General features: G+C 45.0%; 2 protein-coding genes across 7 annotated transcripts; one reads left to right on the top strand and one right to left on the bottom strand.

The window, feature by feature from the left end:
* Positions 1–31,109: 31,109 nt before the first annotated feature.
* Positions 31,110–138,496, bottom strand: SVOP (SV2 related protein). Of its 5 annotated transcripts, XM_085879434.1 has the most exons (17): positions 138,413–138,450; positions 116,555–116,677; positions 79,958–80,100; positions 76,293–76,378; positions 73,568–73,666; positions 70,270–70,341; positions 70,031–70,155; positions 67,797–67,860; positions 67,564–67,689; positions 62,592–62,726; positions 56,630–56,703; positions 38,820–38,893; positions 36,824–36,931; positions 33,017–33,128; positions 32,788–32,869; positions 32,611–32,700; positions 31,110–32,463 (listed from the first exon to the last, which is right to left on the bottom strand). In XM_085879434.1, the coding sequence occupies exons 2-17, from the start codon at positions 116,584–116,586 to the stop codon at positions 32,245–32,247; spliced, it is 1,641 nt and encodes a 546-aa protein (XP_085735560.1). In that variant the 5' UTR covers positions 116,587–116,677; positions 138,413–138,450; the 3' UTR covers positions 31,110–32,244. The 5 variants fall into 5 exon arrangements, with proteins under 5 accessions (XP_085735560.1, XP_085735559.1, XP_085735557.1 ...); XM_085879433.1 differs by lacking the exon at positions 116,555–116,677 and having other exon boundaries at positions 138,413–138,496; XM_085879431.1 differs by lacking the exons at positions 116,555–116,677; positions 138,413–138,450 and adding an exon at positions 138,008–138,241.
* Positions 138,497–147,778: 9,282 nt separating this feature from the next.
* Positions 147,779–200,541, top strand: LOC147028746 (uncharacterized). 2 transcript variants are annotated; one of them, XM_085879418.1, is made up of 17 exons: positions 147,779–147,943; positions 152,864–152,916; positions 155,920–156,020; positions 156,784–156,848; positions 170,158–170,279; positions 171,335–171,403; positions 172,230–172,295; positions 172,755–172,940; positions 176,447–176,540; positions 176,783–176,911; positions 177,348–177,394; positions 183,262–183,408; positions 184,882–185,082; positions 185,335–185,656; positions 186,210–186,530; positions 186,665–186,793; positions 194,924–200,541. In XM_085879418.1, the coding sequence occupies exons 1-17, from the start codon at positions 147,890–147,892 to the stop codon at positions 195,836–195,838; spliced, it is 3,021 nt and encodes a 1,006-aa protein (XP_085735544.1). In that variant the 5' UTR covers positions 147,779–147,889; the 3' UTR covers positions 195,839–200,541. The 2 variants fall into 2 exon arrangements, with proteins under 2 accessions (XP_085735544.1, XP_085735545.1); XM_085879419.1 differs by lacking the exons at positions 147,779–147,943; positions 152,864–152,916; positions 155,920–156,020 and adding an exon at positions 156,114–156,504.
* The last annotated feature ends 1,959 nt before the right edge of the window (positions 200,542–202,500 follow it).

The raw sequence follows: 202,500 nt of genomic DNA, 5'->3' as shown, positions 1-202,500 counted from the left end.
ATAAGGGAAAGACGCCAGAAAGAAGCAGAGACCAATAAACACGATGAAGACGGGGTAAGTGACGCGCACACACACACGGAGGTAGTGGAGGATAGTGAGGTTGAGCTCGCGGAGCGTGTGGGGACCCAGTGTGAGCAGCTGGATGACCTCCTCCAGGAACGAGGGGAGGGAGTATGCCCCCTTGAGGCGAGTCACGACCAGGTGAGTTCGGTCGTGCTTTGCGAGGTTGAGGGGACGAGTGCTGTGGACGGGTGCACGGAGATCTTGGGGGGTATAGAGGCCCCGGAGACCCTTGTGGGGACTCGAATCCCCAGTGTGGTTGTCCCTGTGTGTGTGGTGCAAGGCGTGAGTGCGTCCCCGTGTGTGGAAGCGACCCCGTGTGTGAGTGGTGTGGTGGCGATGGTGCCAGAGTGCGTGCTTCCCAGCACGCCGGGTGTGGATGGGGCACCGTGTGTGGAAGAGGCCGTGTGTGTGAGTGAAACGGCCTGTATGAGTGAGGCACCGCGGGTGAGTGCCCCCGCGTGTGTGGGTGAGGCACGGAGTGTGAGTGAGGCACCGCGGGTTAGTGCCCCCGCGTGTGTGGGTGAGGCACCGTGTGTGGAAGAGACCGCGTGTGTGAGTGTCGCCGTGTGTATGGATGAGGCACCGCGGGTGAGTGCCCCCGCGTGTGTGAGTGAGGCGCGGAGTATGGATGAGGCACCGTGGGTGAGTTCCCCCGCGTGTGTGAGTGAGGGACGAGTGAATGGAGCACCACGTGTGAGTGATATGGGTTATGTAAGGGAGACCGTGTGTGTGAGAGAGCGGTATGTGAGGGAGATGTCGGTTGGCATGCGGGAGCACGCAGCCGCGTCTCCCCGTGTGAATGTGATGGTGTGGACTGTGTGCGTCGTGACACGCAGGTATGCGTGTGTGGAATGGAGACGGAGACGGCGACAGAGGAGAGAAAGCCGAGTAGCGGCTGTAGTTGTTTCGAGGACCGTGCCGGGTTCACCCAGCAGTGAGCACGAGGTTCGTGCTGTGCAACGCACGAGACCACCACGTGCTCGCTTGCGAGAGTGAAGTCCCGGTCCGGAAACGCCAGCGGTGGATTTGCCGATCCCGCGGACGGACAAAGTTTAGGCAGGTAAATGGATTTGGACCGGACGGGTTCTCCACGCGATCGTGTGTGTTAAGCTCCAACGGGCAGAGCACATGTGTTCGCGTGGGAAACCCCTCGAGACGTGTGGCTTGTGTTTTTTTTATGCGCACGGTGACGCCATGGCTGCACGTGGGGTTGGAATCCGGCAGGAGGGGTATCTCTGCCGGATGGTCCCGTCCAAGGAGGGACGAGGAACACGTGCAGCTGCATGACGTCACGGGCAGTTGCAAAGTGCGCGAGCTCTGAGTTGCCGCGCAGGTGCTGCGCATGGGAAAAAAGAAAAGAAAAAGCAAGCCTCACTTTCGGGTGTACAGGATTCCTGGGCAAGGGGTGGAAGACCCCCTTACCTGGGCACAGGATGGAAAACTAGTTAGGGGGAAGGGTTAGCTTAGTTAGACCGACTTCATGGGGCAGGGGTAAGTCCTCATGGAGTCCGTGGAATGGATTAGGTAGAGGGATTTAGTGAGCTTTAGGTTGGGAAATAAAATGAATTTTTTGAGTTAGGAGACAGCGACAGACTGGTGAGTGTGTAGAGGGGACGTAGTTTAGCTACGTAGTGTTAAAAGGAACGTGCTGTAGTTTAAGGGACGACGTGGGAGCACGAGTTAGTTAGGGGATGTAGTTAGGAGGATGGCAGAGTTCAGTGGTGTGTGTGTTGAAGAGTTGTTGGTGAGTGAATTGGAAGCGTGTACATGTTGAGTGAGGTGGAAGCATGTGCTTGGTGAGTGAGTGAGGCCAGCGGGTCTGTGTGTATGGAGCGAATGGGGAATGCATGGTGCGATGAGTGATTGGGGGGAGGAGTGACTCCCGCCCAAGGGACCCCGGGGTCAGAGTAAAGTGAGTTAGCTGGGTTAGTCAAATTGAAAAATGGAGGTCGTTTTGTTGTTGGTGGGAAAGTAGGCTCGAGACCCATTTGGAGGGGTGCAGGAGCCCTGTTGACGGGCTTGGGAGCGTGGCTGCGAAAGGTGAGTATCGCTGAGTGGGTACCCCGGGCACCAGGCTAGTCGGCCGCGGTAGGCCAAGGGCCCATGGGGGGCCGGGATAGAGTAGTGGGCACGGGTGCGCCTGCTTGGTGCGGGGGCCCGGGGCGCCATTAGCCGCGTGGGCAGTGCAGTGGGCACGGGTGACCCTCGGAAAGGGGCCCGGGAGGCCGGCCTGCCACGTGTGCGTTTCAGGGGAGGTGCCATGGGGGGCACTCCCCGGTGTTAGGGAGCTGGTAGGCTCGGAGGCAGTGTAGTGCCCGGGGGTGCCATAGCGGGAGATTCGGCAGAGGGTAGTGCCTGCCAAAGGGAGCCACGTGTCCCAGCCAGGAGACCGTGTGAGGGCACGGAGAGAAAATTGGGGGGCGAGGCCCGAAATTGTAAGGACACCAACACAGGCGACGGGAATCTGGGTTTATAGAACCAATAGTTTAAGCGAGAGGCGCTTGTTGAAAGCCCCGGGGTAGTTTAAGAGTTAATGGTTAGGGTAGATTAGGAGATGTACCCCTCCGCACCATCCATCCCCTCGCTGTCGTTGTGGGCCGCTGGACCCACTTGGTGTTAAGATCGCCGAACTCTGGGGAGGCCATTCTGAGGCTTGAGTTGGGCCTCGACACAGGACGTTAGCTCTCCCTTGTTCCCCTCCGGGAAGGGAACGTAGGGGTTGGGAGTAGGCTAGGTGACAGAATAGGTTAGCCGAACAAGGACGATAAAGGGGGTTAGGGGACGATTTATAGTAGGGAAGTAAAAATAAAAACAACAAAAAAATGAGTTGGGGCTAAATTGGGGTTTGACAAATTAAGGGAGTGGGTATGTACAGTGACAGGCAAAGGCGATAGGTTGGGAGGGAGACAGGTAGGTAGGTCCGAGCCCGCCTTCCAAGTGGCCAGCACCACCGCACCCCTCCACCAACCTCCACTGAACGGCAAAGGCTGGCCAGCTTCATCGGCTGGCTGTTTTTTCTGCAAGGCCTGTGCCGGCCAACTTCATCGGCAGCTGTTATTTTGCTGCAAGGTCTGTGCCGGCTGGATCGTCTGCAGCTGCTGTGCTGCAAGGCCTGTGCCGGCCCACTTCATCTGCCGGCTGGCTGTTTTTTCTTCAAGGCCTGTGCCGGCCAGTTCATCTGCCGGCTGTGTTTGCCTGCAGCGGCCTTCTTCTGCGGGCTGTGTTTGCCTGCTGCCTTTGCCATGCCATGCCCACTGCCCACGTTCACCAGCCCCCGTTCAATTTTTGCTTTGCCCCCCCCCCCTGTTCGTTTCCATGTGCGCCAGGATCTGAAAGCAACAGTTTGCAAGCTGCAAGAACTGCCCTGTTGGCAGCTACAACACGGGCCTGCAGTGGCGGCCCGTGCACCGTGTTTGTGTTCATGCATCCATTCGTTGTGCTCATTGCGTGTGCCACTTGAGCTGGCACGGAGACTGCGTTGTGCGGCCCATGCACCGTTGTGGTTCACTGCGTTCAGTTCAAAAGGGAAGGCCTTGGACTGCGTGTGAGCAGCCAGCCACGTTCCCTGTCACCTGCATTGTTTTGAGCCAGAGACTGCATGTGGGCAGCCTGGCTCCCTGCTAACTGCTTTTCTTTGCAGAGTCAATGATCCTGGGCCATGGTTTAGTGTAAAATTTGTAAGTTAAGGTTAAGATGTACTGTACATATGAGTGCGCCCCCGGCATGTATGTCTTAGCGCCGGCAATTTTATTTAAGTCGTCCGTGTGAGTGAGTTTGTTTAGATAGTTACGCAGCCCTTAGGTTATTTATTTTGGGGACACGAATACCATGAATGTCGCACTCAGGGATCCGTAGGTAAAATGTACTAGGGGAAAACTACACATGATGGCACACGAAAATTTGACGACTCGGGACGAGTCTGTAAAAAGGAAGGGGTAGTGTTGTGGTTACCAGATTCGCAAACCACCATTCAGGTCCCTTAGGTGAGGTATCTCGGTAAGTGCATGTGTAGTTAGGCCCAAACCCGTTGTCTAGTGGGAATACATGTCATTTATACGTGCTGCGACTCTTCAGGATAGCCGTTTTTCTTTTACTATCTTTATTTTGGACCAATCGCCACCATCACAACCACAACATCAACCACCGACCACAACCACCGCTTCACCACAACCGCCACGACCTTTACCGTCACAACTCGCCACCATCGCATCACCGTCATCTCGCGCCACTCATGGGCACCGATGCTGGACTCGTGTAGGGCGCACGTTGAACAGCGTGTACAAAATCACGGATTTTCTGCTTCAAAAAACGGATCCAAAACGACACACGCCCACTTTTTGCCGTCCAATCGGTGAGCGAGGGCGGGTGGCCCCGCCCCAGGGCGATCGATATATGCAAATTTGTGGATCAAAAAGCCTTCACGCCCACTTTTTGTCGGGCCAATGGGGAGCGAGGTGAAAGGTCAAAGGGAGGGGGTCAAAGGCGAAGTTACGGGGGGGATAAAAGGACGGTGTTCGTCAGTCAAAGGAGTCGTAAAAGTCGGAGCGAAAGAGTCAGCAGAACGAGAACGAGGGGTCGGAGAGTCGCAGTCAGAAGAGGGAACGAGAGAGTCGCAAACAAGAACGGGTCGGAGAGTCAAGAAGAGGAGAGTCGGAAGCAGAGGGTCAAGACTTCGCGGGCGGTGGAGCTGCTCGTCGTGTGCGTTGGAGTCGGAACGGAGGGGACGGAGCTGTGGAAAGGCGGCGACATCGGACGAGGGGGTGCTCGCGTCGTGCAGGAAGCTGCACCCGAAGGAGGCCGACAGCGCGACCTGGCCGAGGTGGAGACGCTCGTCGCACATAATAAAGATCCTCTATACCCCGAGCATCAGCAACCCCCTCCTGTTTCCCCCGCGCTGAGATAGTGCGACCAAGGGGGCCCCGTTCCCACCCCCTGCCAGGCACTGTCCACGAGGCCCGCGGGTTGCGGGGCCATCGCCGCTCCGCGTCTCATCACCAGACGGGTAGGCCCGACCCGGTCTCGGCCCCAGGCCTACCTCATTCTTGAGGGTATTTCTTTTCCTTGGTTTTGGGTATGTGTTGTCGGCGCCGTCTGTGAAGTAGAATTGTGTAAGTGTTGCCGTGTGCTCGGTAGTCGGTATTAGCTCTGCACTGTGTTTTCACTTTTATGTTTTCTTTTTTGTGTGCATTTGGTGGAATTGTATTTGTGTGCTTCCCGTGTGCCGAGAATAAATGTGCTTTATTGTTGAACTGTTCTCCCGCTTCGCTTCGTCTTTTCCTCCATTGAATCCCCATCTTGCTTCACGTAAAGGGTTGGTAGTGGGCTGAATACGCCCGATAATTAATCGAACCGTCGAGGTCGACGATAACACCGCTCGGTTATTCTGATAGTCGGAACGGGTCGCTTAAGTGGCCCGTGTCCGAAGTCGACCTGCGGCGAGGTGCGATCGCCCGGTCTACCCTCCGCGTGGGTACTTAGGTAGTTCGAATTTGGCGAGCAACCCTATCCCACGCGGGGGCTGATTGGCTCGATCGCGGTGAGACCGAAAGGTCCACCCGTGACTGGTTCCCGGCGTTAGTCCGAGAGGGTCACGACTGGATTGTCCGTCCGGTGGGCGACGTGCCGCGATTCGAGTTACGTGGCCGTCGCACGCCGGCGGGCGCGAAAACCGCAACAATATATATATATATACATATATACATATACATATATATGTATATATATATTTACATATACATATATACATATATATATATATATATATATATATATATATATATATATATATATATATATATATATATATATATATGATACACCACAAGGAGCAGATTCGATGACGTAATGGTTAGACCGATATCGATGGCAAGCTTTTCCCAAGCAGCATTAGGGAGCGGAACTGGTTGCAAATGTGGAACCCGAGTTACACTGTTTTATCATGCATTTGGCAAGTAATGCACGACTTGATGGCAACTTCCACTTGGGAGTCCATCCCTGGCCACCAGTAGAGGTCACGCAGCCTTTGTTTAGTCCTTACAATACCTTGATGCATATCATGGGCAAGCTGGATTAACTTGAAGTTCTGTCGGCACTATCGCACGGTGAGTGCCCAAAATCAAGTAATCCTCCTGTACAGTCAGTTCATTCCGAATGCGAAAGTGGGGAAGTACATTTTGGTCAATGCCGTTCGCAGTGCAAGGCCATCCTCTGGAGGCATTTCCTCACACCTTCTGTAGAATAGGGCATCCATTGCAAGTTTCCTTGAATTGTTCCACAGGTACAGCAGCATAATCACCGGCCACCAAAGCCACCATTTCTACATCTGGTTCATTGTAAGGTTCTGTCATGGGAAGTGGTAACCGTAATAAACAGTCTGCAGTCACATTTTGATGGCCAGGTTTGTGCACAATTTCATCGTTAAACGATATAAAGCGTGCAGACCAACGTGCAATTCTCATTCCAACTCGACCAAGACATTTCGAAGACAGTAGTGTGGTCAGTGGACTGTGGTCTGTACGCAGGATAAATTTCCAACCACACAGGTAAGTATGCCATTTCTCAGTTGCCCAGACACAGGCGAGTGCTTCCTTCTCGACTGTAGAGTACTTACGTTCGCATTCTGTGAGCATTTGTGAGGCAAATGCTACCGTTTCCTCTGCAGAGTCCTCATGAAGTTGAGTGAGCACTGCTTCAAGTCCATAATCAGACAGGTCTGTGGTCACAATGGTGGTCAGAGTAGGGTCAAACAAAGCAAGTGCAGGGCTGTTCGCAATCAAGTTTTTTACCCATTCAAATTGAGTGTGCAAAGCCTTGGTCCAGGAGTAGTCAGCATCCTTACGCAGTAAAGCACAAAGTGGCTCCACGACTGTTGCATAATTTGGAATGAATTTGGAGTACCAAGAAGTCAAGCCCCAAAAATAACAGAGCAGACGCTTCCTTTGGGGATGGTGCTTGTGTTACTGCCACCACATGTTCGGTGTTTGGGCTCATGCCCTTTTCTGAGATCACGTAACCCAAAAAAAGAAGTTCAGCCTTCCTGATATGGCATTTGTCATAATGCAGCAAAAAGCCTCCTTGATCAATACGATTCAAAACAGCTTGAAGACGTTCCTCATGTTTCTCAGGAGAAGAAGAAGCATACACAATTGTCATCTAGATAACAATGGATGCCCTCCCAGCCAGCTAAGTTCTGTGACATCATTCGCTGGAATGCACTGGGAGCAGAAGCAAGACCCGAAGGAACACGGCAAAAACGGAAAAGTCCCTCATGTGTTATGAAAGCCGTAAGGTCTCTGCTCTCCTCATGCAAGGGCACTTGATGGTATGCACTCTGAAGTTCAAGAGTAGAGAACATTCTCGCTCCCCGAAGTTCTGTGAATACCTCCCCAACATGTAAGAGTGGATGACTGTCTATTACGATCGCCTTACTGGGTTCACAAAGATCCACGCACAGTCATATACCTCCTGTTTTCTTATGCGTAACGACAAAAGGTGAAATCCATTCGGAAGAGTCAACTCTGTCAATGATACCCGCTTCTTCAAGCGTTTTCACCTCTTCCGAGACAGCATCATGGACAGCAAAAGGAAAACGGTGAAGCTTCTGCTGGATTGGCACCACATTGGGCCTTATCTTCACTCTGTGTACAAATCCTCTTGCATAGCTGAGAGTTGCAGTGACGTTAGGATTAGATGTCTTCCAAGTCGATGTTTGATGCACAAAGGTACTTAGCACTGACTCAGGAGCAAAACGTCCATTAACAATATTCAGTCCGAGAGCGGTGAAGTTTACTCTGCACATGTTGCTCATCATGTGCAGCAAATTTCACCTCCCTGCACCTTGTATTTATTATGACACAAAACGCTTCTGTACACTGCCCATGAGACCCGGTTGCAAGTCACCGTCTACAATTACTCTTTGATGAAAAATGTTTTTCAAGTTTTTTTTTTGTCCTGAAAATCGACCATAGTGAACACCCAGTCGTTATTTATTTGGGTGTTTGGGGTCATTTGGGTCTTTTAATCATCATGAACACCCAGTCATGTTCAAAGATTGGCATTTAAAACCCAACTCAAATTGTGCTTTGAATGGGGACAGACAAATACACATATCGTACACAACACACATTGTTTTTATTTGGGTAGATTTACGTGTTTGTTACTTCCACCACCAAAGGTGAAGGAGGTTATGTTTTCATCCTTCTCTGTCTGTCCCTCTCTCTGTGTGCAGGATATCTCAAAAAGTTGTGGACGGATTTGGATAAAAATTTGGTGGTGGGCAGGTTGGGTGTGTGACAAAGACGAACTGATTCGATTTTGGTGAAGATCCGGGTCCGGATCCAACTACAATAATTTTTTAAGTGATTCTTCACCAATGAAAGCTGGGGCCAAAAATTATATGTAGCACGATATCTGAAAAAGTTGGAGATGGATTTGGATGAAACTTGGTGGACACGGGTGTGTGACAAGGAAGAATTGATTGGATTTTGGTGAAAATCCGGATACGACAGTTATTTAATTTTTAAAGTAATTCTTCACCATTGATAGGGCCAAAAACTATATATAGCACGATATTTCAAAAATGTATTGGCGCAATATATTCTCGTGGATCAGGCATTATGTGGTGAAGGTATTCTCTCTACCAAATGCCTTTCTAGTTTCAATTGTGATGTGTTTATTTCTGGCTGCCGTCGATTTTCGTCCACATTTTCTCAAAGTCCAGGAACCGAACACACCTCTTCCCATTGGCCTTTGGTTTCCACGATCACCGTTTTAACTAATGTGGCATTTTCCAGGAAACTAACCCCCACAATATTGGACGGTTTCCTGTACTTGCAAATCTTCGATTTCACAAGTAACATATGGAGAGACAGACAGACAGAATAACAGACCAGCCCAACCAATATACTTGTGAATCTTCAATTTCGCAAATAATAAAACTGCACTGCGTAGTCTGTCGCTTGATAAGTTCCTTGGAGTGGATGGCCTATCTTCTGAATTTTACAACAATGCATGGGATTTCATTGTGTTTGCTTACCGAAGTGCAGCTAAGAAAGCATGTGAATCAGGTCAAATTCCACTGTCTTAGTATCAAGCAACTTTGGCTTTGATTCCCATGGAGGGAGACTTGAGGGACATGAGAAACTGTCTCTTGTGTGTGGACAATAAGATTATGGCAAAATAATGTCAAATCATCGAGGACCTGTAATGTCAAAATCAGTATTCTCTGACCAGTCACATGCCATTCCCATAAGGACAAATACATGATGTATTATATTCCTGGGTCAGGACTTAATACATCATGCAGACATGACTCAATCTTCAATTGGCTTCCTTTCTCTTAATCAAGAGAAATCTTTTGACCATCTGAACCATGACTACCTTTTCAAAACTCTACTATCCTTTGAGTTAGGAAGGCAATATGTAGGCATACTTCAGATGCTGTACATGTCAGCAGACTGTCTTTTCAAAGTCAATGATTCTTTGCTTGCACCTTTTCCCTTTGACAGAGGAATAAGGCAAGGATCTCCTTATGTTTTAAATCTGTTCTGTTTGATGAGGTGAAAGTTAAGGGGTAATGTGTTGCCACATAACAATATTCCTTCCATCACCCTATGCAAGCAAATCGAAAAGCGGGGTTAAGCAATTGGTTCACTTTGTCGATCTGTCTATCTCTCTGTCCACAAATGTCAGTTTATGATCGAGGAACAACTTCATTTCAATTAAATGCTATATTTGGAACACAAATCGGAAAACAAGCCTGTGGTTTAGCAGTACATTGGCTCTGAATTTGTCCTGATTGCACATGCACAGAGGAGGAGTGAGATGATTTGTTTACGTCCTCTACCTGTCTGGCAGTCAAACAAAATTGAAAATCATTCCAAGAAGGAAACTTACTATTTTAACGACATCATGTCATAAAGGACAAAAAACAGGCACAAAGAAGGATTGCAACGTGTTAAATAAGGTGGTGTAAATGACGATGCATCAACGGCAGTAAACTTCCGAAAAAGTTTTTTTCTTCTTCTTTAGCCTTGAAAAACTTTATTTTATTTCAATCAAATGATATACTTGAACACTGTGGAACACAAATTGCCTTATTGGCACTTTCACAAACCATTTCATTTAGCAGTACTCGGACAAAATATTGCGGCATTTTCATCATCTCAACCAATCAAATTTGCTGCTCACAGACCCTGCCTATGTCCTCTTTTTCTCTCAAGACTGCATGAAGTAGCGTTTTCTATGAACTCTCTAGTTCTCTCTGCTTTTGTGCATGATCTTCTAGTGTTTGCGGCAAGTGCAAAAGATAGGCAAGCAGTTTATGACAGTCAGCAGATCTACTTGGCAGCATCATCTGCTGCAAATAATTTGCCAAAAAGAGCTCTGGACTCTTAGTTGGCCCCATACAGATTGAGGAATTCCCATGCTGTTTCCACAATTGACATGGAGTTGTCATACACTTAACTATGTGGAGGTACAGTATATATGACCATCTCTCATAACTGCTCATCACATCACTCTAGAGGACAAAGTACTGGCTAAGCTGAGACATTGGAATGAGCTACTGAAGGTCCTCTCTTTCCAAGGGAAAACACTTCATTAAGCAGTTTATCATTCCCAAGCTGTTGTTCAAAGTTTCTTGCAAAAATATTCCAGATAACTCGATCCAACATGCAAAGATGCAAAGGAAATTGTTGGATAGCTTTTGGAATCTGCATCATCCCGTTTTACTTTTTATATAATTCGAATCTTGCATATTATTCCAATAATTTGGATTCCAATTTTGTGTAATACATCTAGGATGGTTTAACCAGTCAGCTGTTGGTAAGAGAAACCCTAAATACAAGTGCTACACGATGGAAGAACAAAAACAAAAGGCACAACAATCCATCCACAGTATCGTGTCGGGTTCTTTATTGTCGAAAGAAAACACACGACAATTCCAAAATATTTTAAAGATAGCAGCTGTGGGATTGGACAAGCATTCATAACTCCAAAAAAAACAATACTCAAGCACACATTTAGGCCTTGGTCACAAGATACTCTAAAGCTCCAAGAGAATTTCTGTTACAAGGGAGACAAAGAACAAAAGTGACTTGAAGAAAGCAACATAATCAGAATCAGAATAGCTGCACACATATGTTGCCAATCAATGCATGTTGAGATTGTGCATCTTGACTGCGGTTAATACCATGAGAAAATAATGGCTTGAAATGGACTTTTAAAATGCAGAAAACAAAATGAAAGCTTGTTTTTTTTTTTTAATGATATGTCCCAAAGTTAATCTGTATTTTCAACCCAGTGAAAAACATTATTAAGCCCCTGAAAGTTTTCATATATACAGGGAGATGTTCTTGTTAAATGACAAAACTATTACAAAAGTTAATGACGGCATTATTATAATGCATAATTAAACTATTGATAGATTCGCAACTTCCTCCACAAAAAATAAGTTTTGTCTATTTATATAATTTTCACAATTAGAAGGACCACTGTACTTTTGTTGCCACAACATAACACAACTAAAAGCTCATGGGCTACAGTGATGGTTTGAAACCAGAAAGGGGTTTAATGAGTCAAGACGGTTGAGTCCACAATCAATGCATGCAGGAAATCCAGAACGTGGCTAAGGTACCAACTCAAAGACATTCTCTTCGTGGAGTTATTATTGGACCAAAGGCTTAACAGGCAATTTCAGCCAACCAAGTGTGTTTTTCCCAAATAATGCATTTGTTTGCATATTCTTTCTGGCAAAATAATGAATATCCATCCAATGCTTAATATCAAACCTGATCCACATTCCGAAAAAAAAAGGATGGAATAGTGACAAAAGATTTTGTAAAAACCCAAAATTACGTATCAATTGCATGCTTAGTTATCGGTACACAATTCATGAGCAGATATTCAGGACTTTTTTTTTCGTTTATGCTTGCCCAAGTTTAATTTGTACACTACTGTGCAATGTCAATGTGTAGGATCAATGCTACAGTGCACAATTCTGCTTGAGGGCAGGTGACAGTGCACGAGGAAATAATTTGGGTTGAACACAAGAATTTCTCACCTCTTAAATGTAAAATGATCTCCTATTATTCTCATTTTATTCATCGAAGAATGTCCGAAAACAGGATCTCATCAGACTTGATTGCCCCATAGCGGAAGTGAACACCGAGGCTGCTGAAACCACGAGGCAAACTAGGCGGTTGCCAAGAGTGGCAAAAATGAATGAAAGAACGTTTCATGAAATTACATAAGTAAACAAGTAGAGTGTCTATGTGTTATTCCTTGAAAATTAACTGTTATTTTTAATGGCCATCTCCACAAGCGAGGTGAAACTGCCCCCGGGGTCGCCAGAAGTACGCCCCATGATCGTGGGACGAACCCCAGTACATTATAACGACAAATGCCACTTGAAAACTGCTGAAAACGGATGTGTGGCACAATGGTTCCCCCCCGGGTTCAAACAGGGGGAAGAACCAATGGCACACGATCGTAAGGTAAAAATAGTGCAAGGGCCAGCTTATCTGGCAGAAGGAAAGCTCAGCAGTCAGCATGTTTGGCGTAAGAGTTTGTTGGGGACAACACCGAGCAAGAAGCTCAGCGTAATTGAGAACAAAAAGTTGGTATAGTGATTGGAGACGGGTAGCTGAGAGTGCAGGACCTTGGCGAGAGACAACGCCACAGGACAAAGTGAGTGTGAACAGAGAGACCACGGGGACCCAAATGCACCGCCACCAGACCTGTCTTCTCCCACCGAGAGCTCCACAATATTTAGCTCCCCCAAGCAATCAAGGCACTGACCTAACACAGGCATCGTGTGGGGATCAGGTACATCGTTCTTTCTTTGCTTTGTCTCATCATCCATGGGTCTTTACTATCTGTGGTATGAACTGCGTTACTTATGTATGTTAACCATGTTAACTGTGGTAACTGCATCATGTTAACTTGTGTTATCATGGGCACAAGGGTCGAGGGGTGGTATTAGTGTAGTAGAAAGTAGAAAAATCGTGCAAATTATGATACAAGCATCAAATTTGGCATTTCTGTTCGGCAGGGCTTTCTGATCAAATCTGCCCGATTGGCCATTTGAAAATCCAAATTTTGAAAAATTTGGATTTTCAAATGGCCAATCAGGCAGATTTGATTAGAGTCCCCTGGAGAATAAATGTGCCAAATTTGATGCTTGTATCATCATTTGCACGATTCCTCTCAAAAATTGCTGTTATCTGCCCCACTATATAATTGTATTGCTGAATTACTGTAATATGTGGATTTTGTTCTCTTCCCTGTCTTACATTCTCTCATTTCATTAATATCATAACATCTGTTTTTCACTATTCATGTGTTGGCCGAGTGTGTGGTTCGTTATGAGAATTGTAACCCCGATATGTCTCATGAGTAACCCCACCCCCACCGTTTGGAATATGGGACTTTTGAAATGATGTCTGAATGCTAACAAGGCCTTCCGCATATGCAGTGTGCGTTTTCAGTGACTCATTGATGGCAGAAGTCCATTAAACGAATCAACAAGCTTGCCATGTTCACATGAGGTAATCCCGCAAGGTTCAAAGTCCACTCACTGACAGCAATGATCGGGGAGGTTGCGTCGAATGCACCCGTCCACATTGTCAGGAGATTTGCTCTACGGGCTGCAAGATTTAAACTTTTTGGGTAAGTTGATCAGAAAGTTTTCCAAATCTTTCATTGTGTAGAAGCACACCACTTTCTCTCAGGTACTTTTCCAAGTATTTTCAGCATCTTTTTTTTAGAAGCTTTGCAAGCCATTTTAGGTAACAATCCTTATCTGGCATGCACAATTTACATTCCTTGCTCCGATGACGGCTGCTGCCAGGGGCTTCTGTACTTGGCACACTGGTAATAGGAACATCCTGAAATTTGAAGAATACCTTGCTTTGATTGACCTACTTATGGGTGAGCATCTTCGTAAAATAAAACACAATGAGACACAGTACACTACCGTGTGACAGATATACAGAATGAAGTGATTCAGCTCTTAGCCATCACCAAAGAAATCCGAAATCCTGCTTAAGCTGCCAAATACTTTTCACTCATTGTAGATTTTGTACACGAGATGCATGCCATATTGAACAAATGACCATGATTCTTCGCTTTGTGGACATCGCTTCAGACACTGATAATTGTGAGCCTGGAGGCATAAAGGAACATTTCTTGGGACGTGTACCACTAAAACAGACAAATGGTGCTGGTACGATGGACACTAACCTTCACCAGTTAGAAGAGATGTCATTGCCTTTTAAAAACTTGTGTGGTCAAGGCTACGATGACAGAAGCAATATGAAGGAGGAAACTTCTCAACTTAAACATGTCGTTGGGAAGTTCTAATGCGTCATGTGCCAAATCTTACAGCAAAACCATTAAGTGAAGCAAGAATGTCACATACGTTGAAACCTCTTCACGATCATTTAGGTGATATCTATGAGGCACTAATTGAAAGCTCCGATGACACTACACCTAAAAGGATTGTACGGCACTACCTCATGAGTTGATGCACAAACTCTTGCAGATGGAATTTATACTTTCTCGTTTGTGTTTTTTTCTTGTTGTGTGGTATAACATCCTCTTTGAGATCGATATGACGAGCAACAACTTCAGGAGAAGAAATTTTACATACATAATTACCATTCAGCAACGGAGAGAAACCAAGCAGTTTCTTGTGGACTGTAGTAGTGACAAAAGGGTTTTAGAAAGCATCGATAGATGCGTGTGAACTTGCTGGGGAGTTGGAGATCTCGGCACACTTTGAACCAGATCCGGTCTGTATTAGGAGAACAGAGGAAACGATGAGCTTATTCAGAACCCCAATGAAAAATTCAAAGTGAACTTTTCTTTTTTGAAATCCTTAACACAACAATACAATTGGCTGAAGAAAGATGCACACAGATGCGTCAAATTAGTTCTGTGTTTGACTTCCTCTCTGATGTTCATAGTTTGCAGACTAGAGCAACAAAGTAAATTATGGAACATTGTTTGAAGGTCAAGCAAGCTTTACAACACGGGGACTCCAAAGATATTGATGCTTCAGATTTGTTCAGTGAATTGCGATCCATTGCAAGACGAGTTCCAAAGTGGGCACGACCACAAGATGTTTTGAACTTTATTGGCAAGAAAATAAGCTGACAGATAACGTCCAAACCATTTATTGCTCTCCGCATCCTCTTGACCTTCATTGTGTCTGTGGCCGTGATGAGCAAAGCCTTTCCAAACTAAAGTTGATAAAAAAACATACATCCCTTCCTCAATGATGCGAAAAAGACTTGTTGGGCTATCCACCTCATCAAGAGAACATGAAATTGCACAGAACATTGATCTGAAGGAACATGTTTCTACATTTGGTAAGCAGAAAGCACGGAAAATACAATTCTAAATTGTAATGATAAACTTTGGCGCAGGAACTAAATAAATCCTAAAGTCAAGGCACCTCTACACACAGACTTAAATACAGACAAGGGGAAAATGAAACAAAAGAAAATCCTCCCTTTAATCCGGCACTTAGCTTTGTCCAGAGATGGACACTTCGTCCTGCACAGGAAGATTCGCCCAAAATGGTGCTGTGCTGCTCTCTGGGTGGGAAACGTACGTGAGGTAATTCGTGAGGCAGGATTCAACACCAGGGCTCAGAAACTGCCGTGCAGTCTCTTCGTTGATCGCACTTGCCGACGCCGCTGCTCTCCGCAGAATGGCGCCGCTCCCTTCGGTTATATACATGAGGCTTCGAGGCTGGTCTCACACGACCCAACCAAGAGTCAATGGCCAGCATCTTGCTCCACCACATGAGCCAACTTGCCTCAGCACGAATACGAGAATCGTGCTCTCTTCTTCATGTGTTGAAGGAAAGCCAGCCATAATGCCGTGATCTTACATGCCATCTCCGAGCTCCGTCGTCTCTCGACCGCATCCTTCACACCAAACTCAACCCACCAAAACCATCTGCTCTTCCTTCTCACTTCTGACGTCACGCCCATCAATCATCCACCTCCGGGCGTGGCTTGTTGGCACGAAGCTGGGAAGATGGGGCTTCCATCTGCTTGGCACGCTTGACTCGCTTGTTGTTTTAAGGACGTGAATCCTGTTATTGCTGGCTTGTAAATGCAAAAACGTAGGAAAAGGTTACAGCGGGAAATTACATACTTGGGGAAATTGTCCTTAATTCCCATCTAATTAACACAGCACCACTCCCCCCCCACCCATGTGGTGGCAAGTCACACTTAAGCTCACAGTTTCCTCATTTAATTTACATCGAGATGTCTCCTACACGTCCAAAGACCAAGCAACTCCAGACAATTCTAACTTTCCTATGAAATTCCTCCATCAACCCCCACAACCGTAACAATATTTTCCTTTTTTATATGAAATAAATCTGTCGTTATAAATGCAGAATTTCGATTCAAACTAATGAACAGTATTCATTTTCAAAAATTAATAGGGGGCTCAAAGCTGAAGTTTCGCTTCGGGCGACTCATACCCTTGCACCAGCCCTGGAGAACATGCTGACATGGAATTTGACCAAAAGCCTTACAGGTGATATTTAAGATTTATTGCTTTTTTGTTCAATTGACACACAGTACAAGGTACAAGGCATCATAAAATTGAGCTGTATAACTTCAAAGGAGCTGGTTGCTGCAGCATCACCACTGAAAGAAAGTTATAGTTGTTTGGAACGACAAACCAAAATTTGGCAATACAGTACAGTACATCTGCAGCTGCCTTCAGTCTGTAATCAAGATTTATAAGGTGTAAGAGTTCTCATGAAAAATAAAACAATTAAAGGAGAGGGTATAAAAGCATGATTTCAGAGGTAAACATGATAGATAGTCCAACAAAAGGAGCAGAGTCACGGAAAGTAGTATGATTCTGGGGGTTGTGGGACAAAGCACTTCTGAGACACTTTCACCAATAATTGGTGGTTTCTAAGGAACTTTCAGCAATAATTACCAATTTTCTGAGACATAGTCCGAGAAATCACCAAAAATACAGTTTTCTCGACCAAAAGGCAGTTTAAACTGGTGGCTCAGTGTCAGTTTTTACAATATCCAAAGGATTAATTAAAACGTATCATAATTCTCTCCATTATGGAAGTGTCAATTTTCATAATTTCTTTATCATCTCCAGAATTAATAAATTACCATAATTATTAAACTACACAATAACAAATAATAATAATTACTCTTTAGGGGAAAAATTGGTCAAGAAATTACTCTCATTCTCACTTCGTTCATTCATCTCAATTCGCAGCATAATTCAAAACCCCATGATCCTATTGCTCTTAAACCAAGATAACATCACTTACTCTGATTTATTGTGTTGGCTGGTTTCCCAGAACGTTGTGGTTTCTATTTTGCTAAGCAACTTCCTTGTCTCAATCAGACATATTAACATAGCAGTTGCAAAATTCTGATGACATGGCAGGGAAACAGATGGACATTATTTATTATATTTTAAAACAAAATATAATAACCATAACAAAATCTTATCATTAACTAATATATAGATATATTACATACACCTACTATATCAATATTGTGAATATAACTCATTGTGATGTCTGTCATGAGGACTTCAAGTACTACAACATACACTTAGTCATAAGCCTGGTGTTGGCTTAGCGATTAGGGTGGCTGGCTTGGGATCTTCGGGTCCTGAGTTCGAGCCTGTCGGCCATTGAATTAACACCAGGTGGGGTTGACTCAGCCTGTGATCCTTCCGAGGTTGGCAAAATGAGTACCAGTTTACTGGTAATAGGGGCATTGCATCAGCAGCATAGCCACATCCTCAACCAATGATGCAAGCAGCAGCCACAGAATGCACATGAAGAAGAAGAAGGCTTACAATCATGCAAACACCAAATAAAAGCTGGAGTACTTCCTCCTCTTACTGATAAGGTTCATCGTGACGTCTGTTCAAACTACTTGTTCACCCTTTGAACCCCGAGCTCCATGGACTTTCAGCTCCCCCACCCTGGGCTCCCTAGAGAAAAATCCGGCCACTCGGGTCGATGGAGGTTTGAATAGCGACTGGTAAACCGGCCACAAAGGTTCAAAGGGTTAAAATGCAATTATAAAAAAAAAATAACAAAACAAACCTTCAATCACTCAAATACAAATAAAACTTAGGAGAACTACCATCCTTAGAATTTATCTTCTGCACATCTTTCTCAAAGCACATTTAAAAATATGAGATGAAACATTAAAATACAAACATAATAAGATACATTTACAAAACAAAACCAGAGCTTGTGGTTGAAGATGCTGCTGGAGCATTTCAAGGTCATATAAAAGTAAATATATTTCGGTGTAAAGAACCTGAACCAAAATCAATGGCTCAGGCAATTATTAATGCGAATCCAGCCTTGAAAGTCTAATTAGCAACAGCTTAGATGAATGAAAGAAGTTGTTATATTTATGAAGAATTACAGAGATTTGAAAGAGATGTACTGTTCCTGTATGTGATAAAATAGAAGGAAGTGGATTTAATGTTGATAAAATAACTTTTCTGTATTTAAACATCATCAAATCAGGCCCTCTTACAGCTTCTTCCTGTCGTGATTAACCAAGAAAGATAAAATATTAAAATACCAGTTGTTAATGTTCAAAATAAAGATAATAAATGTTTCTTCTGGTCTATTCTTGTTCAACTTCATCCTCCTCATTCACACGTTGCTCGAGTATTGAATTGTAGAAAATAAGAGAATACTTTTATTGAAATGTTAAAGGATTCACATTTCCAATTAAATTAGAGAATGACCCCAAACTTGAGAAAATAAACAATCAATCTGTAAAACTTGATGGATGAATGGATACAAACAAAGTTTGAGTATTAAAAATTACAAATAACGACAAAAACATTGAAAGACACAATGACCTATATTTTAACATAAAGAAAAAACCCATTATCTTTATGTCAAAAAAACTTTCAAGACTAAACATCAAAAAAAGTAGGAAATGTAAAACATTCATATCTAAAAAAATGCCTTCAACTTAAACACAAAATAAAAATTAGCACAACATTTAAGGTATTGATCAAACCATAAATCAACAACAATTTAAATGCCAAAAGTGGGCTCAATAGTGAAATTTAAAGATCGAAATAGGAGCAATAAAATATCCATTCATGAAATACGCTGACATTGAAAGTATTCTCGAAAAGATGGACACTTTCTCGAAATCCAAATGTGGATTTTGTGATTATGATAAAGTTTGATATAGGATGAAAATTCGGCTTCAACTGCAAATACATTATCATGAAAATAGAATGGTTTTTGGAGTTTTTCATGCTTTCAGTGCTAAAAATAAGTTTGTTATGAATGAAACCATTCATTTCACTCCTCCCAAGATGTTAGTCTCCATCTTTCTATAATTCCAGCAATCTCTATTTGTGTGTGTCTGTCTGTCTGTCTGTCTGCATGCGACCGCCGTTTCTCGACGACCACCGGTCCGATCTCATTGAAACTTGTCAGGAATATTGCCGGGGACCCACGGATGTGCCTTTTCAAGGTTTGATATTAATCGGACGAGCGGTTCCCAAGTTATGGCCATTTTATTCCTTTTTTCATTGTTGGAAAGGTGTATATATATATCGCAGCTGAAATGTCGTTCCACCATATCACCTTATCATGCCATTTTTTCCCAAAGATATCTCAGAATAATGAAAACAGCATATTAATAATAATAATAATAATAGCACAATAATTGGCAGTAATAAAAAGAATAATGTGATACAATGACCAATGTCTGTCAACCAATAACGACCTATATATTGTCTGTCAACCAATAATGACCAATAACATCTGTCAACCAATGACAGGAGACGGTGCTATGATGTCACGAATGACGTCACAATTAATGGGTTTTTTTTGTTGCACGATTGATGTCACAATTCTTCTTCTTCTTCGTTTGGTATGACGTCACAATCGACACTGGGGACCTGAGTATGTGCCTTTTCAAGGTTTGATATTAATCAGACAAGCGGTTCCCAAGTTACGGCCATTTATCTGTCAACCAATGACAAGACACGGTGCTATGACATCACGAATGACGTCACAATTAATGTTTATTTATTTATTTATTTTTGCACGATTGACGTCACAATTCTTCTTCTTCGTTTTGTATGACGTCACAATCGAGGCTGGGGACCTGAGTATGTGCCTTTTCAAGGTTTGATATTGTTGTGGTTGAGGAAATTCGCAAACCACCATTCAGGTCCCGTAGGTGAGATATCTCTAAGTACATATGTAGTTAGCCCCAAACCCGTTGTTTAGAGGGAATAAATGTGATTCATTCGGGCTGCGACCCTTTAAGATAGCCGTTTTTCTGTTCTATCTTCATTTTGAACCAACCACGTCTCAACCGCCATCACACAACAACCACCAACCACAACTTCACAACAACAACAGCCACGACCTTTACCTTCACAACTCGCTCTCGCAAACATTGCATCACCACCATTCCAAGCGTCACCGTGGCCAGGGACCGCCACTTTAGACCCTCCACCACCTTCACCTCTCCTCCTTCTACCGCCATTCCCGCACCGTTTGTGGGCACCAAGCGTCAGGCTGTCCTGGACTCGTACAGGGCGCGCGCTGAGCCGCGGGTACAAAGTGCGGCCTTTCCGAGGAGAAGTCGGATCAGGAATGATACACGCCCACTTCCGATCCGTCCAATCATTAAGCGCGGGGCGATTTGGCCCCGCCTCCAGGCGCATCGGAGTAGAATCGGTATATGCAAATTCGAGGATCAGGGGAGGTTCACGCCCACTTTTCCTCCGTCCAATGGGCGAGTGTGGCTCCGCCCCCGAGCTCATCCTGATCCGGAAATTTGCATATGGGTTCTCCTGCCATACTATAAAGCGCCGAGTGCGGGGTGAATTCAGTGAGTTTTGGGCTCGGGCGAGTTGGAGAGGTGTGGCGGCGGCAGAGTGTGGCAGCGGGAGTTTTGGGTCGGAAGCAGTTGGAGTCAGAGTTTTAGGCTCGGGCGAGTTGGAGAGGTGTGGCGGCAGCGGAGTGTGGCAGCAGCAGTCAAGACGGGTCTGGAGGAGAGTCAGTCTGTCGGGGTTCGGAGTCTGTCGGGGAGCTGCAAATAGGGGAAGCCCGGAACGCGGTCAAGGTCGCAGTGGAGTCGCTCGTCGAGGGACCCAAGCAAGCCAGCTATCCTCTTTCCCCAGAGCATCAACAATTCCCCCCTTTCCCCCCCCCCCCCCCGCGCTGAGATAGTGTGGAAAGGGGGCCCCGTTCCCACCCCATTCCAAGCAGTGCCAACGAAACCCATGGAGGAGCGCGGAGTCGGGGCACCGCCACGACATTTGCGGCTCATCACAAGACGGGTAGGCTCCACCCGGTCTCGCGCCCACAGCCCCGTATGTCCCCTTGTCGTTGAGGGTGGCCCTTTTCTTTTGCTTTTGAGTATATGCGTTGTCGGCGCCGTCTGTAAAGTAAAACTGTGTAAGTGTTGCCGTGTGCTCGTGTAGTCGGTAGTAGATCTGCATTGTTGTGTTTCTTTTGCAATTGCTTTTGGTGCATAATTGTTGTAATTGTATATGTGTGCTCTCCGTGTGCCGCGGAATAAATGTGCCTCATGTTGAACTGTTTTTCCCGTTTCGCTTCGTCTTTTCTTTAATTGAATCTCCATCTTACTTCACGTAAAGGGTTGGTAGTGGGCTAAATTCGCCCGATAATTAATCGGAACCGTCGAGGTTGACGATAACACTGCTCGGTTATCCCGATAGTACGGAACGGGTCGCTTAAAGTGGCCCGAGTCCGGAGTCGACCTGCGGCGAGGTGCGATCGCCCAGTCTACCCTCCGTGTGGGTACTTAGGGAGGTCGAATTTGGCTCACAACCCTATCCCACGCGGGGGGGCCGATTGGCACGATCGTGGTGAGGCCGAAAGGCCCACCCGTGACTAGTTCCCGGCGTTAGTCCGAGAGGGTCACGACGGAATTGTCCGTCCGGTGGGCGACGTGCCGCGATTCGAGTTACGTGGCCGCTGGCACGCCGGCGGGCGCGAATTCGCAACAATATCGTTCTTCATCCGTTTCAGCTGTTTCCCAAGTGTTTCCCAAGGTTTGAAAACTGTCTTTTCCCAACGTTCGAATTAATTGTTCAAATTATTAATCCCAAGGATTGAATTTTCCCAAGGGAAAGAGCTGTTTCCCATGGGTCTGAAAGCTGTTTTTTCCCCAAGGTTTGAATTAATTGTTGTGCTTGGTAGACATTTGTGAATACATTTACAGGGAGAGGGGGTGAGAGAGGAGGGGGGAGAGAGGGGCGAGATAGGGGGACGGGAGAGGGGAGGGAGAGAGGGGAGAAAGAGAGGGGGGCGAGAGAGAGGGGGCGTCACAATCCTTCTTCTTCTTCGTTTGATATGACGTCACAATTGACGCTGGGGACCTGAGTGTTTCCCAGGTGTTTCCCAAGTTATGGCCATTTCTGATATGGTTGGTCCGATCTAATTGAAACAATGCCCCAATCCAGTTGTCGTTTACGAGAGCGAAGGAACGAAGCTGCACATACTGGCACGCACCTACGGGCACGCACCTACGGGCCCGCACTAGTATATCAAAATTGGGAATCATGAGAAGTCCAGTTTGCAGAGGTTGCCCACACGACAACAAACTCCCCTTCACGTCCATTAACGGTGTCAGACCTCTCCATGTCAGCACCCTCCCCTCATCTCTTCTGACATGCCCAAGTCCCCCAATCCACCACCTTCCCCATTTGCCTCAATTCGGCATTCCTCCAGTTCATATCTCTCTTTTCTGATCCTTCTCACCCAACCCCACCCCCTCCCATATTCTCACTCACTTTTCCTCCTCCAATCTTGTTCCTTGCCTGACCCTCTCGCATCTTCCCCCTCGCCCCACTCTTTCCCATCTTCCCTCTCGCCCTTCCAAGCTTCTCCCTCACCTTGCACCATCTCAGCTGAACTTTATGGGCCAGATTTCTGCCAATGGAAAATCCTCTCTTCTGGACATGGTAAGGAGCCCACTTCCCAGCGAATATCTCCTGTTCTTCCTTTACTCCAATTGGTTAATCTGATCATGCGCTTGAGAGAGTCAACATCTCTGACTATTCCCAGAGAGCTACCTCAACACCGGAGAGCCTGGCAGTTCATTGAGGATGAATGGCAGTGACTGCAAGCAGCCATCCCATTTCAGGACTGGTTTCCGATATCTGTCACCTCTGGTATTAATGGAGCCCGGGAATTATTCCATACAAACCTGCTTCGTCTTATGCACACATTAATCCCATCTCATTTTCATGTCGCACACTTCCTCCCACTGATGGAACACCGAATCCTATGGTGAGGGAGTTACATTGAAACAACTTACCTTCTCTTCTTGGAAGGCTTCCCGTTCTGGATTGCCCCATGTGTGGATTGAATCCGCAACTGCTCCTTCCACCTCAATCGAAGCTGTTTTCCAAACCAGATCCATCGTGTTTTGCTGTTATATTTTTGCCCCTGTATTACTCTGTATTTTCGTCCAATGTTCCGTGTTAAATTGTACCTTATTGTGCTGCATCGTTGAATTTGTTTTCATGTTGCTCAGGCCGACTCTCGCATCGACTCTTTTCATCATATCTGGCAATTTCAATTGTCACCATGCAAATTGGCTGGGTGTTGGTACCTCTCTCACCAGCCATCGCACTTCAGAAAAGGACTTCTGTGACTCCATGGGACCGATTCAATCTGTGAACTTTTCCACCAGGATTTCTCCAAATGGCAAATCTTCCTTTCTGGACTTGGTGATGACAAACTTTCCCACAAATGTCTCCTGTTCTTCCTCCACTCCAACTGGTTCATCTGATCAAGCACTTGTGAGAGTCAACATCTCTTTGGAAATTCTCAGAGAGCTGCCTCAGTACCAGCGAGTTTGACAGTTCACTCAGACAGATTGCCACCGACTGCAAGCAGCCATCTCACTTCAGGACTGGACTCCCATATTTACTGCCCCTAATGTTAACTCAGCCTGGAAATTCTTCCACACAAACTTACAAACCTTCTCTCCATCTCTCACATTCATCTCTTCTCATCTTCAGTTATCCTACCCTTCTTCCCATCCAAAGTACACTGAATCCTGTGGCAAGGAAGTTCCTCTGAAACAATGTGCCTTCTTTTCCTGGATAGCAAACCCAAATTAAGGCAATGTCAGATCATTCCACAAAGCCCACAAGTGTGTCCACTCTATGGAAAGCCAGAAAACACCTGTTTAACGTCAATATTGAACTTTAAAACTTGTCTTCCTCCTCTATAAGCTAGTGGCACCTTGTTAAGTCTGTCTCTTGTGTCTCGTATCCTTCCATTCTTTCCTTCACTTCAAATGGCACCAGAGCACACTCTGCTCATGAGAAGGCTGAATGCCTCAATTCTGTGTTTGCTTCCAACTCTTGTGTTCCCAATTGCCCCTGGATTCCGTGTCTTTCACCTGAGCAGGTGGAGAAGCTTCACGCAACCCTAGAGTCTGAATCCGATTCTGTAACCGACTTGGGCAGCATCAGCGCACGTGCCCTAAAGACCAGCTCCGCTGCTCTTACACATCCTCTTTCTGCTCTGTTCACATCATTTGTCCAAGATCATCTTCCATCTCCTTGGAAATCATCCAACATCACTGCATTACAGAAGCTACAATGGCACTCGGTATATCGCACACCTCCACCAGGCTGAACAATTTCCATTTTGTATCCCACTGATGGACCTGATCTGGATCTGGACCTTAAGTAAAGACTAATTGGCTGTTCTTGTCACCTAACCAACTTCTTCTTCTTCTTCTTCTTCTTCTTCTTCTTCTTGCGTATGGCAGCTTGGCTGCCAGGTTGCTATCATTTTGTTGGGGCATGGCTGTGCCACTGATGCTGTGCCCCTATACCAGTACACTGGTACTCATTTCGCTGACCTCGGAAGGATGACAGGCCGAGTCAACCTCACCTGGTGTTAATTCAGGACCCTAAGATCCAAAGCCAGCCGCCCTAGCCACTAAGCCAACCCCAGACTTACACATAACCAATTCATTCACCAAGTTTCATCCGAATACATCCACAGCTTTTTGAGATTTTGCGTTGTATATCGTCTTTAGCCCCATCACTCAATGGTGAAGAATCACTTTAAAAATTATTGTATCTGGATCATGATCCAGATTTTCACCAAAATGTAATAATTTTGTCCTCGTCACTCACCCAACCTTTCCACCAAATTTCACCCAGATCAATTCACAACTTTTTTGGATATCCTGCTTAAGGGAAAACAGACAGACAGACAGGGTGAAGAACAACCTATATCCACCTTCGTTGGTGAAGGTAAAAAGATGCAAAAGCTGATCCCCTTAACTACAGACCTATTCACTCACTTCCAATCATCAACAAGGTCATGCAATCAAGCATCACAGTTGACATCAAATCCTTCCTCTTCTCCAAAGGCCTCATCTCAGAACACAAGTTCAGATTCAGAGCTGGTCACGCTGCTTCTGTTCTGACAAAAATGGATGGCGTCTCTCATTGTCAGACAACAGGGCCATCTCTCTGGGCATATCTCTAGCGTTTGATACACTCCAAACTCTCTGCCTCGATAACATCCAAGACCATTTCCACACGTGGCTTACCCATTCATTTACTACCCCCATTAACCTTCCCCCAGACTTGTGTTGAGACGTGAAAGTGGCCACAACTTTCCAAATTTTCAGTTTTTGCTTCCTGAGAGTTTGCTTCGACATACATCTTGTCCACCCCGTGTGTCCACCCCAAGCCCTCATCGTTCACCACATCCCTTATTTCTCCAAACCTCCCTCCATCTTGTTCCTCAACCCTAATGTTGGTGTTACCTCCACGAGCCTTAACTGTGTGTGTGTGTGTGTGTGTGTGTGTGTGTGTGTGTGTGTGTGTGTGTGTGTGTGTGTGTGTGTGTGTGTGTGTGTATATATATATATATATATATATATATATATATATATATATATATATATATATATATATATATATATATATATATATATATATATATCATCATCCCCCACGTACGGCAGGATGGCTGAGAGGTATGTGCACACTCTCTAAGCTGTCTAGCCTCGGTTTGAATCTCAACCCAACTATAAACTGTCATCCCAGTGTCTCACAGGCAGGGTAATCAATCTATGTGCATGCCATCCCTCAGATGGATGTTAAACTGGGCATGTCATATCAACCGGAGTTAGTTGGTGGACATAAAAAGATCCCTTCATGAAGAGTAGTGGGAGCTATGCCCGGCATCCTGACCAAATTCCTGCTCTCACCTACCCCTTACCCCCTCATCTCTCTCTTTTTCTGCCCCTCCCCTCCCCTCTCCATCCTCTCTACACCCCTTCCTCCCTCCTCAGGGAGGCAATGAGTGATATTTACTCGTATTAAATGATAGGGTTCTAAAGTTGATGAAATATAAAGCTCTTTTACAAATACAAAACCAAATCTTATTGGTATAACATTATGAAAAAGATACAAGAATTGAGAGAAATCCAGATGAATGCATGTTTGATATCCTGTGAGGTGAATATTCAAAGGTTGAGCAGGATGTTGATGAAGAAGAATAAGAAAAAGAGGAAGAAGATGAAGAGGATGAAGCCACAGGTCATGATGATGATGATGATGATGATGATGATGATGATGATGATGATGATAAGGAAGTATGTCTGCCTCAGGCAAGGAAGTTGCTGAGCAACTTGACAACCACAATGTTCTGGAAAACCGGCCAACACAATCAAAAATAAGTAATGTTATCCTGGTTTTAGACTTGTATGATTATGGGGTTCTGAATCACCAAACAAATTGAATGAGTGACAGCAATTAATTGACCAATTTTACCTGAAAGGGTAATTGTTAATTACTGGTATGGACCCGTAGTGGCGGGCCCGTAGGTGCGTAAACGACGACTGGATTGGGGCATTATGTCAATTAGATTGGACCAACTGTATCATAAATGACCATAACTTGGGAAACATACTCAGGTCCCCAGCGTCAATTGTGACGTCATATCAAACGAAGAAGAATTGTGTTGCCCCATCTCTCTCGCCCCCCCTCGCTCCCCCCTAGTCTCGCCCCCACTCTCATCCTCCCCTCTCCCGTCCCCCTCTCTCGCAGATATTGGTCAACAGATAAATGGACGTAACTTGGGAACCGCTCGTCTGATTAATATTGTTGTGGTTGAAGAAATTCGCAAACCACCATTCAGGTCCCGTAGGTGAGATATCTCTGTAAGTACATGTGTAGTTAGCCCCAAACCCGTTGTTTAGAGGGAATAAATGTGATTCATTCGGGCTGCGACCCTTTGAGACAGCCGCTTTTCTGTTCTATCTTTATTTTGAACCAACCACGTCTCAACCTCCATCACACAACAACCACCAACCGCAACTCCGCTGCACAACAACAACAACACCAACAGCCACGACCTTTACCTTCACAACTCGCTCTCGCAAACATCGCATCACCACCATTCCAAGCGTCACCGTGGCCAGGGACCGCCACATTAGACCCTCCACGACCTTCGCCTCTCCTTCTGTGGCCATTCCCGCACCACTTGTGAACGCCGAGCGTCAGGCTGTCCTGGCCTCGTACAGGGTGCGCGCTGAGCCGCGGGTACAAAGAGCGGCCTTTCCGAGGGGAAGTCGGATCAGGAATGATACACGCCCACTTCTGTTCTGTCCTATCAGCAAGCGCGGGGTGATTTGGCCCCGCCTCCAGGCGTGTCGGAGTAGAATCGATATATGCAAATTCGAGGATCAGGGGAGGTTCAAGCCCACTTTTCCTCCGTCCAATGGGTGAGCGTGGCTCCGCCCCCGAGCTCATCCTGATCCGGAAATTTGCATATGGGTTTTCCTGCCGTACTATAAAGCACCGAGCGCGGGACGAATTCAGTCAGTTTTTGGGCTCGGGCGAGTTGGAGAGGTGTGGCGGCGGCGGAGTGTGGCAGCAGCAGTCAAGACGGGTCTGGAGGAGAGTCGGAATCTATCGGGGTTCGGAGTCTGTCGGGGAGCTGCAGAGAGGGGAAGTCGAGGTCGCAGTGGAGTCGTTCGTCGCGGGACCCAAGCAAGCCAGCTGTCCTCTTTCCCCAGAGCATCAACAAATCCCCCCCTTTTCCCCCCCGCGCTGAGATAATGCGGAAAGGGGGCCTCGTTCCCACCCCATTCCAAGCAGTGCCAACGAAACTCGTGGAGGAGCGCAGAGTCGGGGCACCGCCGCGGCATTTGCGGCTCATCACAAGACGGGTAGGCTCCGCCCCATGTCTCGCGCCCACAGACCACGTCTGCCCCCTTGTTGTTGAGGGTGGCCCTTTTCTTTTGCTTTTGAGTATATGTGTTGTCGGCGCCGTCTGTAAAGTAAAACTGTGTAAGTGTTGCCGTGTGCTCGCGTAGTCAGTGGTAGATCTGCATTGTTGTGTTTCTTTTGCAATTGCTTTTGGTGCATAATTGTTGTAATTGTATATGTGTGCTATCCGTGTGCCGCGGAATAAATGTGCCTTATGTTGAACTGTTTTTCCCGTTTCGCTTCGTCTTTTCTTTCATTGAATCTCCATCTTACTTCACGTAAAGGGTTGGTAGTGGGCTAAATACGCCCGATAATTAATCGGAACCGTCGAGGTTGACGATAACACCGCTCGGTTATCCCGATAGTACGGAACGGGTCGCTTAAAGTGGCCCGAGTCCGGAGTCGACCTGCGGCGAGGTGCGATCGCCCGGTCTACCCTCTGTGTGGGTACTTAGGTAGGTCGAATTTGGCGAACAACCCTATCCCACGCGGGGGGCCGATTGGCACGATCGTGGTGAGGCCAAAAGGCCCACCCGTGACTAGTTCCCGGCATTAGTCCGAGAGGGTCACGACAGAATTGTCCGTCCGGTGGGCGGCGTGCCGTGATTTGAGTTACGTGGCCGCTCGCACGCTGGCAGGCGCGAATTCGCAACAATATCAAACCTCGAAAAGGCACATCCGCGGGTCCCCAGCAATATTCCTGGCAAGATTCAATTAGATCGGACCGTCAATCATGCAAAAAATAAATAAATAAATACATAAACATTAATTGTGACGTCATTCGTGACGTCATAGCACCATGTCTTGTCATTGGTCGACAGATAAATGGCCGTAACTTGGGAACTGCTTATCCGATTAATATTAAACCTCGAAAAGGCACATCAGCGGGTCCCTAGCAATATTCCTGGCAAGTTTCAATCAGATCGGACCGGCGGTCATCGAGAAACGGCGGTCGCAGACAAACAGACACACACACACACACACACACACACACACACACACACACACACACACACACACACACACACACACACACACACACACACACACACATTGCTGGAATTATAGATAGATACAATGTGCAATTTGCAAATTACGGGAATTTATTAATTTATGTGGATAATTTACAAATCTTGGAAACGGTAATGTTACCTTCAAGGAGAGAAGTGTGATAGTTTTGGTTACTATTCAATTAATCCTCTGGATATCGTAAAAAAAATAACAAAAGTGTCTTAGAAACCAGTTTATGCTGTTTTTTTTGTCTAGAAAACTGTATTTTTGTTGATTTCTGGGAATTTTCTCAGAAAACTTGCAATTATTGGTGGAAGCGTCTCGGAAATGCTTTGCCCCAGAGCCCCGATAATCATAATAACGTGGGAGGTATGAAAAACACAGGTTTGCATTCCAATTTATAACCGCATGGAACAGGACACACTCAAAAGATGTTTGGGAACCATCACTTCCAAATCCAGCATCACCATCTAGTCTCAATTTTAAGCTCCCCAAAAACCATAAAATGGCACATAAAATTGCACGCTATGTACACCCTGTTTTAAAGACACGTACTGCACAGTGCAGTGGCTAATACAAAATGGTGTAGTTATAGTTATCCACAGTTTCACGATGACATCCATGAACAGCTCAGGATAGAAATGCATGGAGACTTGAAAGCGGCTAAACAACGACGTTATTGCACAATGAGGCAAATGCATTTATGGGACAATGCACAGCTAAGCAGATGCATCACATCCAAAGAGTCTGCATTTCTGCAGGATAACTTTTCAGCAGCCATTTCAATCAAGCCTATGTGGTCATTTCAGGAAGAAACACAAAAAAGAAAGTAAAAAAGGTTTAGATATTACTGAAATAAAGAAAATTAGAAGGGTACTCTTTGACGTCTCGACAATGCCAGATATGCCTCCGCCCACATTATTACATCGTTATACATACTTGTACCAAGCTTGATGTAAATCCCTGAAACCAGAATCAAAAAAATTAAATAATTATTGCTGCCAGACCATGCGTCTGATCAGGTTGAAGTTTAAAACATATATTCCCCATGGCTATGAGATCATAATTGTGATGTTTCACATCGATTGATGAAGTGGTTCAAGAGAACTAGTTTTCAAGATTTTTGTTCAATCCAATATGGCTGCCTGACCACATGACCTATTCAGTATTCATGAACACTCTGGTATTCCCAAGGCTTGGGGAATGTGTGTGAAGTTTCCTTTTGATCTGTCCAGCTGTTCTAGAGAAGATGACTTTTGAAGGTTTTTTGGGTAAATCTAATATGGCTGCCAAACAATGTTGTGACCTATGACATCATAGTCAGAGAACTTTATGTTCCCCATGGATAAGCGATCGTACCTGTAAAGTTTCCACTTGATCTGTCCAGTCATTTCAGAGAAGGAGATTTTTAAAGGCTTTTATGTTGCAACGAGAAGGGCACTCGGTAGAGCGCCTCTGCCCTCTACTCTGCCCCGCAATGCGTGATCCACGAGAACAAATCGAGCCCAATATATTTTTGAAATATCTTGCTATATATATAGTTTTTGGCCCGATCTCTCGATGGTGAAAAATCATATTAAAAATTAAATAATTCTCGTATCCAGATGCACATTCAGATCTTCACCCAAATCGAATCATTTCACCCTTGTCACATACCTAATCTGTCCACAACTTTTAGAGATATCGTGATATATATCGTTTTTGGCCCCACCTCTCAATGATGAAGAATCACTTTAAAAATTCTAGTCGCCGGATCCGGATTCGGATGTTCACCAAAATCTAATCAGTTCGTCCCTGTCACACACCCAACCTGTCCAAATTTCATCCGGATCTGTCCACAACTTTTTGAGATATATTGCACACAGATAGACAAATGGACAGAGAGGGATGAAAACATAACCTCCTTCACCTCCTGCGGTGGAGGTAAAAATATGGCTGCCAAACCACGTGACCGATGACCTCATCAATATTTTCCCCCCATACAGTTTAGCCCGAGATGACCCTCAAAAGTTTTCATACCGATCGGAGAAAGCATTTGACGCATGCAATCATGACGTCATCACGAAGCCACATATGACATCGTACAAAAAAAAAGTCACGATTATTTCCAATGGGAAGTACTTGCCATGCGCCAAGTTTCAATTTTTCCCATGGAGCAGTTTTGGAGGTACAGAGGTCCAAAGTTTTTCCTTTTTTCCAACATGGCTGCCACACCACATGGCCAGCGACATCATAATTATCATTAAAACATTATACATTGAGTAGTCGCATTTTGCGTCAATCAGATAAGTAGTTGCAGAGAAAACAGAAAAAAATTGGCATGAACAGACGGACGTACGGACGGACAACCCAAAGACATAATGCCACCGGCAACTTCATCAGATGAGGCATAAAAAGCTACTCAGCACCCATAGGATTTCAAATCCTTCTTCCCTGCAATAAACTCTGATATATATATATATATATATATATATATATATATATATATATATATATATATATATATATATATATATATATATATATATATATATATATATATATTTGGCCTTTTCTAAAAACTAAATAAGAAGGGGTTTTTAGCATTTTATATTTCACCAAATTGTCTGAGTGGATGAAGGACAAGATCATTGCTCTGCACTTCAAGACTGAAAATGACACCGACTGACACATTGCACGGACTTGCAAGACCCAAAGGCCAATTCAAAACCCAATGTTGTGTAAACAAAGTAAAACAGAAAAGAAGGAAGGAAAAAAAAAAAGAGAAAAACTGACAATTAAATAACTTAAAGAAACACTTGGAATATGTCTCATGAATTGTAACAGTAGCACCTTAACCCCTTCACACATTTTCAACAATACCCCCAACAATCATTATTCGGTTAGGCTTGGAGGGGAAGATGGCTCTTCCCCTTGCTCTCTACCATCCTGCCCGCCCGTCTCTTCCATTTCCTGTCCTGACCCAGGACTGGCGATGTCTTGCATTGCGCGTCCCTTTGTCTCAATAGGCAAGAACAAGGCACAAAAGCCAGCCACCACGGCGAGGAATGCATACACAGAGATGGCCAGGTGAAACGAAGAAGCAAGCATCACCTTGGGTCAACAATCAAAATCAGGAAGGTATTTGCACAAACAACAACACATCTGTATGTGCTCCAACTCTTTTAGATTGATTACAAAACTGAGCGAGTCATAGATGTTCCACGTGGGAAAACAATTTCCACCTGATAATAATTTTACCTGAGCAATAAAAGGTGTCGTCAGTGCTCCCAGACGTGCCACCCCACTGCAAGTGCCAAGACCAAGTGCACGGATCGAGGTTGGATACACCTGCACAGTGTCATGCAGGGGGTTACAAAATGGGATTCAAATCGGCCAGAGATATTGCCATGGAGGACAGAACGAGACACTTCTTACCTCTGGGGTGTACACGTAAGCCACCTGGAACCCTCCGGACACAATTGCCCTTGCTATGAAGATGAAAATGGTCATTGAAGTCCTGATGGAATGTAAATCTTCTATCACACAACCTCATAATTCAGAGGAAGATGATCAATATAGAAATATACATGTATATATATATACTTTTTCTGCTCGAGGCAGGTTACAGTACATGAGAACATAGTGTAAGATGTGTGATGTGTACCTGCCAAAGCATGTCAACAGGCAGAGCACAAAGAATGCGAAGAGGAAGAAGTATGCTCCGAGAACTTTCCTCCTCCCTATTATATCGATCACCCAGATGGTTATCAGAATACCTGAATAACAGCATGAACATTCCATTCAGATACAATACAGGTATCGAATGATACAAATTAGGATTCTCCAGGATGGAGTAATGGCAAATGAACTAATGCCTGAAATGTGCACAGACGAGAGATTAATCAATGTTTTGTTGGGAGCATGAGATACATTTCGTTCTTCATTTAACTGTAACATGAATCAGGGTCCTTGGGCAAAGTGATGTCCACTGAACTTGACCGAGAGGAAACCTTAAATGGATTTTTTTTTTTTAATGCAGCTGTTGAGGTTCATGGAAGAGCAGCAACACGAAACGAAGACACTTTTCAAAAGAGTCCGAGATTATGGGTTTTGTTCAACACCCGCGACACAGTTGATTTGTCACTTCAGGCTACTTGGGTGGATGTATCTGGAACATTTCTAACCCTGATGTGCAGTTTAATTGTGGTTACAGTAAAATTATACAGCCAATTTGCTATTAGGAGGGTTGGCAGCAGAGGTGCAAATCTTAACCCTTTCAACCTCTCCTTGGAGAAAAAAAAATCCGGCTGCTCAGATTCTGTATATGGAGGTTTGAAAAGCGGCTGGTAAACTGGCCACTCGGGTTTGAAAAGGGGCCGGTAAGCCGGCCACGAGGGTGTATGGAGGTTTGAATAGTGGCTGGTAAACCGGCCACTCGGGTTTGAAAAGGGGCCGGTAAACCGGCCACTCAGGTGTATGGAGGTTTGAATAGTGGCTGGTAAACCGGCCACTCGGGTGTATGGAGGTTTGAATAGTGGCTGGTAAACCGGCCACTAGGGTATATGGAGGTTTGAATAGTGGCTGGTAAACCGGCCACTCAGGTGTATGGAGGTTTGAATAGTGGCTGGTAAACCGGCCACTCGGGTGTACGGAGGTTTGAAAAGCGGCTGGTAAACGGGCCACTCGGGTTTGAAAAGGGGCCGGTAAACCGGCCACTCAGGTGTATGGAGGTTTGAATAGTGGCTGGTAAACTGGCCACTCGGGTGTATGGAGGTTTGAATCGTGGCTGGTAAACCAGCCACTCGGGTGTATGGAGATGTGAATAGTGGCTGGTAAACCGGCCACTAGGGTGGATGGAGGTTTGAAAAGCGGCTGGTAAACCGGCCACTCGGGTGTATGGAGGTTTGAATAGCGGCTGGTAAACCGGCCACTCGGGTGTATGGAGGTTTGAATCGTGGCTGGTAAACCGGCCACTCGGGTGTATGGAGATGTGAATAGTGGCTGGTAAACCGGCCACTCGGGTGTATGGAGGTTTGAATAGCGGCTGGTAAACCGGCCACTCGGGTGTATGGAGGTTTGAATCGTGGCTGGTAAACCGGCCACTCGGGTGTATGGAGATGTGAATAGTGGCTGGTAAACCGGCCACTCGGGTGTATGGAGGTTTGAATAGCGGCTGGTAAACCGGCCACTCGGGTGTATGGAGGTTTGAAAAGCGGCTGGTAAACCGGCCACTCGGGTGTATGGAGGTTTGAATAGTGGATGGTAAACCGGCCACTCGGGTGTATGGAGGTTTGAAAATAGGCTGCTAAACCGGCCATTTGGGAATATGGAGGTTTGAATAACGGCTGGTAATACGACCACTGGGGTTCAAAGGGTTAAAAAAAAAAATCACAATTTTTTTTTGTTCTTGTCAACTCACATAGGCCAGATTCATTACTAGCCATTACTAATTGTGTAAGCATGTTGTTATGATCGTAGTTATTGCATTGTTGCTCAACCAGGTGAGATTTGAATTAGCTATGGTATGTAAAGTTAATATTAAACACAAAATTACTTTGAAAACACGTCTGTTTTGTTCACTTTTTAAATATAATTTGACAGTAATACATATGGATGAGCCACAAATTTAACGATGCTTTCAGAGCTGCTAACTACACATTTCTAATTTTCAAGAAAGCAAATAATGTTGGATTTTATGGCATTTAGAGAAATATAGAGCTATTTCCTTTCCCTGACCCAAAAATATCAAAAATGAGTGAACTTAAGATAAATCATTATTGCTCATATAGAGCCACATCTTTTCACTTGATGCTGAGATAATGGGTGAGAAATCAAGTCAGCTATTGCATCTGGGTTCATGCAGGAAATGCTATCAAAATTATCGTCATTACAAGTCTGAAGACGACGATGGTTCACGAGCGGTATTTGACAATGTAGATTGTTTCAGAAGTCAAGGATGAGACAATGTGATAATGTTTGACCAAGTTATAAAAATGATCAACATGATGTGGTACGAGTGACAGGTTATTAGCTGTAAAATGGCGAAAACCCGGTTTCGTTCAACAACTTTCAAAATTTGCCCTTTGCACAACCTTTAAAGGTCACAAAACAATGTTGTGGATATTAAAATAAGGAAACAGGATGCGTGCTTTAGCTTATTGGAGTTAATTCGTCGAAGAAGGTCGAAAACCTGGTTCGATTCCCACACATTTGAAAATTTGACCTTTGTGAACATTAAAGGTCAAAGGTCAAGGATTATGACCTTTGGTGCAAATATTCCTCTGGAACATTCTAGGAACAATATAACGTCATATAGGCTATATGGCATTTCGCACTCATCAGATTATCCAAACTTTGATGAAATCAGCGTAAAAACAAACTTGAAGGGGACGCCACGGGCAAGGTGTTCGAAATAGAGTAAAATGGTTTCAAGACTTTAGGTGGGGAATGACCTCAAGATTATGCATAAAAAAATATTGTCATCTCAGCTCTCAAAGTTTGGGTGGTCGTATGATTTTTATGACAAAATTCGCAATTTTCTAAGTTCGTAACCTTGTGACCTTGACCTTGGGACGAAAATGAAAAATCGAGCTCCGTGGGACTATGCAGGTGCCATTGGGCTAACCAAATACCGAAACCACTGCCAGATTCGACAACCCCCTTGGAGGAGATGGATGTTTATGTCAAAATTCGCAATTTTCTCAGTTCGTAACCTTGTGACCTCGACCTTGGGACGAAAATGAAAAATCGAGCTCTGTGGGGCTCATGATCTTTATTACCCCTCATTAACCCTTCCAACACAACCCTCTTATTTTCCAATTTTAGTGTTATCTTTTGCTTTTATTTTCTCTCTTACACATCTATCTCTCTCAATATATATATATATGTATATATATTTATATATATATATATATATATATATATATATATATATATATATATATATATATATATATATATATATCTCCTTCCTTTCCTTTCATGTTTATCCCATTGTTTCCCCACTGTTTATCCCATAGTTTTATCTGTTAAATTTAAAGATATCCCCACTGTTTATCCTTTTCCTGTTTATCCCATTGTTGCCCCACTGTCAATTTACCTTGTTCTTCTGTGAGCCACACCTTGCAAAACAACATCATCATCATCTTGGTATTGGTGAGAGTGGAGAGTGGGTTTGCATCAGGGGATGGGAATATAATCGTAAAAGGGAGGGAGATGCATTGATGAAGGCTTCCGGGATGATTTGGTGCTTTGAATGATTTTCTGGCAGCTTCACTCATCAGCATGCAGCCCCGTCCCACCAAAGTGGGGCACACAGCTTGAACATGCACAGTGACTCATGGCATTTATACACCACCTTTTACCATACATGTAACAATACAGCATGATCATTGATCAGTAAAATTTGCACAATGTACATCAGTCATAATTTGACTGGAAGAGCAGGAAATTAAGCATCGGTCACACTTACCTGGAAACTCAGCCAGAGTTGTCCATAGGAGGGATATGTAGTCTGCTCTGGTCAGAACCTGGCATTGAAGGCTACATTCAATTTCAGGCCGACTATGAACTCCCCGTTCTGCAAAACAGAAACCTTTGTCTCACCGATTACACTCATATAGCTATCTCTACCGTCATCTCTCACTGCCACAGCGTATCAAAGTCTACGTAATTCTTCTTTGTCCATAAGAAGCACAAGGCTGTGGGGTAGCATCATTGGCTGAGGGGCTTACAATCAACAACAAGTGGGCTGTTCCCTACTGTCCCTTTCTTTCCAATATAGTTAAGTTGCACATCAATGTCGAGTATTGTCACTCGGTTAAAGCTATTAAGTACATCTGCAAATGCATAAACATGGTAAAGTGACCAAGCAGTCATCACATCAGTGTGCAAGCTGGGAGAAATAAAATAGAACTGCATCAAACTGACCACAACATTTCCAGCAATGAGGCAGCTTGGAGGATGTATAAGCCACCATTCCATGAAAGGTTCCCAACGATAGTAAGGCTCAGCATTCATTCGGAAAACGGTCAGCACATTTGCTATCTGCCCTCCTTCTTTGAACTGTGCAGAAATTATGACTTTGCAAAAACACAGATTAGAAGGATGTTTTCTGGCTCTCCTGAGGGTAGATACACACTTGTTCCGAGCTTTGTGGAAGGAACTGAGATTGCCCTCAGTTGGGTTTGCTTTCCATGAGGCAAAGGCAAGTTGTTTCAGGACAACTGCCTCACCACAAGCCTCAGTGCACGATGGGTGGGAGGATGGGCATGACAACTGAAGACGGGATGGGATGGGATAAATCTGTGCATGAGAGAAAAAATTTATTTGAAAGAATTCCCAGGATGAGTTGATGTCGGAGAAAGAGAGGGGGGAGTGGAGGGGAATCCGCAGCCAGGGGTATTCCTGGGGGTGTGGAGTGAAGGCAGTGCATTGAGAGTGAGGAATAGAGTTTTTGATAAAGAAAGCAACTTCGCCACCAGGACGAGGTTCAGGTCTGTCTGTCATCCCAGAGGAGGGAGTAACCAGGGAGAGAAACTAAGGAGTCAGGAGACGTCTTTTTAGGAGAGAAGTTTCTGTTCGGTAGATTATGTCAGGTTTGTCGGTAGCAACCTGCATGGAAAGATGTCATGTTTGAGCGAAGGCCCCGGATGTTTGAGGTCCACATTGTTAAGGAAGAGGGAGGGAGGAGGCTTTGGGTGCAGAGGAGGGGAGGGAGAGGGTAGTGTGAGGGAGGAGAGGTGGATGTAATGAAAGTTGTTGACAGTTGACAGATTGTAGAAGAGCCAGGGGAGAGGGTCAGTTGAGGAGGAGGACAAAGGGCTTGGTGGTGAAGGGATGAGTCGCAGTGGGGAGTAATTCGAGAGGGGGAAAAGGGAAGTGGGAGATTGGAAGAAGTGACGGAATGAGCTCAAAGAGAGAGGTTGGGGGAAGGAGGCAGCTTTGTAGATGTGAAGAGGGGGGCAGCTTTGAGGGGAGTGAGGGGCGAGATTTGCAAGGGAGGGGTGAGGGGGAGAATTGAGGAAGAAATGTGTGTGGGGGAGCTTTTGAGAAAGGTGAGGGGGAAGCTTTGAGGGGGAAAAGGGAGAAGTTTGCTTTGAAGAGGGAGGGGTGAGGATAGCTTTGAGGGAGAGGGGAGACGATGAGAGAAGGCACGGCCATGGGGGAGGGAGGAGAGAGAGGGAGGGTGGGGAGAGGGGAAGGATGAGACTGGGTAGAGGTATTATGGAGATGTGAGCGGTTGGAGGGGCGAACAAAAATTGAGGCGGTGGGAAGAGGGGAGGCAGCTTTTGGAAGGGGAGTGGGGACATTTGGGGAAGAAGGGTGAGAGGTAAACATTGAGGGAGAAGGGTGAGGGGGGAGAATTGAGGGAGGAAGGTGTGGGAGGAGCTTGGGGGAGGGGGGGTGAAAATAAAGTGAAATTTGCTTTGAAGAGGGAGGAGGCAGCTGAATCAGCTTGTCCTTACCGCAGATGTCTCCACTTTGAAATAGCTCGGTAGTAAGGAGTACCAGGCCATAGTATGACATCGCACTGATGAGCCTGTAAGATAAATTCATGAAAGCATATAGATTTAACCACAACTTGAGGACCAACACAATTTTGCTACTCATAAACTTTACATAAATTATTGGGCCAACGGAAAATTATATACAGAAATGGAGCAACAACGTGCATCATTTTCTACTGCTGAAGCCCAGATAGTAAAGATTTATTTATTTCTCTATGACTGCTTTACAAAGACGAAATAGTAGATTCATTAGCATCGCTAAAATACGCCGCTTTCATACCCATCTCCATATGCTACTTAATGGACAATTTCAGTGTGGCGTTAGAGGAAATAAATAAATAAAAGGTAGATTCATGAGGGGCAAGGATATAATTTGGATGCACATTTTCAAAATTATTCATCACATACAAAATGCAGTCACTTGATCATTCGGTATAAATGCAATTCTATTTTAATAAAACTTGTTGACACTTTCTAATAGTTAAAAATTATGTCCGTTGCAGAAGCCAAATCTCTCCACGCACCTTTGCTTTTAGACTTCTCCGATTCCACAATGGCTGCCTTTTTATTGCATATTCAAAACACCTCAAATTTTGACCCTCACCCCACCAACCCTTTTTAGCCTCCAATTGGTGTCAGCCGGCTGGAGGCTATATATTTTCAGGGCTGTGAATCCATACATCCGTCTGTCTGCAGCCTCGACTAAAAAAAACAAATGGCTCGATGCATTTCTTTCACATTCAATAAAATAATGCATGCAATAGGTATACGATAAAATCTGGGGATTAGGATCAGAGTCCATTTGGAATATCAGCTACTTGAAAAATATTTTATGGGAAATAAGGTTAAATTGAAAAGAAACAAAAAAAAAACACCAGTTCATCATCCAAATTAAAAAAAAAAGGAGGCCCTTTTTATTTGATAGTTTTTTTTTCCTTCAAAATGGCCGCCGGATTTTAGTACCTGACAAATGATGTACCTACCTCCAGTATATTTAACCTCCCCACCTCCCCCCACCAAAATGAGTCATATACCAGACATGTCAGTTTTCTACCCCCAAACAAATATGATGTGGGTCATATACCCGACATGTCACATACACACCCACTGAGCCTATTAAAAATACAATCCACAGTTCTAAACATATTGTTGCGGTTGTGCAAATTCACAGAACATCATTCAGGTTCCCCGAAGATCAGTTATTTCGATAAGTATGTGTTTCAGGTTAGAATCCCCACCAATGTGTAAAGGGATTTGTTTGTGTGCCGGGCTGCGAATTTTTGACGTAGCCTTTATTCTTTCTCTATTTTTTATTTTAACAAACATCGCAATGCCATCATCTCCTACAAACATCACAACGCCATCATCTCCTACAAAAACACTATCATCTCCAACAAACATCGCAACGCCATCATCTCCTACAAAAACACCATCGTCATCACCAAACAATGCTCCCTTCGCACCAGCTGCCATTGTGCGCCGCGGCGCGAGCCGATTTACATAATCGGATCAAAACGAGGGTTTCCCCGACACCAACCCGTGACGTTGAACATGGGGTTCCCAGCGAGGCTTACCAGGGGTGAGAGGTCGGAGGTGAAAAGTGGGCAGAGCCCGGCCTCGGGTGAGAGATCAAAGAGCGGCTCGCCCCGGGCCAATATAAGGGGGGGATTCGAACGAGTTTGGGGCATATTCGTCGCTCTCTGGAGACGAGGAGACTCCCGGAGAGAGGAGAAGAAGGGAGCGCCAGACGAGAGTCGGAGGTCGTCGGAGAACAGCCGGAGAGGAGGGCGCGCCAGAGGTCCTGCCAGCTGCGGTGGAGTCGAGTAAGCTGCGTCATGGTCCGGGCGAACGACTATGAGACGGTCGAGCGACGTTGAGGTAGTGAACAGGACACGAATAACATCAACTCTAAAAGAGCAAAAGACCCGTTCACTCATCCGAGCGCATTGCCGGCCAAGCCCGACCGACCAGGCCGCAGTGGAGGCCGGACGACTGAGGATAACCGAGCAAGCCACTCGGCAATCTGCTCAAGCCGCCCGGCCACTAAGCGACTGGAGCGTAGCGACACAAGGGCCAAACAGGAACATCCGGGGTCACCGACCCGAAGACCTTCGAGCCGTCACAAGGGGTGGTCAGGTAACCTGCCCGGCCTCTTGTGAGCCCTCGGTCATGCAGGCTCTGAGTTGGAATAAAGGCTCACGAGTCCGTTTCTTTTCTGGGGTTTTGTATGAAAGTGTTCTGTGGTGCCTTGCCTTTAGAAGTAGAATTGTTGGTTAAGTGCGTGCCTGTACATAATAAATTGACATCGGCTGTAGGCTTTTCTTGTGCCATGTCCCCTTCGCCCCATTGATTGCTTGCCTGCATAAATAAAAGCCCCCATTGTTTGAATGTCAATCTTCTCGTTGCGTCATTTCCTCCCATTGACTTCCACAGCACGTTCGGGAATTAGCCGGATATTTAAGCCAATTGAAGTGGTCAATTGGTCCGACGGAACTTGGCGATTAAAACCGCTCGGCATCGCACATGGAACGAGCACGATTAGTGGCTCGATTCCATACGAGTTCCGTCGAGGTATAAATTCTCGGTACTTCTGTCTGCGCGGATAAATAGGTATATCGAGATTCGGCGATTAACCCTGTACCGCGTGGATAGAACATTGACAGTTTATGGTGCGTTAAGGCATCCGTAGCAGGTTTCCGGAGTTGTCCGGAAGCTATGACTGAATTCCGGGTTTCGGTGGATGCGTGACTGCGGTTGGGCCTTAAGCGGTCGTGCGTGGCTGTCCGAACCGTCTAATTCGTCACAATATATCTATCTATAATTCTAGCAATCTCTGTGTGTGTGTCTGTCTGTCTGTCTGTCCGTCTGTTTGTCTGCGACCGCCGTTTCTCGCCGACCGCCAGTCTGATCTGATTGAAACTTACCACGAATATTGCTGGGGACCTGAGTATGTGCCTTTTCAAGGTTTCACATTAATCGGACAAACGGTTCCCAAGTTACGGCCATTTATCTGTCGACCAATGACAAGACACGGTGCTATGACATCACGAATGACGTCACAATTAATGTTTATTTATTATCATTATTATTATTTTTTTTTGCACGATTGACGTCACAATTCTTCTTCTTCTTCGTTTGGTATGACGTCACAATCGACGCTGGGGACCTGAGTATGTGCCTTTTCAAGGTTTGATATCGTTCTTCATCCGTTTCAGCTGTTTCCCAAGTGTTTCCCAAGGTTTGAAAGCCGTTTTTTCCCAAGGTTTGAATGAATTGTTCAAATTATTAATTAATCCCAAGGTTTGAATTTTCCCAAGGGTTTGAAAGCTGTTTTTTCCCAAGGTTTGAATTAATTGTTGTGCTTGGTAGACATTTGTGAATACATTTACAGAGAAAGGGGCGAGAGATAGGGGGGGTGAGAGAGGGGGCATCACAATTCAAGAGAGGGGAAGAGAGGAGGGAGGTGAGAGAGGGGGGAGAGAGAGGGGGGCGAGAGAGGGGGCGAGAGAGGGGGCGAGAGAGGGGGCGAGAGAGAAGAGGCGTCACAATTCAAGAGAGGGGGAGAGAGGAGGGGGCGAGAGAGGGGGGTTAGAGTGGGGGCGAGAGAGAGGGTGAGAGAGGAGGAGGGGAGAGACTAGGGGGGAGAGAGGGGCGTCACAATTCTTCTTCTTCTTCGTTTGATATAACGTCACAATTGACGCTGGGGACCTGAGTATGTTTCCCAGGTGTTTCCCAAGTTATGGCCATTTATGATACGGTTGGTCCGATCTAATTGAAAAAATGCCCCAATCCAGTCGTCATTTACGAGAGTGAAGGAACGAAGCTGCACATACTGGCACGCACCTACGGGCCCCCACTAGTATAATAAATGCGTAGAGAAATACCCCCCCCCCTCAAAAAAAAAAAGAACAACACACCCTTTGTGAATATTAAAATGATTGGCTTTGCCATCTTTCTATATAGATCTACAGTAAACATTTAACACACAGATTTACATATGTGGGATGTGGACTCACCAGCGCTCCCTGGTCTAACTCCCTCCTAATGAAATCGGAGAACACATCACATAGCGGGCATCGCTCATCAAGAACTGTTCTCGCATACCACGGCTTCAGTACTCTGAGTTCAAGGCCGAATTTGCAAACACATGAAAACCACCTTTAAAAATGAAGCTTAAATCATGAAAATGATTTGGTGCATTCATGCAATTTGTCTACATTCTACATTTGTCGTGGAATTTGCTAGTTTTAAAACAAGTTGTATTTTGCATAATTTTAATCTGAAGTGTGCATTGAATTTTACTGCAGTGGCTGTGATGGAACGTACATAAGCAGACATGAACACATCAGTATTGCTCACATATGCACCGAAACAGATTGCGGCAGTGAACGGAAAGCAGCAGCACAGCTCTCAGGGTTGCGGCTCGATAGAGGCTATACAAACTCAGTATCGACGTGGGGAAAATGATCAATTGAATCAGAAGTTATAAAAACTCAGCAAGGACATGGGAAAAAATGATCGATTCAATGGAAAGTTATAAAAACTCAGTATTGACATGGGGAAAATTATATTCCAAACTGATTCTAGAAGCAACGTCAGCACAAGCACTGTTCATCGAGAGCTTCATGAAATGGGTTTTTTATGGCCGAGTAGCCGCATACAAGCCTAAGATCACCATGTGCAATGCCAAGCAACGGTTGGAGTGGTGTAAAGCTCACCGCCATTGGACTCTGGAGCAGTGGCAACACGTTCTCTGGAGTGATGAATCACGCTTCACCATCTGGCAGTCCGACGGACTAATCTGGGTTTGGCGGATCTCAGGAGAACGCTACCTGCCCAAATGCATAGTGCCAACTGTAAAGTTTGATAGAGGAGGAATATCATGGTCTGGGGCTGTTTTTCATGGTTCGGGCTAAGCCCTTTCGTTCTACTGAAGAGAAATCTTAATGCTGCAACATACAATGACATTCTACACAATTCTGTGCTTCCAACTTTCTGGCAACAGCTTGGGGAAGGCCCTTTCCTGTTTCAGCATGATAATACCCCTGTGCACAAAGCAAGGTCCACACAGAAATGGTTTGTCGAGATCGGTGTTGACGAACTTGACTGGCCAGCACAGAGTCCTGAGCCCAACCCCATCAAACAGCCTTTGGGATGAATGGGAATGCTGATTGCGAGCCTGACCTAATCACCCAACATCAGTGCCCGACCTCATGAATGTTCTTGTGGCTGAATGGAAGCAAATCCACACAGCAATGTTCCAACATCTCGTGGAGAGCCTCACCAAAAGAGTGGAGGTTGTTATAGCAGCAAAGGGGGGACCAACTCCATATTAATGCCCATGATTTTGGAATGAGATGTTGGACAAGCAGGAGCTTATGTATGTATATATAAACACATATATATTTCATTCTAACCACACACACACTGACAGTTAGTACATTCCGGGTGATGTAGAAAGTTTAAATTTTGCATGCCGATGGACATTGAAGCAGATACACTGGGGAAAAAATAAATAAATCACAGAATCGTTGGAAAACATACGTAAATAAAAATATAAATGAATAAAAACAAATGCAGGAGAGCGACCTGTGACAATGGGGAAGCACGGTTCGTTATTGCTTACAATGTGTATGCATGCCCCACTCGTGTGTGTGTGTGTATATATATATTGTTGCGGTCTTCGCGCCCGCCGGCGTGCGACGGCCACGTAACTCGAATCGCGGCACGTCGCCCACCGGACGGACAATCCAGTCGTGACCCTCTCGGACTAACGCCGGGAACCAGTCACGGGTGGACCTTTCGGTCTCACCGCGATCGAGCCAATCAGCCCCCGCGTGGGATAGGGTTGCTCGCCAAATTCGAACTACCTAAGTACCCACGCGGAGGGTAGACCGGGCGATCGCACCTCGCCGCAGGTCGACTTCGGACACGGGCCACTTAAGCGACCCGTTCCGTACTATCAGAATAACCGAGCGGTGTTATCGTCGACCTCGACGGTTCGATTAATTATCGGGCGTATTCAGCCCACTACCAACCCTTTACGTGAAGCAAGATGGGGATTCAATGGAGGAAAAGACGAAGCGAAGCGGGAGAACAGTTCAACAATAAAGCACATTTATTCGCGACGAACGGAAAGCACACAAATACAATTCCACCAAATGCACACAAAAAAAGAAAACACAATTCCATTTACACAAAAAGCAAACATAAAAGTGAAAACACAGTGCAGAGCTAATACCGACTACCGAGCACACGGCAACACTTATACAATTCTACTTCACAGACGGCGCCGACAACACATACCCAAAACCAAGGAAAAGAAATCCCCAAGAATGGGGCAGGCCTGAGGCCGAGACCGGGTCGGGCCTACCCGTCTGGTGATGAGACGCGGAGCGGCGATGGCCCCGCAACCCGCGGGCCTCGTGGACAGTGCCTGGCAGGGGGTGGGAACGGGGCCCCCTTGGTCGCACTATCTCAGCGCGGGGGGAAACAGGAGGGGGTTGCTGATGCTCGGGGTATAGAGGATCTTTATTATCCCTGGTGTGCGTCTCCACCTCGGCCAGGTCGCGCTGCCGGCCTCCCTCGGGCGTGCAGCTCCTGGCACCGACGCGAGCACCCCCTCGTCCGACTCTCTTCAGCTTCTCCAGCCACTGCAGGCTTCGGGCTCCAGACTTCTTTCGTTCTCGTTTGCGACTCTCTTCTGACTGACGAACACCGTCCTTTTATCCCCCCGTAACTTCGCCTTTGACCCCCTCCCTTTGACCTTTCACCTCGCTCCCCATTGGCCCGAGAAAAAGTGGGCGTGAAGGCTTTTTGATCCACAAATTTGCATATATCGATCGTTCTGGAGGCGGGGCCAAATCGCCCCTCGCTCACCGATTGGACGGCAAAAAGTGGGCGTGTGTCGTTTTTGATCCGTTTTTGAAGCAGAAAATCCGTGGTTTTGTACACGCTGTTCGACGCGCGTTCTGCATGAGTCCAACACCGGTACCCACAGCGGGGCAAGAACGGTGGCGATGCTACGGTTGCGAGGTGTGACGGGAAGGTCGTGGCGGTTGTGGTGAAGCGGTGGTTGTGGTTGTAATCATGGCGGTTGGTCCAAAATAAAGATAGTAAAAGAAAAACGGCTATCCTGAAGAGTCGCAGCACGTATAAATGACATGTATTCCCACTAGACAACGGGTTTGGGCCTAACTACACATGCACTTACCGAGATACCTCACCTAAGGGACCTGAATGGTGGTTTGCGAATCTGGTAACCACAACAATATATATATATATACCCAACATCAGTGCCAACATATATATTGTTGCGAATTCTGGCCCGCCCGGCGTGCAATCGGCCACGTAACTCTAATCGCGACGCGTCGCCCACCGGAACGGACAATTCAGTCGTCACCGTCTTGGAACTACCGCCAAGGAGCTAGCCACGGGTGGGGGTTTAACCTCACCACAACCCAGTCTGCATTCTACCCGCGCGAAATAGGGTGAATCGCCGAATGTCGATATACCTAAGTACCCGCGCGGGTAGCGTACCGAGGAGTTGTACCACGCCGCAGGTCGACTCCGGACACGAACCGCTTAAGCGGCTCGTTCCGTGCTGCAGGGATAACCGAGCGGAGTTATTGTCAACCTCGACGTTTCGTGATTATTTACCGGGTGCTTACACCCTTCTACCAATTTATTCCGCGATTCAAGATGGCACTTTCAAAAGGAGAAAGACAACGAACGGGATACATTTCACACAAGGACATTTATTATAACACACAAGCAAGGGGCAGTCATGCAATTTACAGGCAATGCAATGAAAATTAATCGTGCACGGGACGGGGACAAAGACAAGAGCAAGGCAAAAGCACTACAACCGACTATAATTATTATTTACAAGCACTTACACAGTTTCTACTTTACAAGACACGGCGCCACAAGATCCATAAAAAACCCCGAAAAGAAAATGGTGACTTCCCTTTGGGCTGTCGAGTCCTCCTCTCACGACCGTCGGCGTGGTCGCGTCTGGCCCCGACTCCTCTCGCGGTCTGCGAGCTCTCTCCGGCACTCCTCGCCCAAATGCGCAGGTCCGCCACACCACCGGCGCTGCCGCGTCTCTCGTCCGTGCTTCCGTGGACAGGCCGCCCGCAAAACTGCGAGCACAGGACCAGAATGAGCCAAGACCCAGCCTCCACAGCTGCCAGAGCAGACGAGCGCAGAGGAAGAGGAAGAGCCAGCGAGGAAGAAGAAACGCGGAGCCAGGACCAGGACGAGAAGAAGATCTACATGAAAGGAGAAGAAGAAGAAGAAAAAGAAGCAAGCACCCTACGCGCATCCGCCCTTTATGGAGCGGGGCACCGCCCTTTGCTCCGCCCCATTCTCGGCTCCACCTCTCTTCGAGGCGTTTCCAGAAAGCTCTTGAAGGGGGTCGTGCCCCCACTCTGACCGCCTCACGCCGTGCATCCACCAATCGGGAGCGAGCTGCCCACCCCGTCCCCTTCACACCAAGCGTGGTGGGGGGGGATTCAGGCGGAAGCATCAGGCGGAAGCATCAGGCGGGGAAATCAGGCGGGAAAACCCCACAGGCGTTGTTGGTTTTCTTCTCCACGCGCCGTACGCCCGCGTTCTCGGACCCTTTCCAATGCAGAAAGGGTCGTAGCGTGGTCCGTGGAGAACAGCGTTCAGAGTGCGGGAAGTGGCGAAGGTGGTGCTGTTGGCGGTTTGATCCAAAATAACGATAGAACAGAAAAATGGCTAACTCAAAGCATCGCAGCCCGGATGAATCACACATATTCCCTCTAAACAACGGGTGTGGACTAACTACACATGAACTTATCGATATATCTAACCTGAGGACCTTTCTGGTGTATTGCAAATTTCCACAGCCGTAACAATATATATATATATATATATATATATATATATATATATATATATATATATATATATATATATATATATATATATATATATATATATATATATAGTTACGGCTGTGGAAATTCGCATTACACCATAAAGGGCCCTCAGGTGAGATATCTTCATAGGTTCATGTGTAGTTAGCCCAAACCCGTTGTATAGAGGAAATTTATGTGATCCATTCAGGCTGCGATGCTTTGAGTTAGCCATTTTTCTGTTTTATCTTTTATTTCAAACAAACAGCATCTCAACAACCACGCCATCCCCATCATAGTGCCAACCACACTGCAACCACGCCACCTCCACCATCTACGCTACCACATCTTTGCCACTACGTCTGCTTCCGAACGGCAAACAAGGGCGCCAAGGAAAGGGCTGCGAGGACGCGCGGGTTTTCCCGCCTGTTTTTCCCACCATTTTCCCCGCGATTGATGTGAAGGAAGGGGGGAGGGCAGCACGCCGCCGATTCGTGGATGACCAGCGTGAGGCTTTCGGGGAGAGGGAACGCCCCTCTTCGAGAACCCTCTCGAAGGAGGGTGGAGCCGAAAACGGGGGCGGAGTGAAGGGCGGAGCCCCGGGCTATAAAAGTCGGACACGGGCGGGGCGCTCTTTCTCTTGCTCTCTTCGTCTTCTTCTCTCTCTTCCGGCTCACTCTTCCTCCTCGTCTCCTCTTCGTGGTGGCCGCTGGCCTGGTCTTCTGTGGTGCGGTCCCGAGACCCCGCTGGTGGGACGGAGCGTCTGCCATTCCCCACACCACGACCTCGAGCAACAACGTTTCCCCCCCCCCACCCCTTTCTCTCCGCGCTGAGATAGTGCCAGAAACCCCGTCCGTGGCGTCGAGCGGCCAATACGTGCTGGTGCGAGGCACGCCGGAGAGGACTCGCCTACCACGCCAGGGATCGGAGTCGCGGCCAGGCGCGACCACGCCGACGGATGTGGGAGAGGGACTCGACAGCCCATAGAGAAGTCACCATTTTCTTTTCGGCGTTTTTGTATGGATCTTGTGGAGCCGTGTCTCGTAAAGTAGAACTGTTTAAGTGTTGCCGTGTGTGCACGTATCCGGTTGTAGCTCTGCATTGTTACTTTTGTTTTGGCTGTTATATGTGCATTTTGATTATTGTGTGGCTGTATATACGTGCTTTGTGTCTGTGGCTATGAATAAAATGCTTGCTTGTTGAACTGTTCCCGCTCTGCTTCGTCTCTTTTCCTTTTTTTATTGATCCTCCATCTTGCATCACGTAAGGGGTTCGTAGTGGGTGCAACATCCCGGTAATTAATCTGAACCGTCCAGCTCGACGATAACACCGCTCGGTTATCCCGATAGTACGGAACGGGCCGCCCAAGCGGCTCGTGTCCGGAGTTGACCTGCGGCAAGGTACGATCGCCCGGTTTACCATCGGCGTGGGTACTTAGGTAGGTCGAGTTTGGTGAACAACCCTATCCTACGCGGGTGGCCGATTGGCACGATTGTGGTGAGGTTCGAAAGGCCCACCCGTGACTAGCTCCCGGCGTTGGTCCGAGAGGGTCATGACAGAATTGTCCGTCCAGTGGGCGATGTGCCGCGATTCGAGTTACGTGGCCGTTCGCACGCCGGCTGGCGCGAATTCGCAATAATATTGTTGTGGTTACCAGATTCGCAAACCACCATTCAGGTCCCTTAGGTGAGGTATCTCGGTAAGTGCATGTGTAGTTAGGCCCAAACCCGTTGTCTAGTGGGAATACATGTCATTTATACGTGCTGCGACTCTTCAGGATAGCCGTTTTTCTTTTACTATCTTTATTTTGGACCAATCGCCACCACCACAACCACAACATCAACCACCAACCACAACACCGCTTCACCACAACCGCCACGACCTTTACCGTCACAACTCGCCACCATCGCATCACCGTCATCTCGCGCCACTCATGGGCACCGATGCTGGACTCGTGTAGGGCGCACGTTGAACAGCGTGTACAAAACCACGGATTTTCTGCTTCAAAAACGGATCCAAAACGACACACGCCCACTTTTTGCCGTCCAATCGGTGAGCGAGGGGCGAATTGGCCCCGCCCCCAGGGCGATCGATATATGCAAATTTGTGGATCAAAAAGCCTTCACGCCCACTTTTTGTCGGGCCAATGGGGAGCGAGTTGAAAGGTCAAAGGGAGGGGGTCAAAGGCGAAGTTACGGGGGGATAAAAGGACGGTGTTCGTCAGTAAAAGGAGTAGTAAAAGTCGGAACGAGGAAGGAAGGAGTCGGAACGAGTAGTAAGAAGTCGGAACGAGGAAGAAGGGAGAGTAAGAAGTCGGAACGAGGAAGAAGGGAGTAGTAAGAAGCCGGAACGAGGAAGAAGGGAGTCGTAAAGGTCGGAACGAGGCGAAGGAGAGTCGGAACGGAGGGGACGAGCTGTGGAGAGGCGGCGAGTCAGACGAAGGGTGCTCGCGTCGTGCAAGGAGCTGCGCGCCCGAGGGAGGCCGGCAGCGCGACCTGGCCGAGGTGGAGACGCTCGTCGCACATAATAAAGATCCTCTATACCCCGAGCATCAGCAACCCCCTCCTGTTCCCCCCGCGCTGAGATAGTGCGACCAAGGGGGCCCCGTTCCCACCCCCTGCCAGGCACTGTCCACGAGGCCCGCGGGTTGCGGGGCCATCGCCGCTCCGCGTCTCATCACCAGACGGGTAGGCCCGACCAGGTCTCGGCCCCAGGCCTACCTCATTCTTGAGGGTATTTCTTTTCCTTGGTTTTGGGTATGTGTTGTCGGCGCCGTCTGTGAAGTAGAATTGTATAAGTGTTGCCGTGTGCTCGGTAGTCGGTATTAGCTCTGCACTGTGTTTTCACTTTTATGTTTGCTTTTTGTGTAAATGGAATTGTGTTTTCTTTTTTTTGTGTGCATTTGGTGGAATTGTATTTGTGTGCTTCCCGTGTGCCGAGAATAAATGTGCTTTATTGTTGAACTGTTTCCCGCTCCGCTTCGTCTTTTTCCCCATTGAACCCCCATCTTGCTTCACGTAAAGGGTTGGTAGTGGGCTGAATACGCCCGATAATTAATCGAACCGTCGAGGTCGACGATAACACCGCTCGGTTATTCTGATAGTACGGAACGGGTCGCTTAAGTGGCCCGTGTCCGAAGTCGACCTGCGGCGAGGTGCGATCGCCCGGTCTACCCTCCGCGTGGGTACTTAGGTAGTTCGAATTTGGCGAGCAACCCTATCCCACGCGGGGGCTGATTGGCTCGATCGCGGTGAGACCGAAAGGTCCACCCGTGACTGGTTCCCGGCGTTAGTCCGAGAGGGTCACGACTGGATTGTCCGTCCGGTGGGCGACGTGCCGCGATTCGAGTTACGTGGCCGTCGCACGCCGGCGGGCGCGAAGACCGCAACAATATATATATATATATATATATATATATATATATATATATATATATATATATATATATATATATATATATATATATATATATATACATACATATATATATATATATATATATATATATATATATATATATATATATATATATATATATATATATATATATATATATATATACATATATATATATATATATATATACACACACATATATATATACAGTATATATAACACACAACATATATATATATATATATATATATATATATATATATATATATATATATATATATATATATATATATATATATATATATATATATTATACCCAACATTTAGCATGTAGATGTAACATTAAGAAATTAAATCAGTAACAGATGGAGCTACAGGATGTCGAGAGTTTCATGGAAGGGTCGAGGAGCTCCTTGTGAGCCATGGCCATCCATATCTAGTGCCCGACTGTGTCTGCGGATGTCCTCCTGCAGTTGGGTTAATTTTTATTCGGTTTTCTGACAGGATTCGCACTCCAGCCGCCACAAAAAAACTTTCATTCCGCAAAACGTATGAAAAGCACAAATAATACTGAAAATCCACTCTGTGGGAGTACCTTCTGTGCAGCTGCCGTCCACAGGGCAGCTCATTGGATGACGGGATTGGGGAAAAGCCTTCGGGACCCCCACTCTTTGACCTGAGAAGGTTATCCTGTGGTTTTCCTCCTATCATCAGATTGCGGTAGTGTGTGTCGGGGTGGTGCTGAGTTGTTGTTCACCAGACAGTGGTCTCCTTAGGTTAACCTGAAGCCGTCCCTTCTGGTGGGTGCCTGGAATGTCCTATCCTGAAGAGAGGATGATCACTTGTCTCTGTTTTATCACCTGAGTTCAAGCGTTTGGATGTCAGTATTGCAGCACTCCCTGGGGTTCGGAGACCAGATTGCGGCGAGATCATGATGGGTGGATTCACCTACTATTGGTCTGGTCGCTCTGCTGGTTATCATGCCCAAGGAGTTGCTGTAGCTGTGTCCAACAAGCTGACTCCAATGATAATTGAAGTAAGACCGGTCAATAAGTGTATGAAACTAAGGATTCGTCACTCCTTGGGTGTCATTTCCATGGTCTCGATATATGCTCCTACTGACGTGAGTGATCTCACTGAGAAGGACACCTTCCATGCCACGCTCGAGTCTGTGGTTATCAGTGCCCAAGCCGAGACACTCTTCTAGTCGTTGGGGATTTCAATGCATCAACTGGCACTGATAGGTATGGTTATAAGACATATGTGAGACATGTGAGACATGTGTTGGTCCCCATGGTCTGGAACTGTGAACCAGAATAGCACTAAGTTCCTTGACTTTGCAAGAAGTCATGGACTTGGGGTGGCTGGTTCGTGATTTCATTGCCCACATGCTCATCACCAGGTATTCCAACCTGCCGGTGTGTCAAAGGAGATTGACCATGTCCTCGTTGTTGGTTGCTGGAGGATGATCCAGAACTGCAGGGTCTACCGGAGTGCTCAGTTTCTCAACACCGACCACAGGCTTGTGATAGCAACTCTGAAGTTGCAGCTTAAATCCAGGAGAATGATACCATCCCAGCCGAGGCTGGATGTTGGCAAGCTGAAGGATGAGAGTGTAGCTGAGGAGTTTGCGAACAGGCTGAGTGGGGATTTGGGGGGTCTGGGTGCTTTAGGGAATCCTGAAGAGTTGTGGAGTGCCTTCAAGACAACCATCCTTAATGTTGCCGGTGGATGTCTTGGAACTCACTGGAGGGCAAAGAAGAATTTTGTCTCTCAAGGGACACTGGATGCCAATGACCAGAGTTGCAGGGCCAAGCTGAATGGCAGAGCTGAGCTGTTCAGGGAGCTTAGGCGTAAAACGGAACATGCCCGAAGGGTGGACAAGGAGGCCGATGTGCGAGCAATCTGTGAGGGGGTAGAGCATCACCTGTGGTCAAGTGATTCTCATCCTGCTTACAGGGGAATTCGCGCATTGCATTCCTCCAAGCCCATCCCTCAGTGCACTGCAGTTGGAGCAGAGGGTGGAGGGCCCTTGACAGAGGAGTCTGAAGTGAAGGCCCGCTGGGCGGTTACATTGAACGGCTGTACCAGGCTGACCCACCACATGTCAAGTTGGATGTCAGGGGTGTTACTATCCCGAATGCTGACCCTCCAATCAACTGTGATCCACCTTCGTTTGTGGAAACACAGGCTGCGGTGAACCGGTTGAAATGGGGTAAAGCTCCTTGGATCTGTGGCATCCATGCTGAACTTCTCAAGGCTGGTGGAAATGGTGTACTGGTGTCATTGAATGCAGTTCTGTGCTCTGCCAGGAACACAGGCACCATCCCAGCTGATTGGAAGAGGGGCCAAGTTGTCCCTCTCTGGAAAGGGAAGGGTGATTTCCAGGACTGCAACTACCACCGAAGGGTGACACTGCTTTCAGTGCTGGGCAAGTTATTTGCTCAGATAATTATTGAGAGGGTTCGCCACCATCTGCTTGAGTACAAGCATCCAGAGTAGTCGGGCTTTACACCAAAGAGGTCAATGATTGACCGTATCCTTGCTCTTCGGGTCCTCACCGAATGCAGACGAGAGTTTTGGCAGGGGCTGCTTTCAGCCTATGTTGATCTCTGTAAAGCGTTTGATTCAGTGAATCGGGATGCCTCCTGGAGGATTCTTGGTCCTCGTGGGGTGCCACCAAAACTGATCGATCTGATGTCTGAACTCTACTCTGGTACTGATAGTGCTGTGAGATGTGATGATACCATCTCTGACTTATTTCCAGTTGTTACTGGAGTTTGTCAGGGGTGTGTGCTGTCCCCCACACGTTTCAGTGCTTGTATGGACTGGATTATGGGGTGGATGTCATCGAGATCAAGCTGCGGTGCATCATTTGGGAATGTCAAAAAATCTGACGTTGATGTCACAGATGATGCAGTCATCTTTGCAGACTCTAGATATCCTTTTGGGGGCTCTTGAGGTGCTGAATGAGGAGTCGAAGCTGCTGGGAATATGGGTTTCCTATATCACGACTAAGATCTTGGCCTTCAATGACATCTTGGATGCTGCTATCTTGTCTGCACCTGTTTTTTGGCAAGGATGTTGAGGTCAAGTAGAGATTAACTTACCTTGGCAGTGATATTCATGTCTCTGCTGGCTGAGCCAGAGGTCAATAGATGTCTGGATTGGGCCTGGGGAGTCATGGATTCATTGGATCATGGGGTGTGACGCTGCCGGTACCTATGCAGGAGGACGTAAGGCCGAGTCTTCAGGGTCCTTGGTGCTTCCAGTCTTGCTCTACAGATGTGAGACTTGGAGTCTGAACAAGGATATAAGACCGCAACTGTAACATGCATTGAGCTCCATCATTGTTGTTGATGTCGTTTTTGCATTGTTATTATTGTTGTTCTTTTTTGAGTAGTTGATTGCGTGCGTGAAGTCGACATCACGGACATAAACGCACTCTTGCTTGCGGCACAATGGAGTTTGTATTAACTCATTTCAGCGACATATTTCCTTTGGTAATAGGTCTAGTCAGAGAATCCTTGGCTATCACTGGTTTGACTTTGTGTCCACCGAGCGGTTGCTGAGAGAGACTCAAATGATATTTGTTACCTGCATAGTCCATGAACGTCAGCTGTGGCTGTATGAACATGTGGGTCGTTTTCCTGGCGCTGATCCTGCTCATCAGATTCTCTCAGCGAGGGAGCCTCGTGAGTGGAGGAGGCCAATGGTCCAACCACGTGCCTCGTGGTTGCAGCAGGTTGATCGGCATCTCAAGGCGATGGGGATGGGCCAGGCATCTGCTTGGGGGATGGCCAGATGGATGCCCCTGGAATACCGGCGGAAAGTGGATGCAGCAACATGCTGCACCGGCGCATGCTCTCATACCTGACCTGACCTTCTGGATGATCTTTTTGGTGACAAGCTTTCAGTCAAATAAGCGTTCCTGGTCTTCCTCAATAACAGCAAATTTACAGGAGTGAAAAAAAAAACTATATATATATATATATATATATATATATATATATATATATATATATATATATATATATATATATATATATATATATATATATATATATATGTAGCATCAGCTGTGGGTCATAAATGAGGGACACAAAGCAAGGGCTTCCACACAGGTGTGGTCCATGTGTAAATTAAGCAAATAACATCCCAACATGCTTATGGTCATGTATAAAAATGCTGTGCAGGCCTGGTTGCCGATAATTACGGCCAGCATGGCTGCAAAAAGAGACACCCAATGCCCCCATCCACAGAGCAAGTGTAGTCGCCCAATGGTTTGATGAACATGACACTGATTATTATCCATATGTCATGGTCTTCTCAGTCACCATATCTGAACCCAATCGAGCATTTATGTAATATTCTGGAACGACTCCCGAGACAGCGTTTTTCACCTCCATCAAACAGGTGTGAGTCGATTGACTTTCTCGTGGAAGAATGGTGCCACATCCCTCCTGCAGAATTCAGGACACTGGTGGACTCTGCGATGATGCATACATGCCCTACTGGCCGCATTTGGTGGCCAAACACACTATTGAGTGACTTTACATTGAAGTTTGCATCTTTTTTTGTCCACTACCTGTACAGGTACAGTGTACATGTCACTTTCAAGTATAATTTCATTTTTATACACTTTACCATCTGCACTACCAGTATATACCATTTTGAATTATTTATTTATATTTACTTTACAGTCTCCACTACCAACATACCTCCTTGAATGATTTATATGCACTTTACTATCACTGCTTCCTACATACCACCATTAATTATTTATGTATTTATGATCCATTACTACATTTCCACTACCTACATATTAATTTTTTTTGTAAAATATACACATTCCATGTTTAAGGTGCGGTTGGGGACTGTATTCTTGACGAGGACTTGCATCCTTGTTTTTTTATTATCGATACATGCCCCTTTTCCTTCGCTTACCCCTCCCAATGTTCTTTCCATTCTCTCCCCATTCCTTACACACATTACTCTCCCATCACCCTCCCTTCTCTTCCGATTGTAAATTTAGCTTAACCGCACCCCAACAACCAACCTTCTCCACCCACGCACCCTCCTTCCCCCACTAAAACACAATAACAAAAAGGTTTCATCCAAACTATCATCAAATTTAACTTAAAGTTGGATGTAAAATGGCATTGATCTTGGAATATTCATCTTTGTGAAAGTACACAATTTGTTTAACTTCACCACAAATAACCCCTTATTGTACAACTTTAACACAGCTTTTTAAATATTCTTGTAACATCACAGCAAATCCCTCATTAGCACTTTGTCAGTTATCAAACAAATAATATAAAACATCTGCCAATGAGTGAATGGACCCTTGATCATCAAAGAAATACAAAACAGGTTAAAAACGATGTTCTATATGTTACATAAACTGGAGGAAAATCGACAAATATTGCTCAACAAATATAGAACAGGTACGTTTTTGGTAAGGTGCAGTATTGCCCATATTACCATATAATCCACAGCAGAAAAGTTGTGGTGCGAAGCTCAGGAACGAATAAATCCTGCAGTCTACCAAGCTTGTCCTGGAGAGGAGACACGAACAAAAGCAAAACAGTGAAAGTCAGCTCATATGGCTTCAGGAATAATGTGAATGTTTATGTCAAGACAATGATCTGGTCTTTGCCAGTTGATCCAGTGCTTGCTTCAACTACGGTTTAATTATTATTTTGTAAGCAGCTTGTGGCTGCTGGTTGGATCATTGCTGAGAGCACGGCTGTGCCGCTGATGCAGTGCCCCCTTATTACCAGTATACTGGTACTCATTTTGCCGACCTCAGAAGGATGACAGCCTGAGTCAACCCACCTGGTGTTATTTAACGGCATGACAAACTCAAGACCCTCTGATCTTAAGCCAGACGCCTTAACCAATTAATAAAACCAACACCAGGCTTTTCAAATACGGTACACTATTGAAGTAAAAAAAAAAAAAATTAAAAAAAAAAAAAATATATATATATATATATATATATATATATATATATATATATATATATATATATATATATATATATATATATATATATGTTGAATCCTAATACAGTGAACCCTTCAATATCACAGGAGTTTGGTTCCTGGAAAATGCCATGATAGTTAAAACTGCAATCGTGGAAATCAATGGCTAATGGGAAGAGGGGGGTTCGGTTCCTAATTCGAGAAAACATCGAGGAAGTTCGACGGCAGCCAGAAATAAACACATTACAATTGAAATAAACACGTAAAAATATTTACAAGGCACATTAAACATTGAAATAAAAATGTAAATGCAATAATTAGTGTAAATTAAACAAAAAACACAAGACTTTTGCTTATTTAATATATTCCAAAACAGCGAGTTGGGTAAGGGTGAAAATATATTGTGTACATGTTCGTACTGTACTCTGCCGAAATCGAAAACACAAGACTTAGCTCGGAGATGATGATGATGATGCTTGTTGGAGGAGGGAGGGTGGAGGTTAGAAAGATGTGAATGTAGAACTTGCGATGGCTGTTGGATCACTGGGAGCATGAAGAAGTTGCCTGTTGCATTGCCACATAGAAGGGTAAAAACGATCCTTAGCCACCTTGATCCAGAGCAGATCTTCCTTGCTTAGCGAGGAAAGTATGAGATGCAATCCTCTTCCAAAATAATCCCGTCTCTTCGGCGTTAAAAATGTGCTCCGGCATAAATCCCTTCACCTCGATTAGTTGTTCCATGAGCCATGGTTGAACTGGAGCCTTTCGATCCCGGGTTCCTCATGGAGACATTTGCAAATCTGCAATGGTTTCTGCCATATATCAGTCCACTCAAAGGCAGTTTTTTTTTCTGTTTGGACCTTCATCCAAACATTAAGTGCTTTTTCCATCCCTTGAATACGAGCATCATGGGATTGGAATGAGCCTTTTACGCTTTGCTGACAGGAACCCTTGAATGGATATTTGACACATTTACACACAGTCGATTCATTGATCCAGTGATGGTGGCCCACAGATGCCGCACTTTGATTTCTTGCCAACATATCCAACAACTCGATTTCTTCCAACAATGTCATGACCTTTCTCTGCCTTTTGGCATAATTAATTTTGTCCATCATTTTACGTTTGGGCACCATTATTAATCAACTGTTGTGCGTCTACTAGATACAGTGGATTGAAGATTACAGGATCTCCGAATGTCATTTCCTGTTCAATGATGATTCATCGATAAATTGAGCTTCGTTCCCGTATGCTGGTCTGATTACGACAATGAACGGTGCGCGAGAAACAAGAAAAGGCTCATAATGGGAGGTAATCAGACATGCAAACAATGTTGGTAACAAAGAGAGACTAATCTCAGCACAAAAAACACAATTGGCCAAAATTAAATTCCGCGATAACGAAATCGGAACACAATAAGTTGCCCACGATTGGAAGAAACCCGCGATATTTGAGGATTTACTGTACAAAAGTTTATGGTAGAATGCAGACAAGGAATGCATTTCCCAAACAACTTATCACAACAGACAAACATCTGTCCAAGAAGGATAATTATCCTGAGATGTCAAAAAAAAATAAAAAAACTATAACCACAGACATTCCCAAGCAAATGCAAATGTCTCATCAAAATGTTGGTCAAACATTCGTGCTGAGTGGTCACATAATCAAGATAATATGGAACACCCCCAAAATATTGTCTGTGCAAACCTGAATTTTGAGAATTGCGGAAACGCAGGACATGTGACTACAAAATCAGGGCTTACTAATTATCTAAATCACTCAGACATCATAACAAGCCATAAATAGGTCAGTATGACTTAATTTGTATTCAAAAAAAGAAGCTTCTTCAACACTCAAAGGTGCATCATTACCTATAAAGTGCTTTTGGAAAGTGTTTACACCCCTTGACCTTTGTCACATTTTGTTGTGTTACGCCATAATTTAAAATGGATTAAAAAATTTTTGCCACCGATCTCCATAAAATATCCAATAATGGCAAAATGAAAACATGTTTTTAGAAATTTTTACAAAGCAAATAAAAATGAAAAGCTGAAATGTCTTGCATTCATAACTATTCAACCCCCTGAGTCAATACTTTGTAAGGAAGCGCCTTTGGCAGCGATTACAGCTTCAAGTCCTCTCGCATATGTCTGTATCAGCTTTGCACTTCTGGATTTGGGGATTTTCTCCCATTCTTCCTTGCAGATTTGCTCAAGCCCTGTCAAGCTGGATGGGGAGTGTGACTGAATAGCAATCTTCAAGTCTTTCAACAGATTCTCAATGGGATTCAAGTCTCGGCTTTGGCTATTGTCAGATCATGCCAGATTAGATCTGTGACTTGCCACAGGTACCACGTAAACCTGTACTAACCTGTTTCATGGTCGGGTTGTCAGTGACTAAACCATCTCCCCCCACCAGGCTTTCAGGTGAGGAGGGTGTATGGATATGGACACCCAGCAGGATTAAAAACAAAACCTGTCAAAGGGTGGAGGAGCTCCTTGTGAGCCAACCATCATCCATATCTGGTGCCCAACTGCATCTGCAGACCTCCTCTTGCAGTTGGGTACCTCATTCTTGGAAGTTAGTGGCACAATTTGCACTCCAGCCACTGTAAAACACTTCATTCTGTAAAACATAAAAAAGCAAAGAGAACTGAAAACCCACTCCGTGGGGGTACCTCCTGTTCTGCTGCCCTTCGCAGGAAAGCTCAATGGATGACAGGATTGGGGAAAAGCCTTCAGGACCCCCAGTCTTTGATGATGGGGGGGCGAGCATGGGGGAACCCTTCTTGGGTCGGATTGCAGTGGTGTGTGTCGGGGTAGTGCTGAGGTGTCATCTATCAGACAATGGTCTCCTCAGTAAACCTGAGGTGGTCCCTTAGGGTTGGTGCCTGGAATGTCCTATCCCTGAGAGGGGATGATCACCTGTCTCTGTTATCATCTGAGCTCCAGAGTTTGGACATCGGTATTGCAGCACTGTCTGAGGTTCAGAGACTGGATAGTGGTGAGATTATGGCAGGTGGATACACATACTACTCGTCTGGTCGCTCTGATGGTTACCATACCCAAGAGATTGCTGTAGCTGTGTCCAATAGGCTGACTCCCATGATAATTGAGGTAACACCGGTCAACGTGCATATTGAGACTGAGGATTCGTCACTCCTCGGGTGTCATTTCCCTCGTCTCTGCATATGCTCTGACCGAGGCAAGTGATCTCACCATAAAGGAGGCATTCTAAGCCACACTCGAGTCTGTGGTAGATCGATGCCCGAGGCGGGATACTCTCCTAATCTTGGAGGATTTCAGTGCATCAACTGGCACTGATAGGGATGGTTATGAGACAGGTGTTGGTCCCCATGGGTCTGGAACTGTGAACCAAAATAGCACTAAGTTCCTTGACTTTGCAAGAAATCATGGACTTAGAGTGGCTGGTTCATGGTTTCAGTGTCCACAGGCTCATCACTGGACTTGGTATTCCAACGCTGGTGGTGTGACAAAGAAGAGTGACCAAGTGCTCATTGATGGTTGCTGGAGGATGATGCAGAACTGCAGGGTCTACCGGAATGCTCAATTCCTCATTATTGACCATGGGCCTGTTTTAGAAACCCTGAAGTTGCAGTTTAAATCTTGGAGAATGGTACCATCCCAGCCGAAGCTGGATGTTGGCAAGCTCAAGGATGAGAGGGTAGCTAGCTGAGGAGTTTGTGAACAGGCTGAGGAGGGATTTGAGGGGTCTGGGTGCTTTGGGGAATCCTGAAGAGTCGTGGAGTGCTTGCAAGACTACCAACCTTGATGCTGCTGGTGGATGTCTTGGAATCCACCGTCAAACAAAGAAAAAGTCTCCCAAAGGACACTGGATACCATTGACCAGTCACAGGGCCAGGCTTAATGGCAGAGCTGAGCTGTTGAAGGAGTTGAGGCATAAAACTGTATGTGTGCTGAGAGCAAACAAAGCAGCCTATGTGTGAGTAATCTGTGAGGTCACCTGTGGTCAAGTGATTCTCATCCTGCTTACAGAGGAATTCATGCATTGCGTTCCTCCAAGCCCATCCCTTAGTGTACTGCAGTTAGAGCAGAGGGTGGTGGGCTCTTGACAAAGGAGTCTGAAGTGAAGGACCGCTTACTTTAAGTGGCTGTAACAGGCTGATCCACCAGCTGTTGAGCGGTGTTACTATCCCTATTGCTGACCCTCCAATCAACTGTGATCCACCTTCGTTTGTGGAAACACAGACTGTGGTGAACCGGTTAAAATGGGGGTAAAGCTCCAGGGATCTGTGGCATCCATGCTGAACTTCTCAAGGCTGGAAGAAATACTGCACTCACACCATTGCATGCAGTTCTGTGCTCTGTCTGGAACACAGGCATCATCCCTACTGAATGAAAGAGGGGCCTTGTTGTCCCTCTCTGGAAAGGGAAGGGTGATCACCAGGACTGCAACAACTATCGAGGGGTGATGCTGCTCTCAGTGCCGGGCAAGGTCTTTGCTCGGATAATTCTTGATAGGGTTCGCCACCATCTGCTTGAGCTCCAGTGTAGAGAGCAGTCAGGCTTTACACCAAAGAGCTGAACGATTGACCGTATCCTTGCTCTTCAGGTCCTCACCGAACGCAGACGAGAGTTTCGGCAGGGGCTGCTTGCAGCTTATGTTGATCTCTGTAAAGAGTTTGATTCAGTGAATCGGGATGCCCTCTGGAGGATTCTCTGTCTTCTGGCGGTGCCAACAACACTGATCGATCTGATATCTGAACTGTACTGTGATACTGAGTGCTGTGAGGTGTGGTGGTTCCATCTCTGCCGACTTATTGCCAGTTGTTACTGGAGATCACCAGGGGTGTGAATAAACCAATTCGATTTTGGAGGTGCAGATGCAGATCCGGCCTATCGGTGGGATACAAAACGTAAACCGTTCAGCCTGGTGGAGGTTTACGCTTGACCGAGTGCCGTTCTAGTTTAATTAGTCATCACATCTCAATTAATCAATTTCCTCCTGGACACTTACTTTTGCACTGCACGGTATGTACATTGTTATAATTTATTGGGTGTGTCTTGGCCGATTATATCTCACTTCCAGCACATTTTGAATGCCCCACAACATACCTCGTACTGGTTATACGAGGTATGTTTCGTACCTCATGTGGTCAATAATTGCTGGAGTCATGGTTCACTTGCCATGAACACCATTTCAAATGCCAATGCAGGTCGTCAGAATATTCGTTTCAGTTCAAATCAAACAATTTACCTGACTTTCTTTATAAAGTAGACGTCCTCAGATACTGTCCTCTTGAGAAACCAAAATTAACCTTCCCATTCTTAACGGAAACATCGTCTTTGCCAAATCATCATCAAAATCACACAAACTTAAATATACTTCAGGATATTCTAACGACAATGGACACCAACTTGAAATCCAAATGAAAGCAAAACTCTTGACGAATGAGCAGTTTGGAGTGCACATGTCACCTGCTGGCATCCACCGCTGGATAAAGTTCCAAGTGGCATTGGGACATTATTATCGGCTGCTATCCATCGAAGGGTTGCTTGTGCTTTGTCCACTTTTCCATTGAGGACCTCAAACCGTGAGCTTTCAGGAAGCCACTGCAGTCAGACAACATGGACAATCAATAGGATGGAAAAAGTGTCAGTGCCTGGAGATAATATAGTGTGTGCTACATTAAAAGGTAATTCAATAGAAACAGCAACACTGGGGTTCAATCTATAAATGATGCATCAAATTATAATACAAACCAAATTCAATGGTGATGATGACAAGAATGTTGAAAGAAAAACATGGTTGTGGGTGATCAATTAATTGTGTCTACAAATGTGGCAAAAATTTTGACCTCACACTCACCCCCCCCCCACCCGCCTCTCCACTCCACCAACTTATCACACACTCCTATCCCTTCCCAAACTTTCCCATCTCTCCCTAACTTTCACCATACTCTGTATCCCCACTTTCTTCCCCTCTCAATATCTTTTTCTCAATTTTAATTCTCTCAATTTAACTGCTATAGAAACAGTCCTATACCTTTTTTACTAGGCTTTTGAACTCAAATGGACTCTAAACTTATAATTTTGCTTATTTTGTCCATACATTACCATAACACTTTATGATCCGTGTATTGCTGAATATTCTCAATCTCTCTGTCTCTGTCTCGAGCACCGCCTGCTGGCCATTGGTGCATTGGGTGCGGTGTCATGGCGGCTGGGTGCATGCGTACGTGCGTGCGTGTGTGTGTAGTTCGGTGTTGCAGTTGCCATTTTTTTTCATCTTCATCGTCTTTCTCTCTCTTTCTGTATTTATTTTCCTTTCTCCTTCCCCCTCCCTCTTCCTCCCATCCCGCTTCATTCCCCCCACCCTCAACCTTGGTTTTCCCCTCCCTTTCCCTTTGTTATTCGTGTTGCTTTCTTGCATTTGTATTCCCTCATTTCCTTACCTTTCCCATTCCCTTTCTATGAGAGGGAGAGAGGGAGAGAGGGAGAGAGGGAGAGAGGGAGAGAGAGAGGGAGAGAGAGGAGAGAGAGAGAGGGGAGAGAAAGAGGAGAGGGAGAGGAGAGAGGGAGAGAGAGGGAGAGAGATGGAGAGAGATGGAGAGAGATGGAGAGAGGGAGAGAGGGAGAGAGGGAGAGAGAGAGAGAGGGAGAGAGAGAGAGGGAGAGAGAGAGAGGGAGAGAGGGAGAGAGGGAGAGAGGGAGAGAGATGGAGAGATGGAGAGAGATGGAGAGAGGGAGAGAGGGAGAGAGGGAGAGAGATGGAGAGAGGGAGAGAGGGAGAGAGGGAGAGAGGGAGAGAGGGAGAGAGGGAGAGAGGGAGAGAGGGAGAGAGGGAGAGAGGGAGAGAGAGAGAGAGAGAGAGAGAGAGAGAGAGAGAGAGAGAGAGAGAGAGAGAGAGAGAGAGAGAGAGAGAGAGAGAGAGAGAGAGAGAGAGAGAGAGAGAGAGAGAGAGAGAGAGAGAGAGAGAGAGACAGTGAGCCCACATCTTGTGATATAGGTAAGCTCCTCGTCGGCAGCTTAACCAGTCGCCAGGTGCATTTTCTCTTGCCTGTATTACGAGGTGTGTCTTCAGTTAATGTTTCTCATAGCTATGTATATGCTGAGTGGTGCGTTTCTTTGCTGGTCAGAGACCCGCATTTCCCTAAAGAAGAGGGACAAATCCCAAAGAGCAAAATCCCCCCCCCACCCCAGGCCCTCTCCTCATTTTCATTCACTTGGTTTATTTTGAAATGAGAAATGTTGGCGCGTTACTGTTATGTGGCCTTCGAGGGCCTTACGTGGAAGCATAGCGTAGTGTGCGTTCCTTCTGATGAAGTCAGTGTGGAAGATAATGGAAATATTGGAAATATTGTTGGATTTGAAAAAGCACAAGCAGCTCCGCGAATGAACAAACAAGTAGTACATTTTGTGTCAGATGAACAATTGGTACGTGAGATCATCTCTGCTGGTTTATCTCCCGATAATGGACGTTTCATCTTGGCCTTTCCACTCACAACCTCTGCTGTAAAAATTTTACTCAGTAATGTTCCACCATTTATGAAGAATGAAGCACCTCGAACCAAGTTATCTCGATTTAGAACTGTGGTCTCAGATTGCAATGTTACCTCTGAGGAGCCGGAATGAACAGGCTAAACGTGTTACGTCTTTCCAGCGACAGGCGTACATTGTGCTTCCCATATCTCACGTAGAGAACGTACTTAATGTAGCGATTCAATTCCACGTGGATTGACATGATTATCAAGTGTACGCATCGACAAACATCAAAATGCTTCGTCTGTGGTCAGTTTGGTGACTTAAAACGATCCTGTTCTCAAACCGCATCCCCTTCGGCTGAGGAAACTACCACTCTGGCTAATATGGTTCCACCCTTTATCGTCGATGACCCTGCTACAGTTACTGTCTCAGATAATGTAACAACAATCCCAAAGGTCAAAGGTGACAATACCTCAAGTGTTTGGGATGGGTTTATGCTGGTTTCACAGTTCAGGAAGAGGAAAATGGCTCAGGAGGAACATGCCCTCCATAAAGGAAAGGTGGTGGTTTTGGCAGCGAGAGAAATATTCACATCGAACACAACTCCAGATTTCTCAGATACCATATCCATGAGTAATTGGTGTGAGTCGCTCAAGTGAAGATGTATACTCCGACTGGTAGATCAAGGTGAATGTGATTTGCTTTCAGAGATAGTTAAAGAATGCACAGTCTTCATTCCTTCTTGTTGTAATAAGAATGAGCCACGTAAGGACCCAACTGTAAAAGGGCCAAAAACTGCCTCATAGCTCCACCCAACAATGCCTCGATTTAACCACCAATGACTTCAATTGCGGAAATGGCCACACCGACTGCCCCTGAAGACGCCCGAATGTAGCGACAGGGTAGAAGAAGAACCTCATGTTGATAAACCTGTGATAGACTCTGATCCTCCTGCCCCTCTTCCCTCAACATTACCCGATAATATATCAGAGCCTTCCCCCCCCCCCCACCTCCCTACTTCATCTAAGATGGAGCAGACTGACACCTACACACCACGGAACATGAGTATAGCTCGTGAACCGGAAATTTAGGATTTTCCGGATATTGCTTCCGGTATCTCAAAGGATGAATCACAATGACATTGAGGAATTCCCAACAAACAATGTTTCTCATGTCTTGCCATCACAAATCCTCAAATTCTTGAACCAGACTTTCAGGAAGAGACGTATTGATATTAAGGATCATTTTTTTGCTTTGTAAATTAGATGTAACTTTCTTGCAGGAAACCCATTCTACTCCAGCGTCTCACACCGAGTAGAACCGTATGATGAAGAAGACTGGCTGCTTTAGCGATTCAAACTCTCGCACAGCCTTTATGGTTAATCCCCATTTTTACCCGCTCCAATTTTCATTTCAGGAAATAATCCCAGGTCACTTTGCTTCTCTGAATTTTGTTGATAGGAACATCAAACTTACTTTACTAAATGTCTAAGCTCCTTCAAAGGGCACAGACCGACAATCTTCCATGACAGGTTATGACTCCACATGAGGCAATTAGACCTGCAAAAGTGCATCAAAACGGGGGGGGGGGGTGATTTTAATTGCACCCTGCAACCTGGATGAGATCGGAATGATGTAGAACCTGACCCTGGACCGGCCAGACTGTTATCTGATGTACAATTAAAATGTGATTACATCCATGAAGTATGTACAATTAAAATGTGAGCATGTTTATAAAGAAACCCAAGGAAAAAAAAGCATTCCTTTACTGTATTAATTCTCTGCAGACTTCTGTAGTAGCACTTGTTACCAACTATGGTATACAAGAGTACAGCTCTCATATACTACAGTTCTAACTGAAGCATTTTTGCCTGGGAGTACTATTAAGAATACGAGTGTCGAGAAAGTACGGCATGACAATAAAAATTCCAATGGTGCTATGAAGAAAGTTTTTTTCTTTCATTTTTTTTGTTTCGACAAAGTACGTACTATTGGAGCAGGATTACATCCACAGAGTATGTATGTTTGGTACGTGAGCACGTCCCTAAAACATACATGTGTTTGTAGCACGATTCTATGCAATCTATATATTACTAAAACTCTCATCTTGTATGTATGTATGTATGTATGTATGTGTCCGAAATACAGCCAAAATGGTACATGATAGCACAAAAGATTTAGGGCCAACTTACTCACCATTCTCCTGCGGTGTGCAGTATCAAGTTTCGTTCAAATCAGGCAACAACAAAAAAAAATATTAAAAATTAATTCCCAATTCAGTCAAGTACTCTTTGGGATAATTTGATCAATGCAAACAACTTCTGCGGTATAGTTTGCTGGAGCTATCTTTTTTTATCAACCGCTGTCACAACGGCAACCCAATGGGTTCATGGGTCGTCTAGTAAAACCTAAAAGGTCTATTTGTCAGGTTGATGAACATAGCTTATATCGTCGATGCATCATCTGCACATGACACAAGCACATAAAACAAGTCCTGGCAAGGGTCTGGAATCTCTGATTACTCTTTATAGTTTCATTTTGTAATAATGCTTTTATCTCAGTTATCTTAAAGTGATGCCTCATCATTTGTTTGCATCTTAAACATATTTAATGACTAATGATAACATGTATAGACTTTACTGCTTGTATTTTCTGAATGCATAATCAAGTCATTATGTCTTTGATTATAGTTTATCTTTAGTGATGTGAAACCATATTTCTCATTTTTTCATTTCGTCTTTAAGTTCCATAATTTGGAATTTCACATAATTTAGCTGAATGGCTACGAAGTGCAAGTTCAAATAAACTATTCAATTCTCCCAAAATAAAGATATGGTGATAGCCCCCTCCATGATAAACTAAAAGTGAGGTTTTAGAAATATGTTTAAATGACAATAAAACTCAGAATATCAATATGGGGAAGAAAACGGGTCAAACAATAGTGAAATAATTGTTTGTGGCTCACAAAGCTGAGGAAAATGAAAAGGAAGAGGGGAAAGGAGGAGACTGCAAGGAACCATCGCCATCCTAACGTCGGCATCATCAAGGCAGCGAGGACCACCTCCAATAATGTTCCAATCGCCCAGAAAATCTGAACACAAAGAGAACACTCACAACCTCACAACACAACATCTACCATCTTCAATGTGCACAAACCTCGATCAACTTTCAATCCTGAGATTGTGTGTATGTCCATACCGAGATCAGAACGACGCACTTTGCTCGCGATTTGGTGGGAAGGAATTCAGTATACAAGGTCACACTGTTTGCACAAGGAGGGGTTAAATAGACAGTGAGCTCATGGGGTCCATTTACATCACAACACCAGTAAACTGCCGGGAATGTCCACCAACAGCAGTGAACAGAATTTTCAAACAGTTTATTTGTTTCTCCAAATCCTTCAACTCCCCCAAAGTCAACAGCATCAAAAAGGCTTTGTGAGGTAACAGGTAACACTCAAAATGTCAGTGGTGCCTCATTTCCCATAGTGGTGAATGTGAACTTGTGTTTTAGTTGATATTGTTGCGGTTCTGCAAAACCGCATGCCTCTAAGGCAATGGCACCCAACATACAGTGATTCCCAGGCAGTTATTTCATTAGTCTTCATGCAGTCAGATCTGCCCCTCATGTCTAGTGGGTTAACGGGATAAAGTGCATTGCGTGGGTCTAATAGCTCGGTCAAATAACTACATCTCTATCTTCTATCCTGATTTCCATTCCAACCCTTTCCTTTTATCCATGGTACAAATCAAATCAAACAAGCAAGCAAACATACCACGCAACCTCCCGTGATAGAATCACCAAAAGAACAAACTCGTTATAAGGCGCACACATGGCCTGTCCTTTCGTTCAAATCTGCGCACCAATTTACAACGGCATCCAAACTTGCTCACCCCTCGCTCACCAAATACTCACCACCTCGCCCACCAATCGTCCCCTTTAAATACACAAAAGACCATCCATTACAGATTCACAATCAGTTTCCTCTGGCATGAAACCACACTCCCCATATTCCACACCACACCTCCCACATTAGTATTTCTCCCTCCTACCTCCCCCAAAGCATACTGGGCTGCGTTGGTCAGCTGACCATGCCAGGTATTGCGAGGCTGTTCGTCCTCATCTGCTCCCTTTCCTTCTGGCTATCTAATCTTCCGTGTGTGTGTGTGTGTGTGTGTGTGTGTGTGTGTATGTGATGGTGCCTATAGTAGTACAAGTTAAGATTGTAGAAGTTCTAAGTAGTACAAGTTATAAGTTCTAAGTCTGCTCTGTGTCTACTTTTGTAAATTTGCTTGCTTTTTGTCGCATCCCATAAATTCCTTGCTATCCCTGCTGTACATAATAATAAACCCCATTTACCGAGCCACATGCCTTTCCTCACTTGAATGTAAATAAATGCTTGTGTAGAAATGTTCCCAGCTTGTTTTTGTCTTTTCCTTCATTGGTCCAGCACGGTTCGTATCCTAGTCTGGCCAGGACGCTATCCCCCAGCGATCTGTTTTACTAGCCTGTACGTCCTTGGGCAGTTACGCTCGGCTACATCTGATCTGGTAAGGTGTTCCGGTTTGAACAGGGTGTACCGAGGGCGTGTCACCCGATAATTAGATCACGTGACCATTAGGTAACCCGTATTCAATAGACGGAGTCCTTAAGTCACGTGGTCGAGTTATTGGCGTTCATGGTCGATTCGTGATCTGCCGTGTCACGGAGTTATTCATGTGCGACGGCCTGCGATTCCGGAGAGTCTGGTGAGAACCCGAGGTAGCTTTCTCCCCCTCGTGGTCTTCTCACCCCCGACCCCGGGTCCGCAACAATATAATCCATTATCTTGTCCGTCAACACGGGCACAAGCTTTTCTTTGCATGATTAAACCAGACCAATGACATATCTAGGATCAGACTCCCAAAAAATAAACCACCTGAGGAATCACACTAACATGATCACCTGAAACAGTGATTGCAATAAGCACTGTAAACAGCATGATCACCACCAAACTGTGACCCTCGGCGAGTTTGATTATTACCATTGCAAAGTCACACCAGACTTTAAAAATGGAACCTGTTGTTTCCTCATTTGATGGTCAGCATTTAGAGGATAGAACGCAAAAAATATCTGTGGATTGGCATCCCTTGGAGAGGGTGATTTATCCTAAAAAGTTCCCCACGTGATGCATTTAGAAAAGCACCACCATTACATGGCAGCACTGGTACCAAAAAATTCTCCAAGATGTAACTTGCCCCTAGGTCAAGTGTTTGTCTGATGTTAAGTCCTGTGTTGTCTTCTGTCTGTCTGCATACTAGTGTTTGCATGATAAGTGTGTCACAGATCTTCAATGAGCCTTAGAAACTACAGAGCGAGAGAAAAAAAGTAAATTAAAAGAGCAATTCAAAACATGTATGAGACAAAATTGTCTCAAACAAAATCATACTCACGACTGTGGCACTCCGCCCATCCCAACACCGACCAATCCTCGGAGAAAGAGGAACCAGTTTAAAACCGGAGCAAATGCACTCAGAAAGCCAAAGTAGGATGTCCATGCTATGCTCATAATGAGGGTCTGTTGAATTGGCAGAGATGATTACATGAAAAGTGCGTTAAAAATTTGTCCAGAAATCGTCAGATTTTTCAATAAGCAACAATGCACTTTGTGTTTTGTTGAGAACAGTCATACCGACTTCCGTCCCCACTTGTCAGCAAAGTTTCCCCACAATGACGAGCTCACCATCATCCCAAAGAACACTACCTGAAGGGTCATGACAGAATGGTGAATGGAGAGTGGGTAAGTCAGCAGGGGTTGGAAATGAGATGGGGGAGAGGGGGTGATTCATTAATTTTTGTGAATCATCCAACATTTGCTATAACAGATACTACTTAAAGAACATTCATATAAAAGATACCTGAGCCAAAGAAGCATGAGTAAAATACATTTGTAGCAATTTAAAAACAAAAAACAAGCAGCAGTACCAAAGTACACCGCCCTCCCTCCCCCCCCACCATGCTAAATAAACCGCCCCCTCTATAGCCAAATCACTTCTTGGTCACTCGTGTCCAAACATCAGCTTCTGAGCTCAAAAGGTGCCCGAGATTTTGCCCTGATGAGAAAGAAAATAAAATAATAAATATTAAAACAATAATAATAATAATAATAATAATAATAATAAAGTAATTAATCAATTAAATGATTAATCAAAAAAGAAAAAAAAATACTTTTTTGACAAAGCACATCTTCATTTTTGTCCCCAAATTTCAGCTTCCTCGATCAAAGGATGGCTGAGATATCGCCTGGACAAACAAACAAACAAACAAACAAACAAACAAGAAAACGGAGTAAAAGCTGAGTACTCCTTCCTTCGGCACCCGGCAATGATGTCATGCATCGGTTAGATATGGAATTGGAAAGGAGCAATGTACAAAAATTCCAAACGAAAAAAAAACCAGGCATGTGGATGATTCCAAAACAAAGTAGAGGGGGAGCACTCGGTAGAGTGAAAAACCTCCGCCGCCAATACTGCTAGGTCACTCAAGTGAACCTGATATCCTATTCATTCAATTTGACGTCAACAGTGCGCACAGAGTTATAGTTTGCAACTTTCCCTTTTACTTTTAACTTTTACATACTCAATTAATTCGTCATAACTAGATTGCTTGAGACAGAAATTGATTTTACGTGGGTATATCCACCTGAAGTTCTAAAATCAGCCGCAATTATAATTTTGGCATGTTTTTTTTTGTTGGAAATCACTTATAACATGTAGAAATGTAAAAAGAAAAATCGAAATTTTGTTGCAAAAAGTTGCAAAAAAAATTTTCTCCAACAATTTTTTTTTGGGGGGGGGGGGGTTGGAAATCACTTAAAACATGTAGAAATGCAAAAAATTTTTTTTTAAAATATTCTTTCAAATTGGCCGCCATAGTGGCCATATTGGATTTTGGACAAGTCCAAAATCTAATGGCATGATCCTTGGACCAGACCTAACCCCCCACAAAGTTTCGTTGAAATCCGTCGAGGAGTTTTTCCGTAATACTGTTCACAAACAAACAATCAAACAGACAAACAAACAGAAAGGGGTGAAAACAGTAACCTCCATCCATCTTCGATGGCGGAGGTTAAAAATATATATTGACATCATAATGTTGGAAAATATTATTTTGTGATAATTTTTCTTTTTTTAAACATTGTTTGGAATATTGTGTTACGTTGAAGGGGGTACGTATTAGGTAGGTAAGTTAGGTGGTCCATGCGCTCAAGTAGCTTAGAACATTGTTCTGTAACATGGATTTGTTACAGTGAAGTCGTCTTGTTATTATGTATGCTGTGAGAAGGGCAGTGTTGGCATTGACATTACGTAGGTAAGCGTTCATTTTGATCCTCTATTTAAACCAGCTGAGTCTCCAGGTAAGGTAAGGAGATATTTTTGAACTTTTATATCCTGTGTGGGCTGATAAAACATGCCCCTGAACCGCAATGTTTCGGGTCATGCTGGTGACGACACGGCGTTCGAGTTCCATTATTGGTCGGTTCAGGATGGTGAGCAGAGCATGTGTGGGTGTGGCCGTGGGAAAGGTGATAAAAGGTACCGTCCACGGGGTTGGAAAATTCGAAATCAGTGGGAGTTGCAGTTGAGTCAGCTGGAGGGAGGACACAGTGTTCCATTGGGGTCTCGGCCGTGAGCCAGGCCCTGCACAAATTGTGCTGTTTTACTCTCTCTTTGGGATTTGTCCCTCTTCTTTAGGGTTTCGCTCTTGGGGATGGTCTCCTCATCTGGACTTTGCAAGATCCGCAGAACACACACTGCCCATTGTTTTCCCTGGCTGCCCTCCATACAAACGTTTTCCATCATGCCTGCCACTTCATTTTCCCCATTCACTTCGCACACAGGATGCTTCCCCTGTTCCCCCTTCAAAATATCAAAGCTACCAAACCATGTGACCTATGATGTCATAGGTGGAGACTCCCCCCCACCCCCCCTCATGGATACCTGTAAAGTTTCACCTCGATCTGTTCAGCCGTTTCAGAGGAGGAGGTTTATGAAGGTTATGTTAAAAAGGTGGGGGGGGAAGGTTGCCGAAGCACGTGACTGACGTCAATTTTTTTCAACCCCCCCTCCCCCCCCATACAATTTCGCCCTCGATCAAAAATTTTCATTCTGATCAGATAAAACATTCAATGTATGCAATTATGATGTTATAACGAAGACAGCTATGACATTATCAAAAAAACCAAAAAAAAACCATTTTATTTGTTTCCCATGAAGAATACTTGACATGTGTGAAGTTTCAATTTTTTTCTATGGAGCAGTTTCAAAGATACACAGGTTCAAAGTTTTTACTTTTTTTCCAACATGTCTGCCACACATGACTTATGACATCATAATTATCATTAAAACGTTCTGCACGAGTAGTCGCACCAATGGGGAAAATTTTGTGTCGATCCCGTAAGCGTTGCAGAAAAAACAGAAAATTACCACGGACGGGCAACCCCAAAAAAAACACACCTCCGGTAACTTCATCAGCGGAGGGATTAAAATGGGCCCCTCATTGCATTTTTTGGAATTTGACCTTTTGACGCCACCCAAGAGTCCCAGAGGGCACGGCCAAAGATGATACTGCTCTTGCACCTTCTTGCCATGGTGGTGATGTTTGGTGAATTTCTGCCCAACCGTTTAGGAGATAGTGTGACGGAAGGACAGACAGACAGACAGAGCCGATTATATTATCCCCCCATTTTTTCAAAAGCGTGGGGATAATAATTATAATCTGTTACTGAAAGAAGCGTAATGAAATGGGTTTCATTACTGAAATGGGTAGGCACACCAAGTCCAATACTAAAAGCAGGGGAAGGACTGGTAGTAAGTGATCTGGAATGACTTGATGAATACTGTACTTCATACGTCCTAAAGTTTAAAAAAAAAAATTCAAAAACGCTGGACATGCAATCTGAAATAAGAGGATAAGAACATCTAACTCACAGAGGTAATGAGGGCAACCTGCCAGTTTGCTAGAAGCCAGTCACAGCGAAGTTCAGCTCCCAGGATGCTCAAGATCATCATTTCCATGGCATCGGCCATCTGAACAACATTCAAAGGAAAAATCGACAAACCGGTAATCAGGTTCTCAAAGTTTATCAGCCGACTGATCATGGACAATCATTGCACAACACGCTAACGCCGACTATTAGATATTACGAACACTCAACATCGCCCTTCTCTCTGCCATTTGTTTAATTTTTCTGAAATATTAAAAAAAAACTCCATAAATTTTATTGAGACACCTTACAAGTTTTAAATATTAAAGAGACACCCCAAACTTTATCTTCGTTTATCCATTGCAAGGTGTGTGAGGGCTGTTCAAAAAGTTGGATGAACGAGATACTCACGATAGTCCAAGACACGATAGAGAAAAAAAAATATATACACTACCGGTCAAAAATTTGAGAACACCCCCCATTTTCCAGTTTTTACTGAAATTTAAGCAGTTTAATGTTTCGATATACTCTGACATTAAAGCAGAGAACAAATAAACAATTGCAGATAAAAAAATAAATCATGGAATCGTTTTGTTGAACAAAATTTACTCTAAATTGCCAACTCATTAAAGTAGCCACCTTTTGCAGATATAACAGCCGAAGATACTCGTGGCATTCTTTCTACAGTGGAAATTAAATATTGTTTGGAAAGTTCTTCCCAACACTGTTGCAGAAGTTCCCACAAATGTGTTTCACTTGTAGGTTGTTTTGCTTTCACCCTTCTGTCCAGTTCATCCCAAACCAGCTCGATGGGGTTTAAGTCTGGAAACTGTGCTAGCCATTCCATGATTTGAAGCCTCCCACCTTGTTCTTTTCTTCCAATGTAGTTCTGACATAGCCAGGAGGTATGTTTTGGGTTGTTATCTTGCTGTAGGAATCACCCCTGACCAACTAGGTGTAGACCAGAGGGTATTGCATGGCGCTGCAAAATGCTGTGGTCGCCCTTTTGGTTCAGGGTGCTAGTCACTCTGTACAAATCACCGACTCTGGATCCAGCAAAAGAGCCCCAGATCATCACGCTTCCTCCTCCATGTTGACAGTTGGTGTCACATACTGATGAACCATCCTTTCACCTACTCGACGACGTACAAAAACCCTGCGTGATGCATGGAAGATTTCAAATGTTGATTCATCGGTCCATAAGACCTTCTTCCAGTTTTCAGTAGTCCACTGGCGGTGCTTCATGGCCCAGACAAGCCTCTTTTCTTATTTTGCCATCTTAGCAATGGCCTTCTTACTGCCACTCGACCTGTCAAACCTGCAGCTCGAAGTCTTCTCTTCACAGTTGAAATTGAGACTTCCTTACTTTGACCAGTGTTAAGCTGTGCTTGAAGCTGCTGTCCTGTGAGCCGCCGATTACGCAAGCTGTTGACTCTCAGAAACTTGTCTTCTGGTTGTGTTGTGGCTTTGGGTCTGCCAGACCTCTTCCTGTCAGAGTTTCCTTCAGTTTCCAAGTGCCTTTTGATGGTGTAGGAAACTGTACTCACTGACATCTTGGCTTTATTTGCAATTTCTCTAAAGGAAAGACTTACACTTTTAAGGGTTATCATGATCTGTCTGTCTTCCTTTGTTAATTGTTTTTTTCCCACCAATTATGATAGCAATATCTTACTTCCTGCAGTGCAATATTGTCCAAATAATGCTTCAGAGGGTGGAGCAACACAGTCTGTTCCAACACTGCTTTTATACAGACAGAGGGTTTGTAACTAATCAATAAAAGTTAGTGTCACCTGTAGGAATTGTTTGCATCAACTTTCAAGGCTTAATTTACTTCCATTGCTGCATAACAGCTGCAGTTGCTAATCCATTACTTGTTCCCTGAAAATTGCCTTTTTTAACAACTCTGAAATTTAAATTATTTTTCAGTTTTTGGAAACCTAAACTTGTTCTTTTTAACCTCCGGCAGTTTACCGCTTAGCTTTGTACCATGTCAGGTTATTCACTGGACTTGAACTGCTTAAAGTTTGGTAAAAACTGAAAAAATGGGGGTGTTCTCAAACTTTTGACCGGTAGTGTATACATGAAGAACACAATTATAAATTTCATTTAAGGTTATAAATAAAGAGCTGGCAGGACAGCCGAGACTTGAGATATGTGCACTATAACCTTTGAGCCGTCTCGTCCGAGATTTGAATGTGGACCCAGTTTATATTATAAACTGTCACCCTGATGTTTCGCATGCACGAGTAGAAATCAATGTGTGCACTGTCCATTAGGAGGACGTTAAGGACGAGGACCCAAATGCCATTACTGATTGTTGGTGGACGTTAAAGATCACATGCATTTTTCCACTAATGGAAGGAGAGTTATCGCAGACAACTTGGCCAAATCGAATACCTGCACTTTTAGTCGAGTATCCTGCGACGGCGATCTGTCGAGAATTTGTTTTAGCCTTGAAATGTGTCTTGACTTGTCGTTAAGGCCCCGTTGCTCTGTCAACAATATGGGCCTCCTTTAATTCGATGAACAGCCTTCAATTATACATGCTTGGATGGAGAAAAAAATTTAAAGATTGGTGTATCTTAGACTATTGTTAGTATCTTATTTGTACAACTTTTGAATTCCCCTGACATATTGGAGGAAAGGAGAGTGATGGCAATTTTTAAAAAGTGAAGAGTGGTGTGGTGCGAGTGGTCAGATGGAGAGAAAAAAAAACAAAAAACACCCACCCATGCCAAACCGGTAATCATGGAAAGCTTCCATTGAAATTTTCCAAACCCGATAGCCTCAACAGCCTCTTCCACTGTAAACACATCTATGGGGTGGGGAGGGGAGGATGAAGAAAATAAAAATAGATATGTACAGGAGATCTTTTACACAGGAAAAGGCTATTTGGCCCACAATGCCTGGACTGTAGTAACACTGCATTTAATTCAATCTTAGTTTATTGGCAATTTCACAGAGGGTGTAGGGAGGGAAGAGGGGGTACAGTGGTTAAGGCACAGGGACATCACCTGGGTGATATCTCTTTCTCTCTCACACTCTCTCCCACACACCTTGACGTTAAAAGCTAGCTCCAGTAAGCCGATGATACCATTCTGCCACAATGTGACGGACACAGCTAGCTAAATTTGAAACAATGAAACAGTCACTTGTGGGCATTGCACATGCATTTGTGCCTGCTCACATCTTCATATCTTCACTGAATAGCCTCTGACATTTTTTTCACAATCGTGCTGGAATTCTGCTCTCTCTGACAAAGTTGGCCAAGCATTTCACACACTGATTATTATTGTACCCAGCCCTGGAGAGGAATCTGAAACCACATGCCTGACATTAGAAGTGGCTGGTACAGTGTGTGTAATGTGCACAGCGTCTGTCTAGTGTGTCAGGGATTGTCTCTCCTGGTATCTCTCCTCCCATAAGGATTTTTTGATACCATTCCTGCACACCATTCGCCAGAACCCTTCTCTTGAGCCATCTGGAACCACGTCCTCCCATCAATCTGGAAGCGCTTCAGGTCTTGCCTCGGCTTCTCTCTCCAGCAACTCAACTGTGGCCGATGGGTGTGTGGTGTGTCTACAGTAAACAACCAAAAAGGATCTGTCCTTAGCAATCTGTCCCAGGCAGGTTTTTGAATGGTTAGAGTAGCACTCTTCATTGCCACATGAGCTAAACATCTCAGCCTACATTTCACAGGATTTACTCCAAAGAAGAGTGAAGTCTAAGCTTTGCCACACTTGCTGTGTTGCTATACGATTCTTTATCTGTTGTGCTCTGATGATGCCAAGGATGCATCACATGCACCTAGTATGGAAGGCCTCAAGCTTCTTGCTGGTCCTACTCGTGTTATTCCATGTTTCTGATTTATAGAGAAAAACACATATGACTACAGAGATGTAGACCAACTGCTTGGTGGTCATTCAAAGGGCACTGACAGGTCACTGTACTTAAAGACAGGCTGAAATCATACCCTGAAAGCTCATGAAGCATGGCCCAAATTCTCACCAACCTCTCTCCCTATACTTCCACTCCTGGTGATCATTATTGCTCTGAGATACTTAAACTCAGTCGCCACCACAACCACATCAGCCTCTTTCTGCCCTTCCCCAGCAACCATCAGCTTAGTCTTTTGAGATGTGGACTCATTGTCAATCCCTGCTGAGATGTCACTATGAGAAGCAGCTCCACTGCCTGTTCTATGCCAGCTCTTGAGGCAGTATTTCTCCATGCATCATAAGCAAAAAGCAGCTCTTTCACAGTTGTCTGGCCTGATTATTTTGTTCTCGCCCTATACAGCTTCCCACAGCACATGTAGAATACTTTCACCCCAAGCAACTGATATGCTCATGTCACTGTTCAATCACCAGATTGAAGAAAATAAGATGAAGGCAATTGTATATCCCTGCTCAAGTCTGTTGTCGATTGGATCTGTGGGGTTACTCTGCAAGTTCACTGTCACCTCTGCAACCACATCTTCATGAAGGGATCCCATTAAGTTAACCCTTACAGGTGGAACGCCATACTTCCTTCGGACTATCCACATAGCCTGTCAGGGAGTAGAGACAACCTCATGTAGATCAATGGATGTGCATGTGTGCAATCTAAAGGAGGAGAAAAAAAAAACTTGTTTTGTACTCGTTGGTCTTCTCCATTAGTTACTGAGCACAAAATGACAGGTTAATGCATCCTCTGCTTTTCCTGAATGCACACTGCAAGTCTGCGAGCACCTCCTTAATGATCTTCTGCAAAGGCTCTTGAAGAACACATGGAAAGACTTTGTCAGTCGCATTCAGTAAACCTATTCCCTCCAAGTGTCACATACTGTCAAATCACCTTTATTAAGTATTTGAACTCTCACCGCATTCTCTACATCATCCAGGTACCTGCTGCTTTTTCAATGCTGCTCGAAATAAATCCATCATGTAGTCTGAGCACTCATTTGCACCACATTTCACAGCCATCTCTGGCAGGATCCAAGTTCTTCCTGCAGTCTTTATTCTGTGTAACTTGCCTAAAGCCTGACAAAGTTATTCTTCATTGGTTAGATGCAGCATCCTTATCATCATGGACCTATGCTGCACTACTTCAATCACCTGTTCAAAAACACTTGGGATGTTGAGCACGTTTGATTAGTGACTATGCCAAGTGTAAACATCTTAGCCCCCACGTAAGCTTCCCTCTCTGATGTCTTGAAAGGTTTCAACCCAGCTATTCCACAACACAGACCTTTCCATACTCCAAAGTCACTCACCCCCTTCTCCACCTCTGCTGTGCCTTCATTCTGAAACCATTCAATCTTGGCTAAACTGATCCTTCGAGCAACACGCTTCCTCTGTGCCAGGTAACTCTTCGCTCCATACCTCTTCCTGAGTAATCACTCTGCTGGAACTGTGATCTCACCAAACAAAAAGGTTATTACACTTCTGAATTAACATCTCGAACTTCTACAATCTCTTGCAACTGTGCGTCTTCTTCCCTCTCATCTTAGAACCTGCTCTGTAGCTGTCAATACACCTCCCTGAAGCAATTCCCACTTCACTGAAATCATTCTCCTTGCTTTTGTTAAATTGGCATTCACTTCTTTCTGACGCCCTTCTATTCTTTCCACATTCTGAAGTGTGTCGACAGCACATCTTCTTACGATCTTCACCTGTGATCTTCTGAGGAGTTTAAAAGTTTCAGTCTCACCTGCAGAAGCACATGGTCTGTCCAGCATTTAGCCAAGCATCACAATGTGAATACGCATGCATTCATACATGCACATCCATTAATCTAAGGCACACGTCAAGACAATCGGGTTTTATCTATTCTGTTCAGTTTGGGGGATTGAGGCATCACATTTCATGAGAAGCATTCAGTGTTCATCCATAATTTCCCTGAGCAGAGGATGTCAATCCGAATTAGTGGGGCAGATAACAGCAATTTTTGAGAGGAATCGTGCAAATGATGATACAAGCATCAAATTTGGCACATTTGTTCTGCAGGGGGATTATAATCAAATCTGCCTGATTGGCCATTTGAAAATCCAAATTTTGAAAAATTTGGATTTTCAAATGGCCAATCGGGCAGATTTGATCAGAAAGCCCTACAGAACAGAAATGCCAAATTTGATGCTTGTATCATAATTTGCACGATTTTTCTACTATATACTACACCAAATGCAAGGACTGGGATTATAATAGTCCAGAGCAGGTGAGGCAGGCAGATTTCCCCTTCCCTGAAGGTCATTTGTGAGGCAGCTGCATTTTAACAAGTCCGATAGTGACACAAGTAATTCTCCTGAAACTATTTCATATTCTGCAAAATCGTTAATACTGCTGCCTAAAGCGATGTTTGAACCCACAAACTCTGGAATGCCAATCCAGTAAGCTCAATGCGAGGCCAACCGTACCGTCTGTCGGGTTGGCAAAGTCTTGAGGAACGGTTGTTTTGCTGCCCGCCATCCGTCGGCCATGCCCAACTCCTTCTATAACTGCAGCATCATCATCTTCTCCTGAAAACTCGCTCTCCCCGGTGCGGCGGAAGCGGACCACACTGCATACAAAAAAACCCCCAGGACACGAGCGTCCAAGGCCAAGAAGGGTGGCATGCTGTCTATATATATGTGTGAACACTGTGTTCTCAAGACATTTGTGGTGGATACAAGGTTACAAAAATGAAAGCTAGTGAATTCAAAAATAAAATTTGTTTTTGAATATAAAAGAGTGTGAATTTCACATATTCATAGAGAATGGTTTTATTAATGTGAAGAAGAAAAAAAAACCCCCAAAATTGGCAAATACTGCAGATTGGTGTGTGTGTGTGTGTGTGTGTGTGTGTGTGTGTGTGTGTGTGTGTGTGTGTGTGTGTGTGTGTGTGTGTGTGTGTGTGTGTGTGTGTGTGTCTCTGTGTGTGTGTGTGTGTGTGTGTGTGTGTGTGTGTGACAGACAAATCAGTAGACTCTTTGTAGGGGATGGCCTGGAAAATAATTCCTCCCTCCCCACCCCTAACAAAGATTTGTAAAACCTCAACAAAGACAGGCCAAAGATTTCTTCCGTAACAATCGTTCTTCAGCAGTTTTCAGGTCGAACACCACTCCCAAGTAGTACCAGAATGATCATGAGAGGCCAGCTTAACTTTTTTTTTTCCTGCAAGTTATTTTAACTCTTCCTGTACTTCTGCTCTACCATATATCAATCCTTGGAGCAAGCACATTGACGAAAGCCTCTCCGCCTATAAAACTACTCATAAGTATGTAAAATAGTTCTGTAACCAGAAACTGATAGAATTTGCTCGTTAACATAAGGTAATTCAATATCCAGAAGTAACCATAATTATCCCCGAACTATGACAATCTTTCCACACAACATAAATTTAAAATAAAAAAAACATGTGAACTTGTCAAACTTTTATTCTCTTCCCCTTTTGGAATAAACATCTCGCCTCATCAAACATTACACAGTTCGTTACAGGTAATGGCATTTGCTCCATAATCGAAGCACAAGGAAAAGTACCCATCCCCAGTGATGGGAAAAGTTAAAGTTAATCCATCAATTTAAATTATTTCATGGACTCTGAAAAAGTTAATTGTGTTGAACTCTTGTTTTCATTCACATCCAAAGCTCTGAGCTACTTGTACCACCCACCATAAAATGGTGGGGCAACATTAGGCAACGGAGGTTGAATTTGTCTTAAAAATAATAATAATAATAATAATAATAATAATAATAATAATAATAAAAAACAAGTCTGAAGACGATGGTTCACGAGCGGTATTTGACGATGGAGATTGTTTCAGAAGTCAAGGATGAGACAATGTGATAATGTTTGACCAAGTTATAAAAATGATCAACATGATGTGGTACGAGTGACAGGTTATTAGCTGCAAAATGTCGAAAACCCGGTTTCGTTCAACAACTTAAAAATTTTTACCTTTGCATAACCTTTAAAGGTCACAAAACAATGTTGTGGATATTAAAATAAGGAAACAGGATACGTGCTATAGCTTAATGGAGTTAGTTCGTCGAAGAAGGTCGAAAACCCGGTTCGATTCCCACAACTTTGAAAATTTGACCTTTGTGAACTTTAAAGGTCAAAGGTCAAGGATTATGACCTTTGGTGCAAAACTTCCTCTGGAACATTGCAGGAACAATATAACGTCATATAGGCTATATGGCATTTCGCACTCCTCGGATTATCGATACTTTGATGAAATCAGCGTAAAAACAAACTTTAAGGGGGCGCCACGGGCAAGGTGTTCGAGATAGAGCAAAATGGTTTCAAGACTTTAGGTGGGGAATGATCTCAAGATTATGCATAAAAAAATATTGTCATCCTCGCTCTCAAAGTTTGGGTGTCATATGATTTTTATGTCAAAATTTTCTAAGTTCGTAACCTTGTGACCTTGACCTTGGGACGAAAATGAAAAAAAAAAAATCGAGCTCCGTGGGGCTATGCAGGTGCCATTGGGCTAACCAAATACCGAAACCCTGCCAGATTCGACAAACCCCTCGGAGAAGATGGATTTTTATGTCAAAATTCGCAATTTTATAAGTTTGTGACCTTGTGACCTTGACCTTGGGACGAAAATGAAAACTTGAGCTCAGTGCGACTATGCAGGTGCCATTGGGCTAACCAAACACTGAAACCCCTGCGAGATTCGACAAACCCCTCGGAGAAGATGGATTTTTATGTCAAAATCACAATTTTCTAAGTTCGTGACCTTGTGACCTTGACCTTGGGATGAAAATGAAAAATCGAGCTCCGTGGGGCTATGCAGGTGCCATTGGGCTAACCAAATACTGAAATCCTGCCAGATTCGACAAACCCCTCGGAGAAGATGGATTTTTATGTCAAAATTCGCAATTTTCTAAGTTCGTGACCTTGTGACCTTGACCTTGGGACGAAAATGAAAACAAGTTCCGTGCGGCTATGCAGGTGCCATTGGGCTAACCAACTACCGAAACCCCTGCCAGATTCGACAAACCCCCTAGGAGAAGATGCAAATTGAAATTGGCAACCCCTCAAAAACACAATTCGCAATTTTCTAAGTTCGTGACCTTGTGGCCTTGACCTTGGGATGAAAATGAAAAATCGAGCTCCGTGGGGCTGTGCAGGTGCCATTGGGCTAACCAAATACTGAAACCCCTGCCAGATTCGACAAACCCCTCGGTGAAGAAATTTTTTTATGTCAAAATTCGCAATTTTCTCAGTTCGTGACCTTGTGACCTTGACCTTAGAATGAAAATGAAAAATCGAGCTCCGTGGGGCTATGCAGGTGCCATTGGGCTAACCAAATACCAAAACCCCTGTCAGATTCGACAAACCCCCAGGAGACGATGCAAATTGAAATCGGTTACCCCCTAAAAACGCGTGTTTTTTGGGCGTAGCTCCACCCATAATGGGAGCACCATGTCCATTTTCAGGGAAACATAACTAGATCATGATATAAACCTCCCACCAAAAGTTTTTCAGGATCGGATCGAAACCCACGGAGCTATGCTCGGGACAGACAGACAGACAGACATACAGACATACAGACATACAGACATACAGACATACAGACAGACAGACACACAACAATAACGAATGTAGTGGTCACTTATTTTTTTTGTGAAAATATATTTTCGTGAACCAATAACGCAAAACATCACTTGCGAAATAAAATGGGCAACATTATAATTCATATGTCTGGTATTGTATTAATGGTTAGGGTGGCAGGCTTGGGATCCCAGAGTCCTGCATTCAAATCCTACTCGGTCATTGAATTAATACCAGGTGGGATAGGCTCAGCCTATCATCCTTCTGAGGTCGGCAAAATGAGTAGCAGCTTGCTGGGATGATCGAGCCATTCGAGTATCCTGCGTCGGAGTGGCAACCTGCCCAGGATTGTGCCCAATAGCGCAGGAGACTGCTTTGGCAGCACCGACGCTCTGCACAATGTATGGTCCCGATGAATACATTATAATTCATGCCTGTTCCCCTGTCATTTCAAAAATGAATGTTGAGCTTCTCAAAAGCAGCATGGGATGCAGCCGCCATAAGCAGGAGACAGATGAATGTACTGACAGACACCACGGTTCATAATCGATATGATAAGCGCCGTTTGTGTGTGTGTGTGCCCCATTTTTCTCAGAGATGGATAAACAGATCTTCAACAAACTTTCAAAGATTCATTAGTGAGTGCCAGGGAGTGTTTTATGGAGAAAAAAATGTTTTGAAAAAAGTTATTACGTGTGTATATATATATATATATATATATATATATATATATATATATATATATATATATATATATATATATATATATACACGCAACAATATGTATATATGTGTGTAAATTCGTGCCCGCCGGCGTGCGGATGGCCGCGTCACTCGAATCGCGGCACGTCGCCCACCGGACGGACAATTCTGTCGTGACCCTCTTGGACCAACGCCGGGAGCTAGTCACGGGTGGGGGTTTAACCCCACCACGACCGTGCCAATTGGCCACCCGCGCAGGATAGGGTTGCTCGCCAAATTCGATCCACCTAAGTACCTGCGCGGAGGGTCGACCGGGCGATCGTACCACGCCACAGGCCGACTCCGGACACGAACCGCTTAAGCGGTCCGTTCCGTGCTACAGTGATAACCGAGCGGTGTTATCGTCGGCCTTGGTGGTTCCGATTAATTACTGGGATGTTGCACCCACTACGAACCCCTTTCCGTGATGCAAGATGGAGGGTCAATAGAGAAAAGACAAAGCGAAACGGGCACAGTTCAACAAGCAAGCATTTTATTTACACACACACACACAGACAAGCACGTAAGGCACGTATTTACAGCAATACACAATCAAAATGCACATAAAGCAATTAAAACAAAAGAAACGATGCAGAGCGACAACCGAATACGCGTACACACGGCAACACTTTAACAGTTCTACTTTACGAGACACGGCACCACAAGATCCATACAAAAACCCCAAAGAAGAGAAAGAAAGAAGTCGCGACTTCCCTTTGGCTGGTGAGTCCCTCTCCCGCGACCGTCAGCGTGGTCGCGCCCGGCCCCTTACCTCTCTCGCGGCCAGCGAACCCTCTCCGGCACTCCCCATCCGGACGCACAGGTCCACCTCGCAACGGGCGTCACCGCGTCTCCCATCCGTGCCTTCGTGACGGGGCCGCTCGCCAAGGCGCAGGCACAGGACCTCTTCCTGAAGACCAACTCTCCACAAAAACCAACCGAACCACCAGCCAAGACGAAGCGGAAGAAAAAGCGCTCCTTGCGCCCGCCCGTGTCCGTCTTTTATCGCCCGGGGCTCCGCCCTTTGCCCTGCCCCTTTCTCGGCTCCACCTTCCTTCGAGAGGGTTCCCGACAAGGGCGTTCCCTCACGCTTTCCCTCCACCCCGCTCCGTCCGGGGGCCGAGGGAGTCAGTTTTTGGCTCGGAGCCAGGGAATTATTCCCCCAAAAAGAGGCCCCACCTTTACATGACCTCTGACCTTTGACTTGCATCGCTCTTCCTCCACTCCAAAGCGCGGGGAAGTCAGATGGGAAAAACAGGCGGGAAAAGCCCACCGAGCATCCTTGTTGGCTTTTGTTTGTTCCTCCGCGGAGATCATAACCGCACGGAGCCTGTTGAATGGTGAGTGGCGAAGATGTGGTAGCGTAGATGGTGGAGGTGGCGTGGTTGCAGTGTGGTTGGCGCTGTGATGGGGATGGCGTGGTTGTTGAAATGTTGTGTGTTTGAAATAAAAGATAGAAAAAGAAAAACGCCTAACTCAAAGGATCGCAGCCCGAATGGATCACATAAATTCCCTCTGTACAACGGGTTTGGGCTAACTACACATGTACTTAGAGATATCTCACCTACGGGCCCTTTATGGAGTAATGCGAATTTCCACGGCCGTAACACTACCCCCTCCCCTTTTTACAGACTCGTCCCGAGTCGTCAAATTATTGTGTGCCATCATGTGTCGTTCTCCCCGAGTACGTTTTACCTTCGGATCCCTGAGTGCGACATTCATGGTATTCGTGTCCCCAAAATGAATAACCTGAGGGCTGAGTAACTAACTAAACAAACCCACTCATACGGACAACTTAAATAAAATTTCCGGCGCTAACACATACATGCCGGGGGCACACTCATATTTACAGTAGATCTTAACCTTATAAATTTACACTAACCATGGCCCAGGATCAATGGACTCTGCAAAGAGAAAGTAGTTAGCAGGGATCCAGGCTGCTCGCATGCAGTCTTTGGCTCAGCAATGCAGGTGACAGGGAATGTGGCTGGCTGCTCACACGCAGTCCAAGGCCTCCCCCTTTTAAAATGAACACAGTGAACACTGAACGGGCACTGACGCAAGCAACAAAACGGTGCACGGGCTGCTCAATGTAGGCGCGTGGTGCAGATGGATGGATGGATGGATGAACGCAAACAAACAACGGTGCACGGGCAGCTGGTGCAGGCCCGTGTTGTGCAGGCCCCTAACTGCTGGTTAGGCCCCCCCCTGCTGGTGCAGGCCCCTAACCCTAACCCTAACAGGACAGTTCTTGCAGCTTGCAAATTGTTGCGACGATCCTGGCGCACATGGCAATGAACAAGGGGAGGGGAAATCGGAACAGAACAGGGGCAAAAAGAACCGCGGGTAGCAGGCATGGCATGGCAAAGGTAGCAGGCAAACACAGCCTGCAGAACAAGACCGCTGCAGGCAAACACAGCCGGCAGTGGAGTTGACCGGCACAGGCCTTGAAGCATAACAGCCAGCAGACGAAGTTGCCCGGCCTCTCGCCGTGCAGTGCAGGTTGGTGGAGGGAGTGCAGAGGTGCTGGCCACACAGAAGGCGGGCTCGGACCTACCTACCTGTCTCCCTCCCACCTATCGCCTTTGCCTGTCACTGTACATACCCACTCCCTTAATTTGTAAAAAGCAATTTAGCCCCAATTAACTTTTTTTTGTTTTATTTTTTTTCTTTACTCTTCCTCACTATAAATCGTCCCCTAACCCCCTTTACTGTCTTTGTTCGGCTAACCTATTGTCTCCTAGCCTACTCCCAACCCCTACATTCCCTTCCCGGAGGGGAATAAGGGAGAGCTAGCGTCTTGTGTCGAGGCCCAACGAAGCCTCAGGATGGCCTCCCCAGACTTCAGCGATCTTAACCCAAAGTGGGTCCAGCGGCCCACAACGTGAGCAAAGGGATGGATGGTGCGGAGGGTACACTTCCTAATCTACCCTAACCATTTAACTGTTAAACTACCCCGGGGCTTTCAACAAGCGCCTCTCGCTTAAACTATTGGTTCTATCAACCCAGATTCCCATCGCCTGTGTTGGTGTCCTCACAATTTCGGGCCTCGCCCCCCAATTTTCTCTCCGTGCCCTCACACGGTCTCATGGCTGGGATGCGTGGCTCCCTTGGCAGGCACGACCCTCTGCCGATTCTCCAACGATGGCACCCCGGGCACTACACTGCCTCCGAGCCTACCAGCTCCCTAAACACCGAGGAGTGCCCTCCATGGCGACTCCTCTGAAACGCTCACATGGCAGGCTGGCTTCCCAGGCCCCTTTCCGAGGGTCACCCGTGCCCACAACACTGCCCACGCGGCCAATGGTGCCCCAGGCCCCCACATCATGCGGGTGCACCTGTGCCCACTACACTATCCCGGCCCCCCATGGGCCCTTGGCCTACCACGGCCGACTAGCCCGGTGCCCGGGGTACCCACTCAGCGATACTCACCGTTTGCAACCACGCTCCCATCCCATCAACAGGGCTCCTGCATCCCTCCAAATGGGTATCAAGCCTACTTTCCCACAAACAACAAAACGACTTCCATTTTGTCAATTTGACTAACCCAGCTAACTCACTTTACACTGACCCTGGGGTCCCTTGGGCGGGAATCACTCCTCCCCCCAATCACTCATCGCACCATGCATTCCACAATCGCTCCGTACACACAGGCTCGCTGGCCTCACTCACCCAACAAGTACATTTCCACTCTTCAACTCTCACACTCCATCGTTGAATCTCTGCCATTCTGCTCACTAAATCACCTAACTATGTCGTGCTCCCACGTCATCCCTTACACTCCAGCACGTTCCATTTAACCTACGTAGCTAAGCTACACCCCTCTACACACTCACAGTCTGTCACTGTCCTCAAATAATATTCCTTTCCCATCTCCCTTCCAAATTCTCAACCACAATCCCTCTATCTAATCCATTCCACGGGCACCATGAGGACTTACCCCTGCCCCATGAAGCCGGTCTAGCTAAGCTCACCCTTCCCCCTAACTCGTGGTCATCTTGTGCCCAGGTCAGAGGGGTCTTCCACCCTCTGCCCAGGAAATCCTGCTCACCCGAAAGCGAGGCTTGCTTTTGTCCTCCATTTTTCTTTTCATTGCGCAGCACCAGTGCGGCAACTCACAACCTGCGCTCTTTTACGTGACGTCATGGCAGCTGTTCACACACCTCGTCCCTGTTGGATGGTACCATCCGGCAGGGATTCACCCTCCTGCCGGATTCCAACCCGACGTGCAGCCATGATGTTACTCTGCACATTAAAAAAAAAAAAACAAGCCTCGCATCTCGAGGGCTTCCCCACGCGAACACATGTGCTCTGCCCGTTGGAGCTTAACACACGCTGCGTGGAGAACCCGTCCGGTCCAAATCCGTCATCCAGCCTAACCTTTGTCCGTCCGCGGGATCAGCAACATTCACCGCTGGCGTTTCCGGACCGGGTTTCACTCCCGCAAGCACGCACGTGGCGGCCTCGTGCGCTGCACGGCCCAAACCTCGCGCTCGCTGCTGGGTGAACCCGGCATGGTCCCCAATGCAACTACGGCCGCTACTCGGCCCTTGTCCACTTGTCGCCGTCTTCGTCACCATTCAACCCACGCACACCTGCGTGTTACGACACACGCACCTCGACATGGCATTCACACCGGGAGACGCGGCTGCATGTTCGCGCATGCCCACCGTCATCTCCCTCACATACCGCTCTCTCACACACACGGTCTCTCTTGCACTCGGCTGTTCACTCACGCATGCCCTTTCACTCGCACACATGCTTCCACTCACACACGGCCTTCCACTCACTTGCGCCGTTTCACTCGCACCCATGGTTTGTTCCACACACGGTGCGCTGGGAAGCACGCACCTCGGCTCACTCGCAACCTCGCACACCATTTTCCTCACACACGCGGTCCCTTTCACACAACGCCTTTCACCCACGCTTTGCGCGCGTTTCAGCACACATTTCGCCACACTTGCAAACACACACCTCGACACTACACACACTGGGACCACCGCACTGGGGATTAGTGCCACCACAAGGGGTTCCGGGGCCTCTATACCCCCAAGCTCTCCGTGCACTCGTCCACAGCACTCGCCCCTCAACCTCGCAATGCTCGACCGAACCCACCTGGTCGTGACTCGCTTCAAGGGAGAATAGCGTCTCCCTCCGTTCCCGAAGGAGGCTATCCAGCTGCTCGCACCGGATGCCAACTCGTTCTGCCAGCTCGCCCCCATTATCCTCCACTACCTCCGTGTGTGTGTGCTCGTCCTTAACCCCGTCCAATTCACCCTCTATCTCCCGTGTCTCTGCAAACTCAGTCACCTCTTCACCCATTTAATTACCTCCATTGTCTCCACTAATATTTCTGCCGTCTCCACGTGTCTTACACGTCGCAGTCACCACATTTACATTTTCCCTCTGTGTCACCGTCACTGTTGCTTTCTCTGTCACTACCATCGCCCAACACGTCCCCCGAATTAATTTGTCCTCACCCGCCTCCATTGCGGGCCGGACAGCCGTTGCACTCCCCCCCCCAGATCGTTTGCTCCCACACGTAGCGCCGCCATTATGCCCGCCTGCAGGCATCGCCCCACGCGCTGCATTTCACCAACACAGTTCTCTCATTTCTTCCTTCATTCCGTTTTCCATCTGTTGTGCATTTGCATTCATTCCGTTTTTCATCTGTTGTGCATTTGTATTCATTTCATTTTTCATCTCGCTCATTTGTTGCGTATTTACATCCTTTTTTGCCAGCAAAACCATTAATAGCTGGCCCATGCTCGGTGGGTCTGCGGCAGTCGCTTCGCCATCATTAGGCGTGGATTCGCCGGGAACCAGGGAGGACCTTGACGGAGGAGGGGAGGGGGGTGTCGAAAGCCGTGGCCGCCGCGCCCATTTCGAGCTCTGGGTCCGGTTGGGGGGAAATTGTTCCTGCACACCAATGTCCTGCTCGGGGTTTCCATCCTGAGCCATGGAGTCTACACATTCTACATCCATCTCTAATACCCCCGGCTCCCGCTCGCCTTGAGACTCCATCTTATTTCTCGTAAGAGATTAATTTGGCTTTGCTCGTAATTTGGGGGAAACGGGGGGGGGGGTCGTGGGGGGTTGCTTCGCACACCCCTGATCCGATCCCCGTGAATTTAGTTGGAGACCGAGGTGGATTTGAATCCCTCAGTCCTGCACACCAATGTTACGAATTTCGTGTCTGGCGTACGATCGGCCACGTAATTCGAATCGCGACGCGTCGCCCACCAGAAAGGACAATTCAGTCGTGACCCTCCTGGAACTACCGCCAGGAGCCAATCACGGGTGGGGTTTAACCTCACCACGATCGTGCCAATTGCCCACCCGCACAGGATAGGGTTGCTCGCCAAATTCGACCTACCTAAGTACTTGCGCGAGTGGTCGACCGGGCGATCGTACCTCGCCGCAGGTCGACTTTGGACACGAACCGCTTAAGCGGCTCGTTCCGTGCTGCAGGGATAACCGAGCGGAGTTATCGTCGACCTCGACGGTTCAGATTATTTACCGGGTGTTTTAAACCCACTATCAATCCCTTGCGTGACACAAGATGGAACTTTCAACAAAGGAAAGTACGAAGCGAAATGGGAAAGAGTTCAACAAGCAAGCACTTTATTTCACACACACAACACACTCACGTAAGGTAGTAATGCAATGTGCAACAAAAGCAAAAGCACTACTTCCGACTATAATTATTTACAACACAAACAATTATACTTGTCGGGACTCGGCGCCACATCATTCATTCAAAATAAACAGGAAAGACCTCCCCATAGGCAGGGAGGTAGACGGGGTCAGTGGACCAAATGTGCGCGGAACCTGGAGGAGCGACCAGGTTCATGAGACCGAAAAGGTCTTACCCGCGTCCTCGTGATGCAATGGCGGGCAAGCCGTAATATCAGCGTAGCTGCGCCCCGACTCCGTGCCCCTGGCGTGGTCGGTGAGCCCTCTCCGGCGTGCTCTGCGCAAGCACGGTTTGGTCAGCACCACGGTTCGGGTGGGGAATGAATGGGGCCACCGGCACTATCTCAGTGCGGATTGGGGGAGGGGGAATTGTTGATGCTCAGGGTCGAGCGAAGGGAATGGCTGGCTGGCTTGGTCACTTGTGAAAGCGAAGGTGGCTTGATTCCAGCGACGAGACGAGATGAGCCCTGTGACGAGATGACACCAACGACGAGACGAGCGACCCCCACACTACTACAGCCAGTTCCACACAGACTCGCGTCTTTTATAGACCGGGGGAGGAGCCTGGATGCAGATTTTAGGATCAAAACGTGATTGGAGGCGGGGCCACGCCACCCTCTGTTCAGCCATTGGTGTGGCAAATAGGGCCGTGAGCCTCTTTTGATCCGAATTCCTTCCTGAGAGGAATTCACATCCATCGCGCTTGGAGGCGGGGCCACACCGCCCGACGCTCGCCCATTGGACGGAGAAAAAGGGGCGTGAACCTCCCCTGATCCGAATTTCTCTCCCGTAAGGAATCCACATTCATCACGCTTGGAGGCGGGGCCACACCGCCCGACGCTCGCCCATTGGACGGAGGAAAAGGGGCGTGAACCTCCCCTGATCCGAATTTCCCTCCCGTAAAGGCTCGCACCTTGCACTCGTGTGCATTGCACTCGCGGCTTGCTGCGTTTGGCAGCAATCACCGAACGGCTTCAGACAGTACGATGTTCGGTGTTGACTGGTGGTGGGGTCGATGGTTGTGGAAGGAGAAAGGCGAAGGTGGTGGGGGTTTGCTGTGGTGGTTTGGTGGTTGGCGGGCGTCGTTTGGGAATGGCGGTGAAGCGATGTTTTTGGGATGGAGTTGTGGAGGTAAAGAGGCAAGGGTGGTGGTGTTTGAGTTGTTGGCGGCTTAATGGTCCAAAATAATGATAGAGAAAGAAGAATGGCTAACTCAAAGCGTCGCAGCCCGGATGAATCACATATATTCCCTCTAAGCAACAGGTGTGGGCTAACTACACATGAACTTATCGATATATCTCACCTGAGGACCCTTTATGGTGTATTGCGAATTTCCACAGCCGTAACAATATATATATATATATATATATATATATATATATATATATATATATATATATATATATATATATATATATATATATATATATATATGCCTGGTGTTGGCGCAGTGGATAGGGCAGCGGCTTGGGATCCAAAAGGTCCTGAGTTCAAGCCCCGTTGGGCCACTGAATTAATACACCAGGGGGTTGACTCAGCCTGTCATCCTTCCGAGGTCGGCGAAATGAGTACCAGTATACTGGGCTGGTGTATACCCCAGTTAAAATAGGTGTACCATATCCCTGTGTCGTAATAGGCGACCAGAGTTGCGTCAGGAAGGGCATCCGGCGTAAAACATGTGCCAAATCACTATGCGGATCATATGGATGATCTGCTGTGGCGACCCCTAATGGGAGCAGCCGAGAGAAGAAGAAGAAGAAGAAGAAGAAGAAGAAGAAGAAGAAGAAGAAGAAGAAGAAGAAGAAGAAGATACATACATACACACACCAGCAAATACAACTGTCGCTTCGCTGACAGTGGTGATATGTGAAGGGGAGTGGGGTAGAGAAAGGGAGAGAGAGTGGGGAACGGAGAAGAAGCGAGTCATGAGTGAAGAAGAGTGAGGAAAGGGGTGGAGGTGGGGAGAGCAACGCCTCATGAAATGTTGCGAGACAGACACACACACGCGCACGCACACGCACACACACACACACACACACACACACACACACACACACACACACACACACACACACACACACACACACACACACACACACACACACACACACACTGCCATTGTGGTAGTACAATTTATGTACATACACACATGTGCAAATGTATCTAAGCATCAAGTCAATAAAATGACAAACACAAAGATTGACCTTGAAACAGCGTTCTTTGATAGTGGATTTAAAATGAGCAATTCACGAAATTCAATGAAAGAGTTAATCAAGCCACAGAACACAGAATGTCGATCTCTACCTTATGCCTTTATAGCGAGAACAAACATGGCGAACACCTGGTCCGATGGACCTAACTGTATTTTATATATGTATCGATGTCGAAGTGAGAGGTGGATTACAAATGGAGATCGCACAAAGCGATCCTTGTACATTTTCAGTGGATAAGACACCTCCAGAGGCACACACTGCGCGGCACCGCGGGGCCCAACAAAGGCAGAAACATACATCAAATGGATGTGAGATTGAAAGCACGTGCACTTTTTCCCGAAACGAACAATCAAGCAGCTTGGAGAGTGCTCGCCAAGTGGCTTAAGCATTCAAGCAAGCACACTAATGAAACGGCTCCCTTGGCACGCAATTGGCAATTACCAAACCGTCATATTAAACATGCATCTCCTGGAGACGCCCGAAATGTTACACATGTCCGAATTGGACAAATGAACACTTTTCTTGGAGTAGGAACTGCTTGGAAGTTCGATTCTGGAGCTTAAATTTTGTAATTAGTTTTGGTTTAAGAGATAGTCATTATGAACACAGACGTGGAAATGAAATAAAACAACGAACGCTGACGTCTCTGGACGTTTATAAGCATTGCGACGTACCCAGCGATTCGTAGCTATGATGAACAGCTTGTTCCAAGTCAAGGTAAGGTGAAGTTGAGCAGGTCAAAAAACATGGCGGCTTCAGACCCCAGCGAGGTTACCCAACCTGGTGTTGGCTTTGCGGTTAGGGTGGTGGTTTGGGATCCTGGGGTCCTGATTTCAAGCCCCGTTGGCCACCGAATTAACACCAGGGGGTTGACTCAGCCTGTCATCCTTCTGAGGTCGGCGAAATGAGCACCGGCGTAGCAGCTGAAAGGCTCCACATGAAGGGAAGGGGGTATTGACAGACTTATTAAAAATCTGGTGTTTGTGCGGTGCAGGCATGATGGGCCGAATGGCCTCCTCCTATGCATAAAAATTCCTTGCAATTCCTTGAAATTCTTCTTCTTCCTCTTAACTTCCTCCTCGTCTTCTTCCTCGATTTTTTTTTTTTTTTACACTTCCATGACCTAATCTGTTGAACTCTCTCATATATTAATATTAACAACAACAAAAAAATATATATATATACCCAACAACAACAACACGCTCACCTTCTCCCGATTCTGCTTCTTCTTCTTCTTCCTCTTAACTTCCTCCTCGTCTTTTTTTTTTATTTTTTTTTTTATTAATACACTTCCATGACCTAATCTGTTGAACTCTCTCATACATTATTTGTAACAACAAAAACGATCTTATAATGCTTCATCTTCCTCTCTCACACATGTGGTACTCTTTACTGTTTCACAATGCACTACTCTTCTGCTATTTTAACAGACTGCTCTCATTTCGACCTCTCCTTCATTCCTTGCCTAAAAAATCCAACTATTACAGCGCTTCTTCTCTCCATGCTCTGAATTCGCCTTCATTGCATCCATCAAGAATTGTGTTAAATCGCATCTCTGACCGAAAACTTTTAAAAACCACAGTTTGCCATGGATGTTCGCTTTCCATCAACCATTCTTTTTTTCCAACTTCAGTGCCAACTCACCCCTCACTCTCACTCTCAAAGCAACCATCCCACTCTTCTCCCTCCAAGCCTCCCTCTCACCTCTCTCAAAAATCCCCTCCTCACCTTTCATCCCCCTCACTCTTCCTTCTCAAAGTTGCCCCCCCTCTCATCCACCAACCTGCCTCCCTCCACTGCCCTCTCACCCCCATCTCTTCACTCCACCTCCTCAAATCCTCAACTGCCTTCTTCCCCCTCTCTTGTCCCCCCTCTCCCCCAGCACCACAGAGCCTTTTCTCCTCCTCATTCGGCCCCTCCCCTCGCTGTTCTGCAATACCCCACACTCCTTCAGCAACCCTCCTTACCTGCCCCCCTCGTCCCTTGTCCTACCCTCCCCCTCCCCCTCCACCTCCTGCACCCAAAGCCTCCTCCCCTACCTCTTCATTAAAAGTGTGGACCTCAAATATCCGGGGCCTTCGCTCAAACCTTTCAGATCTTTCCATACAGGTTGCCACTGACAAACCAGACATTATCTGCCCAACAGAAACTTTCCTCTCCCAAGACGTGTCTGACTCCCAAGTATCTCTCCCTGGCTACTCCCTCTTACGGTATGACAGACCTGAGCCTCGTCCTGGTGGAGGTGTTGCTCTCTTCATCAAAGACTCTATTCCTCACTCTCCATGCACTGCTCTCACTCCCCCACACCCCCAGGAATACCTCTGGCTTCGGCTTCCCTCCACTCCCACCTCATGTTTATATGTGTACTGTACCGTCCACCGAACAGTGATGACTCCATCTACACCTCACTATCCGAAAACATGGACCATCTTCTATCTTCTCATCCAAACTCTCTCTTCCTCTTATGTGGTGACTTCAATTGTCATCACGCCAGTTGGCTAGGTGCGGGTACCTCTCTCACCTGCCATGGCACCTCAGCAAAAGCTTTCTGTGACTCATTAGGACTGACTCAATCGGTCAACTTCCTGACCCGGATCTCAACCAATGGTACTCCATCTCTTCTGGATCTGATTTTGACAAATTTCCCTGACAATATCTGCTGCTCTTCCTTCGCTCCAATTGGTTCTTCTGACCACGTCCTTGTTAAAGTGGACATCTCTCTGGCTGTTATCAGAGAACCACCTCACCGCCGTCGAGTCTGGCATTTCACTCAAGCCGACTGGCAGGGTCTCCGAGCAGCCATCAAACTTACAGACTGGTCTCCTATCACTACTTTCTCAAACATCAACTCATCCTGGGAATTCTTTCAAAGAAACTTGCTCTCCCAAATGCACAGATTTATCCCCTCTCGTGTTCAGTTGTCTTACCCTTCCTCCCGCCCTTGGTTTACTGAAGCTTGTGGCGAGGCAGTTGTCCTGAAACAACTTGCCTTTGCCTCATGGAAAGCAAACCCAACTGAAGGCAATCTCAGTTCTTTCCACAAAGCTCGGAACAAGTGTGTATCTACCCTCAGGAGAGCCAGAAAACAACATCTTTCTCATCTCAAGTCTGAACTCTCAAACCTCTCTCCCTCCTCAAAATCCTGGTGGCGTTTAATCAAATCTGTTTCTGGTGTATGTTCCCCCTCCATCCCCTCCCTTACCTCAAATGGCCGCACTGCTGATTCCACACGTGATAAAGCTGAATGTCTAGACTCGGTGTTTGCAGCTAAATCTTGTGTCCTAAACCCATCACTATCTCTACCCACTTTACCCAGTCGCACCAAACTGTCCCTGGACTCTGTATCCTTTTCTCCTGACAAGGTGGAGAGCTTGCTTTCAAACCTCGAGTCAGATTCTGCAACCGGTCCAGACGGCATCAGCCCACGTGTCCTCAAAGCCTGCTCTTCTGCTCTTGCTCACCCTCTCTCTGTTCTATTCACCCTCTCATTTGCCCAAGGTCATCTGCCATCTGCTTGGAAATCTGCTAACATCACTGCCCTGCATAAAAAGGTGCAAAAAACAGATCCCTATAACTACAGACCAATCAGCCTTCTCCCAATCATCAGCAAGGTTATGGAATCCATCATCGCCTCAGATATGAAATCCTTCCTCTTCTCCAATGGCTTGATTTCCAATCATCAATTTGGTTTCAGACCAGGTCACTCTACCCTGGATATGCTGCTTCTGCTCTCCCATCAATGGATGGAGGTCCTCAATGCCAGACAGGAAATCCGAGCCGTATCCCTGGACATATCACGTGCTTTTGACACAGTCTGGCACCCTGCACTACTCACCAAACTCTCTTCCCATGGTATTCAAGGCCATCTCCACTCATGGCTCGCAGACTTCCTCTCCTGTCACAGTCAACGTGTGGCCCTAAATGGAGTTCTTTCATCCCCCTTCCTGTGCAGGCTGGAGTTCCTCAAGGTAGCGTTCTGGGCCCTGTTCTTTTTCTGGTTTTCATCAATGATCTCTCGGACTCTCTGGAAAATCCTCTATTTCTCTTTGCCGACGACTCCACCCTCTGCCGTACCATCTGTCATCCCTCAGACCGGCAAGCAGCAGCTTCTTCACTCACTGCAGATCTGGATAAAATCACAAACTGGTCCAACACGTGGAACATGTCTTTCCATCCAGACAAATCTCACACTCTCACTATGTCTCTTCGAAAGGACCGTTTACAAAACCCCCCCATCCACTTTCTCAACAATCCTCTGGAAGAAGTCTTTTCTTTCAAGCTTCTAGGTCTCACTATCTGCCATGACCTTTCCTGGGAAAGTCACATTTCCAACCTCGCCTCAAAAGCCAGTCGCCGACTGGGAATCCTCCGTCGTGCTAAGTCCTTCCTCGGCCCTCTTGAGCTCCTGACCACTTACAAAGCTTTTGTCCGTAGCCTGATGGAGTACTGCTCTCCCCTCTGGGCTGGTGCTCCTGCCTCCCACCTTTCTCGGCTTCACGCTGTCGAAACCAGGGCATTTAAGATCATTGGCATCTCCCACAATGAAGCTGAGTCTTTGGGCCTCTCACTCAATCACCGCAGGTTGGTCGGTGGTCTTTCTGTCTTCTACCGACTCCTCTCCAGCCTTGCCCCCCCTGCTCTCTCTGCGATTTGTCCCCACCACATTTCCACAGGGCGCTCAAGGTCCGCCAACAACCCCCTTCTGGTAAAACTACCAAAATCACGAATCACTGCTCATCTTCACTCTTTCATTCCTCTTTTTTCCCGCCTTTGGAATAAACTTCCTCACTCTATTCTTTCCCATTCTTCCCTCCAGGCTTTCAAAACAGCTGTTCACCACCACCTCTTATCTTCCCCCATGCAAATCCTCGATCTTTTCTACCCCCGATAATCCACCCAAGCCCACTTCCTTCATTTCTCCTGCTTTCCTTCCTGAAAGTCCCTGAAATGTCCATCTTCTCTTCGCCATGTTCCCCGTCCCATCCCCATCCCTCTCCCTTCCACAGTTCACCTAATGTGTCTGTTCCCCACTGTTTTGTCCCTTCCACTCCCGCCCCTCTTGTCTCATGCCTCCTTGCTGTGAGTTGTGTGTTAGCTCTCATACGAGCCTCGACCAAGGTATACAAAAAAAAAAAAAAATGCCTAAAAACCCCAGACAGCAAGGTGGTCAAGGATTGCCTGATGAAAGATATAATTAAATAAGGATGTTAATTATCTTCAATGCAAACATGTTTTAATTAACTCAAACACCCAATTTTCACCCTTGCACTTCCTTGTAGTTTTCTTAGTATGCATGCAAAGTTTCAGGCTGCTCGGTTTCATGGTTTGTGAGCTATGAAGGACACACACTGCCTTTTATTTAAAAAAAATATATGTATGTACATATATATATATATATATATATATATATATATATATATATATATATATATATATATATATATATATACACATATATAGCTCGCAGGATAGCCTAGAGGTAACATGCCCTCCTTTGAGCTGTCTGGCTTGGATTCAAACCTCAACCAAACCATAAACTGTCACACTGGTTTTTCACATACAGGGTGATGCATCAAACCATTCATTCATTGGAAGGTATTAAGCCGGAGGATCCTTCTACCAGCACTAGCCATTGGTGGATGTTAAATATCCCTTTGCTTAAAAAAATAAAATGAAATAAAATAACAACAGTAGGCTTTTCTCATCATCATAACCTTGTACCATGCTCCATACAGAATGTCGGTTCTACCGTAGCAGTTCATTGGCTAGTGTTACATTCCTGGACAGGTCGTCACTCCGACACAGCTTTGCTCTCGTCCAGAACAAATGATAAATTCCTGCCAACTTTAGTCGAGTATTCTGCGAAACGTTTCTCTGGTTCCGTGAATGACCCAAAACTCTATCAAGACCATGGGCCTCCATTGTTAAACACAGACACACTCACGTTTCAATTGATTCAAGGCAGGCAGGTGTGCGCACACACACTTCATGGAGGATATTGGTACATAAAGTGCATGCAGAACAAAACCAGTATTAAACATCAATGCACTTTTAGGTGCAGCACAAGAAACTATGTGAGAGATGGGCACCAATAACCCCGGCATCACGAGCCTCGAGTGTCCATCAATTCTACAATTGTTCAGTTTGGAAGATTTCACCCCAATTAACATCTTTGTCCATCATTGCCAGTCCAACAACAAACCCAAACACCCACAAAGAACACTTCATCAGACTTGGTGGCATAATGGTTAGAGTGTTGGCTCCCAGACTCAGAGGCGAGTTCTCTTACGGTTGACTTTGGCCAAGCTCTTATGGTCGAAGACTTAAAAAATGGTACGTGCTGCTTCCTTGCTTGATGCTCAAGATTTAAAGGATAGAGCACTGACAAACAACCATATGTTGGCAATCATTGTGCAGCCTTGATGGGCCTAATGGCCCCTCTCCTGTGTTGAAGTCATTATCAACTACAGTTCTGCGCATCGAACCCACTCCCTCGTGCTGAGTGTGTACGAGCAAATGATGTCGTCAACGAGCCAGCTACCACGTCACAAGTTACATAACTGGCACGGCGCGGCTCACAGCACGCTTGGCCAGTGCACATCTCAAACCAAACCGTGAGCTCAAGCGTGCGGCTTTCAGCTCCAATCGCTGCGTAAAACAACCTTCCAACACCACCCATTCGCATTCTAACCGGGATCAGCACCGTTGGATCCACCGAACGATCATTACCAAAATCTCGTACTGTACATCATTCATAGCGATCAACACCCGCATCATCACCCACCACCACCACCACCACCACCACCACCCAATGATCCCCGTCAACCCCCACCCCATTCTCATTACGATCTCTGCCCCGTTTCCGCTCGTACGGTAGTTGCTTCAGCTGGAAGAAATCGTCCTCCATGACCGTTCCGGACAGCTAGAGGGTCATGGCTCGTTCCTGTTGCCTTCCGCTTCGCTCAGAAAGCACGTTAAGCACAACGCCTGCACAGGCTGCGGCAAATCGACAAGCAGGTCAAGGACTGGAAGGGCCAGGAGGCCTCACCAGTACCCTTCAGGACCACGGACAGCGCTTCCCAGCATGCCGTGCGCGCCGCCGCAAGAAAGGCGGGCGGGGGACAATGGAGGGGGTTTCGATAAATGATGAATGGAAAGGGAGTGCGAAGTGGGGGTGTGATGAACAATGAATGGGCTGAAGGACGAAACCATTCAAAAAGATACTTGATATTAGAAACAAACCCTTCTTTTTTCTTTTTTTTTTGAAAGCCACGCAGGAATATCTGATGCTATACTGTGAGCACTTGTTAAGAGCTGGGGGTTCAGCACTATGGAGTTGACAGTATGTTTGCAAAGTTTCACTATGATGTTTTATTAACGTGACAGTAATCCTTTCGTGCCATTTCAATATCTAATCGAACAGTTGGCTCTGACAGTATTTGCCTTCTGTCCTGTTCAATTTATCAAGAGTGAAACCAGAGTGTGAATGTTGGCAGTGGCATGTGAAACAACCTCTGAGGACTCTTGAACTCTTTGTTTAAATCAAGACTTTCAGGTGCTTGAGCACGGGTGGAAAAAGAGACGCCCCAGGGTGCAAAAGAGGGGGCGATCCGTACTCTGGCTATTGACGTGCCGGAGTGCGGATCTAAATGGAGGAAAATCAGAAGAATACTGGAAAAGGTGCATTGTTGGAGGAGCAGTCAGAGGGGAGAGACTTGCACTTGGTGGAATATATTGCACTGCTCGTAGTGGTGGACGGATACAATTTGTGGTGAAAGGCCACCATTTGAGCACAATTCCAAATTCCCAAGCATCACTCTGGTCGTGTTCTGCACTATGACTGTAGTAGTCATCAATTTAAAAGCCTTTCAAATCTCAGGATTGCATGGCATTTTTTTTTAATGAAGGCAACCGACATGTATTTAAAAGTTTTCAAACATGTCGTGGTGTCTTGCTTCATTGTAATGTAATTAAAGCAAAGAGATTGCATCACGAGAGCATTCGGAATGCACGGAGGAATGTTGAGGAAGTCATGGAGGACAGGAAGACATCAAGTAAGCTGAAAAGAAGAGTCCTGAGTTGGTGTGTAATGCTAGCATATCTATGTGGTCTGAAGATGGGTAACTGACAACACAACAACAACAACAAGCATTTTAAGGCCATTTTCCCTGCTAAAGCGGGGGTTAGCCTCAGATGGGTAACCGACAGTCGGAATAATAGACAAAGAGGACCTGATTAAACAAATAGCACACAAAATAATTTACTTTTTCATTTACTTTCGAAGCAAAATGATCCAACATTCAATTTCTTTGTTGGAAAAAGTAATTACAAGTCTCGTACATTTACAGAACAGAATTCCTATTCCCACATTTTCCAGTGCAGTGGGGTGTTTTGAATTATAAGCACTAGGTATGTTTTTACTTCTTCCACGTAACCCTGGTTATTCTTCCTTTTTGCCAATACAGAGCTGACAGTTACCTATGCACCACCCAAATAAAGGTATGCATTCGGAGAACGTGTCTCTTGCTTGGAACAGGATCACCCAAAGAGCAGGTACTGCGCTAATTTTTTTTTTATAAGAGAGTGACTTGTATGGCACAGAAATCAATATCAAAATGAAAGCCTTTTACGATTTATTTGGAGATTAGGCTTATTAGTGACCAATTCAAAAAGGGTTGAAAATGTATGAGGATACAGGTCACCTTCAATAACACCCTAAGTGAAAAGTAACATATGTTCAGCTAAAAATTCATCTAAAACTGCCTTTTAATCAACGTTCACATTGAAAACTAGAAGGGCGCTCGGTAGAGCGCATACTTCCGCCACGTAATGCCTGATCCAGGAGAACATATCGGGCCCAATAGATTTTTGAAATATCATGCTATACGAGGTCCCTCTAAAAAGTAACGGGACTAAGCCTGCTGTGTGCTCCACTTACACAACTTGAATGAACGGGTTGCGTCATAGTCTTTCGCAACATTCCAGCAATATATGATTAGTGATGGTTGACTGTGCTCATTGTGTGATTTTTTTTTCCAGGTCGTGCTTTACACGTTTTCTAGTCTGAGTCATCGCGCTATGAGTCGTGAGCAGAGAGCCAATCTGAAGTTTCTTGCCAAGCTTGGCAAAACACGTTCCGAATCCTTCGCAATGCTGTAGCAAGTCTACAGGAAGGAAACGGTGTCACGTACACGTGAATTTTAATGGCACAAGAGGTTCAAAGGGGGATGGGAGGAGGTGGAAGATGATCCACGGTCTGGAAGACCTTCAACGAGCGGAACGGCGGGCCAACATCGAGCGTGTGAAGCAGATGGTGCGCACAGGTCGTCGAATCACAGTGCGGATGATTGCTGAGGAACTTTCCATCAATAAGCACACTGTCTGGAGCATCATCACTGAAAATCTCGAAATGCACAAGGTGTGCGTAAAGATGGTCCCCAAGCTGTTGTCCAAGGACCAGAAACAGCAAAGAGTCGCTGTCTGTTAAGACATTTTCGAGCGACACGAGGACAATCCAGACCTGCTGGGGAGTCATGAATCGTCGATATTCGAATACGATCCCAAGACCAAACGGCAGAGTCGTCAGTGGAAAAGTTTGGCATCATCAAGACCAAAGAAAGCAAGGATGTTGAAATCGAAGGTCAAGGTGATGCTCATTGCATTTTTTGACATCAAGGGCATCGTCCACTTCGAGTTTCTACCACAGGGTCAAACAGAGAATCAATACGTGTACAAGGAGATCCTCCAATGCCTCATGAGATAAGTCCGGGACAAGAGGAGGGATCTGCAGGAGAACAACGCCTGGGTGCTCCACCATGAGAATGCCCCTGCTCACAATGCCCTGAGCTTCCGACAGTTTCTGGCGGAGAGGAATGTCCCTCGTATTCGCCAGACTTGGCCCCTTGTGATTTTTTTCCTATTCCCCAAGCTCAAGGGGGTGATCAAGGGGACCCGATTTACTGATGTGTAGGCCATCAAAAGGGCCGTGACGATGGAGCTCTGGAGGATTCCAGAAGAAGCCTTCCGGGGGTGCATCGAAGCGTGGAAGAAGCGGATGGACAAGTGTGTGAGACTGGAGGGAAACTATTTTGATGGGGACGAGCTGTGATTTCAATATATTTTTTGGAATAAAATTTCTGTGAAGTCACTCCCGTTACTTTTTAGACGGACCTCGTATAATCGTTTTTGGCCCTCTCAATGGTGAAGAATCACTCTTAAAATTAAATAATTCTCGTAACCAGATTCAGATCTTCACCAAAATTGGATCAATGCCATTGTCACACAACCAACCTATCCACCAAGTTTCAAGCGAATCCGTCAACAATTTTTTGAGATATCGAGCGATACAGTATTTTAGTTTAGCCCTGTCTCTCAATCGTGAAGAATCACTGAACAAATTTTTAGATCCAGATCCGGATTCGAATCCACCAAAATGGAATCAATTCTTCCTCGTCACACACCCAATGTGTCCATCAAGTTTCGTCCGAATACGTCCACAACTTTTTGAGATACCGTGCTATATATCATTTTTAGCCCCATCTCTCAATGGTGAAGAATCACTTTTAAAATTCTCGTCGGATCCGGATCCGGATCTTCACCAAAATCTAATCAGTTCGTCCTTGTCACACACCCAACCTGCCCACAAAATTTCATCCGGATCCATCAACAACTTTTTGAGATATCCTGCACACACACAGACACACAGACAGACAAACAGACAGACAAACAAGAACAAACAGTCATAGACTGGTACTTACGAAATCGTCAACTTGATCTCTGACCTTGTCTAACAAAATCTGTCTCTCGAGAAGGTAGCGACGCAAACCAGAAGTTTCTACGATGATTCTGTACCAAACCATCAAAAATCGAATGTTTTGGATGTTTGACCTCACTGTGACCTTGACCTTTGACCGATTTGGACCAAAATCTAATCAGCGCTCACCACCACCCTCCTGAATCACGTGGTATAATTTGACATTGGTAGCTTCTTCCGTTCTCGAGTTATCTGTACCAACCCATCAAAAATCGAATATTTTCCTCACTGTGACCTTGACCTTTGACCGATTTCGACCAAAATCTAATCAGCACTAGCCATCACCCTCCTGAATCACGTGGTGCAATTTGACATTGGTAGCTTCTTCCGTTCTTGAGTTATCGTGCCTACAAACAAACAAACAAACATACAAACAAACAAACAAACAAACAAACAGAAACGGAAGTCATCAATATACTTATGAAATCTTTAGATTTCGTAAGTAACAAACAAGCAGTCATAGACTGGTACTTACGAAATCGTCAACTTGACCACCGACCTTGTCTAATAAAAGCTGTCTCTCGAGAAGGTAGCGACGCAAACCAGAAGTTTCTACGATGATTCTGTACCAAACCATCAAAAATCGAATGTTTTGGATGTTTGACCTCACTGTGACCAATTTTGACCAAAATCTAATCAGCACTCGCCATCAGCCTCCTGAATCACGTGGTGTAATTTGACATTGTAGCTTCTTCCGTTCTCGAGTTATCTGTACCAAACCATCAAAAATCGAATATTTGACCTCACCGTGACCTTGACCTTTGACCGATTTTGACCAAAATCTAATCAGCACTAGCCATCACCCTCCTGAATCACGTGGTGTAATTTGACATTGGTAGCTTCTTCCGTTCTTGAGTTATCGTGCCAACAAACAAACAAACAAACAAACAAAAAATAAACCAATGTCACCCGCAGGGTGACCCGTATCTTGCCAAAAGGTGACCACGTGTGACTTCTTTAAGGTCACACTGAGGTGAACAGAGCTGCTATCCACCAGGAGCGACTCCTTGAGGAATATCTGCCTACGAGACATTCCGATGAGAATCGTTCTACAGAGTAACCATGAAAAATATGCTTTTTCCTCATAACGTCACCAAATGACGTCATAATGTCTCAAGTTTGACATATCTAGAAAGCACTCATCAAGATGTTCAATTTGAGGTACTACACGATATGGTTCCTAAAACTTGAAAATTTGACCTTGGGGTCAAATATGTTTGACCTGAGGCGCTAACCATGAAGGTCAAGGCCAATCGCCACCAAAAATTATTCAGCTGAGCGCCAGACCATGACCTATATTCCCATGAAGTTTGAAGACGATCCGATCAAAATTACTCAAAAAATAAGGGTTTCGTCAACTCCCCTGATTTGCGACAAAGTGACCTTGACCTTTGACCCTGACCTTCAAAATTTTGTGCACTGAAAGGGACCTCTATAGGCCTCTGATATGCGAAGTTACAAAAATTTCCAATGATAACTGTGCTCTGCAGAATTTTTTATCCGTGATTACAGACAAAAAAAATAAATAAATAAAAAACACAAGCTGACTAACATATCTTGCAAAAACTTCGTTTTGGCAAGATAACAAACAGAAACGGAAGGCATCAATATACTTACGAAATCTTTAGATTTCGTAAGTAACAAACAAACAGAAACGGAAGTCATCAATATACTTACGAAATCTTTAGATTTTGTAAGTAACAAACAAACAAACAGAAACGGAAGTCATCAATATCCTTACGAAATCTTTAGATTTCGTAAGTAACAAACACGCAAACAAACACACAAACAAACACACAAACAAACAAACAAACAGAAACGGAAGTCATCAATATACTTATGAAATCTTTAGATTTCGTAAGTAACAAACACACAAACAAGCAGTCATAGACTGGTACTTACGAAATTGTCAACTTGACCTCTGACCTTGTCTAATAAAAGCTGTCTCTCGAGAAGGTAGCGACGCAAACCAGAAGTTTCTACGATGATTCTGTTCCAAACCATCAAAAATCGAATGCTTGACCTCACTGTGACCTTGGCCTTTGACCGATTTTGACCAAAATCTAATCAGCACTCGCCATCACCCTCCTGAATCACGTGGTGTAATTTGACAATGGTAGCTTCTTCCGTTCTTGAGTTATCTGAACCAAACCATCAAAAATCGAATATTTGACCTCACTGTGACCTTGACCTTTGACCGATTTTGACCAAAATCTAATCAGCACTAGCCATTACCCTCCTGAATCACGTGGTGTAATTTGACATTGGTAGCTTCTTCCGTTCTCGAGTTATCATGCCTACAAACAAACAAACAAACAAACAAACAAACAAACAAACAGAAACGGAAGTCATCAATATACTTACGAAATCTTTAGATTTCGTCAGTGAAAAGACGTCATGCAGAGCACAATACTTGCAAAATCCACCCTCTCTCCAAAGGTTGCCATGGATACATCAAATTGTCCATTTCATTAAGATTAAAATTGACAATCTTAATCAAAGCTCTGGTCAATTGGATGAAAACTGATTATTTTTCAGATTGAAATTGATGATTTTAGAAGTTTTACCTTGAGTTGACTTTTGACCTTTTGACCTCAAAAATAGTCGCTTTCCCAATTCAGTGACGCAACATGCAAATTTGTTCAAATTTCTAATCAATCGGATGAAAAACTTTGACCTCAAAATCAATAGCTTCTCAGTTGAGACTACCTCTACAATTGGGTAAAGTTTCATGATGCTCGGTTTGGAATTGTGACCTGTAGGCGACAGACAAACAGACAGACAGAATAACCAAATCGACTGACCAATATACTTGAAAAATCTTTTATTTTGCAAGTAACAAACAAACAGATAGGGGTAAAAACATAACCTCCTTCACCTTCAGTGGCAGAGGTAACAAAACAAATGCCAATCGACAATCAATGAACAACCACAAAACAGGGAAAGTCCCATTTTTGTAACAATATCGAGACAACGTTTTTTGTCAGACGAGATGGCATGTGCCTGCCAACTTTGTCCCACATGACAAGAACTTTTTATTCAACAAACAGGCTAAAAGTTGGACAAGGTAAGACTCTCAAAAAAGGGCTTCAGACAACACCAATCTTGAAGCTATAAATAACAGAGTTGGTGTCAAAGCCACCCAATGCTCACCTGTTTATACATTTATCGTTTTTAAAAGAATAGTCTAATAATATTTTTTATAAAGCATTGCAGTGAAGTCTGATCCAAATAATTTTAAAGCAATATATGTATTTGTATATTGTAATCAGTAAAAAAATAGTGTGGTAGATAAAAACTTTAGAAAGGAAATAACTTGCACCAAAAACTTTAACATTTTCATGCTGACGCTGACGCTGACGCTCAAAGACTAGTCTAACAATATTTTTTTATAAAGCATTGCAGTGAAGTCTGATCCAAATCATTTTAAAGCAATATATGTATTTGTATATTGTAATCAGTAAAAAATAGTGTGGCAGATAAAAACATTAGAAAGGAAATAAATTGCACCAAAAACTTTAACATTTTCACGCTCACGCTGACGCTGATGCTCAAAGACTAGTCTCATAATATTTTTTATAAAGCATTGCAGTGAAGTCTGATCCAAATAATTTTAAAGCAATATATGTATTTGTATATTTTATTCAGTAAAAAATAGTGTGGTCGATAAAACCATTAGAAAGGAAATAACTTGCACAAAAACTTTAACATTTTCACGCTCACGCTGACGCTGACCCTCAAAGACTAGTCTAATCATATTTTTTTTAAAGCATTGCAGTGAAGTTTGATACAAATAATTTTAAAGCAATTTTGTATTTGTATATTGTATTCAGTAAAAAATAGTGTGGTAGATAAAAACATTAGAAAGGAAATAACTTGCACCAAAAACTTAAACATTTTCACGCTCATGCTCACGCCGGTGGTATCGCTATAGCTCTCTGTTCTTCGAACAAGCGAGCTAAAAATAGAACTCACTTCAAAAAAAAACATTTCCCACTGTGGCTACAGTTAGGAATGTGACGATCTTCTTTTATATAATTTTTCGCAAAATTAGTGAAAGCAACATTTAATATATTGAAGCATAGTGTAGAATTCGTAATCCTCCTTGTATGTTTGTGTCGATGTACCCAATACTATGCATACATTTTTGAATGGACTTATGTCGGCCAGATGTTATGGAGATAGAATAACCAGCCACATGTCCCATGGATCCATATCACATGCTTCCGTTTATTGATTTGGCAGAGAAAAAAAAAAAAACAATCTTGATAAACAGCAAATTGCAAATTTAAGAATAAATTGGGGCCTTAAATCAAATTAAAAAGCAGCAGATGAATTACACACAGATCATGACGCTCACAATGACAACGCAAGTCCACTCGTCAGCTGTTGCACACCAAAGGTCCCAAAAAACAATAGCGCCCACGTGTGGCAAGATTATATTAATCAATCACGACATCAATAATTATCAATCAAAACAATTAATGATGGTGTACTGAACAGCACTATCACTATCCTAATGCATTGTGTATCGCTCTATGGCAGCTGTAGGCTTGACAAGTAGCATCGTTAGCTGCCAAGATATGTGCAGTGTCTTGTCAGTCAGGTCAAGCCAGATTAGATCTGTGACTTGCTACAGGTACCATGTAAACATGTTCGAACCTGTTTCATGGTCGGGTTGTCGGCGACTAAAGCATCTCCCCCACCAGGTTTTCTCGTGAGGAGGGGGGAAAGATATGGACACCCAGCAGGATTATAAATAATACTTGCCAAAGGGTGGAGGAGCTCCTTGTGAACCAACGGCCATTCAGTTCTAATGCCCAACTGTGTCTGCGGATGGCCTCCAACACTTGGGTTACTTTTCTTTTTTTAGGAGGTTGGTGGCAGGATTTGCACTCTGGACATCGTAAAACACTTCATTCCACAAAATCAACAAATGTTAAATCTGAAAACCCACTCCATGGGAGTACCTCCTCTGCTGTTGCCCTCTGCATGGGAGCTCACTGGTTGACGGGTTTGGGGCAAAGCCTCTGGGACCCCTATTCCTTGATGATAGGAGGAAAACCACGGGATAAACCTCCAAGGTCAGATTGCGGTGGTGTGTGGCGGAGTGATGCTGAGGTGTCATCCACCAGACGGCAGTTTCCTTGTGTTAACCTGAGGCAGTCCCTTCAAGTGGGTGACTGGAATGTCCTATCTCTAAGAGAGGATGGTCACCTGTCTCTGTTATCATCTGAGCTCAAGCATTTGAACATCGGTATTGCAGCTCTCTCTGAGGTTCGGAGACCGGATTGCGGCGAGATCATGGCAGGTGGTTACACCTACCATTGGTCTGGTCGCTCTGATGGTTACCATGCCCAAGGAGTTGCTGTAGCTGTGCCCAATAAGTTGACTCCAATGATAATAGAGGTAACACCGGTCAATGAGCGTATTATGAAACGAAGGATTCTTCACTCCTTGGGTATCATTTCCCTGGTCTCTGTATCTGCTCCGACTGAGGTGAGTAATCTCACCATGAAGGACGCATTCTATGCCACAATCAAATCTGTGGTTGATCAGTGCCACAGGCGAGATACTCTTCCAGTCTTGGAGGATTTCAATGCATTGGCCAGAACTGATAGGGATGGTTATGAGACATCTGGTGGTCCCCATGGGTCTGGAATTGTGAACCAGAATAGCACCAATTTCCTTGACTTTGCAAGAAGTCATGGACTTAGGGTGGCTGGTTCATGGTTTAAGTGCCCACTAGCTCATCAATGGACTTGGTATTCCAATGCTGGCCGTGTGGCAAAGGAGATTGACCAAGTGCTCATTGATGGTCGCTGGAGGATGATCCAGAAATGCAGGGTCGACCAGAGTGCTCAGTTCCTCAATACCGACCACAGGCTTGTTCTAGCAATTCTGAAGTTGTAGCTTAAATCCAAGAGAATGGTACCATCCCAGCCAAAACTGGATGTTGGCAAGCTGAAGTATGTTGGGTAGCTGAGGAGAATACGAACAAGCTGAGTGGGGATCTGAAGAGTTGTGGAGTGCCTTCAAGAACACCATCCTTGATGTTGTGGGTGGATGTCTGGAGCTCACCACAGGGCGAAGATAATTTTGTCTCTCAAGGGACACTGGATGCTATTGACCAGAGTCGCAAGGCCAGGCTTAATGGCAGAGCTGAGCTGTTCAGGGAGCTGAGGCGTAAAACCACACATGCGCTAATGGTGGACAAGAAGTCCTATGTGTGAGGAATCTGTGAGGGGGTAGAGCATCACCTGTGGTCAAGCGATTCTCGTCCTGATTACAGGGGAACTTGTGTGTTGCGTTCCTCCAAGCCCGTCCCTCGGTGTACTGCAGTTAGAGTGGAGGGTGGTGGGCTCTTGACAGAAAAGTCTGAAGGGAAGGCCCACTGGGCCGGTTACTTTGAGCCGCTGTACCAGGGTGATCCACTAGCTGTCGAGTTGGATGTCATGGGTGTTACCATCCCTATTGCTGACCCTCCAATCAACTGTGATCCACCTTCATTTGTGGAAACACAGGCTGCGGTGAACCGGGTAAAGCTCCTGAGATCTGTGGCATCTATGCTGAGCTTCTCAAGACTGGTGGAAATGCTGTACTCGTGTCATTGCATGGAGTTCTGTGCTCTGCCTGGAACACAGGCATCATCCCAACAGACTGGAAGAGGGGCCTTGTTGTCCCTCTCTGGAAAGCGAAGGGTGATTGCCAGGACTGCAACAACTACCGAGGGGAGACGCTGCTTGCAGTGCCGGGCAAGGTATTTGCTCGGATAATTACTGATAGGGTTCACTACCATTTCTTTGAGCACCAGCTACCAGAACAGTCAGGCTTTCCACCAAAGAGGTCAATGATTGACTGTATCCTTGTTCTTCAGGTTCTCACCGAACGCAGATGATAGGCTGCAAGCAGCCCCTGCCGAAATGATTTTGATTTCTGCAAAGCATTGGACTTAGTGAATCGGGATGCCCTCTGGAGGATTCTTGGTCTTCGTGAGGTGCCACCAAAACTGATCGATCTGATGTCTGAACTCTACTCTGGTACTGAGAGTGCTGAGATGTGGTGACACAATCTCCGACTTATTTCCAGTTGTTACTGGAGTATGTCAAGAGTGTGTACTGGCCTCCACACCTTTCAGTGCTTGTGTGAACTGGATTTTGGGGAGGATGTCGGAGAGATCAAGCTGCGGTGGATCATTTGGGAATGTCAAGATCTCTGACTTTGATTTCGCAGATGATGCAGTCATTTTTGCAGAGACTCTGGACATCTTTTTGGGGGCCCTCGAGGTGCTGAACGAAGAGTTGAAGCCACTGGGATTACAGGTTTCCTGGGTCAAAACTAAGACCAAGGCTTTCAATGACATCTTGGATGCTGCTGTCTTATCTGCTTGCTTGCTCAACTCTTGATGTTATGGTACAGCTTGCCAGCTCAACTCTTGATGTTAATCTAACAACAACAACAACAAAAAAGACGGACACAGAAGGAAATCACAAGGAGGGAAGATTGGAAAATTGGAAGGATGGGCGATTTGGGTGGGGTTAACGAGGGTAGAAAAGATCATGGTGTTGGATTGTGGATGGTCTGAGATGTTTGTGAACAGCTGTCTTGAAGACCTGGAGGGAATAATGACATTGAAGGGGATGTGGAAGTCGATTCCACAGGTTGGAAAAAGAGGAACAAATGAGTGGAGGTGAGTAGTGATCCTGCATTTTGGTAGTTTCACCAAAAGGGAGTTGACGGTGGACCACGCGATCCTTTCCGAAACCTGGGGGGACCAAACATGAAAAGAGCAGAGGGTGCAAGACCAGAAAGGAGGCGATAGAAGACAGAGACAACAGACCTGTCTGCAATGGTGAAGTGATAAGCCCATCGACTCAGCTTCATCGCGGATGATTCCAATAATCTTAAAGGCCTTGGCTTCCACATCATCAAGCTGAGAAAGACGTGAGGCAGGGGAGCCAGCACAGAGGGGTGAGTAATACTCCATCAAGCTGTGGATGAAAGCCTTGTAGGTAGATCGGAGTTCAGGTGAACCAAGGAAGGACTTTGTATGATGGAGGATGCCTAATCTTTTGGCTATACCTTTAGATAATGCAACACAGTCAGCGGCTGGCTTTGGATGCCAACTTTGAAATGTGGTTTGCCCAAGAAGGATTTTAATGGATAATGAGACCCAGGAGTTTGAATGATTGAACTTCATGAGGATTGTTCACCCTTTGAACGCTGAGCTCCTTGAATTTTCGGCTCCCCCACCCTGGGCTCCCTAAAGAAATATCCAGCCACTTGGGTATATGGAACATTGAAGAGCAGCTGGTGAACCAGCTGTTTGGGTATGTTGAGGTTTGAATAGTGGCTAATAAACCGGCTGCGAGGGTTCAAAGGGTTACAAAAAAGTAGATGGGAGTGTTTGCCACATGGTCCTTTTTGCAGAGAGATACTGAGAGTGTGAGATTTGTCAGGCATAAAAGACATCTTCCAAGTATTTGACCATGTTGTGTTTTTTTTTCAAGGTCTGAAGAGAGGGAAGAAGCTGCAGCCTGCTTATCTGAGTATAAGGGATGGCATGGCAGAGGGTGAAGTCATCAGCAAATAGATCGAGAGTATTTTCCAGTCAGAGAGATCATTGCTGATGATCAGGAATGGGAATGGGCCCAGAACACTGCCTTTGGGCACTCCAGCCTTGACAGGGAGAGAAGGTGATAAGATTCTGTTGAGTGCCACACCTTGGCTACGAGAGTGGAGGAAGTCAGTGAGCCAAGTGTGGAGTTAGCCTTGAATGCCAGAGGCAGACAGATTGGAGAGAAAGGCAGGATTCTAGACTGTATCAAAAGCATAAGGTATGTCCAGAGACGGCCCTGATCTCATCAGGGTTCCCACTTATTTTGAGATGTCTTTTTTTAAGGACTTTTTAAGGACTTTTAAGGGCTAAAATAACCCCTTTTTGAGGACCAAATCCTAGAAATTCCAGGGGTAAATTGAGGTGAGTCACCTAGAAATTAACAAAGATAGTAAGTTTACAAAAAATCTATTTTAACAATGAACATCCAGAACACAGCAGGAGCTTATTCAGTCGACAAGGCACAACGCGCCACACAGCCAATTGGCAAATTCACTTCACAGCTACTGTAGAATCAGCCAGGAGCAGTCACAAGTTTCCAGATGGCAGCACTCTCAATGTTAATGTGTTGTTATGTTAAAATGTTATTGTAGGTGCTGCCACCTGCAAAGTTGCAGCAGCTCCTGACTGCTTCTACACTACAGAACAGTACATTTTGTAAGCTACATGTCATTGTAATATCCAATTAGGACAGAGCAGGCAAGGATTTAGCCTTCTACTCAATTTCTCTTTCTCGAACTTTGAGTTCCCCCCGTTTTTGCTTGGCAGAATGCCTGGGAGCATTTGATTTTACCAGAAGACCGTGGCGAGTTTTGCCACCTTTTGCCTCAGCCTCGTCTGCATATTTTTCTGACAACGTGGTCAGACCTTCTATGTCAGTTTCCAACACCTTCTTTCTCTTTTTCAAACCATCCACTTCATCTTCAACCATTTTTCGTTTTCTTTGGATGGCTTCTTGCCCTTTCTTTCCTTTCTCTTCTTCAAGATATTGATGGTATTTATGTCGAGAACTGGAGGCTGAGGATAGCAGTTCCTTTGTGATTTCAACTTTGAGCATTCCACCTACCAGTCCAAAATAATCAATGATCTGCCTCAGTGCCACAAGCATGCCTTCATCCAGGTTGTCCTTCTCTATCTGTCTGTTGAGGGAAAAACCATTCTCAACAGACGCCTGACCATGGGAAACTAGCAACACTTTACGAACTAGCCCCCACAACTTCTCAAACTTCTTGTTTTTACCCACACATTCATAGAGTAACACATCTACCATGTCATCTTCAACCTTGAAGTCCTTTAACCTAGACTTCAGTTCACACCCTGCTACATCCTGCAGTAATTCTTTGTAACTCGCAACCAACATATCTACATTATCACCATCAACTCTGTTCAGAGTCACCAAATTTTCCAACAGGCATTTGAATTTGGACTTTGAGTGTTCTTGATCAGTCACCATCAACCTGGGATCCAGAGAAGCCATATTTCTGGCTAAACTATACTTAAGAGGAGACCTTTCAAAGATTTTGTTGACACATTTCACCACAAATAGCCTACATTCTTCTTTGAACTGAAACACCTGGCGTTCACTGATGGCCTTGGTTCTCAGGATGGACTTCAGTTCACTTTCAGCCTTGAAACAAACTTCAATCTTTTTGTTTTCTATTCTTTCCTTTTCAAGATCCAGCTTTAACAAGTCATATGCAGTAGAAGCATTTTGTAATGTAACTGGCTTTACACACCTCTCGAACAAATTTCTGACAAGTCTCTCAATATCATGAACAAGAAAGGGACCCATTGGCTTGTCTGTTTGGTACAAGGCTAAAAATGGTTCAACTACACTGGCCACTGACCTTAAACGAAACCTTTAGGACGCGGCTCTTGGACACATTTGTCCTTGTTTAGAATACCAGTGCGAGGAAAATGAAACACCCTTCACCAAATAACAGGAAAATCTGATTTTTATTGACTTTTGAACATTTTCCTAAAATTGAAGGACATTTAAGTACTTAAATTGTACAACTCAGAAATGTTGCACTTTATGGGTTTTAAGGACCCGTACGAACCTAGCTCATGTCTGACATTGAGGACCTCCATCCACAGTTGGGTGAGTAGAAGCAGCATGTCCAAGGTGGAGTGACCTCATCTGAAATCAAATTGACAATCTGAGATGAGGTTGTTGGAGAAAAGGAAGGATTTCATATCAACTGCTATGATGGATTCCATGATCTTGCTGATGATTGAAAGTAGGTTGAGCAGTCTGTAATTGAGGGGATCAGGATTTGCACATTTTTATGTAATGCAGCGATGTTGGTGGATTTCCAAGCAGATTGAAGATATTATAGGGTGAAAAGGGCAGAGATAGGATGTGTAAGAACTGCAGAGCAAGTTTTCAGGATATGTTAGCTGATGTCATCCGGTCCAGTCGCAGAATCAGACTCAGGGGTTGAAAGAAACTTCTCTACCTTCTCAGGTGCAAAAGACACAGATGCTAGGAGCAGTTGGGTATGACATTCATGGACGGGTACCGAAAGTGAAGGGTTATAGACACAAAATTTGGAAGCGAACACAAAAATGAAGTGTGGTGGAATTTTTATTTTTTCATAATTTTTTTAATTAAAAATAAATAAATAAAAATACCATAAAGATCATATTTTAAAATATTAGCTTTATGGATTTTTTTTTGTTTGGCTGTGGCCCAATTAAGCCTGATTATTGATTTTAATTCACAAATAAAGGCTTTTAGCCCATATAAATAAACATATTCATAAAACCTGGATGACAGACAATGATAGATTTAAAAGCTCATGAGAAACATGATTATTACATTAATTTTATGAGTATTAATTGACTTGCTTGAAGCTTGTGTGATTACAAATATGAACCCCATGGACGTGCATACGGTATAAGGTCAATGAGGACATAATTGATGCAGCTCTGTATTCTTATTGCTACTTGAACTAATAGCTAACAAAATACTTAAGTAGGGTGAAAGTGGGGTTTGGATGAATAAAAGGTGCTATAAACCCACTCACCCAGTAGCTTAAGCAAGTTGGAATGTTCGGCTGATAAACTCACAGCTGCAAAGCTCAGGAGTTAGGGTTACACGCCAATATATATATATATATATATATATATATATATATATATATATATATATATATATATATATATATATATATATATATATATATATATATATATCTTGTCAAACGTTGAACCATGAGTCCCGTCTCACAATGTTCCTTTGTCAGTTTGAATGGTTTGCATTCTGGTTGAATGGTTTGCATTAGCAGGAACAATTGTTTGGGTGGCAGATGGATGGTTGTTCTGTGCGGATTATGCGGTTTTACCATGCGAGACATAATCCGCGGCGATGTTCATCATAACAGTCAGGAGGTGTGACTGATGTATAAACAACGAATGCGGTCATCATTGGTTAGATATTTTTCAGTATACTATCCTGATGAGGGCAAATAAGCCCAAAATCTAGATCGGTGGTTCTGTTTGATGTTGAACTCATGATGACCATGTAATCTTTGTCTGTGACAGAGTCACCGGGCCGAGGCCTCTGTGTTGGAGGTGACGCTTTGGTGTGGACTGTGTCCAATGGGGATCAGCGGAGTGCTCTCATCACACTCTACATGTTTTGATATATATACATATGTCTTCAAGACCGGATGTGTTGCCAGGCAAGAAGGGGCTCAGGTCTCCGCATCCGCCCAGATAACTTGGGCATGAATCGGCGACTCCAGTTCACAACCATGGCGAAACTGCACTTTTTATGGTGCCTTATACACAGTAATCCTACAACAGCCCGACTCAGGAGGTTTATTGAGATTGTCTTCACATGCTATACAGCCCGCATTCCCCATTGACCACACAACATTATATCATTAACAAATGGGTTTCATGCACAATGAAACGGGTTGGGAAGAAGAGGAGAACATGGCCACAAATGGCAAGACAGACTGTTACTTATGAATCTTTTAAAAATAATAAATAAATAAAAATCCCTCGTGTCCTCAAAATCACGACCAACTTCAAAAAAAATATTGCCTCATCCATCTGTGGAGGATGAGAAACAGCAGGAGATTGAGAAGACAAAAGAAGCCAGTGGCACGCCTGTTCTTGGGGTCAACCAGGCTGGTGCACCCAGTTTGGGGTGCCTCATCCACATAGCAACCACCAGGAAGAGAGAGAATGCACAGCCATGTAGAAAGCGATCATCCAGAGAGAGGGAGCAAGGGAGACCAAGCGAGCCAGCATAACAGAGGCCAAGCAATCCACACCCAAGAGCAGCACGCTTTGCCTTTTGATAAACCCTGCTCAGGGAAGTGTCCTAGACCTCCTATCGCAAGCTCATTGGCCACACGGCAAGGGGAAAACTCTCACCTCCAAAAAACCACATGGCCTCCGAAACTCATCTCCCATTTGAGCCACGTGGACTTGCACGCCCTGCATTACTGGATCCACGTGGCTCCATATGTCCTTCTCCCTTTTGGACAGCGTGGACTCCTGCCACAGCACAATGGAAGTTGACACATAAAGACAGATCACATCAGGGAATGTTACAAGCTGTAAAGGAGAGGAGCGGGGAGAGAGATGGGGCTTACACACAAACACTGGTGCAGGGGAGACGAGAGCTTCCTAAAAACGAACACGACACCATCCCTTTATTCTTAACTACAGTTCATCGACCACGATACCCCATGCAGTGTTCAAGTATAATACAGGAGGGAGGGCCTTGCCATTTATGGAGATTATATTCTTGAAAATCACCGTGAACTGCAAACCTACAAACTTAGAGGGTTATGGAGAAAATCGGATTTGGAACTTTTTTGTTTTTTAGGTAAAGATAGGTGAAGGAATCTTTAGCATTCTCTCCCCCCCACCGCCTGCCCACACCAGCAGAAAGGTAAGGCCATCTTTAGCATTCAGACAGACACACCCACGTTTCCACCTTCTGAAATCCATATCTTGAGATAACAACCAACGGCACAGGTGGATATTTTGAGACCTGGTAGGTCTCTGTTCCATCTCCTGAAACCCAGCCAATGAAAGACACATTGTAATATTTTGTATGCAGCCTATCTATGGCTGCTGTTTGCATCATTGCTCGGAGAATGGCTGTGCAGCTGATGCAATGCCCCCTGTTAACACCAAGCCAGTCATCATTTTGCCAACGTTGGAAGGATGACAAGCTGAATCAACCCACACATGATGTTATTTAGCAGCACAACTGGATCTCAAAGAAGACCAAGAACTTAAACCAGTCACCTTAACCGTGAAGCCAACATCACACTTTCATCACACACATTACTTCAGATGCGATCTTAAAAACAACTGAAATATCAACAAGATGGCGACTTATGCGCGACCCCCACCCCTTGTATATCATGACGTCGATTTCTTTCGATAAAAATAAATGTAGATACAAATTCCTGCCAGCTTGACGACACAATGTAAGGTGACATTGCAGTTAAAGCTGACAGAAACACAAATCTATCCATATCTTGACGAAGACATGTCCTTTGTGCGTGACTGTTGAAACGGTGAAGACGGACTGACCACGTGCCTGGGCGTGGCCCAACTCCATGATTGACAGGAGCTCTGAACCGCTCGAGCTGTGATTGGTTACTGATCTCGTGGACGGTTTGACCACCAATCACAGCAATGACGTAAATGTGAGGAGGATGAGGAGGAGAAAACAATTTGAAAACCCCTCCTCGTGACGGAGTCAAACGTCGGGGTGGCTCGAAAAGAATTAGCAGTGCACTACTTTCCAGCACTATAGCCAAATATGTGTGCATTTCCCTGATTGAATGAACCAGTTACGGCTTTAAAATTCCAAGGTTGTAAAAACATTTTCCTTTTTTTGTGTTGTTATTGCAAAGTATTTACAGAAAAGATACTTGGATTTTCAGTAATAACCGTTGTTGTTGCTCACCGTCTCCGGCGCCCAAGTGTTGAATCCGTCCGCCGAGTTCATTTTCGTCTGCTTGTTGCTAGGCAACTGACCATCATCGCCCAACGTGGGGGTCGAGGACCAATAGCAGCTTTCGCGCTGGAACACGTGACTCAGAGCGCGCGGACGCAAGGAGGATGAGGATGAGGAGGATAAATGTGAGGAGGATGAAGAGGAGAAAACAATTTGAAATCCCCTCATATTGACGGTCAAACGTCGGAGTAATAAAAAACAAAACAAAACAAAAAACACCAAATTGCCCACCACGAATTTGAATTACATGCATGAAGGAACACCATTGTATTTTATCCGTACTATTCAGCCTTGAAAAGTTGGGTTGAAACCAAAATTACGTTAACAAAAAAACCCCCCCTTGATTTATTAAATAATTTGCACATCCCTTTATTTGGGCGATGTATAATGCCACAGATATGTGCATATATAATACATTGTGGTTATTTAGGCCTAAGTCACATTTGCTCTACGGCGAGGATACGGCGGCAGTACGCCCTCTGAATTGACAGAAACGTGCGGCGGCCGCAGAGTTTCTGAGGTGGCCTCAGGGTGGCCCTACGTCGTATGGCTATATTTTACAGGTCGCCGTGTAATTATAACGCGGAGTTATAACTTTTTTCATTTCTACGTTCGCCGGAGCAATTCGACAAGCCGAAACAAAAGAACTGGTAAAAGAAAAAAAAAAGAACCCACTCATTACCGTCCGTCTGGCCGCCACGTTCGCCTTAGGGCCCCCCTGTGGCCCCCCTGCGGTCCCCCTGCAGTTGCCTTGCGGACACCTTGCATCTGCCTTGAAAATTATATGGCCGCCGCAGGAACGCCCTAAGGTCACCGTGCGACATCAAATCAAAGACCGTACGGCACCCCCACGTTTTCGGTCTCCATAATTTCTAAATACCCCGTGCGGCTCCCCGAAAAATAACAACATATGTGACTGCTACATTGTGTGACCGTGGAAATACCGCGGCCGCCGTATAATTGCTAGTGGCCGTAGATTTTGGAGATCCCACGGCCGCCGTGGCAAATGTGACTTAGGCCTTACCTGGGACAATTCCAATTGTACTCGGCCATTTACTGACACCAAAGGCCTACAAGACCTGAGGCCTGCAGCCTAAGGTGCTTCACAAAATGGTGGCACACAATTTTGATTGTGGGCGGAGTCGGGCGAGCCGTCCAAACAATGGGGTGTGTCAAGTTCTGTGAAGCTACCGCCACATGCATGCGCAGTGTGCGCCTCCCTGGATGAAACAAGGACAAATGTGTCCAAGAGCCGCGTCCTAAAGACAATAACAACAACTTCCGATATTTCATCACGTGCCTTGATGGAGCCAATAGCGAGATCCGTCATGGAGGCTCCTCGTTCATGACGAGAAAATCATGTATTTACGAAATTACAACGCATTAAATGGAATAATCTTTCAATAGTAACGTGAACTTTTCGAAACTTTAAAGCAAATGTCCGAATATATTTAAAAGTTCATGATAGACGCTCTCAAAAAGGCACCCTCAATGCGAGGATGTGTACAGGTGTTTAGTATTTAAGGAGATCCGGATCCTGTATATAAAAGAGCCGAGTACGAAAGGTTTTGGAAGAAGAAGAAGAAGAAGAAGAAGAAGAAGAAGAAGAAGAAGAAGAAGAAGAAGAAGAAGAAGAAGAAGAAGACGTGGAGCTTCGACTTATGTGGGGGTTAGCCTTTCACCCCGCAATCCTTCCGATACGCCACAGGTTAAGGCATTTGCAATATCACTTCGATACGCCTGCTGACGAACATTGAAACCAATGTGCTGTGGGTGGGTCACAGAACGCTTGGAAAGCGTCCGTAAAAAAAAATCAAGACAATGTGGAAGCATTGTTCGTTATGGCTTACAATGTGGAAGCACACCCCGCAGATGTATATATATATTGTTACGAATCTGGAAATCATGCGCACTCAACATGCAGGTCCCAAAGTTATTTATGCCGGTAAGTACGTGTGTAGACAGGACAGGCCCGTAGCCAGGGCTCAGTATTAAGGGGGGCATATGAACTGCATGAGGGGGGCACAATTATTATATTTAATATTTTGATAACCCGGTATACTATTGTATTCATGCAGCATTGACGCATCTTTACTGAGGTTGACGTCACATACTAACCAAATTGATCTCAGCTAAATTTAATATGTTCCGATGTTTTTGGCTTAAAATTATTTGAATACAGGAGAGCCGCAACAAACTGGCACATTCACAATGCAAATATTCAATGATTAGACAATTGGCACCAATTCAGGTGCACTTCTACAAGGTGTTGTCATGAATTGGCATTAGAAAATTAATATACCAGAGATACAATGACTAAACGGGGGAGGTTGGCACCAGAATCAGTGCACTTTGAAACAAGATACACTCGGCTATGAGCTGCGATCATCACGTTAAACTATCAACAGCAAATACGACCAGCCTGAAGATACAACAAAGTCCGCATTTAAAGCAGTCAATCACACAGAGGTAAAGTTATGCACAAAGCACTAGATATGGGATATGCAAAGCACCAAACACAACATTTAACTTAAACACCAGAAGTACAAAGCAGCCGACCATGGCGGGTGCTGACCACAACCACACTGCAACTACAACCACACACGCATCACCAGCAGTCACACACACACAATCTGAACTCCTCGTATAGTTTTTATACCGCTGTACTCGCTGCAGAAGAGCTGCAGGCGACGTGTCTCGGTGTGGAATCTTCTGAGGACCTTCTCCTTCCATTCATTCAGGCATTTACGTGTGAGGTCTCTCTCGAAGGCCAGCCGTACCAGTTGTGCCTTGCGTGCATGGCGCATGGACCGTCGATGGTCAGTGAAGATATTCCTCAATGTTGAGAATGAGTTTTCACACATGGCAGTGGACGCACCAAGTATTAGTCCAAGTCTCATAGCAGTCACTACACTTGGCATGGCTTCCAGCGTTTTGTGGTATGTTGAGAGGAGTTTTTGTGTTGTCAATCTCTCGTTTGGCTGTTTTTCTGTCTGTGAGCGAATAAACTGCTTTGCAACCACACACTCTGTTTCACTGATGGTTGACTTTGTGAATGTCATGATGTGCTGGAGCAAGTGGGGATCCAAAAACGTGCCATTTTCGGGATTCAAGGCAGCGAGTGAACGGGCGAGTTGTGTGTTGCGCTCACTGAAGCGCTGAGTGATCTCTCCAAGCACAGTGTCAATTGCGCTGTAAAAAATCCTCTGCAGTTCTGTCTTGTCATTGTCGTTGTTTTGTCCTGTTGTCTCCAAAACTACAAAATGTTCCAAGTTCTTATGCATTGTGCGTCTCCGTTTTGGTGGTGCAGGTGTAGAATTGCGGGCATCGTTGGCCTTGTTCCACAGATCAGTGAACTCATCCTCAGAGCGGAGTTTCTTCACGCACTCTGTGGCACTCACCACCAGTTCCAACCCCGTTAGCAAGTCCATGTCCTCTGCCTGCAAGAGTCTGTTAGGGCCATCTCACAACATCAGCAGTTTTTGTACAAAGATAGCAATGAACATGAATACAGACCTAGAGACTTCCCGCAAAAGCCCAATAGCCTCCATCCTCATCTCTGCACCGTAGGCGCGCTCTGCATCAATCTCCGACAGTAAGGATGTGATATCCTTAAAAGATCCTATGATCACAGACACGGTGGCTAAATGTCCCGTCCACCTTTGATCAAGAAGTCGTTTTAACCGCTCACCTTCATACTGTGCAGCAACAGTGGGCTTTCTGAAGAATTTGTACAGGCAACAACAAACCTCGAGGAAATCAGTGACAGCTTTCTCTGCTGCCAGTGCGTGGATAACTGCCAGATGGAGTTGGTGATTTAAGCAGTGCACATAGGGGATTTCTCTTTCCAATATCTCTTGCAACAACTTTTGCACCCCACCGTGCTTCCCAGCCATTACCGAAGCCCCGTCGTAAACCTGACTTAATATTTTTGACGTGTCGAGTCCTGTTTTTGTCAGCTCTACAATTATTAGGTCTGTCAATGTTTTTGCATCTCCAGCGTCGGCTGTAGCTATTGTGAGTAGACGCTCTGTTGCTTCATTTGATGCCGATACAAAGCGAATGATGATTGATATGTTCTCACATTCAGTGGGGTCCCTCGTCCCATCCACCTTGATGGTAAACCACGATCTGCCTACTTCTTCCACGATGGCATCCGTCACAACATTACTCAATGTGCAGATCAGTTCATTCTGCATTTCCGGACTAGTATAGCTTGCGTTTCGTGGGATATGCTTTATTATTTCGGCTAGCTCGGTGTCTTTTTTGAGTGTGTAGTTTAAAAGCGAGAGGAAGAGCCCACTGTGCCCGTCTGACATATCTTCAAAATTATCAAGGCTCCCTCTAAAAGGTATCTGATTTTCGGCGAGAAATCCCACAACATCTGGAAGAGCAGACACAGAGTACCGGTTTCTATTTAGCTGGTCAGCATTGAGGAGTGTGGAAATCTCACCACAATCGATGCGCCTCTCATTCTCCTTCCACCTCAAAACACAAGTTAAATGTTCCTTTGAAGTTGAGTGTTTGTGAAAACCCCTGCCTTTCTCAACGGCATGTTTCCAATTCCGGTGGAGTCCACTGGGCCACGTGCAGTGTTAAACTTCCTACATGGATAGCAGAATGCTGCATCTGTCTGCACACTGTATTCCAGCCATTCATTAGTCTGGTACCATGAGGACACAAACGAGCGACTCTTGTTCTGCAACAGATGGCCAGGGTACCGCTGTACAACAACTTGATTCGGTCTCTCACTTCCAAGATCATCAGGAAGCGGCTTGACAGTCAGCCGATCCCGAGGCCGCCGCTGAGCGTGGCAACCTGGCTGCCTGCGCTGGGGCTACAACCGCAGGGCTAACGTTGCTGGCTTGGCCAGGTTGGCCAGCTTCTGTCGGTATTTCAGTCATGATCGTCTTCTCCTCCAACTCCTCCCACAACATGTCTTTCATCATCTTTATTTTCGTCGGTTGCATTTTTTCCTTTTCTGAGCCATTTTCATACATCCATCATCCACGTCTTTTACTCCTGCTGCAAGCTAGCGCTCTCCGTGACTCGTCCCTCGTGACTCGAGTCACTAATCTCGCGACTCGTGAGATTTGACGGTTTTATTTATTAAATGATCCATCCATCAAAAACAGGTTTTATCTGCATAACTTCAAATGTAAGCACGATTGCAAACACACATATTTTAAATTTTTATTATAAAATTACTTTTGTTAGATGGAGGGATGTGAAGGTCATGCGGTGCACGTGCACTTCATCTTTAATCATGTAAATTTATGTATTTTCCTTAATCGTATTATCATATTATGACTATATCTCGATTATAATACCAAGCTTGCACACTAAAAACTCGGCTCGCCATCACACGATACCCATGAAATTGCTGTGGCACTTAGCGGACATGCCGACAATGGTTGGGAAGTCTTGGCGTTCCATAGTACCACTTGCATTTTGCACAATGCGTATTTTTGTCATTTCCCCGTGTACGATCTGTCGTCTGCTTCCAGCTATGTTGTACTGCTATCCCGTGCATGTGCACGGGTATCGCTAGTTCCATTTATACCTAACTTACAACTAATCAGGTAACCTGCTCAATAGGGTCTCCATATCGAAGACACTGATTGGCTGTTCCTTAAAACTAAATGATTTACGATATATATATATATATAACCACCCACAACATCGACATTCGACACGAGGTCTAGGCTGCTGGTGTTGGTGCTTGCGTTATTAACTTTTATCTTGTGGTCTTGGACTGTATTGTCTTGCCAATTGCTTTTGGAGATGCGCTGGGAAGCGCACACTTATCTCTTGACTGTAATTCAAAGAAGGATATTATTCAAGAACAGTTTATCCAAGAAGGCCTCATTATTCACCACACTGAACATCTGGAATAAGGGTTTTAGTTCACACAGGTGAACTCTTAAACAGCAAGTTCACAGTGGGCGCTCATCCTTAAACACTAAATTGTTCACAGGGTGCAACAGGGCATAAATGGGTGGGGAACAAGTGGGGGCGGGCATTGCACCCAAATGCCCCCCCCATAACGACGGGCCTGAGTCAGGACCCCGTCCTTTTGTTTAGTGGGAGGAGTAAATGTGTGCGTTGTGACGGCTAGTTCGGTTATTACATCTCATTTTACATCTATCATCCCATCTGCACGACCCAATCAACCCATCATGCTCCATCATCGCCCGTTGGCCGCTCGTACCTTGATTTGCTGAGAGGGGGGCCTCGCGGTTCCACATGTGTCACGGTTCCGGTCCTCGGGCCCCACAAATGATAGTTTTTGTTCGGTGGGCCTTTCATGGCAGACCCTCTTGCTCTGCGCGAGCGAGGCCACGAGGCCACGTGGAGAATATGGGGTCTCGTTGCAAGGGCCACGGCTCTGCCCCGGTAGGGTGTGGCAGTAGGCCAATGAGGGACGGACAGCGAGATGATTCTCACCAAGGCCCCTCCCTGTGGTGGGAGGAGATATATCTCAGAGACTCGGAGGGTGGTTGTGGTTGTGGTTGGCTTTGGCGCTAGGAGAGTTTGTTCGCAGTGGCGGAGCGGCAGAGTTTGGGTCACGGTGGCTGCACGGAAAAGAGGTTTTGTCGGCACGGCACGTGCACGGGCAGGAGTCTGAAAAGGAGTGGTGGCCGGGACGTGCACGGACAGGAGTCTGAAAAGGAGTGGTGGTCAGGACGTGCACGGGCGGGAGTCTGAAAAGGAGTGGTGGTCAGGACGTGCACGGACAGGAGTCTGAAAAGGAGTGGTGGTCGGCACGTGCACGGACAGGAGTCTGAAAAGGAGTGGTGGTCGGCACGTGCACGGACAGGAGTCTGAAAAGGAGTGGTGGTCGGGACGTGCACGGACAGGAGTCTGAAAAGGAGTGGTGGTCAGGACGTGCACGGGCGGGAGTCTGAAAAGGAGTGGTGGTCGGCACGTGCACGGACAGGAGTCTGAAAAGGAGTGGTGGTCAGGACATGCACGGGCGGGAGTCTGAAAAGGAGTGGTGGTCAGGACGTGCACGGACAGGAGTCTGAAAAGGAGTGGTGGTCGGGACGTGCACGGACAGGAGTCTGAAAAGGAGTGGTGGTCGGCACGTGCACGGGCGGGAGTCTGAAAAGGAGTGGTGGTCGGGACGTGCACGGACAGGAGTCTGAAAAGGAGTGGTGGTCAGCACGTGCACGGACAGGAGTCTGAAAAGGAGTGGTGGTCGGGACGTGCACAGAGAGGAGCCTACCAAGAGTGGTGTTTTGCGCTGAGTCGGGTGATGCGAGGAAGGAAGGAGTGGTGGTCGGTACATGCACAGAGGAGTGTGGGAGCTCCGACGATTCGCCACGCAAGTTCCGTCACGAGCCACGAGCCTGGCACGAACTCCCGGACCATCCCCGACGACCATTAGCCACGTGAGGTGCCGCATTACCGAGCATGCTTTCCTGCGATGACAGGTACCCATGAACTCTGACCCCCAGCTCGTCTATCCTCATGGCTGCAACGGATCAAATAAAGACTCTGGGGTTTCTTTTCATTTTGTGTGTGTCTGCGTGTGGGCCCCGTCTTTAAGTATAATTGTATTAGTGTTTTTGTATCGTTGCAAATTCCTGCATATTCGTTCAAGTCTCACCTATTCTGTCTTTTGATTTTGCTGTAAATAAATTTATTAGAAATGAACCCACTCTGTTTCGGTCCCTCCTTACATTGGTCCAGCATGGTTCGTATCTGAGTTCACATGGGGTTTCGTCCCCGGTAATCAGTACATCGTAGCTGGAACGTCCTGGGCAGGCCCGCTCGACTGCATCCGAGCCGGAGTTGGTAGGTGGAAGTTCATACTCTACCGTAGCTGGTAGAGTGATCCGGTTCGGCCAGACGGTCCGAGGGCGTGAATCCCTGGTAGCCAAGACTGCATGGTTACTTAAGTATATTGGATCTAGAAAATTAACCCTACGCCACGCGGTTGAGATATTGGCGTTTTACGGTCGATTAATCGACCCGCCGGCTCACGGAGTTATCCGAGTGACGGCCTATAATTCCGGGGAGTCTGGTGGGAGATGGCGTAAACTTCCCCATCTTGTGGTCGTTCTTGCCACCGACCCCCGGCCCACAGCAATATATATATATATATATATATATATATATATATATATATATATATATATATATATATATATATATTGTTGTGGTTACCAAATTCGCAAACCACCATTCAGGTCCCTTAGGTGAGGTATTTCGGTAAGTGCATGTGTAGTTAGGCCCAAACCCGTTGTCTAGTGGGAATACATGTCATTTATGCGTGCTGCGACTCTTCAGGATAGCCGTTTTTCTTTTACTATCTTTATTTTGGACCAACCGCCATGATTACCACCACAACCACAACATCAACCACCAACCACAACGCCGCTTCACCACAACCGCCACGACCTTTCCGTCACACCTCGCAACCGTAGCATCGCCACCGTTCTTGCCCCGCTGTGGGTACCGGTGTTGGACTCGTGCAGGGCGCACGTTGAACAGCGTGTACAAAATCACGGATTTTGTACTTCAAAAACGGATCAAAAACGACACACGCCCACTTTTTGCCGTCCAATCGGTGAGCGAGGGGCGATTTGGCCCCGCCTCCAGAACGATCGATATATGCAAATTTGTGGATCAAGGAGCCTTCACGCCCACTTTTTCTCAGGCCAATGGGGAGCGAGGTGAAAGGTCAAAGGGAGGGGGTCAAAGGCGAAGCTACGGGGGGGATAAAAGGACCGTGTTCGTCAGTCAGAGCCGTGTGGAAGTCTGGAGCCCGAAGCCTGCAGTAGCTGGAGAAGCTGAAGAGAGTCGAACGAGGAGAGCCCAAAGAAGAGTCCAGGGTGGAGAGTCCAGAGGCGGAGAGGCGGCAGCGGCGAAGGCAGACGAGGGGGTGCTCGCGACGGTGCCGGGAGCTGCACGCCCGAGGAAGGCCGGCAGCGCGACCTGGCCGAGGTGGAGACGCACACCAGGGATAATAAAGATCCTCTATACCCCGAGCATCAGCAACCCCCTCCTGTTTCCCCCCGCGCTGAGATAGTGCGACCAAGGGGGCCCCTTTCCCACCCCCTGCCAGGCACTGTCCGCGAGGCCCGCGGAGTGAGGCGCCATCGCCGCTCCGCGTCTCATCACCAGACGGGTAGGCGCGACCCGGTCTCGGCCTCAGGCCCGCCTCATTCTTGAGGGTATTCTTTCCTTGGTTTTGGGTATGTGTTGTCGGCGCCGTCTGTGAAGTAGAATTGTATAAGTGTTGCCGTGTGCTCGGTAGTCGGTATTAGCTCTGCACTGTGTTTTCACTTTTATATTTGCTTTTTGTGTAAATGGAATTGTGTTTTCTTTTTTTTGTGTGCTTTTGGTGGAATTGAATATGTGTGCTTCCCGTGTGCCGCGAATAAATGTGCTTTATTATTGAACTGTTCTCCCGCTTCGCTTCGTCTTTTTCTCCCATTGAATCCTCATCTTGCTTCAAGTAAAGGGTTGGTAGTGGGCTGAGTACGCCCGATAATTAATCGAACCGTCGGGGTCGACGATAACACCGCTCGGTTATTCTGATAGTACGGAACGGGTCGCTTAAGTGGCCCGTGTCCGAAGTCGACCTGCGGCGAGGTGCGATCGCCCGGTCTACCCTCCGCGTGGGTACTTAGGTAGGTCGAATTTGGCGAGCAACCCTATCCCACGCGGGGGCTGATTGGCTCGATCGCGGTGAGACCGAAAGGTCCACCCGTGACTGGTTCCCGGCGTTAGTCCGAGAGGGTCACGACTGGATTGTCCGTCCGGTGGGCGACGTGCCGCGATTCGAGTTACGTGGCCGTTCGCACGCCGGCGGGCGCGAAAACCGCAACACTGGTGTCAGGTCGTGCGATACAAATTCATCGCCCTCCTCGCGGCACTGGTATTGGAGAACAGGAAAACAGGCTCTCCTGTCTCCGGCTAAATTCACGGGAATCGGTCCAGGGGTGAGAGAAGCGACCCCCGATTCCCTCCAAATTACGAGCGAGCGAAATTAACCCTTCACGAGAAGCAAGATGGCGTCTCAAGGCGAGCGGGTGCCGGGTGGATTAGGTATGTGTAATAGTAATGTAGAATCCATGGCTCAGGACGAGATCACCGTGCAAGAGAAACCCGTACCAGAAGGTTGGGAAAGGCATCGATGCCGTTCATCTGGTCGGTTTTTTTATTATAACCCCACCGCTAAATGTAGTCAGTGGGAGTGGCCAGGGCAGGTGACGATACAGCACGTTATGGAACTCGTGCAGAGCATAACCAACGAAATGAAGAGAAATACGCAACAAATGGAAAATAAAAAAATGGATGGAAACGCACTCGAAGCGAAAAACCAATTAAAAGAAAGCCAGGAGGAGACAGAGGAGGGATTGAAGGTCGAAACGGTGGAGTGTGAGAAAAGACTTCAAGACATGACGAAGAGAGTTGATAAGCTGGGACTGGAGGGAAAAACGGAGACAGAGGAACTGGGAAGACGGGTAGAAAACCACAAGCGCAAGCCGGAAGAACAGTTAGAAGCCAAAGCAAAGTCTGAGTGTGCGGAGATGAGAAAGGAATTGGAAAAGAAAGTTTCTGAGTTACAGAAACACCAAAACAAAGAGAGGGAACTACAAAACGAACTGAGAGTGTTAAAAGAGGAAAGGAAGAGAACGGAAAATGAAACTTTAAGAAACCACACTGTACAGATCGAACAGCTGGAAGCGAAGGCCAGACTAAAGAATGAGGAACAAGAAAGAGTAATGAAGGAAGAACGAATGAGACAGGAGAAAGAAATCAGTCAGTTGAAAGAAATGACGAGATTGCAGAAGGAGGAACAAGAAAGACAGTGGAATAGAAAACTGAAAGAGTATGAATTTGAAACTGAACGACAAAAGGAAAAAAATAGGTTTGAATACGAGGAGAAAGTAAAGGAGCAAGGAATGAAGCAGGAAGGAGAAATCAGGAGATTGAAGGACACAACGAGATTGGAGAGGGAAGAACGAGAGGAACAATGGAATAGAAAACAAAAAGAACATGAATCTGAGGTTGACCAATTGAAAGAAAAGCTGAGGCTGGAGTACGAGGAGATAGACAAAGAACAGCGAATGAAACACAAACAGGAGATTAACCAAATGAAGAAAACCATGAAACTGGAGAAGGAAGGACAGGAGAGGAAACGAAGAAGAGTAATTAGACAGCAGCAAATGAAACACAAAAAGGAGATTAACCAAATGAAGAAAACCATGAAACTGGAGAAGGAAGGACAGGTGAGGAAACGAAGAAGAGTAATTAGACAGCAGCAAATGAAACACAAAAAGGAGATTAACCAAATGAAGAAAACCATGAAACTGGAGAAGGAAGGACAGGAGAGGAAACGAGGAAGAGTAATGAGAGAACAGCGAATGAAACACAGGAAGGAAATGAGCCAATTGAAAGAAACGATGAGATTGGAAAACAAAGAGAAGGAGGAACAGTGGGAGAGAAAACAACAACACTATGAGTGTGAAATTGAACAACTAAAACGGAGGGAGAACGAACAGCTAATGGGGCTCAGAGAGAAAGAACGACTTAGATGGGAAGGAAAAAGGAACCAGGAAGAGACAGAAAAAAGGAACCAGGAGAGAAAATGTATAGAGACACGGGAGACAGAAAAAATTGAGGGAAGACTGGACGATGAAGACGGGGTGAGTGACGCACACACACACACGGAGGTAGTGGAGGACAATGGGGGTGAGCTGGCGGACCGTGCAGGGACCCGGTGCGAGCACCTGGATGGCCTCCTCCAGGAACGAGGGGAGGGAGTATGCCCCCTCGAGGCGAGTCACGACCAGGTGAGTTCGGTCGTGCTTTGCGAGGTTGAGAGGAGGAGTGCTGTGGACGGGTGCACGGAGAGCTTGGGGGGTATAGAGGCCCCGGAGACCCTTGTGGGGACACGAATCCCCAGTGTGGTTGTCCCTGTGTGTGTGGTGCAAGGTGTGAGTGCGTCCCCGTGTGTGGAAGCGACCCCGTGTGTGAGTGGTGTGGTGGCGATGGTGTCGGAGTACGTGCTTCCCAGCACGCCGTGTGTGAATGAGGCACGGAGTGTGAGTGAGGCACCGCGGGTTAGTGCCCCCGCGTGTGTGGGTGAGGCACCGTGTGTGGAAGAGACCGCGTGTGTGAGTGTCGCCGTGTGTATGAGTGAGGCACGGAGTGTGGATGAGGCACCGCGGGTGAGTGCCCTCGCGTGTGTGAGTGAGGCACGGTGTATGAGTGAGGAACCGCGGGTGAGTGCCCCCGTGTGTGTGGATGAGGCACGGAGTGTGAGTGAGGCACCGCGGGTGAGTGCCCCCGCATGCGTGAGTGAACGGCCGTGTGCAAGGTCGCTGTGTGCCAGGGAGACCGTGTGTGTGAGAGAGCGGTATGTGAGGGAGATGTCGGTTGGCATGCGGGAGCACGCAGCCGCGTCTCCCCGTGTGAATGTGATGGTGTGGACTGTGTGCGTCGTAACACGCAGGTATGCGTGTGTGGAATGGAGACGGAGACGGCGACAGAGGAGAGAAAGCCGAGTAGCGGCTGTGGTTGCTTCGGGGACCGTGCCGGGTTCGCCCAGCAGTGAGCACGAGGTTCGTGCTGTGCAACGCACGAGACCACCACGTGCTCGCTTGCGAGAGTGAAGTCCCGGTCCGGAAACGCACGCGGTGGATTTGCCGATCCCGCGGACGGACAAAGTTTAGGCAGGTAAACGGATTTGGACCGGACGGGTTCTCCACGCGATCGTGTGTGTTAAGCTCCAACGGGCAAAGCACATGTGTTCGCGTGGGGAACCCCTCGAGACGTGGGGCTTGTTTTTTTTATGCGCACGGTGACGTCATGGCTGCACGTGGGGTTGGAATCCGGCAGGAGGGGTATCTCTGCCGGATGGTCCCGTCCAAGGAGGGACGAGGAACACGTGCAGCTGCATGACGTCACGGGCAGGTGTAAAGTGTGCGAGCTCTGAGTTGCCGCGCAGGTGCTGCGCATGAAAAAAAAAAAAAAAAAAAACAAGCCTCACTTTCGGGTGCACAGGATTCCTGGGCAAGGGGTGAAAGACCCCCTTACCCTGGGCACAGGATGAAAACTAGTTTGGGGGAAGGGTTAGCTTAGCTAGACCGGCTCCATGGGGCAGGGGTAAGTCCTCATGGGGCCCGTGGAATGGATTAGTTAGAGGGATTGTAGCCAGATTTAGGTTGGGAAATAAAATGATTTTTATGATTTGGAGACAGTGACAGACTTGTGGATGTGTAGAGTTGACGTAGTTTAGCTACGTAGTGTTAAAAGGAACGTGCTGTAGTTTAAGGGACGACGTGGGAGCACGAGTTAGTTAGGGGATGTAGTTAGGAGGATGGCAGAGTTCAGCGGTGTGTGTGTTGAAGAGTTGGTGAGTTGTGAGGTGAGTACTTGTTGAGTGAGTGAGGCCAGCGGGTCTGTGTGAGTGGAGTGAATGGGGGAATGCATGGTCCGATGAGTGATTGGGGGGAGGAGTGACTCCCGCCCAAGGGACCCCGGGGTCAGAGTAAAGTGAGTTAGCTGGGTTAGTCAAATTGAAAAATGGAGGTCGTTTTGTTGTTGGTGGGTGTGTAGGCTCGAAACCCGTTTGGAGGGGTGCAGGAGCCCTGTTGACGGGCTTGGGAGCGTGGCTGCGAAAGGTGAGTATCGCTGAGTGGGTACCCCGGGCACCAGGCTAGTCGGCCGCGGTAGGCCATGGGCCCATGGGGGGCCGGGATAGAGTAGTGGGCACGGGTGCGCCTGCTTGGTGCGGGGGCCCGGGGCGCCATTAGCCGCGTGGGCAGTGTTGTGGGCACGGGTGACCCTCGGAAAGGGGCCCGGGAGGCCGGCCTGCCACGTGTGCGTTTCAGGGGAGGTGCCATGGGGGCACTCCCCGGTGTTAGGGAGCTGGTAGGCTCGGAGGCAGTGTAGTGCCCGGGGGTGCCATAGCGGGAGATTCGGCAGAGGGTCGTGCCTGCCAAAGGGAGCCACGTGTCCCAGCCAGGAGACCGTGTGAGGGCACGGAGAGAAAATTGGGGGGCGAGGCCCGAAATTGTGAGGACACCAACACAGGCGACGGGAATCTGGGTTGTTAGAACCAATAGTTTAAGCGAGAAGCGCTTGTTGAAAGCCCCGGGGTAGTTTAACAGTTAAATGGTTAGGGTAGATTAGGAGATGTACCCCTCCGCACCATCCATCCCCTCGCTGTCGTTGCGGACCGCTGGACCCACTTTGGGTTAGATCGCCGAACTCTGGGGAGGCCATTCTGAGGCTTCGTTGGGCCTCGACACAGGACGTTAGCTCTCCCTTATTCCCCTCCGGGAAGGGAACGTAGGGGTTGGGAGTAGGCTAGGTGACAGGATAGGTTAGCCGAACAAAGACGATAAAGGGGGTTAGGGGACGATTTATAGTGGGGGAGTAAAAATAAAAACAACAAAAAAAAGAGTTGGGGCTAAATTGGGGTTTGACAAATTAAGGGAGTGGGTATGTACAGTGACAGGCAAAGGCGATAGGTTGGGAGGGAGACAGGTAGGTAGGTCCGAGCCCGCCTTCCAAGTGGCCAGCACCACCGCACTCCCTCCACCAACCTCCACTGAACGGCAAGAGCTGGCCAACTTCATCGGCTGGCCGTGTGTTGCTGCAAGGCAGAGGCCGGCCAACTTCATCGGCAGCTGTTGCTGTGCTGCAAGGCCTGTGCCGGCCGGATCATCTGCAGCTGTGGTACTTCAAGGCCTGTGCCGGCCAGTTCATCTGCCGGCTGTGTTTGCCTGCAGCGGCCTTATTCTGCGGGCTGAGTTTGCCTGCTCACCTTTGCCATGCCATGCCCACTGCCCATGTTCACCGGCCCCGTTCGATTTTGCTTTGCCCCCCCCTGTTCATTTCCATGTGCTCCAGGATCAAGGCAACAGTTTGCAAGCTGCGAGAACTGCCCCGTTGGCAGCTACAACACGGGCCTGCAGTGGCGGCCCGTGCACCGTGTTTGTGTTCATCCATCCATTCGTTGTGCTCATTGCGTGTGCCACTTGAGCTGGCACGGAGACTGCGTTGTGCAGCCCATGCACCGTTGTGGTTCACTGCGTTCAGTTCAAAAGGGAAGGCCTTGGACTGCGTGTGAGCAGCCAGCCACGTTCCCTGTCACCTGCATTGTTTTGAGCCAGAGACTGCATGCGAGCAGCCTGGCTCCCTGCTAACTGCTTTTCTTTTGCAGAGTTCAATGATCCTGGGCCATGGTTTAGTGTAAAATTTGTAAGTTAAGGTTAAGATGTACTGTACATATGAGTGCGCCCCCGGCATGTATGTCTTAGCGCCGGCAATTTTATTTAAGTCGTCCGTGTGAGTGAGTTTGTTTAGGTAGTTACGCAGCCCTCAGGTTATTTATTTTGGGGACACGAATACCATGAATGTCGCACCCAGGGATCCGTAGGTAAAATGTACTAGGGGAAAACTACACATGATGGCACACGAAAATTTGACGACTCGGGACGAGTCTGTAAAAAGGGAAGGGGGTAGTGTTGTGGTTACCAAATTCGCAAACCACCATTCAGGTCCCTTAGGTGAGGTATTTCGGTAAGTGCATGTGTAGTTAGGCCCAAACCCGTTGTCTAGTGGGAATACATGTCATTTATGCGTGCTGCGACTCTTCAGGACAGCCGTTTTTCTTTTACTATCTTTATTTTGGACCAACCACCATGATTACCACCACAACCACAACATCAACCACCAACCACAACGCCGCTTCACCACAACCGCCACGACCTTTCCGTCACACCTCGCAACCGTAGCATCGCCACCGTTCTTGCCCCGCTGTGGGTACCGGTGTTGGACTCGTGCAGGGCGCACGTTGAACAGCGTGTACAAAATCACGGATTTTGTACTTCAAAAACGGATCAAAAACGACACACGCCCACTTTTTGCCGTCCAATCGGTGAGCGAGGGGCGATTTGGCCCCGCCTCCAGAACGATCGATATATGCAAATTTGTGGATCAAGGAGCCTTCACGCCCACTTTTTCTCGGGCCAATGGGGAGCGAGGTGAAAGGTCAAAGGGAGGGGGTCAAAGGCGAAGCTCCGGGGGGATAAAAGGACCGTGTTCGTCAGTCAGAGCCGTGTGGAAGTCTGGAGCCCGAAGCCTGCAGTAGCTGGAGAAGCTGAAGAGAGTCGAACGAGGAGAGCCCAAAGAAGAGTCCAGGGTGGAGAGTCCAGAGGCGGAGAGGCGGCAGCGGCGAAGGCAGACGAGGGGGTGCTCGCGACGGTGCCGGGAGCTGCACGCCCGAGGAAGGCCGGCAGCGCGACCTGGCCGAGGTGGAGACGCACACCAGGGATAATAAAGATCCTCTATACCCCGAGCATCAGCAACGCCCTCCTGTTTCCCCCCGCGCTGAGATAGTGCGACCAAGGGGGCCCCTTTCCCACCCCCTGCCAGGCACTGTCCGCGAGGCCCGCGGAGTGAGGCGCCATCGCCGCTCCGCGTCTCATCACCAGACGGGTAGGCGCGACCCGGTCTCGGCCTCAGGCCCGCCTCATTCTTGAGGGTATTCTTTCCTTGGTTTTGGGTATGTGTTGTCGGCGCCGTCTGTGAAGTAGAATTGTATAAGTGTTGCCGTGTGCTCGGTAGTCGGTATTAGCTCTGCACTGTGTTTTCACTTTTATATTTGCTTTTTGTGTAAATGGAATTGTGTTTTCTTTTTTTTGTGTGCTTTTGGTGGAATTGAATATGTGTGCTTCCCGTGTGCCGCGAATAAATGTGCTTTATTATTGAACTGTTCTCCCGCTTCGCTTCGTCTTTTTCTCCCATTGAATCCTCATCTTGCTTCACGTAAAGGGTTGGTAGTGGGCTGAGTACGCCCGATAATTAATCGAACCGTCGGGGTCGACGATAACACCGCTCGGTTATTCTGATAGTACGGAACGGGTCGCTTAAGTGGCCCGTGTCCGAAGTCGACCTGCGGCGAGGTGCGATCGCCCGGTCTACCCTCCGCGTGGGTACTTAGGTAGGTCGAATTTGGCGAGCAACCCTATCCCACGCGGGGGCTGATTGGCTCGATTTTTTTTTTTTTTTTTGTATACCTTGGTCGAGGCTCGTATGAGAGCTAACACACAACTCACAGCAAGGAGGCATGAGACAAGAGGGGCGGGAGTGGAAGGGACAAAACATTGGGGAACAGACACAGGTGAACTGTGGAAGGGAGAGGGATGGGGATGGGACGGGGAACATGGCGAGGGGAAGATGGACATTAAAGGGACTTTCAGGAAGGAAAGCAGGAGAATTGAAGGAAGTGGGCTTGGGTGGATTATCGGGGGTAGAAAAGATCGAGGATTTGGATGGGGGAAGATAAGAGGTGGTGGTGAACAGCTGTTTTGAAAGCCTGGAGGGAAGAATGGGAAAGAATAGAGTGAGGAAGTTTATTCGAAAGGCGGGAAAAAAGAGGAATGAAAGAGTGAAGATGAGCAGTGATTCGTGATTTTGGTAGTTTTACCAGAAGGGGGTTGTTGGCGGACCTTGAGCGCCCTGTGGAAATGTGGTTGGGACAAATCACAGAGAGAGCAGGGGGGGCAAGGCTGGAGAGGAGTCGGTAGAAGACAGAAAGACCACCGACCAACCTGCGGTGATTGAGTGAGAGGCCCAAAGACACGATCGCGGTGAGACCGAAAGGTCCACCCGTGACTGGTTCCCGGCGTTAGTCCGAGAGGGTCACGACTGGATTGTCCGTCCGGTGGGCGACGTGCCGCGATTCGAGTTACGTGGCCGTCAGCACGCCGGCGGGCGCGAATACCGCAACAATATATATATATATATATATATATATATATATATATATATATATATATATATATATATATATATATATATATATATATATATATATATATATATATTGCATTTAAATTATATATTAAATTAGGGTGAGAAAAAAAAAAGTTTGAGTGAGGAATGAACAAAGTTCGCCTTTTGACGAGACCCTCACACAGACATCACAATCACCACAAAGGTATCTAATCAGTAAGCACTGATCCATACATCGGTTACCTACCCATCTACCATGACTACCATTTTCATGATGGTATTCCTCTATCTCCAATTCATATTGTTACCTCCGCCACCAAAGGTGAAGGTGGTCATGTTTTCACCTCTTTCTGTCTGTCTGTCTGTCTGCTTGTTTGTGTGCAGGATATCTCAAAAACTTGTGGACGGATCCGGATGAAATTTTGTGGACAGGTTGGGTGTGTGACAAGGACTAACTGATTAGATTTGGTGAAGATCCGGATCCAGATCTGGATATGAGAATTATTTAATCTTTAAAGTGATTCTTCACCATTGAGAGATCGGGCCAAAAACGATATAGTACTGTATAGGATGATATTTCAAAAATGTATTGGGCACAATATGATCTCATGGATCAGGCACAACGTGGCGGAGGTGTGCGCTTTACCGAGTGCGCTTCGAGTTCTATATATTGTACATCGTCTACTATACTAAAAAGATAGAATATGTTTGTTCGTGCTTTATAGGCAGCCGAACTGTTCGATGGAATGAGATGAAACTTGGCATGAGTGATCCTTGGGACATGAGAACGGACATAGGGGGGTCAAGTTCAAGGTCAAAGGTCAAGGGGTCAAGGTCACCGGGTAAATTTCATCCGATCGAGACGGGACCAACGCCATTCGGCAGATAATAAAAATTAAATGACACAGTTGATTGACGACATTCACTTCCGACTTCCGGTTTTCGAGTTATGACGTCATAAATTGACTAAAACGTCAATTTTTCATGTTTGTTTGTCCTTTATAGATGGCCAAACCGTTGGAGAGAATGAGATGAAACTTGGCATATGTAATCCTTGGGAATGGACATAAGGGGATCAAGGTCAAGGTCAAAGGTCACGGGGTCAAGGTCACCGGATAACGTCAATTTCTCAATTTCATCCGATCGAGACAGGACCAACGCCATTCAACAGATAACTGTACCCGCCCATGGGCGGGTACTTTGCTAGTAACTAACTAAAATTTAAAACTATCTACCGTTTCTGCTTCCACTACCTTTCCCAGGAAGACTTCCATGCATTCACTACTTAACTCTCCGAGTGATAAATACATGCCTTACTAACGTCCTAACTCTCCTCCTCTCTCTCTCTCTCTCTCTCTCTCTCTCTCTCTCTCTCTCTCTCTCTCTCTCTCTCTCTCTCTCTCTCTCTCTCTCTCTCTCTCTCTCTCTCTCTCTCTCTCTCTCTCTCTCTCTCTCTCTCTCTCTCTCTCTCTCTCTCTCTCTCTCTCTCTCTCAGACTGTGGCCCCTGGTCCTGAGCCCTGTCGGCCGCCGAATTACCACCAGGTGGAGTTGACTCAGCTTGTCATCCGGAGATCGGCGAAATGAGTACCAGTGTACTGGTTGGTAATAGGGGCACTGCATCAGGGGCTCAGCTGCTGTGCCCCAACAAAAAAAATGATAGTTACCTGGCAGCCAAGTTTCCATCCGCAAGAAGAAATAGTAATGAACTTAATTTATTGATTGATGTAATAGACACAAGTTACTTGCTCCTATTGGTTGACAAGTCGCAGCAGAGGCCTTGTGGCGATACAAAGGGACTCGTTTTGAACCCAGTGGAACTTTTCCACAATTTTAATGAAAGATGGTCTGAGCCCCAAGGTGTGCAAGAAAAGTCTTTTCTGTCTTTGTTTCGAGCCATCTGAGATAAAGATCCATCAGCGATAGCACATGGGATCCCGAGAGCTGCACATATCCGCGGTGATATGAAATACTCCAACTTCACAACACCCAAGGTTCATTCAATAAATCCCGCAGAGCACGAGCAATAACTCACAATCGAACTAAACGGCACGCCATAAAAAGCCACAGAAGAGAAACTCACGCTTGATCACCGAGACTGGCGGTGGCCCGATCTGGTTCGCAGTTACTCGTGGACATCACAATGGGTGATTGTCATCGCACAAAGGGGACGATTGTGCGCGAAAGACAAAGCTAAAGGGATCACAATGGGTGATTGTCATTGCACAAAGGGGCCGATTGTGCGTGAAAGACAAAGCTAAAGGGCTCCGGATCAGGAAAAACGAGGGCATTCCACGTTGGCAATCCAGGATTTCAACACGAACTTTTGCAAAACCCACCAATGGAGAAAATGAATTTCCTTTTTGGAATTGTCCAACCGCGCTGTCAGTCTTGTGGCTTCAGGTCGAGATAATAACCCGCGGTCGAGCGCCCATTTCAACAGGCAAACACGAGAGGGAAACCGACGTGGGGATGAGAACAAACTTACAGGCGTCGTAAAGTTTTCTCCAAGGCCTCCATCAAAGGCACCGATAACTTCCGTGTTACCTGCTTGCAGGTGCTCAGTCGCCGCGTCCACGTCACAATGCCGTGCTCACGCCTAACTGTGCCACTCCCATCGCTCCCTCTTATTGAACCCATTGCACATCAAGCTCGATCTTATGTAAAGGATGAAATCCCTGAAAATGAAAACGACATCGATACATAGATTGTCGACCACATGTACAAAGTAATATCATTTGTCTTTGGACAAGACTCAGCTTCAAAAGTCTATATTATTATTATTATTATTATTATATCTTGTTCTCCTCGTACACGTTCATAGTGTACAAAAGTTGGATGATGATTACTTTTGTAATCGTACCGATAGGAATTGACAGATTTTCGATTGTTGGGAAATTTGATACGCAGCAGACAATTAGGACGGCATGCTCCGTGATGCAGTACCCTGGAAACTTCGTTTGACCCTTTCGTTTTAACGTTGATCTACGGCTCGTACGCGTGGAGGAGCTTGCTGCTTGTACATCAATTAAATACAGGACAACGAAGTTCGTACATGTCAGTGTCCTTTTATTTGAATTGCAAAGACGTTAGACAATTATGGACAAAAATACAAAAATAATAATAATTTAAATGGGGAAAGTCGTTTGCACCTTCGATCCGAGACGTGTGACTGTGGCATTCGGATGAAGCAAACGGGAATTTTAAAATACATAACTAATGGACAATAAATTTGATGGACAATAAATCACGTTTTCATGCGAAAGAAAACTAAGAGTTCATAGAACACGATACCCTGCGCAGTGTTACTTCAATTTGAATGAAATAATCGTTTTAACAATCGTTAAACAAACAAACAAAGAAAAGTTCAGTGAAATTGAAGTAGTCCAGAAACAATCCTGAACAATACCCTAATGCACCATGCCCATTGAACCTTTGTTACCTCTGTCACCGAAGGTGAAGGACGTTTTGTTTTCACCCCTCTCTGTCTGTCTGTCTGTCTGTTAATTGCGAAATCGAACATTTTTCAAGTATATTGGTTCGTCGATTTTGCTTGTCTGTCTGTTGGGTCGCTGAAATAGGTGACCCTTATTGTCAGTAATTCTGTCTGTTTGTTTGGATGTTTGTTCGTTTGTCATCAGCAGAATTGGTAGTAAACGTGGCCGATTTTGACCAAACTCGGGTGGTAGGTACATCTTATGACCTTGCGCTTTGGAAATTGTGATGGTTCCTCAAGACGCTTTGGTTCCGAAATCATGCGAAATCAATTCCCAAAGCCATTATCTCACGTAGGGTTATGAAATTTGGCACGAATGATCTACAGGGGATGCTCTACCAAATTCATTCCGGTTTTTGTGATATATGGAATACTTTACCCGCAGCGCCCCCGATAATTAGGGTATGTGCGAAAATTGGCAAAAATTGAAGGCCCCCTAGGGACCAGGTGAGTGCGTCGATACGAATGAAACTTTGCAGGTTCATGGTACTCAATGAGTACTACAACTTTGCCTCAGGACATATTGACCGATTTCGCTTAGGTCAGGGGTCAAAGGTCAATTAGTGCAAAAATCGATAATATGTGAGAGCTGGAGGTGCCTTCACGTTAAATGCTACTCCTCCTAGGGTTATGGTCGGATGGTCATGAAAATTCGCACTAATCATCTGGAATACATTGTGCACAAACAATCGAGTCGGATTTTCGATTTGGATCTTTGTTCACCCACAGCACCCCCCCCCCCGCCTCGAACTTTGGGGATTTCCGATATCAAACCGCATTTTCGGTACTTCTCATTCAAATGGATACCGAGTAGTTATCAGTAGATGGAACTGGATGAGATTTGATATGCATCATCTTAATGTGATTCCCTATCCGCTATATGACATCCATTTTGCTCTATATCTTATAGTTTCCATGCTTGACGACCCATCGCCGCCAACTGGCTTGTCTGTCTGTCTGTCTGTCTGTTTATCGTCTACATGTCACAATTTAAAAACGATCTTCACGAAACTTCACCACATGGTGGAGTTTGTCATAAGGAAGAAGCTTGTTATTTTTGAGGTCAAAAGGCCAACATAGGCCAAAGGTCAACAACTGAGGTTGTATTTCTGAAATCCTCAATTTTCATCTGATTCACTTGAGATTCGAACAGGTTTTTCTACATCGGCTCACTGAATACAACCACCAATTGTTTTTGAGGTCAGCACATGCCAAAACGTCAACAGAAGCCAAATGGTCAACAACGATGGTGGTATTTCTAAAATCCTCAATTTTCATCCAATTGACTTGAAATTTGAAGAGGATTTACATTTCAGGTCACTCAATTAGACCACCTATTATTTTTGAGGTCAACATAGGCCACATTTCTAAAATTGTCAATTTTCATCCAATTGACTTGAAATTTGAACAGGTTTTTCCACATCGGCTCACTGAATACAACCACCAATTGTTTTTGAGGTCAGCACATGCCAAAACGTCAACAGAGGCCAAATGGTCAACAACTAGGGTATACGTTCTAAAATCCTCAATTTTCATCCGATTGACTTGAAATTTGAAGAGCATTTGCATATCAGGTCACCAAATTCTAACACCTATTCATTTTGAGGTAAACATAGGCCAAAAGGTCTACATAGGCCAATTTGGGCCAAATTTTCTGAAATCCTCAATTTTTATCCGATTCACTTGAAACTTCAAGAACATTTTCATGTCAAGTCACTGAATTCAACGACTTATTGTTTTTGAAGTCACCATTGGCGAAAAAAAGTCAGCATCGGCAAAATTTCTGAAATCTTCAATTTTAATCCAATTAACTTAAAAGTTGAAGAGCATTTGCATATCAGGTCACTGAATTCAACTACCAATTGCTTTTTAAGGTCAAAAGGTCAACACAGGCCTAATTTCTGAAATTGATAGTTCAGGCCAAAAACTAAATGCATCACTATATCTCAAAAAGTTGTGGACGAGTTGAATAGGTGACAAGAACAAGCAGATTGGATTTCGGTTCAGATTCAGCCCATAAGTAGGAAACAAAACGTGAACTGTTCCACCTGGCAGAGATATGCGCTCCTCCGAGTGCCATTCTACTTTGTGCTGTTTTGCCAAGTTGTCACTCTATTGTACAAGTGATTTTTCATTCATTTGTTTTCATTTTTTATATTTTCATCTGGCTAATGTATAGGGCAAGAAGAAAAAGGATTCCTGGGAGTGCTGGGATAACCAGCGTCACAAGTTGGCGTTTTCAGTTTCGCCACGTGTGCCCATGTACCCATGAAAAATAAATTAATTAAATATATATTTAATTCTACCATCTACCATGACTACCATTTCCATGATGGTATTCCTCTATCTCTAATTCATATTGTTACCTCCGCCACCAAAGGTGAAGGTGGTTATGTTTTCACCCTTGTCTGTCTGTCTGTCTCTCTGTCTGCCTGTTTGTGTGCAGGATATCTCAAAAACTTGTGGACGGATCCGGATGAAATTTTGTGGACAGGTTGGGTGTGTGACAAGGACTAACTGATTAGATTTGGTGAAGATCTTGATCCGGATCTGGATACGAGAATTATTTAATTTAAAAGCTAAAAAAATATTTTAAAAATATATATAAAAATGAAGCAAAATAAAATAACATGCAAGTCACGAAAATGCACAAAGAAGCTGGAACCGTGCACCTCAACGGAGCCACTTCACACGGTGGGATGTTTCACTGCAGAAGTGAGCGCTGGTGGAAGGAAGGAAGACGAGGGTGGAATTCGTGGTAATTGAGGAAAATGGGAAGCCATTGATGAGTTAAGAGACTGCCCGGGCATTGTGTATATTACACATTGAACTGGGAGTAAAGTCGGTGACGTCCGAGGCAGATCTGAAACGGGAGTTTGAGCCGGTTTTCAGAGGGGTCGGAAAGCTACAAGGCTGTCAAGTTAAACTGACAATCGACCCTGAGGTTGAACCAGTTGCTCAGCCGGTTAAGAACACCTTATTGGTCATGGAGTAAAGTTGAAGCAAAGATCCAAGAACTTATTGAACAGGGGTGAGTCAGGTCATAGTGATTGCAAAACCAAATGGAGATATTCAACTGTGTGTTGATATGCGACGGGTGAACGAAGCAGTGGTAAGAGATCACCATCCCATACCCATAATAGATGAGGTGCTCCAGGAATGAGCAGTGAGTAAAGTGTTTTCCAAGTTGAACTTGAAGTGGGGGTACCACCAGTTAAAATTGCATGTGGAGCCAAGGAATGTAACAACGTTTGTTACACACTGTGGATTGTACAGGTATAAGAGGCTGTAATTTGGTTTCAATGCAGTGCCTGAGATTTACCAACATGAGATCCACAAAGTGATTCAATGCATTCCAGGGACAGCTAACATTTCTGATGACATTATCGTTCATGGTGCGACACATGAGGAACATGACAAATGGTTGAAGTTGGTGTTGGGAAAACTACAAAGCTAGTTTGACTGTGAATGCAGACAAGTGCCAGTTCAGAGTTTCAGAGCTGGTATTCATGGGTCACAAACTGACAAGTGAAGGCATCAATCCACCGGAAGACAAAGTGGAAGCAGTAGCCGAGGTGCGAGAGCCGTGCAATGTGAATCAAGTGAGAAGTTTTGGAATCGCTAGTATCAAACAGAACCTGAGCACAAAGAGTCTGGTGGCCAGGAAGGGATAGAGATGTGGAGAAATGTGTCAAATCCTGCTATGGATGTCAACTTGTTAGTCGACCAAATCCACCAGAGCCTGTCCAAAGTAGGTTGCTTCCAGTGGGACCATGGGACGATGTAGCTGTCGACATTTTGGGTCCGTTACTATCTGGAGAGTCAAGAATGGTTGTGATTGACTTTGACAGTCGTTACTACGAGTATGTAATCATGAGATCCATTACAGCAGAGAAACTGGTGGCAGCATGAACAGAGATTTTTGAGGCATGGTATACCAGCCACTCTGTATTCAGACAATGGGCCAAAATTCATTGCTCAGACATTTACGGATTTCATGGACACTGGGCATCTTCCACCATCGTGTGACTCCAAAGTGGCCACAGGTAAATGGTGAAGTAGAACGTCACAACCAGTCTCTGGAGAGGTGTACGAAGATTGAACAAGCTGAAGGGAGGGACTGGAAAGAGAGAATGTTGTCATATGTTGCGGTATACAGGACAGCATCTCACTCTACCAGAGGGAAAAGCCCAGCAGAGCTGTTATTTGGAAGGAAAATCCAAACCAAGATTCCGGAGCTGAAGGATGTCGTGGCTGACCAAGAGGTTCAAGACCAGGATGCTGAGAACAAGGGATCAGTGAAGCTGCATGCGGATCATCGACGTCATGCTCAAGAATCTGATATGTTGCTGGGAGATACGGTGTTGCTGAAACGAGAGAATCCAAGAAAAGTTGACCCAACCTTCCTGCCAGACCCTTACACTGTGATTTCCATGACAGGAAGCAACGTGACGGTTGAGTCACCAGATGGAGTTTGTCATGACAAACACGTCACACATGAAGAAGTTTCGACATCAGAATGTTCCTGATATGGGGAATCCAGAGACAATTGGTGTTCCAGAGATAGATCAATTGATGATCGAGCAATAGATGGAAATGCGAGGAGATGGGGCACAGAAGGGTGCAGCGACTGATGAGGCAGCTGAACTACCCATCAGAATTCCATCGGTGGACGTGGCAGAGAATCCTTGAGATCCAGAGGTATCACCAGATCAACATACCTGGATATGCTGCTTGACAACGTGACAGTAAGCGTAAGGGAAGAGGAGGAGCATTTTTCCTTCAATTGTCGAAAAAGATGCACCAGTGTTCGTGCCTTTAATTAATTTCCACACATACGCAAAGCATTAGAATCTCTACAGCCGAGATTAATTGCGTAATTGATCCCGGCAGCAGTTCCGACTGCTAAAAAAGAGAAGAAGAAAAAAAAAGTTTTAATTTGTCCAATTCGCTGAAGTCAAACTCACAGGTCTATAGTTTCCCAATTCTTCTCTGGATCCTTTGTTAAATAATGGTGTTACATTTGCTGCTCTCCAATCCTCCGGTACCTGTTCTGACTCCAGGGAACGATTGAAAATATCCGTTAACATCTCCCTTACCTGCTCAGACACCTCCATCAATACTCTCGGGTACATATTATCTGGACCCGGAGCCTCATCTACTCTTAGATTTCCGAGCTGTTCTTTCACTTCCTCCACTCCAACCTGGATCTTCTGTAAAAGCCCTTCCTCACCTCCTCAATAGATACTCTCAGCTATTGGCAATTCTCCTGACTGTTCTTGTGTAAAAGTTGAAGAAAAAAAACCTGTTTAATAAGCCTGCCGTCTCACTTTCATCACCAACCACTCTCCTGGTGCTGTTCCTCAATGGTCCCACACTGGTCCAAACCTGTTCTTTTCCCCTGATATACTTAAAGAAAGTATTGCTGTTATGTTTAATATTCTTAGCCATGTCCTTCTCAAACTCTCTTTTGGCTTGCTGAGTTATTTTCTCAACTCGCCTCTGTTTACTCCGATAGTGATATAACTACAACTCCAGTCCTGCTATTTTAAACCTAATAAATGTCTTCTGCTTCTCCTAAACAGAATTCCTCATCTCGTTACTCAACCACCCTGGTGTCTTTGTGCTTCTAGTTTCACACATTGGAATGTACTTACTCTGCACTCCACACTTTTGGTCATTAAAGGTTTCCCATTTCTCAGATTCTGATTGTCCTGTTGTTAGAGTCTCCCAATCTACATCACCCAGTTCTCTCCTCATACCCTCAAAGTTCGCCTTCCTGAAATCTAATAGCTTTACCCTACTATCCTGAACTCGAACCCTTAAGAGAATCTTTGCACACACAATGTTGTGGTCACTTGCTCCTAAATGCTCCCCGACCTCCAACTCCACCATATTGGGATCGTTATTTAAAAGGAGGTCTAACACTGCACTCCCCCTTGTGGGCTTATCTACCAACTGGGTTAAAAAGCAATCCTGGACTAAAACTAGGCAATCCTCATCCGCTCTGCCCTTTCCCTGTTCCTCTACCCAATCTGTCCCTGGCAAGTTAAAATCCCCCATTATCAATCCTCTTCCCTGACCACACGCCCTTTTGAATTCCTCATGTACTCCTCCTTCCTCCTCTTCCTTCACATCTGGAGCTATAAAAGCATCCTACCAGTATCTTACTGTTTTCACAATCTGTAATCTCTACCCACACAGAATCCTCAACATTTATTCCTTCCTTAATGTCACCCCTTTCTCTTGGTGCAATGCTGTCCTTTACCGAGATTGCTACTCCTCCTATTCTCTCCTTCCTATCACACTGATACACCTTGTAGCCGTCTAATCCTGTCCTCCAGTTACTCTCCTCCTTAAACCATGTCTCACTCACTGCAATTATATCGTGCTCCTCGCTGTCTATTTTGGCTTCAAGTTCTTCCATCTTATTATTTAAACTTCTGGCATTGGTAGAGGATTTGGTAAACTTTTCTCTTCCTGAAATTCTATTTTATTGTCTGGCCTTACTCATCACAATTACATCATTGATCAGTTCCTTCCTTAATGCCTTCCCCACCCTCCATTAACCTAAAAAAGCCTGAATTCCTTCAATTCCCACTGCAAACCTTGCTGCCCCCTTTCCATGTAACATATGGCCATCATTCTGGAAACACTCCCTTTATCCCCAGAATGATTCCCACTTCTTCTTAAATGTAAAACCTTCCTCCCTACACCATTCTTCCAGCCATTGTTTGACGTCTTTTGCTCTGCTCATAATTTCTATATCGTTTCCTAATCTTGGGAGAATCCCAGAAAACATGACCTCACAACCCTTAGCTTTCAGACGCTTACCCAATAACCTGTATCTATTTTTCAAAACCTCTGAGCAAACTTTCCCTCCATCATTCGCCCCTAGTTGCACCACAACCAACTTCTTCCTGCCGTGACCCGATACAATATCGTTTACCCTTCCTTCAATGTCCTTAACTGCTGCTCCTTCAAAACTGCACATAATTCTATGTCTACGATCCTTCCTGCAGAATGAAGAATCTACATATTTAATTGTCTCATCTCCCACAAAAACTGTCTTCCTCATACCTCAAAAAACAAACCTCATTTCTACCAATTTCTATTTCTGCACCTACACCACTGCCTGCACCTCCATCACTACCTGCACATACACCACTGCCTGCACCTACTGCACCTCCACCACTGCACCTACACCACTGCCTGCACCCACGGCACCTCCACCACTGCACCTACACCACTGCCTGCACCCACTGCACCTACACCACTACCTGCACACACTGCACAAACACCACTGCCTGCAACACTGCACCTCCACCACTGCCTGCACCCACGGCACCTACACCACTGCACCTCCACTACTGTCTGCACCCTCACCACTGCCTGCACATGCTGTGCCTACACCACTGCCTGCATCCGCTGCACATCCACTCCTGTCTGCACATGCTGCATCCTCACCACTGTCTGCACATGCTGCACCTCCACCACTGCCTGCATACGCTGCACCACCACTGCTGCACATGCTGCACAACAACCACTGCCTGCCCCAGTTTGCACCGTCACCATCGCCTGCACCCGCACCATCGCCTGTACCCACACCACCACCTGCACTCGCACCACCGCCTGCACACGGTGCACCCGAACCATCGCCTGCACCTGCACATGCTGTACCCGCACCATCGCCTCACCATCACCATCGCCTGCACCCGCACCACTACCTGCACCTGCTGTACCCACACCACCGTCTGAACCCACACCACTACCTGCACCTGCTGTACCCACACCACCGTCTGAACCCAAAACACCACCTGTACCCGCTGCACCCGAACCACCGCCTGTACCCAAACCACCACCTGTACCAAAACCACCGCCTGTACCCGCTGTTTCCACACCACCACCTGTACCCACTGTACCCACACCACCGCCTGCCCCCGTTGCACCGTCACAATTTACAGTACAGTATTCAGTGCGTTTCACCGTTTACATCACAGTTATCCTGTCCCCACAATTTACAGTACAGTGAGGTGTTTCGAATTATAAGCAGGAGCAGAAAAAAAAATCAGGAGCTTATAAATTATAAGCAGAAAATTATAAGTTTCTGCTTCATGCACGTAACACGAAACCCGGGGTATTTTTTTTTTTTTGCAGGAGCCATTGAGGCAGCCGTCAGCTACCTATACACCGCCCAACCAAAGGTATGTGTCAGAAGAACGCGTTTGCTTGTTTCGAACGAGATCACCCGTAGGGCGGCTACTCTTGCTAGTTGAAGATAATTCGGAAGAATAAAAGAAGTTAAATGAAAAAAAAAAAAGGAGTTCCTAATCCGCGGACGAACAACTTCCGGTTTGATGACGAACAACTTCCGCGGGGCTCGCGCTGTGCTGTTGGTAGCGCCGCGCCATTCGTCGCCTCTCTTCCGTGACTGGCGGGGCTCCGCGTCCCTGACACGGCGGTTCGGTCATGGCGCTGTTGACCGTTCAGCGCTCCCTCAGCACGGTCACGTCACCAGGCCTGGTGCGTAGTGCGTGGACGGTCCCCGTACGTCTCCGTACGTCCCCGTACGTCCCCGTACGTCCCTCCGTGCCCCACACACCCGAACAGATTGTGATCCCCTCTCCCCCCTCACCTTTAGCCGTTTATTTCTCTTTGCTAACTCCTGTACTTTAACGATCTCCATCCACCAGGTAACTTCCCACGCTCACAGGAAGATATCGCTGTTTATTTAAACCGAGTCAACATGTCCCGGTCGTGGTACAGAGTTTGTTAACGGGTGACGACCATAAACCCTCACTCACTCACTGTTGGTGTTGTGTCTGCCGACTGTCCACCTTCGGTTGATCACGTCACAATGAGTCTCGTGGAGGGGTAATTGGACACGAGGACCGTTTGTCTTTGTCGTCGTGTTCGATATCACTGACTCGCCGTGTTCGACCGTTTTCCACATTTCCACTCGTTCGGGGTCTCCTGACTGACTGGACCGTTTTGTAATGCAAGGTTATCCAATAACGGCGCTTTTTAATGTATTTTCGAGTACTGTGTGTTTGTGTTGGGACCACACGGTGTCCTTCGTGAAGAGGAGGCGAGCTATCGCCGGTACCATGAACAAATTACAAATTCCTGCCCGAACTACTTTGTCGAACGTCAGGCCTGGCCATCTGGTTCGTTAAAGACAGGCCATACTGTTGTGGGCCGGGGGGGTCGGTGGCGATAAACGACCGCTGGGGGGAGCAGTGGAGTCGTCTCTCGCCGAACACCCGAAATTTAGGTCGTGACTCTCGGATAAGTCCAAGAGTTCACGGGTCCCTTAGCGGACCGTGGTGGCCAATATTTTGACGGCGTGGGGAAGGTTTAATTGCCTAATTTCAATATACCTAAATACCCACGTCGTCCAACTCCCGGGGAAAACCACACCCTCGACGGACCTCGGGCGGAACGGACCGTTTACCGAGTCCGATCCCGGTGTTAACAGAGTGGGGATTACCAAGATCCGTTGGTCCAAATGGCAACTTACCGGCCCGAACGGCCTTACTATTTCTCAATACGCTCCTTGCTCGGCCAATGAAAGAAAACACGCACAACGAACTGGAACATTTAATGGGAGTTTATTTATAACAACAATCGGGAGGGGGAGCACGAAAAGAGCAGAGTTATCCGAATATGAAGAAATGTAATGTACAATGAACAAGGCACTTAACGATTCTACTTACAGACGGGGCCTACACACACACACACACACACACACACACACACACACACACACACACACACACACACACACACACACACACACACACACACACACACACACACACACACACACACACACCTGGACCCCATGGGTCTTTAGTCGGTAGAGCCAGGTCAGGGTACCTGTCCCTCCTCGTGCGGTCACACCGACACAAAACACCACGGTGGGACTCAAACTGATGACCTTGGTGTTGTCAGCACCAAGACTGCAGACCGCTCAACCACGACCACAGACCGCACCGCAATCGCCACCAAGACTCCTCTCTGCCATCCTCTCGTCTCTTTTTTTTCTCTTGAGGTGGAAGGGGTTTCTTTCCTCGCCACTCGCCTCCTGATTGGACGAGGGGTTGTCAGACGACTCGTGGTCAGCCTCCCGATTGGCTGGGGCGCGCGTGTCGTGCTCGCCCCTCGCTCATTGGCTGGAGGAAACGTCCATGCCCTGCCTTAGGGCAGAGCCTCGATCTGCAACAATGGAGACTCCGCCCATGCCTTCAGCCAAAAGCACGTGGGCAATGGCGACGGTGGCGTTGTAGTTGTAGTTGTAGTTGTAGTAAAAACCTAACTAAAAAAATAACTCGTAGTGCACACATGTAATTCCCATTAGACAGAAAGACGGGACTCTAACTATAGACACATACTTATCGAAATAACTGAACTACGGGGACTCTGGCTGTCTGTGTGCACAAGGTTTCCAAATCCGTAACAATACTTCCCCCTGGAGTAAGTGTGGCTGTTCAAGAAGAAGAAGAAGAATAAGAAGAAGAATATAATTGTGTGCTATACATTACATGACCAGACGAGCTGGGATTACAATATCCTTAACATTCTTGCATATCCCGCTTGCAATCGCACCACCACCACCGATGAGCCCGTACGCTTCTTTGAAAGGGCGAAATATTTAGTCTTCTCGACGAAATGGCGCGTGAACAAAGTGCGTTCGTTCACGTCCACCTGCTCGGCGAGTAGGTGTGCTTGCGATTGTGATTTTGTTTTCATCGGTGATGTGTGGTCATAAATGAGATTGAACATTGGGATCAGGATTTGCCTGCTTGCGTTTCCCCAAGTACTGTTGTGCTGTTGCACCATGGTTCTCATTCCTCCCAGGCTACACGCATCTCCAGCAAAAACAGGTCCTTCGTGTGTATCGCCCATGATGGAGGATTGCAGTCGAAGTGAGGAAATGTTCTCGGCTATCATCCAATGACGCTGATGCGTCTGTTTTGTATTCTTCCCTCTACAGATCTAAGTTGACGAGTGTCTGCAGCTACTGTCCTGTGTAACGTCTACTTGTCAGGGTTATTGGAATGCCGCTCTTGGGGACAGCACATACCCCCTGAGCCGGCAAAATGTAATTACAATCGTAATACATCGGCCGTCGGATGCTCATCGTGTCTGATGAGCGCGAGTCGCGGGGCAAGGGGTCTAAGCCAATTTTGGAACCACAGGTCTTTTTCGATTTTGGGTGTGGATTGTGTGTTCATGATGATTTAAAAAGTCCAAGTTTTCCTTGTGGCTCTCTTTATTAAACGCCTTTGTCACGCTCTGTTTCAAAGCGTTTCAGTTATTGGCGGCATTTGGACGACCACAGTTTTCTATCGCTCATTATTGTCTCACATTCAATGTATCCATTGAGCCTGGTGTTGGCTTAGTGGTTAGGGTGGTGGCTTGGGATCCCAGGGTCCTGAGTTCAAGCCCCGTTGGCTGCTGAATTAACACCAGGGGGTTGACTCAGCCTGTCATCCTTCCGAGGTCAGCAAAATGAGTACCAGTGTACTGGTCCCGGTGTATGCCCCGGTTAGAATAGGTGTACCATATCCCTGTGTGTCATAAGAGGCGACCTGGGTTGGCGTCAGGAAGGGCATCCGGCCATAAAAAAAACATTGCCTCAAGAAAAAAAAGCCAACCCCTGCACAGCAGGGAAAAATGGCTGTAAAAACGGTCATTTTATTCAATGTATCCATTCTTCAGGCTCTAAATGTGTTTTCACATCACCTCTGTATCTCTTCTTCACTCTCTTTATGACCCCTCCCCCCTCCCCCCAACACCACCTTGCCATGGAGGACCTGCTTTGGTATTCTGGAGTCCTCCATTTTATTGACATGACCAGCCCATTGTAGTTTGGCTTTAAACAATGATTTCCCGGCTACTATGCTCAAGCCCTGCACATTAATACGAAGATTTGATCTCGGTTATGGCTTGTAAGGGGGAGGGGTGGGGGGGGTGTTCTTGGTGGTGCTCTAGATGTTTGAGATGACGCAAGATTATATTGTTGAAAAACAGTTGCTGTCCTGTATCTGGCAAGCCCTTATTTGTTGCGACGTTGTCGAGCCTGGCACACCTTGATTCGATGGACCGAGATGGTCACTCTGTTTTATATTTATTGTACTTGATTTGCAGATAAGCTTGTTTGGAGAGTATTACTTGTTGGGATCATGCTGGGGTTATTGCATTACTGCACAAAAACTACTGTATGTTCATAAAACAATATATTGTATATATATATATATATATATACATACACTATCAGTACTGTGCTGTGATGGTGCTCTGATGGCGAATTGTAAGAAGCGTCGCCGGCTTTGCGACTCTCTACCCCTCCTCTTGTGCACATCACCGTGTCCAAATGGCACGTGTCTCATTATCATCTGTGTTGCAACGAAGTGCCTTCTTGTATCCCAGGCCCGTCCATTGGCTGTTTGTAAAGGCAACGCGCGTGTGTGCACAAGAGATAACGGTTCTACGAGGAAGTTTCCAAAATCATTCCAAGCTGGACATTTGACATCGAAATTTGACGCAAAAATGTACCTTTTAAAAAAAAAAAAAAAAATTTTTTTTAATTGTTATTCACCAAAGTTACTCGTGGAGGATTAAAAAATATTTTCTGACAAAAGTGGAGTCTTCTTGCACTCTCAGCAGTTTAATTTTGTGTTGACAGCAGGTCGAAAAGCAAGCACTCTGTAATGAAGATCATATCGGGAAGTAAAACATTCCTGGTGTTTAACCTTCAGATGACCATTGAGACACAAGGTATTGAAGTTTAAGCACGGTTTATAGGTACACCTGTACGCCATTGGTTGTCTGGAGGTTAAATAGGTGAAAGTGTCAGAGGATCAGTTCAACTTTTGACTCGTACAGGGAAAAGTTTTGACATTGGACCCTCACTGTTCCGCTTTTGCGCTACCGCTCTGGCTCCGAGTCTGAAGATAATCATCTCATCGTTTTGTCTCATTCCATGCACAAGATTTTTCTGACGATGCCTTTGGAAAGGAAATCTTTGTGCAGTATCTTTTCTGGGCAGTTGTGACTATAATTGTATCTGTACGCTTTGCTTGAGTTCTGAATTTATGAAATTTGTTGCCAAACATGTGCAGTACTCCATTTTGAAAGTACAGATAAAATAAGTCTCTTGTCCAATCGTATTTCCCCCTCATGATTAGACCTCGGAAAATTGTGCTGTAGCTATAGCTGGAATATGAATACACAAATGTATTCTACCGAGCAGAACATAATGGAGCTGCGTTTTATGCTTTTCAAAATCAGTTTTTCATGATGTTTTGCCTTGGAATCACAATAGAAAGTTGCTTGTTTTGAGACATTTGACGTTGAACTAAGTTTGATGAAGAAAAACAGCTTTATTCTTTCCTTCTCTTGCACTTATTTCCAAAGTGAAGGCTTTTCTTCTTGCAGGAGGAGAATCTTGGTGTGAACCTTCGTGACCAAAGTTCTGGAAATGCGAGCAAGTGAGTTTTGGTGATCGAACAAAGATCTTTTTTTTTTTTTTCTGTGAACTAGACTTGTTTCTTAATCCTTTGAACCCGAGTGGCCGGTTTACTGGCTGCTATTCGAGCCTCCATGCTCCCGAGCGGCCAGATTTTTCTCTTGGGAGTCCAGAGTGGAGGGGCCAAAAGTCCAAGGAGCTCAGGGTTCAAAGGGTTAAGTATTGTTTCACTCGGCTTAAAGGCCCGGTCACACCTTGACGTTTTAGCCAACGTATGCCGATTTTTGAATTTTTTTTCTAAAACGCTGGCACACGTTGAATACGTTATGGGTAAGTTTTGATAACATTGAGAGCACGCTGAAAAACACTGCCATACGTCGTTGTACGTTGGCTTTAAACGTTGTACTTTTTGGTTGTCCTCAAATGTTTTCATGCTTGAAATTTCACGACGTATGCCGGCGTATGACTCACACGTTCTGCTACGCTGGCCACAAGTTGTATGCACGGTCTGCGATCGTTGACAGACGTCAACACATGCTACTTGTAAGTTAATCATAAGTTGAGACACGCTGAGGTAATGTTTAGCGTACCCGAAACTTATTTCTAACCTATGATTAACGTGTTGTTGGCACGTTACGCGATCGTTGCCACACATCGACAGACGTTACTTTTAAGTTACTCATAGGCTGAAAGACGTCGGTATAATGGATCGTCCTTGCGTCAGCATCCACGGCCACGACCAGGACACTTATTTGCAGCATTCTTCAAACTTTTCTTCGGCATGACGAGGATGTTCACACTTCGATGTCTAGCTTGGCTATGATTCCAATTGTCCATCGGCAGCGTCTATTTAAAATAGTCGAGTTTGAGCGTTTTAACACGTTCAGAAGAAACGCTTCAAATTTCCAAACCCCAGCGTCAAAAAACAAAGGCGAGTGATAGCAATTTAAATCGTTCATTGTAAACAATGAAAATAGCTGAGTGGTACCGTTTAAAAGTCGTTGAGTGTAAAAAAAAAAAATCCAATTGTTGAGCGCAAGCGTCTACTTTCAATAGTGGAGATGCAGCCATTTAAATCGTTGAGTTTATCATTTAAATCGTTAAATCGTTAAACGCAAGGACGATCCATCATAACCCACACCCTCCCCCTCACACTCACCTACTACTGCCAACATGAACAAACTACTACTAATACTAATACTGATACTGATACTGATACTGATACTGTTACTGCTGACATGGACATCGACTCAAAAAGGACTCAAACACTGTTGGGTTCCCCTTTTATGAGCAGCATTTTTATATACCAATTCCCAAAACCGCTGGGAACACGTCTTGATATGGCAGTTGTAAGCTAGAAACACGTTCATTTATTTTTTTTTGTCGACCGGAAGACGTCATTGGAATACGTCTACATACGTCGATGTGTGTTGGGACGACGTAAAGAATTGGTTCAAAGCACGTCAAACATAAGTTAGAAATGTTTCTCGTAAAAAAGACATTACCGCGACGTGTTTCGACTTATGAGTAGCTTATAAGTAGCCTTTGTGGACGTGTGTAAGCGTCCACATATCGTGTGTAAAACTTATCCCCATCGCATGCGGAACGTGTGTCATACGCCGAGTACATCGTAAAATTTTGAACATGTTTAAAATTTCTTGACATACTCTACTTACTACGACGTATGATAGCGTACTTTAGCGTTCTACTCGCGTATACCAAACCTACCCATACCGTATTTGACGTGCCCCAACGTTTTAGACACATTTTTCTTAGGTCGGCATACGCTGGCAAGATCGCCAAGGTGTGACCCCGATGTTGACACTTCCATTTCTACGGCAGTTATGATTCGAATCGTTGTGCGTCAGCCTTTTAATAGGCTACGTCACGACATCGTCGGCGATGCGTGCAACGCGCTATGCCTAAGTTAGACTATCGGTGGGTATCGGTTGTGTAGGCCGACAACAGGTTCAGCATTCGTTGGTATAAGTTATCTATAACACAACGAAACGTTCTGTATCCGTTACCAATGCGTTATACATAAGACCAAGTCGCTATGAATACGTCCGAATCTTTAAAAAAAACATCAAAAATTCAACGTAAGCCAGCGTTTTACATACATTTTAATACGTTGCCATCGCTGGCTAAAACGTCAAGGTGTGACCGGGCCTTTAGTCCTTGCACTGTTTCATTTTGCATCCCCAGAATCTTTTTGTTTTCCCTGTCTGTGTGCAGGATATCTCAAAAAGTTGTGGATGGATCTGGATGAAGTTTTGTGGACAGGTTGGGTGTGTGACGACGACGAACTCATTAGATTTTGATGAAGATCCGGATCCGGATCCAACTACTAGAATTTTAAAACTGATTCTTCACCATTGAGAGATCGGGCCAAAAACGATATACAGCACAATATCTCAAAAAGCTGTGGATGGATTCGTGCGAAACTTGGTGGACATGTTGGGTGTGTGACCAAAGAAGAAATGATTCAATTTGGGTGAAGATCCGGATCTGATGATATTTTAAAGTGATTCTTCACCATTGAGAGATCGGGTGAAACTAATATCTACCACGATATCTCAAAGCATTGTGGACGGATTCAGATGAAACTTGGTGGACAGGTTGGATGTGTAGCAAAGACGAATTGATTAGATTTTGGTGAAGACCCAAATCTGGATCGGGATACGAGAATTATTTAATTTTATAAGTGATTCTTCATCATTGAGAGATGGGGCCAAAAACAATATCGTACTGTATTGCATGATATTTTAAAAAATGTAGTGGGCCCAATATGTTTTCATGGATCAGGCATTACGTGACAGAGGTATGTGCTCGACCGAGTGCCCTTCTAGTTTGAAGATTTATATCTGTGTGTTATTTACTTGATGGGTGGGTAGGAGGGATGACGTGTCCAAAACAGTGCTGTGATTATAAACTAACCATCCACCTGGTTTGTTGGTTGGTTTATTCATTTATTTCCACAATGTGTAATTGCAAAGTTCCTTTTGTTGTTTTCCCTGTTGTGTAGTGCTACCGGATTTTTGATTCTAAAAGGCGCAGCTTTGTTTATACCTGGCAGCAGCAACAATGCAGAGCAACTTCGACCTGGCAGGCAATTGGAACTTAAAGGTAGGCCATGTGTTCTTGCTTGCAATCTTAATCATCCCTTTGAGCTTTATATTAGTGGAGTTAACTTTACGACCTTTTTTTTTTTAAGATTGAACACCCATCTCATCGTGGCATGATCGGTAATATGGAGACAAATCCACTGCCCATTTTTTACAATGGCATTTGAATATTGGATAAAGTTTGAGTTGAAAGTTTTATCCAACAGTCATTTAAATCTGTGTGAAGTTTTCTTCACCACCTGGTGAACTTTCTCTGACCTCCGCAAAAGTCTGGCAATGTCCACTTGCAAATCACGTTGGAAAATGCATGTTGAGAGAGAAAGGATGTTTACTATCGCTGCACCGTGACATCAAGCAAGCACGGCTCGTCAAGCCATATAGCGCGGTGCCCTAACAAAGGCTCCGGCGCAGCATCCAGACAAAAACGACAGTCCTTCAGAGCACCACCACTAACAATTCCCACAGCATGCCAACACTTGCTCAAGGTTCGTCTCAAGTTGAGATTAGTGTAATTGTGATACAAGCTTGGTATAACTGCCCACATTGGTATAATTGTCTGTGTTGTGTTGTACTTATGGTTCTTGCTTTGGGTTGTAATTGTTTGTTTTATTATTGGCAGTGCAGTTTTATAGTTTAATAATTTAGGCAGTGTAAGACTATGAAGTATGTTAAGTTGTGTTTGTATTTTCACATGCCCACCCATCATTTCAAGGTACATTTGCTGAAATGCTGATGTGCATCTCCCCTCTTGCCTTTTTGAATAGGTAAATTGCATCGGCATCTTGAAGCCATGTTCGTCCACCTGGAAGATGAAGATTACATTAAGCTGGTGAGTGTTTAATTATGAGATAATTGCTTCCATATATATATATATATATATCTATGTTCCACATATAATCGTAACATGTGGAGTGTGACGAGCATTCCGGTGATCCCCATTGGACACAGTCCACACCAAAGCATCACCTCCAACACAGGCCTCGGCCCGGTGACTGTCAAAGAGACAAAGATTACATGGTCATCATCAGTTAAACATCAAACTGAGCCACCGATCCGGATTTCAGGCTTATTTGCTCTCATGAAGATGGCACACCGATAAATATCTAACCAATGATAACTGCATTCGTCGTTTATACATCAGACGCACCCCCTGACTGTTATGGTGAACATCGCTGTTGATTATGTCTCACACGGTAAAACCGCATAATCCGCACAGAACAACCATCCGTCTGCCACTTTCACCATAACAGTCAGGAGGTGCATCTGATCTATGTATATATGTATATACGTATATACATATATACATATATACATATATACATATATACATATATACATATATACATATATACATATATACATATATACATATATACATATATACATATATACATATATACATATATACATATATACATATATACATATATACATATATACATATATACATATATACATATATACATATACATATACATATACATATACATATACATATACATATACATATACATGAAGACCACAAGGGGAAAACCGGTGATGTCACTTTTTATAAATTTCAGGGTTATTGCACCTGCCAATAGTTGGCAACATAAGGTTTCCTCTCACAATATTACTTTAACAAATAACCAGGGGTGTCACATAATTTATATGGTATAAAGTTTAGCCGTGCAATGAAAATACAAGTGTTGTCAAAGCTGAACAAGTAGAAACCCAGAGTTGTCAGTACTTTACTCCTGGTTATCTCCCTTTCATTCATGATAACTGTTCCACCATAATATTCAGAGTTGAGAAACTAAAAAAAATGAAAGGTTGTAAAACTTTCACAGCATAAACTCTGAGCACTACAATAGCCTATTTGTTTATATCATGGATCTATTATTTTTGATCACAGGTTTTGTGTTCTGCAAAGTATTGTTGTGAATTCGCGCCCGCCGGCGTGCGAACGGTCACGTGACTCGAATCGCGGCATGTCGCCCACCGGACGGACAATTCTGTTGTGACCCTCTCGGATTAACCCCGGGAGCTAGTCACGGGTGGGCCTTTCGGCCTCACCACGATCGTGCCAATCGGCCACCCACGTGGGATAGGGTTGTTCGCCAAACTCGACCTACCTAAGTACCCATGCGGATGGTAAACCGGGCGATCGCACCTCGCCGCAGGTCGACTCCGGACACGGGCCGCTTAAGCGGTCCGTTCCGTACTATCGGGATAACCGAGCGGTGTTATCTTCGGCCTCGACGGTTCCGATTAATTATCGGGCGTATTAAGCCCACGACGAACCCGTTACGTGAAGCAAGATGGAGATTCAATTCAAGAAAAGACGAAGCGAAACGGGAAAACAGTTCAACATAATGCACATTTATTCCGCGGCACACGGAGAGCACACATGTACAGCCAAACAGAATGCACATATATCAAATGCAACAAAAGAAACAATGACGCAGAGATACTACCAACTAAGACCGACACACGGCAACACTTAAACAGTTTTACTTCACTAGACTGGCGCCGAGACACATTTACTCAAAAGCAAAGGAAACAAGCCACCCTCATAGGCAAGGGGGTAGACAGGCCCTTAGGCCAATGTGTGCACGGGACCTGAAGGAGCGGTCAGGCCCGCGAGACTGGGGGAGTCCTACCCACATCCTCGTGATGAGCCGCAAATGTGGATGCGCGGCGGTGCCCCGACTTCGTGCTCCTTTGCGGGTTTTGTTGGCACCGTTTGGAGTGGGGTGGGAACAGGGCCCCCTTTTCGCACTATCTCAGCGCGGGGGAAAGGGGGAATTGTTGATGCTCTGGGGAAGGAGTATAGCTGGCTTGCTTGGGTCCCGTGACGAGCGATTCCACCGCGACCGTCGCCGACTTCCTCGCCTCGGACCCGAGCTCCTTGGACTCTTCCCCCAATTCTCCTCAGCCGACTGCAGAAAACCACCTTGACGCCTTCGCCTCCCTACTCCACTCCACTCTCCAACCCGACTTGGCTGCCTCTGTCTCCCGACTCCACTCTCTGCCACCAAAACTGACTCTCCGCACAACAACTCTTGCGCAACAACTCCTCTGCGCAACAACTCTTCTGTGCAACAACTCCTCCCATTCGCCTCGCGCTCGCCGTTTTATAGGCCGGCAGGAGAAAACAATATGCAAATTTCCGGATCAGGATCTCCTCGAGGGCGGAGACACGCTCGCCGATTGGACGGAGGAAAAGGGGCGTGAATCTCCCCTCATCCTAGAATTTACATATCTCGATTCCAGACAGACGCGCCTGGAGGCGGGGCCAAGCCACCCCGCGCTTCCTAATTGGACGGATCAGAACTGGGCGTGTAGCATTCCTGATCCGAATTCTCCTCGGAAAGGCCGCTATTTGCACTCGCGGCTCGGCGCGTATCTTGTACGAGCCCAGGACAGCCCGACGCTCGGTGCTCACAGGTGGTGCGGGAATGGCCGTAGAAGGAGGGAGGTGAAGGTGGTGGAGGGTTTCTGGCGTTGGCCGATGGCCATGGTGCCGTTTGGAATGGCGGTGATGCGATGTTTGCGGGAGCGAGTTGTGAAGTTAAAGGTCATGGCTGTTGGCGTTGTTGTTGTTGTCTGATGGTTGGAGCGTGCTTGGTTCAAAATAAAGATAGAACAGAAAAACGGCTATCTCAAAGCGTCGCAGCCCGAATGAATCACATTTATTCCCTCTAAACAACGGGTTTGGGACTAACTACACATGTACTTCAGAGATATCTCACCTACGGGACCTGAATGGTGGTTTGCGAATTTCCACAGCCGTAACAGTATTAAAATTAAAGTTTTCACTCAGATAAGATTGGCTTTCTGCATCATTCATGTTAACTGTTCCATCATAATATTCAGAGTTGAGAAACTAAGTTATAAAAGATTGTAAAACTTTCACAGCATAAACTCTGAGCACTACAATGGCCTATTTGGTTATTTCATGGGCTCCGTAGTTGGTGCATATCGTGGTTCAAGCCTGGTCAAACCTTTATTGTGACTTTTATGGGACCCACGCCATGGCTTAATGGTTAGCGCATCTGAGTACCCATCCTCATTTGATGTACCCACTGCCCAATCAACCTGTTTAGGTATATGAGGGAGTCACATGAGGTGACCGGCTATCGCGGGGGTGGTTTATCCTTTGTTTCCTCCCGGTTTTCCATCATATTAAGTAGTACGGCGTAAGAAATGAAGAATCTGTCGTCATATAAGCGAAATACCCTTGAGTATGGTGTTGAACACAAATCACACAAAAAAAACAATGACCGTTTAATGTTGAAAAAAAAAATCTGTGATCACCAAAGTCATGTAATGTATGCTAATAACCAACAAGCATGAATTTGCCACACATCCTAGGTTAAAATTGCATGGCAATTATTAAACAAGGGAATAACCAGTGATGTCAGTTTGCAACATTGATTCGTTCTTTGCTCTTAAATTAAATAACACACAAGCTTGGCAAATGCTAAGTGCTTAATTTGATCGGCCAATGATCACTCTTCCTTTTACTGGAAAAGAAATCTATATGCCAGTTATTAAACGGTCCATGAAAGTCTTGAAACTTTTTTTTCAGTTTCTTCAAAACTGACTTATCCTGACATCTCTGGTTTTCCCCTTGTGGTCTTGATATATATATATATATATATATATATATATATATATATATATATATATATATATATATATATATATATATATATATATATATATATATATATATATATATGTATATATATATATATATATATATATTGTTACGAATTTCCACCCGCCGGCATGCGAACGACTGCTTTTAAATCTAATCGCGGCCGGACGCCCACCGGACGAACAATTCAGTCGCGACTTTCCGGAACAACGCCGGAAAACAGTCACTGGTGTGCTCCAAGCACACACCACGGCCTAGTCAACACTCTACCCGCGCGCGACAGGGTCAATCGCCGAAATATCGACATACCTAAGTATTCACGCGGGCATACTACCGAGAGACCGTACCTCAGCGAGGTCTGCTTGGACACGAACCGCTTAAGCGGTCCGTTCCGTTCTGGGATAACCGAGCGGTGCATTATAGCGAGACCTCGCTGGACTCAATTCTTTTATCGGCTATTAAAAAGCCCGCTATTATTCCGAGAGCAATACAGCGGTTCAATGGGGAAAGAGGACACGCCGAACGGGTTAACATTCACACAAGGACATTTATTTATAAAACGACACATATGCAGTCATGCATTCAGGTATGCAAAACACTAACATGCACGTAAACAGAGAAGCAATGGAATTGGCAGGAGGGGACAAGACATGAACAAGGCAAAGCACTACAACCGTTTATTATTATTATTATCATTCACAAGCACTCACACAGTTCTACTTGCGGGACATTGCGCCACAACATTCACACAAAGAAAAGCAAGGAAAACACCCCCTCACAGACAAGGGGGGCAGACTGGACCCCTTAGGGTCTTTATGTCCAAGGAGCTTGGTTGACCAAAGGAACTCGTTGACCGAAGGAACGTCCAAGGAGCTTGGTTGACCGCAGGTTACCTCCACCCTCGTGGTGACTTGCTTGGCCTTCCCTCTTGGACCCTCTCCAGCTCTTTACCGACTGACTTCCACTCGCCTCTCCACTTGCTTCTCCTCGACGACCCACCACTCGGTTCTTCTCGACGACACACACACACTCCGCTGCGTTCAGCGCTCACTTTTATTTCCACGGCCCTCGCCCCGCCCTCCTAGCTTCCGCGAGAAACTTCCAGAAGGAGGGTGTTTTTTCGCCTGAATCGGGGCCTTTCTCATTGAGTACTACTGTAGGCAGTCGTTGCTTCCCTTTCCGCATGTGTTCGGCGGTGGGGGGGGGAGGAGAAGAGTGGGGTCGTCGTCCGTTCTCCCCCGATGAGTGCCAGGCTTCTCTCAACCGTGCTGAGGTGGAAATGCGGTGGTGGTGTGGTTGGCGTTATGGTGGTGTGGCTGGTGTTTTGTGGTGGTCTTGATGGTGGTGTGGCTGGCGTTTGTGGTGGCGGTTGAGAAGGTGGTTAGGTGATTGTTGGGGTGGAGAAAGTGGTGAGCCGATGTTGGCGGTTGTGGGTAAAGTGGTGAGGATGGTGTGGTTGGTGAGTCGGTCCAAAATAACGATAGCAAAATAATCAAGGCTAACTCAAAGATCACAGCCCTGTCCACACGGATAACCCCCATTAAACAACGGTGGGGAAGTCTAACTGAACACGGACTTATCGGCATAACTGAACTAAGGACCTGTATGGTGTTCTGCGAATTTCCACAGCCGTAACAATATATAAAATTTATAACATATAAATATTTAAATAAAGACCCACCCACAACTCTCACCTGTGAATGGAGGGAATATCCAATCGGCTCTCACCTAATCAACTAAACCCAGGTTGCTAGGAGTATATAAATAAATTAACACCTCCCATGCTCCTCCAGCTGAAACTGCTGCGAAAAACAACCAAGGAGGCCTATGCAAGGTAAGCACTATGCTGTATCAAACCCTTCCCAGAGTTGTGGACTGCACTGTCCTTCCCAAAGGACAGTGTGAGTTTAACAGAGCGGTCAGAAATGCCAACTTGAATTGAATGACTATCTCACCCTCTGAGCAAAGATACATATCTTGCCAGGTGCAAACCGCTTGGACACAAAAAAAAATCATCTTTTCAATGATGAGTGGTTACGAATGTCATCAAAAGCCTGCTGAGGGAAATTTGCTCTGAAAAAGACCCCCAAAAAGGTCTACTGTATTTTACTCTGGCGAAAAACCCTCAAATTTGATTATTTCCTGGCTGTACGAACCCTGATTGAATTGGAATCAAAATAAGAGACCATTTGAAAATCCAAATGAATGTCTGCACAATTTGATTCCAAGTTCTAATCCCAGGCATGACGTATTGTACCGATCCACATTACCGGGTACAAAATGCAAAATTGCAATGGGACTTTCATATTGACCACCTGAACCTGCACTGTGATCTCAACATTTCCACCATTGAAATGCAAATACAATTGCACTTTCAAGTGTAACTCAATGCAATGACGAAGTGTATACCGTTTGCTCGTTAACCACCTGCAAGTGCAATTAATGACACAGCAATTAGTAGTGCGTTGTTAAAGAACTTGCAGGTTTAATACTGAACTTTGTTCATTGGATATAAATACTTATTAGATAGTTCACTTCTGTGTCACAATGCGTCATTGAGCTTTCATCCTGTAGTTATCCAGTGGCACTCGCATGCCGCTGCAAAAACTGATCCCAACCCGCAAGCACGTGCTGTGTACAAACGACAACAACTGTAGTTATCAGTAGCAACAACCTTGTCTAAATGCAAACTTTGGTTGTCTGTCAGCATTTTAATATACATGATAATGCTCGGGAAGTGTGTAAGACTAGGTTTAAGCACTGGCCAGTGGAAATGAGTTTCAGCAGAAGAACTACTTCAAAACTAAATCGCATGAAGATAAGCTGATCTCTTCCTTTATATGCAATACCACAAACCTTTGTTTTACCTACTTAATGCTGCTATGTAAAATATTGTTGTAGATTTTCGCCACCCCGGCGTGCGGACGACCGCCTTTAGCTCAATTGCGGCTGCGCGCGCCCACCGAACGTGGCAATCGAGTCGCAGCTTCCGGATCAACGCCGAAACCCAGCTACGGGTGTTTTTAACACACCATAAACCAGCCAACTCTTCTGTCCACGCGCTACAGGGTCGATCGCCGAATTGTCGATGCACCTAATTATTCACGTGGACAGAAATGCCGGGAGTTTATACCTCAACGGAGCCTGCACGAAAACGAGCCGCTTAAGCAGCTCGTTCCGTTTGCGATTGCGAGCGGTTTTATATCGCCAAGCCCCATCAAAGCAGATGTACGTTTTATCAGCTTATAATCAGCCAGATAATTATTCCGAACGCAATTATGGCAGTCAATGGAGGAAGGGACGCAACGAGCAGTGACATTCAAAAATGGGGACATTTATTTCCACACAGGCATGCAAGCAATGCAATGAATGGGGGGGGGGGGAGGGGAGAATGGGGAAAAAGACACAAGCAAAAACCTACAGCCGATGTCTTATGTAATGTACATGCACTTAATCAGTTTGTTACTTATGGACAAGACGCCACAGACTTTCATGCAAAACCCAAGAAAGAAAGGAAGAACCGGGCTCGTGAGCCTTTATAATTTGCTCGGAGCCGGGATGACCGAAGGGGTTCTGAGAGACCGAGCGGGCTACCTGGCCACCCTCGTTGGGTCCTGGTTCGGCAACCGTCGATGTCTCTGCCCGCACTCCAACCTCCAAACTCTCCAGCTCTCTTCCCGACTCCACCACACCAGCGCAGCGCGAACTCGAGCGCTCTTCTCCATGCGCTCTTCCCGACTCCACCTCGTTCTCCAACTCGTTCTGCAACTTGTTCTCCAACCCGTTCTCCTTTGTCGATAACTCGGCGTCTCTTCAACCGCTCAACTGGACTCCAGGCTCCAAACTCAACTGGCTTCTCGTCATTCCAGCATGGCTTTTTATCGGGATCGGGGGGGGGGGGGGGAGGTGCTCGCTCTTTCACCTTCGACCCTTCACCCCCGGCTGGCTTCACCCCTTCACTCCTTCACCCCCTTTCACCATTTTGATCCGATCTTGCCGTCAAACTCGGCCGTGTTAGGGACCAACGTCTTCACGCGGCCGTGTTTGGAATCACCGGCTTCACGCGGTTGTGGTGAAGATGGTGAGGAGATGATGGTGGTTGTGGTGAAGATGGTGTGGAGATGATGGCGGTTGTGGAGAAGATGGTGAGGAGATGATGGCGGTTGTGGAGAAGATGGTGAGGAGATGGTGGCGGTTGTGGAGAAGATGGTGAGGAGATGATGGCGGTTTGTGGAGAAGATGGTGAGGAGATGATGGCGGTTTGTGGAGAAGATGGTGAGGAGATGGTGGTGGTTGTGGAGAAGATGGTGAGGAGATGATGGCGGTTGTGGAGAAGATGGTGAGGAGATGATGGCGGTTTAAAATAAAGGGCAGAAAAGAATAACACTACCTCAAAGGTTCACAGCCCGGCACACGAATAAGTCCCGTTATACATCGGTGGGGAAATCTAACCTGGAACACACACTTATCGACATAACTGATCTTCGGGGAACCTGAATGGTGATCTGTGAATTTCCACAACTGTAACAATATGTAGTGTAAAATATTGTGGAATAACACCTCCAACAATCTCATGGTTAATTTAATTTGAGGCATTTATATCCCTCCATTTGAAAAGCTGTTCAATATTGTGTTCAAATCCAACAAATGTAAGTACAGTACATGTGCTGAGTCATAAGGCTTGGTCTTTGATTTGCAGAACTAGCAAATTCCACAACTATTGCCAGTATTGAAGCATGAGGAGGTATTGATAATGTACAGTCTGTCTCTTTCGAGTGCAGCCTTGTGGCTGCAAGTTGCATCATTGGTTAGGGACACGTCTATGCTGCTGATGCAGTGTCCCTATTAGCAGTACACTGGCACTCATTTTGCTGACCTCAGAAGGATGACAGGCTGAGTCAACCCAACCTGGTATTAATTCAGCGGCAACGGGGCTCGAACTCAGAACCCGAGGATCCAAAGTCAGCCACCTTAACCACTAAGCCGATACCAGGCTACAATGTACAGTAATACCTCCTCTCATGCTGCTTTCTACAACACCGTTTTGTTGTAAGCGCTCTTCGTCCTTGGAGTAATTGTTATAAATGTTGTACTTTGTACTGGTAAAAGAAACAAACAAAAATACATGTAAGCATGCTTTGGAGGAGAAGGAAGACGAAACTGAAGGAGCTCAACCTAAAAGGCAATTGACTGCAATGTCGTCAGAGGACATCGCCAAGATCAACGAGATCTTTGACATTTGGTCTGTGAACGATCCTGACTGGGAATGCAGCAGCACTGTCAATGGAGGTGTTCTGGCAGAGATCGCTTGCTCCCAGGAAATGCTTCTGGAGAGGAAAGTGCACACAAGGCAGTCTACCCTTGATGCCTTCTTCAACAAGAAGCCTGCAGTTCCCAAGGATGGGTCACAAGCTGGCTCATCTTCCCAGGAGTAGTCCTCACTGTTTTACCGCTACCATGAAGAGGCATTTTTATGTCTTTCATTAAACGCTAACTCTACATTATAAAACTCTACATTATAAAACACTTTAATAGATTTTTCATGTTTACTGTATCATTAATATCGATATTGGTGATATTGCTGATACCCCAATGAAGCCCTTGTTATGTCACTCATACGTGAGAAATGGCGATGCTGTGACTGTGAACACCTCTGCTACAAGAGTTATAATTACCTCCTATAGAGCTGTTTCACACAACGCTCCATTTCCTGGAACGTATACACAGTGTTGTTGGAGGTATTCTTGTCCATACAGTACTTGGCTGGCCAATGTTAAATCCTGACAGTCAACACATTCAGTTTGAAATGAACAAGAATATGTAAAATGGGAACTAGGCTATTGCACAAGTCCACAATATTTCTTTGCAAGCAAAGCAATAAATTATATAATCTGTGGTTGAAGGGGTATCTTGTGGGTTGTAGTAAATGTAACTACAACTTTTTGGGGGGCATTTCTGGGAATGAATGGGTGTTGATGTTTCACAATTATTTTTTCTTTTTTGTTTTTTCTTTGCTGTCTTAAATGTACAGTGGAAGTATCACGAGTGACAATGCCTCCAAAAATATATGCTTATGACCTTTGGCCTGCCTGGGTTCCAGCCAAAAGTCCAAGCTTCTTTGGACCTTGGTGACGTTGGCCTGGATGATGAAAGTGTGTCGGTTGATGGTGGCCAATGTGTCAGTCGACTGTTCTGGGGAATATCTGCCTCAACCCGAGCGTTGTTTTGTGCATTCACTTCAACTTGTTGTGAGGGATGGACTAAAATAATCAAAACAGACCATTGCTGTCCTCGCCAAAGTCTCATCTATTGTAGGCCACATCAGGAGATCGACACCAGACACTGTCCTGGAAAATCAGCTCAAGTCACAGTCCCTCAATACAACACGTTTGAACGGTTAAATCGAGATGGTGAGAAGTGTACTCAAGTATTGACAAGGAAAATCCTGACTCCCAAAATACGACTGCACTCACTACCAGAGACAGACTTGTTCTCAAAGATTCATCTTTAAAAAGAAATAACTTCTTTGAGAAAATTAGACAGGGTAGTGATACAGGAGACCATGGTATGACGACTTGTTTCATCATCATCTCTATCCATTGAAAGAAAAAGGCACCCTCCTTTCCCATCTGAATACAAGATGAAGCTTGTGATTTCCCTCATGAGTTCCATTGACAAGTGGCTCTTAAGATTTGAGGACAGGACCATTTATCGGAGAGCAACTTCTGGATCCACACCTGAAACTTTACTGTTGAAAGGTGACCAATCATCATGACTTAAGGAAGACATTACCCACGCCAGCACCTTCACCATTGATTCACAAGGCCATCCACAGGTCGATGAGTCGTTTTCTCTTCCTTCAAAGAAAAGCTACACATTTCCATTCTTTGTAGATGAGGCCTGAATTTATATCTCCAGTCCATATACTCAAGAAATGGAAATGTACTGAAAATTAACCCACTTCACCTGCAGCAGAGATCCTTTTCGATTCTGAAAAGACAACCAGCACCTATTTCCATGGCTTCCCGAACTCAGCACTACTTGTATATATTTTCCTCCTCTGTCCTTGTCGAGATTTCGTTCTCTCTTGCTGGCAAAATCTTTCGCCCCGAGAAGAAAAGTTTATCTCGCAGCAACTTTGAAACGTTTGTTGAGCAATCCTGACAAATCTCACTATCTCTCTGAAAGGACCATCTGGCAAATATCCCATTTACTTTCTTAACAATCCTCTTGATGAAGTTCAATCATTCAAACACCTGGGTCTCACTTTCAGCCATGACCTTTATTTGGCAAATCGCATTTAAAAGTTGATCTGCAAAGCCAGCTGCTGATGAGGTATCCTCCATTGTACGAAGTCTTTCCTTGGCACACTTGAACTTCTATCCACCTACAAGGCCTTCTTCTGCAGCTTGATGGAGTACTGCTCTCCCCTCTTGGCTGTTTTCCCCTGCCTCATATTGCTCAGCTTGATGTCATGGAAGCCAAGGCCTTTAAGATTATTGGAATCTCCTGCAATGAAGCCAAGTCTATGGGCCTATCACTTCACCATTGGAGATAGGTTGGTGGTCTCTGTGTTCTCCTGCCTCCTTTCTATTCTTGCACCGTCTGCTCTTGCTGTGCTTTGTCCCCTTCTCCCACAGGTTTCTGCAGGCCTTGCACGGTGCACCATCAACTCCCTGCTGGTGAAATTACTGAAATCCAAGATCACTGATTACCTCCACTAATTTGCTCTTCTCCCCACTCCTCCCCCCCTTCCCCCACCTGTGCACCAACTTTCATCCTCTTTAATCTTATTCTTCCCTCCAGGTCTTCAAGATAGCGATTCACCACCATCTCAGATCGTCCCAAATTCAAAACCATGATATTTTCTGCATGCATTAGCTCCACCCCAATTTTTCCTCCTTCCAAGTGGACAGTTTTTCCATCCTTGGAGTTTCCTTCTGTATGTATTCCCCTCCTGCCCCCCATTCCTCCACACACCCATTGTTTGTTCAAGAGTCCCTCTATCTTGGCCTATAACTTTGCTGTTGGTGTTTCTTTCTCTCTCTCTCTCTCTCTCTCTCTCTCTCTCTCTCTCTCTCTCTCTCTCTCTCTCTCTCTCTCTCTCTCTCTCTCTCTCTCTCTCTCTCTCTCTGTCTCTCTCTCTCTCTCTCTCTCTCTCTCTCTCTCTCTCTCTCTCTCTCTCTCTCTCTCTCTCTCTCTCTCTCTCTCTCTCTCTCTCTCTCTCTCTCTCTCTCTCTCTCTCTCTCTCTCTCTCTCTGTGTGTGTGTGTGTGTGTGTGTGTGTGTGTGTGTGTGTGTGTGTGTGTGTGTCTCTCTCTCTCTCTGGGTCTGTCTGTCTGTCTCTCTCTGGGTCTGCCTGTCTGTCTCTCTCTGGGTCTGTCTCTCTGTCTCTCTCTGGGCCTGTCTCTCTGTCTCTCTCTGGGTCTGTCTCTCTGTCTCTCTCTCTCTGGGTCTGTCTCTCTGTCTCTCTCTCTCTGGGTCTGTCTCTCTGTCTCTCTCTCTCTCTGGGTCTGTCTCTCTGTCTCTCTCTCTCTGCGTCTGTCTCTCTGTCTCTCTCTCTCTCTCTGGGTCTGTCTCTCTGTCTCTCTCTCTCTGGGTCTGTCTCGCTCTCTCGCTCTCTCGCTCTCTCTCGCTCTGTCTCGCTCTCTCTCGCTCTGTCTCGCTCTCTCTCGCGCTCTCTCGCTCTCTCGCGCTCTCTCGCGCTCTCGCGCTCTCTCGCTCTCTCGCGCTCTCTCGCTCTCTCGCGCTCTCTCTCGCTCTCTCTCTCGCTCTCTCGCTCTCTCTCCCTCTGTGTGTCCCTCTCTCTCCCTCTGTGTGTCCCTCTCCCCCTACTGTTCCTTTTGCATCCTGTTTTGCATGTTACACGTCCTGTTTTTGTTACATCTTGATTCATACAGTGCACTCGCTCTTCCACGAGCCTCAACTTTGAATACACCAATGTTTTTATTTAATTTTTTGTTTTGTTAAAGTGTAATGATTGGTTGGTGTGATCTTTAACATAAAAATATTTTGGTGTCTTTTTATATTGATGTTACTCACTGTTTTTCAGTACTTCAATAAATGTTTTACAAGACAAATGAAAACTTTTGGATTGTGTTCTGCTTGTTTTCATAAATCTATCTTCCATGGATTACACAATTGAGGCCCTGCGAGGAGGAGTGATGTAAGGGACACATCGGCCATTTTGGAGTTAATGCCATATAGCACTATTTTAACCCTTACCCTATCATCCGAGCCTATCATCATCATATCATTAAAAAATGTCGCATACATCACTGCTCCTCGCGGGGCCTCAATTGTATAAGTGTTTGCATTTGCTGAAGTCTCAGTTTTATTTGTGTTTGGATTCAAATGAAGTGCATGCATTTATTTTTGCATTTGCATTTGTAAGATTTACAGGCAGTTGGATTTGAATGCACTTGAACCCAAATCTGACCTGTGACCTTATTGTTCTGACGAACTCAACCTACTCATACATGTTCCATCTCCAGACCGTCTGCTTGGAGAGCAACCATCGTACCCGTCTGCGCTACCTGACCCTTGTCAACACTCGGCACCTCTCTCCTACAGAACAGGGTTTCATCCTTGGCTATGATTTCCCTGATCAGGACAGGTACTGCTTCTCACTTAATGTTTTTCTCTTCTGCAACTGCCTAATGAACATCCGACAGAGATACTGTGCATTAGTGAGGGAGTTGGTGTAGTAGTCGCAGTACACTGCTCCTTCCCAATTCCATATCCAGGCGATGCATGATGTAATCACAGGTGCCGAAGGAAGGGAGTACTCAGTTTTTACTCTTTGTTTGTTTGTTTGGCTGGGTGATATCTCGGCCATCCTTTGAGCTTGGAAGATGAAATTTGGGGACAAAAGTGAAGATGTGCTTTGGCAAGTTGTTTTTTTAAAATTTTGAGATGAATCAATTAATTGATTAATTATAATTAATTAAGACAGAGAGAGATGGTGGTTGAAAATAAGTAATGAATAAATCGATAATAATAATTATCGATTTATTCATTACTTATTTTCTTTCTCATCCTGTCAATATCTCAGGCACATTTTAAGCTAGGAAGCTGATATTTGGACACCTCAATGACAAAGTGATTTGGCTATAAAGGGTATTTTTGATTTCTTGATTAATCAATTATTTAATTTTTCGATTCTTTTCAAAAAGTTGGATTCGGATGAAACGGTGGTGGTTTAGGTATGCTATTAGCCAATTCGTTAAGAAATTAATTATTTTACCACTCATTTATTTATTTAAATTATGCAATCAATCAATTGTTGTACACCGCTCCCTCCCAATTCCGTCTCCACGTGCTGCAAGGTGGTATCACCAGACACTGACGGCACCCTGGCAATGTCACGTGCCGGAGGCATTATTTATTTATTTGCCATGGGGGTGGTACTTTGAATGTACTTGTACTTGTGTTAAAAAAAAAATTCTGCCAGCAGATGGGCTGTTTGTGTTGGCCTGTTTATCATTCCCTGCTGAGCATTTAGTTCATGATGTGATCCCAGATTCAAATCTTATATAATGTACTCAATTGTTCATTGTCTCCTAATTTCCTAATCATTCATGTTTATTTTGTCAAAGATATCACTTTACTAAAGCTTTTCCTTTTTCCTAAAACTGCTTCCCCCTGAATGCCATCATCTTTATTCCGCAGCCCCTCCTGCACTGTCGGCCTCGTGTTGCCTCTACATAGTGACACCATGATCCACCTCGATGGAGATGGGTAAGATGCATGTGCCACTCCCGGAGACCAGATGAAAAGGTTGACGTGTGTGTGTGTGTGTGTGTGTGTGTGTGTGTGTGTGTGTGTGTGTGTGTGTGTGTGTGTGTGTGTGTGTGTGTGTGTGTGTGTGTGTGTGTGGGGTCGTCCTGTGTACTAAATGCCCATTTGGCAGTTCCTGTAGCCTAAACAAGCAACATATCCCAGCATTGGATGTTTCTCAAATGACACCGAGTGCCACTGGTTGTTGTCGTGATTTGTTTGACTTGGCTGGGTTTGATTCTTAGTGGATGCAAAAGTTAATGAAAAACTGCGGCTCTGGATAAGTGGGTAGTGGTGTGTGTGTGTGTGTGTGTCTGTGTGTGTCTGTGTGTGTCTGTGTGTGTGTGTGTGTGTGTGTGTGTGTGTGTGTGTGTGTGTGTATGTGAGAGAGAGAGAGATAGAGATAGAGATAGAGATAGAGATAGAGATAGAGATAGAGAGATAGAGAGATAGAGAGATAGAGAGATAGAGAGATAGAGAGATAGAGAGATAGAGAGATATAGAGATATAGAGATATAGAGATATAGAGATATAGAGATATAGAGATATAGAGATATAGAGATATAGAGATATAGAGATATAGAGAGATAGAGAGATAGAGAGATAGAGAGATAGAGAGATAGAGAGATATATCACTTGCACTGCCTGCAAGAAGTGAAAGCATTATGTGTATCTTGGAGTTCGTACGTTACAGGCATGAAAGATGAAATACTTTATTTGTGCCTTAACTACCTTGTGATAAAGCTGTTATTTTATATTGTTTTTTAAAATTGATTTCTGTTTGCAGAGGTTTTATCGTGACAACGGATGATAAAACGTACATATTCAAACCTGTCTCCGTGCAGGCTATGTGGTGAGTGGAGGGTTTGACAGATTATTCATGTGATCATTGTAAGGTATGCTTGGTGTTGGCTTAATGGTTAGGGTGGTAGGCTTGGTATCCTAGGGTCCTGAGTTAAAATCCTTCTCAGCTGTTGAATTAATACCAGGTGGGGGTTAACTCGGCCTGTCATCTTTCTGAGGTCGGCATAATGAGTGCCAGCATGCTGGTATACTGTATCGATGTGGCGACCCGTCCAGGATTGTGCCCAATAGCCAAGGAGACTGCTTCGGCAGCACCAACACTCTGCACAGAGTATGTTCCAAATGGATGGATTGTAAAGTCATCAAATACATTGAAAATATGAATGGGTAAATCAAAAAATGTGGAATAAAGGTTGAAAGATGCTGTGTACTACAACATTTTGCACTAAAAGTTTATTTGCAGTTTTATAAAATGAATACAATTATTAATTTGACCCTGATCCCTCAGGACAGCTCTGCAATGCCTGCACAGGGTGTGTGAGGGAGCACGTCGACGCTCGCAGGCCCTAGCACGCTCCTATGATGCCTGGCTTGCACGATACTCTGCAAACATCTCTTCTGATCAAAATCGCATCAACGAGTGGAATGTCATGTTGGACGTCATATCTGTGCGGGTCAATTCGCCAAAAGACATGTCAGCACCAAATTTGATTGTCGCATTGTTCTTGTTGCTTGCTCACAAACATCCTTTGAATTGTCGGATTATATCTTGGCTGGTAATATGGGGGTGTTTGGCATGGGATTCATTGTTGTGAGTCTCTGCTCTCGTCTGACGAGGTAGTGAAGAGGTAGCACATTTACTTCTGAGCTTTCTTGTCTGTGCTCGATTTCCGATTCGATTACACAAATGTCGGATTGGTGCTTTGCAGGCAAGATGTTGCTCCTCAAGGCGTGTCATCCCTCATATTTATACGAAGCTGGGCATCCCATCTGCTAGCACTAGTTGGTGGATGTTATAAAACCCACAGTGTATTTTGTGAAAAGTCTGTGAGATCACCTGCATTATGAACAAATTCCAAATTTCTGCGCGTTAAGTCGAACATCAGACCTGGCAAGTCGATTCATGAAAAACCTTCGCTGACTGACTCCACTTTTATCTGGAAATAATTGGGACTGTTGAAATAAAATAAGTAGGAGTAGTCGTAATTACTCGAATTGTTGTTCTTCTATCATAAGATCAAGTACACCCTGAATTTTACATTAATTGGTTAAAGAATTTGGAACACGTGATGCAAAAGCACACTTTTTAGCTTGTACCTCCAAGACAACGCTTTCAAATGAGTCCTTGGATGTTGTAAAATGGCGGTCTTTGAACTGCCATCTTACCAACTTGTGCCATCAATAGAATAATAAGTGCATTGTGCTGCAAAGTTAACGCTGTCGCTCAATGCTGCCACAATTGCTTATTAGCTCCACCACCGAAGGTGAAGGAGGTTGTTTTCACCCCCTTTGTCTGTGTGTGTGTGTGTGTGTGTGTGTGTGTGTGTGTGTGTGTGTGTGTGTGTGTGTGTGTGTGTGTGTGTGTGTGTGTGTGTGTGTGTGTGTGGGTGTGTGTGTGTGTGTGTGTGTGTAAGATATCTTAAAAGTTCAGGACAGATCCAGATGAAATTTGGTGGGCAGGTTAGGTGTGTGACAAGGATGAACTTATTAGATTTTGGTGAAGATCCGGATCTGGATCCGGCTACCAGAATGTTTTAAATGATTCTTCACCATTGAGAAATCGGGCCAAAAATGATATATAGCACAATATCTCAAAAAGTTGTGGAAGGATTCAGACGACACTTGGTGGACATGTTGGGTATATGACGAAGAATTGATTCAATTTTGGTGAAGATCCGAATCTGTATCCAATAATTATTTTCAGTGATTCTTCACCATTGAGATTGGCTAAACTCATATATATGTATATATATATGTATATGTATATGTATATGTATGTATATGTATATGTATGTATATGTATATGTATGTATATATATGTATATATATATATATATACATATATATATATATATACATATACAGTCATGTGCCGCATTACGACGTTTCGGTCAACAACAGACCGCAAAGACGATGGTGGTCCCATAAGATTATAATGGAGCTGAAAAATTCCTATCGCCTGGTAATGTTGTCGTGCTGCCAGTTGTATAAAAGTACAGTATAGCACATACAATTATGTACAGCACATAATACTTGATAATGATAAACAACTATGTTACTGGTTTATGTATTTACTATACTGTACTTTTTTATCATTATTTTAGAGTGTACTCTTTCTACTTGTATATAAAAAAAAAGTTTACGAGATTTAATCTTGTGTTGTTTTGTTCCTCACGGCCCCTAAGCATTCATCAAAAAGTTAATTTTTTTTTTTTTTAGTTTATAAAGTAAAGAAGTTACATTCAGCTAAGATTAATTTATTATTGAAGAAAGAAAAATATTTTTTAATACATTTAGTGTAGCCTCAGTGTTCAGTGTTTATAAATTCTACAGTAGTGTACAGTAATATCCTCGGCCTTCGCATTCACTCACCACTGACCACTCACTCACTTACTCACGCAGAGCAACTTCCAGTCCTGCAAGCTCCATTCATGGTAAGTGTTCTATGCAGGTGCACCATTAAAAAAAATCTTTTATACCGTATTTTTACTCTACCTTTTCTGTGTTTAGATGCACAAATACTTACCATTGTGTTACAATTGCCTCCAGTATTCAGTACAGTAACATGCTGTACAGGTTTGTAGGCTGAGCAATAGGCTATACCATATAGCCGAGGTGTGTAGTAGGCTATACCATCTAGGTTTGTGTAAGTACACTCTATGATGTTTGCACAATGACGACGTCGCTTAACGACACATTTCGCACAATGACGACCGCTTAATGAACGTAACCCCGTTGTTAAGTGGCACATGACTGTGAATATATATATATATATATATATATATATATATATATATATATATATATATATATATATATATATATATATATTTTGCATGATTTATCAAAAAGTTGTGGACTGATTTGGGTGAAACTTGGTAGACAGGTTGGGTGGTGTGAACATGACGAATTGATTCGATTTTGGTGAAGATCTGGATCTGGATCTGCATTTGAGAATTATTTAATCTTTAAAGTGATTCTTCACCATTGAGAGATTGGGTCAAAAACGATTATATCGCATGATATTTCAAAAATGTATTGGGCCTGATATGTTCTTGTGGATCAGATATTACGTGGCGGCGGTATGCGCTTTGCCGAGTGCCCTTGTAGTTGGCCAATGTACACCCACCATAACATGCACAATATGTTTAACTTCTCAATGTTGTGGAATACATCTCACCTTTTGTTCTCTGCAACACAGTCTGCATACATTACAAATACTCCTTGCCCCCTGAAAACTCAAGCAGCTGAGCTTCATCCACTTTTCTTTTGCCCATTGGTCAATGGTGCTTGTCGTGTTTTCCCATTGGCAAAAGTTAGAGGTGCTGTGACGCAATGTCCAATTTTTCTTTGACACACAATATATTGCACATGACATGTGTGATGGCACACACCGGTCACCTTTGTTTGTTGCACATGGTTGAAATACATGCTTCTTACACCAACTTGAGGAAAAGCTAAAGCAATATCATCCACCTTCATGCTCAGATTTGAACACTTCCTTCCTGATCTGATTGATAATTTGAATAGAAACGCTAATATTGGAGAAAGCAGTGGTGAACAAAGTAGATGGAATTGCAAAAAATTTTACACTCATGATAATTTATTTTGCTTTCCATTGGGGAATATCAATTGAGCACTCCAAAATGCTGATTCTCACTCTTTTCAACTACCTGTTGTACTGAAGAATGATTTTGCTTCCCTGGTCACAAATAATAAAGTTAGTCTAAAAGGTTGTACACCCTACTAATCATACTGAAGGTCATGTGATGTATGTATTTGCAAAATGTATATTCTTCACCCGATTGAGGAAAATCATAAATTTCTGCAAACGACAGAACTTTTCACTGCTCTGCCAAGCACTTTCCATGTAATTGTACTTCGTATCAGAATTTTTTGAATGTGAGCATCCCAGCTGTTATTAAATAGGCACCGGGAGATAATGTCTTCATACATTTATGTTTGCTTTGGGATTTGCAGTGAGACAGAGAGTGAACGAGTGGAACTGCTGATTCGGAGCAAGCTGCGGGAAATCGTGGTCCATTATGACCTGGAAAATGTTACCAGCAAGGAGGTCAGGCTGTGGGAAATGGAAGTTGGATTGCAGAAAATGTCAAGAAGCAATTTATCGAAAAACTTTTATTGCTGATACCGTATGGGTGTGATTAAATATTTTAGTTACATTCATTTTTTTACTAAAATTGTACATCGTTTTATATCTGAAGTGTATTCAACCATGTGGCGGGGTTGTTCAGCTGCCGGCGGGGGATTCGGTCGTGTGGCGGGGTTTAACTGTGTGACTGTCGTCTGGTGCAGATTCGACTGGAACTGGAGCACCAGCTTAGCCGTAAACTGACGGATTACCGTGGTGTAATTGACAATGAACTCATCATTCTGCTTGGACAAATGGATAGTCCTTCGAAAATCTTTGACCACGTGTACCTTGTCAGTTCTTTTTTTTAATTTTTCCTCTTCCTATTCCTTATTGCCTTGTATTTTATTTTTTGCTATAAACTGTGTACAAAAATACAATCTGTAGAGGAAAACCTGTGTTTTTCTTATTTTTTTATTTTTATTTTTTGTCTCCTGCTGATTAAATATACATGCATTATACAGGATCAGGGACATGTACACCAAAGGACCTGGCAGAGGTTAATTATGTAGCGTTAGTATGCTCGCCGATTGCTTTCATTGGTGTGATGATACAAAATGAATGAATTAATTATACAGGTGTCCACTTGATTCAGACAATTAATTTAAATTGCAGAAAATGCAGTGTTGTTCTTGACACCTGTGGTTGTATAAATATTTGTTTTATCTTGACATCAGTGTTACTTGCATCTTATTGCTTTTGGTGTTTTTTTTTAATTATTATTTTTAGGGATCTGAATGGAATGCATCAAACTTGGAGGATCTTCAGAGTAGGGGGTGCGTAAGTGGCGTGACTGAAAATAGCATGTGTGCATGTACAATGAATGTGGCATTCTGTGTGTTTTACTGGCCTCCAAGGCCTATATTACTGAACTTGAGTTTGCTCTTCAGCCTGGTTTAATACTGTGGATGGCCAAGTCAGAAAATGCCAGAAGTCAAACAAGGGAGCACGACATTTTATGTGGTGCATTCAAATATGACGGTCTCATAATTATTGAATGCGTGAATATGAACTGAATAACAACTGCACACATTGTTAAAGGAACGTTCCCACTTAATTACCGTCGCCGAAGGAGAGGATATTGTGTTTGGGTCCGTTTGTCTGTCTGTCTCCTTGTTTGTTTGTCCGCACAGAACTTTCATGTTTTTCTCCGTAACTGCTTGTCGGATTGAGATGAAATTTTCACCATCGGTGCGACTACTCATGTAGAACGTTTTAATCATAATTGTGGCATCGTAGGAGTAGCAGCTGAAAGTAGCTGCTGAAATATGAATCCTATCCAGATTCCTCCTGATTACTTCATCTTTGCTTTTTGCTTGTTCAGGTTCCTTCTGATGACTCCAATGCAGGACTTTACCTATTTGGTCTTTCATTTGATTTGAATTGGATTTATTTTAATCCCATTCTAAATTCAATTGAATAATAATAAAAAAAAGTTGTGGTTTAGGGTCAGGCGTCCAATCATAGTGGGGATGTCTTTGTACCCGGTCATCACTGCCAGCAGTTAGGAAGTGGCAGTTCTAATTATGTCTCTTATTAATTACATAACACACCAGTACACAAACTCCACACAATACATCACACTAAGCAAGTCCTAGCGAGGGTCTGCAATTTCTGATTGCTCTTTTTCTTGTTTGACATGTGGCAGCAGCCTGTCATGTCATGCATCATTAGCAGCATTTACTTTGTACACTGCAAAATAGCTCCTTGCAGATTGCACGAGCCATGCATTATCATCAATATTTTGCATCCGAGTGGACGTTCATTGTTAGCCGGTGGCAGTGTGTGGAGTCAACCATGGATGTTCGGAGGTAATTTATGGTTTAAAGAGAGACTTCAGTTGCAAAATTGAGCCTCATTCGAAATGACCCTCAACACCATTCAGCGTGTGGAAGAATTGATGATTAACAATCGCAGAATAATGATTGAACGAATCACCATGGCTGCGGATATGTATATCAAATTATTCTGTGTCACCCTTGCAGAGGAAATGGCAGTTGCAAAATCAAGGTTTAACTTCCAGCACATCTGCAATTAACTCATCCTACATACATTCATATTTACCGGACTTTGTACCCAATTGGCTTTTGGTTATTTCCAAAAATGAAAGACTGCCTTTGTGGTCACAACCTCTCCTTCAGTTCAGGATTGGCATCAGTCACTCAGTTCAAAGCTTTGTTAGATTTCATATGGACGGACACTTGGATAGGTGCCAAAAATGTATAGCACCTCTCGGTGACCATGTGTCGACGTGAGGTGTGTATCATTGCCCTCACCAGAGGAGAGGGTATTGCATATGGGTCTGTTTGTTAGTTTGTTTGTTACTTGCAAAATCGAAGATTTTTCAAGTATTTTGGTCAGTCGATTTGGTTATTCTGTCTGTTTGTCTGTCAGTCGCCGACAGGTCACAACTCTAAACCGAGCATCATGAAACTTTACCAAGTTGTAGGGGTCATCTCAACTGGGAAGCCAATTGATTTCGAGGTCAAAGGTGAAATTTCTAAAATCTTCATTTTTCATCTGATTGACTTGAAAGTTGAACAGGATTTTCATATCAATTTATGAATTCAACCACCAATTATTTTTGAGGTCAACATAGGCCAAAGGTCAACAACTTGGGTGAGATTTCTAACATCCTCAATTTTCATCCCATTGACTTGCAATTTGAAGAGGATTTATATTTCAGGTCACTGAATTCACCGAGCCAATTATTTTTGAGGTCACCATTGGTCAAAAGGTCAATATTGGCCGAATTTCTAAAATTGTTGATTTTTTTTTTTTCATTCGATTGACTTGAAATTTGAACAGGATTTTCATATCAGATCACTGAATACATCCACCAATTGTTTTTGAGGTCAAATTTGTTTTATGGATTTTGAAAGTATCATGCTCTGCACGACGTCGTCTTCTTTTGTCTATCTGTCTACACATAATGTTCTAACGTAGGCTACAGACGCTACTTGGTGATAGCCAGTATGACACATTGTCTATTTTTTTTTTCCAACTGAATACCTTTCTAAAGCAGGTACAATTAGAATGCGAGTACGTATTTAGTATGTACTGTGAAACCCTGACATTTGTGGATTTGACATTTACAGACCCCGCGTATCCTCGGTTCATATGTCACCTGCTTCTACGTTCCTGGCACTGTGCTTTGCGTATTCGCGTTTTTTGCGGGTGCAAAACCATCTCCCACCAGCTACGTGCATAGAATCCAAAACCAACCACCTACAGCCATGTTAGGGTCTTGCTGTACTAGTAAAATGCGAGCATGTCCATAAAGTACATTATTAGAATGTGAGTATATAAAGGTTGTAATATTAAGAATGTGGGTACATTGATAAAGTATGTGTTAACAACATTAGTGTATCTTCAAAATATGTACACATGCACATCTATATTATGCAAGCACCTTTACATGTAACTCGATGACCCGTGAACCCGTTGGGTTCCCGTTATGACAGCGGTTGATAAAAAAATCAATTAAAAAAAAAAAAGATAGCTCCCGCGAACTATACTGCGGAGGTTGTTTGCATTGATCAAATAATCCCGAACAGTACCTAACTGAATCAGGAATTGATTTTTTTTTTAAAAAATTTTCGTTCTCCGATTTGAACGAAACTTGATATTGCACGTCAATGTGAAAAAACAAAACGGAGAAAAGAATATCGAAGAAATTATTGTGCGTAATCTTCTAAACACAATTTTATTTATTAATGAACACGGAAGTATAAGATCAAAATGGCGATGTTTATTTTATGCTTAAAAATAAATCGTTCTTCGTCTATACTAAATGTTTGAGATTTTAAAATAAATCATTTCATGAAAAACAAAAAGATAGCTCCAGTGAACTATACCGCTAAGGTTCTTTGCATTGATCAAATACTCCCGAAGAGTACTTGACTGAATCGGGAAATGATTCTTTTATAATTTTTTCGTTACCCGATTTGAACGAAACTTGATAGTGCACACCGCAGGAGAATGGTGAGTACGGTGGGCCAAAAATTTTTGCGCTATCGTGTAACGTTTTGGATGTATTTCAGGACCATACATACATACATAGATACAAGATGAGATTTTTAGTAATATATAGATTGGGAATGTGAATATGTGTATACATATATATATATATATATATATATATATATATATATATATATATATATATATATATATATATATATATATATATATATATATATATATATATATATATATATATATATATATATATATATGAAAAGCACGGTAGGTCCATCCCTGAAGCCGTGTTTATTAATTGCGTACTCTTTGAATGTCCGTTGCACCCTGACTTCACTTACGTACTCTTGGAATGTACCTTTCGACCCTTTAGACTGCTGAGATCCCTTTGACTGTTCTCTCTATCGAGTGCAACCTGTGGCTGCTGGTTGCATCATTGGTTGGGACGCGGCTATGCCGCTGATGCAGTGTCCCCCTTACCAGTGCACTGGTACTCATTTTGCCGACCTCGGAAGGGTGACAGGCTGAGTCAACCTCCTGGTGTATTAATTCAGTGACCCAACGGGGCTTGAACTCAGGACCCGAGGATCCCAAGCCGCCACTCTAACCACGAAGCCAACACCAGGCTCCTTTGACCGTTAAAGACCCCCAAGACCTTTTAAAACCCTTTCAACACCTTCAGACATTTTTATACCCTTTTGACCCCGAGCACCTTTGTACCTTTACACCCTCATGTCCCGTTAGACCTTAACACCATTTAAACCCCTTACACCCTTCAAACAGGTTGGATAGCTTCGACTCTTGACCATTTATAGCTTTAGACCATTTGGACCGTTTTATATTACAAATGAATATAATATCACCAATATTATAAATAAATTTGTACAAAAGAAATGCTTGTATTATGATTGGTGTAAATTATGACAACACAGCAAATCTGTAACGCAAATGTCTAACGATGTGTGGAGAAGTGAGGGTATCGAGCCGATCCACGCTCGTCAAAACAATATAACTGAAAAAGTCAGTTTGTCTACTATATGAACATAAACTTACATCACCCATGCATCATCCACAGCACACAAACGCCACACAAAACAAGGCCTGGCGAGGGTTTGCGATCTCTCCTAGTTTTTGTTAGTCTTGCATGCTTGTTGAAATAAATTGGGAGACCTTCATATTTGAACGCACCGCCTATGTATTTTTCTTTTCATTTGACTTTTCTTCTGATTGAATTTTTCTTTTCTCTAAATTAATTTACTTTCACTGAAAGTGCTAAAAAAACAAAAATTTTTTTTTTTTTTAAATTGACTAAAGACAAATCTGAATACTGTATTTTTACTGAAGTTTTCCTTTGTTATTAATTTATTTTATGTTGCAAGGTACATACAAGGGGCATTCAAAAGGTTATGCGAATGAGATGCTCTGTAGTACAAGACACACCAATGCTTTTTAATTTATTTTAATCTTCTTTTATTCGCTTCCCTTGAAAAGGGATGAGGTCCAATGGTACCAATCTTCTGTCCTGCCTTGACAACGGTATGTCCTCCACTTCCCTCTGTCCTCTGGCAACTCTCTCAACTCTCCAACCACCCCCACCCTATTGATACCCCTCCTCACACAATCTTCCCATCAAAACGGCTCTTTTCCTCCTACCTTGTTCCCTCAGCCTACCTGCTCTCTTTGCCATTCTCTCTTCCCCCATCCTCACCAAGTGTCCAGCCGGCTTCATACCAATCTTCCCGTTGAGTTTATTTTCACATCAATGTCCCTCAGTGCATCCATCCTCCTTCGATCCACCCTTTTTCACTCTCACAATCCTCCTGACCCAGTTGTTCTCGCAGACCTGAAGTTTGTGTTGTTCTCTGTCAGCACCAGCATCTTCAGTTCATAATAAACACAGGCCAGCGTTACACAAGACACCAGAACTATCCCTTTCAATTTCCTTGATACGATTCTTTCTGCCATCAACCTTTGCACCCACCTAAATACATTCACACCCACCTGAATCCTCTTCTGCACCTTTGCCTCTGACTAACCATCCCTGGTCACTGCTCCCCCCCCCCGCCCCCCCCAGACACAAACCTATTTCCCTGTCTGATTTCCTTCCCCTCGAACCTGATATTCATTTCTTTTCTCTGCTGCCCTACACACATTACCTCATTCTTCTCCATACTAATCAGCCCATGCTTCCTCAATACCTCCTTCCATTCCCCAGTAGCTCCTGCATCTCCCACTTACTCTCCACCACAACCGTCAGATTATCCGCATACAACATCCTCCCCAGAATACCCTCACATTTACCCTCCTGCTTACCAGCTCCATCACCATGATAAACATGAGTGGGCTGAGAGCTTCCCCGCCTCAAACCGATGTTCACGCTGAACTCCTCCGACGTCAACCAAAACTATTCCCTTTGTTCATTTGTACATCCCTTTCACCACCCTAACTTCTGCTTCCGGCATTGTTCTTGGACGATTGTGAATTCATTTTAATATAGGAGTAAGATATGTGAATGGATTTTTTTTTTTTTTTTTTTTTTACAAGTGCCTCGTATGTTTTTGACTTGTCTTGGACGATTGCGAGTATCTCATTCACATAATTTTTTGAATGCCACATATATTGCGTGTAAGTGTCTTATTGACTCATTTTACCATTTGCACAGAGTGAAGTACATTTTGAATGTGACGAGGGAGATAGACAACTTCTTTCCAGGAAAGTTTGAGTACCATAACGTGCGTGTGTATGATATCGAGAACTCAGACTTGCTGAGCCACTGGAAGAAGACTTACAACTTCATCAACAAGGCATGGTATGCTCATGCTTCGCTATTCTTACCTGTTAATTTGTTAACTCTGCCTCCTAAGGTGGACAGAGGTTGTTTTCACCTCTGTTTGTTTGATGAGTTGGATGTCTCAAAAAGTTATGGACGGAATCAGATGAAACTTGGTGGACAAGCTCGGTTTGTGATTAGATTTTGGTGACGATCCTGATGCAAATTTTTTGTGATTCTTCACCATTGAGAAATGGGGCCATAAACGATGTGTATATACATTATATATATATGTATATATATATGTATATACACATACATACATGTATAAAATCATATGTCAAACAGTTGTGGATGGATTCGGACGAAACTTGGTGGATGAGGTTGGTTGGGTAGTTGACAAGAACAAGCCGATTAGATTTTCGTTAAGGTGTGGAGGCAGATCTGGCATATAAGTGGGCTACAAAACATATAGATTGTTCAGCCTGGCGAAGGTATGAGCTCCATCGAGTGTCATTCTAGGTTTTTTTTGTTTGTTTGTTTTTGTCTATCTGTTCTTGTTGGTATGTCTTTTATTGCTTGTGCAACCTTTTTCTCCAGATAGTCAGAGGCAGAGAGTCTGAACCTGTGGAGCCTATTAGAGAGAGATTGTCCAATGTACAGCTTCTGCTTGGTGTGGATGCAGGAGGACTGACATGAGAGAGGGAGGTTGGTTTGGGTGCTTGAGGAGGTGGTAAAAGTCTCATCGGCTATCGACCCACCTGTGCTTGCAAGCAGCAGATCTTGGTTTCTTTGTAAAAGATGATGCGAAACAAGGTTTTTTTCGACACTATGTTGTGTAGGGCAAGCATTCTTGAAGATTCAAGTTGGTAAAGCGTATTCCACAAGCTGTGGATGGAGCAGTTTTACTTAACCAGTAGCTGAGCACTTGACATCGCAGGGTAAGCCTAATTGACATCTTGTCTTTGAGGCTGACCGTGTGATTGGCCCAGAACCATTCGTGGAGATCTATGAAGTGTGTCTGTGTCAAACTGCTGGCTACATTATCTAAATTGTTAATGTGCCAGGGTTGTAACTTTGGAAAAGCAAAATGAGAAGAAATTCAAAAGGATGATCTACATTTTGGACCTTGGTTCAATTTCTTCTAAGTCGACAATGAAACATGCCATTTTCTTAGATGCATGTGGCATGTTAAGTTCATGGAGTTAACAGCATTATTTGTCCTCCTATGCTTTAATGTGGTTGGTACCCCAACAAATATGATGTCAAAGGCATGTAAAATGTTATCATTGGCATTGGAGGCAACTTATATACCAGGTCAACAAAGCTTCTCTCTCGACGTCATGACAAATGCCTATTGAAACTATTTTGACCCACATCATGAGCTCCATAATGGGGGTCGAGGGAAGGCGTGAGAGGGTGTTGACGTTGAAATTTTAAACCACTTTGCATGTATCGTATGTAATGTCCCACCAACCTTCAGTCACTTGACCTGTTTTGATTCCCCTGCAGCCTTTCTCGATCCTCTTGCCTTGTACACTGCAAGATGGGTGTGAGTCGCTCGGCTTCAACTGTCATTGCTTACGCAATGAAGGCATTTGGCTGGAGTCTTGATTATGCCTACAACCACATCAAATCCATCCGACATGTGATCAATCCAAACAAAGGATTCTTACGTCAGCTCGAGGAGTACCAGGGGATCTTACTCGCCAGGTAGTTTGAGGTTTCATCTTTGCTGATTGGATTGGAATTTCCACTGATCATTCCTACTTCCCATTTCTTGAAAAATCGAATGCATAGTGGCTTGCAAAGCAGTTTGAGTTGCCTTGTAATGTTTTCATCACCTTGATGGCTGTTAATGCACCCGCAATATGCTTGGTGGAAGTGAATATTATCAGTCATTGTTTTACACTGCCAATATCTGCCAATTATTGTTTCTTTTTTTTTTGCCTCTGCATCCACCAGCAAACAGCGGCACAACAAGCTTTGGCGCTCACATTCTGTGGGTAACCTCTCCGAGAATGTTTTGCCCGTTTCCCAGAGTCCAACGCAACCTGGAATGCCGTGTCTTGGTCAGAGTGAACAAAATTCTATCTTAATTTTGCCTAAAGCATCCTCAGAACAAACTACAGAGGGGAAAGCAAAAACCAGACCAAAGTCTTGGTCTCCAGAAATGCCACCATCGGAATGTTTTGGTTTCAAGCCAATTTGTTCATCCCGAGACTTGACCAGAACTTTGAAAATGCGAAACAGCGATACAGGGGACCTCCTAAGATCTACATCTTGGGTATGGACATTATATTTTTGGTGATTTTTTATAGTGATCAGGGGTTTTCCACCTGTCCTTGTAAATATTATTTATAGGGGGTAATCATTTATGCTATGAAACTGATTAAATGTTCCTCCTGACCTCTGATTAAAACCAAGAGTCATACAAGAATACGGAAAAGAGGATGCCTTGGTTTGAAGCTTGTCTTTGAATAGTCTGGTTTCAGGTTCAATTGCAAGCGCTGCATTGTGAATTGTTGAGTATGACTATGTTGCACGTTTGTATGTACATTTGCCCCCCACTTCCCCCAAATCAAAATGTATTATTTCGTCAAAGTTATGTAGTGTTTGGTCACTATACAGCTTTCATTTTGTGTCTCATGTCTTCAAGGCATTTATGACCTATATAACCTTTACAGTAACATTTTCAATAACAAAATGCTCACACTTCATCAGTTGTGTTATTGGAAAAAGACCCCCAGACATACCTAAGGAGTAAACATTCTGTAGTTAATCTGCACATAAATTAAAGACGTAATTTTGTTCTATTGTATGTTTTCTGTTCCATAAAGGCCACAGATACTCGCCGAAGGAGTCAGCCGATTATCCCCACGCCGCTTATCCAGGTGGAGGATTTAGAGCGTGATGCTTTGGAGCAATGTGGAGAAGAAGAATCAGAACAGATGGAGAGGAGTGAAAGTGGAGTTTTACCTGCACCACCACGAACACCCGTGTTTGGTCCCTTTTCTCCAGTCAATGCCATGGCCCGAGAACAGTTCCGTGCACACCGAGGCCGCATTGATTTCATGGCAGTGATGCAGTCCATGTCTGTAGACATTGATGTCGATGATGATGTTTGGCAATGCCACCAAGGTGACAACATATTGGAGGAGGTATTGAGATAATGTGCAACCAGACTCGCATCATGTTATATAATTAGATGTTACTCACCTTTTGCCCTATTGCTATAACCACTTTTCACAGCATATTATTGGTGTTGTCAGACCTGCCTTGATGTATATTTCAGGCGACGGGGGCTTTTCATGCAGAGCTGCATTCCCCGCCCGGCCGCTTCAGACCTTTGCTTGCTGGTGAACAATTGGGAGGAGGTCGCCCATTGAAAAAGCAATTAACCTGGAAGCCAATTCCTGGCAAGGTACATAATAGAATGCTTTCTCATTAAAGAATGACAATTTAATTACCTCTGCCACCGAAGGTGGATGGAGGTTATGTTTTCACCCCTGTGTCTTTCTGTTGTGCAGGATGACTCAAAAAGTTGTGGACGAATTCGGACGAAATTTGGTGGACAGGTTGGGTGTGTGACGATAATTTAATTTGATTTTGGTTCAGATCGGGATCTGAGAATTTCTAAGTGATTCACCATTGAGGGATAGGGCCAAAAATGAAATTATATATATATATATATATATATATATATATATATATATATATATATATATATATATATATATATATATATATATATATATATATATATATATATATACATACACACCCACACCACATGGCCAAAAGTATGTGGACACCTGCTCTTACAACATCTCATTCCAAAAGCATTGGCATTAATATGGAGTTGAGCCCCCCCCAGCGCCCCCCCTTGCTGCTATAACAATCTCCACTATCTCCACTAGATGTTGGAACGTTGCTGTGGGGATTTGCTTCCATTCAGCCCCAAGAGCATTCGTGAGGTCGGGCACTGATGTTGGGTGATTAGGTCTGGCTCTGTCAGTGTTCTAATTCATCCCAAAGGTGTTGGATGGGGTTGACGTCAGGACTCTGTGCAGGCCAGTCAAGTTCTTCCACACCGATCTCAACAAACCATTTCTGTATGGACCTCGCTTTGTGCACGGGGGCATTGTCATGCTGAAACAGGAAAGGGCCTTCCCCAAACTGTTGCCACAAAGTTGGAAGCACAGAATCATCTAGAATGTCATTGTTTCCTGCAGCGTTAACATTTTCCTTCACTGGAACTAAGGGGTCTAGCCTGAACCATTATTCCTCCTCCTCCAAACTTTAGAGTTGGCACTATGCATTCGTGCAGGTAGCGTTCTCCTGGCATCCGCCAATCCCAGATTCGTCCATTGGACTGCCAGATGGTGAAGCGTGATTCATCACTCCAGAGAACGCATTTCCACTACTACAGAGTCCAATGGTGCGTGTGCACGCGTATGCATGCGTGTGCGCATCCGTCCCATAACTTTTTAACCATTTGAGCTTTTGTCATCAGATTTTCACCAAAGCTTTATTATGACGATATGGAGAATAAGAATTAATAATTTGGTCAAAAGGTCAAAGGTCAGCATCATGTAAAATTATCCCAATTTTCATCCAATTGACTTGAAATTTTAATTATAATTTGAGCTTTCATCAAATTTTCAACATAGCTCAATATGGAGAAGACAGATTAAGAATTTGGTCAAGAGGCAAAGGTTAAGCATACGTACCATTTAGCATACGGACAAAGTCCGAATACAAAGCAGATGGGCTTTACATTTTCAGGTGCTTTCTCGTTATTCTTTGGAATGGTTATTTTCATTACTTTTTTTTTTTTTTTTTTACTCTTCATTGCCTGGCTTATTGTGAGGTTTTTATTTTTTCTTTCCCTGTTACATCGTCTAATGGAAAGAATGGTGATCTTACAGCTCCATCCCTTTATGATGCAGTATCCTCTCATTATAAAAAAGAAGCGTTCCATGGACTATCTGGATTGAAAATTGGCACACACCCGCACCAATACCCTCGCACCTCCTCATCTCCTCCGCTCCAAAAAGTCAACCCTCTTGGCGTCAACTGGGTGTGAGCACAACATACCACAGTGGCTTCACCCCTTCAAAAAATTAATTTCACCTGGCACATGTTTGACCTTCAGCTCGGGATTTATTTATTCATTTATTTTCCTCTGTTTTTTTCTTTAAAAAGCAATGCTCATGGAAGAGAGGTTAAATTAACAGTCAGGTAGTAGGGCAATAAATTGCTCATAACTGGCAAGGGGATAAACGAAGGAGAGGGGGAGGGAGAGGCATACAGACACTGAAATTGACAAGGTCAACGACTTTGGTGGTATTTCTAAAATCCTCAATTTTCATCCGATTGACTTGAAATTTGAAGAGGATTTATATTTCAGGTTACTGAATTCAACCGCCAATTATTTTTGAGGTCAACATAGGCCGGATTTCTAAAATTGTCAATTTTCATCCAATTCACTTGAAATTTGAAGAGGAGTTGCATATTTGGTCCTTTAATTCAACCGCAAATTATTTTTGAGGTCAAATTTGTTTTATGGATTTTGCAAGTATCGTGCACTGCACAACGTCGTCTTTGTGTTTGTTTGTCTATGTGCAGATATCTCAAGTTGTGGACAGATTCAGATGAAATTTTGTGGACAGGTTCGGTTTGTGACGAAGACGAACTGCTTAGATTTTGGTGAGGATCCTGATCCGACTACTATAATTTTTTGAGCGATTCTTCGCCATTGAGAGATAGGGCTAAAAATGATAGCACAATATCTCAAAAAGTTGTGGATGGATTCGGACGAAACTTGGTGGATAGGTTGGGGTGTGTGGCAAGGACGAATTGATTCGGTTTTGGTGAAGATCCGGATATGGAAATGAGAATTATTTAATTTTTAAAGCACTTCTTCACCATTGAGAGATATTACCCTTGCCCAATGATTCGGAGAGGGTATTGCATTTGGGTCTGTGTGTCTGTCTGTCTGTTTGTTTGTCTGCACAGAACTTTTGTGTTTTTCTCTGCAACTGCTCGTCGGATCGAGACATAAATTTCACCATTGGTGCAATTACTCATGTAGAATGTTTCATTGACAGTTATGACGTCATAGGTCACGTGGTGTGGCAGCCATATTGGAAATATGGAAAATCTTTGGACCTCTATCTCTGAAACCGCACCAAGGAAAAACTTGAAACTTGTCACATGGCAAGTACTCCTCATGGGGAATGAGTGATTTTTTTTGTGACGTCATCGGTGCTCTCAATATGACGTCATAATTGCATATGTATAATGCCACGTCTGATCAGTATGAAAATTTTTGAGGGTCATCGAGGGATAAAATGGTCCACAAAAAAAAATCATGACCTCATCAGTCACGTGATTCGGCAGCCAAATTGTTAAAAAAAATTTTTTTTAAACCTTCAAAAGTCTTCTCTGAAGTGGCTGAACAGATCGAGGTGAAACTTTACACAAATGACCGCCTGTCCATAAGGAACAAAAGGTTCACACATATGATGTCATTGGTCACATTCTTTGGCAGCCATAATGGATTTACCCTCAAACCTATAAATATCGTCTCCAGAACGGCTGGACAAATCGAGGGGAAACTTCACACAAGTGTTCCCCAAGCCATGGTTTTACAAGTGGCATATAGCAAGCACTCCTCGTGGGGAATGTGTGGTATTTTTTTTATGACATAGGTGCTTGCCTTTGTTATGACGTCATAATTGCACATGTAGAATGCTACATGCGATCAGTATAAACAATTTTGAGGGTCATCTAGAGATAAAATACTCCACAAATTTTTTTTTGATGACATCATCAGTCACGTGATTCAGCAGCCATATTGTGATATTTTTTTTTTTTTTTTTTTTTTTAACCTTCAAAAATCTTCTTCTCTGAAATGGCTCAAAAGATTGAGGCGAAGCTTTAAACATATGGCCGCCTATCCATGATGAACAAATGTCACACACATGACGTCAAGGTCACATGGTTTGGCAGCCATATTGGAATTACCTGAAATCCTATAAAAACACACCATTCAAAAGACGTCCTGGTGAGGGTTTGCAATCTCTGACTGCTCTTTTTCTTGTTCAAAAATGTATTGGGCCCGATATGTTCTCGTGGAATTACGTGGCAGAGGTATGCGCTGTACCGAGTCCCCTTCTAGTTTTGTGTGTGATTCTCATATTTTAAAAATTATTTTTAATATACCATGCTGAGGCTCGTGCAAGAGCTAATACACAGAAACGTATAATAAGGCAGGAGACAAGAGCGGTGGGAGTGGGAAGCACAAAACAGTCGGGAACAGAGACATTGGGAGATCTGTTGAAGGAAGAGGGTTGGGGCAGAGTACACTGTGTGAACAAAGTGGACACTACAGGGACGTTCAGGAAGGAAAGCAGGAAATTTGAAGGAGGTGGGTTTGGGTTGGATTGAGAGGGGTAGAAAAGATCATGGCATTGGATGGAGGAAAATATGAGATGGTGGTGGACAGATTTTTTGAAGACCTGGAGGGAAGAATGAGATTGAAGAGTATGAAAGTTGGAGGTGGGGAAAAACGAGAAATTAATGAAGATGAGAAGTGCTTCTTAATTTGGGCAGTTTCACCAGAAGGGGGGGTTTTGGGGGACCTTAAGTGCCCTGCAGAAATATAGGGGGAACAGATCAGACAAAGCAGGGGTGGGGGGGGGCAAGGTCGGAGATGAGATTGTAGAAGACAGAAAAACCACCCACCTGCCTCGGGTGAGAGACCCAAAGACTCGGCTTCATCGCGGGAGATGCCAGTGATCCTAAAAGCCTTGGTTTCCACAGTATGAAGTCGAGCTAGGTGTGAGGTGGGCGAACCAGCCCCGAGGGGAGATCAGTACTCCATCAGGCTGTGGATGAAAGCTTTGTAAGTGGTGAGAAGCTCAGGTGTGCCAAAGAAGGACTTTGCATGATGTTGGATGCCCAGTGGGCAACTGGCTTTGGAGGCCAGCTTGGAGATGTGACTTTCCCAGGAAAGATCGTGGCAGATGGTGAGGCCCTAAAGCTTGAATGAAAGGACTTCTTCAAGAGGATTGTTGAGAAAGTAGATCGGGGAGGGGGGGGGGATGGGGATGGGGGGGGTGGGTTTTCCAGGCGGTCCATTTGGGAGACATAGTGAGGGTGTGAGATTTGTCAGGATTGAAAGACATATTCCAAGTGTTTGACCAGCTTGTGAATTTATCCCGGTCTGCAAAGAGTGAAGAGGCTGCTGCCTGCCGATCTGAGGGATGAGGTGGTACGGCAGAGGGTGGAGTCATCGGCAAGGAGATAGAGGATTTTCAGAGAGTCTGAGAGATCATTAATGAAAACCAGAAAAAGCACAGGACCAAGAACACTGCCTTGAACTCCAGCCTGGATGGGGAGAGGAGATGAGAGAATTCCATTCAGTGCCATGCGTTGACTGCAACAGGAGAGGAAGTCCCAAGCCATGAATGGAGATTGCCTTGGATACTATGAGAAGACAGTTTGGTGAGCTGTGCGGGATGCCAGGACCATATTGATACGTCTAAGGAGATGGCTCTGATCTCATGTTTGGCATTGAGGACCTCGATCCATTGTTGGGAAAGCAGAAGCAGCATGTACACGGTTGTGTGACATGGTCAAATTCCAAAATGATGGTTGGAAATCAGCCATTGGAGAAGAGGAAGGATTTGATGTCTGAAGCGATGATGGATTTCATAACCTTGCTGATGATTGGGAGCAAGTTGATTGGTCTGTCGGTGCAAGGATCAGTTTTTGCACCTTTTATATGCAGAGCGGCAATATTTGCTGATTTCAAAGCAGATAGCAGATGACCTTGAGAAAATGAGACGGTGGCTATAACAGAGGGAGGGTGGCAAGGGCAGCAGAGCAGGTTTTTAGAACACGAGGGTTGATGCCGTCTGGAAAACAAAATATCGGTCATCACATGCGCACGTGTTCAACTTTGGAGAACCTTAATTTTTTTTACAGTGAAACATTGTAGAAATACAGATGAGATTTTAAAACATAAAAAAAAACCCATGGTGTGTTTGTCAATGTACATACTGCCACATCTGCATACTTCCTTTGTCGGTGAGTGTTCTGGGATATCGTAATTAAGATTTATTTATTTCAAAGTGCCACGTCCGGTAGATGCGGTTTCCACATTTTTCCCACCTGTTTATATTAAAAAATAAAATTCTCCAGCTTTTTATTTTCCTAAAAATGTAAATCTAAAAAATTCTATTTTTATTTGTGCATTTTTATTTTATCTGTGTCACCCTGATGGCAAAATTCACTGCCCAGGGGCGTAGTGAAGGATTTCTGGTGTCAAGTCTTGAGGAGAAACACTTTTTTATATTCAAATAAAACTTCACTTTGACTTTGCAATCCAGATATTGTTAGACTTTTATACAGTACTAGTGGGGTATGCTTGAACATTGTAAGCAATAAGAAACCTTTATTGCTTCTCCATTGTCTTCGGTCACTCACCTGCATTTGTTTTTTTTTCATTTATTTATATTTGAACTTATGGAGGTTTTCCGACTACATTTCTGTGATGTGTTTTTGTTTGCTTGTTGTTTTTATACATGTATATGTATATATACTCTTTTTATATATATATACATTTAGTGACAGCAATCAAGATCGACATTCACAGTGACACTCGTCTGAAGCAGCTGCCTTCCCATTCCCTCCCCTCACGCTGCCTTCCCATTCGCTCACCTCACGCTGCCTTCCCATTCCCGTCCCCTCGCGCTGCCTTCCCATTCCTGTCCCCTCACGCTATGATCCTCCCAAATCCCCTCCACCACCATACAACTTTCCGGAGGTTGAGGAGAGGAAGGGGTAACAAAGAATGTGTGAATTATACAAATGAAATCCTGTATTATATATATATATATATATATATATATATATATATATATATATATATATATATATATATATATATATATATATATACACAATTCAGTTGAGGTTAAGACATTCTGGAGGTTATTGAATGTGTGGAAATTAAATAAAGGCATGAACACTGGCGTGGCGTTTTCGACGATTGAAGGAAAGCGCCCTTTCTTCCTTAATGCTTACCTCCTCCCAAAGCCCCTCCAACCCCCACGGACATCTCTGGGTGGTGTCTTGGCATTTTGTATGACCCATTTGAACATGCACTTTTAACATACCCAATTTCATTCAATCGTGCACTGATGCCGGCAGAAGGGGACCATTTCCCCTTCCCTCCACTTTCCCTCAAGTCTCACTATCAAACGCATGTCCAGAACACCCCTTCATCCCCCCACCCCCCCTACGACTCCCCTCTCTTCCCCATCCTCCTCGCTCCCGCCGCCCTTCCGAAGTATATAGCGACGTGTGGTAAGGTCTCGCTCTCCCCTCCCTTCCTTGTTCTCTGCCACTTTCTCGTTCCCCAATCCTTCCTCACTCCCCCCCCCCCCAAAAAAACCATGTCTTGATACTTCTGTCCATTAAGCAATGGGTTGTATTTGCTAGTCGTTAAGATGAAGGTAAATTGCTAGCTTGTTGTGCAGAATTGTTTTTCGGCTTTATTAATTTCCTCATCCATTGTTCAAATGAAAAGTGGAAGCACATATTTGTCTTATAAAACATTTCAAATGGTTAAGTCAAAGTGGATGAAATATTTAAATGGATGGGTCACAGTGCTAGTCAATCAATAGGTTGTCTTTACTTGGCGAAAAAATTTTTTGCCAGGTATGTTGGTCTGTAGCGTTTGTCTGTCTGTCTTTGTTTGTCACATGAATTTTGGCCACTGTTTTCATGCAATTGTTCTGATTTTTTTTTTTTTGGTGTGTAGTTCCTCGGTCAAGGACAGCACTGCTTAATTTTGGTGCAGATCCGGATGCGGATCTGAGTATTTTTAAGTGATTCTGCACCATTGAGAGATAGGCCAAAAATGATATGTAGCACAATATCTCAAAAAGTTTTGCATGGATTCACACGACACCTGGTGGACAGGTTGGGAGTGCCACCAGGGAGAATAGACTCAATTTTGGTGAAAATCCAGATCTGGAGACGATAATTATTTAATTTTTAACTGAATCCTCACCTTTGAGAGACGTCGCTAAAAACGATATTGAATGTAATCTCAAAAGGTTGTGGACGGATTTGGATGAAACTTGGTGGACATGTTAGGTGTGTGACGCCGACAAATTGATTCGATTTTGTTGAAGATCTCAATCCGGATCCAGATTCGAGAAATTTTCAGGTGATTCTTGACCATTGAGAGAAGGGCCCCAAAAACTAGAGAGTGCATGCTATCTCAAAAAGTTGTGGACGAGTTATGACGATACGAGGTGGATGAGTTGGTTAGGTGACAAGAGCAAGCTGATTTGATTTTGGTTAAGGTCCGGATTCAGATCCGACCTATCATTGGGATACAAAATGTGAACTACTCAGCCTGACAGAGGTCTGTACTCGACCGAGTGCCACTCTGTTTCACAAAGTGTCACACAGAGTGATTATTTTTTTTTTCATTTTCTTTTTTGCTTTTATCACATTCTCTCTTCTTCAGATAAAGCTCACAGCAGCGAAGATTGAGCAATGCCTTGAGAGGGATGAAGACTCTGGAGGTGACTGGAAAGATCAGGTTGAGGGAGCAGATATCCTTGGTGGGATTCGTAAACCCCCATCACTCTCTCAGATTACCAGTTCTGGATCTTGCTGGTCACGCAGCATAGACGAAGAGGACGTGTTTGAGAAGGAGAGCGAGAAAAGTGAGGAAAATAAGGAAGAGTTAACAAGGTCTTCCTGCTTTAGCCACCAGCAGTCGATTATGCAGCTCCGCAAAGCAGGCTTGGTCCACCGTCATGCTGCACAGTGGGAACCCAGGGAGGGAGAGGAGCGGCAACAGCTACAAAAGGAGCACAAAGTGTTGTACTCAAATGGTGTTGCTGACGAACTCGATTGTAAATCGGACAAGGTTGTAATGGGAAGTGGCGAAGATGGAGCCATGTTCCATTTTTATTGTAACGATAAAGACAGCATTGAAGATGGTGGGAATGATGTGAATATTGAAGGATTGAGTGTGACTGTACCAAAAGGTATGGCTTCCATACCTCATCAAAACACACTGGCAAAGATGAGTGGTACTGGGGTGGTTCAAGAGCGGATTCAACAATTCATGGACGAACTTGATATAGCAGGATCTGCCGATTCCAGCCTGCTTGTGCCCGGTCCTTCATTGAAAAATGGTAATATGCCAGGAGCAAAACGGCCATTGACACGCAGTGCAAGCGATGGGTGCTTGTTTTCACAATGGAGGGAGGGTGATTTGGATGTGGGGATGTCAAATAGAAGTCGTGAACGTGAGAAGCTGATGCAACAATCTACAGGCCTTACACGATCGTCTCACTTGAGGCTTTCATCTTCGCTCTCCAAGCTGTGCCTTCAACCAATCATTTGCACTGACATATCAGATCCTCAGTGAGTATAGGAGGCCGTATTGGTTGAAGGGGTGACCTCTGACCCTCAAAAGAGCTGAATGTGCTATGTGCATAAATGGCTTCAATCTTAACCATCAGGACCAGATTGATCTTAACGACCTGTACAGTGACAGACACGATATTGGGCTATCCACTTGATCATTTTGAACACTGCCAGCTGCAAAAGTCCTGATAGCTTTTCGAGAGGCCTTGTGTGGAGATGATTCAGAAAACATAATTGTGGGTGCACAAATTACAACTCTTTTAAAACACTTATTCGTAGTTGAAAATCATTTTAAAAAAAACAAAACATTTTGATGCTTTTTCTGTGCTCGTTTTGACATCCAACGATGTGTACACTGTGCATGGATCCATCACGTGCGTGACCGAAGGTGCACAAGCTCTTGAGGACCACCTTTTTCCCTCTTTGTCCGGCAAAAGGATGCACTTTCATGTTGCACTCAGTTTGTGCCAATGCTCTCCATCTTGGATTTTAACCCCAAAGTTTCATATATATTTGTTTAAAGTACTTCTCCATGTTCCCTCTTCCAAACATTCAACTTGCACTGCTTTGTTGTGCTGCCACCAAAGTGCCATCTTTGCACACGCGTTATTTTGTCAGTTTGATGTACGTTTGCACTTCACTTTTATTTACAACCATCACATAAGTTAGATAAAGCAACAGGACACACACACACACGCACACGCACACGCGCGCACACACACACACACACACACACGCACACACACACACACACACACACACACACACACACGCACACGCACACGCGCGCACACACACACACACACACACACGCACACACTACCCCTGTCAGTTCTCTTGGTCTATGCATGTATTTGCAGTTTACCAGTTTGGGCCGAAAGCAATTAACAAGCAACGTTTGTCGTTGTAATGAACCGAAGCACTTAATGGACTGATTGTTGCATCAAATATTACTTAAAAGCAACATCCGATCCCACCCCCTCATTCAAGTGAGACACTGCCATCGCATCACTTTGAGAAATTGAACTTCAAAAATCGACATTTCACCTTCCACAATATGATCTGCATTTGCCATTTTACCATAATAGCGTTCAACTCGATGACTAGAAGATAGAGATTAATCTACCTTGCAAAGGCTGAATGGATTGTTTATATAACCAATGATCAGCTACTGGAAGAGGTTAAGCCTCTTTAACTTCTGGGCTTCACCATCAGTCATGACCTCTGCTGGGCTGATCTTATAGCAAGGCTATCCTTCAAAGCCAGCCACAGACTGGGCATCCTTCATCATTCCAAGTCTTTCCTTGGAACTATATAGTGTCAATAAGGCCTTTGTCCACAGCTCAATGTAGTGCTGTTCTCCTCTTGTCTGGTGCCCCAGGATCATATCTATATGTTCTGGATTATGTGGCATCTAAAGTTCTCAAAGTTATTGGAATCTCCCATGATGAGGTCAAAGCACAAGTTCTGCTGTTCTCACATAACTGGGAGATTGGTGTTTTTACCCCCTTTCCTACAGCTGAGCATCCACTGCTCTCTGTCCTCTGACTGTTCCAACAACTCCAAGATGTACATATAATATTCTTCAATAACTTTCTGGTTAAACTTCCAAAATCAAGGTTGACTGCACACTTCAACAATCTTGATTCCTCACTTCTCCCATATGTGGAACTACCTTAGAGGCCGTGTTGTCCCACTTTTCCCTCTAAGCCTTGAGTAATTCATCAGGTGATGCACTGCCATCTTGTCATCCCCCATCCTTCCCCACATTCTTTATTAACCTCATGAGCCATCTTTATTGCAGGTTGTAGTGTTTCCCTGTCTCCCCGTCTTTCTCCCCCCTCTCTCACCGTCTTTCTCCCCCCTCTCTCACCGTCTTTCTTCCCCCTCTCTCCCCATCTTTCTCCCCCCTCTCTCTCCCCATCTTTTTCTCCCCCCTCTCTCTCTCCCTGTCTTTCTCCTTCCCCTGTGTTTCTCCTCCCCCCGTCTTTCTCCCCCTCTCCCCGGTCTTTCATCACTGCCAACGAAACTTTTTTGTAATGGAATGGGTCTATTTCAGGTTGTGAAAGCGTCTTGAATGATGGATTTACTCCAACAGGCAGATTTTACAGTCACACAAATTGCTCCAGTTGCCACAGAATGTATTCCTGCTTGTCAATCATATAGAAAGCTGTCCAATATCAGTATTGTCGGTCTGCCACAAGTGTACCACCTAAACAGGTGGGTGGGGTGTGTGCTGGAAATGTCCTTAAAATGTGCCAGGTCATACTCCACTTGATCTACAAGAGAGGAGATATGCAGATAATTCCAATTTTTTTCACGTTACACACAAGAGAGTTGTGGAATTCAAAGGTGCCAAATATTTATTACATCCCCATTCTGGTGGAAATTTTGCCTCGGTATGCTCCGTATACACCTGTTTCGTTCATGCGCGCTCTCCTGTTTCTTCCCAAACGCCCCTTTCCTTCTCTCTCCCGATTCATCCTCCCTTCCTTTTTCTCAAATTTGATTTTTCTCAATCCATTCCCTGTGACCTGGTGTATGCTCAAGATAACCAGCTGAAAAACGGAGACGGCACAGCATATCGATTTACGAGGTGTACGCCTAAATAATTACCTTAAAGCCACTCGAATCACCTGGACCGTCACATGAAAAGGGATATATATCTCTATATGCTACAATACTATAGTTTTGTTACCCTCGCTGAAGGAGAGGGTATTGCATTTGCGTTTGTCTACTTGTTTTTGTCTGCACAGAACTTTGGTGTTTTTCTCTGCAACTGCTTGTCGGATCGAGACATAAATTTCACCATTGGTGCAATTACTCATGTCGATTGTTTTAATGATAATTATGACATCATAGGTCACATGGTGTGGCAGCTATGTTGGAAAGACAGAAAAACTATGGACCTCTCTCTGAAACCGCACCAAGGAAAAAATTGAAACTTGGCACATAGCAAGTACTCCTCATGGGGAATTTGATTGTTTTTTTTTTTAATGACGTCATAGTTACCTTCGTTATGACGTCATAATTGCATATGTAGAACGCTGCATTGGATCGGTATGAAAAATTTTGAGGTCATCTTGGGATATGGTTCACAATTATTTTTCGATGACGTCATTGGCCACGTGATTTGGCAACTTTTTTTTAACCTTCAAAAATCTGAAATTGCTCAACCGGTCATCACTGCCTGCAGTTATAAAGTGGCAGTTCTAATTGTCTCTTATTATGAAACACATCAGTACACAAACGCCAAACGCACCACGCAAAACGAGTCCTGGCGAGGGTCTGCAATGTCTCATTGCTCTCTTTCTTGTATATCAACTGCTGAACACACACACACACACACACACACACACACACACACACACACACACACACACACACACACACACACACACACACACACACACACACACACACACACACACACACACACCTGTTAATGAGTACTCTAGGACCAAAATTGTTTCACTAATGGTAACAGCCCTAAAAACGCCATTTTCATTCGATGGGTTTATTTATGAAACCTATGCATTCCAGTTGAGCTTTATAATAATATATTATGTTTTAACGAGTAATCGTTTGTTTCTTCTTTATCTCCTGTGTTGTAAATGAAAAGGCAATTTGCTGGGAGTTGTGCAGCTGCAAATTAAAATTCATGTTATGAATTTTTGGAGTTCAAAGTGCAAGTGACTGTTTGTTTAAATGCGTTTGAATCTTCCAGCAAAAAGTCTGCACACTGCTGCACCTTGCTGCATTGATTAAAAAAAAAAAAAATATATATATATATGTATATATATATATATATATATATATATATATATATATATTTGCTGCTTTTTTAAGGGCCTGGGTGCATATACGCAGTTAACAGACTGGATGTGATCCTATTTTGTCTGAGTTATAGGCCACCATGGGCTGGCAGGTGAGCTTCAGTGGTTACCGAACTCACCTTTGAGCTTGGGTTCGATCTTGACCTGACTCCAAACTGTCATCCTGATGTTTCACATGCAGGACGAGGCTGTTCATCCATCAGGATGGATGCCTGCCAGTTCATCCGTCAGCACTGGTTGTTCGGTGCAGACGTTAAAGACAGCATGGCGTTTTTCTGCGACAAGTGGGCGAGTTATTGCCGGCACCCTGGACAAATTACAGATTCTTGCTCTGACTGCTGGGACGGCAATGGCAAACCGCCAAACATAACTACTACAGTCGGCAGCACTGATTCTCTGTCGAGAGTTCTGTGTTGTATTGAAGATGATGCTTGGTGGCCATAAAGTATATGACCCCCTTCCCCACCCCATTTCTTTATCTGTTTGTTTTCATACTTGTGCAGATATTAACTGGAAACAAGTTAACCTGCATGCTTCTCATGATCGTTACTATCGTATGTATGAGGAACGTTTCTGTGGCTGGCTTTGAAATGAACCATACAGCTTTAATGGCGTCATTAAAGTGATAAAAAGCTGCGTTTTGGTAATACATCGTTTGATTTGAAGTAAAACCTTATCTCGTGGGAATTTCGTTCCTGTCCTCATGCCTTCACACTGTGATTCTCATCCCTGAATGTTTTCATGCTGTTCCTGTAGTATGTGCAACTAAGATGTTTTCCAAATAATCTTTTATTCACAATGGCAACATTGTTCCAAATCCTTCCAGATTTACTTCTCTGTGAATAAAATGTCTGTGCCAAGGTTTAAAGTGTGTTGCTGCTGTTTTGTTTTGGGTTTGTGTTTTTTTTTTTTTTTCTTGTCAATGTGCTGCCATTTTGGAACATTTGCCATGCTTTGTACTGTATTGGTGATGCCCCACTGCTGTATCACTTGCGTGTTTTAAACTTTAGTTGATGAACAAGTTGTTCGTTGGTGAACAAGCTTTGCCACGAGGGGCATGCAACACAGTAAATTGAAGGCCTTGAAAGCCAAATCGAATTTTAGAAAGGTGGTTCCCCTTCCGGTTTATAATGCCCTTCATTTTGGACTGAATGGAACGTTTCACACCTGCATTCACAGAGGCAGTTTCAACTTTTGGTTCACGAGCGCCAGCCAGAGTGACCACTATATTCGTTTTGTCTGTGTGTCTGTCTGTCCAGAGCATAACTCCATGCACTTTGATCCGATCTTGATGAAACTTGGTTATATGTTTGATATCAATGTCTAGTTGTGTTTTCCTGGATGAGGGTGAGCCACACCCAAAAAAATAGCCATTTTTAGGGGGTAGTTGGATTAAAAATCTATCTTCGAGGGAATTGATTGAATGGAATGGGTTCTTCGGTATTTAAATAGCAAAATGAATTATCGAAAACTTGTCGTTGTCCGATTTTTCATTTTCGTCCCAAGGTCAAGGTCACAAGGTCAAAAACTTAGAAAATTGCGAATTTTGACATAAAAATCATACGACCACCCAAACTTTGAGAGCTCGGATGACAATATTTTTTATGCATAATCTTAAGATCATTCCCCACCTAAAGTCTTGAAACCATTTTGCTCTATCTCGAACACCTTGCCCGTGGCGCCCCCTTCAAGTTTGTTTTTACTCTCATTTCATCAAAGTATGGATAATCCGAGGAGTGCGAAATGCCATATAGCCAATATGACGTTATATTGTTCCTGGAATGTTCCAGAGGAAGTTTTGCACCAACGGTCATAATCCTTGACCTTTGACCTTTCAAGGTCACAGAGGTCAAATTTTCAAAGTTGTGGGAATCGAACTGGGTTTTCGACCTTCTTCGACGAACTAACTCCAATAAGCTATAGCACGTATCCTGTTTCCTTATTTTAATGTCCACAACATTGTTTTGTGACTTTAAAGGTTATGCAAAGGTCAAATTTTGAAAGTTGTTGAACGAAACTGGGTTTTCGACATTTTGCAGCTCTCTGACGCAACTGATGATGTAATTGTGATTAGTTAGGCCAGGCAAGAAAATATAATTACAGGAAGGCAAAAGTAAAACATTGTTTTGGGCGAGTGTGGGGTTCACAAGGGGGTGACTCAGACCTGCCAACCCTGAAACAGCAAGCCACGGATAACTCCGCAGCCCGATGGATTGCGAGGCACCAGCGGACGCTGCTTGTGATAACCAGTACGAGCAGGGTCCTCGCGCCCAGTGCTGCGTTACCTTACTTGTCGCCCATACCATACGGTCTTTGATTTGATGTCACACGGTGACCGTAGGGCGTTCCTGCGGCGGCCATGGAATTTTCAAGGCAGACGCAAGGCGACTGCAAGGTGACCGCAGGGGGACCACAGGGGGGGCCCTAAGGCGAACGTGCGGCCAGACGGACGGGAACGAATGGGTTATTTTTTTTTTTTGTTACCAGTTCTTTTGTTTCGGCTTGTCGAATTTCTACGGCGAACATAGAAATGAAAAAAGTTATAACTCCGCGTTATAATTCCATGGCGACCTTACGGCCTGTAAAATATAGCCATACGGCGTAGGGCCACCCTGAGGCCATCTCAGAAACTCTGCGGCCGCCGCATGTTTCTGTCAATTCAGAGGGCGTACGGCCACCGTATCCTCGTCGTAGAGCAAATGTGACTTAGGCCTAAGTACTTCATGAAAACTCCCCTGTGGGTTTTGCCCTTCTGGGGGGCATCTAACCATCATTATCCCGCCCCCCAGAGGGAGGGAGTGGGATATTGTAATCGTTTGGTTTGTTT

The sequence above is a fragment of the Eptatretus burgeri genome, chromosome 4 (genome assembly GCF_056783735.1).
Source record: "Eptatretus burgeri isolate ZD-2024b chromosome 4, Ebu_testis_v1, whole genome shotgun sequence".
Classification (NCBI taxonomy): domain Eukaryota; kingdom Metazoa; phylum Chordata; class Myxini; order Myxiniformes; family Myxinidae; genus Eptatretus; species Eptatretus burgeri.
The sequence above is the reverse complement of the archived record's forward strand: the minus strand, read 5'-3'. Positions and strand labels throughout refer to the sequence as shown.

Bases quoted from the DNA above. Each gene is read 5' to 3' on its own strand.
- SVOP (XM_085879431.1), bottom strand. From the start codon at position 138,063: ATGTCCACGAGTAACTGCGAACCAGATCGGGCCACCGCCAGTCTCGGT. The intron at 62,727-67,563 runs GTGAGCCACAAA...GTCTGACTGCAG, and splicing joins TTTTCATTTTCCTCAGCTTT to TGGCTTCCTGAAAGCTCACG. The intron at 32,464-32,610 runs GTAAAATTATTA...TGTTGACCCAAG, and splicing joins CGACACCTTTTATTGCTCAG to GTGATGCTTGCTTCTTCGTT.
- LOC147028746 (XM_085879418.1), top strand. From the start codon at position 147,890: ATGGCGCTGTTGACCGTTCAGCGCTCCCTCAGCACGGTCACGTCACCA. The intron at 152,917-155,919 runs GTGAGTTTTGGT...CCTGTTGTGTAG, and splicing joins AGTTCTGGAAATGCGAGCAA to TGCTACCGGATTTTTGATTC. The intron at 156,849-170,157 runs GTGAGTGTTTAA...TTCCATCTCCAG, and splicing joins ATGAAGATTACATTAAGCTG to ACCGTCTGCTTGGAGAGCAA.